Source organism: Talpa occidentalis, unplaced genomic scaffold, assembly GCF_014898055.3.
Source record: "Talpa occidentalis isolate TD23 unplaced genomic scaffold, MPIMG_talOcc4v2.1 talOcc4.9, whole genome shotgun sequence".
Lineage (NCBI taxonomy): Eukaryota > Metazoa > Chordata > Mammalia > Eulipotyphla > Talpidae > Talpa > Talpa occidentalis.
In genome coordinates, this window is record NW_023605305.1 from 100,623,163 (window position 1) to 100,911,520 (window position 288,358).

The 288,358-nt window shown below is 39.9% G+C and overlaps 3 protein-coding genes across 6 annotated transcripts; all 3 read left to right on the plus strand.

Moving 5' to 3' along the window:
- Positions 1-1,343: 1,343 nt before the first annotated feature.
- Positions 1,344-23,299, plus strand: RTCA (RNA 3'-terminal phosphate cyclase). Its single transcript, XM_037499436.2, has 12 exons — positions 1,344-1,432; positions 1,537-1,629; positions 2,371-2,378; positions 4,263-4,406; positions 7,301-7,424; positions 10,226-10,284; positions 11,531-11,672; positions 13,058-13,182; positions 15,155-15,213; positions 16,809-16,903; positions 17,795-17,899; positions 21,466-23,299. The coding sequence occupies exons 1-12, from the start codon at positions 1,388-1,390 to the stop codon at positions 21,565-21,567; spliced, it is 1,101 nt and encodes a 366-aa protein (XP_037355333.1). The 5' UTR covers positions 1,344-1,387; the 3' UTR covers positions 21,568-23,299.
- A 22,910-nt stretch (positions 23,300-46,209) lies between these two features.
- On the plus strand, positions 46,210-237,229 carry CDC14A (cell division cycle 14A). Of its 4 annotated transcripts, XM_037500699.2 has the most exons (16): positions 52,255-52,747; positions 53,558-53,648; positions 71,506-71,581; positions 85,182-85,274; positions 117,119-117,198; positions 132,601-132,667; positions 136,045-136,107; positions 147,804-147,891; positions 156,526-156,756; positions 163,343-163,481; positions 177,302-177,461; positions 186,962-187,077; positions 188,745-188,792; positions 191,369-191,491; positions 192,197-192,530; positions 208,868-210,805. In XM_037500699.2, exons 1-16 carry the CDS (start codon positions 52,687-52,689, stop codon positions 208,895-208,897), a joined length of 1,800 nt encoding a protein of 599 aa, XP_037356596.1. In that variant the 5' UTR covers positions 52,255-52,686; the 3' UTR covers positions 208,898-210,805. The 4 variants fall into 4 exon arrangements, with proteins under 4 accessions (XP_037356595.1, XP_037356596.1, XP_037356594.1 ...); XM_037500698.2 differs by lacking the exons at positions 52,255-52,747; positions 208,868-210,805 and adding an exon at positions 46,210-46,386 and having other exon boundaries at positions 192,197-192,724; XM_037500697.2 differs by lacking the exon at positions 208,868-210,805 and having other exon boundaries at positions 192,197-192,724.
- On the plus strand, positions 225,775-230,024 carry GPR88 (G protein-coupled receptor 88). The gene is made up of 2 exons (XM_037498726.2): positions 225,775-225,895; positions 226,246-230,024. Exon 2 carries the CDS (start codon positions 226,318-226,320, stop codon positions 227,461-227,463), a length of 1,146 nt encoding a protein of 381 aa, XP_037354623.1. The 5' UTR covers positions 225,775-225,895; positions 226,246-226,317; the 3' UTR covers positions 227,464-230,024.
- Positions 237,230-288,358: the final 51,129 nt, after the last annotated feature.

Consider the following 288,358-nt stretch of genomic DNA (forward strand, 5'->3'; position numbering starts at 1 on the left):
TTGTGGGTGACATTGTAATTGATTACTTCTCCGTCTTTCCAATATACCTCCAATGACAAAGAGGTAGAAACTGCCTTACTTTTTGCTTACCTTGAGACTTGCATATAACTTGGTAACTCAATTAAGATTTGAATTGAGCCACAAGCAAGAGTCAGAACCTGACTTGTTTCTTTTCTGGTGGGAGGGGAATTGGATTAGTTGCACTGGTCCCCTGAACATGAGCGCGCCCGCACTCGAGGACAAGGTGGCACACCGTCGGCTTTCACAGTTTTAGATTATTGATTCTAATCCTGCCTCTTCCCACCCATGCACAAATCGCATCTCACTACAGAAAGAGATAATACTCTACACAAACACATATACGGGGTGGGGAACTCGAAGCTTAAGGTGTCAATACACCATGGCACACACACTTCAAGTTACAGGCTGCAGAGAAGGCACAAGCAGAAAAAAAAATAAAGGGAGTCAGAATATTACTCAGCAATCAAAAAAGATAAACTCATGCAATTTGCAGCAACATGGATGGAGCTGGAAGGGATCATGCTCAGTGAAATAAGTCAGAAAGAAAAAGAAAAATACCAGATGGTCTCACTCATAGCAGGAATTTAGAAAACCTAAATAAGGGACCAGGAAAAAGACTAAGTAATACAAAGTAAAAATCAAAATCAACAAGCAACTATAAACCAGAGACACACTATAGAGGGAGAGTAGGGATTGGGGTCAAAATAAGGGGGGTGGGAATTGTATTGGCAATATAACCAACATGAAAATGCATACATTGTGCAAAAATGAAAAACGATGTAAGATTTATATAAAATAAAATTTAAAAAAAGTAAAGGGAGTCGATAAAATTTTAAAAAAGTAAAGGGGTCCGGATCGTTCCCACATCTTCAGCTCTACGTGTGTTCCTAGTTCAGGGCACTGCAGGATCCTCGAGAAAACCAAGGTAAGCACAGATCTTTGCGCAAGCCTGTCATAACTGGGGACTACGGTGACAGCTGAAACAGGGGTGTCTGCAAGCTGCGGGTTTTCTCGTGTCCAGATTCACACTTCCTGGGGTGCAGCAGAGCCTCTCCCGGGCCCACGCGCGCGCACGCGCAGTTTCCGATTCCGGAGCAGGATTCTCTGGGCACCGCCCCCGGGAGCGCCGAGCGAGGCGCGCGCGCGCAGGCTCCGGGTCGTGCCACCTGGGATCCGGGCGCGCAGTGTTGGGGTTCGTTTCTGTTGGATCCAGCTTCCGGAACCGGGACTTCTTCCGCCTGCCCTTGAGGTCCGGCTGCCCCGAGCGCGCACCGAGCTTTCGGAGCTGCGGCACCCGCCTCTGCGCCCCTGCCTCCTGCTCGGGCGGCGGCTCCGTCGCGGCGGGCCGGACTCCGGAGCGCCCCCCATGGCGGGGCAGCTGGTGGAGGTCGATGGCGGGATCATGGAAGGGGTGAGTGCGGAGCCCCCGGGAAGGCGGGTTGCTTCTGCAGCCCTGCTGGAGGAGGGCTTTCGCGCTCACGTTGTCTTTTCTCTCCGCGCGCGCACCCTTGGCAGGGCGGGCAGATCCTGAGGGTCTCCACGGCCCTGAGCTGTCTCCTGGGCCTCCCCTTGCGAGTGCAGAAAATCCGAGCCGGCCGCAGCACCCGGGCTTGAGGTACCTCGGGGCTCTGGGGCGGGAGGGCGGGGAGGGGTTGTACTGGGGCTGAGGCCTGGGGCGGTGGGGGTGGGACTGGGGTTGCGGGGGTCGGAGCTGGAGGTGTGGCTGGGGGGCGCAAGGTGGGCGGATTCCAGATTCGGGGTACCTGAAGGCGGGGTGGCAGCGTCCCGGGAATGGCGATCCTGCTTGGGCCATTAGCTGTAGCCTGGGATGGGAATTTTTTTTTTTTAATTTTTTAAATTTTTACATCATTGTTTATTTTAAACAATATTTGCTTACCCCACCCCCTCAGGTGTGGTCCCCATAGAGTTTCCTTCACCAATGCACCCGTGCACCATCACCTCAATCCCCTGTGCTCCTCCCTCCCTCCCTCTGATCACTCTCCCACCTCCTCCCCTGCAGGATGTCTCTGATGTATAATTAATTGCTTTTGCTTGGTTGTGTTTTGTACTATTATTTTTTACACTGATGTCTTATTTGGTTCCCCTATATTCCTGCTATAAGTGAGACCATCCGGTATTTTTCTTCTTCTTTCTGGCTTATTTCACTGAGCATAATTCCTTCTAGCTCCATCCACATTGCTGCAAATTACATGAGTTTATCTTTTTTAATTGCTGACTAATATTCCATTGTGTATATATACCACATCTTCCTGATCCAGTCATCTATTTTTGGGCATCTGGGTTGTTTCCAGGTTTTACGTATTGTAAATTGTGCTGCAGTAAACATAGGGGTGCAGGTGTTCTTTTGAATCAATGTTTTTGTGTCCTTTGAGTAGATCCCTAGTAGTGGAATTGCCGGATTGTATGGTAGCTCCATTTTTAGTAGACTGAGGAACCTACAGACAGCTTTGGAATGTGAATTCTTAAAAGCCTCAAGACGCAGGTTTAGAAAATAGGAGCACGTTTTCTCTATGTATGTATTTTGTGCGAATAGGACCATGTTGTCTCAATCCCTGAAGAGTTCATCTTTAAAATGTTTCCCAGCTTCACCAAACATTCCAAGGCCTGGAGAGTCTTGAATGGGCAGAGCTGCCTTTAGGGCAGAGGAACAACACTTTTTAACCAATGTGTTCTGTGCTTCCACACATTTTAGAATCTAGGAACAGGGATTCACTGAGATGTTTGATTCCAGTTTCCAATCAAACCTCTAGGGAAAAAGCTGAGACTAGGACCAACATTACTGGTTGTGCAGAGGAGAAAATGTTGACACTTTGACCTCATTTACTCGGCCGTAAATTAGGTGTGCCTCTAGATAAGCTTCAGGTATGTGCACCTCTTAGAAAAGCACTTAGGTTGAAGCCAAACTGATCCCTTTGTATGAATTTTGTGTAATTATATTCCATTGTAATAGATCATTTATCTCTTAGCTTTTAATTTTATTACACTCCATTTTGAAATTATTAAAAGCTAGTTATTGTTATGGAGGAATATTAATTCCCTTCGTCACAGCAGCTGTTTGATCGTTTAGTAATAGGGGAATACGATTCATTAAGACTGTGTAGAAACTTTACTGTTAGTTTGCTTGGGCTGCCATAAGGAAATACTACAGACTGGGTGGCCTGAACAACAGAAATTTATTTCCTCACAGTTCTGGAAGACAGAAGACCATGATCAAGGTGCCAGCAAAGTTGGTTTCCTTTGAGTATCAAAAGGGAGATATTGGTCCAGGCCTCTGTCCTTGAGTTGGAGACGGCCATTCTCTCACTGCTGCTTTATCTTGTCTATATGGGCATCTCTTTGTCCCCATGCAGCCCCTGGTGTCTGTCTGTCCTAATCTCTTTTTATAAAGATACCAGTGAGATGGTTTAGGACCCACCATAAATGCCTCTCTTTAGTCTTCCCTTCCAGATCTATCTCCAGGTACAGTCACATTCTTGGCTAGGTGCAGTGAGTTTACTCTTCAACATAGGAATTTTCAGGTGTAGGGTAAGGTAAGGTAAAAAGTATCAGGCTTTTCTGCCCTCCCACCATTAGGATAGATGGTGGATCCCTGCGGTCCTGAGTGCATGCCTGATGGCGGGTACCTGGAATAGGGTGTGGGTAAGTGGGTACACCTGGGCTGAGACTGCACTTGTATGGGCGGCGTCACGGGGACGCCAGCAGAACCATAGGAGAAGCAGGAGAGCAGAGAAGCAGAGAGAATGTCAGAGAGCCCAAAAAGAGCGAAGACTTGCTGGGGGCTGGGAAGCCTGCCAGCCTCCTGGCCCCCCCACCCTGGCACCCCTTACCTCATCTGTTCGGATCATAGAGATCCTGCTCTGGCCCTTCCTGCTGTTACATCAGGGAACACGGTTCTGCCCATAACAGATGCCATAGATTATTTGGTAGAATGAGACTAGTGGCTCTTAGGTAGTTTACTTTCTTTTGCACACTTTTCATTTGCAACAATATATGAGTGTATGTGTTTGTAGGCAAAATAACTGGTCTGGAAGGAACCCTTAAAATGATGAAGGTTAACAGGTAGCCCATAGTCTCATGCATAAGATCCAAAATGAAACCTTAACACTGAAGATATAGCACTTGCTGTTTTCTTGCCATTGCAGTTTTATAAATGTGTCATAAAATGTGGGGATATAGGCACTCTGAATGCACACGTTTTGATGCAGTATTATGACCTGAAGGCCTCAACATTTATCTGGACTGGAAATGATTCGAGATTTGTGTGATGGGCAGCTGGAGGGGGCAGAAATCGGCTCAACAGAAATAACGTTTACACCAGGGAAGATCAAAGGTGGAGTCCACACAGCAGATACCAAGACAGCCGGGTATGTGTTGCTTATATTCTCTTTTTTTTTTTTTTTTTTAAAGATTTATTTTATTTATACAAGAAACGGGGTACAGGCCAGATGTGCTGGAGGGTGAGAGTATTCACCAGAGACAGTGGGGAACAGAACAGGCAGACTGACGATATACACTGCTGAGGGGAGCAGTGGGCGAGATAGGAGAGGTCTGCTTCACTATGTGGGTTGCTCTGGCGCTGGCGGGGATCGAACCGGCACTGCAGAGGCTGCGGACAGCTTCACAGCGCTGTGCTCAACCGCCTGTGCCACCAGGGAGGCCCCTATATTCCTCTTAAGTAATGACTTTGGTATTAGAGTCACAGTCCCATCCAGGTACTACCTGGTACTGGACAAATTGCTTAACCTCTTTGAACTTTAGTTTTCTCATTTTTAAAATGGAGGTAAAACACTTACCTTTCAGGGATAGAGACCATAAGTTTGGGTACAGCTCATTGCTTTTAAATTATAGTTATGTCTGGAATTTTCTCCTGTGTATAACATAGTATATTTCTTTACCTTTTATTTAGAAGTTAAATATCTGAAAATGATTAAGTTTTCATGAGCTGTAGTCTTTGAGTTGAAACAGATTTAGTTCTTGGCTTATAGCTAGGTATCATATTCTTCTACTTTTAGTCTAGGTATTTTTGTTATTTTTTAATTTTTAAATAATTTTTAATACTTAGGCAACCCTATTTAGAAATTTTCAGGTGTGATCTTGGCTTTACCCATTGGAAAATGGATATTAACAATTACATGGAGCCTTTATTATTTTTCAGGAATCCCTCCTATTGACAAAACATGGGGAGCAACTTTTGTATTTTCTGGTTATTTAGCTGGTTGCTATTGTAAGCAACCTCCTTTTGTCAAAGTCTTACCCATTTACTAGGATTTTTGATAAAATAAGAAGTAGTGCTGGGAACCTGATGCAGTTTGTTTCAGAAATGACTTTTAATGGATTGATTCTTTAGTTAAAGAAAATGTTTACTGATCATTGAGATTTGAATTGTGATGTGACTCAACTTCTATGAAAAGGTACCTGTTGCTGGGCCTAAGGTGAAGTTTGCTAAGTGAGAACTTTTCAAGGGGATTAAAAATTTTTTAATATCTTTATAGTCAGCATATTGTTATGGGAATTTTCTTGTACAAAAAGGGGGGAAAGGAGTTAATGAGCTATCTAAAATTGAACTAAAACAGAATCATAGAATTTTGAAAATGCAAGAGGAAAAGTAGAAACCTTGTATTTCAACCCTTTTTCTACTTTGCATTAGAAGCGGAAAGTCTCAATGATGAGACCTGTGATGAGAATGAAAACTCAGGTGTTAAGTGATTTCCACAAGTCGGGGGCAGAGCTAGACTTAGGATGTAGGTCTCCTGTCTGCTAATCAACTAGAATGGGTGGGAAATGACTTTTAAATTGACAATCCAGCTCCATTTAGACAACCAAAAAAAAGTTTGTTCCTAGGAAGAAAATATGTTTTATTTACATTCGAACATTTTTATCCCTGACTGTGATTGCAGTGCCACATATTTTCTCAAGTGTCCACCTTTGATTTTATTCTTCTAAATTAAGGTTTTCTTTACTATTCTCAGACTCTGATTTTTAGGGTGGAGAAGAAATACTTTATGTGTTGAATTCCTCAGAGAATGTCAACCATGAGAATTTTAGTAGTTTTAAACCTATGTTTATATTAAACTAAATTTTTTTTTTTTAAAGATTTATTTATTCATACAAGCACTGGGTATAATCAGAAGCGCGGGAGGGTGAGAGAATTCACCAGAGACAGAGCGGGGAACAGAACAGGCAGACCGACAAAATACACTGCTGAGGGGAGCAGCGGGCGGCAGGAGAGGTCTGTGCGCCATATGGGACCCTCCTCCGGTGGCCGGGGAGCAGCAGGGGATCGAACCAGCACTGCAGAGGCTGTGGGCAGCTTCGCAACCCAGCACTCAACCGCTGCGCCACCGGGGAGGCCCTATTTAAAATTTCTGAATTTTTTTTTTATTTGCTCCTAGATTCAGCTCCTTCAGAAGAGGAATTATATTGCATTCATTTTCCTTTTAGGTTGCTTGACATATTACACAGTTACTAAATATTTATTGAAATACTGAAATACATTTTCAGTGATAGACTTTCTACTTCTTTTTCTTTCTTTTGAGACTTTCTGTTTCTAATGCATGCGCTCTACATGCCACAAGAAAGTTAAGTAAATGCCTGTCATTTGGTGTGTAGAGGCTATGTTAAACTCCAAACTCTAATCTGTTTAAGAATATAATTGCTTTTGTTTGTCTCTGGAGAAGGGAGATAATGACTCATTTGGAAAATCTGACCAAGTATTTTATAAAGTAGTTCATGTTCTGTAATTATTTGTCATAGTTTCTTGCTTTATTTGACTATTATATAACCAAGCGGAAGTGAGTATAACAAGCAGTATTTTCTTAAAACATTTTCTGTGTGATGATAAGACTCATAGCTGAGTCTTTATAAATTATTATTCTATCATCTCATGTACTCCACAGCAATAGGAACTATACCTTAACCTGCTACTGGAATGTTCCTTATGCTTATTGGGTTCTTACATACAATCATTTGACTATTTCTAGAATGTTAAGGACTGCCTCAGATCATACAGCTTACACGTTTATTATTGGAGTTGACCCCAGGATTGCTTTTTCATTTAAGACTAGTTCCTTCTGTGAAGTATTGTCTTTGGGATTCAGGATTTTATTTCAGATACTGAAGTGGTTTTTAACTTTAAACTTGAAGGCATCTACCCACCTTCTCAGTTGTCTGTGCTTCAGCAAATGTGGTATATAGTGCTAGTGCTTTCTTGAGACTTCAAAAGGAAAACGTAGCTAAGGCTGTTCTACCCTCTCCTTAGGAGCGTGTGCCTCTTGATGCAGGTCTCCATGCCCTGTGTTCTCTTTGCTGCTTCTCCATCAGAACTTCGTTTGAAAGGTGGCACAAATGCTGAAATGGCACCACAGATTGATTACACAGCAATGGTAATGTTGATGAACTAAGATTATCTTGTATGTCCTTCTGAATCTCCATTCTCTATTTAAATATACGCTCAGTGTTTTTTGGTATATATCTGTTCCTCGTGTCTATTCCTATTATAGGAGAGACTGAGAGATTATGCTTCCTTTAGATGTTATGTTTTATCTTAGAGCAGTGTTCATTATGAATTCTTTAAAAACTGCCAGTGTAATTATTGAAGTGTATATTTCATATAACATTTACTATATAAATCAGTAATTTTATAAATATAGCAATTATAATTTGGAAGAAAAACTCAAAACAAGAATGAAATACTACATTTGGCATGTGTTGGTGAGGATATGGAGACATTGGAACCCTTGCACATTGTAGCTGGGACTGCAATATGGTACAGCTCCTGTGGAAAACTGTATGAAGGTTCCACAACAAATTAAAAATAGAAGTACCATATCATTCAGCAGTTCCATTTCTGGGTATTCAAAAGAGTTCTAATCAGAGTCTCAAAGATATTTTAGAATTCCCATGTTCACCACAAGACTGTTCATTATTGCAACATGTGAAGACAACCTAAATGTCCATTACTAGATGAATGAGTAAAGAAAATGTGATGTCTACAATGGAATACTATTTAGCCTTTAAAAAAAATTCTGGAATATGACTATACAGGTGGACCTTGAGTGTATTATGCTAAGTGAAATCAGCCAGTCGTGTATAGGCCAGTTCTGGCATGATTCTACTTATGTGAGGTTACTCTAAAGTAGTCAAATTCATAGAATGAAAGAGTGGATTGGTAGCTGGAGAAAAGCAGTGAGTTACTAATGAGTGTACATAATGTTTCAAGATGAATAAGCTCTAGAGATTTGTTCTATAATGTTGTACCCATAGTCAATTATAATTTTTATACACTTAAATTTATCAGAAGGGTAGAACTCATGTTAAATGTTCTTACCATGTCAAATTAAATAATTAAATATATTGTGACTGTACATTTTAAAAATGATAAAACCATATTTATGCCCATGCAACTAGTGAGAGGAAAGTGGTATCTTTTTTTCCCCTCCAGATTTATTTTGGTGTAATTATTCAGTCTTTTTAGTGTAAGTTCTATGACTTTTGATATATGTTTGTGAACCAGCTACTATAATCAAGATATTGAATTACTGTGAAAAATTCCTCCACATACTTTTGCAGTGATTCCTACATCCCCCTTATCCCCTCAGTTTTTTGCAACTACTGATGTTTTTTGTCAGTTTGCCTTTTTTCCCCAGAAATCATATAAAAAAATGAAACATGTGGCATGTATTCCATAGAGATGGAATATATTATGTATAATATAATATTTTGGAGATTCATGTTTTGTTTGTATCAGCAATAAAAGTGAAGCCGTATTCTGTTCATGGATATCCTATATGGTTGGTTCATCCATTTATCTGTTGAGTGGACATTTGGGATGTTTTCACTTGGGGCAGTTATGAATAAAGCCATTATAAATGCATACAGGTGTTTTTTTGTGTGGGCACATAAGTTTAAATTACTCTTGGGTAAGTATTTAGTAGAAGGATTGCGGGGTTATAATACAGTGTATATATGTCTGACCTTATGAGACACTCCTAAATTGTTTTGGCATCCAACACGATAACATTATTTTGTATTTTTTACTAGCACTATATGAAAATTATAGCTCTTCTGCTTCTTCCCCAGCACTTGATATTCTCCTTTTAACGAGAAGGCTGTTTTAGTTTTTTTTTTTTTACCATTTTAATAGATGGTATAATCTTTAAATTCAATTTGATAGGACAGTGAAAATTAAATTTTATTTCCCTTTATCTAGTTATTCCACTACAAGGAAATAACCCTAATTATATATTACAAGATGCAGCATAAGATAAATATAAATGTCAAAAGTATTAGACTAGCGCATTATATGCTGTAATTGTCATTATATAATATATATTATTATGTAGTAAGGAAAACTTGGAGGGTAGTTAGGGAAATCATGCTAGAATCTCATGCAGTCATTCAGATATTGTGTAGGAAGAATTTTATGATACTGGAAAAGTGCCTCTGTTTATATACTTTTTATTTTATTTTTTAAAGGTTAAGAATAGCCAAGATATTCTTTTTTTTTTTTTTAAAGATTTATTTATTTATATAAGCACTGGGTACAGTCAGAAGTGCGGGAGGGTGAGAGAATGCACCAGAGCCAGAGCGGAGAGAACAGGCAGACTGACGAAGTACATTGCTGAGGGGAGCAGCGAGTGGCAGGAGAGGTCTGTGCGCCATGTGGGACCCTCGCCCGGTGGCCGGGGATCGAACTGGCAGTACAGAGGCTGCGGGCAGCTTTGCAACCCAGCGCTCAACCGCTGCGCCACCAGGGAGGCCCTGTTTATATACTTTTTAAATGGAAAAATAATAAAACATTGCATATGCAGTAAGAATTCAACTGTATAAGACAAAATGAGGAGGCAGGATGGAATGCTGTTTATCCACACATTCTCATTTTGTACAGTATACTATTCTGGGAAGGTTTAGGAAGTATTGGCCTTTGTCGTAAAATAATGACTGAGTTCAAATATTCTGAATTTTGATTCCTCTTTCATCAGATAAGATTTGCACAGCCTGATAAACTGTTGAATTTTCAATTTCAATTACCTGCCTGTTATTTTGTTTGAAAATGGAACTAGCCTAAACATATATATTGCTGTTTATTTATACTATCTCATTACTAACTCAATGCTTCTGTTTAACAGATATACTTGTTGAATCGATGAATATTGGTAGTTAAAGTGACAAACTTATTTTTCAGGTTTTCAAGCCTATTGTTGAAAAATTTGGTTTCAGATTTAATTGTGACATTAAAATGAGGTAAGTTGCTTGTTTCTCAGTCTTTTGACCCACTACTTATGTGAAAACTATTAGAAAACTTAGATCTTAGGAAACTACCCTTTTGGCACCCAATTTATACTTTAGATTCCTTGTAGGAGATAATTATGCTTTGTGACTCGGAAACATTCACCAGAAGGGGTGTGGAAGCTTGAAAGCAGTTACCTAGGATATACACTTGTTTCTTGGGAGAAATATTTCTACTGAAACACCTTCATCTTCAGTGTCATTCCGTACTCAGCACAGACTGAAGACTCACTGTGTGCAGACAAGTGGAGTAGGCAGGGTCATAAAAGGGATTTACTTCCACAATGCAATCATAATTGTTTTTCTGAGAAACGCAACAGGCATTTAAGTCTTCCCTTCTGTCACATAATTACAAGGCTTGATTTCTTGGTGGGGAGTTTAAGTGCTTTGCAGTATTGTTCCAAGAATATCCCTCTACCTTATTCTCCTTCCCTGCCTTTCAACACACCATATATTCTAACTGCTATTAGGTTTCTTGCTGTTCCTTAAACATACTTAGTGTCTCCTGACTTTCATGTCTTTGCTTATGTTTTTTCCTCTTCTTCTCTCCTAAAAATTGGAAATCCTTTATTGTTTCAAAACAAAACTTGTAATTTCTAGTGTGAACTGTCCCTAAGTGTGCCTCAGAGAGTGCCTGGAGAGTACTTGGGGCCAGCTGATCAGATGGGGAACTGCTTGTGAATCAGGAGCTTTGTCATCTCTCTCTGGGTATTCTCAGCATCTTCTGTAGTATAAATGGAACTAAATACTTCAGTTAAAATTTTACTAGTGTTCAGCTACTTAAATATTCATCCTTTATTTATTGAGCCCTGCTATGTCCCAGACATTGTTTTAGGAATTTGGCAGGAACAAAACAAAGGTCTGCCATTTAAGGGCTATTATTCTAAATGGCAATGTCAAATAGAATTTTCTAACTTGACAGCAATGCTGCCTGTCTGTGCTGTCCAAATGGTAGTCCTAGCCACATGTGACTGTTGAGCACCTGAAATCTGGCTAGTGTGATGGGGAGCTGAAGTTTAATTTTTATGTACTTTAAATTTAAATAGTCACATGTAGTTTGAGGCTAACATTGGAAACACAAATCTCAAACATTTTCATTTCTAACATGAGTCATATGTTTGGATATCAGTCATGTTTTTATAAATACTGAGCTTTATTTTCATTATGCAGTTTATGTGAATGCTTGTCATACTTTTCATAGGGGCTACTACCCAAAAGGGGGTGGTGAAGTGATTGTTCGAATGTCACCAATTAAACAGTTGAACCCAATAAATTTAACTGACCGTGGCTCTGTGACTAAGATATATGGAAGAGCTTTTGTCGCTGGTGTTTTGCCATTTAAAGTAAGTTGGCTAGATGGTATGTATATCTTGATAACTATGATGTCATTTAAATTTTAATTTATTAAAAATGTAATGTTTATTTTTTTAACATTTATTTATGCATACAAGAACTGGGCTACAGGGCAGAGGTATGGGGGGGGTGAGCGGATTCACCAGAGACAGAGTGGGGAACAGAACAGGCAGATTGACGGAAACACACTGCTGAGGGGAGCATCGGGCGAGGCAGGAGAGGTCTGCTACGCCACGTGGGTAGCTCCCTGGCTGGGGATCCAACTCGTACCACAGTGGCTGCAGATAGCTTCATTGGTTGCGTCTTAACCCCTTGTGCCACCAGGAAGGCCAAAAATGTAATGTTTTGACAAATCTTTTCATTAAATTTTTTTCTTAAAATTCAATGCTCTCTATGTATTCTCCTGGACCATGAGTTTCTGCTTGGGTTCTTCTGGGATATCTTGTTCTTCTGTGCAATAATCTGCTCTTTCTTAGTAAGGATCCTCTCAGTGTGGTAAGAAGAGCTCTTGTATGGGTTAATCCCACCGTGAGCTCCCAAAGTTGTACGCTGCCTCTTAGGGGCATTGTCCATCTGGATGTGCTCAATGGCCCGAGAATCTCCATCTAATTTCTTAAGTCCAGCGTTACGATCTGCATTTTGTAACATGTACAATAAAAATTAATTTGTGGGCTACCAACCACTGTCCAGCTCCAGTGTTTGACCAGGACATATCTGCCAGGGCCACCATTGCAGCTATGGAATGCATGTCTTGCTTCTATAAAGTGACATTCTTTAGACACTTGGAGGCTTTTTGCATATACTTACCCTTGATGGCCTGGGCAGTTTCACAAATGTTCTTAAAATGAACATGAAGATTTGAATATCTTGAATTGTGTGATTTTGTAGAGTTTTGTGGTTAAGTGAATTTTTTTCAGAGAGCACCTGAGGCCTCTTTTAGAAAGAGCAATAATTTTTACTCTTGAAAATCAGATTTTTAGATAATGCATGTAAAAGTTTCTGATTCTTTTATATATTTTTATTTATTTTAAGATTTATTTATTTATGCATACGAGAGCTGGGGTACAAGCCAGAGGTGCAGGGGGTGAGAGGATCACCAGAGACAGAGTGGGGAACAGAACAGGGAGACTGACCGAAACACACTGCTGAGGGGAGCAGCAGGTGAGGCAGGAGAGCTCTGCTATGCCATGTGGGTTGCTCCCTGGCCGGTTAGGGGATCGAAATTGTGCTGCAGAGGCTGCGGATTGTTTCATAGTATGGTGCTTAACCCCTTGCGCCACCAGGGAGGCCCCTCCTTTATATATTTTTAAAGGCTTGAAATTAGTTGTCAAAATAATCATTCATTTTATTCTATTTTTCTGTCTTGCCAAAATAGGTAGCAAAAGATATGGCGGCGGCAGCTGTGAGGTGCATCAGAAAAGAGATCAGGGACCTGTATGTTAACATTCAGCCCATTCAGGAACCTAAAGACCAAGCTTTTGGCAACGGAAGTGGAATAATGTGAGACAATTTGCTTTTTCCAAGACATTGGTGGAGAGCCCTGCAATACTTGCTCTATTTAAATTAAAAACTTTTTTGTTTAAATTTGTACTTTGGGGAAGATACATTAAAGGGCATTTCTACCTAAAACAATATAATAAATAAGATGGTTATTTTATTCTGAATTTTAATCTGAGGATGATTTTTCTTTTTTCTTTATTTATTTATGCATTCAAAGCTGGGGTGTAGGCCAGAGGTGTGGAGGTTGAGAGGATTCACCAGAGACAGAGTGGGGAACAGAACAGGCAGACTGACTGAAATACACTGCTGAGGGGAGCAGTGGATGAGGCAGGAGAGGTCTGCTGCACCATGTGGGTAGCTTACTGGCTAGGGATTGAATTTGTGCTGCAGTGGCTGCAGATAGCTTCATAGGTTATGTCTTTTTTTTTTTTTTTTTTTTATTTTTTTTTAAAGATTTATTTATTTATTTTATTTTATACAAGCACTGGGTACAGTCAGAAGTGCGGGAGGGTGAGAGAATTCACCAGAGCCAGAGCGGGGAGCAGAGCAGGCAAAAGGACCGAAGTACACTGCTGAGGGGAGCAGCGGGCGGCAGGAGAGGTCTGCGCGCCATGTGGGACCCTCCTCTGGTGGGCGGGGAGCAGCTGGGGATCGAACCGGCGCTGCAGAGGCTGCTGGCAGCTTCCAACCCAGCGCTCAACCGCTGCGCCACCGGGGAGGCCCCATAGGTTATGTCTTAACCACTTGTGCCACCAGGGAGGCCCTGGTTTGTCTTTTTTTTTAAATCATCTTTTTTTTTTTAAGATTTTATTTCTTTTTGTGTAGAAGAACTGGGCTCTAGGCCAGAGGGTGCAGGGGGTGAGAGGATTCTCCAGAGACAGAGTGGGGAGCAAAACAGGTAGATCTACTGAAATACACTGCTAAGTGGAGCAGTGGGCAAAACAGGAGAGGTCTCCTGAGCCATGTGGGTTAGCTCCCTGGCCGGGGATCGAACTCAGGCTGTTTCGGTGGGCCTTTGCAGTGATAGGGGTGAGACTTAACCCCTAGCCACCAGGGAGACCCCTGGTTTGTCTTTTATTACATTGTAAGAGACCTTTCATTTATACAGTGAACTTAAATGTTTGTTAATGAGATGTTAGCCTTTGAAGCTGATTCTAAGAGAAATATTTCCACTTACTCTTCTTTTTTTTTTAAAGATTTATTTATTTATTCATTCTTTTTTTTATTCATTTTATTTATTTATACAAGCACTGGGTACAGTCAGAAGCGCGGGAGGGTGAGAGAATTCACCAGAGCCAGAGCGGGGAGCAGAGCAGGCAGAAGGACCGAAGTACACTGCTGAGGGGAGCAGCGGGCGGCAGGAGAGGTCTGCGCGCCATGTGGGACCCTCCTCCGGTGGCCAGGGAGCAGCTGGGGATTGAACCGGCGCCGCAGAGGCTGCGGGCAACCTCGCAACCCAGCGCTCAACCGCTGCGCCACCGGGGAGGCCCCCCACTTACTCTTCTTTACCTCATATGTAAAAGCAAATAAATTTTAACACGGCAAAGATTTCTTTAGAAAAGAGAAATAACTATTAATCCAAATAGGAATTATTGATATAAGTATTATAAAAATTCTTTAATTGATATTTTTGAAGTATCATGGTAACTTGTAGATACTTGAATGTTAAAATCTCCTCAGCATTTCTAATAAAGGGTTGAAAATACTTTACATATGATAATATATAAAGATTATAAAGCAAAGCCAAAGATCTCTGTTGAGATTCCTGTTCATTCAAGGTAATCTTAAAATACTGGTACAGTAAAATGGTACCACTAAGAGTTGTGATGTAGCTTCTGAAAGCCATTTCTTACCTGTGAGTGGATTTGAATCAGGTGTCAGAAGTGGTGGAGGATACTAATGCCCTGATGAAGATAGACAATGAATATTTATTGCATGGGCAGTAATATATTTTTTTTCTATTCCTATATAGCATTATTGCTGAGACATCCACAGGGTGTTTGTTTGCTGGATCATCACTTGGTAAACGAGGTATAGATTGAGTCCTTACTTCACAATACTGTGTGAAATTCTTTTAATTGTCAAGATTAGAATTAGATAGAATGACAGATTACAGGTTTGAAAGGTTCTATTTTAGAGTCACATTTTCAGCCTTTTTCCCCAGCTTACCACCCATGAACCATCACCATATTCTCTTGTGTTCTTCCTTCCCCTCTGTATGCCTATATAGCATCATTGGATGTAGAAATGGCAGTGTTTATGGGGTCTACAACAATGTAAGAAAATAAAAATTAATTTTTGAAAAACTAGAAAAATACTAAATTAGAGTCTTGGAGTAGGGTCAAAGGATCTGTTTCAACAAGCTCTCTAGGCACTCTACCTTTAAGGTATAGTGAAATTTGAGAATTAGTGATCAAACACATATTAATGTGTTAGGTGCAGTATCTCCAGTAATCTTAAGAAGGCATCTGGTATCTACAACAGTCTTGAGAAGATAAAAATAACACACAATATAGAGCAGACATTATGAGTGCTTGCCAGGCATTGGGTAGAATGTTAGTTCATTTTATTTCTATTATCATTGGGTACCAGCATGTGCCAGGTATTGGGATTCAGAAATGAGAGCCACTCCTCCTGCTTCCTGGCATAGTCTGGGAGAGGAGACAGGTCAGTGCTGTGAGTGTGGTATCCCCAGGGTGCCTTAGCAACACAAGGAGAATAGTTAGTTCTTTTTTGGGGCCTGATTGACTCCAGATCTAGCTTCTGCTATTCAGTGATTCTCTACCATAGGTTCTGTAGATAAATATAAATTAACCACATAGAAAAGTGAGATCTAAGGAAGAAGAACAAAGGAAAGTCTAACATAAAGAGTTCTGTGTTCAGGCAACTAAAATGATAATACATGGTTTGTGGAGGATCTGGGTGAAGTGGAGAGAGATGAGCTTAGAGAGGTTGACAGAGACCAGATTTTGAAGGATTTTATTAACCATGTGGAGGAGTTAGGGTTTATCCTGTAACAAAGATTTTAAGAAGAGATGTAATAGCAGATCTCAGGTAGGGTAATTCTGGTATCTGTGCATGGAGGATTAGAGAAAGGCCATATAGGAGACAGGAAGACGAGAGTCTGTGATAGCAATTTAGGTCACAAATGCAGAAAGCCTACACCAAGGAATGGAGTGACTGTGATTTCATATTGTTAGACTATTCATTGTATCCCTGGCGGTCCAGCTCTCTGTAAGTTTGCTGTGGTAGAAACATGAAAGAAGCAATATGCAGATTTCTGCAGACATTATGGTTCTGTTACAGATTTTGAGATGAGGAAGGCTAACAGCTTTCAGAATGCAACATGATTTCATGAAAGTTTGTCACTGACCTGTGTTCCTGAACTATGAAACATGAATATTGGAGCTAAGGACTAGTTTCTCTTGATAAAAAAGCAGTTAAAACATATACCAGAAAAGTATTTGCATTATGCTAAGCTCTCAGAAGATGAAGTACACATAAAGATCTTGTCCTAAAATATATTGGGATAGCTCAAAGACCTAAGAAATATTGTACCAGTGCTAACTAGGATATATATTTTTTTGGCCTCTTAGTTATTCATTTTTTCATTGTTCCTGTCACAGGTGTAAATGCAGACAAGGTTGGAATTGATGCTGCTGAAATGCTCTTAGCAAATCTTAGACATGGTGGTGCTGTGGATGAGTATCTACAAGACCAGGTAATGACACTGTTAGGAAAAAGCCTTTGAACCTGTTAGATTTGCATATTTGGTAATTAGATTGAATATAAATTTCAATCATTAAACTGTCAGTCATTGAGTGCCATCTATTCAGTCAGTTTTTCAAATATTCTGGAATTTATTGCCCTCAAATTTCAGCCTTCAGCTTGACTTTGCTATAAGGCATTTGGCGCAATTGATCACTCCTTCTATCTTAAAATAATTTCTTCACAGACCTCTCAAACTTAACACATCTACTCACATTGAGAAATGCTAGTGCATATTTCTAAGATTATTTCTTATGATTTACTGTCTTGGTAGATTTTGTACTACATTTTTCTGTCCTTAATCTCAAATCAGCAGTCTTATGTTTACAGATTTATTTTTCAAGATTTTTTGACCAGCTTCTTCAGAAAATTTTCCTAATTTCTAGTCTCTTCCTTCTTGTCCAAGTCTACAATCTCGGTAATTCTGTGTTAGTTATTTACCAGTTAACATGTAAGAGAGTGGAAGGAGGGCCTCCCCTGGTGGCGCAGCGGTTGAGTGCTGGGTTGCGCTGCTGCCTGCAGCCAAGAGTGGAAGGAGTTTGTAAAATATCTCTGACTTGCAGAGATAGTTGGTCTGATTAAATGTATTAACTTTCAACTCTATATTTTATTGTTAAACATTAATTTAAAATCTCTATTGAGAACAGCTATTGAAAGTTTCTGTACCACAGGCTTTGAGTAATCCAGATTTCCTATCTTCTTAGACTTCTGAAAACCTAAGTGAATAAAAATGCTTTTTTAGCTATTTTGATGTTTATAGTATTTTCAGGTGGAAAACAATATAATTTTCACTCCAAGTATTAATGAATGTGTGAGAGTTTTTTCTTGGTTCTTTTTTCAATAGCTGATCATTTTCATGGCGTTAGCCAATGGAGTTTCCAGAATAAAAACAGGCCCAGTTACACTCCATACGCAAACGGCTATACATTTTGCTGAACAACTAGCAAAGGTAAGTATTACAACAAAAAATGTGGTTGATACTGATCATAGCCAATTTGGGGTGGAATTTTAATAAACAGAAAACGTAATAATAATCATATTGCTATATAAATCCTGACCTTCATCAGTTTTCTTTTTCTTTTTTTTTAAAGACTTGTTTATTTATGCATATAAGAACTGGGGTACAGGCCAGAGGTGTGGGGGGGTGAGAGGATTCACCAGAGACAGAGTGGGGAGCAGAACAGGCGGGTTGACTGAAATACACTGCTAAGGGGAGCAGTGGGCGAGAGATCTGCTATGCCATGTGGGTCATCTCTGTGGCTGGGATTGCACTTATGCTACAGTGGCTGTGGATAGCTTCATAGTGCTGAGACTTAACCCATTGAGCCACCAGGGAGGCCCCTTCATCAGTTTTCTTTCTAAGAAAAGAGCTGAATTTTTTAGTAAAAAGGAATCTAACATTGTATAAACCTACATTCATACCTTTTCTACTGAATTCTTAATTTTTTTTTTTAGGATTTATTTTATTTATACAATAGCTTGGGTACAGGCTAGAGGCACGGGAGGGTGAGAGGACTCACCAGAGACAGAGCAGGGAACAGAACAGGCAGACTGACTGAAATACACTGCTGAGGGGAGCAGCGGGCGAGACAAGAGAGGTCTGCTGCGTCATGTGGGTATCTCCCTGGCCGTTCAGGAATCAAACCAGTGCTGCAGAGGCTGTGGACAGCTTCACAAGCGCTGCGCTCAAGCCACTGTGCCACCGGAGGCTCTGAATTCTTAATTTTGAAAAATTGTAAAAATTTATATTTATTTGAAACTAATATGATTTCCTTATAGAAAATAGACAAAAAAACCTGCCCGTAATATCCCCACTGTTGACATTTAGGTGTTTTCCATCTACCTTAAAAATATTTCCTTACATTTCTTTTATAGCTAATGCATGTAGCTTTATTTCTTGCCATTTTCAGTAATATGTAACATTTTCATTTTGTTATACTCATTATAATGTAATTTTATAATGAAATATAAAATTTACAATTCAAAATTTTATGTGAAGAAAAGTGATAACCTTAAGCATCTAAAAGAATTATTACAGTAATCCACACTAATAAAAAGGAAATTAAGTACTACAGGATTGCACTCAGCACAGTCACTGTTGCCCTGCTTCTAACATTTTATTTTTATGATTCTTAATAGTATGTACTTTTTGTTGTTATTAAAAAGCATAAATAGATTTTGGTTACATTGTAAAAGACTGATACTGAAGGCAAATTACATTTGCTATTGAGAGAGAGTTAACTGTATTTTCTATTCTACTTATCCTGTATTTGTATCTATTAGTTCTCTCTCTTCCCTTTTAACTGTGATCTTGATAGCAGGGACCAAGAATTCATTCAAGTCTACTTTTTTGTTTGTTTGTTTTTAAAATTATTTATATATATTTTACATCATTGTTCATTTTTGTGCAGTGCTTTCTTTTCTCAGGTGTAGTCCCCATAGAATTCCCACCACCAGTTCATCCGTGCATCATCACCATAGTTCTCTTGCTCTTTTTTTTTTTTTTTTTTTGTTTTAAAGATTTATTTATTTATTTGTTTGTTTGTTTGTTTGTTTGTTTATTTATACAAGCTCTGGGTACAGTCAGAAGCATGAGAGGGTGAGAGAATTCTCCAGAGCCAGAGCAGGGAACAGAACAGGCAGACTGACGAAATACACTGCTGAGGGGAGCAGCAGGCGGCAGGAGAGGTCTGCACGCCATGCGGGACCCTCGCCGGCAGCCGGGGATCGAACCAGCGCTGCAGAGGCTATGGGCAGCTTCGCAGCCCAGTGCTCAACCCCTATGCCACCAGGGGAGGCCCTCTGTTGCTCTTCTTGCCCTCTGTCTCCCATCTCCTGCAGAATGTCTCTGATTTATAGTTACCTGTTCACTTTTGTTGTGTTGTGTTTTTTATTGTTGTTATTTTTTTTCCCTGAGCCTTTATTTGTTCCCCCTATATTCCTCCTATAAGTGAAACTGTCTGATATTTTTCTTTTTCCTTCTGACTTATTTCACTGAGCATAATCCCTTCTAGTTCCACCCATGTTGCTGTGAATGGCCTGAGTTTACCTTTTTTGGTTGCTGAAGTCTTCGCTTTTTACAGGACTTTGCAAGTAGTAGACATTAATATGTTATTTGTAACTTAAATAAGGGACCAGGAAAATGAATAACTATAAGAAAGTGAAAATCAAAATCAACAAAAAACTATGAACCAGAGACACTCTTTGGGGGGTAGGGAGCTGGAGGGGAGGGATTGGGGTCAAAATAAGGGGGTTGCAATTGTATGGGGAATATAAAAATAAAATTTATTATAAAAAAACAAACAAAAAAAATGTTATTTGTGATGAATCATAGCAGAAAGTGCTGTGAACTGGAATGTATAGCTCTGGTTTCTTGTTCAGTTTTGTTGTGTTTTACAGAGTAATATAACATAGGCTGCTTCATCTTTCTGTGCCTTGGTGCTAGTAGTTCATCTATAAAAATCAGAGATTGGGGCTACAGTCCCATAAGCCTCCTTCTAAAGACTCCTTAAATTTTTGTAGTTTTCTGTAGGTTTATATGTAGCCTAGAAATTATTTCCTAACTTTCCTTTGTTTCATATTTATAAAATGCTTTTAATTTGAAGGAAAAAATATGCATGTAACTTACATGAATAATTCGACTGTCTGGATCAGAATTCAGTGTTCATTAACTCAGCACTAATTTTTAATGTCCACTGTATGTCAGTATACTACCATGTAACTCTGAAACTGGAATGATTTGTGAATATTAATATTCACTGGTACCCTAAGTAATGGTTTTCAAATTGTGTTTCAAAGAATCCTAAGGTTTTAGGCATACTTGAAATTCTTTTGCCACAAATTTAGTTGGCCAACTCAGTTGTTTAGTTTTTAATTCAGTTTTGTTAGAATGAACATATCTCCAGAAAACAGTGATAGAGTTAACAACCATTTCAAAGCCAAACATGAATTTATTAACAAGTCATTTACTTTAACCAGTCAAGGCTAGAATACAATGTTAATCCCAATAAAGGTGGAGGAAGATGTTAATCAGTACTTCCTTCCACCTGCTTTCCCTGAAGTTAATCTTATTGTTTATTTAGGGAATAAATTGGAAAAAAAATATTGAGGGAAATTAAAGGATGATATTTATGTGACAAGATAAAGGCAGTATAAATGCTCCAGAGATAAGTCATAGAAAAATTTTAGGAAGTAGCTAGCGGAGGTATAGTGCATTTGAATTTGATCTTTGCCCAGGCTGCCTTCCTGGGGATTCTGATTCAGTGGGTATGAGGTAGCTAGGTTGACTATACTGACAAAACTCCACAGGTTTGTTTACATTTGAGTAATAACTATGTTTCTGGAACAGAACCATTTCTGTCCAGGCTATTGAATTTCTCATGAGTCATTTGGTCTTTTTGCTTCTAGCTTTAAAATAAAATGAGTTTGATTATTAACTACCTACTTATGAGTTAGGTGCTCATCTTTTTATCCTTCTTTGTTTTCCTTATATACTAAATTTTCTTCTGGTTTCAGGCTAAATTTACTGTGAAGAAATCAGAAGATGAAGAGGATGCCTCTAAAGACACTTATGTTATTGAATGCCAAGGAATTGGGATGACAAATCCAAATGTATAGGTTATTTGCCCTTTAAATGATACCTCAATGATGCATTATACTAGGTCATTACATAAACAATGCAATACAGTGAATAAGAAGTAACTTCTTAAAGGATCTGGCTTAACTTTGAAAATGAAGTACAGAATGTTCTACATTTTCTAAGAGTGTTTCTTCATATTAATCTGACTTTGAATATCTCCAGAGATAGGAATGTAGAGTTGGTGAATATGTGATACCTGATTTCAATATTAAAGTATTAAAATAAAATATTCTTTTCACCTGAACAGTGTTTTTTGTGTATGTGTGTAGTTAAGTCAGGGATATAGATTTGATCTGGAATTTGTATATACATTTGGCCCTTGACTAACATCTGTTTAAACTGTGCAGGTCTAGTTAGCTGTGGATTTTTTCAGTAAATATTCAGTTGACTCTTGACTGTAATACTGTAAATGTATTTTCTCTTGCTTTATTGTAAGAATCCAATATATAATACATACACAAATATGTTAATTAACTGTTCATATTATTGATAAGGCTTTAGTTTAACAGCAGGCTTAATAGATATGTTTTGGGTGAGTCAGAAGTTGTAAGTGCATTTTCGACATCGCAGGCATCAGCATCACGAACCCCTGTGTTTTTCCATGGTCAACTATAGTTCTGATCACTTTGCTAGCACCTCACATACAGTATGTGGAGGTACTCATGTGTGTTGTGTCAACAATAATAAACACTGTCACATTCTAATTATATATATCTTATTTCTAGTGGGCACTTGGTAAATACTTTGAATGTGTTGAATATGTTGTGAAAGCAATGAGAATTGCAAAATTTCCATCTTCATAGATTTGCCAAATTCAACCTAGGTATGTTTTTGTTTGGCTTACAGTATTAAAAAAAATAACTGAGTGCCTTTAGAACAGAATGTGGTTTTCGTGTTATGGAACACACCTAACCTACTTCCACATTTAGATTAGTTCCTGATACCTGTAGGTCCTTGAGGTTATGACTCAAAGGGAAATGGTTGGTGTATCAGCCAGTCATAACTGTAATATCATGAGAAATTCACTAGAACTTGCTTTAGTCTTGGACTTTGTTGATGACAAGAACATAATTCAAGATATAAATCCAAAGGATGGTCTTATAATACATCTGGAAATGCCAAATTAGTCTATATAGAGCAGTATATTGAAGAAAATAACTTGTCAGTGACTTCTGTGACCTAGAACACTTGGTCTCAGTTTGCTTTAAAGATGATGGTAGTGTTACTTATGATTTATATTTTCATAAAGTAGATATGTTTTATACATTCATTTCTACAACAAATGAGATGAAACATCGATTTACGAATACAACTATTTTGAACTTAGGGTGTACTTTTGTTAGTGTATGTTTGTATAGTTGTTGGAGGGTTTCTGGTGAATATTGGGGTTTTAGACTAATGTGACCCTTGCAGCTTCTAATGGTGTGTGCAGTTGAGTTAAGAGGGAGGCTGGGATATTGACTAGGAATTCTGGAACGAGAGACTTAAGGTTATGGGATGAGTTTATGAAGGATCCTGGCTAGGGTGTATTACTATTGTTGAGTCACAATGTAGGTAAAATAAAGGTGGAACTACAGCAAAGAAATCTTTGCTAGGTTCTACAAGTGAATGCTGTAAATTTCTGTTTTCCCCAAACTTGTTTTCTATTTCTACTTCTATATCTAAAATTCTATTTCAACACATTTTTATGAGCACCTAATACAAGTAATTCTGTTCAATGCTTATATATTTTACATATTATATATCTGTTGCTTATATATTTATATATTTGTATATAAATATATAACATAAATTATATATTTTATATATTATATATTTGTTTATATATTATATATTTTATATTTATTAGTGGCCTTCAAACAGGTACTCATACCACTCATGTTTCATGTCTTCCCAAGTTTGCAGGTATCAGTCATTTTTAGAGAATTTGTTTCTATATTTCTCTACTTACAATATATGCTTGCTTCTAAGATTGCATTGTCTGCTGCTAAGGCAAAATTTTGCAGGTTCTTTTTAGCTTTTCGAGTGCAATCTCCATTCTTTTTAGAAAAGAAAAATTTATTTTTTATCCATGCTAATTTTACTAAGGTGATTCTGGAGTGTAAGACAATCTTCCAGACAGCAAATAAAGGCACAATTTGAAATACTAGTCTTGAAAAAGCCTCCTCACTGATTTATAAATCTGCATCTTATTTTATATATATATGCGCATTACATTTAATGAGGTGAAAGCTTCAGTGTTTACTTTCCACAGATCAATGTTATATCTTCAAATAAAACTAATTTTCCTGGTTCCTAGGAGAAACATTTTCATTAGCTTTGCCAAAAAACTAATCCAGAAACTTTTAGTCCACTTTTTAAAACTTTGGAACTTTGCTGCTCAGTGAAAATGATGTATTATTTCATTGTTTATGACCACCGAATACAAATAACCACATGGAATGGTTATAACTTCAATAATCTTCATTATTAATATTCTACAAATAGTGCACACAATTATAATATTTATTTTTTCAATTGAGATAACATTGATGTACAACACTATGTGATTTAGAAGTATAGGATTACACCCTTCAGGTGTATACTTTTTTAAGTCCCACACTTACTTGATGAACTTTCTGCTATTAATTCCATTGAGCTCTGGCTCACCCCAGCAATTAACAATTTTCATCCATAGATATAAGATCTGATTTTTTTAAAAAGCACCAATCTTGCTGAGATATATCTCCATAAAATTTTACTTTTATATTTGAGTATTTCAGAATGTGTGCTATATTCAATTATATATTAATACTAATAATCAGGCCAGAATAAATAAAAATTTTTAAAGAATTTGTGTTTATTGAAAAATTTAAAACCTAATGCAAATTAACATTTTAAAGCAGAGAAACATAAGAATTTTTAAGTGTAAAAATTTGATAAAATTGTGGAGAAATGGAATGTATTTTTTTTAATGAAGATGATGACTATCAAACAGTTATTGTATTTAGAGGCATGGAGAAATCTGAGAATAATGGATGTTTTATTTCATTTTAGAATTTCTTTTAAAAAATTTAATTGAAGAAAATTTTAAAAATTTTTAACAAAATGGGGCCTCCTTGATGGCACAAGGGTTAAAGACAGCTCTATCAAGCGACTGCCAGCCACTGCAGCACAAGTTCCATCCCCAGCAGGCCAGGGAGCAACACATACGGTGCAGCAGACCTCTCCAGTCTCACCTGTTGGCCCCCTCAGCAGTGTATTTCAATAGAGCTGCCTGTTCTGCTCCCTATTTCCTCTAGTGAATTCTCTCACCGCCCCCACCAACTCTGGTCTACACCCCAGTTCTTGTATGCATAAATAAATCTTTAAAATTTTTTTTTAACAAAACGGGGGAAATTTGCACACAATATATGCAGCAAAGTCAGAATGATAAACATTGGACTTCATGCAACAGACAATTCAGTAATGCAAAACAGTTTCAAAAACTGGCCATCAACCATCATCCTGTGGGCTCTGAGGTTAAGGGGTTGGGAGCAGGAAAGGAACAAGAGTACAGGAGAGATGGGGGTAGCAAGTGGGAAGGTACTACATCAAAATGTTTAAAGTAGAAATCTATCGGGCATTGGAGTTGTATCTATCTTGCTGTCTTTTTACATAGTCCCCTGTTTTCCAAATTATTATTGTATCTGGAATAATACATTAAAATAAATTATAAAGGCAGTTTAATAGTTTTTAGACTGCATTCCTGCAAGTATTCAATTTCCTAAGAAAAGATTGCTTGGAAGCTACTACTCTATTTTAATCATGGTTTCATTTCAATTATTTTCAAAGCGCCCCAGCATGCATTATTGCAGTCTCTGTCAGTGATACTCCTCTGCAAACCCAGTGATTCTCCATCTTCACTGTGCATAAGCATCTTCAGAGAGAACTATAGAAACATAAACTCCTACTCTACTCTTCCCCTCTGAATTATTTTTTTAAAGATTTATTTATTTATGCATACAAGAACTAGGGTACAGGCCAGAAGTGCGGGGGGTGAGAGAATCACCAGAGACAGAGTGGGGAACAGAACAGGCAGATTGACCAAAACACACTGCTGAGGAGAGCAGTGGACGAGTCAGGAGAGGTCTGCTGTGCCATGTGGGTAGCTCCCTGGCCAGGGATCGAACTCATGTTGCAGTGACTGAGGACAGCTTCATAGGTTGCGTCTTAACCCCTTGTCCCACCAGGGAGGCCCCCCGCCCCCACTCCAAATTCTGATCGGGTATTTCTGGGTGGCACCCAGGAAAGTATTTTTTTTTTAATATTCATGCATACAAGACCTGGGATACAGGCCAGAGCTGTGTGGGGTAAGAGGATTCACCAGAGACAGAGTGGGGAGGAGAACAGGCAGATCTACTGAAATACACTGCTGAGGGGAGCAACGGGTGAGACAGGAGAGGTCTGTCTTCTGGGGATCGAACTCGTGCTGCAGTGGCTGCTGATTGCTTCTCAGTGCTGCGTCTCAACCCCTTGCGCCACCAGGGAGGCCCGAAAGAATATTTTTTAAAAAGACCCTCGCATTTATTAAAAAATAAAAATGAGAAGATCCTAGGGTGAGCTGCTTTTGTTTAGGTGATCCACACCTCATCCTGAAAGGAATGCTGCTCTAGATTTACAGGAGGCTCCCAGGCTGAGGAAGAGCTAGGAAGAAGTCAAGTGAGACTGGGGAAGAAACATGCAAGTTATTCTGTGGCCCGTAGGATCAGATTCCAGAAACAAGTAGAAATACAACCCAAAATCCTTTCTGCCTCAGCATTGATTCAAAAAGTAGCACGTCACTGTGCTCACATTACCTGCCTAGGTATGCAGAACACTTGTCTATCTGCATGAGAGTGGCTACCCAACATAATGGGTGCTGGTATCATATTGCTTTTTCATGACATATCACAGCTGCCTCCAAAGCAGAAGAGATGGAAGCCTGACTACCAGCTTCAATCATTTTTAGCTGATAACTTTTAAGTTAATTTGCTAAGTCCCTACAGCCTTGACTCTTTATTGGAATCATATTTTTGATTACTTACAGAAGTATAACTTAAGTTGAAATATTTAATCATTCTAGACCTCATTTCTTTTGTGAAATGAAGAGGACTAGCATCTTCGAGATCATTTTCATCTCTAAAATTCATTGTATATTTTACTAGGATCCTATTTCTGTTACAAGCTAAGTGTAAATACTTGCATGGATACAGAGAACATAAAATCACAATGTTGAGATTAAAACAATTCTGCTTCCTTGGGCAGAAAATTTTTAATAATCAGTATATTCCTAAATTGAATGATGATGAGTAAAGCAGTGACAATTTCTGGTGAAATAAGCCTATGGAGAAGCTGTAGCCTCTCTTGAACAAAGGCAATCTTTGGACCTGCTCCTAAGTTCTGCCTTATCAGACAAATCCTATGAGTGTCCTCAGTAGACATTCTGTCGTGGAGAAAGAGTGTTCAGTGATGAGAAATTGGACTTCTACACACTGACCTTGAAGTTTATGGCCCCAAAGTGGGGTGTATGAGTGAATGACGCTGAATTCCTAAGGAGCTTTTGAGCTAAAATAGGGCATGAAATCTCATCTCCCTCCTGATGTGACTCAGATTTCCCCTCTTTTCACCACTGGAGTATACAAAGAGAAAAGATCTTCCTATCAAAGACCAGGAGCCTGGGGGCCTCCCTAGTGGCGCAAGGGGTTAAGACGCAGCACTATACAGCTATCCACAGCCATTGCAGCATGAGTTTGATCCCTGGCCAGGGAGCTACCCACATGGCACAGCAGACCTCTCCTGTCTCATCCACTGCTCTCCTCAGCAGTGTACTTCGGTCAATCTGCCTGTTCTGCTCCCCACTCTGCCTCTGGTGAATCCTCTCATTCCCCCACACCTCTGGCCTGTACCCCAGTTCTTGTATGCATAAATAAATAAACCTTAAAAAAAAAAAGACCAGGAGCCTGGATTCCTGCCTTTTCCTCCTTTCCCTTGCTTTCCTGGCACCCACCTTGTCCACTAAACACACATTGTTTAGGTTTATGTAGGCGACTGACCTTCATTGCATAGTGGGGAATCCAAGGCACAAACACTCCACAGTTGAAATTTTTTCTCAAGTGCACTTCTTATCATTTAGCTGGCTTTGCATAGTTACTAAAAGTCCCAGTTGTACATGCCAAACAGACTTGCCAGTTTTAAGTACTAAACAGTTACTTGTTGATTTTGACTTTTACTTTATTATAATTAGGTTTTTTTCCTGGTCCCTTATTTAGGTTTTCTAAATTCCTGCTATGAGTGAGACCATCCAGTATTTTTCTTTTCTTTTTTTTTTTCTGGCTTATTTCGCTGAGCATGATCCCTTCCAGCTCCATCCATGTTGCTGCAAATTGCATGAGTTTATCTTTTTTGATTGCTGAGTAATATTCCATTGTGTACATGTACCACATCTTCTTGATCCAGTCATCTATTTTTGGGCGTTCGGGTTGTTTTCATAGCTGGACTATAACCAAGATGAAAATGCATACATTGTGCAAAAATGAAAAATGATGTAAAAAATGTATAAAAGAAAAAAGAAGATACTTAACAGATGCTCTTCTTGGTATTCCATTTAACTTTTAGGTCTCTATAAGGACCTCACCATTGGGATGATAGTTCCATCCTCTAGGCCTTTTTTGTGCTGTTGGTAAAAGCTGATTTTTTTTTTCCTTTTTTAAATTTTTTCTACAATTTATTTGTATTTATTTATGCATACAAGAACTGGGGTATAGGCCAGAGATACAGGGGGTGAGAGGATTCACCAGAGACAGAGTGGGGAGCAGAACAGGCAGACTGACAAAATGCATTGCTGAGGGGAGCAGCGGGTTATTTCCATATCTTCGCTGTTCTGAATAGTGCTGGACATGACAGGGGGATGTACCTATCTTTTTGAGTTAGTATTTCTATTTTCTTTGGATAAATATTCAGAAGAGGATGTGACTCAGGCTGCAGTGGCTGGCATAGCTTGATGGCGCTGAGACTTTAACCCCTGTGCCACCAGAGAAGCCCCAGATTTTTTCCTTTATTAATTTAGCTGGTATATCTCCTTTTTTCCTATGCTAGAGATGCTGCTTTTTCTATCACTCCTGTGTTACCCTTAATGATCCTGGGTAATCTGTTCTTTTTCCTTTTTCCTGACTCCTTATTTTTGTTTTTTCTATCCGTGATATTTTTCATTCTTGCCCTTGGATTTCTCTCTTTTTTTCCTACTTACCTCCTTTGTCATTGATCTGCTGTCGTTTTCACTGTTCTAACCTAAGCTATTTTCTGCAGGTATTTAGTTATTCTAAATAACTAAATTTCTCACCCTTCTCATGCAGTTATTTTACAGCTCATCACTTCACTCATTTTCCTCCCCCATTATCAGTCATCTTAGATAAAGTGGAAATTATCTCTCAGTACATCTGACTCAAATATATTTGTAGCCTTTTCATTACCACTACCAACTTGAGAAATATTTTATCATCTTGCATTGGAATAGTATATATCAAACTGCACATTCTCTGCAACAGTTCTTAAATTCTTATTTTTCTAATTCAGGAATTATTAAAAAAATAATGTAAGTATATTCCAGATCATTTGAACATTCATTTTATAGCCAAGTACTGTTACAAATTCTTAGAATTTGTAAGTTGCACATGTAATTACATAGACACCAAAGAGAACAGGGTAGCTGAACTTATGAGTGACGTATTTGAACACAGCAGAGGCTGAATGATATTAAGGTGCTTTGTACAGATGAATGTTTTCAAGTGATTCAAATATAGAGGGCTAATGAGAGATGTGAGTCATCACTGCCAAATTAAAACAAACTGTATCAGAACAATAAATACAATGCCTAGACTATACCAAACCACATCATTAGTAACTTTAAATCAATGTCATTAATTAAATTGAAATTAATTTGAGTATTAACTAATTTTTGGATAGCATTCTGATGAATTTATACATTTGAAATACATTTTTAGTTTTATAAGAGTTATATGCATAAGGGATTTGCAAGTATTTTTCTATTTGTGGATATTTACATAACATGATAACAAAGGCTATTTGCCAGGCTTCAGTTTCCAGTTAAGATGGAGTTAACAGGACTACATTTTCCCTCCTGCCTGAAAGAACTTAAATAGTGAGCAAAATATGTGGAACAATAATTTCAAGGTATTAAGCATCAGGCAATGCAGGATACTGTTCTCTGAGTGATGGAAAAGCAGAACAGTGAGCCCCAGGCAATCATAACATCTGTGAGTAGTGGCAATTTGTGTCTTGCTTTCTATTCCTCGTACCATTATGTTTTAAGTAATTTCCTGTTCAGACAGAACCTGAACAAATCTGGATATAATAGGAATAATGTGAAAATTGAGACTTCAAGTAAGTCTCCATCCCCATAGACAATTGTTTTTATTGTTCATATATCCAAAATAGAGATCATGAATAGTCCTACATTTGTAGCTCCGTGTTTCCTTCTTTAATTTAAAATTTAAAAATTGAGGAATTACTGACATTTAACATTGTATTTGATTGAGGTTACAACATACTTATCTATTATCTGTCTATGTATGTATGTATATATGTATGTATGTATGTATCTATCATCTGTCTGATCACCTAATAATTCTAATTAACATCTGTCACCATCCATAGCTACAAACTTTTTCTTGTGATGAGATCCTCTAAGATGTACTGTCTTAGCAACCTCCAAATATGCAACACAGTATTATTAATTACAATCACCATTCTGTACATCACAGTCCATGATATTTATTAAAAAAACTGGAGGTTTATACTTTTTGATCCCCTTTATGCATTTTCCTTGTTCCTCATCTCCTACTCTGGCAACCACCAGTCCGTGCTCTCATTTTTTTTGATTCCACATATAAATGAGTATTTGTCTTTGTCTGTCTGACATATTTCAATTAGCATAATGCTGCTATGGTCCACCTGTGTTTTTGCAAATGGCAAGATTTTATTCTTTCTTATAGCTGAGGAATATTCATATTTTCTTTATCCATTCATCCATTAATGGACACTTAGGTTATTTGCATATCTTGGCTATTCTGAATAGTGCTGGACCTGACAGGGAGATGTACCTATCTTTTTGAGTTAGTATTTCTATTTTCTTTGGATAAGTATTCAGAAGAGGAATTGTTGGGTCATGTAGTAATTCCGTTTTTAATTTTTTGAAGAGCCTCCATATTATGTTCCATAGTGATCACACTAATTTACATTCCCATGACAGTGCACAAGAGTTTCCTTTTCTTTACACACTTGCCAACACTTGTTATTTCTTGATTTTAATACTATCCATTAAAAATCACTCTATTACGTACATTATATTACATCGTAATTATCTAATACTCAATGATCTATAAGGTCGGATTCTCTGAACACTAGTTGAAGTTATTAAGGTAAATCTAACAGCAGGGATGACAAGCAACAAGCAAATTTCCCATTAAGAGAAGGACGGCCTCCCTGGTGGCCTAGGGCTTAAGTCTTAGCACTACCACCAGGCAGCTTGAGTTCCATCCCCGGCCAGGGGACCTCTCCCCTCTCGTCTGCTGCTCTCCTCAACAGTGTATTTCAGTAGATCTGCCTGTTCTGCTCCCCACTGGCTCTGGTAAATTCTCTCATTCCCCATACCTCTGGCCTGCATTCCTGTTCTTCTAGGCATGAATAATAAATAAACATATCTTTAAAAAAGGGGGGGTTAAAGACAGGGCTATCAATCTATTGCCAGGCACTGCAGCATGAGTTTGATCCCCAGCCGACCAGGGAGCAACCACATGGTGCAGCGGACCTCTCCTGTCTTGCCCGCTGCTCCCCTCAGCAGTGTGTTTCAGTGGATCTGCCTGTTCTGCTCCCCACTCTCTCTCTGGTGAGTCCTCTTACCCCCCACACCTCTGACTTTTTATACCCTGGTTCTTATATTCATAAATAAATAAATCCTGAGAGAGAGAGAGAGAGAGAGAGAGAGAGAGAGAACATGCTTCTTTCATGGGGGGTCAGTCTTGGAGACATGTGAAAGACATATTCTATTTTCTTTAATCCCATGTGGTTACTAAAGCAGAGTCTGAGCCTTTAGCCCTAAGCAGGATATTTTGATAGAGTAAGTGTATTTTCTCCCCACAAAGCAAAGTGCTAGTTCTGTGACTAAACCAAATGAGGGGTTGTGTGTGTCAGATAACTAACAGGGATTAGAGAATCAGAGAAGCAGGCTGGGGTGGCCTGGGGGATGTGGGGGTTCTGAGCTGTGGTAATGACTGAGGGAAAGTAAACAATAAGCATGCTTACTTTTTCATGAAACATTAAGTTTGGAGAAAACTATGAAGTATAAAAAATATAAAAATAGTCATCCAAAATTCAGCCACCTTTGGGACTCATATATTTTTTAAAGATTTATTTTATTTATTTATGCATACAAGAACTCGGGTACAGGCCAGAAGTGTTGGTGGGGGGGGAGGGTGAGAGGATTCACCAGAGACAGAGTGGGAAACAGAACAGGCAGATTGACCGAAGTACACTGCTGAGGGGAGCAGCGGGTGAGTCAGGAGAGGTCTGCTGCACCGTGTGGGTAGCTCCCTGGCCGGGGATCGAACTCATGCTGCAGTGGCTGCGGTAGCTTCATAGGTTGCCTCTCAACCCCTTGTGCCACCAGGGAGGCCCTGGGACTCATATTTTTATATGAGTATAAAATAGAGATGAATAAATCAACATTGGGATCATACTCCACACAGTTGTGTCTACATTTTTTCTTCTTTATAGATGGGGAAATGTCATAAATGTCATTTACACTTATATAAGTATAAATTCTTCAAAAGTACTGTTTACTAAAACAACAATCCAAAATAGAAGCAGAATTCGCTGGGCAAGACCAATGTGACATCTAGGCCACGAGACTAATTCCTTTGGGATAAGCAGGGCGAGGAGAGGCCGCAGAGCAGCAGAGAAGGCTGCATTGTCCTTCATTGGACACCTAGTTCCCCAGGCCACACCCCACGATGCCGTGGGAAACCGGAGCCACTCCTTGAAAGGAGACTTTGTGCCCTAGTCTGAGCTCTGGGTTCCCTCCTCCTTGAAAGCCGGAGACCTTGGACAAAGATACAGCTCCTCAGGGAAGGAAAGAGAACAGGGAGTATGCTGAAAAGAAAAGAGGAAGGTGAGATCGAGGGAGAAGAGAAGTAAAGAAAGAACAAACTCAGCAGAAGCAGTGAAAAATGCCCTGAATAATTTTTATTTTCTTGTTTTTTCTAAGAAAAGCTGCTGGCTGGAGAATCTTGAGAATACTTAACTGGGAGTCAAGGGTCCTAGAGAATTTTGCTAGATCTGATTTTGTTACGGAGTTTCCTATAAAAATGTGAGCAGTAAACGTCATTTTTGTAAATGGAAAGCAGCGTAATGTCATTGAGACATAACTTCAGTTAAAGATTATCATGTCCATAGCCAACTCTGCCTTCTTTCTAAAGGAACAAGCTTATATTTTGTTATCTTCACATTTTCATCTTATTATTACACTTAAAAAATGCTGAATTATTGTTATAAAAAGGTACACCAGAAACTATGATAATAGTAAAGATTATACTGGCTAGTCCTTGGTAAACTGCTAACGGATAAAATCTTAAGGTATTGGGCTTCCCTGGTGGCACAAGGGGTTAAGACGCAACCTATGAAGCTGTCCGCAGCCACTGAAACACAAGTTTGATCCCCGGCCAGGGAGCTACACACATGGCGCAGCAGACCTCTCCTGTCTCACCTGTTGCTCCCCTCAGCAGTGTATTTCAGTAGATCTGTCTGTTCTGTTCCCCACTCTGTCTCTGGTGAATCCTCTCACCACTCCCTGCACCTCTGGTCTTTACCCCAGTTCTTGTATGCATAAATAAATAAATCTTAAAAAAAAAAATCTCAAGGTATTAACCCTCCAAGGGTGGTCTGTGTTTTTATCAGATATTCTAAAAAATAACCCCCCCAAAACCTAAAAAAGCAAATGCTATCATGAATTTATGTCTTTTCCATTATACTGTTTGACTGATTACTAAGACTGATCTCACCGCTCATTTTACAATAGCATTTATGTCATATAAAAATTTTGATCACTTATTTTTATTCACACCTTGCCTCATTTCCCCATGTCAAAAACAGTTGACTTATAATAAACATGGACCATAAAGGGGTGAGCTACCAACAAGAAATAAAAATCAGGCTCATAGAAATGAAAACGAGGGTCAAAGTGATGTGCAGGCATAAAAGTAGAACACAAATGAGCCACTAGAATTGAATTTCAAGTTTGATCTAGGATTCCTGGTCAAAGTGAAAAGGGAGACTTGATATGTTACTGGTAATCCCTCCTTCTCCCATTAGCTCCTGAAAGCCCAGTATTTTCTTAAGGGAAGTAAATAACATTTTCTAACATAAACCCTTAGAAGAAACTTCTTCCATGGGGCTATAAGCATTTATTGTCACCACTGCAACTGCCTACCTTTGCGTAATAAAAGACACAAGCCAAAAAGGACATATATTTTAACTAAATTAAAATTGAATGCTTAACTTTCTGTTGGGCAGAGAAGGAAACTCTAGATGTAGCTGACTTGAGAGAGCTGTGAATTTGTTTACCAATTTATATCTCTGAAGCTAATAACTAGGGATTTGCGAATCCTCATTTGTGTGCTTTGGAAATATCATGCAATCACCTGATACAGTTGCGTCATTTTTAGGTTCCTATGAAAATAGTTGAAGTGATGTTCACTTGAAAATTCTATTTTCTAAACTTTGGTTCATGTGTCATTTTATTGCATGTTTGAGTTGTCCTCTACATGATTAAATACCTTCCTTTAATGGGTCATTGGGGAAATAATGCTAGTCTCTAAGGAAAAGTTTTACTCAGCATGTTTATCATTGCCCTGGATGAAGAGAGAAGATATTGATAAAAATTATGACAGACACGAAGTTGGCAGGGTTAACTCAAACAATAGAATCTGTGTCTCATTCTCTCTTGGGTCCTTTAAATAATCCAAGTTGTCTCAAACAAGTGCAAATCCAACCAAAAGCATTTATCTGTGGGATGTTAGCAGACCACTTTCTTTTTCAGTGAGTCAATACAGATAATTTCTTTTTTAGTGAGTCAATACAGATTATTTACCTTAGAAATGATTTTTAAAAATTTATTTATTTATTTAGTTTTTAAAGATTTATTTATTTATTTATTTATTTATTTATTTATACAAGCACTGGGTACAGTCAGAAGCGTGGGAGGGTGAGAGAATTCACCAGAGCCAGAGCGGGGAGCAGAGCAGGAGAAGGACCGAAGTACACTGCTGAGGGGAGCAGCAGGCGGCAGGAGAGGTCTGCATGCCATGTGGGACCTGCTGACCCTCCTCTGGTGGCTGGGAAGCAGCCGGGGATCGAACCCGTGCTGCAGAGGATGCAAGCAGCTTCGCAACCCAGCGCTCAACCACTGCACCACCGGGGAGGCCCTAAAACTTATTTTTTAATTTATTACATCCTTGTTCACTTTTGTACAATATTTGACTTCTCCTTTCAGATGTAGTCTCCGTAATTCTCCCACCACCACAGCACCCCTTGCACCATCCCCATAGTCCCTTGTGTTCTTCCTTCCCCTGCTTTGATCCCCCTCCCTCCTCCTCCTCTCTTGCTATATGTCTCAGATCTATGGTTTGCCTGCAAGTTTTGCCAGACCACTTCTTGTTCTGAGTTTCTGTTCCTTGCTCCCTCTGGGACTGCTGGTCCAGTCCCCCTCACCCCAAGATTGCTCCAGGTCTTCTTGCTTATTGACCTATTTGGACCCACTTCTCCAGTGAGGTCCTTGGCACCGTTTCCTGGAGATGATCTGGTGTTCCGTTTGGCTCTGTGCCCTGAAGCTCTGTGGAAAGGGTGCTCCTGCCTTCCGCTGCTTCAGGGACCCTGACCTAGCCTGACCCATCCTGACCCAGCTTGTCTTATTGCTTCATGGTTTGTGAGTGTGTGGGGTGTGATCAGTGTTTATCTCCTCTTTGTGTTGTCTGGAGTCAAGGAGTGAGCAAATCTAAGCGCTACTCTGAGTTGTTTAACACAAAGAAAAGTTCAGTGGTATATTCTTTCTTTCATTCATTCATTCATCATTTAACCATCATTCATTCATTCATTCTTATTTATTGTATGCCAGACACTAAGGACACCAGGGTAAAATGACAATGTCCATCTTTACTGTTTTAATTTAATGGCAAGGAAGGAAGTTATTATAAGGTAGTATTTTGTGTGTGTGTATGTGTTTTTATATCATTTAACTACATAGTGGACACACAGTTTATTGAACCTTTAGGCAAAAGTGTTATGACAAAGATGGTGTGTCCTTAAGAGCAGCTATTAATTTGACCTAGCACAGTGTTTCTCAGCCAGGGGTGATTTTATGACCTCTTTCCCCTAGAGACTTTTAGCAACGTCTGGAGACATTTTTAAAAGTCACAACCGGGATGGAGATGGCGCTACACAGTGCTTAGAAGTCAGGGATGGAGCTAAATATCCTACAATGGATATGACAGTCTCAACAAAGAATTATTGAGCCTAAAATGTCAATAGTATGAAGACTGAGAATCACAGGTTTAATGTTTGTATGAATCCACATGTTTCTGAAAAACTTCCTTTAACCTGGTATTTATCATTATTAATAGGTGACATTTATTGAATTCTTACTAAATGCAGGGCATTATGGTAAAGAACTTAAAAGAATCATTTTATTTGATCATTATAGATTCCATGGGGGGGTCCTCCCCGGTGGTGCAGCGGTTGAGCTCTGGGTTGCAGAGCTGCGCAGCCTCTGCAGCACCGGTTCGATCGGTTCGATCCCCGGCTGCTCCCCTGCCTCCGGAGGAGGGTCCCACATGGTGCGCAGACCTCCCCTGCCGCCCGCTGCTCCCCTCAACAGTGTACCTCGGTCCCTCTGCCTGCTCTGCTCCCAGCTCTGGCTCTGGTGAATTCTCTTACCCTCCCACGCTTCTGACTGTACCCAGTGCATGTATAAACAAAACAAACAAACAAACAAATAAATAAATAAAACATGCCTCTATTAAAAAAAAATTCCATAGGGTGGGTATTATTATTTGCTCTATATTACAAATGGAGAAACAGACTTACTAGAGTTGAGAAACCACCTCAAGGCCTTGTTAATAAGTGGGAGAAAAGGAAGTTGAACCCAGGAAGTCATTACCCTTCATCAGCACAATTAGCATCTCTAGCTAAGAGGTTAGGCCGTTCCCTCAGCTGTTTCTTAGCTCATCAGACGTTGCTTTAGTCATGGACTAAACTAGCTGGGTCCTCTGCTGGTTATAGGTTTTTGTTGGAAACTGTAGGGGAAAGAAAGTATTGCAGAATTCAACCCAAATTTGGGGAAAGAAAATTTACATTACATTAAAACATCCCCATCTACTATGTGATTCATGGTTCTCTGCACACATGTGTGTGCAGCTGGCACGTTAATCTGTCAATTAAAGAAAATCAACCAAAACTGTTAGTCATATCTAATTCAGCTAGGATTGTGTTGACACAGAGGAAGCCACTATAAAAAGCAGAATCAAGCTAATAGGCTCTGATGTACTCAACTTTCATTATCTTACATTTGCATTTTAGTTTTTATTATTTTACACTTTTGCTTTACTAAGAGCTTCTGGAGAGTTTTCTTTTTCTGTTTATTTCTGTATATTTTTTACATCATCGTTCATTTTTGTACAGTTTGCTTTGTCGCCTCAGGTATAGTCCCCATAAAATTCCCACCACCAAGTCACCCAAGGTGATGACCTCCTGGGGTCAACTTCCTTTTCTCCCCCTTATTAGTCACGGGTGAACCATCACCATAGCTCAGGTGCTCTCCCCACCCCGTTTTATTTATTTATTTTATTATTATTATTTTTTTCTTTTTTATTATAAATATTTTTTTAAATAATAAATTTTATTTTATATTCCCCATACAATTGCAGCCCCCCCCATTCTGACCCCAATCCCTCCCCTCCCGCCCCCCGCCCCCCAAAAAGTGTCTCTGGTTCATAGTTTTTTGTTGATTTTGATTTTCACTTTCTTATAGTTATTCATTTTCCTGGTCCCTTATTTAAGTTTTCTAGATTCCTGCTATGAGTGAGACCATCCGGTATTTTTCTTTTTCTTTTTGGCTTATTTCGCTGAGCATGATCCTTCCAGTGCCATCCATGTTGCTGCAAATTGCATGTGTTTATCTTTTTTGAATGCTGAGTAATATTCCATGGTGTATATGTACCACATCTTCTTGATCCAGTCATCTATTTTTGGGCATTTGGGCTGTTTCCAAAGCTTAGCTATTGTAAACAGTGCTGCTATAAACATAGGGGTCCCCACCCCATTTTAATCCCTCTCCCTCCTCCTTCCCTGCAGAATGTCTCTGATTTATAGTTGCCTGCTAGTTTTGTCTCCCTCCTGACCCCTTATTTAGTTCCCCTATATTCTTCCTATAAGGGAAACCGTCTGATATTTTTCTTTTTCCTTCTGACTTATTTCACTGAAAATTTTAGGATGGGATTGCACTTTTTGTCAGTTTGGCGTTTTTTTCCAAAGGTAAAGCAGCAGCACACCAGCCATCCATACCTTCACTTGCATTACAATGCCTGAGCACTCCAAGACTGTAATTTGATCTGGTTCCCTAACCCTATAATCTACCTGATGGAAGGTAACGGAACACCATGTCTGCCCATAAGATAGGGCAGAATTCTTCTGTCTTCTCACCTGAGTACAACAGGCTTGTGCCACCCAGAAGAATGAAAACGTAACTCAGAATATGTGGGGTCCTTATCGCCCAAGCGGATATCCTTATGAAGAAGAGGAAGTATGGGCCCCACAAATTGCAGGTTAGTGTGGGATGAGTGCTCTTTTGGGTCTAATAAGTTTCTGAAATGACTTACTCTGAGAATACATAGATTAGGCTGTTTCATGTTGAGGTTCTGAGTCATATGTGGGTATAGGCATCTTGAACAAGCTGTAGGCATTTTTAGAAAGAGTAACTTCCGCGAATTTGTATCTGTTAAGCAGACAGTAAAAACACCTGCTAGTAGGTTAAATAGCAAGGATGTTGATTTGTCCTTTTATTTTCTCTGTAGTGTCAGCTGTTATAGTCTGAAGGGCAGATTGCAGGTGAAGATTTTTTTTGTGGGTAAACATCTTGTTTCCTGCTTACTATCAAGACTAGTGTATTACCTTTCTCCCATATAATCCAATAGGTTTCACAGATAGTATTTCATTAATCATCTCTGAATTCTGAGGGATGGCTCAAGTTTTTTTTCCTCTCTCTCTCTTGTTCCTTAAATGTTACAGGAAGGCTAGCTATCTTAAACTGAGTGATAAAGGCAACTACCGTGAATATTGACTTTGCTGGCCTAGGCCCCTAACTGACTGCCTTCAAAGCTCTCTCCCACTTCATCTGCATAATAGCCCTTTTATTCATTTATTCCCATTTTACAGAGGAAGACGTGAAATTTACATTAAGTAATACAGTGTTGGTTAAATTGCACAGCTAAACTGGGATTTGAATGATGATACACATGACCAGCCATTCTCCAGCATCAGGGTCTTTTGGGTTCAGAGCTCAGTAGAAGACTGGAGAGCGTAGAGATGATAGATCAGGAGCGAAAGGATAGTGTAAGGGTAAAGGAGTGGAAATTTCCTCCCAGAGACTGATTGGATATCAATTTGCTTCTATGTTTTCTCATCCAGGTCCTACTTCTATGTTTTACAATAATTCTAAAAGTGACAAGCTGCTCTAGAAAAACTGATGTCACTTTGCAGATGAATGATACAATATTTTGTAAATTTATTTTTATTTATGCATAGAAGAACTGGGGTGCAGGCCAGAGGTACAGAGGGTGGTGGTGGTGAGAGGACTCACCAGAGACAAAGCGGGGAGCAGAACAGGTGGATTTACTGAGGGGAGCAGCAGGCCAGACAGGAGAGGTCTGCTGCGCCATGTAGGTCAGCTCCCTAGTCAGTGATGGAACTCATAAGCTGCATGGCTGGCGATAGCTGAATAGTGCTAAGACTTTAACCCCTACCATCAGGGAGGCCCTAAATTTCATTTTTAAGTGTTCACACTTAAAATACTTTTCTGTTGTTCCTGCTCTCAGGCTTCTTTTAAGTAGAATTTCCTATGCTGCACTTTTCCTATTAAAGGGCAAGAAGAAGTATAATTAAGAGGCTTAATTGCTACTAGTGTAAAAGTCATCTGATTAGAGATGTAATATGTTGAGTTAGTTCTACCCAAAGTTCTATATGTTTTTTAGAAGGGTTATTCATAATTCTTAAGCTTGCTAGTCTTTTCTCAGACCATAAACCTTTAGAGGGAAATAGGAATGTAGATTGGTCTTGAATGTCTTCCAATATGTCATTGCTATTACCTGTTTTTTGGTTCAGCTATCGTATCTGCAAAATTTTTATCTGATTCATCTGCAAAGAAGGTTCTACAGTCAGTAGGTAGATAAGTCCATACTTCACTGTAACATATAGTTAGCTAATGTTTATTGAGCACTCAATTTTCTAACCCTGTGCCTTATAAGGCTAGGTACTTTATATCATTATGCCATTTATCCTCATAACCCAGAAGGTAGGTATTAGTATGATTCCATTTTTTTTTAAAGAACATTTTATTCTTTTTTTTTTTTAAGATTTATTTATTTATTTATACAAGCACTGGGTACAGTCAGAAGCGTGGGACGGTGAGAGAATCCACCAGATCCAGAGCAGGGAGCAGAACAGGCAGAAGGACCGAAGTACACTGCTGAGGGGAGCAGTGGGTGGCAAGAGAGGTTTGCGCGCTATGTGGGACCCTCGCCTGGCGGCCGGGAATCGAACCTGCGCTGCAGAGGTCGCTGGCAGCCTCGCAACCCAGTGCTCAACCACTGCACCACCGGGGAGGCCCAGTGTGATTGCATTTTAATAGATGAAAAAACTGAGGTCTAGAAATGTTTGGAAATTGGCTGGAGTCTTGCAGTTAATGACAGAGCCTAATCTCTATCATAGGTCTGATTTCAAAGTCAGTATTTTCAATTTTGCTTAAATGGTATCTGGACTTCCAATTAATGAGAGTGAAATGTATGAGGACATTTCAACTTCTTTGTTTCTCTGCTAAAGATAAGCGTGCTCTGTTTTTCAACCCTGACCCAGACTTCTAGTTTTAAAAAAATACTCCTAAGCCTTATTTACTATAAGAGGATTGAGGAATCAGGAAGCACAGGGTCATGTCGCAACACTACGAATGCCTCAGCCTTGTGTTATAAACTCACCATTATTTTTCTAGTATGAAATCTTGGAAACTTCCTTTTGTGTGCTCTTTGCTCTAACCACACTGGATTATTCATCTCTAGCCAGACAGACTTCACCATTTTATGTAACAGAGTTGTTAAGGATTTAATACATGAAGGCACCCTTCCTTCCTTAGATTTGGGGAAATTTAAAGAATTCCCCAATCTAGTGAGGATGGCAGTCATTGACTCAGATGCCTTTATGACAGATCTTAGTGTGAGAAGTACCCCCAAAGACAGGTACAGATAACTTTTTCTGGGAACACAGAAGAGGGAATGACTAAATCTGACAAGGTAACATTTGAGCTGGCTTTAGGCCAAGAGACTTTTGACAGATCGAGATGGTGGTAGATAGCACGTCCTAGGCAGGGTGGGTCATCTCAAAGTTGTGGCATCCTATAAATGTGATAAAGGGCACAGCATGCCAAGGAAGAGATTGCATGGCATGGAAGAGGACAAGTATAATATCAGACATGGTTGAAGACAAGCTTTCCAGATGAAAGGAGACAGATGGCTGAGCACCTCAAAGTCCTGAAAAGTAATGGGCATTTTTTCCATTAGGCATCAATACTATTAAAATCCCCCCTTATTGTTAACCAGTTGTCCTAATATCATTTATCGACCCACTTTCTGTTGTGTTTAAAAATTGCTTTCCATATTTCAAACTTTCTGTATGGTTGTAGGGTAAGAAAAAAGTATCAGGCTTTTCTGCCCTCCCACCAATAGGATAGATGAGGGAACCCTGTGGTCCTGGATGCATGCCTGATGGCGGGCACCAGAAGTGAGTACACCTGGGCTGAGAGACTGAGTTTATAAGGGCGGCGTCATGGGGATGCCAGCAGCAGCCAAGAACTAACGGAAGCCGAGAGAACGCCAGAGAGCCCAGATAGAGTGAGGATTTGCTGGGGGCTGGGAGGAATGCCAGCCTCCCGGCCCCCCAGCACCCCTGCCTGCCATATGCCTGGTGAACCCCAATAAAAGACCTGCAAAAACCATTAGGACTCTGACGCCTCCTTTACCTGGTCTGCTGGATCAGAAAACCTGCAAAGTGCCCAATCCTGCCTCTACAATGGTTATTTCAGAACCAATATTTTCTTGTTTTCCAATTTCATCGCCATGTATCTCAGAATATAGAAATACTATTGTAGCCTATACTCTAGGCAAATGCTATCTCGTTACAGAAACAACTTTTAATTACAGCTAATATCAGTGTCCCAAAAGCTAACATATGGGCTTTTAATTTGCCTTCTCACCAACTAATTCCTTTTATAAATCTATTTATCACTGACATACTATGCTTAGTAACAAAAGGTAAGGGCCTTCTGTGAAGTTTTTACACGGAAATTAGTGTTCACATTAGAATTTTTTCTCCACTGTGGAGTTCTTCAATCACCCACAAAGACTGGCAGAAAAGGTGCTCTACTAAACAGCAGCTAATAACCATAGGCTTGGGCCTTATAATTTCAATCACTGGGCATTAATATCTATGTCTTTGCTGATTATTCTCATTTGCACTTAATACTTATTCACCACTTATTAGGCACTGTACCAGAATTTATTCATTGATTCATGTGATTTCCTTTTTAGAAACTTTCTGTGACTCCCATTATTGAAGGACATAGTAGGAGGCAAGGTGGGGGGGTCAGCAGACTTGACAATAACCCAATCCCACAGATCAGCTGTAGGCAGTAGACACCTTAGGATGCTAAATCTAACCTTTCAATAGTGGCTGGATTCCTTGAATTACAGACTTGAGTGCAACCTATAGATTAAAACACAAGGGAAAGTTGTGTGACTTGTGCCTGCTACAGAGGTTCAGGGAAAGGAATGATGTTCCTCATCTGAGGAAGAGCAGTATGCGAGACAGGAGAGGTCTGCTGCGCCATGTGGGTTGCTTTCTGGCTGGGGATTGCTTCAGAGTGTGGTGCTTAACCTCTTGCACCACCAGGAAGGCCCAGGTTAAAGATGCTTTAAGATTGAAAATCACTTTAGAGAAATGCTTAAAGGTCATAGAGACAAAAGTGGAAACATCAGGATACATTATTTATTTTTAAAGATTTATTTATTTATGCATACAAGAACTGGGGTACAGGCCAGACATGTGGGGGGTGGTGAGAGGATTCACTAGATACAGAGTGGGGAACAGAACAGGCAGACTGATTGAAATACACTGCCGAGGGGAGCAGCTGGCGAGTTCAGGACAGGTCTGCTGTGCCATGTGGGTCACCTCCCTGGCTGGGGATCAAATTCCTGCTGCAGTGGCTGCAGATAGCTTCATAGGTTGTGTCTTTAACCCTTGTGCCACCCGGGAGGCCCCAGGATAGATTATTAAGGAAGTGGAGCCAATTCATGTGGGGTGATTAGATGTAGGTGTAAGTTAAGGTGACACATGACTTGGAGTTGGCTTGATCAACTACTGGGTGAAAAAGTGTTGTATGTGCTGAGGTGGTGAAGTCTGGAGGAGGAAGAGGTTTAGGGGTTGAAATCAGTTGAGTCAAGTTGGTAAATCAGTGATCCTGTCCATTTTATTTTTAGTTCATGAAGATAAGTGGGTAATGCTTAGGTTAATGATGCTTTAAGATTGAAAATCACTTTAGAGAAATTCTTAAAGGTCAATGATGTAAAGTCCATCAGGAAAATCTGACTAGGGAAAGAGCCCCAGAAAGCCACCTTGCACACAAATAATGCGTGTTAGATTATAATTATGTCTGCACACTGGTGAATATTTTCTCTTAAGAGGAGATGGGCGACACTGTTGCAAGGGCATGAGAGAAAGGACTCCCTATGGAGCCGCCATTTCTCCTGCCCTGGTCTCTGAGTCTCTCACAGAGCTTTGGAGGCTCGGAGCTGTGCTGGGATAGAGCTTCCAGAGATTCACAACCTCTGTGGTACATAAGAGCCACAATGACAAGGGCTCAGGGGGAAATTTGCTATTTTCAGTGGGAAAAAAAGTGACTCTTACTAATTATGATGACCGTGTGCTTCGGTTCTGGATTTGCTGCACCTTTCTTTATAGCCTAAGAAATAAGGATGTTTTAGTTCATCTGTGAGACTGATATGAAGAGGATCATTTTTTTAATATTCTTTTTTTTTGAAGATTTATTTATTTATAAAAGAACTGGGGTACAGGTCAGAGGCATGGGAGGGTGATCATTTTAAGAAGTGCAATCTCTTTGAAAAGTCAAAGTCTTGAATTCAGCACATCAAATATGTTTGCAAATAAACTTTGGCATTAATCGAGGTGGGGGGGGAGAGAGAGAGAGAGAGAGAGAGAGAGAGAGAGAGAGAGAGAGAGAGAAGAGAAGGGTTTCAGATCCCTGGCACTAACCTAGGGACTTTGTAGTATCTCCTCTCTGCTCTTTTGTTTTTTAATCATTGGGGACAATCAGCTTGTCTTCCAAAAAATCAAGTAATCAAATCACTCGTGTTATTTCAATATTTTTAAAAGTTTAAAATTCTATTTATGCTTTTATTTCCTTTTCCCATCAGTATCTAGTATAACTGTCTCATTGATTGAGTTAATTCTTACCCCCTCCCCCAACTGAGGTAATGGTTGACAACACTGTATAGACTTTAGGGGTGTAGGTCATAGGTCATATCTCTTTGAATGTATATTACCCCACCACGTCCAGCACCAAAATACCAATAATCCGCCACCCCAGTGCATTGGACTCTCTTCAGCTTTTCTCCCACCCACAAACCCCCTCTGGTAGCCTCATTTCTGCAGTTCAGTTCCAAGAGTTTGTTTTGTTTTGGTTTTGTCTGTTCCTTGCTTTGTTTCTTTTTATTCCTCATATGAGTGAAAGCATTGGCTTTTATCTTTTTTCTGTCTGGCTTACTCTGCTTAGCATAATCCCTCCCTTCCAGTCCATCCTGATGTCACAGACAGCAAAATTTCATCTATTTTTTTTTAATACCTGAGGAGTACTTTCTAAACTTTTTTTTAAAAAAGTATTTTAGAATCAACTTCTTCCATACTCCAAATTTCTTTTCTTAGTGAAAATATTTTAATAAAGTGTGATTCTTATATATTCCATTTTTTACCTTTGCTGTGGGTCCTTTTATTAAGATACCCACAATTTAGAAGAAATATACATTGTCTTACCCACAATTATCCTGAATTTATGCAGATTAAATTTCAGGAATTTCAGGCAAATCTTTCCTTTTTGCACTTAATTACGCTCTGCAAAATAAAATGAGCAATTTTTACTTTTTTTTACAGTGTGAGGAAAAAAAGAAAGATTCTATTAAGGGGAACTTAGTCTAAATTCTTGTTATAATTTTGCTTTTATGTAAGTTTTTTTATATATCTATTTCATTTTGGGACCCCACTGAACTCTGAATAAAGACCAAAAATTTCATCTTTCTTACCAAGATCCTTTCCTTCTCCTATTTCAAACTCTATGCTTAGCCAAATAGAATTAGTTCAGATCCTTTAACTAGCCTTTTTATTGCTTCCCAGCCTGTGGACATACTGTTCCCTCAGCTTAGGGCTCTGTACCTTCCTTCTTCCACCTGCCACCTTGCTTCCGCTGCAGTCTGTCTCCCTTGCAACTTGGTACTCTTACCCAATCTTCAGATCTAGGATTCCCCAGGTACTCTTTCTCATTGCTCAGTTCTGAAGCCTTCACAGATCCTTCTAGTGCTCTTCCTAGTCCGTCTTGTATCTCTCTCATGGGGTCTGCTTGCTTATGTACATGTCTTTCTGGAATATAAATTCCTTAAAAACACAAAGTTGGCCTTGTTCTCAACTATAATTTTGGCACCTAGAACCGTGCTAGCAAAGAGTAGACATAAATATTTGTCGAATGCATGAATGCATAAAAAAAGTCACATGATGATCATATGATACCCACAATTTAAAAGAAATATACATTGGGGAAATTAATGGGAAATAAAATATGGCTATGAAGAAAAATATTTTAATTAAAATATGCATAATGTATATTAAGAGAAGAAAAAAGTTTTGTTAGATTATTCATGTTACTGTTGTCTTCATTAATAAATCCAAATTATACTGTATATATAATCTGAAGAATAACAAACCCCTCATGCATGGCAATTAATACAATTATAGATGCTAATAAGAAATAAAAGCAAGAACAACCATCAAGAATCTGTTCAAAAACTTACAAATGAAAGGTTTCCCTTTGTTTATTGAAAATATTATTTCCCCCTGAAGTTTCTGCACAGGAGTAGGCACCAGAAAACTTAGAGTTCCAAATGGGCATCAAGGGTCACCATGGGAACCACAGGGAACAATATTTGTGTCCCAGACTTCTGGAACAGAATGGCTGAAAGAATGTGAGCCAGAACAGGGGAATTTTGGAACCCATGAGGATGCCTGAATGGGGTTACTGGCCTTGATCATACTCTAGAGTTTCATGATCACAGGCTGTCAGAAATGAAAGCTGATGTTAACTTACACCCCGTGGATTTGTCTTCAGTTGATAAAAGAGCTTCTCTGTGAGTATATGTTTTGCTTATGTTGTTAGCTAGGAGAAAATTGAGTAATAGTACCTAGATCCAAACAGGTGTAATAATTTAAGGTTTATTAAAATCAGATTTTGGAAATAATTTAATTTTAGTATAGGCTTTAACATTTATAATGCATATTTGTAAAGTATGGCATCACAGCATGACACTCTTATTTAATTTTACTATTGTTCCTGTGAGTTAGAAATTGTTATAATTCCTATTTAATAGAGGAAGCAGTCTGAGATAATGCATTCAGTTGGAGGTAGAGTGATATCTGAACCCCAAGCTTCTGAGTATATATCCAGTATTTCCCCCCACTACTCCAGGCTACAAAGGAATGGTTTATGTATCCAAGTGATTCACATAAGTCCATCTCTTAACCTTTTATTATTTATTTATGCATTCTCCATATATTTATTGAGCATCTGTTTTGTGGCAGTTTCCTCATCTGCAAAGGTGAATAATAATAGAATCTACTTCATAGGCAACTGATAAAGAACTGAGATACAAATGGCTGCACTTGATTTTCAATAAACTATTATCACTTAGTTTCTTGAAAGAAATATATGTATAGTCTATAGAAGAGATATTTATTAAATGTGCATGGGGGTAGTGAACACTGGCAATTTGAGGCTCACATTGTGGTTCACTGATGCTATTTCTCAGCAGGATGATGCTGATGGGAGCAGTGTGGTACTTGAGGTAGTGTTGAGGGGTGAGGGATGGTGTGAGGAATACTGCTTACATATATAGAATATATATATTTTGCGTGGAAGAATGGGGGCAGGCAAGAGGAGGGTTTCCATTGTTTCTTGTTTCATAGTTACACTGAAAATAAAATTTTTAGAAAGTTTGTGGGCCTCCCCAGTGGTGCAGCAGGTTGAGCGTGGCTCTGTGAAGCTGTCCGCAATCTCTGCAGCGCGGGTTTAATTCCCGGCTGGCCAGGGAGGTTCCTATACGGTGCAGCAGACCTCTCCTGTTGCACCTGCTGCTCCCCTCAGCAGTGCTCTTGGTCTGCCTGCCTGTTCTGCTCCCCACTCTATCTCTGGTGAATCTTCTCACCGTCCCGTGCCTCTGGCCTCTACCCCAGCTATAGTATAAATAAAAAATAAATCTTAAAAAAAAAGTAATGAATTTAAAAAAAAAGAAAAGGGCCTCCCCTGGTGGCGCAGCAGATTGAATGCTGGGCTGCGAGGCTGCCTGCAGCCTCTGCAGCGCCAGTTCGTTCCCCCCGCTGCCAGCAAGGGTCCCACAAAAAAAAAGAAAAAGAAAAAAGAAAACAAAGTTTGAAGTGTGTATTCTATATTTTCATTTACCTGCATAAATAATTTATTATCATGACTTAGGCAAATGTCCAAATATATTCTAGTGAGTGATTGCTGATAATATATAAACAACACATAAAGCTCATAGCTGTCATGGCTTTGCTTATCCTGAACAAGTTCTTTCTTGCCTAACAGAGAATATTTTCCATTTTTGCCAGTTATATGATAAACCTTAGTTCTTTCATGTTTTTCATTGCTTTTACTCCATCTGAATCACTTTTTTTTCTGATCTTAAAACTGGTCACACCGGGTCATCACCCCCGGCCTGCATTTAGTTCTGGGACACACTATGAGAAATGTAGACAACTTGGAGAAGAGGGTAACTGAGCTGTGAGAGCGCTTGACACAATGCAATATAAGGAAAAGTTGAAGAAAATACAGTTTTATTTATTTTTTAATTTATTTATTTGTACAAGCACTGGGTACAGTCAGAAGTGCAGGAGGGTGAGAGAATTCACCAGAGCCACAGTGGGAAGCAGAACAGGCAGACTGACGAAGTACACTGCTGAGGGGAGCAGAGGGCATGGCAGGAGAGATCTGTGCTCCATGTGGGACCTGGGGAGCGAACTGGCACTGCAGAGGCTGCGGGCAGCTTCGCAGCCCAGCATTCAACCGCTGCGCCACCAGGGGAGGCCCAGAAAATACAGTTTTAATATGGGGAAATATAATAGAAAGAAGTTGTGCAAGGGAAGTGCGGTTACATTTTTGAAGAGTTGTCATGTATGAGAGTGATTAAAGTTGTTCAAACAACCTCAAGGGACAGAATTAGAACCAGAGGCTGTGACATACACTGGTGTTGCCTCCAGTAGGGAGTTTTCTTTCTTTATTTTTTAAAAAGATATATTTATTTATGAATGCAAGAACTGGGGTACAGACCAGAGGTGTGGGGGTGAGAAGATTCACCAGAGACAGAGGGGAGCAGAACAGGCAGACTGACTGATAATACACTGCTGAGGGGAGCGAGGGGAGACAGGAGAGGCATGTTGTGCCATGTGGGTAGCTCTCTGGCCAGCCGGGGATCGGAACTCGTGTTGCAGAGGCTGTAGATAGCTTCACAGTGCTGTTCTGAACCCCTTGTGCCACCAGGGAGGCCCCAGTAGGGAGTTTTCTAGTTCTAGAAGCTCCAGCTTTGGTGGGCTTTGGACTGCCTCTCAGAGAGTTTAAGATGGAATTCAAGCAGTGGTTGCAGAATTAAAGTGCTTTGTCAAGCTTCAGACATTTTTATCCGTAATTGCTAAACTTCTGTGAAACAATACCTTCTTTTTTCTGTAGTTGAGTAACATAATTCTCTTAATATTTACTTTATTGTTGGTTACAGTAAAAATCAATCTGGGCCTCTCTGGTGGTGCAGAGGGTTGAGTGCAGTGCTTTGAAGTTGTCTGGAGCCTCTGGAGCGGGTTTGATTCCTGGCAGGACCGGAGAGATTCCCACATGGCGTGGCAGACCTCTCCTGTCTCGCCTGCTGCTCCCCTTAGCAGTGTATTTCACTTGTCTGCCTGTTCTGTTCCCTACTCTGACTCTGGTGAATCCTCTTACCCTCCCACGCCTCTGGCCTGTACCCCAGCTCTCATAGAAAAATAAATCTTTTTTTTTAAAAAAAAGTCAATCCTTACATTTATGTTAAGTTGGGTGATTGGAAAAGTTTTTTTCCCATTATCTTCCTCCATTGACTGCAAAAGTATGCCTTTATTATGAAACTACAACCAATAGGAACTTTGACCTCATGGTGATTGGAGAATAAAGTGTATTATGATCTCATGAGAACCTTGACATATATGTGTGCTGCATATTCATCACTTTGTTCACAGTATTTCTTACAGAATTTTCTATATTCTTTGTTATGCAGATTTTGTTTTTTTTCGAGATTTGATTATACTGGTAATTACTTTCCTTTCATGAAAGAATTAAAAAATTACTTGAGTCCTATCAGTATCAAAAATTTCACTGTAACTTTCATATTGTAAATTTGTTAAAGGAAGCAAATTTTTTTTTTCATTGAATTCTTTAAGTATTTCCATTTGTTTAGATCATAAATCACTCATCACCAAAATGTCTAAGTAGAAAAATTATATGATAGATTTTTGTAAATTCCTTTTAGAAAATAACAAGATGATGTTTAAATTTGCCTTCTCTGAAATTGTAGATATAGCCTTTTTTATTAGACAATATACCTTGTGAAATTAGAAGTTTAGGTATTGAATGAGTAGACATTTTCTAATGTGATTTTTAAAATATAACTCTTGAAAAAAATTGTTAGGAAATTTGTTAAGCAAATTTAAATTCTATACGTATTTTAAGTCAGCTGATTTGGAAACAGATCAACATCACTGAAATAATTTAGTCATTTAAGCAAAGTGGTAAGGTTCGTGAGACATTCATGTTGTTTTTCCATCTTTACCAATTAGAATGTTTTCCATAAAATAATTTGAATTGGTTCACTTGATTGATAGTTGACACTAGGATTTGGGGAATAAATATCAGGCAAACTTCAACTAATTGTGTGAGTGTGGACACCTTTGAGATACTTAGTCATTAGAACTTAATGGTCAAGCCCTGGGGCCTCTAAAACCTGGAGCATCTGGAGTGGCACTCTCTCTGCAACTCAACTTTTCACAACTATTACAACCTAAAAAGTTCTTTTGATAGATTTTTTCTTCGTGAAGATTAGGGGGCAATAGGAGTGCTCTTTAGTGACTCTTTCAGTTTTAAATTTATACAGTTCTAAAGAAATAAACATATATAGTTCTACTCTTAAAACCTTAAGATTTAGGTGTTAAATTTTACTTTTTTTTTTAAAAAGATTTATTTATTTATACAGGAACCGGGGTACAGGCCAGACATGTGGGAGGGTGAGAGGATTCACCAGAGACAGAGTGGGGAACAGAACAGGCAAGAGTGATTGAAATACACTGCTGAGGGGAGCAGCAGGCGAGGTCTGCCGCGCCGTGTGGGTATCCCCCTGGCTGGCTGCGCTCAAACCCGCACTGCAGAGGCTGCGGACAGCTTCACAACACTGTGCTCAACCGTCTGCACCACCAGGGAGGCTGTAAATTTTACTTTTAACTATGTTACAAAGATGTTTTGCTTAGAATTATAGAGATGTCCTGAATTTTCCCCCTGAATACTGAGGCAGCATCCGTTTATTATTTTCTGTGCTTATTAAGCTGTTTTAGCCAGCCACGAAGGCTAACGGACTAAGACCAATAAGTTGATCTTTTCTGGGGGCCTCTGAGCGCTCTAGCAAAGTCACTGGGTTCTTCATTGGTGCGCCCCCTTTCTCCCCAGAGGTAAACAAGCGGCTGCGAATCCAGAGGCCGGCACAAAATCCCTTTCTGTTTCTGGAGAAGCCTCTCAGCGCATGCTCTGCCGAGGATGGGCTCGTAGCGCCATTTTTGTACCCCAGGGGCTGTCCTCTGTTAGGGGCGTCCACGGGACAGTCAGCATTAAAGTTGTTCCAAGTGTATGCGAATCCTCACAGAAACAAGTCAAGGCCTCCTTTGCGAGGAACCTCGCCCAGCAGCGCTTCAGCAGAGACTACGTACAGCAAATCTTTAATGTAATTTCTCCCCTTGAACACTGACCGCCTCTTCCTCATACCTCCCCGGCCCGCCAGTTCTCTCCACGCGCGCCCCTGCCTGGCCCTGCGCTCCCCACCCCCACCCCGACCCCGGGATGCGGGCGATGTAAAGGTTGGGCATTTGTGATGGTTTTGCACCACCGTGGCAGGCCCAGTGCGAGGACGCGGGGGACCGGATGGGAACCTTCCCCGGCGATGAGAACAAAGCACAAGTTATATCAGAGGCCAAACTGTGCAGAGGAAACCAGCGCGCGCTCTTCTGTGCTGGGAGGTGGCGCCTCTTTTGAAATGACATATTTTATAAAATAAACCCTGCAGCTGTCGGGATGGGGGCTGGTTGCCATGCAGGGATAGGGGCTGGTTGCAAAGTAGGGATGGGGGAGCTGGTTGCAAGACTTGCAAGAGCTAAGGCGCGGCTCGGAGACGCTCTGGAGCCCGCGCGCGCGCGCCCGAGCGCGTGTGTGTCTAAGCAAGAGTTTCCGAAACGTGGGTGAGTGGGGCTGGAGAGAAAGAGAATGAGCGAGACAGACAGAGAAGAAACTGGAACGGGGCACAACTGTGGATGCTGAGATGTTAGGGGCTTCGGTGCATCCTCGCCTGCGGCCGGGCCAGCGCGCCCTCCGGGACACCCACTCGCCAGGCCACAGTTTCATTCATAAGTTTTGGTCCCGAGGCCCCGCCCGGCAGCTCCGGGCCCAGGGCCGGGCTTCCTGTGCAGCAATTGGTGGACCTCAACAAAGCCCTAGCAACCGGCTCCTGGAGACCCGCCCGGCGCCGGGTAACTGGGGCGCAGGGCTGGGGCTCAGCGAGGAGCCGGGCTGTCCCTTTAAGGGATGGCCTCAGAGCCGTGAAAGTGGAGGGGCCCGGGGGAGGGCGGGGTGGAAGGTCTGGGGCGGACCCAGGGGGTGGAGGAGGAAGAGTTGCTGCTGAAAGGAGGTGGCAAAGGCGGAGCCGGAGCAGCTGCTGCCAGCCCGCGGGCGCCGGAGTCCAGCCCGCTGCCGCACGAGTAGCCACGGGCGCGATCGGGGCCAGCGTCTCCTCCTCCATGATCACTTTGGGGGCCGGGGAAGACTTTGCCCGGCCGTGAGAGCTGGTCTGCGTTTCCCAGGCGCAGCGGCGGCGGAGCAGCAGCAGCAGCCGGGTCCGAGCCGGAGCGGCCACAGCCCGGGGCGTGCGCGCCCCGCGCGGAGCGGCTCGGGTTCCCTGCGGAATGTCCCCGGGGCGCCCGGCGCGCTGACCCCCCAGCCGCCTCCGCCTCCCGCGCCTGCTGCCTCTCTCGGGCGGGCGCGGTGTTCGGGACTGTGAGCGCCCCGGCTCTCGGGCAGTGGGGCAGCCCCCGGGGGCGGGGGACCTCAGCTGGCCACGATCTAGCCCTCCCCGGTGCGTATGTCGCTTAAGATGGCAGCGGAGTCAGGGGAACTAATCGGGGCTTGCGAGTTCATAAAAGGTGAGGAGCAACCGCCCCGCATCCTCCAGCCCGCCCTGGCCCCCAACTCTTCACTTCTCTCCCCTGCGCCCCAGCCACGGCCCCCCCTGGCCTCTCCTGCGCCCTGCAGCCGCGGCGCGCGCTCGCGTCCCCTCTCGGTGCTCTGCGGTCCCCGAGGACCCCCGCTTCCGGCCTCTGTCTTTCTGGCGTCCCTAGTTCCCTCTGCAGCTGTCTCGGATGGCCTCCCTGCCCGGTGAGGGGACCAGGCCGGCTTCTGCCCGCGTCCTGCACGCCGCAGCTCCTGGGCTTGCAGCTCTGGGTGATCCTTTTCGGTCGCCTTTATCCCTTTAGAGCTAGTCTCGATTTTCGGGGCACCCCCCCCCAGCCACACCCCCTTGTCTCTCCTTTCTTGCTTTCCTTGAAGTCGCCGAAGCTGCAGGGAGAAGCTCGCGTCTCTGTTCCCCTTCCGCAGTTGCTGAGGTCTGGAGATTTTCGAACCAAACTTGCATCTCCAGTTCTGCGGGAGTCCCCAGCGCCTATCACTCCCGCTGGCCTGAAATGAGGGAGTTTGGGGAGCCGAGACCCCCTCCCCTTTGGCTAAGTCTTACAGGCAGATCCTCTTCTAGCTTGTCTGTTGTGTTTTTGGGCCCCTTTATGGGAGGGATCTTGGGTGACTTTCTGGGAGAGATCAGGTATCTGCAAGAGTCCCACGTGTTAATGGGGTGTTTAAATAATGGGTAGAAGTTGTTAACTTCCTGTGTTATCACTAGCCCCCACCTCCAGTTTCCCTGCTTCTCATGTTTTCTCCCGTCTTTTAAATTTGTCTTTCAGATCGTTTATATTTTGCTACTTTAAGGAATAGACCAAAAAGCACAGTACATACCCACTATTTCTCCATCGATGAGGAGCTGGTCTATGAAAAGTAAGTTTGCATTTTTTCTTCTCAACCGTTTAGCTTGTTGGCTCTTTGGTGAGGGAACACTGTGCATCTTTATGGCAGTTTTAGTCACTTTTTCCCCAGTGGTGCATGTAACAACTTTTTTTTTTTTTTTTTAAAGTATCAGGTCTTCAGAGGAGAGGTGCAGGGGAAATTAACATAATTTGAACCTGTCAACACTCCAGTCCTTTTAAAAGTCTTTGTTAGGGCTTCCTGCCACAATTAAATGCGACTGTAGTTTCTGAACACTCCCCAGAGTAGCACCAGGGAGACGCACTCTGTCCTTGCCAGACTCTGCAATTGGTCTGTGAATCAGTGGCTGAGTGTTTATGGAGCACCCACGGAGCAGAGGGCAGTGGTGTGTGGTGTTTTACAGGTGCTTCAGCTTTGCAATTCACGGGGTTGCTGCTGTAGCTCAGGATGCTTTTGTTTATGCAGCTTGCTTTCAGAAAATGGAACACATTTGCTGCAAGGCACTCTATCTAAATTCTACCTGTAAGTAAAGTTTTGCCTATATGACAAATTATTGATGGAGTTAACAAGCTTCACAGTATTACTTTCTTTGTCTTTGAGGAAGTGGTGTAGGAGTGCTGATGTATATTTGGTTACTTTGCTTCTAAGGGATTAGAATTTAAGAATGTAAGGTGAGGGCCTCCCTGGTGACGCAAGGGGTTAAGCACTGCACTATGAAGCAATCCACAGCCTCTGCAGTTTGATCCCCAGCCCGCAGACCTCTACTGTCTTGCCCACTGCTCCCTTCAGCAGCGTATTTCAGTCTGCCTGTTCTGCTCCCCACTCTGTCTCTGGTGAATCCTCTCACCCCCCTGCATCTCTGGCCTGTACCCCAGTTTTTGTATGCATAAATAAATAAATCTTTAAAAAAAATAAAAAAATACTTTCTAAAAAAAAAAAGAATGTGGGCCTCCCTGGTGGCACAGTGGTTGAGGGCTGGGTTGTGAAGCTGCCCGCAGTCTCTGCAGCGCCAGTTCCATCCCCGGCCGCTGGGTGAGGGTCCCACATGGCGCACAGACCTCTCCTGCGCACAGACCTCTCCTACCGCCCGCTGCTCCCCTCAGGAGTGTACTTCCTCAGTCTGCCTGTTCTGTTCCCTGCTCTGTCTCTGGTGAATTCTCTCACCCTCCTGTGCTTCTGACTATACCCAGTGCTTGTGTAAATAAATAAATAAATCTTTAAAAAAAAAAAAAGAATGTAAGGTGAGAGTAGGGATCTGTTTTTTGGTGAATGGCCATTGATCTACTGTACATTTAAGTATAGTAAAAATTTAATTAAAGAGAGGGAAAGCAGGAGACAATAAAGAATAAGAAGGCTAAATTGGCTTGATCATGTCCTTATATTAGAAGAGCTGTTGTTTCAGAAGAGTCTAATATAGTCTAGCTTAAACATTTAATTTGACTTTCTTGTTGTCTAAACCAAGCGTGCAATTAAATGAACATAGTTAAATGAATCATATATAGTTAAATGAATCATACTCACGCTGGTAAGCTTCCTAGGACATGTCCAGTTAAAGGGATTTTTGGCATTTTTGCCTAAGGATTTGTGGGTACCACCAGACATTCAAAGAGTGAGAGCGTTTCAGCCTTCAAGAGCATGTACTTTATTTGAGAGAAAACAACCCTTAGTTGTCACTTCATTTTAGGGATTTTGGACACTGATTTCCACGGGACATTTCTCTTAGTGGTGCCTGGAGCGGGATGCTTCTTGGATGACTGAAGTGCAGGTGGCAATGAAAGAGCTCTTTGCTGCAGCTCCTGAATGCCAGGAGTTGCTGAGGCAATGAGGTCTAAATCCCTGGTGTCGGATTACAGCATGGCTCCTAGACCAAATAGAGTTAGTGCTCTCTGACCTGGTGTACCTGGATGATGTCACTGCCAGTGGTGTTTATTGAGTGTTCACTCTGTGCTTGGGAATGTGCATTGTAGTGGCGTTCTTTTTGTGAGTTTAGGATTGGCGGGTCTCTTGTGAGTCTGCGGATAGGGACCTTGCAGCTTCCATTATGTTCAATTCTGCAGTGACTAACACGCCCGTGGTTGTTAACATGGTATTGAACAAGCTCCAGTCATTGAAGTCCGAGTTGCTTCTCTTGGGATTGCTAGTCAGCAGAATTAAGACAAAACTATATTTAGCCAACTAGAAGCTCAATGGCTTTTTGATTCAAATATTGATGTATGAGGGCTTTTTGTGTTTAGTTTTAATATTGGTATTTTAGAACAAATCACATTCGTCTTATGTTTATTCTCCTGTATTTATGGTGTTTTGTAAAGAAAGACTTGTCAGAGAGACCATACAGTTTATATTGTGAGTTCTGATGTCATTTGAAACTATGAGGTGGACTGCAGTCTGGGCAGAACATGTACTTCTTTTTGCTTGGACTTGCACACCTAACCTGCTACAGCAGTGGCTGTGGTCCTGATCACCTGCGTCTCCATCTTTTTTATCCTAACATGTTGTGCAGGGCTGGATGATGCAGAGGATGCAATGGTGGTGAGTGTACTTACTGTCTTCAAAGAGCTCCAAAACTGTAGAGAGACTGATCAGACTGCAATCAGAGGCATAGAAGAGATACACATAACCTCTGTGGGAGAAGGAGTCATTGGGGCCTGGGAGCACAGCTGGTCAAGAGATTCAGAAAAGGCTTCATGGAGGAGTTAAGACTGGCTTGAAGGATGGACGGTTTTATTAGGCAGAGATGTGAGAAGAGAGATTTCGGAAGTACAAACAACAGGATTGAGAGGGAGGCTCCAGACTGTGTTCCCAGAACATTAAGTCCTCAGATTTGCCTGGTGTATACATAGGTCACATGGGGATGTGGAGTATTAAGCTGGGTGCCAGGATGAGGATTCATAGTTTCCTTGGTATGCCATGGATTCCTTTGAGGGTTTTGGGGCAAGTCAGGGTAGGACTGGGTCTGTGTTCATTGTAAATAATGGCAAACATTTGTTGAACCTTTGAATGCATGCCAGATACTGTTATGGGTGCTTCACAAGTATTAATTCATTTTATTTTCACAACAGTACTGTGAGTCAGGTGCTATTATCATCTTCCGTGTGCATATGATGAGAGTTTAGAGAAGTTAGGTTAACTTGCCCAAGGTCACACAAGTAAACCGGAGCAGAGCTGGGATTTAAAACCAAGCCCTGTGGTTCTAGAGTACACTGTTTCCTTTCAAACAATTAACATAATAGCATCACTTAAGGTGGATTAGAGAGGAGGTCTGGAACCCATTTAGAAAAATTCTGGAATGTTCAGGGGGAAGAAACACTGGTGGCACTGGTGGGGAAAGGAAAGGAATTGAATTCACATGGCTTGGCAAGAGATCAGGTGGGTGAGTTGGTGATTTGCTGAGTTAAAAAAGGAGTCAACGTAGGTTACCAGGAACCTCCTGGAGTCCTTAACTTAAATATGAAGTAGGGCAGAGAATTGACATTTTGGGGGAGATCAGGTGTTCCAATTGTGATCAGGTGGAATTTACAGACTTGAAAGGATAGTCCCTCATGTTCTCATCTAAGTTTGAAGTCCTTAATTGTCCTTAATTTGGGCGTTTCCTCCAAAGAGATGATAAAGCTGCGAGAAGGTGAGATTTTGGGAGAGAGAGAGGTGATGCTGGTCTGTATTTCACAGGCAGGGCCAAGATGAAAGGAATAAGGGAAGGAGGTGGAAATAAGCAGCAGAGAGGTCAACAAACAGGAAGGCGATGAGAGAAAGTGAAAGGAAAGGAAGCCGTGGAATCCATCTTGTTAGATCCACTGTGTGGGCTTGTGGATTCCTGGATGGACCTTCAGGTCCTCACCTGGGCTGTAATAGGGAGGATGATTTGTGGTGAGAAAAGTCTTGACCTTCATGTTATAATGTCCAAATTTCTCAGGAAAGGTTTGTATTTATGCACATGATCACACAGGGCCTTGACCAGCCCTGTAACAGCGTATTGATTTGTTAAGTGTAGGAACAAAACACTGCCTTTCTGACCACGTGATCACCTGAGAAATGCACCTATTATTTTTGAATCAGGAAGTAGACTTTAAATATTAGGCTGCTGGTACTCTGAATACAGCTGTGTTTTGTGTAGATGTTTATTTAGTAATAAAAGATGTTAGTGCTGAGTGAAATGGCAGCCTTCTGAGAAGCCTGTGGAGAAAATTTAACAAAGTTGCTTTCTGAGGTAAGGCTATTAGATATGAAAGTCTGAATTTTCTGTTTGATTTTTAAACAGAACTTATCTCACTGATATAAAGGCCTGAGCAGTTTTAGTCAAATGCAGCTGATAAGAACATACTTATGTCCCTGGTTTATGACTTCTTAGATCAGAATTAAAATAAGAATATAGGCTAACACACCATGGGATGAAAATAACCCCAGGAAGGGTAAGGAAAAATGTCAGGCTTTTCTGCCCTCTCGCCATCAGGATAGATGATGGATCCTTGTGGGCCCGAATGCATGCCTGATGGCGGGCGCCTGGAGTAGGGTGTGGGCCTAGGTAGATGGGATTCACCTGGGCTGAGATGGGGCTTTTAAGGGCGGCGTCACGAGGACGCCAGCAGAAGCCACTAAGGACTCTGACTCCTCCTTTACCCGGTCTGCTGGATCAGAAAACCTGCTCAGTGGCCATTCCTCCCTCTACACCTCATGAAAAGGGAGTCCTTCAAAAATTATCTGTATTTGAGTAAGCTACCAATAATGCACAGCTCTCTAGAAAGGCTGATTCTTTGCTTGGTTTTAGATTCCAAGTAATGACTTTTTGTAGCTTGGCTCAAAAGTTAGCAAAATCAAATATGTTAATGGTTAGAACCTTTGTGTGCTCCTCTTAAGGATGATGGTGGGTGCTAGGTTGGCACAGAAAGTCATTTTGCTGGGCAGGATAGTGTAGAGGGTCTTCATTTTTAGTCCTCTTTATTTTCATTTCTTCTCTTCTTGCATTTGCAAAGGAAAGGTATTGAAAAATGCAGGACTGAATATTAAACACTTTCTGAAGGCTGGACGGATTTTACTAAATGTTTTAGCCTGGGAAGAATGAGCAGCCTCTAATGAGGACTAATTAGCCAAATTAAAGATTTAAATAATTTAAAATATTCAATTTTCACATAAACTTTATGAAAGCAGCCTGATATTTATGCAATGAGGAATTTTTGGATAATAATTTATAGAAGAATATTTCTTTTATGTAGTCTATAGCACAAAGTTGAGTCAAATTGTGAACTTTAAGGCATTTTTGAGAGAAATACAGAAAAACTTGATTTGCCTGCAAGTATTGGTGGGAATGGAATATTTAGGTTAAGTAGATGTGAGAAGAGCCTATTTGGTTATTCAATTTTATTTCAGATTGAGTATGTAGCACGTGGAAAGGTGAATGTGATTTAAGCACAGGCACACACATGCATATATAAAATCTTCTAGAAACTGAGGGTCATTGGGTATTTAGGCTCTCAAAAATTGCTATGATATAGACAGAAGAGGAGATACGGTTGAATACAGAGACAGATTTCAACATGGGAGTAAAAATAAAATCATAACAGCAGCTAACACTTAGTCGTCCCCTGTCACTGAGTGTTCTGCATGCTTTACACATATTATTAGTTCAATTAATTTTCAGAAGAACCCTAGGAGTTAGGTGCTGTTATTATCTCCACTTTATAGATGAGTGAAATGAGGCTAAGAGGGGGTAAAGGAGAACCAGGTGTCATTGAACTGGTGAGTCCTTGGGACAGGGTAGAGACCACAGGCAGTTGACCCTGGAGTCCATGCTGTTATCCTTCCAGCAAGTTCCCATTTGTCCTGAGCCCAAGACTTGAAGAGAAGATGCAGAACAGCTCTTTCGTACGCTTGACCTTTTAAATTGGGTGATGATGACTTTGGTGAGAAATGTGCTGTGGACAGTGTGTGCACAAACTTTATGTTCAGGCTGTATCAAGGAATGGGTGGTGGCAGTAAGAAAATTTTTTTCTACAATTCCACTTTTGTCTGTCCAATTTTGCTTTTTTTCCTGTCAGTGGATTGCTAAACACACACACACACACACACACACACACACACAGAAAGAAAGAGAGGAAATCAAATTAGTCAATTATACAGTATAACAGGATGGGTGAAAACAAAAGAAGTACAGTTTTTATGAACTTACAAAACTGCTTTTGCAGGTGGTCTGGTGAAATGTTCTTGCTGCTTAGCTGGTATAACTTAAGTTGTAATGGTTTCTGCTTGGAATTCTCCTGAAAACCTACAAAACTATTTAGCTTTAATAAGATGAGAGATATATACTTTCTTCCTCCTTTCTCCTATCCTAATCTTGCAAAAATGACCTCATATTGTCCAAGGCCACTTGTTTTCAATCCTCTTGTTTTGAACACATGAGTTTTAGGCTTGTTCATATGTGAGTGTGTGCTTTCACCTCTTAAACATTCACTGTGGGTAGTTGGTCTCTAATTTTCATGATGACAAATTGTTATTTAGTTCTTGCAGTTTGCTTCAGATAAGCTGGGTGAAAACACAACATTTAATTGAGGTGGTAAGGCAGTCAGGGAGAGGGATCCAATGGGCTGCTGGGGAGTCCCATAGGGAGCTGTCTGCCATCCAAGTTCTTTCCAAGCCAGGTCACCACAGGGCGGCTTCATTATTTTGTTTGAAGTAGATTGCTAAGACATCAGATGTTCTCATCTGCAAGTTCATAAACACATTCCAAAGCTGGTAGTAAATGACTTTTACTTAGCCACAGCTCAGTACATCTTTGTGCTTTATAAAAAGAAGACAAAGAAAAACGACGACATGTTTTTATGTGAAGTGATAGAGCGTAACTTGAAAATTGTATAGAAGTAACTAGAAGGGATTGATTTTGGTGCAGAGCACTGTGCTAATGCTTTGGGGACACACAAATCATAAAGAAGGACATGGGAACAAATATAGTGCAGGGCAATAAATGACAAAAGCTGCACATATATGTGCAAGGAATCCAAGAAAGGTCGAGGTTGCTATTGCCAGGGTGATAAAGGCTTCGCAGAGCGAAGTTTATACTGGCTTTTGAGGGGTGTGTAAGAGCATAGAGTACATTTTATGATTGCTGCCAGGACAAGTACTACCTGTTTTTACAGTGCCTGGCACAGAGATGATGCTCAAGAAATTTTAAGTTGTACGACTAAGAAGGAAGGAAGGAGAGAGAGATTTTAGTGTTTGGAAATAGCAAGATTCTGTTAGGTGAGGCATAATACTTGAATGTGTTGTGGTCACAGACTGGACATGTAGTTGGGGACTGGATTATGAAAAGCCTTTAGGATTTCAGTTCTGCTGGTTTATGAATGCTGGGGAGATTTCTTAGGGCTCTGCTTAGGACTAGTACCCTGTGACTGGGAGCTTGGAAGGCCTAGGTAGGATTGGGTTAGGGTTGTAACAAGGGCAACAGAAAGGCCAGAACAGGGAGAGGCTCATAAGGATGGATTGACTATATTTGGTCAAATCAGATGAGGGTGGGGAGGAGAAATTGAAGGAAAATTCAAAGTTTCTGCCTTGGGTTACCTTAAAGTATATTAAGGTAGTTTTGTTTTGTTTTATTTAGGGGATGAAGAGCAAAAGAATAGGGGGATCTACAATGAAAATAAAAAAGGAATCTAACTTTTGTGAACTTTAGGCAGAAAATAGACTGTCTGTACTGGATATCAAGATACTTACTGTTTAAAGTCTGGAGAGGGAAGCAGAACAGCTTATCCCAAGTTCTTTTTGGCGCACTGACTTGAGTTGGGCTTTTAAAAACACTTCAGTGTAGATATCCTTGTTTCAAAAATTATAAAGCTTGATATTCAACTTACTGCCACAAAAATGTTAGTTTTATTTATCAACTAAATATTTCCAAAGAGTCAGCTATGAATGAGAACATCCAAAATTCTCTATTTATTGAAAGTGCATACTATTCTCAGTCCTCAGTAACCTGGAAACATCTGGTGAATTATCACAATGATTTGTGCTTGATAGTGAATTCCTTAATAGGAAATAGTGTGAACTGTAGTTTTTGAATAAACTTTATTAGTTTAATATTTTGGTCTTAAGGATGTTTTCATCCTATGATAAACTGAAGAATTTGCCAATTTGGACTTGTTCTTATAAGATTTTAATTTTCTCTTGAGAGCCAGAAAAGATGTCTTGTTTCCTATTTGATCTCTTTGGTAGATGGATATACTCTAGGAATGCATTTATCCAGTTTTATTTGGGAATGTGGTATTTCAGTGAGGCAGCTACAAAAGCATCTACAAAGCTTTTCCAAAGAATTGGAAAATTACATCTTCAGATATCAAAGCAGTTTTATAATTTATAGAAACCCTTCTAAAATGAATCTGCATTTATGCCTTCTTAAAGAATGTACTGATTATGATTTACTTTTTTCCCCTGTAATACTCAAGACTCTTTCATTATGAATACAATGGCTGTACTGTTTTACTGTAATTCAGGGATAGTTTTAGGGCCTCCTAAAGAATAAAGGTCCTTCTACTTATGTACCAGATGGTGCTTGTTTGCTAAACATTTTGAGTCTTTTAGTGATTTTAATGTATTCAGACAGATTTTATTGATGACGAGCTATCATGAATTTGATATTTTCTAAATGCTACTTATTGTCACTTTAGCTTTTGCCATTACTGTTAGTGTATCAGCCACGATAACTGCCTCCTTCTTATGTTCTTTTGCTGAGTCTAATCTACTACGGACATAGAAACTAGATGTCACATTTACAATCATGTGGTGCAAAATAAGGCTTAATAGACTTTTTGAAATTGATACTCTCATAAACACGGCCAAAGGGCACAGATTTTATGGCAGACTTTGAAAGAAACAACATGGTTTTATTTTTGACTTAGTTGTCATTTTCACTTATATTCCAGCTTGGTGGGATTTCTGAATTGGGGATCCTTGTATAACTGATTTCTTATTCTGTATATTTCTTTTCTGTTTAAGAACATGGAATGAGGGCCTCCCCGGTGGCGCAGCGGTTGAGCGCTGGGTTGCGAAGCTGCCAGCGCCCGAGGAGCCGGTTCGATCCCGGTGCTCCCCGGCCACCGGAGGAGGGTCCCGCATGGCGCGCAGACCTCTCCTGCCGCCCGCTGCTCCCCTCAGCAGTGTACTTCGGTCCTTCTGCCTGCTCTGCTCCCCGCTCTGGCTCTGGTGAATTCTCTCACCCTCCCGTGCTTCTGACTGTACCCAGTGCATGTATAAGCAAAACAAAAACAACAAACAAATAAAGCATGGATGGAATGAATACATAGCATTTACATTATTTTATATTAGTAGTTAAATTATTCTCTGCAGTTGAATTAATCTGAGGCATTTTATTTTTTCCTAATTGTACAATAGAGAAAAGTTAAAATGGTTTCTTTTAGGAAGCTGTAAATGCTGAGTGTGTAAAAGCATGGCTTCCCTGCTCTGCAGGATGCTTTCACTAGTGTCAGATTTTGTGTTTTGTTCCCCATGCTCTACAACAGATTGTTTACAATTCAAGGAAACCCAAAACTAAAGGCGTGAGATTATTTTAGGGCCTCCAGGCTGGCATAGGGGTTAAGTCTCAGTGCTATCACCAATATAGCATGAGTTTGATATCCTGCCAGGGAGCTAACCCACATATGGCATAGCAGACCTCTCCTATCTCACCTACTCCTCCCCTTAGCAGTGTATTTCAGTAAATTTGCCTGTTCTCCCCACTCTATGGTGAATCCTCTCACCCCCTGCACCTCTGGCGTAGACCTCCGTTCTTCTATGCAGAGTAAAAAAAAAAAAAAGAGATGAATTGAAGGGACTCCCAAGAAAAAAAGAGCTGGGTAATGTGTACTTAGGGTGAGTACTCACTAGATTGGGGTTTCATTCTGGAGCAGGCCATATTGGGAGCAAGCCTGTGATAAAGATGCAGGCTAGATGGGTACCTCTAGGAATGGGGTGCTCCTGCGCTTTCCGTGCTTGAAATGGGGACAATGAGGTCACCATTTTCCTTCTTACCGGGCCTTCCGTCTTAGGTGATTTTTGTCAAATTTTTCTATTTAGTTTTATTATTTTTTAAAGATTTATTTATGCATACAAGAGCTGGGGTACAGGCCAGAGACACAGGGAATGAGAGGATTCACCAGAAACAGAGTGGGGAACAGAACAGGCAGACTGACTGAAATACACTGCAGTGGGCAAGACTGGAGAGGTCTGCTTCACCATGTGTGTTGCTCCCTGGCTGGTCGGGGATAGAATTCGTGCTGCAGAGGCTGCGAATTACTTCATAGTGTGGTGCTTAACCCCTGGCGCCACCAGGGAGGCCCTATTTATATTAGTTTTCTTTTGTACCAAATGCTAGTAAAATGTGATACCAGGTGTCTTCCCACTTTTAACCTGCTGAATAGTTTAGAAGGATTAGAATGGAGGAAGGCAGTATATTTGCAGCTGACACAAGTGCATCTCAGTCTTTGATGCATTTACTTAGTCATCTTAGCGCGAGGTGCTTTGGATGCTCTAGTAAGAACCCAGGCCTGTTGTTAAGGAGTTTACAGTTCAGTGAGTGGTAGGAAGGACTATGAAGGAAAGACCTAGAGATATTTGAAAGCTCTTAACGACAGAGCCTGACCTGCAAGTGTGTGTAAATGAGTGTGTGTGTGTGTGTGTGTGTGTGTGTTAAGAGAGGGTGAGGGCAGAGGTGAAATAAGGTGGGATGAGGGAAGAATTCTCTGAGGAAGTGTGACTGCAGCTGCGACCTAAAGAATAAGTAGATGTTAATTAGGACAGGAAGGGAATGTGCTAAGGCCCGAGGCAGAACTGAAAGAAATCTCTTACTTGGCGCTTTCTAGTAATGAAGTGGGGAATTGGTGGAAAATGAGGTCCCCGAGAGACACAGGTAAGGGGCTGTACCTCTTTGGACCTCACAGGCATGTTTAAGGGTTTTGATTTTAATTCCAAGAGCTTAGAGAGGTAATGTGAACATTACCACAGGTTTCAGAGTCATTGTTTTCCTTTCCAGGGTCTCAGTTGCTTTATGAAATGTGAGGCGGATTAGTCTTTTATGTGCAGGATATCAGTCATCATTCTGTTTTCCACCAAATCCCTGGGTGTACTGTCTGCATGGCCTCTTGCCTTCAATAGCTGCTGTTGAATAAAGGAGTTAATTTCCACTGCTGGAGAATGTTTCTGTGGGAGTGAATTTTAATCTTGCGGCTGCATTCCTGAAGAAGTCTCCTTTTGTTTTCATTAATCTGGATCTGGAAGGGTTTTTTTTTTTTTTTTTTTTTTTTTTAAATTAATTACTCCAGAAAGGGAAGTCACAGAATTACAAACCCTGATGCTGGAAGTTTTCTTGATACCATTTAGCCTGTTCTTTGGCTTTAAGGCAAAGTGGCAATACTGGCCCACCTTACAGAAGCAGCAGCGGAAGCCTGACCTGGTCTTGCTCTTTGCCTTAGGCGAAAGAGGCATTTGGTGCAAAAGTCTCCTCATACTTGCAGCGTTGTGCACCTGTATATCTCTAAAACCCTAGATAATGTGCCAGAGGATGCAATGAGTTGATAAAGGGGTTTTCTCCTTCCTTTTTGGGCTCAACACATGTTAAACTTTATGAGATAAGTAAACGGCTGTGATGTCAAGATTCCTGCCTTACAAAGTTGCTTTCTGATCTGCAGTTCACCCACTCTGCAGAAATCATAGTGAGTTTCAGGGAGAAGTTTGACCCTTTGCCCAAGGAATCTCTCTGAGGGAGATTCCCCAGCACCCAGACTCCAGAAACACATTGACAGGGCAGAAGGCACCAGATGGAAACATTTGCACTGTTGAGCGGGTTTATGTGTGGATAACTGTAGTTACAGGCTGTCTAGACTCTTTCTCTTTCTCAAATACTTGAATGAAATAGGTGGATAGGAGAGGGATCAGGGATCAGGTGAGGAATATATTTATATGTGGTGGGCCTTCCCGGTGGTGCAGCGGTTGAGCGCTGGGTTGCGAAGCTGCCCCCGGCCTCTGCAGCGCTTGTTCGATCCCTGGCTGCTCCCCGGCCACCGGAGGAGGGTCCCACATGGCGCGCAGACCTCTCCTGCCGCCCGCTGCTCCCCTCAGCAGTGTACTTCGGTCCTTCTGCCTGCTCTGCTCCCCGCTCTGGCTCTGGTGAATTCTCTCACCCTCCTGCGCTTCTGACTGTACCCAGTGCTTGTATAAACAAAGCAAACAAACAAACAAATAAATAAATAAAACATGCCTCTATAAAAAAAAATCTTAAAAAAATATTTATATGTGGTTGTCTATAATGTTATACATACAATATGTAATCCATTATATTTTAGTATTTAATGTATACTATAGTATATCGTGGTATTTAATATATAATGGATAGAGATTTGATGTGATAATAAGATATATGGTATGATAGTGGGAAAAAACTTCTGAAGCCATCTATTTCAGCAGCTTTGTTTGATATAGATGAAGATGTGGAGGCCCAGAGAGGCTGAGATATCAAGCTCAGAATGTTGAGTGAGCAAGTTGAGGCTGGAACTCCTTCCTCCTAATGGACTTTAGTTTTCCCTCAAACTGTCTGACTGATGTTGACATCACTGTGACTTTTTTTTTTTTTTTTTTTGGTAAGGGTTTGAGCAAAAGCTTGGATTTATACCTTGATCTTAGTGTTTGCTGAACATTTGAGGGTTTTTTTTTTTTTTTAAGTTTCATCATTATAAGTTTCAGCCATAAATAGGAACTTTATCATCTGACTGGAGGGCTGCTGATAATATTCCACTGATGGGAAGAATCAGTGGTATTTTTCCTGATAGGTATTGGTGTAGTTCAGGGGGCTGTGCTGCTCAACTTCACTGAAGTTTCTCTCTGTCTCTGTCTCTCTACCTCTCTTCTCTCTCACTGTGCTTTGGGGGGGGGTGGAGAGGGTAGGGTGGGTGGATATGGCCATATTAGCATTTTTCACACTGTAGTAAGATTTTTGCTTGTCTCTCATTAAGTTGTGAGTTCCTTGTGGTTAGTGACTGGTGGTCAGTAAATTTTCATTCAATTTTTTTTAAAGATTTATTTATTTTTGCATACAAGAGCTGGGGTGTAGGCCAGAGGTATGGAGTGGTGAGTGGATTTACCAGAGACAGAGTGGGGAGCAGAACAGGAGGATTGACTGAAATACACTGCTGAGGGGAGCAGTGGGTGAGACAGGAGAGGTCTGCTGTGCCATGTGGGTCAGCTCCCTGACTGGGAATCAAACTTGTGCAGCAGTGGCTGGTGATACCTTGATAGTGCTGATACTTAACCCCTTGCGCCACGAGGGAGGCCCCTTCATTCAATATTTGAATGAGTGAATGAACAAAAAGTGTCCACAGTGTTGGTAAAGGTAGAGTTGACAAGCCTTATATTGATCATTAAGAAGTTTTTCATCCTGTTTATGAAGTAGTTATTATTGTTTTGTGTACTATCAGCACTCCTTGATTAGTATGCCAACTGGGAGTGCTTGGAGTAAGTGCTCTTACATTTTGTTGAGTGATTATTGCTTGGAATATAGCTTATCTTCTTGCTGAGGAGTTGAACATTTTCAGATGAAACAGTGTTTTAAACAATGATTCCTCTGGGAATGGACTCACTGAAGTTAGAGTTTGCTAAAAAAAGCAAAACCACAAAATAATGATACATCACAAACTTCCTAAATCTTATGAGAAGACCTAGACATGCTGGATATAACAAAAGGCTTCTAGGCTCAATTTCTATTTCTCTTCAAATAGGACTAGATGTTGTAGGTAGCGGGTGGCCCAGTAGAAAGTGGGTGACCCTGGTAAATATTTGCTCTCACCCTGAGCTCCCCTTTCTTCGTCTTCCCCATAAGTAGATGATTCTCCCTCCCCTCCCAGCCCGATTTCAGGACTCCAATTGTTTTAATTTCTTTCCTGTTAGAACATGAAAACATAAGATTTTAGCCATTTACACATATGGAATTAAAAACAGATTGACTTTCACTTAATTCATGAGTTTCTTTCTGTTACTGATGTGTAGTAATAAGAGGAAATATTCAAATAGGTAAGGGAGAGTCATCCTTTGTTCATGTATTTATTCTGAGGAGAGAGTTTACTCTGGAACAGTAAAACAATATAACCACAGGGCCTCCCTGTGGTGCAAGGGGTTGAGCGCAGCGCTGTGAAGCTGTCCACAGCCTCTGTAGCACGAGTTCGATCCCCAGCCAGCCAGGGAGCTACCCACATGGTGCAGCAGACCTCTCTTGGCTCTCCTGCTGCTCCCCTCAGTAGTATATTTCAGTCGGTCTGGCTGTTCTGTTCCCCACTCTATCTCTGGTGAATTCTCTCACCCCCTGCACCTCTGGCCTGTACCCCAGTTCTTGCATGCATAAATAAATAAATCTTTAAAAAAACAACAACAATATAACGATAGTGTTCCCTGCCCACAAGAGGCCAGCTTCCCCCTCCTTCCCTCCCATAAGAGTGTGACCTCAGGTTTGGTTGTGGTACTGGGAATCTCTGGAAATGGCCAGAATGGAGAAGATGCTGTCCACTGCCTTCAGACTTAAGATGTTCAGCCATACATTTCCTTAATTGTGTCTCTACTGGGCTTACCTATTTCTCCTTCTCTTTCCACTGTCCCTGGGGTGATGATCTTCCAATTCTCTTCCTCCTCTACCTTGAGTCCAGCAATTTTGTTCTCCTAACTTGATTTCAGGTGCCCAAGTACATATTTTATACTTTCTAACACAGTTTGAAAGTGTCAATTGATTTTTTTATCTTAATGTTTTCCTCTAGTATTTCTAGGTCTGGCTTATCAGTGTTTCCATATTTTTCCACCACTGGTGAGGAAGATTCTAGCAAAGCAGCATATTGTTGGGAGATGTCTTCTTTGTTTCTGGCATCTTATTTTTATCACTAACTTGAGTGATAACTCGGCATGGTGTCAGCAACTATGATTATTTTTTTGCCCAATGATCTTGACATTTTAGAAATATATTTAGCTTATTAGAAAACAATACACACAAAACCATATTATTATAAATGCATATATATTTTTAGAACTGTATGAACTGGAAGAAAAGGATATATAAAGGACCTTTACAGAGTTTGTTACTTTGTTTTTGTGACAGTTCTGACTCTGAAAGAGCTGGTCTAAGTTAATCTTGACTGTGCAAAGTTTTTGGAAAAAATTTTTTAGTGTGACTTGAAGCCCATTACTCCTTTTCTGGGATAAAAAAGCTGGCCCATTGAGCTTCAAATATATGAGGGATCATCTAGGTTAAGATTGCATGTTTCTCTTCCACCCTTAACCTGGGAGTGTGATCAAGAGGTATACCTTCATTGTAGCTCTCTGACATTTTTACAGCAACCTGTTTCCTTAAGGGAAACATTAGCAGTAAATCAAGACCCTTTTATCTCAAATCATTGCATGTTTCCTTTTTGGCAATTCTGTGTTCTCTCTCTCTCTCTCTCTCTAAAGATTTATTTATTTATAAAAGAACTGGGGTACAGGCCAGAGGAGTGGGAGGGTGAGAGGATTCACCAGAGACAGAGCAGGGAGCAGAACAGGCAGACGACTGAAAACACTCCTGAGGGGAGCAGCGGGTGAGACAGGAGAGGTCTTCCACGCCATGTGGGTATCTCTCTGGCTGACCGGGAATCGAACCCACACTGCAGAGTCTGTGGACAGCTTCACAGCGCTGTGCTCAACCTGCTGCACCATCAGGGAGACCTGTTCTCTCTCTTTTTAATTGGGATAGTATTTGGGTACCCATCAGGTATTGCCATTGTTCTGTTTTTTCTTGTCATGAAGACTGTTTGCAAGGACAGCTAATTTTAGTGTTACGTGGAATATAAATTCTAAAACATTACTGATATAATGGATAAAATGTACAAGCTTAGTGCTCTTATGTAAGACAAGTGATTATTGCTAGTTTTGATGTAGTATAATGATGTAACTATGATAGTGGAATTTGAGTAGCAAAAAAAAAAATTGACCACAAAATAAAGGCATTTTGGGGGATGGATCTTTTATAAACTTGTAGTTTATGGCTTATTTCATTTATGGTATATTCTAAATTGAATTTGCGCCGTCATGAGAAAAATATTCATACTGAAGACTTAGTTGTTGATGTTTTATATTATGAGCAGAACATCCTACTAAGTGCATAAGGTATTAGATACAATCTCTGAGTGAGAGGTTTACACGTAGTTGGGCAGGTCGGGCCCATGCATAAGATAATTCATGGTGTGTGATAATCTGTGTAATACCCGAATGGCTCAGCTGCTACGCTTTGGGAATTTGCGAGATGCATAGTGTTGTCTAAGCGTGATTGGAAAGGCTGTATAAAAGGAGAAGGTAGGATTAGAACTGGATTTTGAGGAAGCTACAGGTAATGAATGAGAAAAGAGTGTTTCAGGCCAAGAGACCAATGTGATCATAGGCTTGGATTAAGAATATGCATAGGGCCTCGCTGGTGGTGAAAGGGATTAAGTCTCAGCACTATGAAGCTATGGGCATGAGTTTGATCCCTGGCTAGGGAACTGACCCACATGGCACAGCAGACCTCTCCTGTCTCACCTGCTATTCCCCTCAGCAGTGTGTTTCGTCAGTCTGCCTGTTCTGTTACCACTCTGTCTCTGGTGAATCCTCTCACCCCCTGCACCTCTGTCCTGCACCTCAGCTCTTGTATGCATAAATAAATAAATCCTAAAAAAAAAAGAATATGCATGGAGTACTTGAGAATGAGGAATGTTCATATTTGTTAGAATGAAGCTTCCATATGGGACCTGTAGGAGATGTGGTCAGCCTGAAAGTGAAAGATGTGACATGTAGGACTTTGATTGCTGGACCAAGTAATCATTCTGAAGGGAATGAGGAACCATTAAATCTTTTTGAATAGTGGGAGGATATATGAGAGTTTACAAAGATTAATCTCTAGAGTGGAATGTAGGGTGATTGAGCATGAGGAAGAGAGAATTTAAACAGTAAAGGTGTGAGATGAAGATTTAGACTTTTGTTGTTAAAGTAGGAATGGATAAAGAAGGGGTTGCTTGGAATGTTAGCCAATTTGATATATGAGAATTCAGTTAGGATTTATTTGTGTCCTATTGTGGTTGGGAGATTCATGCCTGAGCTACTGGGAGAAGCAAAATATTTTTACTCTGGAGGGCAGATTAGAAGGAAAATGGGTTGAGTTTTATACATTCTGAGTTCCCAGTGTTGGAGGGATCTGTAGATTTGAGGTCCGTTAGGCAGTTGAAGATGAAAAAGACTGTGATTGGTCGCCAGCGTAGGAGCAATCTCTTTTCCACTGGGTTCTTAGTTAAACACTTGACATTGGAGGGGCGAGATCTCATGAGTGTTGTATTCTGAAGATGTAATGAGGTACACAGAGGGAGGTGAGCCAGCATATCATATAATACAGGAAGTTGAGGCAGAACGAAACTGAAAAAAAGACCACTGAGTTTAAGATATTTGAGAATTGAAGCACCATTTGAATGGCAGAGTTGCAGTTCGAACCCAGAGCTCATGAATATGACTAAGTAGATTTGTAAAGAAACGAACCGAGGACATGTCAGCCACCTACATATTATGGTTGTGGTGGTCCTTTTCATGCCTGTTTCTCAATCCTTTTAACATCCTGTCAAGGAGATAAATGGAGGTGGGACTTAAAGCTGTTTAATTGGTTCCCAGTTAACAGACCGGTTACAATAACTGGATGGCGTTAGTAGGGTGATACCATTATTTGGATTACTATGAATCAATGATGTGCTGACCTTTCTCCCTGAAGATAATAAAAATTTGATTATCACCTTAATTGAAAATAAAAATAAGCACTGATGTTTCTAGAAACTATATTTCTACTAACTACTGCTTTTAAAAAAAATCTCAGTTTCTATGCAGATTTTGGACCTCTGAACTTGGCAATGGTGTACAGATACTGCTGTAAACTAAACAAGAAACTAAAAGTGAGTATTGTAGTGTTGATTACATTTTGGTATTGAAAATCTGAACTGTGAAATCTGATCGGGGATTGCTGTGCACACACCATTTACTTAGGTAATTTTGATCTTTGGAAATTTATGTGAGTAGTTCACCTAGAAGTCGAAATTGATCCTCCCGATTACCCCACAAAGGACATGTTAACCTCTTTCATTTTTCAGGATGAATTGAAATATGAGCTGAATGAAGTCATTGGAATAGCGAGCTAAGAAAGAAAGCACAAATCCTTTCAGGTTGTCATTAATGAGTCTCTATCAAATTCCCTTCTAGAATGATTTTTCCGGAAGCCTCAGGTCTGCTTCTAGATACTGATATCAGGTGATAAAAGAACTCATTACTGCCTGGTAGGACCTGTGGAACATAAATTTTTTCTGTCAGATTGAGATTGAAATTTTGGCATATTTCTTGAATGTCGTCTCCCTAGTTTTAACAGCTAGGTGAGACAGATGAACTAGCAGTAGAGCATGAACTTTCCATGTGCTTAGAATTTGGGTCATACATTTAGTGTTCATCCATATTTTTGATTTTATAGGGGTGCCCAGTTTCATTTTTTTGTACTTACATGTGAATTTTAACACATGGCATTTTTTCAAACTCTCCAGTTTCGTTAAAGATACTTTCCACAAATAATCATGGTATTTCAGGCAGAACAGTGCCAGACAAGCATTAACAGTCTACAACAACTTTCAAACTCCCCTCTCCTATGGACTATCAAAATCAGAATACCACCCTGAGGCCCAGGGAAGTCTTCACCTGATGTTCTGACCAGGGGAAGTTTTGAGTGAGGGTTGACATATTACACTTCACATGTTGTTTAGCAACTTTTTACAAGCCAACCCTGACTTTTGGGAAATGAAACACAAATGGACAGAATTATCATCTGAAGATCCTCAGTATTGAACCACTTCTCTTTGGAGGGATGCCATCTTGATGGTGCTGGAAAGTCCAGAGTGCTTGATATACTGGTAACCACTTTTTTTTGAAGTCACTTCTCAACAGGTCTGTGGGTTTAAGGGAACCAAGTCTATGCTGAAGGCAGAGAGGGAGAAGAGAACATAAAAATGAGTTTTAGTTTTTCTCCATCTATAAGGTGTTTGTGCCAAAGTGACTAATATGTGCCAGCATCCAGGTACCCCTTCTCCTGGGAATCAAGAGGAACTCGAAGGGAAAAGTGTTTTTTCCCCCCTTAACCCAGCTGGGGCCTCCCTGGTGGTGCAAGGGGTTAAGTCTCAGCACTATTAAGCTATTGGCAGATCAATCCCCAGCCAGGGAGCTAACCCACATGGCGCTGCAGACCTCTCATGTCTTGTCCACTGCTCCCCTCAGCAGTGTATTTCAGTAGATCTGACTGTTCTGCTCCCCACTCTGTCTCTGGTGAATCCTCTCACCCTCCTCACCTCTGGCCTATACCACAGCTCTTGTATGCATAAATAAATAAATAAAATAAAAACAACAACAAAAATTAACCCAGCTGATATCCAGGAGATATTCAATTAGTGACTGATGCTCTTCCCTCCCAAACAATTAAGTGTTCTGAATGCAAACATCAAACCTTAAAAAACAGAACAGATTTTTCATTTTTCTGAAAGTTGATAAAGCATTTCAGACTGTACACTCAGCAGAAGTTACCGACAAAGTCATGCCTTTCCCTGGTCTGCTTTGGCATCTCTGTTTTCTGCAGGATAATTCCCTTCATTGCAAGCATCAGCTTTCTTCTTTTTCCAATTGGGTCCTATCTCTCCCTTCTTTGCAGGGGCCTTTTTAGATTTCAGCCCTGGCTTTGGAGGAACACTTAGATAACCTTGTGGATTTTCTCTGTGGCTTGTTCTTCACCTTGGCATTACTTCCTTTGGTAACCCCTTTAGCTTTTATCTTGTGCATGATGGTGATGGGCATGATGGATGCAGAATGTGGGTGCTGGTCTGGGGGATGCAGCAGACCAGCTTGGGTTGGTCCAGGGTTCATTCTTCACACTGCTACTTCCTCTCCGCCCACACCCTTCAACTCTAGGCTGGTGTGATAAAAAGTGACCCCTACCTGGCCTCCGAGTTTTCCTAGACTTATTTCATCACATAGAAATGTCTGTCTTTTTCTCCCAGTTTTCTAAATAAGCATCTTAAATGTCATGTTTCGGTTTGGAAGGTAAAATACTGCACAGCATGATTTAAGGATAAGAGCTAAATAATCCTGGGCTGTTTTTTTCCCCCCCTGGGAAAAATGTTACTGATGTGACATAGCACTATGCCTTGTACATATTATTTTTTGATTTGCTTCATCATTTTTTTATTTGAATGATTTTAATTGTACTTAGGTATAAAGGAATCAATGATGGAGAATTTCCATCGAATGTGTTTTGTTTATGAATTCACAGATTTTTGCTGTTGATCTCAATGTACTAAATGGTCATGGAATGATACCAAAGAGAGATCTTTAGTCAGTAATCATGTAACATAAGATGTTGTCAGCAACTTTTCTAGAAATTAATTTCTATTATCTGACAAGATGTATGCAAATTCCCTTAACTAACTTGGTCTACATTTTTCACAATTGAGAACATTCCCTGTAATTCAGAAAATGAAATTGATATATTTGTATTCACTAGGGAAAAGAGTTTAATAACTATAATAATAGGCTCATATACCCATCATTTCAATAATTTTGAACTGTCAAAGCATCCTGCTAATTTTCATGTTGTTGGTAATAGTCCATTGTTTGAGGATGTTTATACTAAACTGAAAACAAAAATTCCTTTCCTGCTACACAGACACCAATAACAGTATAAATTCAAGCCTCAGTTTGCAAATTCATAATAATGTAGTGATGGAATTAAAAGCAATAGAGTATGTAATGTGCAGGTTTTGTGCAACTGTTGATAGCTTCTAAAATATTAAATTTTTCACTTTAGTTATTCTTTATATTTATGTTTTGCTTTCTATGTCATGAATGTAGATGCCATCTTTTATGAATGCAACTTGTCTTTTTCATTAAAGAACATTTTGTTTCATGTAATCAGTAAACTTTGGTATGATATTAAAAAATGCACTTTTAATAGATGAATTAGCAAGGGAAGGATGGTTCATAAATGAGTTGTTCTTCCTTTTGAGTACCTAGGAATTTCTTTGCTTTCTTGATTAGTTGGTATGTAGTTGGCATAAACTAGGTATCAAAACTAACAACTTGGGATGTGACTACTATCTTGAGTGGTAGAGGGAAAGGAATCATTGTTAGGAAAAAAAAAATAAAGTTTCTGGCTTGCCTCAGTGATTACTTATATGAGTTACACAAGACTAGATGAATAGAGTTAAGGTTATTTTTCTGCCATATTCTGTATTAAATAATACACAAGGATGGATTTGTCTTCATTTATAAAGCTTTCTTTCAACATTATGAAAGTTTAATAAAGTCAAACAGTACCTCCTATTCATTTCAGTGGACAGGTAATCTGTTGGATTTTAGAATGCCATTGTTAGCTTTAGTACAATTACGGGGCATCCTGTTACTTGCCGAAGGAACAAATTTTTGAAACCAAATGTTAATGAGTTGGGTATCTCAATGAAGCATGCCATCTAGAATCTGTTTTAGGAGAAACAGTATTTATCAATTCAAGGCTGTGGTTGCTTTAGCCTTGTGAAATCTGTTACTTCAGCTATAAAGTGCAGATTATAGGGCTCTCAGATTGGTGGTTAATATTGAAAAGAGCTGTGTGAATCTTGAAGTCCTACACATAAGAAAGTCACTAGTGTAACATATTTGAATTTTGTTAGGAAATATGATACAGTTCTTCAACAAAGTTTATAAATATCTTCTCAACTTCATAACTATTATTCCATATACAAAGCTGTTCAGTATAACTTTAGGAATCTAAACGGCCATTTAGTCCAGCCTCCTTATTTTATAGGCGCAAAATGGGAGGCCTGGGAGAGGCATGTGAGTTTCAAGGCTGTAGATAAAGTCAGGGCTAGATTTCATGACTTTTTTTTTTTAAAAAAAAAGATTTATTTATTTACTTATACATGCACTAGATACAGTCAGAAGCGCGGGAGGGTGAGAGAATTCACCAGAGCCAGAGTGGGGAGCAGAACAGGCAGACTGATGAAGTACACTGCTGAGGGGAGCAGTGGGCGGCCAGAGAGGCCTGTGCGCCATGTGGGACCCTCGCCGGTGGCCGGGGATTGAACCAGCGCTGCAGAGGCTGTGGGCAGCTTCGCAACCCAGCGCTCAACCGCTGCGCCACCAAGGGAGGACCGATTTCATGACTCTTGCCTGCATTCTTCTCCTTTTTTTTTTTTTTTAATTTTGCGTAGAAGAACTGGGTTGTAGGCCAGAGGTGTGGGGGATGAGAGGATTCACCAGAGACAGAGTGGGGAGCAGAACAGGTGGGTTTTACTGAAATAGCTAAGGTGAGCAGTGGACGAGACAGGAGAGGTCTGCTGTGCCATATGTGGGTAGCTCCCTGGCTGGGGATTAATCTCAGGCTGTGGCATTGATAGTGCTGAGACTTAATCTGTAGGCCACCAGGGAGGCCCCCTTGACTGCATTATTCATGCTCTTTCTCTCCACCTTTGGTGGTAGCCGTAGCCTCTGGATTATAATCTCCACAAACTCACGGAACTGCTCCAACTGACTTCACCTTGTTGTCCTCGAGTGGCTTTGAGTTTCTTCGGCCTCTTTTGACTGTTACTGACACTCCAGCTGCTTTGCTTCAAGGATTCAGACTCCAGGATTTCCTACTTTGAATGTAGCCTTCTTTTTATACCCCCTGCTACCCCCCGCTCCCCAACAGCTGCATCTCTCTTACCTTCATGTTGTCTCTAGACCTTTAGGCTCCCTGTTTTCTATGTACATGACCTCCCTGCTGATGTCTGTAGCCTACAGTAGGCCATGGTCACTCATTTTAGATCTCTAGTATTGATGAATTGGAGTTACCTGTTTGCATCTATTTTTCTCAGTAGACTGTGAGCTCCTGGAGGATAGAGGCATACGTTATGACTTTGTGTTCTCAGTGCCCAGCTCAGAAACTTCCATTGACTGTATCATCATCCTTGAATTAAAAATCTTCTTTTATCCTTTTGCTTCTAGAGGTTTCAGTATAGTCTCTCCTCAGCATGTTTGCATTCCAGCTCTGTGGTTATTCCTTTGTTTTCTCAAAGGTTTTGCTTCTGTACTGAGACTGCAGTAGTGGTATCTTAAACATCAAATCTGAGGGCATTTACTTGATCCTCAAACTCTCTACCTCTCTGAATAGTTTTCTTTTTAAAAAAGATTTATTTATTTTATGCATACAAGAGCTGGGCACAGGCCAGAGATGCAGGTGGGTGAGAGGATCCACCAGAGACAGAGCGGGGAGCAGAACAGGCAGACTGACTGAAATACACTGCTGAGGGGAGCAGCGGGCCAGTCAGGAGAGGTCTGCTGCACCATGTGGGTTTCTCCCTGGCTGGCCAGGGATCAAACTCGTGCTGCAGAGGTCACAGACCGCCCCATAGTGCGGTGCTTAACCCCTTGCACCCAGCAGGGAGGCCCTCTCTGAATTATTTGGTACTATTTTCACCAAAAACAGCTTCTTAGAATTCTTTTACTGTGTGGTTCTTAGCTCCTTGAGGTATATTTTATTTTCTACTTTGGAAATTTTTATTTCTTTCAATAAAGCTTTTGTGATTCCTCTCCCCCTTTATTTGAGATCTTACATAGATAGGTAATGTTTTAGAGTACATTTTATTACATACCTAAACTTCTTTTTTTTTAAAGATTTATTTATTTATGCATGCAAGAGCTGGGGTATAGGCCAGAAGAGTGTGTGTGTGTTGGGATGGGGTGAGAGGATTCACCAGAGCCAGAGTGGGGAACAGAACAGGCAGACTGACCGAAATACACTGCTGAGGGGAGCAGTGGGTGAAACAGGAGAGATCTGCTGTGCCATGTGGGTTGCTCCCTGGTTGGCTGGGGGATTGAACTCATGCGGCAGAGGCTGCGAAGAGCCTCACAGGCTGCATCTCAATCCCTTGCTTCACCAGGGAACCCCCAACTTCTTAATTTTTATATGTCAAACGGTATTTTTTCAAGTTGACAATTTATTGCTATTTGTGTGTGTGAGTGTGTTTGTGTATGTGTGTATATATTTGTCAGTATGGATCCTATTCCTGGCTTTCTTAGTTCTTTTTTAAATTGACATGTAATTGACATCCATGCCCAGTGGCCATAGCTTTAATTATATTGATTAGAATAAAAAATTATTATTCATCAAACAGCTACTTAGATTAAAAAATCAAAAATAAAACTGCCATTAACAACAAAAAACCCCTCTTGTTTGTTTTAAACTACAGTCTAAAAAGTATAAGTACTAAGGATTATTCAGCTTGCTTTTTTTGTGGTCAATAATTACCCTAATGAAGAGAGCAGTCAAAAAAGGGAAGTTTTTTTTGGAAGTAAGAACAATTTTGCATATTAATTTATGTAAAATGCCATCAATGATTGATAGACTAGACAGGAATTATTAATCTGCTATTTCAAGGAGCCCATAGACCTTTGAAATTACACATAAAATGTTGTATGTATTTACATTTTACTTCTGAGAGAATTCCTAACTTTGATCAAGTTTTCAAAGGGATTCTTGGCACAGACATTGTTAAGACCACCTTGCTGAAATAACAGGGATTGGAAAAGAGAAAGATAAAGCAGAATATTTTCCCCAAACATAATCAATTAAAAAAATCTTTGAATTACTGAGATAATAATCTGTAACGTTTATAAACATCTTATGGTTGAATCTGCTTTTCCTGAAATAGCCAACACAGTTTTAACTGTTGATTTTACTTTCTTCAGAGAAAAATAAAATCTCTGGGGGTGGGGGGGATAATCTGTCTCACTAAAAAAAGGAGATCTTTTGTAGGGCAGTGATTTAAAATGATATACCTGCTTATGAATCAACAGAACAATTACAGAACAATCTCGAGGATTGTTTTTAAAAGGTTTAAGAGAATATGGGCAGAAATGGTGTTTAAGCTATACAAAACATCCCACATCACCCTTTCATGGTAAAAGGAGGAGGGTGGGCCTGGTAAAATGGGTGATTATATTGAAGTGCTGAAAGTACCTGGCAGATGGTGGGGCTCAGAGAATGTCCTTGTTGCTTAATCAATCAGTGCAGTAATCCTAGCTGGTAACTAGGCACCTGCCACGGTGTCAGGTGGTTGTACACAAGAACTCTTTTGATATAATGATCAGACCACCTTCTCGTTACAACTACACAACATTTCGAGATTTCTTCATGAGATTATCTTCTGTTTCAGGTTTATGGGGTTTTTTTGGGGGGGAGAGGAGAACAAGCTACATTCTGGGGACAGTTCATGTAGTTTAAAGAGGTGTTGAGTGTTCTAAGTGGTGTGAACTCGCTTGGTGGTGAGCATACAGAGTTTGTAAGACATGGAGCCCTTCAGAAATATTTAGCCACGATCCGCTTTCTTAGAGAATCCCAAATGCCCTCAACTATATTATAAAATATCTTTTTTTTTTAAAGATTTATTTATACAAGAACTGGGGTACACAGGCCAGATGCGCGGGAGGGTGAGAGGATTCACCAGAGCGGGGAACAGAACAGGCAGACTGACGAAATACACTGCCGAGGGGAGCAGCGGCTGAGACAGGAGAGGTCTGCTGTGCCATGTGGGTTTCTCCCCAGCCGGCTGGGATCTAACCTGTGCTGTAGAGGATGGCTTCACAGTGCGGTGCTCAACCGCCTGAGCCACCAGGGAGGCCCTATATTATAAAATATCTTTATGAGCAACTTTTCTTTGACATGTGAACTTCTCTACTTTAATCAGATGTGCCATGTTATTAAAGAAGTTTATTGGGTTTGAAACAGAATGTACCATTCAGAGACATCTTTTTCTTTATAAGGAAATCATTCAACTTGTCTTATTCTAGCTCTCAATGAAAACATAAACCATATTTTGTTTTGTACAGCCAAAGAAAATTTTCAAGAATATCCCTTTCCTGGGAAAGTTGGAGGTAAAACATGTAGAGGTCATGGCTGCTCACAGGAAGACCTGTTCATTTTATGGCTTTTGCAATGAGATGACCACTGTTTGCTATGGAGGCGCTGATTGCTGCGGCCATTGTTGGGCTAGCCTAGTCACCTGTAAGATGCCTTGGTCACTTTCATCCCTGTGCTGTACTTAGTCTGACCACTGTCATTGGCAAAGTTTGCTTGTTTAGGAAAGTGCATGGGCTCTGTTTTTTATTAAAGAGCGTGTTATCCAGACCGCATTCATTTCTTCCTTAGCGCAATCAGAATGATTCACACAGCTATGTGAAATGTGGTGTGAAATGTGGTGTTCTAACCAAATGACCTAAAGATTTTACTTTTGAGCATGGCAAATGACTGCTTAAAAATCTGTGTTTTTTAAAAATTGACTATTAACTCTTCTTTTTTGGGTTTGAGCTCAACTGCGTTACCTTTCGTTTGTCAATGGTGGAAGAGTTTGTGATCTCCAGTCCTAAGCTGGACACGTGCATGTCATCATCATCCCGCCAGAGCCGAGGCTATGTGTGATTTGTGTAGCATGCCATCATTTTCTCTTTCTGAGTGGCTGTGACTCATTTTTCACAAGGAGTGACGCCATGAGAACGCAACCTTTCACATAGCTTTCCTTTGCCAGACAGAAAATGTCTGGGGTCAGTACTTCATTTTAACTTGTATTGTTTTATTGTTGCACTTTGGATTATAAGCATGTTAAACATTTATATGCTGCATTACACTCTTATGATTTATGTAAGATGCTAAAACAGACTCTCAGGTAAGCAGTATAGGTCTGGACATTTTTGTAGGTTTGATTATGTTAATTTATAGATATTCAATTCTGAATGCTTATTTTTTTTTAACCTTCTTAAATTAAACAATTATTTAAGTACCAGTAATTATGATCTTTCCTTCGGTCCTTGCTGTGTGTGAATGCATCCTTGGGTATTTTTTTCCCTTTGTAATAAGCCTTGGCCAGATTTTCCCCTTATTTAAATAATCTAGACTGTGAGCACTTAGGAGGCTGGAGGCTGGGGTTCCATTCCCCTTGTTACCACATATCTCAGCACTGGGCTTGACCCACAGTTACTGCTCAATTTATTCTGATAGAACCAATGGCATTTTCTTCAGCACCACCTCCCAGCACCCACATTCAGTAAACTGGTTGATTATGGACTACATTCAGTCTTTGGATATATTTTGTTGAGGGTGAATGCTATTTAAGATTTTTGAATTCATGATCAACATCTGTAATTTGTGAAATTTTATTCTGGGCTTCTGGCTTCTTTTACATATTTCAGTATTTGATTTTGGGTCCAGATTCATATATAGGAGCAGCGGGTAGGAGCTAGGTCTGCTTTAGATAGGTTATGCTTTTTTAATTAACCCATAGATCCACTTCATTTTCTTGGTGCCTAATAACACTTGAATTTTGAACCTTTGGAATAAGTGCCATTTAAGGCAGCTTAGTTACCAAATCACTAAGGAAACTTATTCCTAAGTTGGATTGCATGAATTTACAATTTGTAATAAAGTTTTGTAAGGAATTTGGGGAAATGTGTTTTTTATAACATGCTCTTAAAAGCATATGACCTGATTTGGATTTTTTAAGAATTTAAATGTCTTTTGGGACTACTTGACTAGATGGACAGTATTTTAGGATTCATGTGGGGCCAGTCATATTTCTATGCAGCTCTTTTACAAAACTGAGCACTATTTTTCTGTAGTAGATTTCAATATGTGGGCCCTGGAACATCAGCTTTACTAAGGAACCTGTTAGAAAGACTCATTTTCAGGCCTAGCCCTACTGAATCAGAAACTCTGGCCCAGCAATCATATTTGAATAAGCTTTCCATGTAATAGTGAACCAGTCTCTTAAGAAGATGAAATATAATAATACAATTTCTATTGAGATTTTGTTTGTTTTTTAATTTCTGAAATGTTTTGGTAATATTGACCGCTGCGATCTAATTATTTAGATGTTTAACCATGAAACTTGTTATGGCCTTCTAAAGGAGATTTACCAAATGATCAAGGTTAGTGAGAGAGTTCTGGATTGCTCCTCTCTACTATACCTGCTGTGTAAAAGTTCACAGCAGACCCTTTCTGGCTTTTGGCTTGTGTGCTCATATACTGGTATTTCAGCCCTGCCCCTCTCTGATTTGGGAGTCACTGTCTGTCAAACTGGACCCATCTGGCCCTGTTCCTGTTGCTTTGGGAAATGATACATTTTAGCCAAGTCTCAGAAAAATGTTAGCTGTTGTTGCTGCTGTTGTAGGGGTCTGGCTGTGTTCACTTAGCTTCTGAAGGGTCAGAAGGCTATATATTCCAGCTTCCAGATAAAAATCTGAAATATTGTATAGTGCCTGCAGGTTGTAATTTATAATGGGTCATGTGTGGCTTTGCTTTAGAGTAGGCAAGTAGGACTGAGGCCTTAGTATTCCTTCGATATCGTCCCTGTATTTTCAGATTATATTCATTTTTTTTTGCAAATTTCTAATATTCCCTTGCTATTATATACAGTATTTCATAATTTTCTGAGTTTCTCATGTAAAGCAAATGAATCTGCAGTAGAGAAGTCACTGAAAACCACAGTTGATTGTCTAATTTTGCAAGTGACTTCCTTAAGGGACTGCCCAGCATAACAGACCACAGAGGAGTCTGGCCAGAATAAGGAAGAGACAGCTCTTGAGTTTGGAGACAGTTGTCCTGATACTGAGCCAGAGTCTGAGAAAATATCTACTGGACTCATTCATAAAATAAAATCTTATCTTCAGACTGTGCCTTTCTGTGCACGATAAAGTTCTTTCATGAAAGTTATTGAAGGATGAACCAAATATTCCTCTAAAGGTGCTTTGGTCATCAATATCTCCAGTGTATTGTTTCTTCTAGGGTATTTTCATATGTAGTTGGTAATTTTTTGTTTGTTTTTAAAGAGAGGGACACACTTAATATTTGAAAGCAGATTACTTTTGGTTTTGGGTATCAACCAGTCATATAAAGTATCAGCTAAAGAGTTGGCAAAATGTTATGTTATGCCTGAAATTTTTTATTCCAGCCCCAGATTATGTCCTGTGTAGAACAACATTGCTGCTGTAACTGGCAGAAGTTTGCCCGTAAAAGTGAGGACAGGAGGGAACTTAGGAGAAGCCCTGTAGTGTGTAGGTTTTTCCTTTGTCATTCACTTTGAATTAGTTTTGATTCCTCAGGTGACAACTCAGCTGTCTCTGATGTGACCAAGCATACACTGGGCAAGCTTCACTAAGCCGATCTTTTCTTGAGTATAGTGTTTTTGAGACTTACCTGGGAAAAAAATGCTTGAATTCCAAAAAAACATCTAAGCAAGGTAAAGGTAGGGAGCTTTACATTTTCCCCTAAAAGTCACACAGAATTACCTCATTAAAAAAAAAAAAAGGAAAAAGGTAGTTGTTTTTCATTCTGTAAGCAACATCCAAAAGAGACATTTTAAAATTTCTCAGTGGACTTTGTAAAGGATAGTCTTTATCTGACATGATTTCTGAAAACTTAGAGTGTTAAAAAAATTCTTCGAAAGTGCTTAAAATTTTAACTTTCACTATACTTAGAAAAAATTACAGTTACACAATGAAAAGAAAGCTTCCCTCAGAATTCTTTTCTTTCAGTTTCAGGGCTTCCATTCCAGGATGGCCTCTGCATTGCATATACTTTAGAAAGAGAGAGAAAAACAAAAACCAAGCAAACACAAAAAGTTAGGGAGGAAAAAAGCACCAAATAGGCCACTGGTGATAAAAGAGCAGCAATATGAGTTTGTCATTTTTGGCAGATGGATTTGTAAATTGAATTCCACATGATTAAATATTATGAAACCTAATTTCTCAGTAGAAAAGAACATCAAAACAGATAATCCAGACTTCAGGCTAGATTGTTGATTGTTTTCTTCCCCATAGGTGTTTTAGGGGATGAGGAAATGTAAATAGAAGCTGGGAGCCAGAAGAGCTGTTGAGTCCTTGTTTCAGCCTGACTCCTAATTTTGGGGGGCAGGCTACATGTTTGAGATTCAAAGACCATAAGGATCCTTAGTTCTTAAAAGCCTTGACTCCTCTTGGAGTAAATCAAACATAACTTCATGATGGATCACAACAGTGGCAAACAAATACATAGTAAAAATACAATGTGCAGGCAGACAGTTGAAGTCTTTACATCAGTGTATGAATTTGGCCGAACTGCCTGAATAAAATGTAGCTTTCCCCCTCTTTATTTCTTAGGAGTATTTTAGTAAGTGTCAGGAAACAAGGACTTTGGTAATGAACGTCCCTCTGTGAGGCAAATACTTATTTTTCAAAGTTCAATGACAGAGGGCTGTGCCATTTTCAGAAGAAATGTGATTCTTGATTATCAAAGAAATGCCTGGTTTGAGGTGGTGAGGTATTGCAGCCTCATTGCAGAGTTACCCATAGCTATGTTTTCTGTGGTTCTATGTTGTAGTTTCATCTTAGAATAGACTTCAGAGTTGAAAGAGTCTCATTTCTTCCTAGAAAATAGCAGGATAAGTAAACGTATGGTTGAGCTCTGTTGACATTTTTTTCCACAGGGTCTCTAAAAGCAGAAATTCTTTGCGGGCTGTGGTGAATGTATAAGGTGCAGAAAGCAGCTTTCATAGTTAGGTATTTATCGGTAACTATTAAAATGTACTTAGGTGTGTGTATTTTGAAAACCACTTGTCAAAATATTTGAACTGTTTTGAAGTAGGAGGAAGTTGAGCAGATTTCACTGAGTTGTGTCTGTGTGCTCATTGTTTTATATTTGAGTTTTGATTAATAATTTGGCTTCCTTTTAACAGATTTTTTTTATTTGTACTCTTCATTTTAAGCATGTGTGCAACACACTATATTGCTCATTTTGGAATTAATTTGGCATGCAATATGTTTTGTGGCAAATAGCAGATTCTTAATAACTGTTTGAATCCATTAATTTAATATGTAACTACACTATTCAGATGTTTGCTGATATAATCCTTGTGATAGTTCATCTTTTTCCATTAACTATTTATTTTCAGATAATTAAAAAGGGACTATTCTAGAACTTTCTAGGAAGAAAACATTGATATTGGTGCTCTAGTTTTAAGAAGTTTTACAGAGGAAAATAGACTGGTTGGTATGTTTGAAAACATTGTATAATGTAAAAGTAAAATAACTTTTGGGAGTGGGAATGGTATGTGGAAAACAGTGAATACACATTACAGATAGGATCAAGAGCAAATCTTCAAAAATGGTTCCTGCTTATAAAGGTGCCAATAATGTAATTATTTCTCACTAGTGTCAGTCTTCTTTCTTGGTTGGAAACATTTGTTATATTGTCAATTCTTACATCATGAATGGAGGGAAAAATATCTGAACCAGATCTCCCCCCCCCACCATGCTCAAGTCCAGATGCCATAGAAATTAAAATAGAAAGTTGTTAAATTTCACTGATTGTGGCACATCTTTGAAAATTAAGAGATGATGTTTATCTTCTGTATATTCCAATATTGTCTCTGTGGTTGCACTCACTTTTTTTTTTTCCTTTTCTAGTCATACAGCTTATCAAGAAAGAAAATAGTGCATTACACCTGTTTTGATCAGCGGAAAAGAGCAAATGCAGCATATTTGATAGGTGCTTATGCTGTAAGTACTTTTTTCATGATTATTTTCTATTTTCTATCTAATCAGGCCAATGGAATGCTGAAACTGCCAAATAAAATCAAGGCCATATATTTTGGTGGAATTGGGAGATAGGGAGATTGCTGGCATCTTGAGAACTTAACCTGGTACAGAAGTGGGGACTACACTGAGGGGCTGTTTACTTTTGGATTTTACTTTCCAATAGCTAATGAGCAAATTCTGGAACCTCAGTATATAACTTGAAGTTCACTGTTGTATAGATGTTTTAGAGAAAAGAATGCCCAGGAAAAATACTTGCAGGAAAAAAAAAAGGATATATATATATACACACATACATATTTTTTTAAAAAAAGATTTAAAATTTTTTAAAAAAAAGATTTATTTATTTATGCATACAAGAGCTGGAGTACAGGCCAGAGATGCAGGGGATGAGAGGATTTACCAGAGACAGAGTGGGGAACAGAACAGGCAGATTGACCTAAGTACACTGCTGAGGGGAGCAGCGGGCGAGTCAGGAGAGGTCTGCTGTGCCATGTGGGTTGCTCTCTGGTGGGCCAAGGGGATCGAAATCGTGCTGCAGAGTCTGCAGATTGCTTCATAGTGCGGTGCTTAACCCCCTGTGCCACCAGGGAGGCCCTTAAAATATTTTTGAGGTATTCCTTTTTGGAGTAAGAGGAAATCTGAGATTGCATGGGGGAGGATTAGTATTATAATTACCACTATTATCAATCCAATTGTTTAAGCAGTGTTGCAGAAGATGAATTGAATATAAATCTTGCATATGGCACAGCCTCCCTAATAACTATTGGGTTGTCAGAAAATTCATGATGCATTTTTGCATAGACAACAGAAAAATATATCACGACTTTTCCAAAAACCTAATAGATAAGACTTCAAAGCCAATTTTGATTAGAAACATTATCTGTGAGCACTGAAATGTAAATGTAAGTTCTACGTGAACACACTACAGAGTTTTGGTATAACTCTTTCAAGAATTTTCTGTATATATTGGGATTGGACAAAAACTTGGAAAGCATAAACCATTAATACTAATATGTACTTGCTAATATCTTTTATGGATATGTGTGGTACCTGGTTAAGAATACATGTTCTAAAGGCAGAGAGAGATGTCATTTCCCCTCATCCTTGGGGAGGGTCTGTTCTCCTCTGAAGCTTGGAAGCATGCTGCTGCGTGACCTTTCTAGGGCCTCCTTCTGAAGATCTTTACGGAAGGAGGCACTCGCTGCTAGACATCAAACTCTGCTACATCAAACCAGAAGCCCCAGAGGAGAACACCCAGGGGTGGCACTGAAGAGACTGTCAGCTGTTGGAGGGTGTTTACTGAGCAGAGTGGCAGACAGACAGGCTGTGGCCCGGGGCCTTGTTTCCAGGACTGAGATGCCCAGCTTAGCTCATCTTTTCTCTCCTAATTTGGCTAATAGAAAAAGGGACTATTATAGGACATTTTCTTTTCTTTTTTTTTTTTAAAGATTTTTTTTATTTATGCATACAAGAGCTGGGGTATAGGTCAGAGTTGCAAGGGGTGAGAGGATTCACCAGAGACAGAGTGGGAAACAGAACAGGCAGATCGACTGAAATACACTGCTGAGGGGAGCAGCGGGCGAGTCAGGAGAGGTCTGCACGCCATGTGGGTTACCTCCCTGGCCAGCTGTGGATTGAACTCGTGCTACAGGCTACAGTGGCTGTAGATAGCTTCATAGGTTGCATCTTAACCCCTTGCGCCACCCAAAAGGTCCCTATTATAGGACATTTTCTAAAGAAAATATTAATATTGGTCTTTAGTTAATACAGGCGCTTAAAAAGTTTAGAAAGGAAAATAGTCTGATAATGTTTAAAAATGCAGTGTACAATATGTAAAGTATAGAAAACTTTTCTGGGAGTGGGGTAGTATATAGGGAATGAAAAAGGTTAATTAATTTTATAGGAAAGATCAAGAGTAAATTTTCAAAATGGCTCTTGTTAATTAGGTTGCTAATAAATGACTGGATTGGTGATAGTACTATTAATTCCTCTTCCTCCTCCTCCCCCTGGCAATTAAGAATTCCTCTTATTTCAAGTAAAACCTTGGTGCATTGCTTGAGTTTTTCCCCTACCCCCACACCCCCTTTTCTGTAGACGTCTCAGTAGTACAAGGAATCATGGCTAAGAATCAGAAAACATTTTTCATCCTGACGTGTTTTGGGGATGATGCGTACACCACTTTATCTCTCAGCTTTATTTAGTTTCCTTATCTGTAAAATGAGAAGGTTGGATATAATGACCTCTAAGTTTCCTTCTGATTCTGAGGATACTAGGATTATTTGTGGTGCCCTCCAGGCTACTGCTTTTATTTTAAGAACATCCAGGAAAAGCTGGCTGTTGACATAAATGTTCAGTGAATTGTTGGTAAGCTGAATTAAGCAGGCATGCTTGTTTTTCACTTTGTATTCATAATTACTATTTATTTGAAAGTGATAATTGGCACTGCTTTTAAAATATCAAGACCTGTAATAATGTCTGGATTCCAGCCATGTAAACAAGTATGTCTTTCCTAAGGGGTTTTGTGATGTCATGTGAGCATGTTATTGGCGGGTCCTTTGTCATAGAGATTGCCATGGGAAGAGGTCATCTGCTTCTCCTTTCTTTTCCTCCCTTTTTAATGCCTGTCCTTCCTCCTGTTAGTATTATCCTTAATTTCAACATGGCACCCCTAGAATTTTGAAAGGAATAAGTTGTAATAGATGTGTTGAGCTTGAAAGAAAATGTCTTCCAATGCCGAAGTTTCTACTACCTTTAAGCAACCAGCCTTGGTATGGTTGTAGAAGTGCCAAAATTAGCAGAAGCTTGTCTTACATGCTAGTTTCAATCCTGAGAAGCTGTGTTGATTATTGTATTGGCCATTTGCCAATTGATTTTCTAATTTTGGAAATGCAGTCCCCAGGAAGCCTTTTTGACATAACACTCAGTAAAAATGAAAACCAAGAATTGTGATCTTCCCTTGAAGAGAATTGTGTGCCGTATTTCATACAGTCTGTATGTACTTAAACTATTGACACAAATCTTGTAAGAAGATAGTAGTAATGTGCATTATATATGCATCACAGTTAAACTTTGCATATGTTTAATATTGCTACCTGGATGTCTCAATCTTCTTGGGGAATCTTTTAACTCTGGAGCATGCATAGCCTATAAAAGGAGCAAGCTGTGGAGGTGGTTTTTTTTTTCCAGAGAGAAGTCTTTAACAGTGAAGGCATTCCTCTCTTTTAAAATATGGAATCAGCCCTCTACATAGGGCACTGACTAATAAAAAGTATTTTGTACTAAGACAAGTCTTTTTCTCTGAGCCTTAGTTTTCTCCTTTATAAAATTTGGATCATACCAGTGTTTCCCTGTCTGCTTTGTAGGATTATTATGAAGGTCAAATACCCAACTACCCTATATCTCCTCACTATGTATCTAAGTGGTATCTTACACTTATTATGGCAAAATGGAATCTTTTATTTCTTCTCTCTACAAACCTATTTGTTCTCCTCTTCATAGTCTTTTTAGTAAATGAGCTACCATCAATGACTTGCTGGATCAATGGATAGTAGTCATTTTGAATCCTCTAGTTCCCTCATCTCACATTATACTCTTCGATAAGTTTGATTAGCTCTACCACTAAAACATATATTGAGTCAGAATACATTTTCCATACTTCTTTCCTTCTCTCTTGGTATCACCTAGTCCACATTCCTGTTTACTTGAATGACCACAGCTTCACACACAGTTTCTTTTTATACTCTTGTTTCCTTTTAATCCAGTTGTCAGACAATTGTCAGAGTAATCTTTTAAAAATGTAAATTAGATTATTCATGGCCCTGTTTTAAATGTGTAATGACTGCTCACTGTTCTTGGCATAAAATTCAACCTCCTTACCAATGTCATTAAGATCTTCCATGATCTGATCCTATCTCCTTGCTCATGATGTCCTATCATGCTACTCTTGTAACCATGAAAATCTCAACTGTGTTTCTGCCAGAAGGCCCTAATATTTCTGTTCTCCCTATCTAGAATGCACTTACCTCAGACTTTGGCATTCCTGATTCCTTCTAATGTCACCGCCTCAGAGAGACTTGCTCTTAAGTTTTACCCTGTTGTATCATCCTAGTCTCCCTCTAGCCATCTTATTTTCTCTATAGCACTCTACTATTTGAAATTGTATTTTTATGTATCTACTTATCTCATTCCTAAACTGGAGGGTTGAGATCTTGTCTGTTTCGTTCACTGATGTGTCTAGAAGGTGATAAAGTATTTAACAAGTGGTTAAGCCCAGGCATTTACAGTTTGAAATGGATGCTGACCTCAGTGGGTGGGCGGGTCTCAAGGAAGAGATAAGGTACAGGGCAGAGTGCTGTAGACAGTAGCTGTTTACCAACGGTTTCAGCTTAGAACTGTGCCTGGCACATACCAAGTACTCCATAATTATCTACTGAGTGAATGAATAATAGGATGAAAGAAAGAAGGAAGTTAACTTTCTCCAGGTAACTTCAGAGGGAAACTCCTCTGAAAAACAATCGAATTGGACATAAACTGTAAAGTGATATCTTCCTCATTACCAGAACATTTGTGGTAATGACTGAGCTAATATGGTCTTCTAAGATGCAGAATCAAAGCAGAGATGACAAGCCAAGGGCAATACCTGGTATAGGAAGTCATGTTACTACCTTGCTGGGTTTGCTTCATTATTATTATTTTTTTTAGATTAACTTTTCCAAATTTTTTTCTTAAATTGTGGTAAAATACAGATAACATTTACTGTTTTAACCTTCTTTAAGTGCATAGTTAAGTGACGTTAGGCACATTTATACTGATTCACAACTACCTTTATACATTGCTTTTGAGTGTGACATCTTGTGGCAAGCATTATGCACCTGCACAGTTAGGGTTCTGCTTGTGATTTTCCATTAGCTTATGACTTCTGGTATGTCACAGAAACTTGTGCTTCTATTTGCTTATTTCTAAGTGGGGAAAGTCTTTTTTTTCTAAAATGTTTCATCTCTGAGAACTGTCAAGCAGATTAAAAAGGAGGTATAGAACATCATGTTTCGTGGGGAATCCACAAGCCCTTCTCTGTGGGTAGTTTTAAAGCTAGGGTTGCTAGAATGATGTGGCCATGAGCTATGACAGTGACACTTAGCAGATGACAGGTATACCTTTTGGGGAAGTCCCTACTCATGAAATTTCTCTTCACTCCCTAAACTGTGATGATCTGCTTGAGATGGAGGACTCAGCTTTTAAGAAGAGCTAACTCCAGGGCAGTAGACAATGTAATTTTAAAGTTAGGCTTACTAGATCATCATAGCACCAAAATATTCACATGTGAATTGGAGGAAGATGGCTTTAAGAAATTATAAGTATGAATTAATATGGTTCATGCTGCAGGCTTAAAGACCAAATCCTCACTACTATTATTTTCAGTTCACAGAACTGTGATTGACACCCAGGAGAATTTGAGTCAGGCCCTGATGACTGAAGGGTTGGAAAAATAATGTCCTCAGGCCAAGTTTCCTAAGTGTGTTGTTATAGAAAATTAAGAGTTAAAGAAATATTTTTTTTTCAGATATATAGAGGATGCCCAAACAGAGGTGTTAACCACATTCTATTTTCCTTAACCTGCTTGTTAAGTGCAACCATTGCTAAACCATTGTTTAACAGCAGCTGGTGGAAACCAGGTGTCATGCATGACAAGGCTGAGGTTTGCCGACTTTCCAACCATGTCAGTGTCTGTGGACTACACTTTAGTAGTTACAGTCAACCTCGAAGTCTGCCACTAATTACAAAGAGCCATTCTCCATCTGCCATTGAGATTGAGAGCAATGCCTTTGGCAGAGCCACAGATCTTAAATCCACTGATTTAGTCATATGACTGGGCAGATTATTTCACTCATTCAAGCTCCTGTGTTTTTCATTTTTTAAATAGAGACCTCATTCCCTGAAACAGCTGTTGTAAGAACTGAAGGAGGTCATGCTTATAAAGGGTTCCACTCAATGCTTGGCATTTGAAGCACTTAAGAGTGGTGACTATGTGGAGAAGTTACAGATTTTGGAAGAAAATTTACAAAAAGTTCTCCGGGCCTGTTTTCCTACTTCTGCTCCCCTGTTTGGTGTTCAGACCCTTTAAGCTACACTCTTGAAGGTCAGAGGCTTCTCCCTGCTTTTGTCTATTTATCTTTGCTACTTTCTTCTTTATTTTAAGCTTGAATCCTTTCTTGAATCAGTAACATTCAGGTGGTTGTTAATCTGATAATTGTTTGGGAGAATTCACTAGAAAATGTGAGTGTGAAACTTTTTTCTCTTCTTAGGATGAAAGGAAGAATGTGTTTATTTTTTTTAAAGATTTATTTATTCTTTTATACAAGAACCCGGGTACAATCCAGATGCGTGGGAGGGTGAGAGGATTCACCAGAGACAGAGCAGGGAACAGAACAGGCAGACTGATGAAATACATTGCTGAGGGGAGCTGAGGATGAGACAGGAGAGGTCTGCCTCGCCATGTGGGATTCTCGCCGGCCAGCCAGGATCAAGCCAGTGCTGCAGAGACCGCGGACAGCCTCACAGCGCTGCGCTCAACCGCCTGCACCACCAGGGGAGGCCCTGAAAGGAAGAATGTGTTTAAACCAAATGAATTTCTCTTTTATAATGTGTATTCAGGCACTCATTAGTTCAATCAATGTCTATTTAGCTCACATAAGCACTGTGATGGGCTCTGGGGAATAAAAAATAAAAAACACAACTGTTCCTCCCAACAAATAAATGAGAATAAATGAATGAATGCATAGCTTAAAATGGGGCCAGATGTACAATAAAAATTCTGGAAAATGTGCAGGTGGTGTCAAACTTGGGTAAATATTAATTTGCTCACCAAGTGTTTATCATACATCATGCCCTTGTTCTAGCAATGCAGGACATTGAGGTGACTAACTGGTGTGGGAGTTGGGGGACCAGGGTCAAACCCGAGAGAGGCCGGGATCTAAGATGGCCAACTCCAGCAGGTCAACCTAGGGAGGGAATATTGGATGCTATTTTGGTGAAGGGGGAAAAAATTTGGGTGATGACCATACTTGAAATATCTAGGTTGGAAAGGGGATAATTTAATAAAAATTAAATTTGTTTAAATTTAAAAGGTGGCCTAACTATATTATAGAAGAAAAGTAGGAAAATCCTGTAATTGCATCACTTTAAACCTGAATTATTTATTTACTTAAGTGTAACTACAATGCAGTTATGTGAATCTTTTTTCACTTGGCCTACACAATTTCCTTTTTTGACACTCAGATGACCAAATAATATTCCATTCAGAGGGCATATTGTTTGTCTAACATTTTAGTTTCCTGTCAAAATTCTTCATAATGTGACTAACATCTTTCTGCATTGTTTTTTTTTGTGAATTTTTTTTGTGCTTAGAGTGTCAGAAATAGAAATAATAGATCAAAAAACCAACAATTTTTTCAGATTCTTAGAACATAATGCTATATTTATGCTAATTTGCACTGAATTTGGTACTATGTGAAATCTCCAGTTTCCTATACCTTTGGATATGATGTATAGACAGCAAAGATTTATGAATTTAATTGATGGAAATGATAGCTCATTATTTCCATTAATCATTTCTTTATTTCTGAAATTTATTATTGTTGCTTTATATATAGGCTTATTAACTTTAAAAATTTGTATTTTTAAAGTTTTCTGGTTTTTGGGTCTTTTTGAAAGTTGAAAACTGGCCACTAATTTCTTTCCTTCAAGAAAAGAAAGTCATTTCCTTGTATCTAATGTATCATCAGATGCAGACCCCTAAAAATTACTGATGGCAAATTACTCTCATTACAGTTTTTGTAAGAAATCAGAAATCCATATCCCTTAAATTGTTATCAAAATGCTATATTAATAACTGTTTCCATATACCTGAATACAAAGATAGGTTATTGGAACTACTGATAATATACCTATTGATTATTCAACACTGAGTGGGTCTAGTGAGGATACAGAACATGATATTTATAGCAGTATTATTTAAAAGTGGTGTGTGTGTATGCATGTGTTTGTGTGTGCATAAACCATTGGAAAATGATAAACCAGGCCTACCGACTCTGAATTTGCCTTTGTTTTCATTGTTTGGACCAAATATGTTTGTTTCCTTATCTTAAACTTTGAATTTATCTATAAATTGTCATTTCAGAACTACTTTGTCATTAAAAAACTATAGTGTAGGGGCCTCCCCGGTGGCGCAGTGGTTGAGAGCTGGGTTGCGAGGCTGGCCGCAGCCTCTGCAGCGCCGGTTCGATCCCTGGCCACCTGGTGAGGGTCCCACATGGCGCACAGACCTCTCCTGCCGCCTGCTGCTCCCCTCAGCAGTGTACTTCATCAGTCTGCCTGTTCTGTTCCCTGCTCTGGCTCTGGTGAATTCTCTCACCCTCCCGTGCTTCTGACTGTACCCAGTGCTTGTATAAATAAATAAATCTTTAAAAAAACTAAAAACTATAGCTTAAACATTTTATGTAAAATACAGGCAAAATTATCAAGACAAATGCTGATATAAAATAATAAAGGCGTTTATCTTAAATAATTCCCGAAACAATCATATAGCAGATGTCAGGTGCTAGTGTTCTGCAACCACTGTGGCTTCTTGATAAATCTAACAGACAGCGTTTGCTTCTGCTTGTGGAAGTTTGTGGAGAGGAAGGGAGGAGTGGCTCATGGCTGGGGCAGGGCAATTTCCTGTGTGCAGTTCCTTCCTTTTATAGTTTGATAGGCAAGAAAGAGGCTTTTGTGATATTGCCTGTAAATGGGCCAGACAGGCTTTTATCCTTATAGGCTTGTAATTTGGATGGCTTTGAAAACAGGTCAGGCTGTCTAAAGTCATATGGCATTTTCAATTTCAAACTCTTTGAGTTTGGAACTTCTGTTATCGTTCTCATATGGGTAGAGCGATAATATTTTTTATTCAACTTTCCTTATGTTTCATTTAGCTGGAGGTTAGGAAAATCAGCTGTTGGCTTTTTACTTGTAGAAGGTTTGTTTTTCAAGTTAAGGGGAATAAATCCTCTCAGTATTTTTTCTATTCTCCCTCTGGCATCCTGATAGCTAGTTTGCTCTGTGCTGTAAATAAGCTCTCAGTTTGGATACACAGCCACATCTACACACACACACACACCCTCTACACTCACACATACCCCCACCCATGTATACTCATATACACATACTGCACCTAGTATACTATATGTTAAGTGTTAATATACTGTAAATGCTTACAGGTTTTAACCCACATTTTGGTAGCCTTGAAAAGACATGTAATATACCTTCTCTGTGACAGTTTGTGTTCATTTGCTTCTATGTGACAAAGTTTGTGTTCATTTTTATACTATATTAAAGGGATGTGCTTTTTTTTAGGGTTTTGGAATTTTTATTTTTTAATTTATTTATTTTTAACATCATTTTTCATTTTTGCACAATGTATGTGTTTTCATCTTTGTTATATTCCCCTTACAATTCCCACCCCCCTTATTTTGACCCTAATCTCTCCTCTCCTCCCCCCACCGTAGTATGTCTCTGGTTTATAGATGCTTCTACTTTTTAACACTTGGAATTTTGTATTTACAAAACAGGGGAGGTCTGTTCCCTACAGCAGCTCCAGGATATAGAACAGTGTCTGTTACTTCTAATGCTCCATAAATATTGGTGGGATGACTGATTGTTTACTTGATAAGCATTAATAACATCCATTGATACCATAATAAAACCATTATCTTCCAGTGGTTATCTTCCATAGTTCTTAAAAGTTTTAATATGGACTTATTTGTTTTCTTTTAAAAATTTATTTATGCATACAAGAGCTGGGGTACAGGCCAGAGTTGTGGGGGGTGAGAGGATTCACCAGAGACAGAGTGGGGAGCAGAACAGGCAGATAGACCGAAGTACACTGCTGAGGGGAGCAGCAGGCGAGCCAGGAGAGGTCTGCTGCGCCATGTGGGTAGCTCCCTGTGCGGCCGGGGACCAAATTTGTGCTGCAGAGGCTGCGGATTGCTTCATAGTGCTGTGCTTAACCCCTTGCGCCACCAGGGAGGCCCCAGTATGAACTCATTTGTAAGCTGGGGTGCTTAAAAATAAAGAACTTAGTACAAATTAAAAATAACAGTAAGAATCATGGTTTTTGATCACCATTGTTTTAGGTTACTAAGTAAAACAGGATGTTTTAGCTCTCCAAATTTTAGAGTTGAAATGGGATTTGTTAATATATCCCAAGGTTTACAATCAGTATTGTGAATGGTAGTCTTAATTTTAACCACATGTTGTTTTTTTTTTTTTTTTTCCAATGGGGGAACATCCTTACTTACACAAATAAGTAGTTGATAATGTCAATAATTTATTTTATCAGCTATTTTCATAACCTCAGGATAATTTTTAGTAGGAAGAAATCCAAAGACTCAAAAGAAGAATACTAGAAAAAAATTTAATCAGACTGGATCTTTAAAAATTTTAACTGAGTGCATTTTCATGGAAAAATATCAGAAAAGAGGCATTCAAATCTTGGAGATATACATTGTCAGGGTGTGACTTGACACATATTTGTCTAATGTGACTGCATCACCTGTCTGCCTCACTGATGTCCTGTGCACTCTGCCTCGACCTCACCTGGCATTTACCTGAGTGAGGACCATTACCACTTAGTTTTTTACAGGTTTCTGGACAGAACAGGCTCACATTTAAGACATATCCCCAGTGCAGAGCCCTAGGCCTCCTAATCAATAGAATATTTACTAGAATAGAGACAGACACTGGAATTAGTTCTCCCAAGTTTTAGGCTAAGTGAGATTATTTGGCTTCCCAGTGCTTTTCACCATGGCAAAGTGGAATTGATACTGAACAAACTTGATTGTGTTTGTGTTTTCTCTTAGTTTAAAAATAGATACATCATCATTGAAAAAAATAGGAGTACTTTTGCAGAACCACTGGAATATCTCCAAGAGAAACCCACTAGGAAAAATCCTGCTCTAGTCCTGCTTTTTTGTGGTAGTTGGAGAAGATTAGCCCAGAGAGATGGAGCACCGTGCCCAAGGCTAACCCAGTTAGTGAAAGAGACTGGCTGGAACCCAGATCCATAAGTTCCTAATTGGTGCTTTATCCAATTTCAGCATGGAACTGAGCAGTGCTGGTCATGCTGTAATACTCATTCTACACCAAAATATTTTGCAGGAGGGCCTCCCTGGTGGTGCAGTGGTTGAGCGCTGGGTTGCGAAGCTGCCCACAGCCTCTGCAGCGCCAGTTCAATCCCCCGCCATGGGGCGAGGGTCCCACATGGCGCACAGACCTGTCCTGCTGCCCCGCTGCTCCCCTCAGCAGTATATTTCGTCACTCTGCCTGTTCTGTTCCTCCCTTTGGCTCTGGTGAATCCTCTCACCCTTCCGTGCTTCTGACTGTACCCAGTGCTTATATAAATAAATAAATAAATCTTAAAAAAAATATTTTGCAGGAGATTCAAAGCAGCATATAGTACGAAAGAGTAGACTTTTTGCATTAGGAAGCAGTGTTTCAAATGCAGTAATTATGCAGTTTCTCTTCCAGATAGTATCTAAACTTGAATTCTGGCTAATGGGACTAACTTTTTTTTTTTTCATTGTTTTTTTTTTTTTTTAATAGAGGCATGTTTTATTTATTTATTCATTTGTTTGTTTTGTTTATACATGCACTGGGTACAGTCAGAAGCGCGGGAGGGTGAGAGAATTCACCAGAGCCAGAGCGGGGAGCAGAGCAGGCAGAAGGACCGAAGTACACTGCTGAGGGGAGCAGCGGGCGGCAGGAGAGGTCTGCGCGCCATGTGGGACCCTCCTCTGGTGGCCGGGGAGCAGCTGGGGATCGAACCAGCGCTGCAGAGGCTGCTGGCAGCTTCGCAACCCAGCGCTCAACCGCTGTGCCACCGGGGAGGCCCGGGACTAACTTTTTTTAAAAAAAAGATTTATTTATGCATACAAGAACTGGGGTACAGGCCAGAGATGTGGGGGGTGTGAGGATTCACCAGAGGCAGAGTGGGGAACAGAACAGGCAGATTGACCGAAGTACACTGCTGAGGGGAGCAGCAGGCGAGTCAAGAGAGGTCTGCTGCACCATGTGGGTAGCTCCCTGGCCGGGGATTGAACTTGTGCTGCAGTGGATGTGGACAGCTTCATAGGTTGTGTCTTAACCCCTTGCGCCACAAGGGAGGTCCCGGAACTAACTTTTTGTACCAACCAGGTGAACTGGTACATCTCACATGTTTGCTGATGACCCTGAATGTCTTAGAGTAGATCTAAGTAAAAGGGGTGTTAGGGAACAGGAGAACCAAAAAAGACAGTAAATTTAAGCCAGTCTCTCAGGCCAGTAAGAAGCACATTTTACGTTGAAGCCTAGTACAAATACACACACATATACACTCACATATGTAATTGAAACAAGAGATCCATGAAATAATTCTTACCTTAGTTAAAATGGGTGATATGTGCTTACATTTTCTATTCTATTCTGCTTGAATATTGAATTGATTTCACTGCTTAAAAATTGATAATCACAGTTTCTAAGACTCGGTCACTGGAGAATTTACTTACAGTGCTTAGATCTGTAATGGTTTTGCATGTTTGTAGGGCATGGATTTTGGCACTGAACACACAGGTGATTGTTTCATGTAGGTTAATCTACAATTTACATGCACAGCTAAAGGAAAAGGGAAAGTATTCTAAACTCCTCAAGAGGCAACTGTCTTTAAATATCAAGATGTGCAGCTGACTCCCACATGATTTTGATTCAGTAAATACTTGATTTCTGGGAAAAATTGAGCTTGTCTTAAGCCCTCAAAGACAAAATATATCTTTTCTAATGGTGCTTTGATAGGAATCAGTTTCCCTTAAATTCCTCTCCTACATTCTCTTTTTCCTGACAGCCCAAACGTGCATTTTTTTAAAAATATCTTTTTTTTTAAGATTTATTTATTATTTATACAAGCACTGGGTACAGTCAGAAGCACGGGAGGGTGAGAGAATTCACCGGAGTCAGAGCGGAGAGCAGAGCAGGCAGAAGGACCGAAGTGCACTGCTGAGGGGAGCAGCAGGCGGCAGGAGAGGTCTGCGCGCCATGCGGGACCCTCCTCTGGTGGCCCGGGAGCAGCCGGGGATCGAACCAGCGCTGCAGAGGCTGCTGGCAGCTTCGCAACCCAGCGCTCAACCACTGCGCCACGGGGGAGGTCCCGAAATGTGTATTTTTTTTATGTGGTGACAACCTTGAATGATAAAAGCCTGTGCCTGGCTCATCCCTGGGACCCTAGGAGCCAGCACTGAGCCTGCCTTACTGGGTCTGTTCTATGAATGCCTTGTGGGCTTTAGTCACAAAATTTATGCTGATGCATGTAATACGATATTCACCTTCCAACAAACATCTAAGCTTGATCCTTAGGTTTATAAGAATTTTGAGTGCGTAATTTTAATCTGTGTTAATTTATTTCAAGAGAATTTTTTTCCTATTTGATATAGTTAAGCTGTGGCTTTATTCCCTTATGGGCAGTGAATTACTGTATGAAAAGTCCTTTCCATGTACTTTCTGAAATTTTCAAGAAGTTGCTAACTGAACTGTTACTGAGGGTGCTGTGCTTTTACTTGTTTCTAAGACTTTGTGCCCCAAATATGGTGCATCTCCTGGGTTCCCATGATAGTGTCCCTCTCTCTGCATCATTGTTAGGTCTCTTTTCATTGTGCCTCTGCCTTGCTTCCCCTGTGGTAACCACCTCTTACCCCCCATAACAAATGCTTTGCAGTGCCTTTGAATTTTTATGATGGAAAACCATGTTTTTAATTGATGAGGACCTACAGCCAAAGGTAGTTAGACAACACATTCACTGTTCATCAGAATTAATAGTAGGGTTGGGAGAGTGTAACCTCAGCTGAAAAAAATATTTAGCGTTGCTGCCATCCCTTAGAGAATTATTTAATAGGGGAGTAACAGTTGTGGTTCATAGTGATGGTTCAAATTAATGAGCAGACAGGCAAGCCTTCCCATGTGGAGATATACACTGTGGGATGAATCAGACTTTACAATTCCTTCACTTGTGGGTGTGTGAGTCATTTATTGGGGCCTATTTAGGGAAGTGTCTTCATTAGTAATAATAAAAAGACCATAATTCCCTTCCTAGACAAGGGAGTTTTTCCTGATGCTTTCTCCATGATTGGTCTGCCTACTCCCCCATTCCTTCCCAACTGTTTATTTTGTCTTTTCTTACTATCTGGCCCAGAACATGGCCTTATTATAGCTTCCCTTACCTTATCTTGCCATTAGTTATGTCTTGTGGACGCTACTAGAATGAACTCTTTGTAAAGAACTCTTTGTAAAGACTTGTTTTCCGTCCCTCTCCCAGTGGAACGAGCTTCTCCAGTGAAGGGATGGGTCTTACCTGTATTTATGCCTAACAGTGCTTTCTCTGTTGTTCTAATGGAAGAAAGGTGTGAACCAGATAGGAAACAGCCCTGAAGGGAATTCAACTTCCTAGGGGTGCCTGATCTCATCGTAACAATAGGTAAGAAGTGATGCAGGTGGACTCTGGCTCAACGTCTTCATCACACCTTCTCAAACCCCAGCTTCTGCCCTGGACTGCTACCCCCAGAGCCTCAGCTGCAGGACTTTTGATTTGAAATCCATTGCTTGTTAAAACAGATGGGGTTTCACCTATCCAGTACAAAGAATTCAGGGATGTGCTGTAACGCTCTCAGTAACACTGCAGGGTGCTGTCTGTTTTGGAATCGGGGAAGCCTTAAATACCATTAGTTTGAATGTGGTAAGATAGTTATGTTCCCTTCAGAAATGTCTGGAAATTTGAGAAAATTCTCAGGGCCTGCAAATGAGTTTTGGTAGCAAGCTACATATTTTACCTAGTGCCAAATTTTGAGTTTTCTTCTCTCTGGAAATGCATTGGTGAAATATTGCAAATAGTGAAAGAAGGGGTTAATTAACATTTAAAAACAATTTCTGGAGTGAATGTTGTTTTCTTGTCTCCAATAAAACATAAACAAATAAATCCACCAGCTTTTAGGATATCTCGGCATTGGGCTGTGCCATTACTAGCACAAAGTTTAGAAATTAAGTTTTGTATCTGTGTACTGAATGATGACAATATTTTACTTCTGAATTCATGGAAGAGGAAGTCAGATTTTAGGTGTTGATTAAGAGCCTTCTATTACAATTACAGTTTTGGGATTTACCCAGAATATGGGCACTGGACTCAATAACTCTGTTTTCCTTTTTTTTGGTAAGGGAACATCGGTTGACCTTGACCTCAGGTTAAGTACAAAGACTTCAGGAAAAGATGGGGGGCTCTGGGGAAGGAAAGGGGTCCAAACAGGGAAGGGAAGCGCACAAGAGACTTTATGGGTAATGTGGTGGGAGGTCTATAGAGATTATACCTTAGGGGAGAAATCAAATATTGTACAAAAATGAACAATGATGTAAGGGAAAACAAAAGATTGGGGGAGGGGCTCTGGCTTTTATTGAGTTTATTGTAGCAAGCCAGAGAATTATTTCTCCTCTGAAGAATTGTTCTAGTGGAGCTGTATACAGTGATTCTTCAGTGAGTTATAGAAACATACCTTAGAGAGGATCTCTAAACCTGCCTGATCATCCTAGCTCGCCTCACTAATCTTCCTGGTCCTCCTCACTGTGCTAGGAGACCCACAGAAATTGAGTAACCTGTCACAGGAGGCAGAACTTGGAAGAAAAAGAATCCTATGTATGTTGGTATTCCTGCCCTTCTTCCTCTTTTTTTTTTTTTTTTTGTAAGGATTTACGTATGCATTCAAGAGCTGGGGTACAGGCCAGAGGTGTGGGGGTAGAGGATTCTCCAGAGACAGAGTGGGGAGCAGAACAGGCAGATCTACTGAAATACACTGCTGAGGGAGCAGCAGGCAAAACAGGAGAGGTCTGCTGCGCCATGTGGGCATCTCCCTGGCTGGGGATCGAACTCGTGCTGCAGTGGCTGTGGACAGCTTCATAGGTTGCATCTTAACCTTGCACCACCAGGGAGGCCCCCCCTTCTTACCCTTTATGTTAGCAGTCCCCCTGTCCCCCGTCCCTGGTCCTCCTACCCACCCCTCCACCTTTGTATGAGTTAACATCATATGTGAGATAACTAGTTACTGCTTCTCCCACTTTGCTTTCCTTTATGCTGGTTTTTCACCCACTACACCTCATTATCTCTGTGCAACTCTCTTTGTCTTTTTTCTTACTCCTTCTACCTTTTCTCCTTTCTCCTATTCTCTACTTCTCTCCTATTGCTTCATTTCCTTCCATTCCTTCTTCATTAGAAGGTATATAGATTTTCACTATCTAAATAATTTTCACTGTCTAAATAATTGAAATTAAGATACTAATACCAATTTTTTTTGGCTGCAAATAGCAGAAACTGGTTCTGACTTGCTCAAGCTCAGAACTTTCTACTGTATTTCATAACGCTCCTGTAACCTTCAGTGCGTAATAAATGCTCTTTATTCATTTTGATAGGAATAGGCTGTGTTGTTTCCCACTCCCTTTCTGTCTGGTTCATTTATTCATTCTCTCACGAATAAGTAAGTACTGAGTAGCTGTGGAAGATACTCTTCTGGGCTCTAAGTCTATCACAATGACCAAGAGAGAAAAATCCCTGTCCTCAGAGGGCTCATATTCTGGGGGGAGACAAAGACAATAATAACAAATTTCTGTGCAGATATGTGGGTGTGGCCACTTCACATGGAAATTCAGAGAAGCCCTCTTTGAGGGAGGACAATCAAACCGATAAAAAGGGAGAACATCCTAGGGAGAGCTAATTGCATAAACAAAGACATTAAGGTGGGGATGAACTTTATATGACTGAGCAGCCAAGAGCACATGTGTGTGGCTGGGGCATAGAGGGTGAAGAGGATAATGTGGGCGATGAGGTGTGAGGTCTTGGCAGGGCTTGTATGTGAGGGAAGAGTTTGGATTTTATTCTCTGTGACATGGGAAGCTGCTGGAGAATTGAAACGAACTGATTTGCACTTATCCATGTGCTTTTCCCTCCCCTGGTTGGACCCCCTCCACCCACCTGTGTGCCTCAGATTTGTGCTCAGCTTGCAAGTTTAAAAAGACTTTTTAAACTAATCCTTTAGAACTCCAGGCTCTCATTGAAGTTTACCCCCGTGTTTCAAGTTTCTCTTTTGCTGCAGTGCCATGTGATCTGATTATTTACATGTCTGCGCTCCTTTTTATTCTTCATTTTTATTTTTAATTTTTTTAAAGATTATTTACACATACAAGAACTGGGGTACAGGCCAGAAGTGTGGGGGGTGAGAGGATTCACCAGAGACAGGGTGGGGAACAACAGGTGGATCAACTGAAATACACTGGCTGAGGGAAGCAGTGCGTGAGCCAGGAGAGGTCTGCTGTGCCATGTGGGTAGCTCCCTGGCTGGAATCGAACTCTTGCAGCAGTGGCTGCGAACAGCTACATAGGTTGCATCTTAACCCCTTGCACCACCAGGGAGGCCCTGTCTTCAATTTTATATCCCTAAAATATAACTGGAAGCCTACAATTAGACAAATGAATAAAGAGATGGATTTGTCTCATGGGTGTCAAAGATGTTGGCAAAGTATGTGGTGTTTTGGGGTTTCACTGAAAATGTCAGTCTCCTTATATCAACTATCACTTAAAGTGGCAGGAACTGTGGTGAAGGACTGTGGGTGCTAGGTGTGGTTGGTGTGGTGTGGTAACCTATCTGAAGAGGTGTGATCCATACCTCTGAATACAGTATTGTAAAGCAGTTACCTCAATTAAAAAGTAATAAACTATAGAGCTTCCATATGATCCAGCAATTCCACTCCTAGGTATTTACCCAAAGGACACAGAAACATCAATTCCAAAGAGCACCTGCACCCCTATGTTTATAGCAGCACTGTTTACAATAGCTAAGCTTTGGAAACAGCCCAAATGCCCAAAAATAGATGACTGGATCAAGAAGATGTGGTACATATACACCATGGAATATTACTCAGCAATCAAAAAAGATAAACACATGCAATTTGCAGCAACATGGATGGCGCTGGAAGGGATCATGCTCAGCGAAATAAGCCAAAAAGAAAAAGAAAAATACCGGATGGTCTCACTCATAGCAGGAATCTAGAAAACCTAAATAAGGGACCAGGAAAATGAATATAAGAAAGTGAAAATCAAAATCAACAAAAAACTATGAACCAGAGACACTTTTTGGGGGGTGGGGGCCGGGAGGGGAGGGATTGGGGTCAGAATGGGGCGTTTGCAATTGTATGGGGGAATATAAAAATAAAATTTATTATTTAAAAAAAAAAGTAATAAACTAGAACAATAACGTTAAGGGAACAATAGTACTTGTTCTGTGATATAATTCAGGTATTTAGTCTTCTGATTTCTAATAGTTGTTCTCTACCATAATTATGGATCAGAAATATTTGTAGACCAAACCTCTCATTTCTGGTGAATTAGAGTTGCAGATGGGAGAAGTCAGGATATTTATATCTTAAATAGCTTTAAAGGTTTTTCTGAGGAATGTTTGAAGTTGGAATGCCCTGGCTTAGAAGATCGCAGTAACACACAGGAGATATCTGTGAGGTCAGGTAACCATCCCTACTACCTGGTGCTAGTCAATCTTTTCAATGAAGAAAGGAATCACCTGTGTGTAGAACTCTAGCATATTCTCTGTGCATCTCTCTGTGCATCTTGCTCTTTTTTCTTTCTCATTTTCCTTACTGCAAGTAAATCTACAGCATAAATCCTACTGCTGATCAGAGGATGAGGGTGAGTAATCACTGACTAGGGCTGAAGTGGTGTTTTCTGAAAGTAGTGAGATCTATCTATAGTGACTTGGAAGGGAAGGGAAATTCTCAGTAGCTATGGGGAAGGTGGACTTCCTGTATATTATATCTGTCGGGTGTGTGTATACAGTACATCTTTTAGTTGGATCTAAGGTACTCTATTTAACTTGGAGTCGCCTTCACTTGTTTCAGTTCTGTTGTTCATGAAATTAGGTATTTAGGGAACATGATTACATCTTATCTGTGCACCTTCAAGAATGATTAATTCTATTATGTTCTTTTTTTTTTTTTTTTTTTTTTATAGAGGCATGCTTTATTTATTTGTTTGCTGGTTTCTTTGTTTGTTTTGTGTATACATGCACTGGGTACAGTCAGAAGCGCGGGAGGGCGAGAGAATTCACCAGAGCGGGGAGCAGAGCAGGCAGAAGGACCGAAGTACACTGCTGAGGGGAGCAGCGGGCGGCAGGAGAGGTCTACGCGCCATGTGGGACCCTCCTCCGGTGGCCGGGGAGCAGCCGGGGATCGAACCGGCGCCGCAGAGGCCGCGCGCAGCTTCGCAACCCAGCGCTCAACCGCTGCGCCACCAGGGAGGCCCTCTATTATGTTCTTAAAGGGCAATTCTGTCATGTGACATATGTTTGAACAGTTTGGGCTTAATGCTCAGTAAAGTTGCCACAGAATTCTTCTGTAAGCACCTGACTGATAGGCAAAGCTCTTGTTTCTCTTGCTCTCTCTAAGCAACAACTCTTTGTAAATACTGAAAGAGAACAACCAGTTCCTTGTTTGTGTTCATTGTTGATTTTCTATTCTTGAGTTAATTCAAAGAACAGTCGCTTACAAGTTACTAAGAGATTCTACATCTGAGATTTAATTTACATACTGTGTGGCTTCTGTCTTAGAAGTTTGGATAATATCACACATACAAACTCCTTCAATTTGAAAAAGAATAGGATCACTATTTTGGTCTCTTGGGTACATACTTGAGTTACCAAATGGAGTACAATGAATTGTCTGGTCTACTTTGAAGCTGTTAACATACATAGAAGCCAGCCACTCTTGGGCCTTACTGCCCTGCCACTAGAGCTGTGTTCTATCCCTGGCAAGTTTGGCAGTCTACCTCCTGTGCACATGCAGAAGGTTTTGGACCTGTCTCATTCATTTTTCTTCCCAATTATTTCTTTCCAGTTACATCAAGAAAATTTTCTTCTTTCATGTATTAGTTTCTCCCATTGCCTCAGATTTGAAATCAGTCCTAATTTTAATGCCAAATTTTGAGAAAAGGTATGCATTTCAAAGTGAATTTAGCTATACTAAAGTACCAAAGAAAACATTTAAAATAATTCAGTGCTCACTTTAGAGTTGTTAGAAACATGTCTTGATTTCCTCATGTTTCCCTAGTCTAGCCTTTCTTCAAATAATAGAATTGAGGAAAGAGAATTTAAATAGCAAACAGACTTATATAACTTGATTACTTTGTTTTAGTTTTTGAAATAAGATTTTCTATATTATATTTAGATATATGCTGAAATTATATATGCTGGATTAAATATGGGATATTTAATCATTTTTGGATTAGACTAGGAAACTAGCAGCCATAAGATCTTTATAATTGGGAAAATATTTTCACATACCCAAATACTAGCCTTTATAAATAAATTTTTGGAATATAATTATTTGCAAGGCAAGGACTTTCTGAATTGGTGGTAGGTGGAAGAAGGCTGAAACATTGCTTCTTGGTCTTTCAAAGTTGATCTGTCATTGGCCTCTTCATCATACATAAAGTTGTGGTTCTTTGCCTTCTGAGCTTGATCAGATTGTCTTCAGCTTAAAGAACACACTCTTCTTTAATTTGAAAGTTACTGTGAAATAAAACTCATACTTTAAAGCACTGAAACTCAGCATGAATAGTTGTTAACTGGAAAATGAAGTCTTAGTGATACTTAGAGAGCTTATTAGATAATCAAAGTGAAAATTCTAACCCAGGAAGCAATCTGCCCAATTTCTCTCTGTGAGAACTGTTTCAGCAAACAGAGAAATTAGTTGCTATAGGTAGAAGCAGTGAGTCATTGACAATGGAAATGTAATTATTCTTGTAGGGTGGTGTTGCTTTTAGGTCTAAGTTGTCCCAACCCAAAGATGCAGATGCTATCTCTACACAGACCTTTGAAAGCAATGCAGGATTTGATTTCTTTTTTTATTTTTTTAAGATTTATTTTTATTTATGTATGCATACAGGAACTGTAGTTCAGAGGTGTGGGGCGGTGGGGAGGCGGAGTTTGAGAGGATTCACCAAAAACAGAGTGGGGAGCAGAAGAGGCAGATCTACACTGCTGAGGGGAGCAGTGGGCGAGATAGGAGAGGTCTGTTGTGCGTATGTGGGTTAGTTCCCTGGCGGGGATTGAACTCATGCTGCAGAGACTAGTGATAGCTAGATAGTGTTGAGACTTAATCCCTTCAGCCACCTGGGAGGCCCCTGATTTCTTTCTTTCTAAAGAATGCTCTGTGGGGATGCAAAGGCTGGACAACCCCTGTTAAATGTCTTTGACTCCTTAGTCCTCAGTGGGGGTGAAAAGACTGGCTTTACCTGCAGGCATCAGATTCTGCATTGCTGTTTAAAACTTCAAATCTTTGTAGAAATCCTTGCTCTCCTGTCTGCCAGAGCAGGGAGGGGTCATTTCCTGAATATTTTGCACTATGTTTGCAGGTGTTATGAAATAAAACTCATACTGTACCCAGAAGCAAGTAGTGAAACTCAGCATGAAGAGTTTTTAACATGAAACCATTTCATTTGAGGTGTGTATTATTCAGATGATACTCAGAGCAAGTCTGTTTTTGTGTTTTCTACAGAGACGACCTTCTGGTGTCAAATGAGAGCTGCCATATTGGGTTATGTTTACTTGTGAATTGTAATGTAACAGCCATATTTGAGACTAGACTCTCAAGTATTCTTGGGATCAAATATTTTCTCCTTTAAAGAGTCTTTTTAGACTTCTGTGTGCTGAGAACATTGGCTTAGTGTTTCCTTAGTTTACTTAGAAAGGGACTGGGCTAGTTCAATGTGATATGGCTGGCTAAGTGAAACTCTGTTGGAATGTGAGCTCTCCTTATGCACGAGAAGGCTCTAAGTGTTATTGAGACACCAGTAGCAAGAGTTCTGTATTTGTCCTGGCTGGAGCTCTCAGTTCTGAAGTGATATCTTTTTAGGGGATTATGAAAATTCTGGTTCCCATCAAATTATATAGGAAGACACACATGGCTTATATTGTCTACAATTTTCCTAAATTGCCCATTAAAGACCTCCTTCTGGTTTAACTCAAATTATACTTATGAGGGTGGTAGAGAGAGTATTTCTATTTTGAGTGGATTCTCAAATAAATATAAGAAAGTCCACTGCTTATTCAAACTCCAAATTAAAATGAAAACATAAAGAAATGTCACATATATTTTAGAGCAAATATCACCTCAGCTGAAAAGTATAGTCATTTCTGTACCTGTTCCCTTAAGGATGCCAGATGATTGTTCGGTATTTTTAGGGCAGAAATAAGCAACAGAGATAGAGACCTGACATCAGGTTTTGTCTCATGTCTGTAATTAGTGCTGCCTTGGTATTTGTCAAGCAGATGCATTGTCTTCTACTTTGCAGACTTCATAACCTGTGATTTATAATAGACTCAAACTTGAAGAACAAGAAGAATGACCTACCTTCTTCATAATAGTTTCAAAGACTGTAGGACATAAGATGCATTCATTATTATTCTATTTTAATAAGACTATTTAGTACAACAGATTAAAAATAGACTGTATAAAATACAGGTTGTTTTAAATATACAGTTGCATTTCTGGTTCATAATGAGATTTACCCATCTAATTTGTATGTGATTATTTAACACTGAATATTTTTATTTCCATTAGCAATTAGAACAAACCTAGAATCGGTTGTGCCCATGAGAAATGTTTGCTTTTTTTCCAATTTTTAATTTTGAAGTTGAATGTAGATATTGTTTCCTCAGTCACTGGCTATAATGGGAGGAAATGATTAAGAGGAAAAATGTTACTAAAAATAATAAAATTAAACCTTTTTTTTGTGCTTGTGTATGACAATTCAGACTTAATGCTGTCTTCATGAAAAAGCAATTTTTTTTTTTAATTTCATGTGCTTTTTTTTCTTTTTACATTGTTAATTTGGGCAGTATTTGATTTCTTCCCTAAGGTGTAGTCCCTGGGGATCTCCCACCTCCATAGACCCATGATCCAGCACCATAGGAAAAAGCAGTTTTAAATTAAGTGCCCTAACATTTCAGAAGTCTGAGAATGAAAGTCTTGGGAGCCAAGGAAGAGATTTGAACAGTTTTATGTTTCAGCTCTTTATAGGGTTTCTCACCTCAGAGAATTTTATTTTGTATTTTTATAGATGTTCATTTCAGGGACCTCTGGGGTTCATTCTTTGCAGGTAACTGATAATTGCTTTTTCCCTAAAAACAAACCTAGCCTGATTGTTTTACTCTTTTGTTCACGAGAAGTTCACATAAGGAAAACTGAGCACGACATTGACTCTCTTCTTGTTACATGTATTTTATTGGAGGGGAACATGGGCCACTGCTGAGATCTTCTGAGATTTTGACAATGGGTTTGATAAAACGTGCCAGTGCATTTATTTTGTGGTTGTTGGTATTAGGCCACCAAGAGACCGTTTGAAGAGGCTGAGCTGCAAGTTGGATCAATGTCTGCTTTAAAATGAGAGGGTTGAACTAAATGATAGTCCATCTATTGGGGTTTCAGTACATCATGGTTGTCAGGGATGTTTGCAATCTCATTTTTTTTTTGAAATATTTATTTATGCATACAAGAACCGAGGTACAGGCCAGAGGTGTGGGGCAGTGAGAGGATTCACCAGAGACAGAGTGGGGAACAGAACAGGCAGACTTACTGAAATCCACTGCTGAGGGGAGCAGCGGGCAAGTCAGGAGAGGTCTGCTGCACCATGTGGGTAGCTCCCTGGCTGGGGATCAGACTTGTATTGCAGTGGCTGTGGACAGCTTCATTGATTGCATCTTAACCCCTTGCACCACCAGGGAGGCCCTGCAATCTCATGTTTTGATGTTGGGAAGCATAAAAAGGCTTTTGGGCCAACTTGTCAGAAAGTAAAAACAGGGTGGACTAAAAGTCACATAATTTTACATGTGGTGAGAAGGAGAAAAATGTATTTGGAGGCCAAAGTTTATTTCTTTTCTCTGGCTCGTTGCTTCAGGAGAGCTATGGGCTAGATAGAATTCTGGGCAGTTAATATATATTATTAATTCATTTAATCTTCCCAACAAACAGCCCTATTAGGCAGTTACAGTTGTTATCCCTGCTTCACAGGCAGGCAAATGGAAACACTGAGAATGAATGTATTGTAAGTCTTTTTTTTTTTTTTTTAGATTTATTTATGCATACAAGAGCTGGGGTACAGGCCAGAGATGGGGGGGGTGAGAGGACTCACCAGAGACAGAGCTGGGAGCAGAACAGGCAGATTGAAATACACACACTGCTGAGGGGAGCAGCGGGCAAGTCAGGAGAGGTCTGCTGCGCCATGTGGGTTGCTCCCTGGCCGGCCGGGGATTGAACTCGTGCTGCAGAGGCTGTGGGTCTGCTTCATAGTGCGGTGCTTAACCTTTTACACCACCAGGGAGGCCCTGTATTGTAAGTCTTAAGTGAAAGACCCAGGATTTGAACCCAGGCAGCTTGGCTGAGGACTTGCCTAACCATTATACCCTGTCACCCACTCTCTTGATTGATAGTCAATGTTCTGTGACCATGTCTTTTGTTGTCACGTAAAATGTCCTCTCTCTCTCTGCCATTTGTTCATGCAACCAGCAAGAATTTCAACTGCGGACAGTGTTGCAGGCACATCACTGAACGCTGCAGATACAGAAGAGGCAGAACTTGTTCTCATTGGGCTTATACTTAATTGGTAATACAGACTGAAATCACCACAGAAGTGTGATGACAATCTGGGGGAAGAGTTGGAAGGCTAAGGGCAGGGAACATCAGTCAGTGGTCTGGGCATTGCAGTGACTTAGCGCTGTGGTGTGGAGATGGGTGGGGGCCCCCAACTAAATGCTGCCATGTGCAAGGAAGGCTCAGGTGGTTCCGTCTACCCCACAAGTCGTTTGTCAACCTCCCTTAGAGCTCTTGTTGTTGGTGTCTTTGGCGTCTTAATGAGGTCGCAGACTTTCCCTGCATCCTGACACGTGTCCAGATTCTGTGCAAATTGTGAGTGTGAAGTAAATACACACTGATCACATTGAGGTTGTTTTCTGTTGCACCTCCTGATTCCTGCCTTTTATCATGTGTTGGGAAGGGGCTGAGTGTAGCTTCAGGACTGACACAGGGAAGAAGGGAGAGTGACTGGTCAGGTAATATGTCTTAGCTCTTAAAATACCTGTTTTTTTTTTTTTAAAGATTTATTTATGCATACAAGAACAGGGGTGTAAGCCACAGGTGCCAGGGGAGGGGGGTGAGAGGATTCACCAGAGGAAGTGGGGAACAGAACAGGCAGATTGACTGAAATCCACTGCTGAGGGGAGCAGCGGGCAAGTCAGGAGAGGTCTGCTGTGCCATGTGGGTCAGCTCCCTGGCCGACCGGGGATCAAACTCATGCTGCAGGCTGGCGATAGCTTGATAGTGCTGTCTTTAAATGTGCCACCAGGGAGGCCCTCAGAATACTTTTGATAAGCTAATACAAATCATCTGAGCAATGACTCTTCATTTTATTTATTTTTATTTATTTTTTAATTAAAAATCATTCTCTTTCTTAGTTTCTCTTTTAATACATCAGTGAAGAACTGATTCTACCTAATTTGCTTCTTTCTTTCATACAACTGGGCTCAGAAAGTCACTTTCACTAGCATCCTGGGCATTCCCTCTAAAGTTAACGTGTCACATTTAAAAAATCTCATTTACTGTTTATTAATTAAGCTGAATTAATTCTCTAGGGTGGATATGCTCTTAATACTTTCAAGATTAAAGTAGGTTTTCACTCAATAGGAATTTACCCAGCTACTATCAAACAAGAGGCGTGGTAAGGCTTACAAAGTAGGGAAAAGTTGGTCACTGCATTTAAAGTGCTTTCTAGTTTAGTATCAAGGAAAATCATCACACAGCTGTGAAGGTCCAGCAGGAAGTGGGTAGGAGAGCTGGTGAAGACACAGACAGCCTGACTCCGCTGCACCCTCGCTCTGTGACCTTGAGCGACTGATTCTCAGCATTTCACGGGTAACTTGGAAATGAGGAGATAATAATGAAACCTACCTCAGGGTCACTGTGAGAATTAATGACCCAAATGATGTGAAGTGCTTAGAATAGTGCCTGGCACATGATATAGGCTGTGTACCTTTTTGTTTTTATTATAGTCCTGATAATGTTCTGGTGACTAAGGAGTAAGGGGAAAAAAGGCTTTTGAGCTGAACAAGAAGCACATGGTGGCATTGGTATTTGATTTAGAGCTCAAGAAACAGGGCGAGTTTTAATAGGTAGAGCTGACGGGAAAAGTACTCCAGAAAAAAAATAATGCTGGATGACCTCAAGTATGTTTAGGGGATAGTGAGGAGTCCAGGATGGTGGGAGGGGTTCCTTAAAGAATAATACTAGATTCATCTGGACAGGTGGGTTGGGACCTTACCTTGGGGCAGGGCTGCCAGTCTGCCTGCGCATTTTTGGGGATGATTTCTCTGAAGTTACTGGTGGGGGCAAGACATGTAGGCAGAGACAGGGTGTTAGTCCCAGCATGTAGTAATAAGAAATAAGGTGATGATGATAGTCATGAAAGAAAGGTCAAGTGCAAATTCACTGGGAAACTAGTGAAACTTCAGGGTCCTTAACTTGCTGGGATTCCACTCTCAAGGTCATTGGCGAGACCCTAGAGGTATTTTTGTGAAATCATTATTTTTTTGGCTTCCTTTTTTATTTTAATTTTAGGGCTCCCTTTTTGTTCTTGCATATGTGTGCACATTCTACTTGCCTTCTACCAAACACTCCTGCCAATATATTTTTGTAAAATCAGAAAAGATATTTGTATTCTTTTGCTTTTCTCTCTGAATGATGTTTCAGTGCCCCAAAGCTGAATCCACCCCATAGTGGATAGCGACTATGGAGAAAAAGAAAAAAGCCAGTCTCTGTATTGATTTGATGAAGGTGGACACGTGAAGGGGAGACCAGAGTCCATCATGACTTGAGGTTTTGAGTCTGGCTGACTGAGCATACACAGGGTGAGAAAGGGGCATGCTGGGGAAAACCAATTATGGAGATGTGGCTTCAAAGCAAGCTAGTGTTCTACCCTGGCCAGCTGTACCAGGGACAGAAGCATCTTCTTGCCTCTGCCCATCCTCATCCCCACTGCTGTCTTGCAGGTGTGATCATTTTAAGTTATATGGAGCACTTAAACAACCGTGACTGTTAGTTAATGAACCAGAGTCCAAAGCACATGTGATAGGCATGTGTTCACATTTAGCCCTCTGTGTGTGCTCAACCTACTTGTCTGAAACGTTTAGAGTGCCTCTCGTCTATATGTGATAAATTTTAATGCTTTTCGGCTATTTTCAAGTTGTAACATCTGTTTTCTGGAAACTTCTATTTTGAAGACATTTAGTTGACTCAGAAAATGTTGGAATGCTAAAATTTCACAGCTGGCCTGTCATATTCTAGTGGCAGTACCTGACTGGAAAAGGCTGTTCTAGCATTTGTTTCCTCTTTTATAAACAAGTAAAATATTAAACAAATAACAGGAAATCAAATGCCAGAATTGTAGAATACGCTCTCAGATGGTGGGATCAAAATCCTCGAGAGTGTTTCCACTTTCCAGATCACAAAATAGAAATATAATTAATACAGAGGCACAGACATCATTTAAAAATATATAGAAGTGTTTTTGTGTGTTTTTTTTAGGGGGTGATAATAAAATCTAAAAACAAATGAAAAACACTAGGAATTGAGGTAAATGTCCTTGGGGAAAGACCATTAGCAAATTTGTGACTCAGAGTTTGGTTTAGACTTCTATATTAAGCCATTTGTTATTTTAAGAATCTCCCCTGTGTTTTGGAGAGATAAAACATGGTTGTAAATTATTAAAGCCTCTGAAATTCATATATGTTATTTTTTGACAGGTTTTAAGGATTTAGGGATCCTAGGATTTAGTTGAAAGACATGATTGGGAAGTATTTGTAGATTAATTTTAAGAGGATTTTATTTAACTTCCCACACTGGTGAGCTGGTCTGTGCAGTTGGTCTAACCTTGATATTTGTTTCATTGTTTCTCAGTGTGTGTCAGGTACACACAAACATTGTAAATTTTTTTGGCATTTACATGATTTAATTTTTTTGACATTTCAGACCTTTTCATTTCTCAAAGACCTTTGACCTGTAGATTTGTAGTTTCAAATCTACAATCTGCAGGATTTTTAAAAAACTGTAAATTTTAAGAGTTATGTATTTCAATGTTCATTTATATTTAGACACTAATATTCAACTTACACCAATGATATAAAGCACTTTAGAATAAATTGGTTTATGTTAAAAGAGTGTGTCTAAAGAGAAATGGTTGTACAATACATAGGGACGTGGTAGCAGAGTTGAAAAAGTTGATATGTAACTATTTGGGGTCTGGGAAACATTGGCTTATTGGTAAAGAATGTAAATAACATTAGCTTATAGTATTGTGATTTTATAATGTTAAATAAACATCTTCTAGCTATGGGTAATATATATTAGGATGCTGACTTTTAAAGAAATTTTTATTAAAGAAATTGAACATTATTTGGGTCCTTGGTCCTGGGATCACAGTAATCAAGCATAAAAAATTAATTTTAATTGGTTGACTGCTTGTCAGTGAAAAATAAGAGAACATATGTCAAATGTTATTGTTGAGAAAGTTTCTGGGACTTCCTGGCAAGAGTAGGGTGGTTTTATAAAGTCATGCACATGCTCACTATTCCAGGAACAGACTGATAATAGTGCTTTTCCCAGTTTGCAACGACTGCGCTGTATCTATTGAGATGTGTGGACAGCATGTTATTTTAACCCCCTTAGAAGCAGGGAGGGAAAATTTGGGTATTTAGAAGGTGATTTAAAATTAATTTTATTCAGAAAATACTTAGAAGCAATATTAGAATATCTGGTTAACACATTTTTGAGTATTAAATATAGCCTTTTTTAGGGACAGTCACACATTTAACATTTAGCTGATTTAGTTACTCCACTTTACAAATAAATTAACAGGATATAATGAGGACATAGTAGAAAATATAAAGTAGAAAGCACTCCTTTCTCCCCAGCTCTGTTCCTCAGATACAACTACTGTTAGCAGTTTGAAGGCACCTAAATTTTATTTTGTTACTAATGTTTTCATGTATATATTTACAATATATGATATATTTATTTATAATATATAATATATATATTAAGGTGAAGTCACCTAATTTTGAAAGTCAAGTATAAGGGCAATTTTTAGGAAACTTCTTCCCAGATTTGTGCTTATGTTTTTTTTGCATTGATAATTTTCAAGCAGATGTGATGTGTGGAATCACTGTGGGTCTTAGAATGAGCTGTGTATTCAAATCCTCACTGCATTACAGAGCAGCAATGCCAGTTTGGAAAGTTCCTTACCTTTCTGAGCTTTAGATCTTTCAACAACAAGGCTTAATAAACGTCTTCTTTCTGAAATTTAATCAGACCTAGTTAGCTCTCTTTTTTCTTTTCTCTTTCTCATTTTAATAGGAAATATAGCTAAGAAGACCTGACATCATAATCCGCATCACATCTCCTCTTAGAAAAATGGGAATTTAGTTTTTTGTGACTCCAATATGCAGTCAGTAATGTACTTGTTGATTAGGGCAAGAATATCTCATCGCTCTCCCAAGTGACTGTCATCAGGTTGTAAAAGGTCATTGCCTTTACCTGTCCCTGGAATCTTCCTGGAATTTAGATGGCCTCTGCAGGGTTTCACTTTGCACTTATTAATAATTTAGCACTGGGATAAAAATAAAAACAAAGACTCTCATCTTACTGTGTGAGAACATGGGTCATGTGTGCTAAGTCAAGCTGGTAAGATGAGCAGCAGAACCCTGGGGGGTAGGGAGTCTGAAGAAATATTTCCTGTGGGCTGCTGACTCTCTCCTGCAGAATGACTGCCTCTGAATTAAAGGGAATTAATGTAATTGCTCCCTAGGAGGAAAATGTATTTTTACTTTTCAAAGGTTTGTTGTATAAGCTTTAATTATCTAATCCAAACACAACAGCTTTCTGTAAGCGGCTTTCCCTTTCAGCAGCCACAGGCAACTTTCAAACACTCCTGCATCTTTAGACTTGAAAAAAATCACAGCGTTATAACCAATTCTGTATTATAGATCTACCTGCTGTTTTAATGTTGGTTACTGCAAATGGCCTTCAAAGCTAGGGTGTCAGTGGACTTTTGTAATTATGTGAGTGGCAACTATAGTCATGATTCTTCATTTGTAGAATCTTTGCTATATGCTTTGATGGTGGTTTCATTTTCTGTGCTGTTTTGTTACCTCTTCAATTTACCTTGGTGGGTGTGTGCTTTATCACACCTTGTTTACTTAATATTAGAAGTATCTCGTCTTTATTTTAGTTTTCTTTTTTTGTAGAATGCAGATTTGAGGTGATTTCTAGTCCTGAATTTTTAAAAATAGGTAAAATATAACATATCCATACTAGCTTAAAGCTCCAAGAAGCTCTGTAAGCAGAGAGGTAAACCCTACTTTTAGACAACCAGCACGCTAACATTTCTGTTGTTGAAATGCATAAGGTTTTGATATTATTAAGGAACATATTAGGGAAATAATGCTATTAATTATAAGTGGGAAGGATATTAGGAATCAAGTTTGATTCAAACGATAGCAAAAAAGGACCAGTGCCCTTGGCTCAGAATTAAATGATTAAGTTGCATTTAGAATAAAACCAAACTTTCCCCATGGTTTGTTATTTTCTTCACAATCTGACTACTAATTCCCCCTCCCTCCCTCCCCCTGCCCTAGTCACACCTGTCTCTCTGTCCAACTCACCTGGCTCTCTCCTGCAAGGACCTTGTCCTTATTATCCCCGCTGTCTGGAAAGCTCTTCCTTCTTTCCTTTAGTTCTTCCCCTGGCTCTCCCAGCACATCTTGCCTTAGGGGGGTCCCGACTGCCTTACCTCAAGCCACCCCTGCATTCTCTTTCCAGGACCCTGCTTATTTCCTTTCCAGCACTTACTTTTGTTGATTATCGTCTTATCCCCAGAACAATGTAAATACTATTAAGAGAGGAACCAGTAGACCTGATAGAATGCCTGGCACATATTTTATAGTCAATACGTTGAATAAATGGAAGTTGTTTACTGGTTTTAAGAACACATTTGTTCATTTCTTTAAGATTAATTTGTTATGCTGAACCACAGGGATTAAGTAGCCCCGATAATAAAACCAAGCCAGTATGTTTTTCAATGCTCTTACCTGCATTTATTTCCCCGTTTACTTGTGATTTTATTGAATGTTTAGAGAGCAACACAGGTTTTCATTAGAGCAGAGAGAGAATTCTGTAGACCTCCCAGGCAATTTGTGCTCATGCTGAGAACACCAGGCACTAAATTACCTCCCAGCAATCTGTGAAGGACAGGGAGGTCTGTATTTATCTTTGGTGAGAACACAGTACAATAATGGAGGTACAGTTGTTCTGCTCCCCAAGGGGAAAACCCTGCCATTGTGTCTGTTCATTGTGCCTTGTAAACAGCTCTGGATGGCCAGCCTCGCTTGTGGAGCTGCCCTCTTTCTCTAAGATCCTGCCCAAGCTTCAGCTTCAAGCTGAAAAGGACATTTTGACAGCTCGGTTGCTGTCTAAAGATTAGCATGATCACCCTGACGTTGTCACTCAAAGTGGAAGATGTGAAATGCAGATTTGGTGAGTAATTAAATTTGCTTCGTGTCATTCTTTGGTGGTGTTCTAAATGTCACTATTTATCTGTCTTAGGTAATCTATTTAAAGAAGACACCAGAAGAAGCCTACAGAGCACTCCTATCTGGCTCAAACCCCCCCTACCTTCCATTCAGGTATAACTGCTTGTGAGACTTGAGCTGTAGCACTTTGTGGGACAGCTTATTGCTTTAGAGTTGTATTGCTGGGATTTTTAACTGTCTTATGATCATGATCATGATGGTAAATGGAATGAAATACGATGGTAGCTTTTTCTTTCAGTTTTATAGAATTCCACATTTCCCATATCTAGTAAGAATAAACTATCTTCATCCTTTTAAGAATTATTATTATAATTATTATTACTGCTTTTTCTCTTGAAATGGAAAGCTGTGTGCCTTGACTTTTTTTTAAACTTTTTAAAAATGATTTTTTTAACATTTATTTATATGTTTGTGATTACAAGAAGTGGGGTACAGGCCAGAGGTGTGGGAGGTGAGAGGATTCACCAGAGACACAGAAGGGAGCAGAACAGGCAGATAGACCAAAGTACACTGCTGAGGGGAGCAGCGGGCGAGTCAGGAGAGGTCTGCTGCGCCATGTGGGTAGCTCCCTGGCTGGGGATCATACTCGCGCTGCAGGGGCTGTTGAACAGCTTCACAGCGTTCAACCCCCTGCACCACCAGGGAGGCCCCTGCCTTGACAGTTTAAAGTACAGAGGGCTAATAATCCTGTCAAGATTTGTTCAATTTCAATAATCTGCACCACTGATGCTTCCATTCATTCTTTCATTTCATGAGCATCTATTGAGCTCTGACCAATGTCTGGGGCTGGGATTACAGAACAGGACCCTCGAAGTACCTTTACAAGAGCACGTTTCACAGGGACCCTAAATCATCAGTGTCGCACCCAAATCTAACGTATGTCCTGCAGAAGGCTGTTTCTCATGACAGTGTTGGCAAAGGATATTATGTAAGCTTCGCTGAAGTTCTTTTTAAAAATTTCAGGTGAACATGAATTTGTTTAAAAAGTTGAAGGTAATATACATCAAAACTCCCATAACAGTATCTCTGACAGAATTGGGAATGATGCTACCATGGTTGCCTTTTTGTGTTCAGTTCTATGAGCACATGGATTGCCCGCTGGTGCTGATATCACAATTACCAACAGTAGTGAAAGAAAGCCTGGGGAAGAATGGAGGTGGGCTCTTTGCTTCTCCATCTTTCTTACTCTCCTGTAAACTCACAGAAGGCAGGTCCCAGTGCCTGATGCTTAAAAGTGCCTTTAATAGGGCCTCCCCAGGGGCGCAGCAGTTGAGCGCTGGGTTGCGAAGCTGCCCGGGGCCTCTGCAGCGCTGGTTCGATCCCCGGCTGCTCCCCGGCCACCGGAGGAGGGTCCCACATGGCGCGCAGACCTCTCCTGCCGCCCGCTGCTCCCCTCAGCAGTGTACTTCGGTCCTTCTGCCTGCTCTGCTCCCCCCGCTCTGGCTCTGGTGAATTCTCTCACCCTCCTGCACTTCTGACTGTACCCAGTGCATGTGTGAACAAAACAAACAAACAAATAAATAAAACATGCCTCTATAAAAAAAAAATTAAAAAAAAAGTGCCTTTAATAAAGATCTGAATGAATCAAGAGTAAATCCCATATAGTCCAAGGGATTCTCACCATGATTTCTCAGACTACAGGAGGGAGGAGGGGGTGTTACGCGGCAGAGGGTGGATGGCAAGGTAAGAAGGAGGAGTGTGGAGAAACAGCACCTAGTGTGTGTTTCTCGTGAAATCCAGCAGTGAAGTACTGGGCTTGGGACTGAGAAAATTATCCTCAGTACGGAGTATGGGCTAATTAGCCATTGAAGGGCAGGTAAAAACTTAGAGTCTATATCATAGCAGAGTTTTAATGGCTAAGACAAATTTTTTATTCTACTTGTTCCACTTCAAATCGCTTCTATAATTTGAAAGTGCTTTGTAACATATAATTTGATATTTTAGAAAGGGTTATTGTTTTGGTCAACCTGGGCAATTGTAACAGAGAGGACTTCAGAGTAGGTGGTGGCTTATAAACAACAGAAGTGTATTCCTCACAGTGGTGGACGCTGGATCAGGGTGCCAGCATGGACAAGTCTGGTGAGGCCTCCTTAAGGGTCCAGACTGCTGACTTATCCGTGTACTATGGCATGGGGGAAGGAGGGTGAGAAAGTTCTCTGGGGTCCCTTTTATAAAGGCTCTCATCCCAGTCTTGAGGGCTTCACCTTCATGATATAATCATCTCCCACAGGCCCACCTCCTAATACAATTACAGTGGGCATTAGGGTTTCAATTTATTTGAATTGGGCTGGTGGGCACCAACATTCAATCCATGATGATATTTATCATTCTACCAAAGTTCTAAACAAGCTGGTTATATATATGCTTTGGAGGCAGAGACATTGGACTTGAAGGCTCATTCTTCTCCTTTCTGCCTGTAGTCCTGTGGTTACATAACTGGGGCAAGTTACTTACCCTTGGTCACAGTTTCCTCTTTTGTAAAACAACTTCAGAGCTGTCCCAAGGATTAGATGAGGTAATGCACTTGTCACTGGTAGAGTACCTGGTTTGGTTTTTCTTATTGTTGGTATTATTATTCATATTAATTATTATTATTATTCATATTAATAAGAAGTAACATTATCTACAAGGTTATAAATATAAATATGTATTTTTTTCTAATGATCACTCATTCTAATAGGGACAGGCAAAGCTGTAGGCCCAAAGCAGACAATTGTCTGAAGGACAGGATTGGACTTTCAGTGTGGAACTTAACATAATTTTTAACATAGTATATCATAGTTATACTATGATAGCATAGTATCAACATTGTTGATTTATAATGATCATGTAATGTAATGAAACATGTAATGTCATATACCGGTGTTGTTTTAATAAGAATTGTTTTTAAAAAAGAAAGAAAAGGGTGTATAAAAAAGAAAAAAAAAAGAATTCTGACAGATTTGGGAAAATATCAGATTCATTCACTCACTTATTTTTTAAGGTTTATTTATTTATGCATACAAGAACTAGGGTGTAAGTCAGAGGTGTGGGGGGTGAGAGGATTCACCAGAGACAAAGTGGGGAGCAGAACAGGCAGATGTACTGAAATACATTGCTGAGGGGAGCAGCGGGTGAGACAGGAAAGGTCTGCTGCACCATGTGGGTCAGCTCCCTGGCTGGGGATTGAACTCAGGCCATTATAGTGGGTGGTAGTGCTGAGACTTAACCCTGAGGCCACTAGGGAGTCCCTAAATTTAACTTTTAAAGATTGGTAAGCATTTGGAGATGAACACAGAGGCCATACAGAACAGAGGAGGGGAAGGTAGGCACAGGGTCCCATGGAAAACCCCAACATGATAGGTCTGAGAGTGTTTCAGAAAGCCTCTATGGTGGGAACAATGGCTGTGCTGAGAAGGGGAAAGCTACCGTGAAGGGATTATTGATGCACCTTTTTTGGAGTCTGTGAAGGTTCATTCAATTTGTGTTTTAAATTAGAAAAGTGTTTGTAATCTTTCTGTTGTTATTTTGAAAATAACACCTGGCCCTGTAAATTGTAATGCTTGGTAGCATTTGTAGAGTTGAAGTGCTAGTCAGCAGGCCCCATGGACACTATAGCTGTTTAAAAATTTGAAGTGGAAAGCATTAATTTTCATGCTTATGATATTATTCACTCGGAAGTCAAAGGAGATGGATTTCTGTTTCACTAGCCAGATGAGCCTTGCTATCTTTAATTGCCAATTTAGATGAAGTGGTAGAGAAAGGAAGAAAGAAATTCTTCCTTCAACCATCATTATATTTCAGCTTTTATGTATCAGGTAATTTTTTCCCTGAGAACTAGACCTTTTTAATAACTAATAAGATTAGAGTCGAAAGATAGTAAGAATTCATTACTACTTAATATGGAATTAAGTCATAATTATTACAATTGTATCTTATTTTACCAAATTGCTTTTATTTACATATTTGAAAATATAAATACATTATAATGGCCCAAAACTTAAAAAAAAAATAAAATTTACAGTAAAAATGTTCTGTTTCACTCTTGATTCTCTTCTGGTTAAACCTGGCTCAGTAACTTCTGGTATTAGTTTATTCCATGTCCTTCTAGAGTTTGTTTATGTACATATATGCAAATAATGATAGTTCTTGCTTTTCCATTTTTATCACAAAATGTAGCATATTACATAAAGGATTTGGTGCCTTGATTTTTTTCACTTAATTTATCTTGTATTCATTTCCATATACATAGTTTCCTTCCTCATTTTGACTTAGCTATAAAATGTACAAGAATTCATTTAACCAGTCTTGACAGGTAGAAATTTAAGTCATTTCCTATTATTTTAATTGCAGCTTTTAATTTACATAGTCTCAAATGTATTTTAGAAGAAACTGAGACAATACTGCATGGGAAATTATACTGTTGTTAGAGATTTTAGTCATCTATTTACATGAAGGTATTTATGTAAAAAGGGTGCTTAATGCAAATGTGGGGCATTTTCCTTTATTTAGGTACCTAATACACACTAAAATTTTGATATTGAATGTGACTCTCTACGTTTTATCAGATATAGCTAAGACATAAGGATGTCCAGAGTTGTACATACATTAAATTCTATGTCAAAACTCAGATTGTTCTTAACTCATTCATTTGAAGCAAAAAATACCATATTTTTAATTTAATGAAGAATTTAGTGGAATGAATGCTACTATTTTCCTAGAATTTGACTAAAGAAACTTAATTTTTTCCATCTAATCTAAGACTTGAGTTGGTTAGTCTACAGCTCAGACTGACTAATGTTAGTGCAACATTATAAAGAATCATCTTCAGACTTGTTCTGGTCAGTGTCATTACCTTGGCCTTCATTATAGTCTGGATTCTATTATCCACTAGGTTTTTCACTCATTTGTTGTTAAATTACAGTTTTATCTTCATTGTTTAGATTTTATTTTCAGCCACTACTACATTAACTCTTTAATTTAAAAACTAAGAAGACTTAAAGGAACTTTCATGTAAAGATAGTAAAAATTGTTTTATTTCTTAAACTTTGTAAAAAAATGAAGACTATTGAAAATTTGTTAGTGTGGATGGTGTCTTCATATGCCTGTTGCATTGAATTGCTTATATTCTTATCTTTAATCTAGCCTTTTAGTGTCTTTCTTCATAAAAGGATTTTAAGGCTACTATTAATTTAAATAATAGTATTCTTCATGATTTACCTGCTTACCAAACATTCATCTGAGTAGTCTTTTCTGTATTTTTCTAGAGAGATTTGGCATGTCCTTTGCCTATAAATCCCTATTACATTTTGTTCAGATGCCATTGTCCTTGTTACATACACTCATAAAACAATATTGTATTGTCATTCTCCACCAAATATGGCAGACTCTCTTCTTAAGGGCTGAGATTGGGTTCTCTTCTTATTTGTATGCCAAGGAATATGCACGTTAATTTACTGCCTTTTCTGTGCCAGTCACTGTGATGGTTCCACAGATCTAAAGATGGTTAGAACAAGGAGGTCTCTGCACCAGAGAATTCAGTGTGCCGTTTGTATATGTGTAGTTATGTAAAACAATCACAGTACTGTATAATACTGAGAAAGTTACCTGGGGATTGGAGGAGCTGCTAGGGTAGGTACTACTAAATTTATAGTCTATATAGTAGATCAATCATTTTACAAAGTCATATTAATTACAGTTTGTCTAAGGCCCCACAGACCACTGACACTTATTGGAATTACCAAATTGCTTTCTTGGCAAATCTAAATTCTCAGGTATCATAAAGCAGTTTTTCTGAAAACTCACAAAACATTGAAAAGGTAAGCAATCTAAATTAGATATTGCTTCTCCTATATTTCTTTTGTGCTTTTTAATTCATTTTACACTTACTCTTTCTTTATTGGTCCATGTGTATCTGCTTGTTAACTATTTTTGGTATTGATGATGATTCATAAATTGTTTAAATACCCATTTTTTAAAACAACATATGTAATCAAATGGGACAGTAACACTATACAAATAATAAATAATATCCAGGGACCCAGTTCCGAAGACAAATATAGAAAGCATGTTTAAAAATAATGAATGAGCGCTGGGTGCAAAGCTGCCCGCAGCCTCTGCAGCGCCGGTTCAATCCCGGCTGCTCCCCGGCCTCGGGAGGAGGGTCCCACATGGCGCGCAGACCTCTCCTGCCGCCCACTGCTCCCCTCAGCAGTGTACTTCAGTCCTTCTGCCTGCTCTGCTCCCCGCTCTGGCACTGGTGAATTCTCTCACCCTCCCGCGTACCAGTGCTTGTATGTATCAATCAATCAATCAATAAATAAATCTTAAAAAAAAAAAAAAAATAAAAATAATGACTGGGTGCAAAGGTGAGGTTGAAGTGGGCATGTATTTGTTGAATGTTGCATGTCCCACCTCCAGTTTACAGGTTTTTTTTCCCCTGTGGGTCTCTGCCTGTTAGGTCCAGGATTACAATTTAAAAAAATACTCTTTATTGAGGTAATGTTGGTTTACATTGTTGTTTGTATTTTAGAAGTATAGGATCCCCTCCGTCAGGTGCTGTTAGCATTGTGCACACACCACCAAAGTACCCATCGTCCATCCTGATAGTCCACTCTGCTTCCTTGCCACTGTGGTCTTGACCTTCCCCCACTCTGCCCCTTCTGTAAGCCCCAATTCTATAGTCAGTTTTCAAGGGTTAGTGTTTTTAGTTCAGCTTTTATCTGACCCTTTTTTTGGTTTCTCTATATTCATACACATGACACTGTCATCTGGTATTTGTCTTTCTACTTCTGGCTTATTTTACTTAGCATAATTCCTTGTAGCTCTAGCCATGTTGCTGCAAATGGCATGAATTTATCTTTTTGATTGCTGAGTAGTATTCCACTGTGTACATACACCACATCTTCTTGATCCATTCATCTGTCCTTTGGGTGCTTAGGTTTTTTCATAGCTTCACTATTATAAATAGTTCTGCAATAAACATGGGAGTGAAAGCTAATGAATGCATGTTTATGCTGCTATTATATTTTAGTTTGGAAAAGAGTGTCAGTGTTTTCCAAAGTTAAATTGGAGTTCTGCATACCTGGGAAGCTTTACAACATTGATACTTGGAGTCCATTCCCAGAAATTCTGATATCATCGGTCTGGGTTAAAGTCTGGGTACTGGGATTTTTTGAAACTACCTGTGTGATTCCAATAGGTCACCAGGTATGTGAACTACTGCTTTAAAGAGCTTTGGCAAAAAATAATTTTTTAAAGAAATCAAGTTTAGAATTCGCCATCTTGGTGACTTACATAGCACATTTTCATTTTAAAGATTCTCAATGGTTTTGAGGAATAAAATAGCCTTTTAAATTTATTTAACTCAGAATTTTCTGAAGCGCTTCACCTTGAGTCACTTCCCACTCCGCCCCAACTTCTGTTATCCTCCGGCAGAACCAGTGTCCTGAAATGTTCCTGGACACATTTCCTGATCCACACCTGTGTGGAACAAAATAGACCTCTTGGGATCAGATCAGAATAATTTGCTGCCACTTATGGAATTGTTTTTGTGCTGTTTCCTGAGAATCTTGGAAATTAATGGCTTACCAAATAGTGGTACTTTATCTGATATGAACAGGAATGTGCAAGTTGTCTCTTACAGAGATGTGAGGCCAGAAAACCTTCCTTCACAGAGGAACCACAGACCTCCTGCTGGCAATCCTTTAATGACATTTGCCATTTAAATGAATCCCTCCTGTTTGTGTAAAGGGAGTGGTTTGTTGTGTTTTGGGGATGACCCCTAGTGATATCCCTGTTGTGGAGCTATATCATAATGTGGCTGAGCCTTAATGAGAAACCTCTCAAGCAATTACTCCAGATCATCTGGGCATGCCAGAACCTGTCTGTCTCTTAACAAAAGCTCAAAGAGGTCCACCCCTCAGAAGTTGGCATTTGGCTGCCTCCTTTCTTCTTAAGCAAACATGTGCTGATAGGGGTTGGATGTAATTATAAAATACACCTCTTTACATGAAATGTTTAATAAGATATTTGTTAGCTTAAACATGTGATGATTTTCATCAGTTTATTTAACAGTTAACTTTGCACTTGAGAGGGAAAGTTCTTTTGTTCACAGTGTTTTTTACTTAGGTATCAAAAACGTAGAAACGATTTTTTAATGCTCTTTCCTTCTCAATGTTTCTCAACTTTTATGATGGCTGCCTCACTGCTTCTCATTGTTGATGTCTGGAGTCAGTCCCCGTGGATCTTTAATACACTTGTTTTTGATGCTTGGTCTTGAATAAAAGAATCTGCATTCATTTTGAATAGTGAGGATGTTGCCAGTTTCTTGAGTGTTGAAAACAGATGGCTCATCCTGTCCAAACCGGGGCATATTGAGTAACTTGGACCACTATGAAAAGCAAATTCTCTGTCAGATTTTTCTTGTTGAAGTGGTAAATAAGCACCTCTTTCTGGAGACAAAAATCTGAGGGCAGAAACAACCATCAGAGTCTCTGTGACCATTAAATACATACATGGAGGTGAGTTATGTCTACTCCTATTTATTGGAACACAGCAGTGCTTCAATACTTTGCCTTGTGAAAAAAAGGATTCAGTCTACTTTTTTGGTTATTCCTTTTTAAAAATGGCTCCAATCACTGTTCCCAAACTTTCTGTGGAAGGATCATTGCCAAATATTTTATACTATTTCTAGTACATTTCCAGTAGCCAACCTTAGTTGATATTGTTTGGAATATCAACCTTAGTTGATATTGTTTATAATCATTGAGGTTAATGAACATACTAATAGTTATTTTGTTTAATGCCTATTGTAGGAAGCTCTCATTTTCAACATCTGAGTTAAAGACAATTACTGTTATTTTTATCTTCAAAACAAATTAGTATGGTTCAATGGTAGCACTCAGTTGATAAAAGCCTCAGAGCACAGCTGTTGGTCTGTTTTTCTGGTGCCTGTTATTTCTAGTTCTAGATGGATCCTATTCTGTTGACTTCGTTACCTTTTAAGCTGAGACTTAGAAGTGAATTTTCACATATCTGGTCTTCAGATGAGCAGAGTGATTAGTGGATGGCTTATGTTAATGTGCAAAGCAGGAGATTCTGTGCTCTGTTTTATGTTAAAGGACTGTTCAGCTTTGGGCTATGGCCCATCAAGCCATTTGATTTTGCCCTTTTGTGAATGGGAAATAGTTTTGTTCTCCTCCCTGATTGTCATTAAATACATTTCTATCTTGTAGAATTAGATGATATAAACAACCAGTTTTTTCTTTTCCCAGAAGCTGATATATGTATGTCATGGTGCAGACACTGGAAGCCAGGTGTACATTGTATAAATGTATATTAATTATTTTGGAGGCATTGTTAATTTCCCAAATATCCATACAATAGCATCTAGGACTAAATTGTCTAGTATGGTTGTTACTGCAGCTACATGTGCTATTGAGCACTTTAAATTTGTTTAATCTAAACTGAGATAGCCAAAGTTTAAATACACATTGGCTTTTAAGGACTTAGTATGAAGAAAGTAAAATATAATTATGTTGGTTATATGCTGAAATGATAATATTTCAGATATATTGGATTAGGCAATATATATTATTAATTTAATATTATTTTTTTCTTTTTACTGTGTCTTTTTTATTTTTATTTTATTTATTTATTTATTTATTTATTTTTTATTTTTTTTTTTAAATTTTAATAGAGGCATGTTTTATTTATTTGTTTGTTTGTTTTGTTCATACATGCACTGGGTACAGTCAGAAGCGCGGGAGGGTGAGAGAATTCACCAGGGCCAGAGCGGGGAGCAGAGCAGGCAGAAGGACCGAAGTACACTGCTGAGGGGAGCAGCGGGCGGCAGGAGAGGTCTGCGCGCCATGTGGGACCCTCCTCTGGTGGCTGGGGAGCAGCCGGGGATCGAACTGGTGCTGAAGAGGCCGCGGGCAGCTTCGCAACCCAGCGCTCAACCGCTGCGCCACCAGGGAGGCCCCTTTTTACTGTGTCTTAATATGACTATGAATATTCAAATTACATATTTCTCTCTTGTGTCCAGCCTTATATTTTTGTTGGATAGCAGTGATCAGATTATTTTGGTTATTGTACATGGTTTGAGATTAAGATTGTTTCATGTAAATTTTTGCTTTAAAGGGTCAAGAGTTCCCAGCCAGAACAGCTGTTAAGTCATAAGTTGAATGATCTCTTGGTAATGATCATATATGCATTCATTCAACATTTACACCATAGTAATGGGCCCTTTTAAGCCATGACTTACATTACAGACATAAAGGTCCTTAAGAAGATTCTGTCCTCAGAAACATCAATTCCAAAGAACACCTGCACCCCTATGTTTATAGCAGCACTGTTTACAATAGCTAAGCTTTGGAAACAACCCAAATGCCCAAAAATAGATGACTGGATCAAGAAGATGTGGTACATATATACCATGGAATATTACTCAGCATTCAAAAAAGATAAACACATGCAATTTGCAGCAACATGGATGGCGCTGGAAGGGATCATGCTCAGCGAAATAAGCCAAAAAGAAAAAGAAAAATACCGGATGGTCTCACTCATAGCAGGAATCTAGAAAACTTAAATAAGGGACCAGGAAAATGAATAACTATAAGAAAGTGAAAATCAAAATCAACAAAAAACTATGAACCAGAGACACTTTTAGGGGGGCAGGGGCGGGAGGGGAGGGATTGTGGTCAGAATGGGGGCGCTGCAATTGTATGGGGAATATAACAATAAAATTTATTATCTAATAAAAAAAAAAGTATAAAAAAAAAAAAAAAAGCAAATGGGAGAAATATGTTGAGATGTAATATTGGTATTCCAGTTTCTTCACCTTTTATCCAAAGATATTTAGAACTTTAATTAAGAATACTTTCATTTAAAACAAATAATAATAAAGTCAAGAAATAAAACAAAACAAAACAAAAAAAAAAAGATTCTGTCCTTAAGAAGCTCATGATTTTGTGGTGGTTGTGTAGCTGGGACTCAGTTCAGTAATGGGAAGGGTGCTTGCATGACCTTTGTGATCCTTTCCAACTCATTGCTCTGCAGATATTCACACACCTCTTAACTGCTTGCTATCCAGAGAATTTAATAGGAATCATGGAATGAAAACATACATAAGTAAAGTCATTAGTCATTCCCAGTATTTCTTTCTTTTTTTTAAAGATTTATTTATTTATACAAGAACCGGGGTACAGGCCAGATGTGTGGGAGGGTGAGGGGATTCACCAGAGACAGAGTGAGGAACAGAACAGGCAGACTGACGAAATACACTGCTGAGGGAAGTAGCAGGTGAGACAGGAGAGGTCTGCCGTGCCATGTGGGTATCTTGCCGGCCGGCCGGGATCGAACCAGCACTGCAGAGGCCGCGGAGAGCTTCACAGCACTGCGCTCAACCGCCTGCACCACCAGGGAGACCCCATCCCCAGTATTTTTAGTCCACTTACTGTCAGCTCTTTTTCATTCTTTAGTGTAGTCTCTGCATTGTCCACACTATGCCTCTGTTCTTCAGTTCATAAAACTTCATTACCAGAAATGCTCTCTTATTGTGTCATGTAAATATGTTATTTTATCTCTGGTTCCATTGCCTCTTAATTTACATTTACAAGGTTGCTTCACTCCGAATGATTTCTTAGATTTTTAGATTATAAGCAATGGTGTGTTGGTAAAGTAACTCTGTTTGTGGAAGTATTTGCTGATTTCCTTGGTGTAAATATTTCCACTGTTGCTAACTTGGGCTCTCAAAATTCCTGAATATTTAACAATTGGTCCTTAAGATCCTGTAGGAGACAGCTCAAGTGTATCAAACCCCGTTTCTTTGTAATTAATGATGGATTGTGATTCTGTTTTTTTATTTAATTTTTTTCTTCTACCATTTCACTGCAAATAAATGCTAAAGCATAAACATAAGAGAAAATCCTAATTACACCATCTATTCAAATTTCCATTCATTTAGTTTTTTATTGAAGTATTTTGATTGCAAATGACTGCAAACCTCTCCAAGGTCATAGTCCTGTGGATTTCTATAATTACTTCATAATATCCTTATGGTTCATTTGACTGTTATGCTAGAATTCACATGACAGAATTGGGTTAGAAAGATAGGATGGAGGGAGTTTAGATGTCAAGCAAGATGTTGAGCTAAACTTGCATTTGGTTGTCTCTAGACAGCTGCTGACTATTGTGTTAGTCTTCTGTAATGTGGATTAGAGACATGTGATTTATTCTTTAGCAGAGATGAATGATTAGGAACCCTGGCTGTTTGGGGTATTATCTTATCTCCTGAATGAAGAGCAGTCTGCGTTTACCTGTTTAAGAGAGTAATTTAGTAATACATGGTAAAAATATCTTGACAGATAAGGCAAGATCTGTAGTTTTCTTAGGCAGCAAGAGGTATGCAGCGTTTTTCCTTCAGTTGAAATCTGTGGGATTTCAATGGTTCCTTATGAGAGAGGTAAAAAAATACAACATATTCTTCTACTCAACTCAGTAAATATTTTGCTCAATAAATATGAATGGACTGTATAGATAAATGAGTGAAAAAACAACCCAGGAGTTAAATAAACATTTGAGCATTGTGTTCAGTACATTTGCATGAACTACAGCAATAAAATCTGTGGGAGTTTAATAGTTGTTAGCAAAAATAAATAAAAATAAATAAAAAATAAAAGTTTTCAGCACATTGCTATAGTGATTTAAAGCCTTAAAGCTCTTTAGAGCTTCTCTCAAGTGTCTGGGTTAAAATAAAACTATTTAATACCACTTGATAAAGGAAGAGTAAACTACTTTGAGTATCACTGCCTTTAGATCTATTCAAGTAATACTCTCTGGTAAAGAGAACACAAGGGAATGGTCTTGAATAGAAGGGATTTTGGGTTAATACAAAGAAAGTTTCTCTTACTAGTGAGGTTTGAGGTATTAGGCTATTGCGTTAACAGAGCGACCATAGAATACTATAGTTGTTTTTCTTGAGATAAACTCCTAAACTTCTTTGCTTAATTTTAATATTTATTTATGATATTTATTGAATATTTCTTTTGTGCCAGGTACTGTGTTAGCAGTGAAGAAAACTGGTGAGAAAGGCTGAGTGGATGTAGGGAGACTGTTACAGGAGTCAGAGGTGTCAGGGAGCACGAGGGAAGTAAATGCACTGAGGAGACATTTATGAGGACAAGGACAATGGGGCATATTGATGCAAGAATGGGAGAGCTGGAGGGACTGTTGTGGACAGAGCTGTTTCTGTTGGGGCTGTTGTGGAAACTGTCTTTTATGAGAGGGAGTGCTGGCATCCCAGATAATTGTCCTTTTGGCATGGAGGCAGACTCAGGAGAATTTTTACACAATTATAGTTTGAGATACCTTTAAGACTCCTGCACGGAAATATCACGCAGATGGCTATCTATACTGTTTTGGAGTTTTAAGGAGTTTGTGCTAAAGAAATAAATTTGAGGGTCCTTGTAGATACATGCTAATTTTTGTGGACTAGATTTTGTAGGGCAGTGGGTCTCAATATGTGGTCCCTCCTGTCAGCACCATCTGGGAACCTGTTAGAAATGCATATCCCCAGGCTGTGCCCCAGACTTACTGAATCACTCAGTGTTTGAAGGAACCGTCCAGGGGAAGCTGATGCATTAAAGGTTTGGGAGTCACTGGCCTAGGGAGAGAGTGTGGGGGGTAAAGAATGTGAGTCTGGAGCTGAACTTTGAGTAGCTTAACTTTAAAAGGTTGGGAGGTGAAAGGTGGTTTTGTAAAGGAGGTTGGGAGGAGTGGTGTTTAGAGAGGTCGAAGGAAAATCAGGAACAGAGTGAAGAGAGTGTTCTCCCTCACCTTGTTAGATTCCTTGTTAGATGTTTAAAAATACTATCCTTGAAAAAGAGTTCACAAGCTTCATCGTTTTCCTGAAAGGTGATGGTGGGAGGTTACACGGCACACAAAATATTCGGAACCCTTTTTTCAAAGAGCCGAGTGTCTCCGACAGCATGTGTGGTTATTTATAAAAATTAATATTTTGTCTTAAATCCTCAGCTACACCTTTTTCTAGTTTAGTGCCTTGAAATTTTCTCCTTTTTAAAACTGTGTTGTCTTATAGAATTTGCTTCTTAATATGTGCATTATGTCTTTCTAAGATGCAAAGGGGGCTGTTTTGTTTTTCACTGACCAGTGAGTTCAGATGACATTAAAAAAAGAACTCTTGAAATCATAATTAAATATCTAGACTAACATGTCCTATTTATATAGGTTAACTTTTGAATTTTCAGGACTTAAGAAACTTTTCTAGTAAGCTGCTTTAATGACTTACTGTTTTTATACTTGGTTATCAAGATGCTTAAACTCAGTGATGTTGAAACTGCATTTGAATTCATGATTTAAAACCACAGGTTTAAGTTACGTTGGATAGTTGTGATATAAAAGCTGGTTTTATGTTAATTATGTGTTAAAACCCTTAAAGTTCCTTTTCTCCTGGTGGAAATCTTCTGGCATCCTCCTGCCCTTGTGCTGACTCTGTGGTGCCCTTGACTTTGTCATTGGCAATTGCCTGGCTGCTCTGCTCCTTTGGGTCAGTGGGGGTGGAGGGGTGGGGGCTGGGCAGAGAGACAGAGAGCCTGGAGGTCAAGTTTCTTGCCTTGAACACCTTGGAACACTGCTAGTGTTAAAGCACCAGTGCCAGTTCTTGCTTAACCGACCTGAACTTGATACTTCAGTTTTATGTTGCCTCAACCAGGTCTGCTAAGTTGCTCTAAAAACTTAAATAAAGTATGAAGCACTCAATTCTTGATGCAGTATATTGCAGGGAAACTCCTTTTGCTAGAACATTTCATGATGCTTGAGAAGCTCTCATGGATCTTGATAAGAGATTGACATGGGATTGCATTGTACTTTTTTTATTTTGAGGGGGGTTAAGGGGGTGGCATTTAATCCATGAATGTCACTGCTAGTTCCATTGACCTGACACACAATCCCTCTTGCCTTTTATACTTTTATCTTTCATGTTCCTGACAGGTTGATGTCAGAATACTTAACCATGATGAACGATTTACTTAACGAAACAGTCCTTTTTACTGTTATTAATAATAATGAGTCATAATATTTATTAAGTACTCCTTATGTGGTAGCCACTATATGAAGAACTTTACATTTTTTCAAAAATGTAATCTGAGGGCAGTTGTACGAATGGTAGCTACTGTCAGTAACTTCATTTCACAGATGAAGAAGCCAAAACTTATTTTAAATAACTTGTTGAAGATCTCGGTATGTGACAGAGTTGGAATGTGAACAAAGGTAGTCTGACTCCAAAATTTGAGCTCTTAAGTCTTTTCATATTAATTCTGCCTATTGGGTTAAAACAATTTCAGAAGTACTTCAACTAAGATGCAGGAGTAGTTAAGTAGTAAAATCTGATATAGCAATTGACCATATTGCCAGCCATGAAGCCAATGGACTCTGATATTTTATTATTTGAATATTTTAAATACAAGTTTCTAATTTTTTTTTGTATGTTTATAGGGATGCTTCCTTTGGAAATTGCACTTATAATCTCACCATCCTTGACTGTTTGCAGGGAATCAGAAAGGTAATAACAAATCCCTTTGCTGTCGTTGATGCAGAAATAAAAATATGAAAAAGTAATAATGTCAACATTTTTGTTTGTTGCTGGAGAGAGGAGAGGGGAGCCACTGAGCAGAGGGCTTGCTCCTTCTTGAATAATTATTAATCTGTAAAATAGAGACTGTAGGGCAAACTGGAGTAGGTTTGGGGAGTAACTCTGCAGAAGCAGAACGCATAAAAGTGAGGAGATAATCTCATTCAAGTTATCTGTTTTCTGGGGAAGCTTTGTCCCTTCTGTCTTCTGCTGTGCCTATAACTTTGCTTTTTTCACCATTTAGTTTCACTATTTTTACCTATTTATGTATGCATACAAGATCTGGGGTGTAGGCCAGAGGTGTATGTGGGGGGGGGGCGGTGAGAGGATTCACCAGAGACTGAGTGGGGAGCAGAACAGGCAGATCTACGGAAATGCACTTCTGAGGGGAGTAGGGGTGAGACAGGAGAGGTCTGCTGTGCCATGTGGGTTTCTCCCTGGCCTGGGATTGAACTCATGCTGCAGTGGCTGGTGATAGTTTGACAGTGCTGAGACTTTAACACCTTCACCACCAGGAAGGCCCTTAGCTTCTCTCTTATAAGCTAGATCTTGGTGTAGGAGACACAGGAAGTTATCTACGCCTCTGCCCTTCTCTGTAAGTGTCAAGGAGAACATTTCCATATTGTTTTTCTAGTTGGATATTATTACACGCCCATAAAATAATAAGTAGGCCAGACATTAACATGTCTTTTTTACAGAGGAGGAAATAACCCAGAGAGGTTAAGTTACTCTGAAGGCCATAGAGTATTAATTACTAGGAGGGCTAATTCTAACTTTCATCTCCTAATTCAACCAGAATTCTCTCTAATACCATATCAGGGTATGTCATAAATCAGTCTGTCAGAGATGCAAATTCTCAGTCGCTGTCCCAGACCAACTGTCTTTCTGTGTTTAAAAAATCCTATAGGTGACTGGATGCACTTTAAGGTTTATAGTTATTTAGTTATATACATACATATATATATATAAACATACGCATGCATATACATATACACACATAAAATGGAGAAATCAGAGATTTTATAAAACTTTTGAAAATTGTTTTAGAAACATTCATAATCTGAGAGGACATGCAAGCCCTTCTGTGCAATCTCTGTCTTTTTTAAAAAAAAGATTTATTTATTTATGCATAGAAGAGTTGGGGTGCAGCCCAGAGATGTGTGTGTGGGCGGCAGGGGCTGGGGGTGAGAGGATTCACCAGAGACAGACTAGGGAGCAGAACAGAAATACACTGCTGAGGGGAACAGCAGGCAAGACAGGAGCGGTCTGCTGCACCATGTGGGTAACTCCCTGGCTGGGATTCAGGCCTCAAGGTGATAGCACTGAGCCTTAACCCCTATGCCACAAGGGACACCCTCTCCTGTGAATTCTAATGGGGTCTGAACCACGTCATTTCATCTTGAACATATAACCATGAGTTATCAGCCAGGAGTGAATGTATTACATACTCCCTATCATGGGTTATAAATATAGTATCAGTAGCAATTCCAGCTCATTTCTTTATTCTGATGTAATATAGATCAAGTTTTGTTATGTGTTGAGAGAATTGACATGAGAAGCGTGCTTACCTGCTTTATTTATGTCTCTGACTTTGATATTTCACTTTAAAATGCACTTAAACTCTATAAAACTTTGAAATAGTTTCCAAATATTTTTATTTTTCACTTAAAAACTGCCAAGATTCTCTAGCTCATCCCCTGCAAATAATATCGCCAATACACTCTTCTTAAGTTAAGGATCTTTATGCAGATACTAATCAACATATAATTCATAATTACAGCACTTAAAAATATGCCTAAGAGGAAAAGATAATTTATCGCCAGTGTTTCTATTTTGCTTATCCTGATATCTGGTACATGCTCTTCCTTTCATAATGCTTATGAAATTCAGAAAGAGTTCACATGTCCTTGCCTCGTGTGGACATTGGTAACTTGATTTACAAATTTGTGACATCCTTCCTGTTGTAAAGGAAAGGTATAATTTTTATTCAGGAATAAGCTCTTCTGAAAACTTTTTTTGTCAAATGTTGGGGTTTATTTTAACCCAAATGTGGATGAAATTTTAGAGATTTGAACAGATGTTCAACATGTCTTTAAGCAATTGACACACATTGCCTGTCAGTACACTCTCATGTAAGCTCCATGTTCTAGGCTGTTCTTATGGCAGTGAGTACCATACCTTCCAGGGACATAGGGTGCAACCACATGTTTGCCTTTTTTAGGAAGCATATCTTTTTTTTTTTAAGATTTTTATTTATTTATGCATAGAAGAACTGTTTTTTTTTTTTTTAATTTATGCATAAAAGAACTGGGACAGAAGTGCAGGGAGTGAGAAGATTCACCAGAGACAGAGTGGGGAGCAGAACAGGTGGATCTATTGAAATACACTGCTGAGGGGAGCCAGGGGGCAAGACAGGAGAGGTCTGCTGTGCCATGTGGAGTAGCTCCCTGGCCAGAGATAGAACTCATGATGCATTGGCTGCTGATAGCTCGATAGTGCTGAGACTTAAGGAAAGGCTATATCCTGCTACAAATATGGTATGGCATATGACTTGATATGGTAGTAAGCATGTTTTTTTTTTTTAGTTTTTGTTAATTGGATATGTAAATTTTAAAGATTTTATGAAATAAAATAAAAAAGTTTAAAAAAACCCAAAATATTATATCTGAGCAAACCAGATTGTTTTTGAAAGTTCTAAGTCACAAGTTATAAAAAAGAGCATAGTTTTTTTTATGTTGAAAATGTCAGGTTTCCTTCTAAATTCTAAGAACAGTATACTTTTACTCTTTTAGAAACTTGCCATAAAACAAATTCTTTCAAAGAGTTGTAGGACTAAATATGAGCCCATTAAGTAAAATGTACTTTTCACTAAATCTTTTATTAATGATAAAGGGAAAAACCTCCTAAGAAAACTTGATATTATTTTGCTCTCTGAGAAGTTAACTGCAACGATATATTTTGGCATGGTTCAGCATGGATTAATTGCATAGTTCCCAAAAGACTTTAACTATGTTTGCTAATATGTTCTATTTTGTGTACATAATTAATTTTATATATCAAACTAATGTAAATTAGGACTCAAGTGGCATATTTTGTGGGACACATTTGCCTGCTTTTCTAAGTGTTTACTCCTATTTGTACCAGTCTCAAAGCAAAATTAATAGTGTTAGAAAATGATTTCTAAATGTGTATTAAAATTCAGAGGTTTCAGCCTATTACCTCACCAATAATGTTTATGAACAAGAATATGGGAATAGCTAGAAGATTCGATTTAGTGTGGAAAAAACTAATTCAAATTCTGCTTTTAGGGATTACAACATGGATTTTTTGACTTTGAGACATTTGATGTGGATGAATATGAACATTATGAGGTTTGTACATTTTTATTTTTTGCAAGATATAGTTTCATGTTCGTTAAATTGTCTCCTCCATCCTCTCACCCCCAAAATTCAGGTATTGCAAATGAGTAGTTGCTAAATAAAAGAGCATTCTGGAGTTTTCTATAGTTGTCAGTTTTGTCCTTTCAGCTTTGCCTTCTAATCAGGCATCACCAAAATTTTAGTTTGGAAGTTGCCATATCTCTATATATGCCCTTATCAAAACTTTATTGATAATTGCTTTGCACCATTAGTTTATAAAGAAAAATCATTTTAAAGCATAGTTTGGTAGCAAAATTTTAGTAGTAAAATGGTAAGTTACTTTTATTTTAAAATCCAGGTTTTATTTAGAAAAAACTGAAGCCGTGACTTTAATATTTTTAACCGTATAAATTTTATCTTAAAATATGACTGGATTAACTTAGTTCTAAGATTTGCTTAAGTTTATTCCCATCGTCCCTTTATAAAGCTTTCAGGGAATTCCTTGCCTGCTCAGCATGGCAGAGTTTAGGGAAGGATATCCAAAAGAATTTCTACTATGTATCGGAGACACTGAAGAGGAGACCTTGCTGAGGAGGAAAGGAAGAATCTAGTAACTTTTCCTGAAAGAAGAGAAACCTGTAGACTCTGAGTATACCGTGAAAGTAAGCTCATTTGTTAGGGTTTTCCAAGGGAGTTAAAAATGTATCGCTATTCTTAGCAAAACAAAGATGGCCCTCACATTTTGGATGTTGACATCCTACTGACATGATGTCTGAAGAGAAACTAATCATCTTTCACTTAAACTTGTTCTGCTTTGTCCATCCGTGTCAGTGGCATCACCGTCCAACTGTTCATTCACCCAGGCTCGAGACAAGAAACACATCTCTTTTTTCCCCTCCTTATTCTAATGAGAACTTGAATTCCCATTTTGGGCCCCAAGGTGTGTTTCACCTTTCTTCCTGCCCTCTGGTTCAGACCTAGTGTCCTCTCCGTGGATAATTATAATCCTTTTCTTACAAGTGCTGGCCCTTGTCTTAGTCTGTTTTTCATACACTGGTCTGAGTGACCTTAAAACACAGCTCTCACCTCATCTTGTATTGCTCCAACATGACCATCACTCCCATTGTCCTGGAAGGTTGTAGGCCTCTTCCCGGTGCGCTGAGCTGTGGATGATCTCAGCCCCCGCCTATCGCTTCCTTACGTCCTGTCTCTTCACCGTGAGTTCTCTGAGCTCCACAAGCTGCTGCTTTACTTTTTTTTTTTTTTAAAGATGTACTTATTTATGCATACAAGAACTGGGGTGTAAGCCAGAGGTGCAGGGGGTGAGAGGATTCACCAGGGACAGAGTGAGGAGCAGAAACAGGCAGATCTACTGAAATACACTGCTGAGGGGAGCAGCGGGTGAGTCAGGAGATGTCTGCTGTGCCTTGTGGGTTGCTCCCTTGGCTGGGGATCGAACTCATGCTGCAGTGGCTGGTGATAGCTTGCTAGCACTGTCTATAACCCCTGCGGCACCAGGAAGGCCCCCTTCTTTACTATTCTTGAGTGACTCCTATTGGCTGAACTTTCCTTCTCCCAGATGCTCATCTCCTTGTACCATTTCCTGTCCTGCACGTCATGTGTGTCAGATCCTAAACAAAGCACCTCTCACTCTATATTTGCTCCCCCCAATTTGTGTTTCCATTTTTCTTTCATCATGGCTATTTGCACACAAACTTCATTTCCTTATTAGATTGCAAATTCCCCATATAGGGGGACATGGCTGAATCCAAAAATAGATGCTATGTTTATGGCTAGAAGGATTCAACAACATAAGACTGCCATTTTCCTCAAATGAATAAATTTAATGCAATTTATTAAAAATCTCCAAATCTATTCATTTTTTAAAAACCATAAATATGTTATTGTGGCATTTTTAGTAGCAGCAAAGGAAAAAAAGCCAACCTCCCCCCCAAAATTTATAAGGGGAAGGTTGACCAGCTTCTAGAATAACCTCTAGATTAACCCATAAAATATTACATAGTCACTTAGAAAGTGAACTTGAGTACCTTGTCTGAGAAATGCACTCTATTGAGAAGAAAAGCTACAGAAGAGTGTGTATAAGTTAATCCCCACTTTTTATTTTATTTTATTTTTAAAGATTTATTTATTTATTTATATAAGCACTGGGCACAGTTAGAAGTGCGGGAGGGTGAGAGAATTCACCAGAGCCAGAGGGGAGAGCAGAGCAGGCAGAATGACGAAGTACACAGCTGAGGGGAGCAGCGGGCGACAGGAGAGGTCTGCGCGCCATGTGGGACCCTCGCCTGGCTGCCCGGGATCAAACCGGCGCTGCAGAGGCTGCAGGCAGCTTTGCAACCCAGTGCTCAACCGCTGCACCACCGGGGAGGCCTACTCCCCACTTTTTATAAGACAAACAATAGCGAAAGCCCCATCTATCCAATATATGGATATGTATATCTGAGTTAGACAAGCAAAATCGTTTCCTGGGATGCTAATGAAGCTTAAACTTTATTGTTAACAGTAAATTATAAGAATCATCTAAGAAGTCTTGGATGACTGGCAAGTGTTCAGGGTGAAGCCTTTCAAAGATACTTCTTGTAGACTACATTTAACATATAATGTGGCTCAGGAAAAAGCTAAATTAATGACACTGCATCTTGATGGGAGATTAAAGGGAAGTCTTCTGATAAGAATGTTGCTTGTAAATGCTGTTAATGACAAGGTCAGCAGACATGGGAAATGCTTGTGTTATAAAGTCTACAGATAAACTTCTGCTCATTTTGCAAAAAGCTATGTATATCTTCCCCTGCAATTCCTGGGTCTCAAGTACTGCTGCCCAAACATGCTAGTGTTCTTATTTATAAAAAATATAAAGAATCAGAGACATACTGCAGGGGGAAGAGGAGGGAGCGGGATCAAAGGGAGGGAGGGAGGAGCACAGGGGACTGAGGTGATGGTGACAGGTGTATTGGTGAAGGAAACTTTATGAGGACTACACCTGAGGGGGTGGGGGGAAGAAATATTGTTTAAAAATTAACAATGATGTAAAAAATAAAATATTAAAAAAAGAAAATACAAAAAAATAAAGAAATGATTAAATTAATTTTAATAATATTGTTTAATGCAGTATACCCAAAAGGTCATTTCAACACATACTATAAATATTAGTAGCTAGGTATTTTGCATTTTAATTTTTGAACTAAACCTTTAAAATCAATGTGACATTTACAGTACAGCACATCTTAGTTTGGACTAGCCTGTGTAGTGAGATGCAGATTCTACAGGAAAAGACTTTACAGTGAACTTAGTGTGACAAGGATAAGCAGGATAGAGTGTATCTCCTTGTTCAGATGATCTACTTGCTCATGTAAGAGTTCATTTCAGGGTCCTGTCACATTTCGAAGGCTTGGAATAAGATAGCTCAGGTTCTTGCTTTATTTTTATGTGAATTACAAATGACCTGTTGTATTAATTACTAATCAACAAAAGCATCTTCCAAGGTGGTGTGGTGTCAGGTCATAGTGTCAAAGAGCTACTCTGCTATGGCATGGAGGTCTGCAAGACATTGGTCCACTAGTATAGGTTTCTTAAGATTTTTTTTTTTTTAAAGAACTTGAGAATTAGGACAACTGCCACTTGGAAAAACAAAAATAGTTCCTCCCTGGTGGCTTAGGGGTTAAATCTTAGTGCTGTTACTGCTATGGCCTGAGTTCAATCCCTGGCCAGCAAGCTAACCCACAGGGCACTGCAGACCTCTCCTCTCTCTCCTGCTGCTCCCCTCAGCAGTGTGTTTCAGTAAATCTGCCTGTTCTGCTCCCCACTCTGTCTCTCGTGAATCCTCTCACCCCCTGCACCTCTGGCCTACACCCCAGTTCTTCTATGCAAAAGTAAAAAAAAAAATAAAAGGAAGAATAAAAATAGGCCTTGAGTATTGAGTCAAATTACATCCCTATAGGTGTGACCTACCTTCTCCAGTAATAAAGTGTAGTAGTTAATGCTAAAATAGGGTAATATTTTGCTCATAAGATCCTGAAGTAGCACCCATTTGCCCATTTATAGAATCTGCCTTCTATCAACCCCTACCTCTTTTAGGGGAGACTATCCTTATACCTAAAGACCAATGATCACTGACGATGCTACTCCTTTTTTTTTTTTAAAGATTTATTTTTATTTATTTATACAAGCACTGGGTACAGTGAGAAGTGCAGGAGGGTGAGAGAATTCACCAGAGCCAGAGCAGGGAGCAGAGCAGGCAGAAGGACCAAAGTACACTGCTGAGGGGAGCAGCAGGCGGCAGCAGAGGTCTGCACGCCATGCGGGACCCTCCTCCAGTGGCCGGGGAGCAGCCAGGGGTCCAACTGGTGCTGCAGAGGCTGCGGATAGCTTCGCAACCCAGCGCTCAACCGCTGAGCCACCGGGGAGGCCCAAGTCTTAACCTGTCATTAGTCATCAAAGAGAACTTGAAGTTGTGCCTATAGTTCATTTTTATTTTGGTTATCCCCATGGGTTTTCCAGGAGTCTTGCCGTTTTCGATGATGCCTTATGTTGACCACACACAGATAAGCTCACAGAAAAACAATTACCTTGTAGTAGTAACTATGTTCCTAGCTGGTGGGGGACAGAGAGAGAAATGCAATGAGACAGCTTAAGTGGCATCCTGCCCAGAAATTGACCCTTGTAATTTCAAGGGGCTTCTTCATCAGATGGAGCTAAAGGTTCATGTAGAACCTACTTTTAAAAACTAAGATTATTTCGACTTCCTTCTTAAACTCTTGCATATCTGCCTTTTTTTTTAATCCATAACATTTTTTGAGAAAAATTGCTTTCTGTGAAGTAGTTTGTCAGTATGAGGATATTTCCCTGAATTTTGCGCTTGTTCACTTGCGTGCTGTTACACGCTGGCCAACCTGGATCACTCTTACCATTGGTTACTTGATGAAAGTTATTAGAGCTGTGTTTGGCCACTTCCTGCAGGCCTGTTGATGGACAGACTGATTCCTGCCAACTGCACAGGGCTTTTTGTTTCTCTTATCATGCCCACATGGAAAATGACAATATTTGCTTAGCACCTATGATCATAGCTGACAGCTGTTGGGGACTGTCCTGGGGACTTTGGCCACCTGGCTTCTTATCCAGGCAACTCCATTCTGTTACACTGCTTGGGAAGCTTTGTTCTATTGAAACAATGATGTACTGATAAATTTTTGTTAATGAGGGTCAAACCATATTATGTTCTTTATGGCCTCAATTTATATAACTTTTCTTTTTTTTCTTTTTTTTTTTTAAGATTTTATTTATGCACATAATAGCTGGGGTACAGGCCAGAGATGTGGGGGGTAGGGGTGACAGGATTCACCAGAGACAGAGTAGGGAATGGAACAGGCAGACTGAGTGAAATACACTGCTGAGGGGAGCAGCAGGCAAGACAGGAGAGGTCTGCTGCACCATGTGGGTTGCTCCCTGTCCGGCCAGGGATTGAACTCGTGCTACAGAGGCTTTGGATTGCTTCATAGTGCGGTGCTTAACCCCTTGTACCACCAGGGAGGCCCCTTCTTTTTTTTTTTTTTTTAAAGATTTATTTATTTATGCATACAAGAGCTGGGGTACAGGCCAGAGGTGTGGGGGGTGAGAGGATTCACCAGAGACAGAGTGGGGAACAGAACAGGCCGATCGACTGAAATACACTGCTGAGATAAGCAGCAGGTGAGGCAGTCTTGAGAGGTCTGTTGTGCCATGTGGGTTGCTCCCTGGCTGGGGATCAAACTCATGTGGCAGTGGCTGCAGAGAGCTTCATAGGTTGCAGGGAGGCCCAATTTATATAACTTTTCAATTTGTTTATTGAGCAGACATTTATCAAGTGCTTCATTTTTGCTCAATATATATCTAGGTCCCATTTTTTTTCCAGGAGCCAACCTGTAATTTCATCTTTTCATGTATGGTGTTGCTGCCTTTGATCTTATTGCCTGCTATTGTAGAATCTCTGTATATTTGGCCCTATTCTGTAGAAGTTATCATGTTTGTTCCTTCCCACAAGCCTCCATCTTCATGCTTGTTGTATTAGTTGTCTATGCTGAATTTCTCCTTCATCTGTACCAGGCTGAATGTGGAGCTCCTGAGATAGTCTAGCAACTCATAAGTGATCATTATTGCTCTCTTAATGCTCTTTTGGAAAAAGCATAACTGTCCTAGAAGGTGAATCCACATGGTCTTAGTCACATCGTGATGTAGCCCATCTGGGGACTGTTTGTGAGAAATCATTGGTTGATTCTGGGGGCCTGGAATTGGGTCTTTTTTGAATCTTGGGCCTCTTTCATCACATTACAATCAGAGTGTATGTGTTTGAAACTAAGTCTGATCATATTACTCTCCTGCTTCAAGTTCTCATGGACTCCATACCATGGAGGAAATGCAAGCTTCTCCCCTCTCCTTTTTTGGTTTTATTATATCTTAACATTTTTATTGAAATAGCCTTTACTTATGACATAACACAGGTTTGAAGTATACATCTTCATACTTGACCCTACAGTTGCCACCAAGAGTTCTTTTTTAAGTCAGTTATTTGCAGCATGGATTTTTAGATAATAATCTTGGACCAGAGCTTGCATGTACTGTCAATTTAATTTACTATGTGAAGACTGTCTTCCGGATGACTGTGTCATCCTTCATTGCAGTTAATACCTAAATTGTCAATCTTACCAGGTGATTTAGACTCCTGAGGGTGCCCTTTTGCATCCACTTGGAAAACAAGTAAGGTTTGTTAGATGGTCCCCTTTCATTGTGTTACCTCAGGTCAGCAGTGGGAGTAATCATTGTTGAAAATCTAAGGCATGATATTTCAAAGCTTTGCTTTGTTTGGACTAGAATTTGTCCAGCAAACTAGAATGTAATCTGGATGCCGCTTGGTGTGCTCTCTTGTTCATGAATTATGGAACCAGAAGGATATGGATTTCTGCCACTGTAATTGTGAATTCCTGCCAGAGGACTGGGGTCAAGCAAGCTTGCAAATGCAGGTGTGTGGGCCTGTCCTCACCACCTGGAAGATCTACAGAAGTGTGCCTCCCTCATTGACTTGACTATTCAAAGAACTATTAGAAGCATTTCCCTGGAGCTAAATTTCTTCCTGGACACTAAAATGACGAAAGTAGAGGGAGGCCAAATTCCCGCATCTACTAATACACCACACCCACTGCCGGCTCAAAGGCCATGTCTGTTCAATCAAAGTAGAACTTTGAGTTCTACTTTGTCATAACAAATTTCCCATGTCTTCCTCTCCAGCTTCTTTAATTATTGCTTGATCTCTGTCCCTTCTTTTACTTCTGCACTTCTTATGAGAGCAGTCTTTTTTTTTTTTTTTTTTTTTTTTTTAAGATTTATTTATTTATACAAGCACTGGGCACAGTCAGAAGCGCCGGAGGGTGAGAGAATTCACCAGAGCCAGAGCTGGGAGTAGAGAAGACAGATTGACTAAGTACATTGCTGAGGGGAGCAGCGGGCGGCAGGAGAGGTTTGTGTGCCATGTGGGTCCCTCGCCTGGCGGCCGGGGATCGAACTGGCACTGCAGAGGCTGTGGGCAGCTTCGCAACCCAGTGCTCAACCGCTGCACCACCTGGGAGGCCCAGAGAGCAGTCTTGACTCTTTTTACTCTACTGGTCAACTGATTCTGGTCTGTCCTTGACCTTTGCGATGCTACTGAAAACTGTTTTTGCTAACACAAGAGTTAGCAAAACCAAATACTTGTGCCTCATCTTCTTGCTCCTTGATCTACCCAGTAGTCTCTAATTCTAGAAGCTTACTTTCTTTCCTGAACATTTAAGGTCCTGGCACTTGCCTTTCTTCTTCCAGCTTCCATCTTTCTGTGTCTCCCCTTTTCCTCTTTCCCTACCTGAAAAGCTGCTGTTCTTTATGGCCTTATGGTGTCAGATTATACACACTCTCCATGAGTGAAGTTACCTGTTTCCAGGTTTCAGTAACCATCATGTAAGCATGATGGCCTTAGAACTCCATGTCTTGGAATGACTCCTGCAGACATGTACCAGCATCTTGCTCCCTGTGGTTACATCAGCAGAGGCCTTTACCACTCGAGGCTGCTGGAGCAGGCCCCTACATGTTTTCTACCCTAATTTCTCTGCACCCCAGCTGTTGTTAGCAGAGTGAAGCAATCATCCACATGGGGTACTACTCTTCCCCTCTGCCACACCATCTTTCTCAAGAACAAATCTAAATTAATTATCTAGAGTTTGATTATTATTTAAAGCCAGATGGCATGGTAACTTAATTTAAACCAAATAACTCAAATATTTACTTTGCTCTAAGCTCATAAAGCTTAAGCTTAATTGTTAAGGCATGTTTGCAAGGATATAATACAGCTATACTATCAACACTATTGTCTTAGAAGTTATATATATATATATATATATAGCCCTTTTTAATGAATTAAAAAGGCACACTAGTTCTGACCTTTGATTTTTTTAAAGATAATTTTATGCTACTGTTCAACATCTTTTATATATGTCTATTAATGCCCCATTTTCATTAATAGATATCTTAGTTTAGGTTGCTGTAACAAAACACCAGGGGTTGTATGGCCTAAACAACAAGCATTTCTTTGTTTCCTTTTTTTTAAAGATTTATTTATTTATGCATACAAGAACTGGGATGCAGTGGGGGTGGGGGATGTGCAAGGATTTGCCAGAGACAGAGTGGGGAACAGAACAGGCAGATTGACTGAAATACACTGCTGAGGGGAGCAGTGGGCGAGATAGGAGAGGTCTGCTGCGCCATGTGGGTAGCTCCCTGGCCAGCTGGGGATCAAACTCATGCTGCAGAGGCTGCAGATAGTTTCACAGTGCTATGTAACCCCTTTTGCCACCAGGGAGGCCCAACAAACATTTATTTCTAATGATTCTGGAGGCTGGGAAGCCCAAGATCAAGGTGCTGGTAAATTTGGTGTCTGGTGAAAGCTCACTTTTTGGTTTCTAACTACCATATTCTCGTTGTATCCTCTCATGGCAGAATGAGCAGGGGAGCTCTTTAGGGTCTGTTTTATAAGGGCACCAATCCCATTCATGGGGGTTCCACCTGAAGGCCCCCTCTCCAGATACTATCCCATTGGGAAGTAGGTTTCAATATATGAACGTTGCAGCAGGGAACACAGAAGTTCAGTCCATAGTAGGTAAATGGAGATGATAGTTTTGCCTACCTCACAGGGTGGCTGTAAGAATTAAGTGAGTTGCATGTACTCGAGTTCTGCCTAGCACAGTTGGGTCTATATTTGCTGCTTTTATCATTACTGTTTTTATCATCCCCGCTTGCTTTCAGACTCTGCAAGCACACAAAGGGAATCTTTATTTTATTTTATGTGTAATACTGATGTAGAGTCCTTGACACATAATAAAGGCTTAGCAAATATTTGAATGCTGAATTGTGCTTAAAAACTGTTATCTTAGAAAACAAGTGTTGATAAAGGGAATCAATCCTGTAATTGCCAACCTCAAGGTTTATCGTTTGTGTCTTATTGTTGGTTTGTTACAGTGGTAAATAAACCCAAATGTTTTTCAGTGTTTGAGCTGAAAGATGTATTTGTGACTGTTCTAACAGAGGCAAGCTTCACTGGCACAGAGGTATTTCTCAGAAGTTATAACAATTGAAGTTAAGTGCTATTTTAAATGCACTTGAAGACTAGCTATTTCAAAGAAATCTGGTAGCTCTTGTATCCTGGAGATTCCTATAGCAGCATGAATAGTGACACCTAGCTTTGTTGGTTTCAGGATCAGATTTTTATTTTGAGTTTTCTTATAGTGAAGCTCATCTGCAGTGTTCTACGTATTACTTGGTATAGGTAGCAGACTTTACCCTGGAGGAGGTTAAAGTATCCTCTTGTCTCATCCTTGCTTAGATATTTATTTTCACAATGTGATAGGGTTGGAAAGTATCAAAAGTTCTAGTCTGATCTGAATTTCTTTGATGGTTTGTGCATTTAATTAGAAAAACCAATTTGTTTCATCTTAAATATTCTATTATTGATAAGTATTGATATTTATGCATGATTTACTAAGAAAGAAGACACCAAATAAGTTTATGTTATTTAGATCAGTTTAAAGCTGTAGCTTTCTTAATCAATTTTTTTCAGTATTGGATGTAAAACCCAAATGTCTTTGTTTACTTCCTCAGTGTCATCCAAGCTACTGAATATAGACCAGTATTATCTAACTTTATCTTTTTGGGTAGGCAGATTTGCAAACATATTCTTTTGATTCTATGAGGGAGTATATCTTAATGAATCCATTGCCTTTCTCCATATGATTGATTTTAAAAGGTTACTGTTTAACCATATGAATGTCTACAATTCAAATAAGCAGACATAGAACAATATATTTATCTAGGTCAACTTGTGGTCAAGGATACAGAAATAGGGAATACAGAAACCTGTTTTCTTATACTGTTCATAAAGGATTGGATTTAGCCTTTTGATGATTAGACTATACCTTTATTTTTGAAACTAAAGAATGTTTAAAGTTAATAATTAATTGAGAGGGATAGAGGACAATTAATTTGAGACTGCTTTATTTGAACAAGAAAATGTCTAATTACCATAGAGAGTTGGATATTATTAATTATTCACACTGTTATAAATAGATAACTATGGACTTGTGCTCATGGCACCCCAGAATCTCTAAGATTTTATTTAGGGCTTATGGAGATACTAGGTTTATTACAATTAGATCAATGCTAGTCAGACGTTTATAAGATATCATGTAAAGTTTCACTTATAACTTTTTACAACTAGAAAGAAACATCTTCATTTTCAATATGAAAATTGTACAGCTATATTTTGATTTTCATTGAAATGATAGTGGGTAGCATAAGTGATTAAAGCAGAGATACTATGTGATATAACTAATTTATTGAACAAATATTTATTACTGAGCACTTACAGTAGAGAATGCAGGCACTGTTTGAGTCAGATTCCTACCTGTGAGGCCAGCTCTGCAGGGGAGGGAGGTGAGAGTCTTATATATAACACCTTGGCCTGAAAAGAACTGCATTCCCCTCCCTGCTTAGAAAGGTACCCAGCCAGGGCCATGGGAACCCCAAGTGTGGGGACTAGAATACATCTGGGGGTTCCAGCCTGGCTGGGGGTGGACAGACTATAGAAGGCTTACAGAAGATGTGATGTATGTATATCTTGATGCATTGCCCGCCTGTCTCCCAATTATCTGCAAAACATCGTGTAACTTTAGCCCCATCTGAGTCTCAGCAATGACAGCAGTTCTATAAAAACAGAGAAGAAAGGAAGTGTCTTCATCAAGATCCTGATACTTAACAATTAACGATTTATCATTGTTTGAAGTATGTTTACCTTGTTCTTGGAAAGTGCTTGTATTTCCCGTTATTTATTGCTGGGACAAGCAATTTCAATTCATTGCTGAGTGACAGAAGACAAAGTTATTTAAACCTACACTTTATATAAAGTTTTTTAAGCTTACATACAGTCTAGTACAAGTTTTTCTGAAGTGGATTGAATTCATAAATATTTTGAGAGCCAGATGCATGTTTCTACTTTAAAGCTATATTACCTTGTCTTCATGTATGTCCAGTTAGTCTAGATGTAACAGAGTGAAAAGTAGTTTTATTTATAAAGGTTTCTTAAATTGTATAAGAGTTATAAAATATTTCTCTTCTCTTTTCTTACAAAATTCTGCCAGCGAGTTGAAAATGGTGACTTCAACTGGATTGTGCCAGGAAAATTTTTAGCATTTAGTGGACCACATCCAAAAAGCAAAGTTGAAAATGGTAGGTTTTTCTTTACTTTACCATCCAAACATTTATTTCAGTTCAGCTTCTTTAATTTTATAATTTCCTCAGATAATCCTCTCTTGTGGTAATATTCTCCAAAGAAAAGTTATTTATAGTTTAAAAACTTACACAGTGGTAGTTAGTATGTTTAATATTTATTGTTTAGCAAATGGAGTTATAATCATTATTTCAAAACTAGTAAATTTTTAAGTTGCCATCAATAGGATGCTCACTTTACCTGACCTAATTATAAGGATAATGAGAGTGCTCTCATCCAGGCGTTCTTTGGGGAGCACCATATTGATTAATAATGATGATGATAATAGGTTCTTTTTTTTAAGTTTTTTAAAATTTTACGTATTTTTTTACATCATTTTTCATTTCTGTACAATGTGTGCATTTTCATCTTCATTATAGTCCCCACACAATTCCCACCCCCCTTGTTTTGATCCTACTCCTTCCTCCCCACCCTGTAGTGTGTCTCTGGTTTATAGTTGCTTGTTGATTTTGATTTTTACTTTATTATAATTAGTCCCTTATTTAGGTTTTCTAAATTCTTGTTATGAGTGAGACCATCTGGTATTTTTCTTTTTCTTTTTGGCTTATTTCACTGAGCATGATCCCTTCTAGCTGCATCCGTGTTGCTGCAAATTGCATGAGTTTATCTTTTTTGATAGCTGAGTAATATTCCATTGTATATATGTACCACATCGTCTTGATCCAGTCATCTATTTTTGGGCATTTGGGTTGTTTCCATAGCTTACCTGACAATAGGTTCTTTTATTGAATACTTATTACGTGCTAGTTACTAAGTAATCAGAGCATTTTCTCATTTTCTCAGTGAGGTATAGGTGCTATTGTCTCCATTTTACAGAGGAGGAAATGGAGGCTTTTGAGTAGAAAATTTGCCCAATGTCACCAAATTAGCAAAACTGGTTTCCCTGCTCAGAGCTATACTCCTAAGAATTGCTGTTGCACTGATATATTTAGTTCCACCATAACATTAGAAACATTTCTTAGCTGACAGTAATTAAATTACCTATTTATAATATATGTTTAGCCAGGGACATAAATATTCAGGAAAAAACAAAGAATAAAACTCAGGAAAAAACAAAGAATAAAACACAAAATAAGCATCTTGAATGAAACATGATCAGTGGTAAGAATTTTCTTGTTGATACTTTTTACTTATTTATTTTTCATTTGCTGGTATTGCCTACATAACAAGTTAAAGTTAGGCACCGAGCGTTTAAGAATAATTTATGGGAGAAGTACATATAATTGGAAAAAACGCTATCCATATTATCCAGGAACGTAATAACTTTTTTGTGGTTTGTTTCTCTCTGGTCATAGAGCTGAATTATTAGTTCCCTAAGGGAACATACTTTGAAATCCCTACTCTAGATTTATTCTTCTTTCATCGTCATTATCACCACCACCATTTCTTCTAAAGTCTGCTGTAACTGTATGTTGTTATTCATGCATTTAACTTTGATCATATTTGTGTGCTTATCATTTCATCCTTATCACTTATCTACCAGAAAACTCTACCTGATTCACAGCCCTCTTCTGTGGATGGGTGATCCAGATCTAGAGAGTTAAGTTAGCACATTGGAGGCCTATATACTGAAGCCATATCTTACTCACAAATTTGCTGACTCTCTTTGCTCTAGACATTGATTGATTAACCTCTGTCAGGTTGGGTTGCTGGGAATAACAGGTTGACTGCCTGAGGAAACTGCTTCCTGATAATGAGATTGATTAAACCTACCTTTGGCCATCTGTGCTGAATGATCTGGTTCATGCCAGAAAATCTGCATAAGTGTATAGCTTCAGGGGTGGATTGCTGTTGGGTGTTCATTTTTGTGAAGTTGAAAGAATTTTACTACATGGGATGAAGGTATTTTATGAAATCTTCTTAAAAGAACATAGGAAGAGTGATTTTAAAAATCATTTAGAACATTTTATATTGTAAAACAAGAAAATGCAGACATGTCTGATAAAAAGCGTAAAATGACCTATAATTCTACCTATTCCCTAGATTTACCTGTTGGTGGTGGGATTGTTGGGGACTTAAATTTTCTTCCACTGGCTTTTCTGTATTTTTCACTTGCTCACATTCTTTGTCTCTCAATGTATGCTATATACATACACACATTTATAAAAATATTCCTTTTTTTTTGCAAGCATGAGCTCATAAGATAATTGCTATCTTACAGCAATTTTTTTCCACATTAATATCATAGACTCTTTCCATGGGAGTTAATATAGACTACCTTTAATTCCCCATCACTGTGTGTATATAATTCACAAACTGCCGTAATTTCATTCAGTCATTCATTTTTGAATGAACTCTAAGTTGTTTACAGTTTTGCACTTTTATTTTTTTTTTTAAAGATTTATTTATTTATGCATACAAGAGCTGGGGTACAGGCCAGAGATGTGGGGGGTGAGAGGACTCACCAGAGACAGAGTGGGAAACAACAGGCAGACTGACTGAAATACACTGCTGAGGGGAGCAGCAGGTGAGGCAGGAAAGGTCTACTGCGCCATGTGGGTTGCTCCCTGGCTGGCCGGGGATTGAACTCGTGCTGCAGAGGCTGCAGACTGCTTCATAGTGTGGTGCTTAATCCCTTGTGCCACCAGAGAGGCCCAGTTTTGCACTTTTAATAAACTTGTTGTTGGCCCACATGTACATACACTTTTTGCAAATCTAATTTCTTCTCAATTTTTAGAAGTAGAATCAGTAGATAAATTATTACTTTATGTGATAATTCTTAATTGTCAAAAATAAAGACTTCTTTCTGCCCCATGTTGCCGCTGAAATGATTATAGCCACTCTTTGCATCCATGCCAGGGATGGGCTACCCCTTTGGCACCTGCATCATCTATTTAATAATTAGGACCACCTACTGTAGAGTAGGTTTTAGTGTTTTTTGGAAGGGAAGACTGGAGGCTTCGAGGAGTGACCTCACCAGCCAGGTTCACACAGCCAGAAGGTGGCAGTTTGTGGATTCAACCATGCATTTTTTTTTTTTTTAATTTAAAATCTGTGGCTTTTAAAAAAATTTTTATTGTAGACTACATATTCATCATAAAAATGTAAGCAATATAGAGTAAAAGTTGCCTGTAATAATAGAATCTGGGAAAAACCCACTGTTCGGCTATTGCTCTACAGACACCTTTTTTTTCCCTATGCATATCTTGTATCCTCTCACATTGAGGAAAAGAAGGTCTAAAAGTTCTGCTTATTACCTGATAGACCTCATTGAAGGATATCATTGCTAAAAGACTGATCTTTTACTAGAGCCCCTATTTTAAGATCTGATTGTCACTAGAAGCTTCTTTGTAGTTTTTGTAAAGGGTATTAATGTAAATCCTTTTAGAACTTTGATAATTTTGTGATGGAATTAAATAATCCAATTTTGGATTATTTGATTATTAGCATATCAAATAATCTTGATTTGGTCTTTTTTCTTTCATTTTGAATTGAGAAGCCTTTGTGCTTTCTGTGAAGGCTGAAAGCCTTTTGAGGGGGAATTGTTAGTGGAAAAACTGAGATTTTTAAGGAATTAACAATCATTTAAATAGCTGTTGCTAGGATATGGCAAAGGTAGTCATATAATCTTGGCATCTGCACAGAATGCATTGTAAGTTTCTTAAGTGTGTGTTTGTGTCAACAAAGCAACTTGGATTTTCTTTGAGCCGCCTTGGATCATGTTGCTCAGGTTGTAGGGAAGAACCCTCTATTTTTTAGTAAATAATTTTGAATTCGTAAATGAATAATACAAACACATAATGAAACAGAAATTTGGATTTCAAATTTTCCAAAAAAAAATTCTCAAGTGGCAATAGTCTTATTTCTGTTTTTAAAAAAAGCACACAGGACAACTGGAGACAGTGAGTTCCAGCAATTTAAAGCGTCAGCCTGATCACTTAATGAGAAAAGCTAAATGGGAAGAGCTGGAGCAGGTTGAAGCCCGTTCTACCTCTGGCTCCTGAAACCCTCTGAGCACAGTTTCCAAACTGTGTCAAACAGAGAAAATAAGATGCATATTGCAGGCATGTGGTGAGGACTAGAGATAACATAATTATTTATCTTGCATAGTATCAGGCACATAATAGGTGCTTATTAATTAACAGATCTTCTGATAACATTATATCATTAGAGAGCTTAACAAACATTACATTGCTTCCTACATTTTCCTCTTTTGAAGTTTTTACTTTTAATGATGACAGGTGGGCTAGTCATTTGACTCTGCTCTTCTTTAATTTCCTAACTATATTTTTTAAAGATTTTATTTATTTTACATGGAAGAACGGGGTAGAGGCCAGAAGTGTGGGGGTGGTGGTGAAAGGATTCACCAGAGACAGGGTGGGGAGCAGAACAGGCAGATTGGCTGAAATACACTGCTGAGAGGAGCAGCGGGCAAGTCAGGAGAGGACTGCTGCACCATGTGGGTAGCTCCCTGGCTGGGGATCAAACTTGTGCTGCAGTGGCTGGCGATAGCTTGATAAAGCTGTGTCTTAACCCCTGCACCACCAGGGAGGCCCAGTTAACTTTAAACGAGGCACTGGGAAGAGATGATTTTAAAATCTCTCCGAGCTCTAATACTGTGTTTGGACAACTCCTGGGTTCCACCTTTGCTTTACTGGTGCCAGGGCACCATCTAGTGGCCAGATGGAGTAGGGTTGGGTGAATGCTGTCAGCTACGCGTGGGCTCTTATCAAGATCATCCAAAAGTGTCCATAATGCCTTTTTTTTTTTTTAAAGATTTATTTATTTATTTATACAAGCACTGGGTACAGTCAGAAGCGCGGGAGGGTGAGAAAATTCACGTTCAGAGGCCATAGGAGATCGTCATTGTTTGTTGGTTATAATGCATTTGAAATATTTTGAGAATTTTAAAGAAACCCGTTGACCAACTCCAGGAGGTGCATCCCCTAATACTCACATAGTGTTCTCTTATTTGGCCACCTAACTAATAGAATCAGACTGAATATTACTTGAAATCAGCCCCAACACAGGCCCTAGAATCTGACTGCAAGGACTTAAGTGCTGGCTCCATTCTCTGACCAGCTGCATGTGCCTGGGGCTAGTTCCCCTTTCCGTGGATCAGTAGATTATCCACATAGAAGCACTTAGTTTAGTATTGGCAGATAATAAATGCTCAATAAATATTAAGTGCAATTATTATCATCATTATTATTATTTCTATGTCCTGATACAATATTTGGATCATTCTGTCTAGTAGTCTTTCCTTAAAGTTATGCATTTGGTTTAGGTATACCAATTAGAATGCCATTTACTCCTGATGGAAATTCGTCTATGGAAAGAGAGGTTCTTGAAACCTTGGTGGAGGGGAGGAAACAGATGCCATGCCAGCCATCATGCTGGCTGACAGAGGCCACCCAAGAGGTGCCAGGTGTGCAGGCACTCAGGGGTAGAAGAGCTCATCAGCTTTCTCACCTATGAAGTCCTACACGAGCTTCTCCTCCTTCCTCACATGACAGAACAGCCCATGTCCCTCACTCCCACCACCGTGCTTTCTTCCTCTAGGTTGTAAAGATGTTGCTTGGAAATAATTTGAGCAAATAAACCAATTAGGAAAACATGTAGTTTTTCCAAGTAGAAGAAGCATCCATTTTCTTTAAACATGTGTGTAAGATACTGTTTCTACACAGAAGATGGTAAATAAGCTCTGTGTTGTCTGATTGAAAGCAGCGCAGCCCCTGGAGACTGAGCCTTCAGGTGGTGCATTGGTCAGGCCTGCCTTCTGGTTGTGTGTCCACTCCTGGGTGACCGTGGCTAAGTGTGCTAGTTAGGACTCAGGGTTGCTGGTAGTGTAACCAACTCTGGCAAATTAAAACGAAAAGGCATTTATTGCAATTATGTCAGGTAGCTCCAGTCTTCAGGGAAAAAATGGAGAACAAGGCTTAGAAAATGAACAGTAAAAAAGAAAATGAACAGGATCTGGGTCCTCCCTGGTGGCACAGGTGTTAAAGTCTCAGCACTAGCAGACTATTGCCAGCCACTCCTGGCCAGGGAGCTACCCACATGGCATAGCAGACCTCTCCTGTCTCTCCCACTGCTCCCCTAGCAGTTTATTTCAGTAGACCTATCTATTCTGCTCCCCACTCTGTCACTGGTGAATCCTCTCACCCCTCCCACCCCGTACCCAGTTCTTGTATGCATAAATAAGTAAAATGAATATTAAAAAAGAAGAAGAAAATGAACAGGATCCAAGGCTGACAATGTATCAGCAGGATATGGGCAGGGAAGTGAAAACCACATTATTTCAAAAGAGAATGTAATACAAGGTGTTTGTTCTAAGGAAGCTAAAAAGTAAAAGAACAACACAGAAGCCTGAATATTTTGGAGAAAATAGTTACTGCCTTTCAGGCTGGAAATGGGTTGCCAGAGCCTGGATCCCTAAGTGGAGAGCCACACGCTGGCCTTTGCCTTTCGGGGCTGGGAAAGGAGACAGTGAGGTGCTCAGGGAAGCTTTGTGCTGGGGGTGTCAAACTAATTAGGGGCCCCTGGCTGCTCCTGTCTCCTACTGCTGGACCATGCTGGCTCCTGTATTGGGGAGAAATGTCAGGGTGTCGCGGGACGTGTGGGGGTGAAAGAATTCACCAGAGACAGAGTCAGTAACAGAAAAGCTGGATTTATTGAAATAAACTATTAAGAGACATCCTGCAGGGGGGGAGGCGGGAGAGGGAGCAGAGGGAGGGAGGGAGGAGCACAGGGGACTGAGGTGATGGGGCACGGGTGCCTTGGTGAAGGAAATTCTATGGGGACTCCACCTGAGGGGGTGGGGGAAGCAAATATTGTTTAAACATGAACAATGATGTAAAAAGTAAAAAAATTAATATTTAAAAAAAAACACAAAGTAAAACAAAACAAAAAAAAAGAGGCGCAGTGGGCGAGATGGCAGAAGGCTGCACCGGAAGGGGGATTTAGGGCTCACATCCATGCTGTGTTTTTGTGGGCTTTCTAACTTGGGGTGGCAGTGTACACCAGTTATCTGCTGGGATGTCTGGTCTCAGGTGCTGGCCTTGACACAGAAACATGTCCTGGCCCTGCTTCTGGCTGGCTTTTCTGCTCATAGGGTCAGTCTTACTATTTTTTTTTTAAACTAATTTTTTTTTAAAAAAAGATTTATTTATTTATTTACACAAGCACTGGGTACAGTCAGAAGTGCGGGAGGGTGAGAGAATTCACCAGAGCCAGAGCGGGGAGCAGAACAGCCAGACTGATGAAATACACTGCTGCGGGAGCAGCGGGCGGCAGGAGAGGTCTGCGCGCCATGTGGGACCCTCCTCTGGTGGCTGGGGATCGAACCGGCGCTGCAGAGGCTGTGGGCAGGTTCGCAACCCAGCGCTCAACTGCTGCGCCACCAGGGAGGCCCTCATAGGGTCAGTCGTAAGACTTTGTCCCCAAGACAACCAATCCATTCTCTTACTCTTTAATTGTCCCAAACCTGTCTCCTAGGTAAGGAGTGGGGTAGCTTAGTTTTAAACTTTATCAAATTGTACCCCAAGAGATCCTTCTTCCCACCCCCCACCCCCCAGCCTCCAATTGCAATTTTAGAACCCCCAGGAAACCAGCTGGAAAGGTCATATGGGAAATGTAATTAGTAGACCCTGGCCCCAGCAGCACAGAGCAAGGTATCAGGAGGACTGACTGGCAACTGAGAACATCAGAAATGACCAGCCCAGCCCACTCAGGCTTCAAGGCAGTAGGACATGCAGCTGCTGAAATTGCATAGCTGTGGCCCTGAGTGAGCTACAGATGTGGTGCACCTCCAGAGGGGCTGAGAAATTAGTGCCCTTAACCCTGGGGGCTGCCTGGTAAGGTCGCAATGGCTGAAGCCCCCAGTCGCCCCCTGTGGATGCTAAGTCTGGGTCATTTGTCTCTAACCTCACTGACCTTGCAGTTCTCTGGAATTAGTCATGTTGGTGACTCCACTCAAAATAGGAGGGGGTGTAGAGGCTGACCACGTGTTTACCCCCAACAGAAAACATCTACAAAAACAATTCCTCAGCCTCTTTTAGTTTCTCAATCTGCTGGATGGTGTTAGCTGTTCTTATCTGAGAAGGTTGTTTGAGAATGAAAAGAAATGATATGCAATTGTGATTTGCAAGGGGTAGGTGCTTAATCTGAATAACCATTCATCTCTTTTGTGAGGCGATTGCACTATGGGTTAAAACTATACATCTGGCAAAAAGCTTTAATTGTAGCTGAAAGGTGGTCTTAAGTGGAATGAAAAGCACAAAGAACGGTTCCAGGCTTGCTGTGCACATTCAAATGCTTCAAGGTTGCCTTTGTTGGGGCTGGAAAGGAGTGTGTTAAATCCTGGGGGTTGAAGCTTTGAGTGTTCACAGGCGTTTCCCAATGCCTGCAGAAGTTTCTCCCTTCCTTTGGGTCTCTCCTCTCAACCCCTTCTTTCTGTCTTTCCAGTTGTTCAGACTACTGCTTATAGGATCCCTCCCAGCTCTGCTCCCTCATGACATGCACTTTCCTTCTAAACTCACTCGAGGTTTATAAACTTCATTGTGGAGGGTTTTCCAGTCTGAGTTACTTGAGATAAAATTCGTGCCTTTGCTCACAGTATCTTTTCCCCTTAGGTTACCCTCTTCACGCCCCTGAAGCCTACTTTCCTTATTTCAAAAAGCACAACATCACTGCAATCGTGAGGCTGAACAAGAAGATCTACGAGGCCAAGCGCTTCACGGACGCCGGCTTCGAGCACTACGACCTCTTCTTCATCGATGGCAGCACCCCCAGTGACAACATCGTGCGGCGGTTCCTCAACATCTGCGAGAACACGGAGGGGGCAATCGCCGTCCACTGCAAAGGTGTGCAGACCTCGGAAGGCACCGGGCAGCAGGCTGCAAAACAAAACCTCTCAGGCCTTAAAAAAACGAGGTTTAGTTATTTCTAAAAACTGGAACAGAATCTCATTTAAATTCACCTGAGTGGGGAGCAGAACAGGCAGAGGGACTGAAATACACTGCTGAGGGGAGCAGCAGGCAAGTCAGGAGAGGTCTGCTGTGCCACGTGGGTAGCTCCCTGGCTGGGGATCGAACTCATGCTGTTGCAGAAATAAATTCTAGCCTTTTACCCAGGCAGGGGAAGAACAAGTGGTACTTCAGGAGTGGTGAGGTCAGGAAAGCTTTATTACTCATGCATGAGGTCTCAGACCTGGGTAGTCCCATAAGGTCTGAGCCCTGGTCTAGAGACAAAGAGTTTCTTTTATACTCAACCACTTTACATTGATAAAGCTGGTTAGTTAGCATACAAATTCTTGACACAGGAAAAGCGGATGGATATAGATCTTCCAGGATGGCCTGGGAGATCAGTCATCCTAGCAGGCTGCCAGACCTTGTTTAGATGTGCTTATTAAGGAAGCAAGCTTATTATTTACTTTACATTTCCAGGTCTATGACTCTTTAACAGGGAAAGATTTTCTTAGCAGTTCCCTTTCAATGCTGCAGTGGCTGCAGATATCTTCTTCATAGGTTGCGTCTTCACGGCTTGCGCCACCAGGGAGGGTCCCCTACTTTCTAAAGAAAGGCCTGTGGATGTGGAGAGTGGGTGGTGCTGAGACCTTCTGGAGGAGGCAGTTTTTCTGGTCTCACAAGGTCACCTCGCTGACCATAGGGCCACATGTGGGAGTAATCACAGCAGCTGCACCAGTATGCTCGCCCCAGTACCTTTAGTTCAGAACAGTTGTCAAGAGGCAAGGGTTGCTAATTTCCCATTTCTCCTTGTTCTCCAGAATTGCCCAGTTCCTCTCCATCTTCTTCCATCCACTGATACTCAGTACTCCCGTTTTTACTGATACTCAGTACTCCCTTTCACCCAGCTACCTGTCTCCCACTTCACCCTGTGACCCTCCTGCTCCCTCCTAGACCTTTGCATCGTGGAACATGCAAGCCAGCTCCCTGCCATGTCTTTCTGCCTTTTGCTAGGGGATGGTGGCATCCTGCAGTCATGGCAGTTTGCTCTCCCAGATGTGTTTGAGTGTCTTTGAGGTTGCTGAAAGAGTGGTGATGTAAATGAACCTCTGACCTCTGCGTGACTACTTGGGGGCAGGGGTCATTGAGATAATAGGCATAGGACTGCCAGAGCTTAGCAAATAAAAACACAGGCTGCTTGGTTAAATTTCAATTATAGATGAGCATTAGATACTTTTTAGTAGGATTGTCACAATTATTGCACAGAACATGCATTCTCTATTTTATCTGGCAAACTTTTTGCCAGCTACTGAGAAAATAGGAAATGACATTTGCTCCAAGCCTACTTGTCAGAGTTTGGGGGACCCCAGATTTTGTTTTAGGTTGTTCCAGCACAGTGGTCTTTGATTTTACTGATGAGAAATCAGTCAGCCTCACATGCAATTTTTCATAACGCCACTTGGTGGTGCTGTTCACACGGTTTTGAGTCTGGGAACCTGTTTCTGCTGCGTTTTATGCTAATTGTCTAGTAGGTGTTGGGGATTGTGCTGTTCTTTCCAAGTGCCTAACGATGCTGTAACTGACTTATTCAGACAAGCATGGCTTTCGTTCTGACAGGTATTAAAACACCCTTTTCTAGGCCCTTGTTTCTATGTTTAAGATTTGAGTAGGTGGAGGTACTTGGCTGAACACGTGAGCAGCAAGGGGAAGCTGCGTTTTGTGGGAGACCCTGACGGATGGAAGGGAGCTGCACGTGGCCCCTGCTTTATAGAGGCTCCTTTAGGTCAGGATCCCTGCGGGCGGGTTGGGGCCTGCTTGCCAGGGACTTTCTCTCTGCCTCCCAGGTGGAGCTGTTAGAAGGTGCCTTTTGTTCTCTTGATTATAGACTGTGCTTTCAGTGCTGATAGGGTCAGGTTAGGGTGGCAGGTTGCTGGCTTGCGGTCGGTATGATCCATCAGCTCTTTTTCCATCCTATTTGGTTAGCGATAACCCAGGCCCCAGAAAAAGTCATAGCTTTCAATTAACAGTGGAATTTGAGAGCTAATGGGCACGTGCAACTACTGATGTTTAGTAGGAGATATTCACAAGCTCTTTCAAAGTTTTTGTGTGTCATAAAATCAGTATTTTTCCTGGCTTTATTTCCCAGGCAACTAGTTTTGTGACTACCAAACCATGTCGTTTCTATGGGCTACATCTTAGGGCTACATCTTAGGACAAATTTTAGGGCGAAGAAATGCAAAACCTTCATTAAAACTTAGCATCGCTGTCTGTAGCATTCCACACCTTACAAAGATTGTGAAATTAAACTCTCTGGTGTTCAACATTCTTGTTACAGGTATTCACTTTATTATATCTTTGATCTGTGCATGATCTATAATGATATACACACACAAATCTAAAGTAGAAATAGATATTACATCCCTATATTGCAGTTTAAAAATAATTTTATTTAAAATCAGAACCTTTAGCATTGAGTTTAATTCTTAAAAGGAAGGTCATATTAGCTTGTGATGACATCTTTTTGAAGGTTCTTCCATTTGTACACACATGTAGGATTCTTTTATAAGGGTTACACCTTTGAATTAATTACATCTGTATTGCTTTTAATAGCATACTTACCTACTATAGGCCTATTAATTATTTCGACATCTGCCCTAATTAAGTCAGCTAATTTTACAGGAAGTCAAGCAGCAGCGAGCATTTTAATTGAACTGTAAGGAGCAGGGAGAGAGACTCTTATCCAATGTCAAATGAACTTTGGGAGCTGCTGGAAGGAGAATGAATATGTCAGGCCTCAACATAAAGTACTATATATAGAGACAAACTAGGAACTAATTTCCTGGGAAATGTGTGAAATCTTACAATGATTCAATATCTGTACTTTTACCTTCTAGTTGATAAAAGGGATGGCTCTGAGGTCGTGAAATTTTCTAGTACCAATGATAGTTCAGAGAAGGGCAACCTGGTGATGGTGGTCTGTGCTTGTTGAAGTTCGAGAGAGATTTCAGAAAACGCCTGGGAAGGTAGGGCAATGGGCGCTTCACCAGGTATAAATAGCACACTTTTCAACATCTTCGCTCCTCGTGCCAGGAGCCCTTTCATTATGAATGCTTTAAAAAATTTGTTCAAGTTTTTACGGAAACTTAGTGAAATGTTCCTATTCTGTTGAATTGTGGTGAGCGCTGCTAACTATTGAGTGCTAAGTAGGTTCTTTTTATAGATCTAAATTATAGACTCTTTTTTAAAAAGGGGGAAGCAACTTTAGTTGGAGAGAAATTTGAAAAATTCTGCACCTTTTTTTTTTTTTTTTGGTGTTGAACGTGTGCGAATAGGAAGCAGCCAGCCCCTTGCATATCCAAGGGGCCCTTGTCTCCATAAAGGACAGAGACCCAGGTTAGTGACTTGAGGGAGAGACTCTGGAAAGGAAGCAGTTGTGTTGTGTTGACGTGATTACCTGCCTTCTTGTCAGTGGGTCAGTGGCCAGGGCTTCACCAACTCTGTAGGAACAGAAAGACAAAAGACTCTTAACTCTTGTGTTAAAGGGAGAGCCCCGCTGAGACCATATTAAGCTTCACTCTTTTCTAAAGAATGTGGATGTTTTATCTTGGGCAGAAAGGTAATTCAGATGAAAATAGCTCCCTCCCTGCCATCTAATAAAAATCCCTCATCTGATAACACAGTGCATTAGTGCAATATTGTCTCCCAGGAGGAAGATTGTTTTTTAGGGTGTCAAGAAAACTCTTTTTTCTGTACAAAGCACAGATTTACACATCTACATAAAGAGAGAGGCATTGTCTCGGTGGCAGTAAAATTGCATGGAGGAGGATTCAGAAAAAATGTCTGAAAAGATTCTTCGGGGGCAATACTGAAATCAAGGTTGAGAATAAATTAGAATTTTCTGTTTGGGACACACCTTTTTCACACTTATGAAACTAAGAGGGACCTTGAAAAGAATTGCATGTCATGGTTTGATTTTTCTTACTTGGTGGAACTTGAATAACAGCGTATTTCCCAGCATTTGACGACATGCTGGTGTCTTAACATTTGCTGAAATACTGTGTATTTCCATGTGCTGGGGAGATTAGAAAAGATTGATTTTATTTTGACTAGGAAACAGTGCTGAAAGGATCCCTGAATGGGGGGCGGGGGGGGGTGTTCATAAACATCAAAAGTGAAACTTCCAAAATTCCCCTTTCCTTTTCTGACTGAATGTTTTCACTGATAAAATGGACATTGTGCCAGTATTCCAGGTCAGAAATTCAGTCGTCTGTCACCTAATTCAACTCTTCTCTTTATTTCTTCTTTGTACCCCGTCCAAGCCCCTTTGAACCAGGCTTGCCTCCTGCCCTAGTTCTGAGCTTTTCTCTCTGGCTCCTGTTCTTTCAGCCCTTATACCACCAGCCCTTATACCACCGCCGGATCCAGCAGTTATCTCACTTTCTTGCCTCCAAAATATTTGGCAGTGTCATCTTGCCCTTTCCTCTGATTAAAGAAAAAAAGTAGATTTTTGCCTGATAGCACTTGTACGTTTGCTAGCTGTTTATAATATCATAAATTCCAGAATCCTCATTAAGCATGGACTTGTGTTCATCAAACCATCATCTGCATACACCAAAGACTGATGACATGTGGGCAGAGGTGTCACTTAACCAGTGCCCAGAGCTTGTATCTGATTTTGGGGATAAATATCCTCATGATAGGTCAACAGTCCTTTGTCTTGGCCAAGTATTTCTCCACTTGACTCCACGCATCCTTCCATCGGGTCCTTTACACCCATCTGACTTATTTTCTACTCTAGCATGTTCTTCAGCCAGACTTGCACTTAGCCGGCCCCTTATTGAAAATGCTCAGTGACCTTTCTGCTATTCGGGTCGGCTAAAGTCCTTATCAGTGACATATTTGTTAAGACAACAACAGCTCACAGTCCCTCCTCTTTTCTCTAAGACATTAGTTTTAGTTAAATTCAATATCTGTGCTTATTGCTTCCTGGCTAATATTCTTGTACATATATATATACATGTATGTAATTCTGCATATATAATATACATATATCCCTGTGCATATAGCTATATATACATATATGTATTTAAAATATTGTCTAAAATTTAAAGTCCTGCCAATATTTATTTTTCTGACTAGAAGAAAAAAATGCAATAATTTGTGAAAACACTTTGAAGAATTCAGAGTTCACAATAATAAACAACACTTCTTTGAAAATCATTTCTAATTATAATCTCTGTCTTATACAGTAGAGATTGGGTTCAACATAAAGAAAATATACTGATACCCAAATTATTTTATCTCATTAAATTTTTTTAGATTTACTATGTTTATTTTTTGATTTAATTGCGGTCACATTGGTTTACAACACTTTATGATTAGGGGAATCAGTTCACACATCCTCAGGTGCATGTCCCCACACCACACCCACCACCAGAACACCCTTAGCCCTTCACCAGTGACTGTTGGGCCTCCTCTTTCTTCTCACCTTCACCCCCCGCTCCTCTTCTAGTAGCCTCAATTCTGTAGCCATATTTCTAGGGTATGTTTCATTTAGTTGTGTGAGTTTCTTTTGTTTTGATGGAACTTTTTTTATAAAATGAAAGAGCTCCGGGGAATGAAGTTTGTTTGCTTGGTTCTTTCTCAGTGACCTGAGAGCTCTTTCGAGGGGACAGTGTCTGCTTTGTCATTGTGACCCCAGCTCCTGGCACGGTACCTGGTGGGTGGTAGGTGTGCCATCAATTGTTTAATGACTGATAGAGCAAATAATGAATCTGTGGTCTCTGAATGTGTTGAACAGAAGTTAGGATGTCCACCTTACAGAAAGAATATTGAACCAAGTGCAGGTTAGTAGTAGATGGGGCTTGATGATAACCAGGGTGTCTTCTAGCTTTGATTCTATGCTTCCTTAGACTAAAATAATTTGGGTGTCTTCTAGGTTTGATTCTATGCTTCCATATATTAAAATAATTCTTAAAACCCTAAATATTTACATAGTTAAAAATGACCTTCATAATAATGTTAATAAAATCAGTTAGTCTGATGACATGTGTATCACAGACAAATATTAACGATAGATTCATCTCACCTGGGATGGGGGGTTGGGGCCAAGGACAGGGAGCATGTGACATTTGACAGGTAATAAATAGTTTGCAAGGTCTTGTCAGGGAAGCAGCATTGCTTTACCTGTATCCACAAAGACAGTCATTTCCAAAGGTCCTGGGGGTTGAACTTGATGTTTTCAAGACCCTTGTTCTGATTTTTATATTTTCTCATCTGTGTTTATTTTAATCCTATGATCTATTTTAAACAGATTTCTTGAGGTAGAATGATCTTGTAGCCCCACATCATATAAAAAGCTTTACATTATTATGTAGACTTAAAATTCTTTCCTTTTACTTGAAACCACTGCAATTTTTGATTTCAGTGTTTTTGTGGATGCATTAGCTATATTTTGCATTTCTTGTCTGTTTCTCTTTTCCAGCTGGTCTTGGAAGAACAGGGACGTTGATAGCTTGTTACGTCATGAAACACTACAGGTTTACACATGCGGAAATCATTGCTTGGATCAGAATATGCCGGCCAGGGTCCATCATAGGACCTCAGCAGCACTTCCTGGAGGAGTAAGTATATCATCTCCCATGATCTCGTTACATCCTTGTTCCTGCTCATTTCTGCCTCTTGTTCCCGTAGTTGTGGACTCTCTCAAGCCCGTGGTTATAAAATGACTCCATTGTTATAAAAGTCTGTGCCTCAAATGGATTATTGTTGATTTGACAGCTAATGCATTCTAACTTCCTACCTTTTATATCTCTTAGATCAGGTGAGAGTGAGAAGAAAATCACAGAGCCTTCTCTGCCTACCTTTTTCCTGTCATTTTCTATGTGTGATCTGGCTGCAGTGCAATTTTCTTATGTCATCCTACTTGGCACTTTCTTCATTCTTCCTTTTGTTTGCATGTCTAAAAGCAGAATGAGAAAAAAACACAACTAAGGTCAGTAAGTGATTTCAGTGACATTGCTGTTCTCTTGAGCACTAACTAATGTAGCTGTAATTTGTGTTACCAAAGAAGAGAAATGAAAACTGGGTTATAGTCCTGGCCCTGCCACAAACTAGCTTCATAACTATTTAGGAGAACATCTCTCACTTCATTCATCCATTCATTCATTCATTCACATACTCATTCATTAACTTTTTTGTCAAACCCCAGCTCAGAAGGTGGAGAGATTTAACCTGTAAGGACACAGCCCATTTGGGTTTCCTCTTAAAATTTCAGAAATTGACATCGGTTGACCCACTTATAAAATAGGGAGATGAAATTTAGCATTAGCTGGTTTAGGTCCAGCTCTAGAATGTTATTAATGATATCTGATACTGACAGTTCTTTTTTCTTTCTTTCTTTTTAGGCTGGGATGTCTTCTGAATAGCATTCTTTTCCATATAACTAGTTCATTTCCCACTTAACTCATTTTATTTTGGTGACAAACAAATGATCATGAATTTTACAAATGGTTAAAAGGATTTGAGTCTGCTGAGGGATTTTAGTTGCCAATCCCAGAGAGAATAACTGATAAAAACAAGTGCTGAAAAATGTGCAGTTACGCCTTAGCTTAAAAGAACGAGGCAGCTATACAAAGAACGAGGCAGCTATACAATGAATACACAAGGAAAAAAACTCTTGAGAACAGATCATTAAGAAGACAGAAGTTCCTAGGTTTCTACCCTATGAGATACAAATTATTCTGTTGTTTAGGGCTTTATTCTTCCATCAGCTGCTGCTTCTCTCGCATTATGAGTGCACAGAGCTTGGAGCTTTTGTGCTCTGCGTCTGCCAGGTGCTTGTTGTACTGTTTGCTTACTGAAGTTGAATAAATGGCCTTAGGATTAGAAAACAAACAAAAAGCCCAACACTCCTAAATCTGGTTCTTTATTTTTCTTTTTTATGGAATTGACATTGGTTGACAGCACTGTATGTGAGCTAGTGGGTAGAATCATACCATCCAGTTGTATCAAGCCTAGTTCTTTGAGCTATTTAATCAACCTCTTAAAACCATTGTTTGGAAGATTGTTGTGCATCAGGTATCTGCTGAACGCTTACCTTACCCATGGCAGTCTGCTAGGTGTAGCTCATGTGGTGGGAAGCTACAGCTGAGAATATCACCGTTCACCTCTTCAAAGTAGTGGGTTATAGGCTGACCTGTTTTATGCCTCTGAGTGGCACCAGAGGTGGCATTTTGCTTTATATGACTGTCTATGCTTCCTTTAGTTCTCTGCTGTTCCTTTCATTTTTTTCCCTTTCCAACTCTGTGTCTTGAGTAGCCCCACAGCAGAAGACATTGCTTAGTAAGTTGGTGACGCTCATTTGCTCAATGGCTATGTGTTAGGTGTGCACTCCTAACAAAGGACTCATGGTCCTGGGGATACTGCCATTAACAGGACACACAAGGTCCTGTCTCTCCAGGGTGCTGATATTCCTAATGAAAGCAGTCAGCAATAAACAAGCAAGTGTGTAAGTCGATCTTCGAGATGATTTCTGATGGTGGTGTGATGGGGCACAAGTGATGTCGGGACAGGCTCTTTGGATTGAGTACTCCAGACAGTCTTCTTTGCAGCGAGCTCTGACCTTGAAGATGAGGAGGAGCCATTGCTGCTGAAGTCTGAACTGTGTCCCCAGCAGTGGGCCCCCAAAGGTCCTGAGATGGGGAACACGTTTACCATTTTTTTGTTCAAGCTTACCATTTTTGGAGCTCAGGAAGAAGGGGAGTATGGCTGGAATATAAGGAGCTGGGAGTGGGTGGTTTGAGAGGTAGGCTCAGTGAGTGTTCGCAAAGTGAGCAAACCCATGTAAACCACCTTCAGGATTAGGAAATAGAACATTTCCCAGCATGCAGCTGAGTCCCTGGGTCCCTTCATTCTCTCTCCAGCAACTCTGCCCAAGTAACCCCTGTTCTTACTTCTAACACCGTAGATGAATTGTGCCTGAGCTTAAACCTAATAGAAACAGAAGCAAGAAGTGTGCAAGCTTTCCTTTTACTCAACATTATCTTTATTTTCCCATGTGGTGATAGCATGTACATTTTCCCTGCTATGTAACATTCCATTGTTTGAACATACAATATTTTGGTTCTTTTACTGATGGATATTTAGGTTGTTTCCAGTTTTTGGTTATTTCATATCTTTTGACAAAGTTATCTGTTAGATAAATAGCTATGAGTGGAAAATTCGACTGTCAGGGGTATTGCTAGAGAACTTTGCAGAGAACCCAGGGGCAGTGGGTGGGGTTCCAGTTTCTTTACACACTAATACTTGGTGGTCTTAGTTTTTTAAATTTGAGTCATTATATTTTTGTTTGTGGTGGTAATTTGCTTTGTAGTTTTCATTTGCTTTTCCCTGATGACTCGTGAGGTTGAATGTCTTTTCATGTATTTCTATATATGTACACACACACAGGCCACTTGTATATTCTCTTTTATGAAATATCTTTTTCTGTCTCTTACCTGCCTTTCCATCAAAGAGTCTAAAAAGACTCTTTGCCTTTTTTTTGTTGAATTGTAGGTGTCTAGATAATTCTATGTACAAGAATAGTATCTATTCTGTGTAATGCAGATGTATCTCCACTCTCATATGTATATGTTCTAGGTAAGTCCTTTGTCTGATGAATGGTTTGCAAATATTTTCTCTTGGTCTATAACTTGTCTTTTTATCCTCTTTTTTTTTTCAAAAAGATTTATTTATTTATTTATTTATTTATTTATTTATTTATTTATTTATTTATTTATACAAGCACTGGGTATAGTCAGAAGCGTTGGAGGGTGAGAGAATTCACCAGAGCCAGAGAGGAGAACAGAACAGGCAGAGTGACGAAGTACACTGCTGAGGGGAGCAGCGGGCGGCAGGAGAGGTCTGCGCGCCATGTGGGACCCTCCTCCGGTGGCCGGGAAGCAGCTGGGGATCGAACCGGCGCTGCAGAGGCTGCGGGCAGCTTCGCAACCCAGCGCTCAACCGCTGCACCACCGGGGAGGCCCTTTTTATCCTCTTAATAGAGTGTTTTACAGAACAAAAGTGTTAAAATTTGGTGAAGTCCAACTTACAATTTTCCTCTTTCTAAGATAACACATTTAATATCAGTTGTAAGAACTCTGTTGAGTCCTAGAGCCCTGTGATTTGATAGTTTTTTCCCTAAAAGATGTATAGTTATATGTTTACATTAAGTCTGTGATTCATTTTGAGTTAATATTTGTATGAAGTATGAAATTTAGCTCAAGATTCATTTTTTCCACCTATGGATGTCCGGTTGCTCCAGCATCAGTTCTGCAGGCAATCATGTCTTCTTCAGACAGGACGGTTTTATTTCCTTTCCAATCTGTGTGTTTTTTCTTTTTCTTCCCTGGTTGCCCAGGCTAGTACTTCCAGCACTACAATAAATAAGAGTGGTGAGAACAAACACCTCTACCTTGTTCCAAGCTTGGGAGGGGAGGCTTTCATGCTTTCACGCATTCACTGTTAAGTATATAGTGTTAGTTGGAGGTTTGCTATAGATGTATCAGGTTGATGAAGTTCCCCTTATTTTCCTAAGGTTTTTTTGTTTTTTGTTTTTAGGATGGGTGTTGAGTTTTGTCAAATGCTTTTTTTTTTTTTTTTTGTATCAATGTTCTTTTTTAGCCTCTTAATATGGTGATTTATTGACTAAAAAATATCATTGAATGAGTCTAGCATCACAGGAATAAACTCACTTGATATATTATCAATGGGAACTTTGTACATGTGATCCAATTAAAGATTTAAAAAAAGCTTTTACATTATTTTTGCATAGAATATCTGGCTGTAGGCCAGAGATACGGGGGTGAGAAGATTCACCAGAGACAGCGTAGGGAGCAGAACAGACAGATTTACTGAAATACACTGCTGAGGGGAGCATCAGGTGAGACAGGAGAGGTCTGCTGAGCCATGTGGGTTAGCTCCCTTGCCAGGAATTGAACTCAAGCCATAGTGGAGATAGCACTGAGACTTAACCCCTAGGCCACCAGGGAGGCCCCAGTTAAGGATCTTAAAGTAGAGATATTATCCTGGATTATCATGGTGGGTTCAGTGTAATCACAGGGATAAGGAGAAGTTAGAGGAGAAGGTACATGCTGATGAAAGCAGGTTGTATTGAGGTACTTTGAAGCAGGAAGAAGGAACCACATGCCAAGGCAAGAAAACAGATTCTTCTTTCAGAACTTCCACAAAGAGCCAATTCTGCCAAGTCCTTGACTTTAACTCAGTGAAACTGATGCAGGATTTCTGACATCTAGAACTATATGAAAGTAAACATGTATTCTTCTAAACCACTACGTTTTACTCACTTGGTTCAGCAGTGTTGTGTAGATAGGAAACTAATTTATCTGTGTAGATAGTGAGCATTATGAGGTCTGTAAATTTATGTAGTAAATGTAGAGCACCAAATTTCCTTATTTACACTATTTCTACTGTAGAGTATTTGGTGTTGGAAGATTGGGCAGCAGCAATGTGTAAGGTGATGGGGCTGGAGGGTGATTGGAGACAGAGGCCAAAAAGGAGATTATTGCAATTCAAAAGGATTTGGGAACTTGTCAGATGTCCTAGGAGTTGGACTGAGGGGTTAGATGGGTACCAAGAATATTTCAAGGAAACAGATCTCAGGTTTTGAAGACTGACTAATGTTTTGAAAGATAAAAAGCTTCTCAGCCTGACTAATGCTATGAGAGATGGAGAGAGTGACATCAATGATGACGCAAAAGCATGAATAAGTAACACATTCATTAGGGAAGAATTAAGAAGATTAAAAAGTTTTCATCTGTCAAAAAAAAAAAAAAAAGAAAGAAGCGATTGAATTAGTTAGAGGGATTGTATTCTCTCAAAGGTGAAAAATCCAATCAGTATTTCTTAGGGGATGTTAATTCTAAATCTGACTTTGGAATAGCTATTTTGTCACATCATGCTGGTTCTGGAATGCTGTATTCTGTCCAGGTTTTGGACTTCTGTCTTGAAGAAATCTTCCTTTCATGCCACCAGCAGTAAGAGAGATGTTAGTTAGCATCCTTACGAGTGGATGGATTTATGTATTTGTAGATCAACACCTCTGAGTTGTTAGGGTTTCAAATTTTACATTCAAAATTTTCCTTCGGCTATAGATAAAACCATTTGTCTTACAGCCATCAAGTATTTTTCTTCTACTTAAAGCTGATGTTCTTAGCCTAAAAATACCATTCTGAATCCCAGGTACTTTTACCAAACATCCTGAGAGCTCTTAAAATGATGCACATATATATCTCTTTTATTATTGAGCTAAGTCTAATCTCATTCTGTTCACAGGTGCCTGCAGAATTATAAAGCTGGGAGCAGGCTGCTTTTAGGGTTTATTTGATTTTATTTGTATGGCACTCACCTCTGGATCACACTAACCTCTGGATCATGATATATTAATTTCATTTGTTAGAGATTCTTGAGGGACTGATGAGAGTTTCCATGTGAACATCAGCTCACAGAGCTCTTTTACTTATAGGATATGATATTTATTTTAATTTTTAAAGTAATGTTACTTTTATTAGAATTTTTTATTGCGGTATAATTGATATGTAACATTATATTAATTTCAGATATACAACAAAGTGATTTGATATTTGTATATTTTGTGAAATTGTCACCCCAATGAGTCTAGCTATACTCTTTATCACATAGTTACAAACTTTTTATTTTATTTTTTAAAAAGATTTATTTATTTATGCATATAAGAGCTGGGGTACAGGCCAGAGGTGTGGAGGGTGAGAGGATTCACCAGAGACAGAGTAGGGAAAAGAACAGGCAGACTGACTGAAATACACTGCTGAGGGAGCAGCGGGCGAGACAGGAGAGGTCTGCTGAGCCATGTGGTTTCTTCCTGGCTGGCCGGGGATCGAACTCGTGCTGCAGAGGCTGTGGATTGCTTCATAGTGCGGTGCTTAACCCCTGTGCCACCAGGGAGGCCCAGTTACAAACTTTTTTACAAACTTTTTTATTGTGATGTGAACTTTTAAGATCTATTCTCTTTGCAATTTTCAAATATGCAATATGGTGTTATTAACTAAACCATGCTCCTCATTATATCCTATGACATTGATTTTATAATTGGATGTTTGTACCTTTGATTCCTCTTCACTCATTTTGCCAACCCCCACAACTGCCTCTGGCAACCACCAGTCTTTTCTCTATATGAGCTTTTCTTTTTTTTTCAATTCCACATATAAGTGAAATCATATGATATTTGCCTTTATTTGTTTGACTTCATTCACTATAATGCCCTCAAAGACCACCCTATTGTAATAAATGGCAAGATTTCCTCCTTATTTTTGGTGACTGAATAATATTCCATTTTGTGTGGGTGTGCATGTGTATATAATGTACACAATGTATATATAATACACACACAGAGCACAACTTCTTTATTCATTTTATTTATTCACCAATGAAAACTTACGTTGCTTTCACATTCTGGCTCCTACAAATAATGCTGCAGTGAAAATGGGGGTACAGATAATATTTTTGAGTTTGTGTTTTCTTTTTCTTTGGATGAATACCCAGAAACAGACTTGCCGGACATATATATAGTAGCCCTATTTTAAATTTTTTTGAGGAATCTCCATGCTGTTGCCATAGTGGCTGCCCAATTTACATTCCATCAACACTCCACAAAGATGTCCTTTTCTTCATATTCTTGCCAACACTTGCTCTTTCTTGATTTCTTGGTTTGGGGCACCTTTTCACGCACCTGTTGGTCATCTGTATGTCTTTTTTGGGGAAAAGTGTCTTCAGATTTTCTGTCTACTTTTACATTTTAAATTAAACTTTTACTGTTTTTGCTCCGGAATAGGGAATTCACAGAAAGTCTAAATTTGGACTCTGTAGGGATTTGTCGTTTTACAAAGTAGAGTTTCCATTTTGAATGAAGTTACTTTTAGGAAACAACAATTGTGTGTTGCAATCTTTTTATTCCTTAATTTATAAATCAAAAATTCCATTCTGCTTTACAATCATAGATATCTTAATCAATTTCCAGTCTGTTGGATAATTTTCAGCTTCCGCATTTAGTTGTAAGCCTTCAATTGTCTGGAGTGCTTCTCAAATATTAAAGTGTGTAAGAATCATTTGGGGATCTAGTTAAATGCAGCTTCTGGGTCAGTAAGTCTGGAGTGAGGTCTGACATTCTGCATTTCTAACAGGCTCCAGGGTGGTCTGATGCTGTTGGTTCAACAACCACTTTATATAATAAGGGTCTGTGGCTAAGTCTCACTCTTTATAGTTATCAACTTACGCAACATTCAACTTGGTGCTTATAGCACTTGGTAAATTTCACAGTTGAATTGAACAACATCAGAAAATAATAGCCTCACCATAGCTTTTTATTTTAGGAAATTACCAAAACAAGAGACAGAAACCTGTTCAGAAAAATGGAAAATACTTGAAATTGTCTAACAATAAGTACTCAAGTTTTTAAAATTATAATTGATTCCTGTTGTTTCCTTTTATAATTTATTTTTAAAAGGTGCATATAGTGGGACAAGGAATGTGGAGTTAACATTTTAAAATAATTGTTTGAAAAATGTAAGAATTTGTATTTCCTGGAATAAAGAAATTAAAATCTGAAATATTTTAAATAGAATTTATTTATTTTTAAAGATTTATTTATTTATGCATACAAGAGCTGGGGTACAGGCCAGAGGTACGAGGAGAGGAGTGTGTGAGAAAGGATTCACTGGAGATAGAGTGGGGAACAGAATAGGCAGACTGACTGAAATACACTGCTGAGGGGAGTAGCGAGTGAGTGAGATAGGAGAGATCTGCTTGCCATGTGGGTAGCTCCCTAGCCTGCCAGGGATCGAGCTCATGCTGCAGAGGCTGCTGATAGCTTCACAGTGCTGTGCTTAACCCCTTGTGCCACCAGGGAGGCCCTAAATAGAATTTAAAATAGACAATAATGTGGTTTATTAACATAATAACCACATTGCATAATTTGAGTTTGCAGTATTTGACAGTCTTATTTTTGTAGTAACACTCATTTATAAACTTCTGAATTTCTTTTCAATATTTACTGTTGTTACATCATTTGGACCATTTATTGACTTGGTTGGCATTGAATTTATGGGTTAAGCAAAGATAAAATCTAAATATAGGTTCAAGTGCTAAGAATAAGATATATAAGAATTTTTGGCAGTGTTGGCTTCAGAAATTTATCTTAAATACTCCTGTCAATTACTGAAGATAAAAGATTGAATAGTTGTTGTTTCATTTCCTGTGTGAAAATTAATAAGGGGGGGAAAGTATTGTCAGCAATGACGCATTAAGTTTAGCTGTAAAAGTTTGTATTTTTGTATGTAGTGATTGTGGGGTTCTATATATAAACTAGAATGAGCTAGTTGAATCTGTTTGAAAAGACCCTAGCATATTTTTTCTCTACTAGTTGCAATTTTCTTGTCTGTTTCAGAATCAAGTTCCTTTCCCTACTCCCTTACCAGTTCTTTTTAAACATTTTCCTATTAAATCTTCCATTTGTACCAAAGTATGAGTAGAATTCTTAGACTGTCTCTTCCTGTCTCCCAAATATTGGGTAACCTTTCTGGTCTTCCTTTGATAACAAGTTAGACCATTTCATTACCCCAATTCTTTTCAGGAGGGACTACCTTTTTGCATGATGGCCCTGGGGTGATGCAATAAGAGGTAGACAGCGCATGTTCCTGCTTCAGTCACAGCCAGAGTAGTAGTTGAGGTGGGCTAAGTAAGTGGGTTGGGTGCCTATAGGAAATGACCAAGTAGTAGGTTTAGATGGACACTGGGATCAGGGTTGGACAGTACTGAAAATATATGTATCCAGGATGGAAGAAGTGCTGAAGATAAAGAGGTAAGCTGTTGTGGAGAAAGGTTGGGGAGAGAGTGAGGAAGTAAAGAGGTCAGCTACAAATAAAAGAAGGTGCACCATTACCACCACTGTGTTCTGAATTCTCAAAACCCAGAAACATCTATAGCACTGCAACAACCTTCTTGGCTTTCTTTAGATGAAGTTTATTTTATTTTCTTTTTTTAAAGATTTATTTATTTATGCATACAAGAACTGGGGTATAAGCCAGAGTTGCAGGGGGTGAGAGGATTCACCAGGGAGATTGGGGAGCAGAACAGGCAGATGTATTGAAATACACTGCTGAGGGGGCAGCCAGCGAGGCAGAAGAGTTCTGCTGTGCCATGTGGGTTAGCTCCCTGGCTGGAATCGAACTTGCGCTGCAGTGGCTGGCGATAGCTTGATAGTGCTGTCTTTAACCCTTGTGCCACCAGGGAGGCCCCTAGATGAATTTAGAAGCACATTTAGAAATGACTTGTGAAGGCTCAGTATCCAAATTAACTAACTTAAAAGGAAGCCAATTTTCTTATGTCCCAGACTTGGTTAGTCCAAACCTGATTAACCAGGACTGGGATATATCTAAAACCATTAATCCCAACCCTGGCTACTTCTCCCAACAATGTTCTATTCAGATCATTTCAAAAGCACATGTTCTTTTGGCCCAGAATCGGGTAAGTTATATTCTCTAACAAAATGCCTTGCATTAATGGAGGATTTACTTTAAGCTGGTATGTTAGCTTCATAGGATTTGATTTTCAAATGCTAAATACTTAAAAATACATGTTTTACTACTTCTGTTTGAGATGAGGCTTTTAAGGAGTAATAGACACCACAATAAAAGCTCACGTGGTTTCCATTGTCATTAGAAAAAGGTGTTTGCGGGAAGTGCTGCTTTTTCTTAAGAAGCATTTGCGTACAGCATCGCTTAGCAACACACAAATCAGCTTTGACACCTTATTCATCTTTAATATTCAGATTCAAATCAAGTCTTTCCAATGATGGGACAGATTGAGTCTTTTTAAGAGCAAGTGAAAGATACCCCGTTTTAATTTCATCCTTATGTTTGGCACCAGAGTTTTCATTTTATAACATTCTGGAATTTGAATTACTTTTTCCATTTAACCTCTTTGGATCTTTAACTTTTCTGTTCCCGCTTCAGGTTTTTGATTCTGAAAGCCTCCCTGTCTTCCTTTAATTTTGTGGTCGAGTCTAAATTCCTATCATGAGAGTTTGAGCTTCAATCAAATCAGCCACTCCAGTTCCCAAACCTACTTTGTTGTTTTGAGATCTGTTTCTTCAAGCCTGTGTTGCTTTCTTTGCTCTGCGAATACTCTTTGATGGCTAAGTTCTGCTCATCTTTCTACATACTTCCAGATTCTAAGAGAACTCCTTTCTGATTCTGTCAGTGTAGTGAAGGGCATTTCTCCTGTGTTGTAAGCACTGTGATTATGTGGCTATAATATTGGATTTTGGTGGGATACTTTTCTCAAACCAAACTGGGAACTTCTTGACGGGTAGGAATTCTGTCTTTGATCTGTGTACACTTATCCTTTCTATATGTTTCATTTATCACTATTTTTTTACTGTTTGTGACACAATTGAGTCTGTGAAGTAGTTTATTATTACTGGAGTTTTTTATTATTATTACTGGGAGGCCCAGGGCACTTATCTAAGCCTTTTCCAGCTATTTTTGAATATACTGTGTCAAGTACTGGGGTGTTTTCTCCTATTGGAAGGATAGAAGACTCAAGCTATAGTAAGGTGTTATGAAGGATGTAGTATTAAGTGGGGAAAAAATCTGAAAATGAAAAACTAAAGCAAGCATTCTTGAAGAAGCAAAGTTCTAGGGAAGCTATTGCATCATTTTATGAAGATTTGTAGAAAAAAAAAGTTGAGAAGAGTTTGTTTTGAATACATATTTTTACAGCTGGTATAAAAAAATGCAGTGTGACTCAGTGGTTATGCTAAACTCACATATTATATATCTTAAGTTCAGAAAAAATTCCTTGGTGGTTTGCTTCCAAAAAGCACCTTCTGCCATGATAGAAACTGCCACACTCCTTGTGAATTGGTGTGTGTAGATTCCTGGAATTTCTACTTTATCCTTTTCTGTTTAAAAAATTAACAGAAATTTGTTTTAAATTTTGGTCTATTTAGAAATGTTCTGGCTTTTTAATAATAATTTATACTAGCTTCAATTTTAGAGCAATGCTAGAAATGGTTAACCAGTCCTATATGTGGATAACATTTTATATATCTAGAGCCTCTGTATTGGACTGTCCCAGAAATCACATGTATAGGTATTTCTTTTTCCTACTTGCTTTATTTGGAAAATGTTGAAAAATGAGCAAAAAAGTAAAAGAAAAAAATAGTTTTTGAAAGTAGGGTATAGGGTTTGTATTTAATAAAGCCTTCCAACCATCCAATCCCACCCCATGCTATTAATATTTTGACATTGATTCTACTGACTTCTAAAGGTACTTTATAAATAGTATTGTGAAAATAATGTAGTGATGTGCTGTCTGCTATCTTTTATGATGGCTGTTTTGAAGTTTCCTTTTCATACATGCTGTTGTTTCTGCTTTGATACTCTTTCTCCTTCTAGATGACTTCTTTTTTTTAGAAACACAAGTGAAACATTTGTTTTAAAACACTTTTTTAAAAGTCTATCATTGTAGACATGCAATAGAAAGCAAAATTTTCCCTGTCACCATTCTTAGGGGTAACTACTTAATGTTTTAGTTTATATTCTAGATAACAATGAACTTTTTGTTAACATTATAACTTTCTTCCTGGTTTTACAAAAATGGGATCATACTTTCCATAATGTGTCATTTTATTTTGCACTCATTAATACTTTATTTCATGGCCTTTCTTCCCTGTCAACACATGCATATCCATCCCAAACTTTTTAGTGGCTGTATAATATTTCACAGGATGGAGCTGCTGTGATTTAATAAGCTTCTTGTCCATTAGGGTGGCACCAATATTTTACTATTACAAGTAATGTTGCAACAAACATTTTTGTATTTTTTTATTCATGTGTGTATTTCAGTAGGATGATACCTACATGTGGGGTTTTTCTAGTTTGAGAGCTGGGGGGGATATAATTTTGTTGTAATTTACAGGTTAACCTTCCAGATTTTTAATAGTATTTAAGCATAAACAATATCATTCTGATTTGAGAATAACCTTTGTTTAAAGGAAAGAGGGATTCCTTTCCTGAGACCCCAATGAGACAATACAATGTAGCAAGGGTTTTTGTTGTTGTTTTTCCTCGTTTTAATCTGAATTTTATGTAATTTATGGAATATTTAAGATATATTATTCCTTGGTCTTTCTGTTACTTTAAAAAAGATATCTGTTCTTTTGTCAGCATTCTTGATAATGATACCATTTTGTTGGATGTTACTATTCCTTATTATGAGCATATGCTTTCAGTTTAATTGTGTTCTGTATGACAGTGTGGTTGAGAATAGAACTGAAAAATAGATCATCCAGTGAAGAATTAATAAAATTCTTTCTAGCTTGGATGATATGTCAATCGGTAGAAACTTACCTAAAACACAATAGACCAAATACAACAGAATAGAACAAAAACTGTTCTATGCAGTAACTTATATTAAAAGAAATATATGAAGGGGACTCCATCAATAAAAATTGGAACTCCAACCTGTCATTTTGCTTAAATATTTTCAATTCTTTCCTTATAATCCGGAAAATTTGTAATTGTACTTTACTGACTGAAAGGAAGCTTATAGATGAACTTCATATTTTCTTTTTCTTTTCCTCCTAAGGGTAACCTAATTGAATGATAAGCCTTGTTTTTAGATTAGAAGAGTGAGTTTCTAAAGGTGTACTCAGTGCCTTTCGTGGTATCACACACAATTAGGTGTTTTGTACTTTTTATGAGGTAATATGTCCATCAAACTCAGGTTCTTTCCTTTAGATCTTTGGGTCCAGTTCACTACAGCTATTTTAATAGATATCAGATTACTATTTGTAGATTAGCATACAGATTTTAAATTCATATTTAAAAGACAGATGGGCTCACAGTCTTTATAGCTATGGAATGTGTTATAAGTATCAGGGAAATTTAATAATCAGCTCATGTATGGCTTAATTTTATTATATATATATTTTACATCATTGTTCATTTTTGTACAATGTATGCTTTCTGTTCTCCGGTGTAGTCCCTGTGAAATTCACACCACCAATTCACCTGTGCACCATCACCATAGTACCTTTTGCTTTTTCTTCCCCTGTTTTGATCCCTCTGCCTTTCCTTCCCTTGCAGAATGTCTCTGATTTATAGTTGCCTCATGTATGGCTTTGTAGATATATCTTTGAAGATAGGTATTTGCATTAAATACAACTTTGATATAATTTATTTTGGTTCTAAGAGAGTAACTTTTCCTCTGTATTCTAAGATTTCATACTTTTCCCAGCTTGATTTGTAAATCTTTATTTTTTAATCTTTTTGTCTATTACATATCATAATTTTGAAGATCTGATACTAATTTATTTTGATTATTTTGTTTTTTCTTCTTTTGCCAGGAAACAGGCATCGTTGTGGGTCCAAGGAGACATATTTCGATCCAAACTGAAAAATAGACCATCCAGTGAAGGAGGTATTAATAAAATTCTTTCTAGCTTGGATGATATGTCTATCAGTGGAAACTTACCTAAAACACAAAATGTGGAGAGATTTGGAGAGGTAAGTTTTCCTCAAGAAGAGTTTTGTGTCTGTTAAGACTAACCTCATTTGTTTCCCAGTTGAGCACGTATAACATAGCGGTATCTCTCCTTTGAGATGCTGATGATACCAAAGTTTTAGATATAGAATCATCCAGCTATAAAGGAAGAATGGAAGCAAAGAAAGTGATTATTGTTAAAAAGGAAAAAGCTGTAATTTAAAGAGCATAGTTATAAAGGAGGCTATTCTAATTTGGAGACTATTTACAAAAAGAAAATAGAAAAGCAAACATTTTATTTGAAGTGGAAATAAGTGTTAAAAAGAAACACTTTAATGTGACAGCTGAAGAAATGTACCTATCCAAGGCGTTATTTTAAAAGCCTGAAATTCCTGTTGACTTCTGAAGTTAAGTCCATAATTGAAAACATAGTTAGGACCAACTTTTTAAAATTGAGGCTTTAATGTAAGCAAGCCACTTGAAATGGTTTGCATACATTATCTGACTTACTTAATCTTTATAACTGCAGGGTGATGAGTTAGGTAATATTATCTCTTCTCTAGTAAGAAGATTGAAAAGCAGAGAAGTTCCAACTTCAGTGTTAGAAGTATCATTCAATCCATGTATATAACTGATTCTAAATCTGCTCTTTCTATTATACTCTACTACCTCTGAATATAAAAAATGTAGGTGACGTTACTAAGAGTTAGGCTTATCGGTATTTTTGGCACTGGAAACAATATGGAAATCTTGCATTTTAGTTTCCTTCTTGTGTGGATCAGAAACTGAAGTCCCATAAAATCTGTGACTTACATAAGGCTGCAGAGTTGTTTACACCGAGAACTGGGAGTCTAACTCCTCATTTAGTTAGTATGCCTCAGGTGAGGTTTAGCACCTGGATTACATTTATATTTTTATATGGCCAAATAAAGCTGTTAAAAATATTTAAGCAGCAAGTATAGATTTACATTCTGCTGGGCAGTGACCCAATTGACCAGGACATGGACTTTGAACAGAAAACTGTGGCTCAAGCTTAAACACCCTCTTAGAAGGCAACATGGAGGAGAGGCATCATAACTCTTAGGTCAATGACTGGCACCCCAAACCTGTTCCTTTAATCAAGAAAGCTAACCTGAGTGCTTGAAGATGGGGAGAGTGAGGTGGGTTTTTCCCCCCAAAGACAAAGGATGGCTAATGCTGAAGGAACTGATTTTCAGCCCTATGATATGTTCTCTAGGACAGCCACAGATGAAGTGGCTATGTTTACTTGTTTGAGTCATCTGTCCTGACGAAATGTAAATCTTAGCCAAGGTCATGTTGATGTTAAGTGTCTTTGTTGACTTTTCTTGTCTCTGTGTTGTAGTTTGGCCTATTCAAAGCAAACAAAACGGATCTGAACTGACATATTAATGTGATAATACAGCTATGAAAGAAAACTTTTCTTGCTCTGGTCAGCATTTCCTTCCCAGAAAGAGTTCAAATAAATAGGGCCTTGAGTTATGACCTCTGAAAAGACACATAGCATATATTCATCTAGCTGAGAGACATATTTATCATGCATAAGTAAAACAATGCTTTCTATATAAAAATCTGTATTAAATTAACATCTGGAAGTTAGAAATTTCAGTTTCATTTTGTTTTTAGCTCCTCATTTGTTGAATTTGAGAATAATATTGATTTATCACTGGGAGAGTAAAACATACAATATGAGTGAAATTGAAAATCAGTCTATTTTAAACATGAACATATGTTCAAATGTCGGCTGTTTTGCCTCCTCCCTATGCTATGCAACCCTCCAAAATAATTATTTATTATTATTTTAAAAAAGATTTATTTATGGGTAGAAGAACTGGGGTGTAGGCCAAAGGTGTGGGGGGTGAGAGGTTTCACCAGAGACAGTGGGAAGCAGAACAGGCAGACTGAAAAACACTGCTGAGGGGAGCAGCGGGCAAGACCAGAGAGGTCTGCTGTGCTATATGTGGGTAGCTCCCTGACCAGGGATTGAACTCAGAATGTAGGGGTGGTAGCATAGAGACTTAACCCCTAGGCCACAAGGGAGGCCCCCAAATAATTATTTTAGTCTAGTCATTCATAAGTGTTATTGTTTTTGCATTTTAGGGGTCAGATATAAAAGAATTGAGAAATGCCAGAGAATAATGGTATGATTAATCTTTGAGACAGTGACATATATGGGTTCTGGACTACTTCATAGTTAGGTGATACTTTGTGCGACTCCTCCTTTTTACTAGTATATCTGGTGCTGGCTTCAGAACATTCCATGACTCTAGGAAGTCAGTTTATTCAAAGTGACTGTATCACAGCTTGTGATATCTTTATCATTCTTGTGAATTCCCAGTAGGAAAATAAAGTTGAGAATGCTGCAATGATTTAGTGTTTCAAGTTCCATACCAATGTTCAGAGTGGGAGCCCATGGAAATTCTGGATTTATTTACTTTGTACATAGAGATTTTATTTTTAAAAAGGAAAAAGCTGTAATTTAAAGGAGTACAATTGTCAAGGAGGATACTCTGATTTGGAGAATAGTTACAGAAAGAAAGTAGAAAAGCAAAGGTTTTACTTGAAAATGGAAACAAGTATTAAGAAGAAACATTTTAATGTGACAACTGAAGAAATAGTTTATCCAAGGCTTTAAAAGCCTAGCTACTTTTTTTCAAAGTAAAATTGAAAGCAGGTGCTAATTTTTTTTTTTGATTCCTAGGCCTATAGGAATTTTCCTGTGACTGGTTATTAGGAAATTCTCTCATTGACTGATTTGGAGAATTTTAATATATGGGTTTTTAAAAGCACTTTATTTAATATTTTATTGAAATTCCACTTATTTACAAAACTCTTTAATACCAGGAATACAGCTTCACACCTCAATAGAGGTCTATGCATCACTCATTCACCACCAAAGCTCTAGTGTCATCACACATCAAAGGGATCCCCCTCTGCTCACTGCTCACCCCCCTTCACCTCTGGCAGTCACTATATGTGTCTGAGTTTAAAAGTTATTTTTGTTGTGTTTTGCCAGTTTGTTTTTTATATTCCACATATGAATGAAACCATCTGGTATTTGCCAGTCACATTCTAACTTATTTAGCTTAGCATAATCACCTCAAGTTCTAGTCACGTTATCACAAAAGGCAAGATTTCATCTTAACTTTTAATAGCTGAGTAGTGTGTGTGTGTGTGTGTGTGTGTGTGTGTACTACAACTTCTTTACCAGTCACCTATCAATAGGCAATAAGGTTGTGAATATATGGTTTTTTGGTGGTTAGGAGGTGGGTGAAAGGAAAATAAAAGTATTAACCAGAATGATTCAGGCCATAGTCATGGATGAGGCTTTTTTTAATTGGTTTTTTTTTTTTTTTGTTTTTTCAGATTTATTTATTTTGCATACAAGAACTGTGGGATAGGTCAGAGGAGCAGGGGGTAAGAGGATCCACCAGAGACAGAATGGGGAACAGAGCAGGCGAATTGGCTGAAATACACTGCTGAGGGGAGCAGAGGGTGAGACAGGAGAGGTCTGCTGTGCCACGTGGGTCACCTCCCTGGCCAGGGAATGAACTCATGCCGCACTCACTGCTGATAGCTTCATAGTGCTGAGACTTAACCCCTTGCACCACCAGGGAGGCCCCAAGGCTGTGGTTTTAGAAGGCCCAATTTACAGATGACATGACCGAGGCAGAGAAAGTTTAAGCCATTAGCCCAAGAACACAAAGTATGTGTTGGAGCTGTCATTTGAACCCGGCACTCCAGAGTCTACACTCACTGAGGTCCTCAGTGTGGCTCTAGTACATCACATACAGTGATTTTGAGCATAGATATAGTCAGAATGTCCTTTTTCTTTTCTCCTAGAAATGTGACGGTTTTTACCTTTTCCTGCCCTAGGGCCATAGTCCAATATTAGCACACCAATCAGTAGATGCTCTTGATATTAATTAGATGCAGGTGCTGCTAATGTTCCGCTGAATTCACATCACTTGACAATCAGATAAATAAGGATGTGGTGTTTTAACTACATCTCTGAAATACTGTGATAATTAAATCCTTTGCTCTTTTACATCAAATGCTCATAAGCATGGTACATCTTGGAAAAAAAAATCTGTGTGAATAAAACTTAAATTCTAAGGTTTGACTTTCATCTTAACTTTTAATAGCTGAGTAGTGTGTGTGTGCATGTGTGTGTGCGTGTGTATGTGTGTGTGTACCATTTCCATTCGGGGGACCACTAAGCATTCCATTTCCAACCTGAATGCTGCTGAGATGCACAGAGGCTGTTAGAGTCAGTCTGCTGTGGTGTGGACGGTGGGTGAACCATGAAGAGGGAAAGGAGATGATTTTGGGGGGCTCTGATAACCCACAATTTTTATTGATGAGAAGCAGCTTATTATGAAGATACTATCTTTGCCTTTCCCTAATGTTTGTATCTCACGAGTTCAATATCTGAGAGCTAAAAAGAGCTTGAGAGATGACCCAGTCTCCTTTCATAGTCAAATCATTTAAAAATCTGCTAAGAGTTCCATTTTCATCCTTTTCTTCCAATCCTTGACTTCTATTTTTACTCATTTCTATTTCAAACTCTCCTTTTATGTCATTTTTCTATTATAGCTCTTCCATCTTTATTCTCTACTGTGCTATATTTTATCTAATAGATCTTTCCTTAATGGCAGACACCACAGGCTGCCCAGTAACTTTTTCTGTCACTGTTTTATTAATGTACTGGTCAGTAGTTACTTTACCCAGCTGAAATCTGTGGATGCAATTTAATGGATTTTAGTTTGGTTTTCTCTTTGTGTGTTTATTGAGAATAACTGGTAGAGCAAAATAAATCTTTATACTTTATACCATTCTTTAGCTGGACTATCAATCTATAAAGAAGTCTATCTTGAAAAATGGCATTTCTTTATGTAGTGTAGTTGGCTCTCATTTTCCTGCCTTTATGGAGGCCAAGCTGGAATTCAAAAGACAGCACTGATGCGCATATTCTCCAGAGGGTGATAGGGGTCTGAAACTGCTCCTTGGGAAGCAAAGAGATGAGGTCTCCCCGGGACTGCTGCTTCACTGTTGCTTCACAGCAGCCATGTGGCTCGATTTCATGGAATCTGCTGGTCCTGGAGCAGCTGGGCCAGAGATTGTGCATTGGGTTCCCTGTGGAGAGGTACTGGGACTGAGAGCACAAGGCAGGCTCTGGTAGGTTCTCCCCTTTGGTCATTCTTGATTAATCATTAGTCACCATGAAGAATGAATTAGATACCAAAAGTGAGGCTTAACAGTACCTGAGAAGTCTTCAAACCTTCCCAGGTGGCCTGCATGGTTAAGGTCTCTGCTAAATACCCAATAGGACACATAGAAGTCTTTGTGTGTAATACTCAGAATTCTAGGAGGCCTGAGTTCCTCTTCCACATAGATTTTTGTTTCCTTAAGTTTTACATTAATTCAGATGTATTTTGAATAGCATTACAGCGTTGGTTTGTTTGTGCAAACGTGAGGTTCTTTTTTAAAAAAGCTTTATTTATTTATACAAGCACTGGGTACAGTCAGATGTGCGGGAGGGTAAGAGAATTCACCAGAGCCAGAGCGGGGAACAGAACAGGCAGGCTGACAAAATACACTGCTGAGGGGAGCAGCAGGCGTGGCAGGAGAGGTCTGCGTGGCAGGAGAGGTCTGTGCGCCATGTGGGACCCTCGCCGATGGCCGGGGATCGAACTGGCACTGCAGAGGCTGCGGGCAGCTTCGCAGCCCAGCGCAAAACTGCTGCACCACCAGGGGAAGCCCCAAACGTGAGGTTCTTATAAATAGGAGAGAGTGGCTTATATGGCTGAAATGGCCCTATCACTTCACTTTTTTATTATTATATTCATCTCTGGCGTTGTTCAAGATTGCACTTGGAATAGAATTTTTGCTTTTGCAAAAGCTTCCAACGCATCCAGTATGTGATTCTGACTTGTGGACTCTCTTCCCATTCTGCAGTTGGATCCCTCATTTTCCTGAATCTCGTATGTTCTTCTCCTTTCTTGAAGCACATCCTAGAATAGTTTTCTCAGAAAGCTTGTGTGGGAGGTAAATTTTGATACCTTTGATTCATTTGACTGATAGGTTGAATTCTGCAATTCCAGGCTGAGGATCACTTTTCCTTAGAGTTTTGAAGGCATTTCAGAACTGGGAACACAAAGGCTCTCCTAGCGAAGGACAAACAAGTGTTTCCACAGAAGTATACATTAGACATTGAAATGAACTGATTTGGGGGTCTCTCCTTCAAGAAGCTTTCTCTGCCCCTCTCATGGAGGCTAACATGCTTCTTGGCCTCTTCTCACATTCTGGAGACACTGGCTGTGTGCTGGTCCTGCCCTGAGGAATAAAAGCAACCGGTAGCTGTCCAGCCTGGTAAGGGGGGCTGGGTAAGCTAAGCTTCTCAGGTGTACCATGCTGATTTCAGGAGTACCAGCCTCTTAGCAGCCCTGTCCTCAGGTTTGCCTGATTTCTGTTCCATGCTAAATTCCTTGGGTAATAAGGGATCCTCCCCTCGGGTTGCCTGGACCACAATAAATCATATGGGCTATTCCTGGCGACCTATGGACAGGCCACTGTCTATAGCTCCAAAGGAAATTGTCTGACTTTAAAGCTCTGTGATCCTGTCACTCGTATTCTTTGGCAGGATTTCCTTCCTGTGACCTTGGCCTGTTTCACTTGCCCTCATTCTTGAAGACTCAGCTAAGGCATTCTTTCTTTTTTTTTTTTTTTTTAAGTTATCTCTTTTTTTTAACTTTAAGATCTATATTTTTATACAAGAACTGGGGTACAGGCCAGAGGCATGGGCAGGTGAGAGGATTCACCAGAGACGGAGTGGGGAGCAGAACAGGCAGACAGTCTGAAATACACTGAATACACTGCTGAGGGGAGCAGCGGGTGAGACAGGAGAGATCTGCCGCTCCACGTGGGTAGCTCCCTGGCCAGCCAGGAATTGAACCCGCGCTGCAGAGGCTGTGGACAGCTTCACAGTGCTGCACTCAACCCACTGTGCCACCGGGGAGGCCCTAAGGCATTGCTTTCTTTAGGAAACTTTCATCTTCATTTTGCCTTCTTTCCCACTGACCATGTGCTTGTATGTCTCTTTTAAACTGAGGACTATAGTAGTGAGATGAGATCTTTTTACCCAAGAAATGCCTGCTGAGCCCCAGATGTAACTGTGGAACTGAATGAAAGTGGCAAGGACTGAACACACACACACACACACACACACACACTTTTTGAGTACTCACTTTTATAATAAAGTTTATGACTTTTTATAAACTTTAAATAATTAAATTTTACTTATATAAAATCATAACATCTAAAATATATTAATTTAGCAATAAAAGCATATACATATATTATGTCATTAACAATTCATAATAACCTGAAGTAGGTTATTAGAGATGTTTAGTGGATTTTCGACAGATAACAATTGGGAGTATGCATATGTTTTCTAAAGTAGGGATCAAACTGAAGAGTATTTTAGCAAAAGATGTTTGATTAAAATTTCATATTTCCATCTAGTCTGTCATGTGGTTTCTTCATACTGAGATTTAAGCAGCAAACTAGAAGGAGTCTTAATTTTCTGAACTAATTTATAGTCTTTTAATGTGGTCAATACATTTTACACTAAACCCAGGGAAGTATAGAACTTAGATATTTCTTGAGAACCCCTAGAAAAAAAATTGCCAAAATTTTGGAGAGCATTGGGCCATCAGTGATGCCAAAGATTATAGGAGTCATGAATAAACCAAATGGTTTCATGATCCAATAAACTCTGAAAGCAATAGAAAATTTTAAAAAATCATTTAAAAAAGTATTGGTCAAAGATCAAGAGAAAGTTTGTCCATATCAATAATCATTCTTTTAAACCCCAAAAGTTATTTTGATCCAGGAATGTCTACCAAAAATGACTGGAATTGGCCAGGGGAAGTCTATTTTTGTATATTTTTCATGAAACCAGTTATGGCTGTCAAGAGAGGAGGTAATTATGAGTGAAAGGAATACTTAGCAAGCTCAAACCCTTTAATTTTTTCAGGTGAGGAACCAGGTGAAATATACTCTTTCTTGGTATGGTGTTAGTGTGCTACAGCATGTTTTAAAAAGAATATTTACATCTGGGGACAGGGATCTGAATATAAAATATAGTTCTCTCATGAGGAGTTTAGGGGAGATTGGGCAATTTATTAATTTCCACGAATGCGTCCCTTTTTTCACCTTTAAGTTCCCCCTCCCAGGTTGTAAGAATATGTGTGAACTGGCATGCAAAATGATCTAGCAGGGCCCTCACATTTTCCAAACCAAAAGACTTATTTCAGCAGGAACACACTTTCCCAAATGAGTGAGCAGTTCTTTAACTCCTTCTGGAAAGGCCTTGAGTACTCTTTTTTTTTTTTTTTTTTAAAGATTTATTTATTTATTGTATTTATTTATACAAGCACTGGGTACAGTCAGAAGCACGGGAGGGTGAGAGAATTCAGCAGAGCCAGAGCGGGAAGCAGAGCAGGCAGAAGGACCGAAGTACACCGCTGAGGGGAGCAGCGGGCGGCAGGAGAGGTCCGCGCGCCATGCGGGACCCTCCTCCAGTGGCCGGGGAGCAGCCGGGGATCGAACCGGCGCTGCAGAGGCTGCGGGCAGCTTCGCAACCCAGCACTCAACCGCTGCGCCACCAGGGAGGCCCTTGAGTACTCTTACTAATATTAAGTGGTGTTAATAAGTTACATCTTTCGTTTTTATAATTCATGGAATGAGCAGAGATGGACCCTAGTAGTTTCTGAAAACTATTTGTGCTGTGTCTGTTGAGCCAGCCTGTCTAATTATGATTAAGTCCATATGAGGGTCTCTGTGGTTGTGGTTCACTGTAACAGATACGGTCCCAAAACACTCAGTATATTTACTCAGAGGAAAACAACGTACTCTTCAAAAGGATGAAGTCTTGTCTTTTGCATCAAAATAGATGAATCTTGTGGTGATTATGGTATGAAAAATAAGTCAAAAAAGAAAGAATTACTGACGGTTTCACTCATTTGTGGCATATTAATAATCAAAGAAAACAACTGACAAAACATAACAATAACTCTTAGACTCTGAAATATATGGTGCAGAGGGCACAGGAAAGTGGTGACAAAAAAAGGGGGGGGTCATTCTGATAATGTAATGGCACTAGAACTTTGGTCATGGGTGAATACAACACATGCACGTATTGAGGTGTGAAGCTGTATTCTTGAAATTTTCTAGCTGTGTAAACGAATGGTAAATTAATAAAATAAAAAATTCCTCCACATTCATACCCATGCCTCTTTGTGGAATTTCACAAGTATATTTAACTGGCAAATAGTTGTGCATTCTTTAGTATGAAAGTGGACATTGCTGAATTCATAGTATATTTAGGCTATTTAAGATAATCTGTATAAGTTATATCCATAATCTATAATCTATTAAGAAACTTCTATAAAGAAAAATTATTCATAATGATCTTTCTATGGAACATGTGTTTTTTTTTCAGAATAATTTAGAAAAGGATGAAGATGTGGAAATGAAAAATAATATCACGCAGGGAGATAAACTACGTGCCTTAAAGAGTCAGAGACAGCCACGCTCTTCACCATCCTGTGCATTTAGGTAGATTCGTTTGAAACTTTAAAATTTATTTTGTGCTGCTATTTATGTTTTGAACATTTAATCTTTCCTTTTTAATAATCTCTGAGTACCATGTTTATCTCTCTTTTTTGGCTTATTAACATTTTGTGTTGTTTATAATTTGATTACTGTAGGAAGCAACAAAGTTTTAGAAGCTTATTGAAAGTAACTGCTGCATCTCAATCTCTGAAAATTCCACTTTCAGTTTGTAAGCAGTTAGTTGTCTCTGGAACTCGTCCAAATTCCATTTAGAATTCTACTCTTCTCTTGTGAGTGGGTTTCCTATCATGTGGCAAATCCTCAAAAGTGTGCTGGGGCTTATGCATTGAATTCACAGAGTGCAGAAATGTACTTTCAGGTTTTAGTAGGTCCTAACACCTAAGTTTACCTTCTGTGATTCTACCTGTGTGTGTAAAGATAGAAACGATCCTAATTTAGAAATCTGAAGTTACTCATCACGATCAATTGATGGGATTTGACGTCAGATTTCAACATTTGAGACCTGCTCATAGTTCAGGTGAGGTTTTAAAAAAAGGCTCTAGGACCAATGTAGCTGCAAAAACCGTAATTATCATCAAGATTCTCTATTATAATGAATGGACTAGCAAGTTCACAAATGAAAATAATGGGAAATGACTGCTTTTGTTTGAATTTTAAGTAGAGACATACATAGCAGGAAGGACATTTGACAAGTGAGATAATGTGCACAGACTCACATGGGAATTTAGCTTTCGTGTGTCATCTGGGAGAATTATATAACATTTACATCAAATTTGGTCTGGTTACACCATTCCTGATACTTTGAATATTGTTCTCTTAACCTGGGAAATAAAGGCTCCTATAGCTCAAAGTTGAATTAATTGTTTTCTACGTAAAATTGCATAGTAAGCCTGGAACTTAGTGTGGGTATGAGGATTAATTGAGTTAACACAAAAAGTATGTATCTCTACCCACGTTTGAGTTGGCTGCTTGAGGTTAGAGAGGTTAAATCACTCCCTGGAGGAATGGAGTTGAATAGAGTTGATATTCAAACCCAGTACTGTTCCAAGGCTGTACTCATTTGCCTAAGCTGACAGCAGATTCTTCAAGAGCAGTTTACATTACCAGTCCTTGAAAAATATCATTTTGTCCCTCGAAACTCTGAGAACTTGCTTTAGATCGATTATAGTCAATTTCAAGCAGATTTGTATTTTAGCCCTCAGAAATCAAGAGAGGGAGGAAGAAATAAGTTGGAGGGTAACTGGCAAATAAATAGACAAAAGAAGTGGGAGAATCTCAGCTACACAAATCCTAGAAGTCTCTCTTTTTTCCCCCTTTATCTTCAGAAATTTTCTCACTTCTTTGAAATTAGTCTTTATTAACCATATCATGATCAAACATTGTTTACCTTGAATAGATGCAGTACTATCTTCTGATTAAAAAGCAATTTGAGGTAAATGAAATTCGAGACGAAATAAAACAACTAAAATGGATTTTCTCTGGTTTTAGGATTTATTGTATAAAGTAAATGAGTACTGATCACCATTTGCAAAGTTTCTCCTTTTTTACCAATTTAATGTTTTAACTAGCCTGATTCCATACGATGTGTCTTGGTCTTTGTTTAAATGTGAGAAACTGGTGATGTGTGAGCATTTGTCTTTGATTTCCAGGTTGGAAGACATGAAAGGGCATCCTAGAGCAGTGTCCCAGCCCTTCAGGTACTGCCAGTGAGGGTGGCCTTCCAGATGCTTGTCAATAATCGTTACCTTTTAACTACATTCCCCAACCTTTAAACCCCTGAAAACAAACTTCAAGTAGTGTTTTGCTTTGGAAATGCTTTCCTTTCTGTTGGAGATTGTTGAGAGATGCTTTATTTTTTTTAAGATTTATTTATTTATATAAGAACTGGGGTACAGGTCAGATGCGCAGGAGGGTGAGAGGATTCACCAGAGACAGAGCAGGCAACAGAACAGGCAGACTGTCGAAATACACTGCTGAGGGGAGCAGCGGGCGAGACAGGAGAAGTCTGCCGCACCATGTAAGACCCTCGCCGGCCGGCCGGGATTGAACCAGCACTGCAGAGGCTGCGGACAGCTTCACAGCGCTGCGCTCAACCACCTGAGCCACCAGGGAAGGCCCAGAGATGCTTTATTTTTTATGCTCACTTTGAAAAGGATTTTTGTTTCCTGAGGTGCCCACAGGGCTGGGTGGCTGCGGTACTGATGTCAGCGTGCTCTGTGCTCCCAGCGTGCTGTGGGGTCACTAATAAATGACAGTCACGCTGCCACGTGCCTTTTCAGTCCAGCAATAGACTTAGCCCTTTGGTCTTCTGTCCCCCTGTATTTCATTTCTCTGTGGGAAAATGCCACCTAAACATTCCTAGGTGGCATTTGATAGAATGGAGGCCTTGATAGAACAGCAGAAATGTTTGCCCAAAACTATTGATGAGATAGGCAAAAAAGGAGAAGATTCACTTCTCCCTGCTGGTGTTAGTCAGCTCTGGGTTGGCAGTTGTATGGTGGAGGCAGTTCTGAGAGGACTTAGATGTCTCCTAAAATTTGAGCTCCTTCATTGTACAACTTTTCCCATTTTTGTATTGTTTTCTTTCTTTTCTCATTTTTCCCCATTTTTGTCTTAAAGGCAAACCATGTGCTTAAGCTGCTGTTGGGAGGGAGGGTGAAGGAAAGAATCTATAAGTACAGAAGTTTTTCTGTAGCAGATAGGAAGACAAGATCCAGCTCTACGTGGTTTGTCAGGATAAAACATATTTGGCATGAGAGCCATGATGAGGCCCTGTCCAGCGTTGAGTCAGTTTTCCTTTCTGTCTACTCATTCAATGCTTATTGAGCACACTGAGTCCGGCACTGTGCTAGTCATTGGCAATTGCAGTGAATAAAGACAATGAGTTCTTTACTCCTGGTGCAGCTTATATCAAGGGTAAAAGACAGATATCAGATAGTGAAATGTGGAGTAAGAACTGTGATTTACTGTGAGATATATAATGAAAAGGGACGCTTACCCTGTCTGGAGATTCAGTAAAGGATTGCTGGCTGTGGTAACAGCTGATGGTCCATTAGAAGATAAGCAACAAGAGTGAGTCAGCTGGAGGCAGAACAGAAGAGGTGAATGGAGGGGGCAGAGGAGAAAATGCCTGACAGGAGAAGCAGTGTCTGCATGCTAGATCACAGTGAAGGCAGTCTATCCAGGGAACTTGGGGTGTTTTGTATAACTGGGGCATCCAGTGGAAAATTGTAGATCATTGGAACCTGCTCAAACACCAAGTTTTGAAGAGTTTTATAAGTCAAGTCAAGGGATTTTGGCTTTCTGGGAACCCAAGAAAGATGACCTGATTTATTTATTTATTTTTTTAAAGATTTGTTTTTTATTGGGCCTCCCCTGGTGGCACAGCAGTTGAGTGCAGGGCTGTGAGGCTGCCCGCAGCCTCTGCAGTGCCGGTTTGTTCTCCAGCCACTGGCGAGGGTCCCACAAAAAAGAAAAAAGATTTGTTTTTTATTTATACAATAGCTGGGGTACAGGCCAGAGGCATGGGATGGTGAGAGGTTTCACCGGAGACAGGGTGGGCAATAGAACAGGCAGACAGACCAAAAGCACTGCTGAGGGGAGCAGCGGGTGTGACAGGAGAGGTCTGCCGCGCCATGTGGGAATCTCCCTGGCCTGCTGGGAATCGAACCCATGCTGCAGAGTCTGTGGACAGCTTCACAGCGCTGCGCTCAACTGGCTGTGCCACTGGGGAAGCCCAAGATGACCTGATTTAAACTGTGAAGCAACACGATTAGATATTTTAGATTTCTCTGGAGTCTTTTCAGAATTTGAATTTTAAGGAATAAGATTAGAAGATGCTACCAGTTGTCAAAGATCAGAAGCAATGATGACTTCCCTAGAGCTATGGCAGGGTAGAAAGAGAGGATAGGTTTCCAACATAGAGAAGTAGAATCTAAGAACAGGCAAGGAATGAATGCCAGGTGCAGGGAAGGAAAGTGACTAAGCACAGTGGGATCATGGTTAAGAGCAAGACTTTGGATCCCAACTGTGCCACTTGTTTACCGAGAGACTTTGGAAAAGGAATTTTGATTTGTGCCTCTGCCTCCTCATGTGCAAAGAAGAGCATGCAATCTGGGCTCCCTCTTAGGTCATATGAGCTGAGTTAATGTCTGAAAAGTTCTTAGTGTTGACGGCTGTCACCACTGTTAGGATGTGCCGTGACCCCTTTAATGTTTTTCTTGCCCTACTTGATTGCTCTCCTGTGACCCTTTGCCAATTTTCCTCCACAAAGATTGAGTTCTTCCCCACAAGGATCTGCATTGACTTTGAAGCCCTCAAAAGTGGCATCATCCCCTTCAGCAACAGCCAAGAGGATCAGCAGAGGCTCTTTGTCCACAGGTGCCAGTGTAAGAAGGTAATCTAGTCTCTCTCTTCAGAGGTTCTGGTGGGAGCTAAAGGAAATCTGCCGTAGACATTGAGCTTGATTGAAGTTTGTCAGAACCAAGGACTAGGGAGAAGAGGACCCACAAGGAGCTCTCTGACCCTCTGTGGCCTTCTCTTGTCCTTCCTTCCATGTGGAAGGAAGACTGGCTAGCATCCGTCTCCATAGTCTTATTTCAAGCTTCCCAAACATGATCCAGAAAACAGTTCAGTTGCACAAACTAATGATATATGGGATTATCATTTCCCCTTGGATCTGTGTGGGCAGAACTCAAATGGGTAGGGACATTCGATGGAGTCATGTGATTGAATAACTCTAAGTTAAATCTTATATTTAAGTCTGGCTTTTACCCTGTCATTTTTGAGTCCTGTGAATTTATTTCCTGCTTCAGGACAAATAGAAATACCAGATGTTCTACTTCAGGATCTCTGGGCAAAGTGTTCTAGCCAGCTTCTTAGGTCTAAACTGCTTTTGAGAGAGGAATTTGACAGTGTGACTAGAGGCCATGTGGGATAACATCTCCAAAAAGTGGAAGAAGCTATTCTGTCACCCTCTGCATTGATCAGAACTGTCTTCATCAAGTTCCCGTAATGTCATAAATGTGTTCTAGAAACATGAACTCATTGTGAGTATACATTGTTGTCTGTGTTTTCCCCCTCACCTGTGTTTTCCATTCAGCTTTTCCATAAACACCCGGCTAGCCAGTTCTCTAGGGAATTTGAACGCTGCAACAGAGGATCCAGAGAACAAAAAGAGCTCCTCATCCTCAAAGGCGGGTTTCATAGCTACCCCCTTCATCAACCTCTTGAATGGCAGCTCCCAGCCACCTTCTAGAAATTTCTCTGAGCTCAACAACAACCAGTATAGCAGAAGCAACAGCAGCAGCGGCAACGCCCTGAACAGCCAGCCGACCCCCCTCAGCACCAAGACAGAGGAGCACACCGCTGTCCTTCGACCCTCCTACACAGGCCTCTCCTCCTCGTCATCGAGATTCCTGAGCCGGTCAATCCCCGTAAGTTTGCAGACACCACCTCTTGGTCCTCAGAACCCCGAGCGCAACGTTTGTGCTTTACCTTCCCAGCCAAAGCTGCCACCAAAGAAATTTAATAGCAGCAAGGAAACCTTCTGAGTGATGCCCTCCCTCTGGGCTGTGAAACTGTCTATGCACGACCATTCTGTTGGCTCCTCTTCAAGTAAATGCCAAGTTGAAATCTGGTTTTCCTCCTTTTTCTTCTCCTTCCCTCCCCTCTGCTTCCCCAACTGCTTCTTAAAGTGATTTCTCTTAGAAGGGAATCCATTTTCATTGCCTTCCTGATGGATGCTGTTGACTTAAGTTACTTTTCAGTTATGTTCTCAAATCATTTGGAATCTGTGCAAAGTCATATAATAGATGGTATTTGCTTTGGGTGTGGTGGGGTTAGAAATTTATGAATTTTTCTCCATCATATATTAAGGAATAAATTTTAGAATATTTAAATGTGGAAGATGCAGATTGAGCTTTGCACTAAAAATCTAGGACTAAGCTTCAGCTTCTTAACTATGTCACCGCCTGCAGGCAACTGAGTCAGAATGAATGGCAAATGGCAAGTGCTTATAAGGAAGTAGGTAGTATCTGGGATGTGAGAGGCGAAGGCAAAGTAAACAGGAAGATGTTTAAAAGGAGCCATCACTGTTAATAGAAGATCTCCAAATGCATTTAACCATGAGTTCTTTTAGATTACCAAGCCCTTTTTTAATTATTAGTCATCCCTCTTGGGGTAAAATCTCCTGATATTGATCAATTTAATTGCATATTTTGATAGCCTCAAAGGAAAGTGAGATCTGTGAGAATGTGAATTTTTCATTTGAGAGGAGCAAGGGCAAACTAGGAAAGAGAAATAGATCCCGCAGGTCCAGGAAATATCAGCCAGTGTTGTGGGCGGGAGGTGTGGGGGTCACACTGGCTGTGCTCAGGGCACCATTGAGGTCTGGGTGTCCTGGGGGGCTGTAGGCAGGCAGGCTTCTCTTATTCTCCAAACATTTCCTCAGCCATTTTTCTGGAGCCATTGGAGGGGAAAGAGCCATTGGTCGTGTGCCTCTTGTGGCTCACACAGCAAAGCCCCAGCCCCATGGGGTGTTAGTCATTGAGACCCACTTTCCTTGGAGGACAGTGTAGAAGCCACTTTTCTAACATGAGGATGCAGGGTGTGCATATGTGTAAAAAACGTGGGGGGGGGGCTGGTTGGATTTATTACCACTCCTATCTCTACCTCTTTTCAGAGTTGTTTTTCTATCACACAAATGTCTTTGACATAAATTTTCCTATATGACTTTATACCAGGGATGCTTTTCAACTTTTCTTTAGATCCTGTGGATTAGGGCTCCAGGTAATGAGCCACCTCCCTTAACTTGACTCTAATCCAACTCTGTTCTGGGTTTATGTCTATGACTAAAGCTTCAATGTGCGTAACTGGGGAGCAGATGGAAACTGATGGAGAATTGACATTCTCGTAACTGGGTTTACAAGTCATATTTTCCCAGCAGGGTTGACAATTGTCAGTATTTTCATACACTGATGGTGGGTCAGTTTGTTTTTTATACCAGAGTGCATGCAGCTCCATTTTCAGAAAAGCGATATAAATATAGATATACAGAAAATGATAAAATCTGGCAGATTTCACAGCTGAAGATTTTGTGTTATTCACATTTATGAGTGGAATACCACAAACATTGGTAACTAGACAAGAATAACATACTACTTTTCCTGGATCTCCGTTTTCCCTCTTTGCTGGTAGAAACATGGGGCTTGCTCTAGATTGTTGCTTCCCTTCCCCCCATGTTTATATAACTCGACGCTGGTTTCAGTCCATATTTTGTTATTTTTTTTCACCTCTCCCCCTCTTCTGGCCTGAATTGAGTGCTTTTCCAATAATTAAATTGAAAGCAATAGTCTGTGTGGGCAGCTGCTTCTCTTCCCCTCTTCTGCCTCTTAAACTTGTCATCTTATTGTAAAGAAAAGCCTTTATAAATAGAATTGCCAGCGTGACAACATTTTCCTCCTCTCACCCTCCCAGGAAGTAAAAAGTGGCAGGTCTCCCCAAGCTGGTTCCTGTTCACCTCTATCTTTGCTTAGAAAACCTCTGGGAGAGCACATCTCTGAGTCCTACCCCTGATGCTTGCTGGTGGCAAGTCTACATTAAGATGGAAATTCCCATTTTTTGTGGAATAAAGGAGGAGGTTGTGAATTTTTGCCTTTTGTTGGTCCAATATGGCCTTTCTATTGCTGTGGGGAGTTCTTGTCTAAGTAAGACGGCCCCTCTTTCCAGTGGTTCTGAAGAAATGGGCCTTATGATTTCTGAAGAACTGAACTGTTGTTAAATCCTTAGGTAGGACCAAACGCCTACAGGACAACAACATCCTCCAGGCACCTTTAAGAAAGACCCAGGAACTCGTAGGGTTGGGGATGATGGGTGTTTAGAGGGAGTCTAATGTTTTAAAAGCTGCAATTAGCATCTCTTTTGAAAGCTGCAATTGTCTCTCACTTTATGCAGCAGTTCAGCCCCCAGAAAAATGTAAAAATGATTTCCTTGTTCTGTCATGAAATGCTTGAACGCAGAAAACAAGAACAAATGTTAAAGAATCCTTATGGTTGTGACAAGAGATTGAGAAACATTCAGATTTGATTTTTATTTCTTTGGCCTCTTCTTTCAGTCTGGAGGTTCCCACTGGCCAGAGCAGCACACAAAGCTTCATTCTTGGTGACCCACTTACTGTAAAAATCAGTTTCCCCTCCTTGACATGCAGAGGAATTTTCAAATGCTTAAGAAATGAGGGACGTGTGATGATGGTGTGGGTGGAGTGGAAGTATTTTATTAAATTGAAATTACTTGAGGTATCTGCCTTGAATATTTGCTCTGTTTTATTTTTAAGAGACTTACCACTGAATTGCTCCTCATCTTGATTGTCCTTACCTGACCCCGCCAGTCTGAGTTAGGTCATGGTGCTTCCCCTGGGTTCTTGTATACTCGGCCTTGGTCTTCTTCAAAAGACTCTTCTCATTACATTTCTGTCATCTGTTCACCTGATGGTATCCTTCCCTAGACGATAAGCTCTATGAGGGAAGGGATGGTGCTTCTGGTTTTTATAGTTGTATCCTCTGTGCCTCGCACTTGGCATGCACTGGGTAAGTATGTCTTGAATGGACATAAGATATAGTAACAATTATTACTTCCATATTAAAGACAAATAAATTGAAGGTTTCAGAGGTTAATTTTTTTTTTACCCCCAAACTAGCTTGGTTTGACTCCAAAAACCATATTCTTTTAATTACATTATCTCATGTATGTACTGTGGTTGTGTTTAAAATATAGGGGTAGCTAAAAATATCTCATTTTGCCAAGAAGGGTCAAGGAAAGCCTTGAAGAAGGGCTGACATCTTGGTAGGGCTTTGGAGGAAGGGTGGGATCCTGAAAGGAATCTGGTGAGGATAAGAAGAAGAAAAGAGATGGAAACAAGAAGTCTTAGTGCTGTATTTAAGCTCTTAGGTTCTGAAGACAGGCAGACTTGAGTTCAATCCCTCTTTGTCACTTCCTCATGGTGGATGCTTTGGCCCCACCTCTCCGGACCTCAATAAAATGGGGACAATAATAATCAGGGGTAGCTCCAGGTTTCCTGTATGCTTACATTTTGGTGAGGCCTGTTTAAAATGCAGCATAAAATGTTTTTTGGTAAATTTTATACAAACATGTCTGTGCTTTCAAAAGGTTTTGTGTGACGGGGGGTTGAGTTTATGTGGTAATGATAATAACTGTGCAATAGGGTGGTTGTGATGATTGATAGAAATCATTTGAAGTTGTTTACACAGGGCCTAGTGCTGAATTACCTGTTAGCTCTTCAGAGCTCTTTTTAAGTGCAGTGAGTGTTGGGTGCCGCTAACACTGGAGTGAGTTACCTAAAGACTAGAAAATTAAGCTGACAAGTGGGTTGTGCGTTATGGGAATCTTGTAAGCAGGAGTGACTTGACCAGATATGAAGATAATCCTGGCAGTCGTGTGGATATAGCTCTTGGGAGAAAACCTGAAGGCAGGAAGTCTAGTTTGAACCCTGTTAGCTGTCCTCAGTTCCTGCTTCAGCAGGTATCATTAGGTTAATACTGCGCTTGTAAACAATACTCTGCTTGACTACACATAACAGTATGGATACAGTTAATCATATATGACTGATAGCTTTAGCATATCTTTATTATTAAATTTTTAAATGATATTTTTATAAATGGTATTTTTATTTTTATTAATACAAACTTAGTTACAAAAAAAATTATGGTCCTTAGTCAACATTTTCTCTTTTTTTTTTTTTTAAACATCCTTTGAGTATGACTTGAATTCTCATTTTCTCTTGGAAAAAATGGTGTTACATTTATCTTTGCTATATGGGAGAGTAGCCTTTTAGAACAAGTTTTTATTATATTGACCTGTAAGGCATAAATATATGTAATGATAAATTGTCCTGTAATAAGGTTTTTTGAAAGCTGTTTTTTTATAATTACAATATCTTTTATGAGTTAAAATTATCAAGTCGTAGCTTATTCACTTTTATATCTTGATCTTCAAATATTTCTGAGGATGGTTCTCATGGTGATGATGCAGGTTATGCCAATAATGTCATTCATTGTCTAGGAATTTTGCCCATTTTCTTTGTTCTGCTTTCTCCTTTCCTTTGGTTGTGTTTGCATCTTTGACAATCTTCCTAACTCAGTTTCTAATTAGTTCATACTTTAAAGTAGATCTCTGTGGATATAGAGAGTAAAGTAGCATCTACCAGAAAATAAACATTTTTGACTTTGTATCTGGCTGTCCAACTCAGTTCATAAGTGAATGGTATGGTTGCATTCGATAAAACTTGTATTATTTATTTATAAGATTTATTTATTATGCATATAAGAACTGGGGTACAGGCCAGAGGTACGGGGTAGGGGTGAGGGGATTCATCAGAGATAGAGTGGGGAGCAGAACAGGCAGACTGACTAAAATACACTGCTGAGGGGAGTAGCCGGCAAGTCAGGAGAGGTTTGCTATGCCATGTGGATAGCTCCCTGGCCAGCCAGGGATCGAACTCATGCTGCAGAGGCTGCGGATAGCTTCTCAGTGCTCTGCTTCACTCCTTGTGCCACCAGGGAGGCGCCAATAAAACTTTTACTTACAAAAATAGACGGGCTGGACTGGGCCCATGGACTATTGTTTGAAACCTCTGCTTTCAAGCATTGTCAGGTAATGCCGACTCCATCATCTTACACCCCTGTTCATAAATGACCTGTGATCTCCTAACACAAGATTATTGAATTAATTCTGAATCTCTTTGCCTGCCCTCTGTACCTTGTTCTCTTATTGTACCTTTATACCTCACTGCCCTGCTTGTCCCTGAACCTGTATTCCCTTCTCCTCTTCCCCTCTTAAGTTCTCATCCTCACCTTCTTCTTGGTGTTTCGGGACCCCTGTCTTGGAAGCCTCCTGTCCTCTTCACGAATTTCTCATCTTACAAGACATAATGACTTTCCATGAACTCTCCGAAGCTTGTTCCTTAGAAACTGAATCCATCCCATGTTTCCCCTTTAAAACATTGCTTCTGTCTATGGTGAATGGTAGTGCATTATTTTATTATCTAATCATGTTATCACATACATGAGCACCTGTATTTGTTTACCTATTGTCCAGGCCTCTCTCCAAATGTCAATTTTCTTTGTGCAGATCTGCCATAAAGTTCTTTCTTTTTTAGATTTGTTTTAGTATCACATTTATTGCTAGGTAAGTGTTGTAAAAGCATGTTTGAAATCTATCGAGTGATGTTCAAATGATATTTTTAAATATTAATATACTACTACCCATCATAAAGTTCATAATACCCATCATCATGGTTCCTAACACTAGGCTCAGAAGGAAAATAAAAATACTCATTAGGTGTAAAGTTGAAAACAAATCAAAATTAAATACTTCATACTTAAGCATTGCATTCCAATGCTTGTAACCATTTTATACCAGGCTTGTTAGTGCTGCTCTTTGGGTATGGAGACTGTGAGCCAGTTCTCCCTCTCAGATTGGAATGGAGTCAGATCAAACTATATAGGTTAAATTTTCTCTTTTCTACCATCAGGCAGAATGTTTTTTTAAAGGAATTACTGATCCTTAAACTAGGACTTACAGTAAGATCAAAATATTGGATCCAGCTTGATGAAATAACCCTTTTGAATGAAAATGCACTGAGTAATTGTTATGTGCATTAAAGCATGCCTCATTTTCACATTGGAGCAATGTTAGTGTGCCAGTTGGTGTCACTTACTGCTTGAACTTCCATTCCCAATAAAATGCTCTACCTTCCATTGGTATGTAAAAGCTTTCTCTGTCTTAAACTTGATGTCTTTTCTCTTTGTTCTCCATTAAAAAAAAACCCCTGTCATTCTGTTCTGATTTTAAATTAATATTTTATCAAAATTGAAATACTATATTTAACATCACTTTTAATGTTAAAGATTAATACTATCCTATTATTTATTTTTTTTAAGATTTATTTTTATTTATTTATACATACTAGAACTGGGGTGTAGTCCAGAGGTGTGGAGGGTGAGAGGATTCACCAGAGACAGTGGGGAGCAGAACAGGCAGACTGACTGAAATACACTGCTGAGGGGAGCAGCGGGTGAGACAGGAGAGGTCTGCTGCGCCTTGTGGGTTGCTCCCTGACTGGGGATTGAACTCATGCTGCAGTGGCTAGGGATAGCTTGATAGTGTTGAGACTTTAACCCCTGTGCCAGCAGGGAGAACCAGTACTAGCTTTTTAACCTTGATATGTATTTAAATTGCTCTGGTTTTTGCATATCTCCTCTTTGTTGTTGCATTGCCTTAAACTGGATGCAAAATTTCAGTAAGGGCTGCTAATAATATCAAGAACTTGAGGTCATTTCTGTATTGACCAGCTCTTTGGCATTTATTCAGTATTGGTATTCTTTTGTTCCCTTTCCAAGGGGACTTGAGATTGTTACTTGATAATTAAAGCATCAAATTATTTTGAGGCCAAGCTTCAGATGATTTGTGTATTTGCTTAAAATTGTGTATAAGCTGTTTAGGCAGATGTAGTGTTTGCAGATAGACCTAAGTGTGATTTAAGTTTCCAGCTAAATACTGGCTTACATTAATTTGCTGTATAAAGCCAGCCAGCTGTTTTTGGCTCTTTATTTGAAAGGTCTCTTTCAAACACAGAACTTGTTTTAAGTGCTATGTTTGATTAGAAATAAATTGCGGGTAAGAATTTATTTATATTCCCAAATACATTAGACTTATTAATTGCCTTGGTTGTTCACTTAATTTTATGCCTTCTTTCTTCCATAACATCAGTAATACTGCTGGGTCAACAGAAAAAATTATTTTAATCTTGCTCTTTTTTTTTTTTAAACAGGAGTAAAAGAGTAAGTGCATTTTATGTATGTTTAAAGGCTTATCCAATTAAAATTTGTCTTAATACTTCTATGAGTGTCTTTCATGCGTGCAGTGGAAAGTAAGGCAAAAATGGATCAGCCATTATGTCCCACTAGCTTGAACATCCAGGAGAGTATCTTCTGACTTAATTGATCTTCTGCCCTCATTTTTCTTGTCCCTTCTGTCTTTGCACTGCTGCCAGAATCCACTTAAAACACCAGTTTCCTAATGTAAGCCTTTGCTTAAAAAGGTTCTGTGGTTGAAGAAGAAACTCAATCATTATAAGATTTTTTCTCTCTTGCCTTGAAGTTCTGTAGTTTCTCCATAGTCTATCTCGATGTGGACTCTTATTGTTTCCTGTTTGGCCTTTCAATTTTAGAGCTGATGGCTTTCTCAGTTATGGAAAATTCTCTGCATTATCTTTCTGGCTATTGCTTTTCTGCTTTCTCCTCTTTCTGTCCTTTTGCAATACCCTCTAGACTTCCGGGCTTTCAAACTGTCCTCAATGTTGCTTACTTTCTGTTTTATCTCTTTTAATTCCTACCATTCTAGATATGTTCTGATTGAAATTCTCCTACTATTTGTCCATTTCACCAATTCTCTGTGATTTCAAAGGCTGTATTTCTCATTTGTTCTAATTTGTTTCTTTATGACAGTCAACCATTCTCATTTATACACTACCTATCTTTTCATAATTCCTTTTTATAGATTTTTTTTTGTTTTTCATGTTGATATGTTTAGATATTAAATCATTTTGAGATTGCTTTATTATTTTCATCTCAGCCTGTGAGAATTCACCTTCTAGTTGGCACTTTATCAGTTTTCTTGTTATTTATGTTGTGTGTCTTGGAATTTTTATTTGTAGATTCACACTGGATGGAAATTCTTTTGTTTCTTTATCCCCTCTCCATTTTATCCCCCCAACCCTCCCAATCTGGTCTGTTGGCTTTCTTCTTCACTTCACCTGACCCCTTAGGTCCTCCAGTATAGAAATATCTTACTGACACAAGCTCTCTGCCCTTGCTGAGCTCTGCAAGCTGCCTTCTCGGGCAGGGCTGCAGCTCCACATAAACTCTGGCCTAAGGCAGTGTCTGCAGCTCTCCTCAGTTACCTTCCACATGGAGAGCCTGACTCTAGCCCTAGTTTCAGGCCACGAGCTTTTGGCCTGTGCACCTACAGGAATGGAGTACCGTGCTACCTGTGTTGGAGTACAGCTCCATCGTCAGGTTCCTGCCACAGTTTGCTACTTTCTTTCTCTACCACAGAAATGATGCTTTTGTTTTTGCCCCTTCTGTGCCTTTTCTTGTACATTTCTGAAATATTTCATTTATACACAGAGGCGGTGGCTTGGAGAGTAATTTTCAGCTGTGTGTTGATGAGACGTAGGTTCAGTCTCTGTGACTGTCCTTTTAGAGCCTTTATGAATCTTCCTCAGCCAGTTTTATAAATTCATTTTCTTTTTGTCCTGTGGGTGAGACTTTTGCTACAATATGAGGAGCTGCTTATGTCCTTGAATGGGCCTGATTTCCTATATGCTGTGCTCCCCTTCTTATCTGCCGTCCTCTTTCCATCAGGAGTTGGCCTGAATCCTCCCTCCTCTTTCTCGAAACCTTTATTGTCATCACCCAAATGTAGGGATCGTGATTTTTTCCCTGAGTCATGCTGCTGTATGGGTCATTTGCTCTTCATCAGTCCAATTTTGTGTGGCGTCATCTGTTTGCATGGATGTAGACCTCGCATCCCCACTGAGTCGGTTCATAAACCTGAGGTTAGAAAACATGTTGTTCTAATAATATATTTATGACATCTTTGTGACAATGGACTGCTTATTTATTTGATTATTGCTTTATTTACTCCATATTGTCTTCCTTTCTAATATTGAGTAAGTCATTAATCTCTTCCAAAAATTTGAAATTGTGTGTGTGTATCTGTATAAGATCTTTAACCCCAAAAAGCATATTTTTACTGCAACCTCCTCTACACAAATACACATGTGGTGTAGAAGCAAGTACAGATGCCACAAGCGATTCCTTCTGTGTCAGGCTAATCCTCTCCTGAGCATTGAACCTGCATTTCTACTTTCCTGTGGTATTACCTGGGAGAAAAATACCTGCTCCTTCAATAGCTTGCTCCTGCTTTTATTTCCTGGCTTCATAATTACATCTTTTTGCATCCAGTCAATCAATTGGAAATTTGGAGTCATCTTTAATACCGCTTGACCGTTCCCTCTCATGCCTCTAGCCATTAAGTCCTATCAGTTCTCCCTCTCAAATGTTTGCCTTTCCCCCTGCATCCTCACTATTGCTGCCTTCATTGAGGTCTTCAGTAGCCCTCTACATTTTTCTCCCCCCTTTAAGTTTCTCTCGCCTTTAATCTCTCCTCTATTCAGCTGCCAGTGACAGATTTCTAAGCACAGCAGATGAAGTCCTCCTGTGTTCAGAAACGTTCAGTGTCTGCGCTTTGCCTACACAGGCAAGTCTGGATCCTTGGCTTACTGCTGGGGCCCTATCCTGTCAATCAGACATGTGCCACGCTCCATCAGCCTTTTCTCCAGTGACTCTCCCCAAATTCTGTCTGGCTTTCTGCTTGAGCGCCACACCTGGCCTCTTGCTTGAACCTAGAACAGGGATCCACTTGGCTTTTCCTCGCTCTGCTTGGTTTTTAATTCCCTGGCCTCACTTAGTAGCTATATTTTTGGATGAAGCATTTGTGACCCATCCCAGCAGAATGCCTTTTCCTTCTCAACTCCCATGGAACTTTGTTCGCAGTCTCCAGTTGCTCTCACATTATAGTCATTTAAATATGATTTTCTTTTCTGCTGGCTTTTAGACTTCAGACTTTTGTTTTTTTTTTTTTTTTAGACTTTGCAGAGGCACTTTTGTTTTCGCAGGTTCCAAAGAATAGTAAGTGCCTAATAAATATTTATTGAAGTAAAAGTTGGATAATATATCTTGGTGCATGAATGTTAAGCAAAGAGCTGAGATACTTAGGTGCCTGTTATCATGTGAAACACTAGCAAAAAGCAAAACAAGTTTTCAATGTTAGCTTTAATGTACAGTAATTGGAGAGTTTATTTTTTTCTAGAAATGTAGCTTTACTAAAATAAGAGAAAATAAATTTTAACTGAGCTTGCATCAATATAATTTTGGTGTTCAGATGAACTGAAAACACTCACGTAATGGTTGGCTGAGTCAAGTTGGGTGTCAACAATCTGTCATCTAACAATTGAGCTCTTTATGATTGTTGAAAAGCACAGATTAAATTCCCCCAGAAAAAAACGAATCTATTAAAAGTCATGCAGGAAGGGAAAAGAATATTTTATATAGCATTTTAATTAAATAGAATTGACTTATTACATCTTGGGGTCCCTGAAATGCTTAGCAAACACTATAGAAAAATGCAGGCGCTGATTTCAAAGTTGCTTTTATCACAAACCATGGCCTTTTTTGGTTGATATGATACCAGTAAAATCTTTTTCAGCTATGTTTCTGCTTGTGTTATTGGAAGAGTTTTATTATGTTATCAAAGGCAAATACTTTTAGTCTTGTAAAACCACATTTGTGGAAATATGTAGCAGTGTACACAGTTTACATGTTAACTTACAAGAAACACAGTGAGTGGAATCGCTATTGCAAAATCACAAAGAAACTAGGAGTATAGAGGCAGTTTATAGATAACTTACTATTCTCCAATATTTATTTTCCCCATTTGTTCATTAAAATATAAGATACTGGGCTTATCTATAAAGTAAGGCACCGTATTGCCAAACATGTGGGTTTTTGATGATCTGTGCCATTAAAACAGACCACATTTTTAGGTTCTGTGTTTCCTGTGATATAGTTAGAGCTTGAAACAAGCTAAATAGTAGATTAATTTTTCTTACTTGGCTCTTGGTAAAATGTGGAAAAGCACATAGGGGTTTTGAGTCAGAATTTTAAGTTAGGAGGAAACATTCCTTGCAGCTGGGTCCTTCTGTCCAAGTTGCTTGAACATTAAGATGTTGTTTTATTCCTTTGCTGGCACAGACCTTAAGATGGCATTATTCTTTATAATTTGCTGTTTCCGATAGTCAACTTGTAGTATATTTATTAAGCATCTATACAGTCTATAATTATTAGACATTTTTGTACCGCGATTAGGTAACTGGGCTGTTTAAAAAAGAAACACCTCCAGAATAGCTAAATTTTTAAAGTCACTACCTACAGCTGCCAAAACAGATTATAGCAAATTTCCAGAACAGAACAAATTGTCTTGATCTCCTTACCTAACACTGTGTTTTATGTCAAATCTAACTGCTTTCAGAGAACAAGACTTCTTGATGGAAGCTTATATTTTGACATAAAATTTTGGGGGCTGCAAGTGTAAGGTAATTTTATCCTTATTTTACAGGTTGAATATTGATGTGTTTAGTTTTATGATATGAATACCATGAAAATACCATATATTTTTGATAAACTTCATTTGGTCATAACTTCACCCTGTTGAACTTCCCAAACACATGAATTTGAATATTCTATTTGAGAAATTAAAATCCCTTGGTCATAAAAATAAGTACTATCTTATGAAATAATATTTATACCCCAGGTCTCACTTTCTGCATAATCATACCCATTTTCATTGCTGGTTAGTTTGTTTTTGTATTTCAGATGCATTAGGTATTAATTCTAATAGTAATGATTAAAAAAAAATTGCCCAAGCAGAATTAATCAATGATCAGAATATTTAAGCGTGGGTGTTCTTATAAAGAAAATTTCTTTTTAGAGTATTCCTGAATATTCTTGTGGGTTCAGTCATGTTGAAAATGACTTTAAAATGTAGTTATGCCTTTTACATTAATAGATGTCACAGTCTTTTCTGTAATTTAATATTTCTTTGCTTACTCAAAATCATAACTTGCTTCAGTTTGTGTCAGGGTGATAGAAAATGTTCAGTTGAATATGTGGTTTTCACAGGACACATGTTAGAAGTGTCTTCAGGCATTATCCTATGGAGACTAAGATTTTGGGCTTTACAATCAGATTGCTGGAATTCAAATTCCAGCTCCACCACATCCTAATTTTGTGATCTTGGGCAAGATACTACACTGCTTTATGCCCCCCCCCCCTTTTTTTAATCTGCAAGATGGGTTATCTGGAAAATTTAATTAATAATGTATGTTTAGAACTGTGCCTGGTGTCTAGAAAGTACTCACTAAGTATCTATGACAGAATAAATCACCTGTCAAGTAATTTATCAAGTTTATTAAGAATTCCACATAGGTGTACTTCAGTCAATCTCTTTATTGAACAGTTAGATCAACAGCACTGGTGATATTGTTAATAGAGTAGATGATACATTTGTATATTTTTATTCTAAAAATTAAAAATGTTAATATTGTGTTTTCTGAGATTATTAGTAAATTTAGAATTCAGGGACATTAGGAAAGCAAATAAACCTGAGATCCTCAGTATAATTCCATCACATGAGCAGATAGTGTTTGCAGTTTCCATGTCATCTTTATCAGAAGGGTTGTTTCCTGAATGAAAAGGCTTTGAAATATTAGTTATGATTAACCAGACTTGACTTGTAGACTTGAATCATTTTCTCTCTTCCCAAAGTCCACTTCCATTAAGATTTTTATTTTAGATTGAGAATGAAAGGAAGTGAACATGTTATAAAATACTAATGTCAGAATAATTTATTATACCCCTTTTACTGATCTGTTCTTTCTTGTTCTTTACACCATGTTAAAAAAAAAAAAGGGAATATATTTTGTTTTGAGGAATTAGGTATTGTATTTTTATCTCTCCCACACCTAATATATACAACTGGTGTTCAGTAAGTATTTGTCAAATGGACTAACTAGCCCGACAGAAGTTCTGCTCTTTAGACCAATTATGTCTTCATTTGTTAACAGGAGCTGCAAAGCCAGGTAGGCTACAGAAGTGAGCAAATTGGGTGGTGAAAGAATATATTTAAGGGCTGGATTGAACATCAGGCGGAGTTTCTGACCTCTGCTGTGTGTAAGAAAAGGCTTCTGAACTGCCCAAAGGCTAATGAAAATGGGCTTCATGTGAATGATAGAAAAATCCATTAAGCTAGGCTAGGCTATTTGTCTTCCAGTTCAGTAGGCCTCATGATTTCATAAAATAAATAAGTATATGTGCATACAGATATTTACCCTTACGTGTTAATGCATACATAAATGACTTGACCTAGAAAGTTTCATTTGCTGTATCTGTTTATTGAGAATTGATAGCACTCTAAAGGTGTTTGCACTAACAACTTTGGCTAAATATACAAGCAGTCTGAGGATTTTCATAATTTCTGCAATAACATGAATAACTTTTCTAACTGGAACAAAAATCAAATTTAAATATGCCAAAGAAGGCACTGGCCGGTATGGCATGCACATTTGGCACCCTTGCAGCTTGGGAGACCGCCCGACTCTGCCCTCTCTGACTACCTGCCAGACTTCAGAAGAAACTGGGGAAAAACACCTAGGAAAGTGATAGTCCACTTGTAAGCTGTAGTTGCTTGGATGGTAACTAATGTCTCATAAATTACATGTATATGGGTTTCGAGGCTTTGAAAAACCATTTTCTCTGAACTTTCTTCTGAGACTTACCTTTTTTATTCTGTGAGTTCAGATGTATTTATATTTAGTGCCCTAATTCCTGGGGTTGCTCCCATTTTGAAACCTTGTCATAAACTACAACTTATAACGAGAAAGCTTGCTAAGCCTTCTCCATTCTTCCTGTCAGCTCTTAACTGCTTCATTGAAACTCTGCATCCAAAACCCCCAACCCCTTCCCTTACCATCCCTTGCCTAATCCTTTGCTTTTAATCAGTGTTACTCTTACTCTATGTATATTATTATTTAATGTTGACACCTTTGTCTTTTCATTTTATGCCTATCTTTTACCCTTTCAAGGTAGGAACTATAATTTTTTGACTCATGGTGATAATAGACACTTAGTAAACGGTGATAGGGTTTAACATTCATTGGGATTTTTTTTTTTAAGATTTATTTATTTATGCATACAAGAGCTGGGGTAAAGGCTAGAGATGTGGGGTGGGGTGTGTGTGTGAGAGAATTCACCAGAGACAGAGAGGGGAACAGAACAGGCAGATTGACTGAAATACACTGCTGAGGGGAGCAGCGGGCGAGGCAGGAGAGGTCTGCTGCGCCATGTGTGTAGCTCCCTAATCGGCTGGAGATTGAACCTGTGCTGCAGAGGCTGCGGTTTGCTTCGTAGTGCGGTGCTTAACCCCTTGCGCCACCCAGGAGGCCCCCATTCATTGGGATTTTAAAGGTGGATATAGTTTGGATCCTTTTGTAAGTTCTTTACTAAAATAGATTTATTTCTACTGATATTTATACATCCCATTAACAAAATGGACCAGTTTAAGAATTTATAAGACTCTTAAATAAAATGCTGCAGATTAATTTGGAAAATAATTACTGGGGAAGGAAAAAGGGGCATTTGTTAGCAAATTAGGCAAACTTTTTTTAGCCTAAGGTATTTGATTAGAATTATGCAAAAAAATGTTAATGTTTAGGCTGATTTATGTTTCTTCTTTCTAACTGCTATTTGCTGCTCAAAAATAACTATTGGCAAAATTTCTGTAGCTCTGTTTATCTTTTCCTGGTTTATGTCTATTACTGATACATTCTGATTCCATATCCCAATCACGTTCCTTTTATATATTAGTGTTTAATGAGAGTAGAAGGTTCTTGCATTGCTTACTTTTCTGGAAAGTTGCCCGTTGATTATTATGACCATAAGGCACTTCTGTATAAATGTTTTTGGGTTTTAAGGGATCAAATTTCAAAGCTAATAGTACTTTGTATCCCTCGCAATAAAAAAAATTAGTAATTATTAAATTAAAACATTATTGGGGAAGTTATTTAAATGCATATTGATTCTACTTCATTAGGATCATTACCATTCATTCGGTGTGCATTAAATTAAGTAAAAAGTGTTTATCTTCTCAAAGTACGTTCTAGCAATCTCAATTTAGTTATACATGTCATTTTATATTTTGAATAAAGCTCACTATCACATAAAAGTTTAGAAACAAGAGCTCTACCCAATTTTTTTTAAAGATTTATTTTTTTTCATTTATTTATGCATATAAGAACTGGGGTCCAGGGCAGAGGTACAGGAGGTGAGAGGATTCACCAGAGACAGATTGGGGAGCAGAACAGGCAGATCTGCTGAAATACACCGCTGAGGGAAGCAGGGGGTGAGACAAGAGAGGTCTGCTGCGTCATGTGGGTCAGCTTCCTGTCTGGGGATCAAACTCAAATGTAGTAGCTGGCAATAGCTTGATAGCAATGACACTTTAACCCCTGCGCCACCAGGGAGGCCCCCTACTTCCTAATTTTTAATGACTGCATTTTAATCACCATTAATTAGTCTTTGAAAATATAAAGATTTTTTTTTTTTTAGATTTATTTTGTTTATTCATTCAAGAACTGGTGTGTAGGCCAGAGGTGATGGGGTGGTAAGAGGATCTACCAGAGACAGAGTGGGGAGCAGAACAGGTGGATCTACTGAAATATGCTGTTGAGGGGAGCAGCAGGCAAGACAGGAGAGGTCTGTTGCGCCTTGTAGGTAGCTTGCTGGCCTGCAATTGAACTCAGGCCCCAGCACTGATAGCATGATAGTGCTGAGACCCAACCTCACTGCCACCAGGGAGGTGTGAAAATACAAAGTTTTCTTGTAATCACTTTGTGTCATTGAATATTTCATCCTTACTTAGTAAATGCTTTGTTTTCCCTTTTCTCTGTTGTTTTCTTAGTTTATTTCATTTTAGAATAGACCGCAAGTGCTTTGTGTTGAGAAAAGAAGCTGTTTGATGTACTGAAAGTCTTGTATGGGATGGAATTTAACCTCAGCTTATGTTTTTCCCTGCACAGTCCCTTCAGTCTGAATATGTTCATTACTAAGGCCTTGCCGCCCTGGTGAAGCTGTTCCACTCTTAGTTTCTTCATCCAATGCGCAATGCAGAGGAAAAGCAGCCGCTTGCTGGAAGAATCTCTCTGCCTTCTTCCTTTAAATTAACGAGAGCACTAAGACCTTCAAGAGACTTGAAACCAGAAACTCTGTTTAATGACTACTCTGAATGCACTGAAATTATGTTTATGGAGATGTCAACACTTTTTAAGACAGTTTTCATGTTGAACTGATATTTTGAAAGGTTATTTTTAATGTATTTCAGTAATACATTTGTTATTACATTTACATGTACAGTGTTACATTATGTATGTATTGTGGACTTTAAAAGACTTATTTTGATAAATTTATAAATATATAAAATTATGTAAAAACTAGACTATATTTTGACTTAGATTTTCTTGCTGTTTGCTACCAAAAAATTTGTACTTTGGGTTTGTTTAGTACAATTTTGTCTACAATGAATAAATAATTCCTCTTTATTAAGAGAAAGTGAGGAAGAAAGTGGATATTGTGTTCCCACTACATATGGCAGATCAGACCATTCTTGTGGGAAGTCAATCTAATATAACTGTTTATCCAAGTTTATCTCTAGCAAGAGTATAATCATTTGATATGGCTTATTTAAACCATTTCCTATCCTTTTGTTTTTGTTGCTGAACCATTTAGTTTTGCATCCTTGGGGGCTTTGACTAAATTTAATATCCAATTGAGGATCAGAACTCCCTGAATATTTCTCCTGAAACCATGGTTTTTTTCCTTGAAATGACTCAACATTCCAAATGCTTTTATTTTCTTCCTCCCCTCAAAAGAATTCATAACCCAATTAGGATTTTCTGCTTTTGGTACAAGGTTTTTGTTGCCTGTAATCACACGTGCTCTGGCACCAGTTTTAATCAATTCAGAGGGAAAAAAATGGAGAAAAAATGCTGCTGTGTGGTTCGCTGTATCCAAGAAGCTGTGTTTAAAGCTGATTACAATCCCAGATACAGAGACTAGCATATCAGAAACCTGACATAAAAATGAAGGGACTTCTTCCAGGTACTCACAGCCCTTTTGCCTAAGTGTGATCACATATTTAGGGCTCCCAAATCCTGTGGGCTTTGTTTCTCTGTGGAATTGAGGAGCATTAGGTATGATTCTTTTCCATGCTGCTTAAGAATGGACTACTCAGAGACAGGTGAATTCATAGGAAGTGCTTTACTCTCAACTATTGAGTTATGTATAATGTATTGATTTGAAGGGGGTACCTTGAGACGATTATACATGTTTCAGATATCTTGCTCATGTTTTACATTTTTCAAAAAGGCATTTGAATGAATTTAACTCAGGTTGGTTAACTTAACTATCAATAACTGCAGTACCAAATAATTGCACTAAACAGATAAAGGAAGTGTATGCTTTAGGAATGAAAAATTACAGTATGTGGAATTACACTGTATACTTTTTCTAAAGTGGAAATAGTGGAATATTATGAGTTATTGTAAAAATGATTGGTTAATTGTATAGAAAGAGAATAATAAAAAGTAATTCAGATGATATTTGAGAAGTGGGGAAGGGGACCATATGGACAGTTTCAGTTCGGTGAACACTAATTTGTGTGCAGCTATTAAAATGATTGTAAAATTGACTGTTGTAAATTTTCCATAATTATGTGTGTATATGTTCTATGTATCTACATGTGTACGTCTTAAATTTACTTATACACATGTGCGTACATAGAGAAACCAAGAAGTATATGTATATAAAATAGAAAATATATAGCAAAGTAATTCTACTCCAATAATAAAATTTGTTTGACATGTATTTTGTTATGAATAGTTTACCTTCTAAAAGATATTTTGTTCTATTTTAAAGTGTAGAAAATACACTGCTAATAAATAAAAGTTTTATGCAATTTACCTTTTTCCTGGTTTTTATAATTTAGAGTCTGCATGATCAATGTGCTCAAGTCTCTTTATAGTTTTGTATTTGATTAACTATATTTGGTGCTTTTTGCATTTCTCAAGATTTCCATTCTGGATTTTGAGTTTATCTTTTATTATCTCTTCAGGTAGAGGTCATTGCCTAAAATAATGCCAGTAGCTCAAAAACATATTAAACTTCAGATTTCACAAAAGTCACAAATTCCCAGGTTCTTGCTGACTTTTTCTTGATATATTTTTTCTTTCTGTTAATAAGATATTGATCGTGATCAGTGTTTTGGGTCCTGCTTGGTCCTTTATGACTATTGTATGATATACTGATTGTCAGTTATTTGGCAGGAAGAGTGGTCATTTGACTTAAGGGAGAAATTATAGAAATGAGTCAGATGGAACAGCCCCTCCTTGGGTGTACGCCCTGAAGAGCCAGCTTGGGGGGAAGAAACTGCATTAATTACTGGAGATCTTTTGTATATTAAACTGAGTCTCTATGAGCTGTGATGTTTCTGAGGTTTCCCCTTTATCTTCTTTAACTTTTCAGAACTAAAGGACAGGTTGTGGGTAGGAAGGTAGTTTCATTTCTGGAGTTGGGAATCTGCCAATTAGCTGTACTTGCAACACTGCACGAGACAGCTGGGGTTCCAAGGTTGTCACGGCACCACATCTTAGAGAATCAGTTTTCTTATGAACCCATGAACTTGCCTAAAAAGGCAGGAAAGGCAAAAAAATCTCTTTCTACAGATGTAGTTCTTATGAAGAAGATAAAGTCAACTCGTTTCAACAGATTTCTTAATGGTCATTGAGTTTACATGGTTTTGTTTATCCTTAGATGTCAGAGGATTTATAAATCTTAAAATGCACCTGGTGAACTGACTACCCAGTATTGTTTGTATTTAGCTGTGATTCAAATAGCAACAAATAGCAATCAAATAGGAATATGACTTTACCAACTTTAAATTACACAAATGTATTTTCAAAATTGTTCTCACTGGTATGCTTTCCTTAGCAAAAGCCTTCAATATGTTAGAAGTTTCTACTTAAACCAATCGTTGATATATAAGCTGAACAGTACTCTCTGGTGTTTCATGTCGTTTAGGAAGTCTGTACTCTTTCCCAAAGTACCCTCATCAGGCAGAGTTAATGATGCCTACAAAAATCTTGCAGTCCTCTTCGTAACACTCAGCAAAGCAAGAATTGGTTACTGCCTGTCTCTTTAGATGATTAATTAAAGTGATTTCCAATTAGAGTAGGAGATAATTTGCAGCATGAGATAAAAATCCTTTGTTTACACATATGTTGCATGGGGGGGCACCTGTGAATATAAAGGGAAGTAGAAAATAATTAAGTTATTTTGAGCTGAATTGAAATGTTAATATATTCCCACCCAGTTCCTTTTCTATGGATTGAATTATGATAATCATATCAAATAGAAGAAAAATAGTTTTTCTAGAGAATTTAAAACTTTTTTATGTGCACAAAACTTTTTTCCATGTGCACTTACATGGAAAGATTATCTTTAATGCACAATATAGTTATTTGGAACTGGTTTTGAATGAACAAATGATAACTGACCTTTGCCCTCACCCTGCCTTTTTTCAACCTGCCTACCAACAAAATCGCCATGAATCACATCATGACTTGTGATTTCTGGTTTGAGTCAAGTGGACCCAGGCAATTTTAAGAAGTGGAACTGCAGGTGGAAAGCAGAGCAAGGTAGTAATTGTAGAGATGGCTCTAGCTACACATGTCTACGTTTACATTAAACTTGAGGTTAAGAGTAACAATGGTATGTATTTTATTGATATATTAGGGTTCTCTTCCAAAACGATTTGAGGTAGCTCCAAAGAGTGGAACAAGTGTACCATAGAGGAATGAGAAAGGACTTTGGGCACCAGATTTTGAGACAATTGATGCAGGGATTTAAAGCTGAGATGCAGGAGCCTCTCAAATGTCATAAAAGGTTGATCATCTCTCCCTAGTTTGGGCAAATTTACACTAAACACACCCCTCAGGCAGCTCCAGGACACCTCATGGAGATTTATCTTACTCAGAATTTTAAGAAAATACATTATTTTGAACTGTAGGCTCTGCTGTAAAGTAAATATCTAGGACTTACTCATCTTATATAACTGTGCACTTTGACTAATTGCTATGAAGGTAGATTTATGTTGTGTTCGTACAAAAAAACAGGATAGGAGGAAACTTATAGAGATGATCAATATATTTATGGCACAGTTATGGTGATAGTTTCACATACACACATCAAATTCATTACCTTTTTATATGTCAGTCATGTTTCAAATCAGGGCTTTAAAATTTTTCCTTAAAGAAAAGCTAATGCCCATTCAGATCCCCCCAAATAATTGTCATGTACATGAAAGAAAGTTCAAAAGATAAATTAAAACCAGACATTAGAATACTATGGTGATAGTTGACCTAAATATATATTTTTATCTTTGTAGTATACATCCAGCCTATATAGTAAGAGCTAATGGAGACTAAGCTATAAACTATAACATTTGCGTTTTTGTATTGAGAAATAATAGAAGACACAGGGATTCTAGGGATAGATTAAAGAAGTCAATACATTCTTGTCTTTGTTAAAAAAAAAATAAAACTCTAGAGGAGATGGGACCATTTTTAAAAATCTAGTTTCCTTGAAGTAGAGAGACTTTTTACACCATCGTGCACGATCTAAGAGAGACACCACACCCCAAGAAGCACTTTTCAGGCAGTTTTTTCAAATCCAGAAAGATGTAACCCATTAACTTTACACACAGCTTGCACGCATCTGCTGAGTGGCACCAGCAGGCTTCCTAATTTGAGAAAATAAATTCTGTTCACTTCTTCTTTACCCTTCGGTATCTTTTATGTGGATTTCTTTCAAAGTGTAGGAGCCCTTCAGGATTTTCCTGCTCCTGGAAACCTAGCTGGTAGCTTCCTTACCTCTTAGATCACATGCCTTTCACAATAGAGGAATAAGAGACCACGTACCCTGGGTGAATAGCAACACTGCAGAAACCATTCACCAGATCCAGAGACCCTGGGCTGGAATCCTTAGGTTTAGAGTCTGAGGTGTCTCAGCACAGAGCACCAGCCTTAAATTGTCTTTCTCGGGTTCTTAAATTGTCTTTCTTCCTCAGCACCCGAGGCCGACTGGGGGTGCTATCCTGCCATGACAAGTGGGGCTGCTAAGAAAAACCTTGATAACCCTCGAGATGTTACACGGAGACTTTAAACATAGTTCGAGCTATTTAAAAGTCAAATCTGTTGGGATGCCTGTTTGTGAAAGGTGTTTAGGATGGTTAATTTGTATGGTAAACAAGAAGAGGAAAACCTCACCCTGATCTAGAGAGAAATGTCAACGACTTAAGTCAGGAGCTAATGATGCATCAATCTGGAGGTAAGAGAAACCCTGTTTGTTGGTATCCCCAAGATCCCGCACAGATTTGATGATTTTCGAGAAGACTCAGCAGATGGTTGGTTACACTCACAACTAAGACTGGTTACAGTAAAAGGATTCCAAGTAAAATCAGCAAAGGGAAAAGGTGCATGGGGTGAGGGCTGTAGGAAACCAGATGTAAGCTTTCAAGAGTCCTCTCCCGGAGGAGACACACAGAATGTGCTTAATTCTCCAGCAACCAGCAGTGACATGTGTTGTATGCATGAAACTATGCACCCAAGCTTTTTTATTGGGGGCTGGTCATATAAGCATCCTCGGCCTACCATGAACTAAAATTCCAGGCTCCTGGATGGAAAGTAGGAATTCTGCATAAATCTCTTTGTTTGTACAGTCTCGCTATTGTGAACCACCTTTATCAGGAGAAGTTTGGTATCAGAATGGGGAGCTGTTTATCAGCCCAGTTCCCAGTCACCAGTCAGGCCATCCCTGACACCAGTCTTAAGCTTTAAGTTCTTTCTAAGGACACCAGCCTTAGACCTACTATGGAAACACTTTTTGTACATTGTATCTTAGCTAATTTTGTGGCAATGTAGGCTGCTTTAATGTTTCATTTTACCTAGTGAAAATCACCCAAAGTCCTGGTTCTAAGAAGATTTCTTTGTGGAGGGAAGGAGTTGGAACTTAGGAGGCAAGAGCTCTATCTTTTTGTACTTCTGTGTTCCAGATACCTCTGTTTTGTTTTGTTTTTATTTTTACATTTTACCTTTACTTTTTACCTTTACCATATGAATTTCATTCACTAAAAGGAATTAAAGGCATTTAAAAAAATCTTTTAAAAATTGCTCGATTTCTGGATTCCAGTTTTTTTATTATTTAAAAAAATTTACAAATTATTATTAGTAGTGGTGGTGGTGGGGGTGTTACCTGAAGGGAATAGTCCTATATGCCTGAATCATATGCAGTATTATAAGTCAGTGTTACCTCGATTTAAAAAGACAATTATAAAAAAAGAAAAGAAAACTTCATTGTTCTGTTTTTAATATTCAAAAGTTTTAAAACTTTACTAGTTTGGAAGTGGGACAGCTTCCCCTCCCCAAACGCTGTAATCGTAGTAGATGTGCCCCCAACCAATCTCTCCAAAATGTCAGTCCCTTTCAGGACAAACCAGAGCAAGAAAAACTCCCTGAATTTTTTTTCCTTTCGCAGATGAGCCAGTCTAAAAATTTGTCGCTGGCATCTTTGTTTAATGAGTAGAAAAACATATAGAATAATGTCATTTTCTAAATATTGCAATTAAAAATCTTAAGGTAAAACTTGAAAATATTAAAAATAAAAACAATTGCAACAAAAATAAAGTTAACATGGAGACTTTTCAAAAGATATGCTTTAGGATTGGGGTAAAAAACAAAAAGATATACTTAAAAAGAAATATACATAAAAATAAATGCAAATGTGTAAGTTGATTACAAGTAGCTATCAGACTCTGTTAAATATCACCTCGTTGCTGTGAAAGCACATCAAACCAGAATGCCAGAAACGTCCAGAGTAAGATATTTCTCAGCCTTTTAAAGCTTTAGGTCAACATGCACATTGTCAGGCCTTGAAGAAGTTTGGTTAGGAGATTTTATTGCTTTCTAAACAGCATATTTCAAGTCAAGGAGTCTTTGAGACATGTATGTAAAGTAAAAACCTCTTGCTGACTCGCAGCTCACAAGAAAAGCTATAAAAGGGCAAGAATTCACACATTGGATCTAATGGAAGAAAATGAAATCCTTGAAATTTACAAAACTTGTTTTAATGCTGCGTTGAGATTAGTTGGCCAAAAGGCAGAAAGTTCAAGTTTGAGGTTTCCACGGCAACCTGCCCCTCCTTTTTGATAGGCTCAGCACTAATAAAGACAGCTTTTTGTACTCACAATAATGAGGAACAGCAAGTAGGCGACTTTAAAGATTTTTAATGTAAAAATTTAACATTGTCTCAATACTAAGCCCTGGACGATTCTTTCGCAAATTGTATTGTTCTTTTGGTTTTAACAGGCTCAAATACGGTGCCTTGCTGTAACTGACTATATTAGAATTCTATTCCATAAAATACTTTATAAAATACTTTATTCAAGCTTGTATTGTGGTTTTTAGCTAATATTTTTTGAAAGTAATGAGTCTTGTAAACATTAGCTATATAAAGTATAAGGCTTAAATCTCCCTTTCCTTCAAATATGCTAACCTCAAATAGTTGTGATAATGGAACATACTTTCAGGTTTTATTTTTTCTAAAGCATATCCCGTACTTAAATACTATCTGAACACCTGAAACGTTATATGTCATCTTGTTTCTGCACGAAATATGCTCAGAGTTCCATGTGATGTACTGGATAAAAATAGACTCTGTCCCCTCTTATGAGTTCCATTTTAAGACTTCTGTACTTGCAAGTGCCACTTAGAGGCAGTTCTTTCGCTGGTCAGTTTACTTTCTACCACCTGCAAAAAGCCTTTCCCTACTTTGCTGAATGTAACTGTTTTCCCCTCATTAAGCTGTGACATCCTGAATTAAGGTTAGATGCCTTTTATTGCGGTATCCCAGATACCTGATTTATACTGTGCATAGGTTGAACCCTATTATTTCACTTCACTTTAGCTTTTGTTCGTATCTCCTCTGAGGGCTTCAGAAGGGCCCATAGATTTCATTTTCTTGGGTAAACTCTTCTTTCTCTCTATTTCATAAAGTACTTTATTCAAGCTTGTATTGTGGTTTTTAGCTAATATTTTTTAAAAGTAACGAGTCTTGTAAAACATTAGCTTATAGAGTATCAGGCTTAAATCTTCCTTTCTGTCAAATATGCTAACCTCAAATAATTGTGATAAGGAATATACTTTCAGGTTTTATTTTTTCTAAAGCATATTCTGTGCTTAAAAGTTCTAGAAGTCTGAAGAAATACGGTTTGGGGGCAGTTTCCCGCTAGGAGCAAAACTTCGAAGAAACCTTAGGGGGAAAAGTTTAGGAAGTTTAATGGACAGCACCTCTGGTGTCTCTGAGACAATGTGAAAGGAATTAATAACTTATATCTACCCTCAGAGATTGGAAGGTTGACTGTGGATGTTATGTCTCTCATTCAACAAAGGTTTTTGCGGGCCTCCTGAGGGAATGTAGATAAAAATGATAACACTGTGTCAGGTTCTGAGACACAGAGACACCTCAACAATCACCAGCTGTCTGGCGGCAGACTTGTGTGAAAAGCTCATAGTCCTGAGCAGAGAGCATGGATATAAGGAGTGTGGGCAGAGGACCTTCACAGAGGTGCAGGATGGTTTTGAAGGCAGCAGGAGGTGCAGAAATAAATTCTGTTATCTTCTTCTGATTCAAAACCTGAAAGAGTTCACCTGGCAAGGAATGAGAAGAAATAATCTTCAGACGAATGGAGATACTGGGGCTGCCCTGCGGGGCAGATTATATCACCATGTATTGGTTGATATTTTTGATCGTGAGAGACACCCAACTTTAACTACCTTAGAACACAAGGATCTGTAGAATCCAAGGATTGAGAAGTGTCTGGAATTCAGGTATAGCTGGTACAGAAGTTCAAAACCAGTAGGAATACTCTATCTGAACTTTAAGGTAGGTTCAAGGGGAGAAGGGAGTTTATAGGACATAATGAACTGCCTGCACAATTCTTACTGCTTTTCCACAGACAAAATTGGCTAAGGAGATGGGGTGAGGTTGTAGATTGGAGGGGATTCTATTTGAACTGATAGGAACAGAGGCATGAAAATTCTTTCTTAGATTATAACATTTCTGACAATTTTCTCAACTGGCTTTGTTCAAAAGCTATATATTAATTAAACATTAAAAACAATTATGAGATTCACTTGAAATAAAGATCTTAATTCTGGTTGCGTTAAAATAATCTGGGGAGTGTTTCAAAAATAGTGTCCTTACCCCAGGCCAAGAAAACTAGAATGTGGGTTGTAAGGCCCAGGTAGTTGGTTGTTTTTTTTAACTTTTTTTTTTAACTCTTAGGTAATTTCTGGTGCACAGTAGGGTTAAAAATTGGGAAGAGAAAGCCAAGCTTTCCAACCATTTACTAATGTCTTTTTAAAATAAGATTTCCATTTGTTCAGGGTGACTAGGAAAATCAAAATGTAGCTGGATAAATAATAAACAATCTCCCCCATCTATCAGTGAACAAATATCTTGCCCAAGAGGCAAGCAACTGGAAGGAAGAAGGAATGGAAGGAAGTGAGACAAGATGTGAATGTGTCTTTCTCTGTCTTCACCCAGTTCTTTAGGGAGTTCACTGTTCAGGTGAGGGAGTTATATAGTGATGTATGTATTGGTTGATATTTTTTTTATTTACTCAACTTTTTTTTTAAAGGATTTATTTATTTATGCATACAAGAACTGAGGTACAAGCCAGAAGTATGGGGATGAGAGGATTCACCAGAGACAGAGTGTGGAACAGAACAGGCAGACTGACGAAACACACTGCTGAGGGGAGCAGCGGGTGAGACAGGAGAGGTCTGCCGTGCCATGTGGGTTGCTCCCTGGCCGGGCGGGGATTGAACTGCTGATAGCTTCATAGGTTGCCTCTTAACCCCTTGTGCCACCAGGGAGGCCTGATTTACTCAACTTTAACTTAGAACACAAGGGCCTATAGAACTCAAGGATTGAGAAGTGTGTGAACATCAGATAGAGCTAAATCAGAAATTCAAAACCAGCAGGAGGATAGTATGTCTAGTACCAGTTGTCCCATGTTACGAGGTAAGCTTCAATCACTTGAAGAGACACTAGCTAACTTTTCCTCCCACATCCACACCCCTGGGGAGGGACTCACATTCACCTCGGGATTTAGAAACCACATCTAGTGGGTTAGGGTGATTGGACTCACAATAGAACAGGATACCTCCCTTTGAAATCAAGTGAAATGTGGTTGTTTTCTGAATAGGTGTTCTAGTTCCGAAAAAATGTGTGGAGGGAGAGGTTTGCTGGGCAGACAAGTGTCCATTTGTTTAGCAAGACAAAGATTAATATTAGAGGACAGCACTGGAAAACAGCGTGGTGCAGAAATAATGACCAGAAGAACTGCACAGAATATTGTTCTATCCACTGCATTAAAAGCTGGTTCTCGGAGCTGCTCTTTGCAGAGCTGTGTGTGTCTATATACTCAGGCTACCCACCAAGTGTGGAGGGGTTTAGGAAGAACAAGCTGGTGCATATGGGGTGCTTAACACATGGAGAATTGCTGCCTACCTACCCCGTGCCCCAATAAATTGCAAGCACAGAAGGGCTTAATTTTACCTGTGGTGTCTGAAGAACATCCAAGTGCTGCTAATATGCTGTCAGAAACGGGGTGATATCCTCAACTCTTAACCTCCGTGGCACAAAGACTTCTAACAGGTATTTGGCAGTTGTTTTTTTTTTTTTCCCCCCACGGAAGCTTCAAGGGCTGCCTCAGCACCCAGAGAAAGTTTTCAAGGATCATAAAGGAATATGCTAGAAAAGGGCTTCTGGAAATTTACTGCCAATTTGCTTCCCAAACAGGGGGCGGGCCCCCAATTTCTGAACTGAGAACAAAAGTAGTTTTTCTAAACACGGATGACTGCTCTGATGGGGTAGGCATAGAATAACCGCCCTGGTTGTCTTGTTTCCAAGTCAATAGAATTTAGAATAGAATAAAATTTAAAATTGGATGAACAATTTCTTAGATTTTTCTTGTTATTTAGCCTGTGATCTTGTCAATCCTGCTTAACTCTAATCAAGTAGGTTGAAAATTGTGGCCAAGTACCTAAGTATGTTTTTCCCATAAATAATATATGAGAAAACTCAGATACAGAAACACACACAGAACTATTTTAAGTAATTTGATCTCATCATTTAAATTACCTAAAATAATTTCTAAATGCTTGAAAACATGAAACCCTTTCTGGCCAGTTCCTATCTCTAAGAGACAGAAATTTTTTTAAGCAGATTAAAAAACTATATTAAATCCCTTACTGGAAAAAAAGTCACTTCTGGACAGAGATCAAGTCAAAGCAATTTTAGTTCAAATTGGTTTTCCTGGAAAAGCTGAAAATGTAGTTCAGAAAAGAAATGCCTTGGCAACTTTACAAATCAACACTCAAATCTAACAAGATCAGTCTACATATCCTGCGCTTCTGTGGTTCCCAAATACTAGAGTAGAGAAAAATTGCCTGGGATCTCAACAAAAATGAAGACACCAAGGCTCAGGGAGTAGCTCCCACCCAGATGCAGGTGATTTTTGTTCAGGAGACTAGATGATCACAACTCCACAACTCTGAAAAGACAAATGAAGGGAAGGGGGCCTCCCTGGTGGCCTAGGTGTTTAAGTCTCAGTGCTATCACTGCTAAGGCCTGAGTTCAGTCCCCCACCAGGGAGCTAAACCACATATGGCGCAGCAGACCTCTCCTGTCTCGCCAGCTGCTCCCCTCAGTAGTGCATTTCAGTTGATATGCCTATTTTGCTCCCCACTCTGTCTCACAGCCCCCCACCTCTGGCCTACACCCCAGCTCATCTGTGTCAAAAAAAAAAAAAAAAAAAAGACAAATGGAGATATATACAAACTGATAGGACCAGAATGAGGAAGTGAGTGTTGAATATTTATCATGTGTTTATAAACTGTGCTTATGTCAGAGCCCACTTCAGTGGGGACACCTGGATCAGTGTCGGTGGCCAGCCTGGTCTGAGGCATAGACACATCACTATATGTGTGTGTGACTTGGGCTAAGTCAGTCACTGTCTTTGGGTTACAACATTCTTGTCTATAAAATGAGGATTTAGACAGTATCGATGGGGCTTGACCTTTGTGAGATTACAGATGCCTTTGAGAAGCTAATAAATTCTTTACAGATTTTTCCCAGGAAAATGCACAAACACACACATGCATTTTTGCACGCAAATTTCGGGAGGGTTGAGGTTCTCTTGAAATGCTTACAGGGACTTCCTGTGGCAACTGGAGAACTGATTGACCTAAATCTCTATTATATGCTTCCCTCCCCCGAGTTAAGATTTATTCTCTTGAGGGGCGGGTACCTTTATACCTTCCCCACCCCCTCCCACTCTGGGCAAACCGTTGTCACATACCTGTGGTGCATTTGTTATATGCTGGCCACTATGAAGCCACTTACATAAATTTAATCACTCTAAGACTCCTCAGAGGAAGGTGACATTTTCATTTGATAAATGAAGAAATGGAGGTTTGCAAAGGTGAAATGACTTGCCTAGTAACAAACAGGCCTGGATTGGACCCTGAGCTCTTAAGCTCCATGGCAGGCTTTCTCATTCTTGACACTGTTGACATTTTGGACAGGATAATTCTTTCTGTGGGAGTCTGTCTGCTGCATTATAAGATTTTTAGCAGCATCCGTGGCCTCAACCCGTTACATACCAATGACACTCCCCTGCCCAGCTGTGACCACTGCAAATGTCTCCAGGCATTGCCAAATGTACTCTCGAGAGCAAAGCGGCCCCAAGTTGAGAACCATACTCCCTGTTGTGTTCCCCTGAGAGGACCTTTAGCGACAAGCTATTGCCTAGGCCAGCATGGGGAATCTCCTAAGCCTGACAGGGCAGGAGAAAAGTTGGGGACCACCATTACAAGGTTTCCTGTACTCCAGGTAAGGGACGTCCGGATGGAACAAACTGCAAGTCATTTCCATCTTCGGGATTCTCTAAATTCATCATTTCCTAAAGCTCTTCCACCCGGCTTTCTTATATTTTGCATACTTCTTGTTGAGAAAGAGCAGTACAGACTGCCAAGTTCCTAGTATTTCCTTTCCCTCCATAAATCAAAAGACGTTATTTAATCCAAAAATAATGAAACTCTCAAACATTTGTCATTTCATGATTCTAAATGCTAAAAATTGTGGTAAATGCTCATACGCTATTGGAATCCTCCTAAATTGGGGTATGGATTTTTTTTCTTTTTTCTTTTCTTACATCACTGTTCATTTTTGTACCATATTTGATTTATCTGCTCAGGTGGAATTCTCATAGTTCTCCCACTACCTCATCACCAATGAGTCCCTTGTGCTCTCCCCATAGTCCCTTGTGCTCTCCCCTCCCCTGCTATATGCCTCAGATCTGTAGTTTGCCAGCAAGTTTTGCCTTTTTCCTGACCCTGTGTTTGGTTTCCATGTAGCCCACCTGTAAGTGAAACCATCCGATATTTTTCTTTTTCCTTCTTATTTCACTGAGCATACTCTAAATTAGGGTATATTGGGCCTCTCCAGTGGTGCAGCAGGTTGAGTGCAGTGCTGTGCTGCTGTCCACAGCCTCTGCAGCGCTGGTTCGATTCTGGCTGGCCAGGGAGCTACCCACATGGCACGGCAGACCTCTCCTGTCTCACCTGCTGCTCCCCTTAGCAGTGTATTTCAGTCCTTCTGCCTGCTCTGCTCCCCGCTCTGTCTCTGGTGAGTCCTCTCACCCTCCCGCGTCTCTGGGTTGTACCTCAGTGCTTGTATAAATAAATAAATCTTAAAAAATAAATTAGGGTATATTAAACAACACAAAACTGTTATTTCTTTAAAACAGTCTTATCGTCTCTAAGCGACTAGAGCTGAGGAAGCACAGCTGGGAGTGGAAAGGGATTCTCACTAAGCTCAGTGATGTGCTCTGGGGCTTTGCTCACAGCAGACAAGGAAAGCAGGAAACCAGCACTTTTTTCACTGCTGCCATTTACCCTTTTTGCTTCCCAAAGTATGTGAGACATTTGCTAGATCATATTTTGGTGGATTATGAAATTGAGTACTAGGAAATCCACATTCAACCCCATCTGCAGGGGTGGGAGTTATACCAGGGGGCTTGTTATCAGCAAAAGTTCTATTAAGAAAATCTCTTGAGAAGATCCATCAAGGTTGAAACCTTGATCTCACATATCAAGGTTCCCCAAGGGATCTATTTAGTTAAGCAATAGTTAAGTATTTGCAAAACATCAGGCACTCTGATTAAAAGAGAGCCTCTTCTGGACTTGCTTGCAGTTTGGAGAGGGAGTCAGCAATATCAGAAAGCCTGGCTGTGTCAGTGAGAACATTCTGGAGCTTTAGAGGCAGACAGGTGGGACAATTAGTCACTGGAATGAAAAAGACTCCTTGCAGGAGGTGAAGTCTGAACTCAGGCCAGGAAGGGTAGGATTTAGCTGGATAAAAGTGCAGGCAATTGTGGAGGGGCCGAGAGGCAGCTAAGGGAACAGCTTGCCCTGAACAAGTGAAGAGGCCCATATGAGAGGGTGAGGACAACCTGGGCCATGCACACACTAGGTCAGCAGCTTCATAGCACAGCTGGAGCAGAGGTGAGGAGTGAGGTGGATGGAGAGGTGAGAAGTATGAAGTCATGGGGGGATTTGTGCAGACCTGGGTTAAGACTTCTGCAGACTTCAAGAATTTTGGAAGTGCCATTACATATCACATCCAACAATAAATATATTAAGACATGGTAAATTTTAAAACATATTACTCATCCCCATGAGAGAGAAATAAATGGTCTCTTTCAAATTTTTTTTTTAAAATTTTTGGGCCTCCTTGTTATATCAGCTTAATCTATAGACGTGAATACATGTTAAGGAAATTAAACTTGACCAAGGGAGGCAGTGCAGTGTAGTTCAGTATGGGGTGATGGATTTGAATGTTCCTTATGCTACTTTCTAGCTGTGTGACCTCGGGCAAGTTATTTAACCTCTGTAACTGTTTTCTTATCTACTATATGGATCAAGGGACAAGGTCACCTTCTAAAGCATCTTCCTAGCTCATGTCACATTCCAAGACCATGTTCATTACTAGGACCCCAGAATTCCCTGCCAAGCATTAGGTGAAGGTTCAAGAAAGCATGTTCTTGGCAGAAGTGTGTGACAAGTCACTGGAGTCATTCCCACAAGGCAGCAGACTTCAAATCCTCCCCTTCCAGGTAAAAGAGGAAATTTTTATTTTGATGACAGGTTTTAACTATAAATTATTAAAGGAATCTCTTTTACATTTGTTGTCCTGATGTACTGCAAGCCTTGATAAAGACAAATGTCTGCAGGCAAAAATGATGACAAATTTTCCTTCACACCCATAAATGTGGTATCTGAAACTTCAGGCCTCTGATGAGCAAATCTCTAGTTCTTTTTAAGACCCCAACTCAACTAAGTCCATCTAAATACCGCTTAAATGAACTAAATCTGTCAAGTTATGCTCAGGCTACCTCCCATACAGTTCTTAACCATCATTCAACTAATATCATTTTTTTTTTTAAAAGACGAACACAGGGGTGGCATGTTTTATGCTTTATCCTCAGAAACAGACTGAAAAGGACGGATGCCCTATGACCCCGGAATACATTACAATTTGGAACCAGGTGTATTTCAAGTGTCAAAGCTAGAGAGGAGAAATGTTAAATTTATGTATGGGGATTCACGGACAGTTTGAACAGAAAGAACCTTGAAAGTAAATGAGTGCAAACTTATTTGATAAGATGAACACAGTCCATCTAGCAGGTGTGTGTTCAGCTTAGAACCCACCTAGCATTTTTCTATTATGCTGTGTTAACACATTCCATGTTGAGTTAAAATTTCAAAGGCATGCTTTTCCCAGTGAAAAATGATTTATTGGGAGGGGGTTAGCTTTTGTGCAAAATTTCTCATGTGGAAAAGGTAAATGTGTGCTTGTGCCAAAGAAGACTGACATTCTCCTTGGAAGACCGCAAGATAAAAAATACTAGAGTCCTTGTTATCATTTATACTGTGATGATGTAGGTTCCTTGCTTTTCTCCAACACCCACTTTTTAGCTTCTGACCATTTCATTTTTAACCTCTTGCCATTTCATTGCTGAAATATAAGTTAAACTCTAGAAAAGAGATTGGTGATAAGAAAGAAAAATCAAACTTATGAATTAAATTGAGATTCAGGGATGTTACATGGATAATTAACCATGTCCCACCCTACCAAAGAAAAAAGTGAATTTCAATTAGAATATAAAATAATTCTCCTGAAAATGTGGGATAGAAGGGATCATTTCTGAATATGGGGCGTATACAAATCCCGCAGAAAAATCCTGCCCACAGAATGCATCAGACAAGGATGAAATACATTACAGGTACATTAAATTTTATTCTAACATTGATAGGAGGAAAAAGAGGAAGGAGAAAAATGAAGCAGGAAAGACACAGAAACTTGTTAATTACAGGACTCTGAGCAAGATATTTTTCTTCCTTTACAAGTTAGAAGCTATTGAATAATTCATGCCAAGAGTGGAAAGGCTGCCTTTTCCCTGGGTGATGTATAACAGCAGGAGAGAGCTTCGAGTGGGTTCACCACATCAGCCACCACTCTTGCTTCTGAGCACAGGGGTGCTCTCCTCTTGAGCTCAGCTTCTGCTTTTGCAGCCAAGCATCCTTGCTGCTGCCTGCCAGCCAGCCAGCCTGGCCACCGGTCTGGGCTTGCAGCCCGCCACTTTACTTTTCCAGCGCTGTACTGCCAGCTGAGAGGTGTCCCTGCAGCTGCCGGATTCTGTCTAGGACCATGTGTGTGGATACTGCTTGGAAGAACCGGGCACTTGCTCCTGGCACAGATCCCAGCTGAGTTTCTCCTATTGATTTCGGGACCACAGATGCTGCTGCGGAGGAGGCATTTTCTGGCATCCCTTCCTCTGCTACAGCCAGTAAAGGACCAGCCCCAAAGTAAGTTACCCCCAACCCTTTCTTTCCCCCTGGCACTTCCCCCACCTGGGATAGCTTCCTGGAAACTAGGGGCTCCATTTGGCCATATTCCTGTGTGCGTGTCTGTATGTATGTTTTTGGGGAGGCTGGGGGTGGTGGAGAAGAGGTGATTGCACTTGGTATTGCTGTGACCGAGGTGCTTGCTGAATGCAAAGAGGCCTTTCCCCTGGTGCTGGAGACATTTCCGAGGCAGGCACCTGTCATCTGCCACCCCCATTCTCCAGCTCCCTCTCCCCCACCCCAGCCCATTCTTCAGCTTCAGCCTTTTGTGTCAGCGGCATCAGGCTGAAGGGATGTCTTTGCCCTCCCAGCAGGCGGGTGTCAGGATGGGTCACGCTGGAAGAAACCGACACTAGTGAGCGAGGTGTGAAGAGTTGGCCAGAATGACCAACTCCTCCTCCACGTCCACCTCCTCCACCACGGGGGGCTCTCTGCTGCTGCTGTGCGAGGAAGAGGAGTCGTGGGCGGGCCGACGCATCCCCGTGTCCCTTCTGTACTCGGGCCTGGCCATCGGGGGCACGCTGGCCAACGGCATGGTCATCTACCTGGTGTCCTCCTTCAGGAAGCTGCAGACCACCAGCAACGCCTTCATTGTGAACGGCTGCGCCGCTGACCTCAGCGTCTGCGCCCTCTGGATGCCTCAGGAAGCGGTGCTCGGGCTGCTGCCCGCCGGCTCCGCGGAGCCCCCCGCGGACTGGGACGGCGCGGGGGGCAGCTACCGCTTGCTCCGGGGCGGGCTGCTGGGGCTCGGGCTCACCGTGTCCCTCCTGTCCCATTGCCTGGTGGCCCTGAACCGCTACCTGCTCATCACCCGGGCGCCCGCCACCTACCAGGCGCTGTACCAGCGGCGCCACACGGCGGGCATGCTGGCGCTGTCCTGGGCGCTCGCCCTGGGCCTCGTGCTGCTGCTCCCGCCCTGGGCGCCCCGCCCGGGCGCCGCGCCCCCGCGCGTCCACTACCCGGCGCTGCTGGCCGCCGCGGCGCTGCTGGCACAGACCGCGCTGCTGCTGCACTGCTACCTGGGCATCGTGCGCCGCGTGCGCGTCAGCGTCAAGCGGGTCAGCGTCCTCAATTTCCACCTGCTGCACCAGCTGCCCGGCTGCGCCGCCGCTGCAGCGGCCTTCCCGGGCGCCCAGCACGCGCCGGGCCCCGGCGCCCCAGCGCAGGCCCAGCCGCTGCCCCCCGCGCTGCACCCCCGGCGCGCGCAGCGGCGTCTCAGCGGCCTGTCGGTGCTGCTCCTCTGCTGCGTCTTCCTGCTGGCCACGCAGCCGCTGGTGTGGGTGAGCCTGGCCAGCGGCTTCTCGCTGCCCGTGCCCTGGGGCGTGCAGGCGGCCAGCTGGCTCCTGTGCTGCGCCCTGTCCGCGCTCAACCCGCTGCTCTACACGTGGAGGAACGAGGAGTTCCGCCGCTCCGTGCGCTCGGTCCTGCCCGGCGTGGGCGACGCGGCGGCCGCTGCTGTGGCCGCCACGGCCGTGCCCGCCGTGTCCCAGGCGCAGCTGGGCACCCGCGCCGCCGGCCAGCACTGGTGAGCCCGCCCAGGCGCGAGCGGAGCGCAGAGGCTCGGCTGGCAGCGCCCCTGGCCACCACCGCGTCCTGTCCCAGCAAAGCAGCCCCTGCCCGAACAGAGACTCCTGCGGCCACGCTCAATACATGGGCGCGAAGATTTCGCCTTCCACCCCGCTGGGACACCCAAGCGAGGTCCCTCTCTCGCTGGGGTGCGCGGAGACATCTTCGACAGCCACCTGATTTCCCCCACTTTGTTTCTGTGTTTGGAGACACCCTACGGTCAAAATGCCAGAGACTTCAAGAACTTGCAACTTGGCATTTTAAGAGAACCGGTTCATTTATTTCAACCCTGTTTTGGAAACACCTCTTTGATAACATTACCATTCCCACCTTCGTCGTCTTAGAGTATATATGAAGCGCCTTGAGTGTGCATGAGCCAAAGGAGATAATACTGATGAAGGAGATAATATTTAAGAAGTATTTTTAGAAAGTAATCTATCTTTGATGATGCTTCTGTTATCATTTAGCCTTTGCGTATTAACCTGCAAGACTGAAACCACAGATGTGCACACGAGTATGAGTTGCCATTAAGACCTCAAGCCCTTTATTCTTAAAAGGGTTTTTATAAAGTAAAATTATTCCCAAACGAGAGAGAATCTTAGCCAGTGAGGGGGGGAAAAACATATTATTTTACACTCCTTTTTGCACTTGTGAGACTGAAAATTGGCATTGAGTGTTAAAGTGAAAAAATTCCAGTTTGCTAATGGATGGTTTGAAGGAGGGATGGAATTGTGAAGACAAATAAAGGGGTTATCTATTTTAGGTACCAGTTTCAAGTTTTCTGTAGCATGCACACTTGTTGCTACCCTTATTTTGTAATCAATTTACTTGCCTCATGAGTGTGATTGCAGCTTTGAACATTCTGTACTATAATGGTTGCTAAGGAGAATAAGTCCTTCTGTTTTCTCCTTCACATTTAAAATATCTCAATGCACATGATATAATTAAACACTACTACTATTAGCTGCTATTGCATGCTCCTAGATGCTAGAACTTACTGGGCATGTGGTATACTAAAGCAATACCCATTAGCCAAGGACATTTTACTTCTTCCAGACACCAGAAGAAGTGGCCTTCAATTATTTGAAAAGAGACACAGGACACCTCTGGCTACGTAGAGTTCTTGTCTTAACCCAATTTATGAGAAAACTCCCAGTTGGGACTTTATCTTGCCAATGGAACCACAGTCAAGATGGAATCAATGATTTGGCTCTGCAAAGACATCTGTGTGCTCTTTTATGATTTAGATAAGCCACACAGTAGAAAGTAACATGGTTTTATGTAGTTCATATATATGATGACAGTTAATGAGAATACCCTGTCTTTAAAGGAGGTATACTAAGCTCAGTTATAATGAATAGCTCAAAGGGGATTCTGTTCTAAAATGTGTAATTTGAAGTTGGTTATTTTCATCTTTGATTTTCTAAATTTAATTGAAATGCAAAACAATGGGAAATCACTTTACCAAATTAAAGTGGGAAGAATGTAATTTTAAATAATCATCTATCAGCATTCTGATTACTGATTACATCAAATCTGGGGCCGAAAGGACTCTATTGGGTAGTTCAGAAACAAAACAGCTGGCTCTTTGCACTTCTGGACGTGTGAAGCCAGAATAGTAGGAGCACTTGTGCATTTGAATAATTACGGGAGTTACAGGAAGCCTTGATTTGTTCACCATAGAACAAAACAAAACAGATATGTTCATTACCAATGATCAATCGCAGTCATTTTATTAATCTATCCCCTTTGTGCATGCACCATTTCTCTCTTACTAAGGTTTCATCTGTTCCCATTTTCCTTGATTCAAATATTTAATTAAAGTTCAGACAACTATTCCTCTGAGTTTTTTTTTTCTTTTTTCTTTTGTCTCTGGTCTTCTTGTATACCTCCTTGAGAACACTGTAACGGATGACGCTTCATTCCAAAGCACTAGTGATAAAAGTGACTTCTTTGTTCTGGCTTTCTTTAACCTTATTTTTCATTTTAAAAATGATTCTCCCTTATGTAATGAAGTAGGGTCCCTAGGCCAGCATGAAAAAAAGTAGGTATAGTTTCCTTTCTGTAAGCATTTGGGGAATAGACTGCAGTAACAACAGAGAGCTGAAGGTTTTCTTTTATGGGGTGCTGAGGGCAGTTTTCTAAATCTGTGTCAGTGCGGATGTTACAAGCATTTCTTCCCATTGTTTTTATAAATGTTTGTCGCACATATAAACTTAGCTTTTCAAATACCTGGTATATCTGACATCTTGCAATGTTTCTGGCTGACACTGAGAACCACCTTGTCTGGCTAAGTGCCACTTGGGAGACCTACTTTAGGTTATATTTACTGGTAATTAACTCCACAGGACTGATTCACTTTTAATTTCGAAGCAGCAATGATGTGTCTAAAAATGCCTTACTAGGGCAATAGCTGGAGTGTTGCAGTTATTTCTTTTACAAATTAAGTTAATGGAGATTGTGTTCTTATTTAAATGAAACCACATATTATCCACTCAGGAATAAAAAAATCCTAATTGCTTGTCGTGGGCTGCCCTACTTTGCCGTTTCTACTCTTTTTTTAAGGTTTGTGTCTGTTAAAACCTATAGCTTTCCCTCATTAATAGCTAAATTCTAGAATGAAATAGGCATTACCCTCTAGCATTTCCCTCCTTCCAAAATGAAGTGTTTGCATAAACAAGAATTCTGTTTTGTACAGAGGCAGCGCAGGTGTTTTTTGTTTTAGCACTACAGGGAGATTTCCAAGGTCAGACAAGTTTCCTTGTGTCTCTAAATTAGGGAGACTAGAGAGAGAAAAGAGGAAGACCACGGTGGAGCTGAGGAAGGGGGAAGGGACATTTAACTCTCTAATGGAGAAAGGCCTGGAAAGGATCCGCTCGCCAAGGAAATTTGGCCTGTGTTGGCCTCGTGGTTCAGCCCTGTTCTTCTGATAACCACCATCTGTTGTCAATAGTGACTTTAATTCTGTTCTCTCAGGGATTCAGACAGTGCTCATTAGCAATCACACTATCTTGACAAAGGGCATCAATGGCATTGATTCAAATTCAAGAACACTGAGAAATATCATCTCTGTCCCTCACTTTCAGAGCCTGCTCTTTGCAGGGTGGGTTGTAGGGCGAGAGTGTGCTCCAGATGGAAACTCTCAGACTACGGGCAGGGGGCATGCCTTTTTCAACCTTCACTCTCCCTTTCAGAATAGTGAGGGGGCCTCACACGTATGTGTGTGGACCCAGCCTACAGCTCTAAGTGCTGACCACATGCACCCCTCAACCAGCCACCTTGGCCACCTCTAGAATACACCAGAGGGAGGAGCAAGTCCTGAAAATGGCCTTGAGTTGTTTGGGTGGGAATTCATGGGTTGCAGGTACACCACCTGTTAAGGGAGGTCCAAGCTCTGAGTGGGCACATATCCTTGGGACCTCCTTTTCCTGTGGAATGGGGAGTGGCCAGAGAGGGGTGGGAACAGGCCCTTTAAGGCATGAAACCAGATTGAGACCACGGTTTATCAAGTCAGCCTGCAAGACAGTTTCACACAGGTCCTCCTCTGGTATTCTGTCCTATCTCTTCCCATCTGATGAAATCCCTAAACAGGTGCCACACATAGGGTTTCTCCGGACACTAAATCACAACAGACATAATGCAGTCTGTTAGGAGTGGCGAGGAAGGAGCTGGAAGGGTATAGATAAAACAAGGCAGCTGAGATGTTGAAGGTTGTTGAAGGAGAATAATGGGTACTGGGATGCATTACACAATTTGCTTGTTTAGATCCTTGAAATTTTTCATAATGAAAAGCTCTCTGGGCCAGCTCCTTGCTATTCTTATTAGTGGAAGGTGTGTTAATTTCTCATCTTTCTTGGTGGAAATTAGGCTCATTTCCCATTTTTCTATTCTCAAGGAGTAGAAAAACGAGGCATTTTTACAAAGCGATGCTGAAACAGATACTCTGCATTGAGCCAACAGGAAGGAAGGAAGGAGGCAAGAAAGAAAGGAAGGTGAAAACAAAGGGACAAAGTAACGAATGGTCATGCAGCAATTGTGGAGAAGCTGGAATGCACACCTTTTTGTCTGACTCCAGAGTATGGGATAACCATTATCCTGTTGGATGAAATCAGGATTTTTCAGCCGCTGTGGCATGCCGCCATGAGGTGCTCGTTCTTTAAGTCCCCCGATATCTCTCTCCCTCCTTGAAGGCTCCCCTTCCCATAGCCGAGTTGTGATCTACATCTTTGTCTAAACCTGACTCTTGTTCTGGGTCTGAAATTTGACTCATCCCAGGAGCTTCCTGGAGTGTCTTCATTGCTTCCCCAATCTCCAGCCTTCAATCGAGAAGGTTCCCTTAGCTTCTCCCTCCTCAATACAGCACCTCCCCCCTCCCAAGTTTTGCCTCTACAGAATTTGGACACCAACAAGTTCTTACCAACGGTCCCTTCTCCTATTAGCTCTGTCACTTTATCTTCAAAACTAGATAGGAAAGGTTGTTTTTTATTTTTTTAAAGACTTTTTTAAAGAGACTTTTTAAAAAAGCAGATACTGTCTTTTATCTTTCAATAACCAGTTAGCTGAAATACAATAGACAATAAATGTTGATAGTCGACAAGAGTAACTTTGAAAGAAAAAAAATAGTTGGTCTTTTGCCTTGCATATTTATTTTTCTTTTAATAAAATAGGTCCTAGAATAAATCCTATCTTGTCAAAGGATCTCCAGAGTAATAGTGTATGGGATTATGAATCTGGTGAATAAATCACATAGTGCAGTCATTTGAGGGAGATTTATACTGCTGTTGTCCAAACTCTGTTTATACTGACAAATATAACAATAAGAAGTGTGAGTCCTACTGACTATAAATTCAAGGTTAAATTACTGAAAATGCATAATACTTCACAGGAACTTGCATAGAAAATGTGTGGTTTTTAATTTGTAAAGCCCTTACACATTGCTAATCGATGGCTGTGCAATTTGCTAGAATCTGGGAGATATAACTGTGGGAATGTCTTTACCTCTCCTTGTCAGTTCCCTGGATGATAGAACTGGAGATCATCCAACCCAGCTCCCTGCTATTTTTATTTGGCAGAAAATGCTTGAATTTTTAATCTTTCTTGGTATAAATTAGGCCCATTTTCATTTTTCTATTCACAGGGAGTAGGAAAACATGTAGCCTCCTTTGCATAGTCAGATACTTTGCTTTTGGCTTAATGAAAGTCCTATGAAATGTCAGCATGGTTGAAATTCCTAATTACTACAAAAATTTACCCTTGTGAAAGTTTTATTTCTTGAATATAAAGGTTTTTTAAAATCTGAAAATTAGAATCTGTTTTCACCAGAAATGTGTAAAATACAGGAGCAGAGAAGAAATGATATCATCCATAGTTCCTCTTCCCAAAGACTATCAATTTTAACATTTAATCTACTTATCTGTTCTTTTTTTAATCTTTTCCTATGTCTACTTAATTGCATGTAATTACAGTCAGAGAGTATATACTGAGATATGTTTATATGATGTTTATATGTGTGTGTTTATATACTCACTCACATGAAAAATGTCAGCAGAAGTTATAGATACCTAGTGACAGTATTTATAACGGGATGTGTTCAACTATAATGACGTTGAATCATGATACAAATGAGAAGTCTGCAGGTAGATGCTTCCAGACTGTTCAGTCGCATCACCATGTCATTCAGGAACCATGTTCTTTTCATCTTTCTATTCCATCCCCTGCCACGCTGTTGCCTTGTGATTCCAAAATGGCTGCCGGAACTCTACTTGACAGATTGTCACATATCAGAAGCAGAAAAGAAGGAAAAAGCTTTTCCCAATTTGTCTCTTTTTCATGAGAGGGAACTCTAAGAAGCCTCTCTCTGTTCCTCCCCCCTGCCCAAAGACTTCTCCCATCTTGTTGTCTCAAAGTAGGTCACATATCCACCCTTAAAGGAAACTGAGGTATGAATTAAAAAACAAATACATATATTGCTCACAAGAAGTCTATTCTTATGTGCTTGTCAATGTACATGATTTAAGATTTGCAGCTTGTGCTGTTCTTTTCCTGCTTGGTAGATTTTATTTCTTTTTCAGAACTTATAGGTGGACTGCAGGTTAAAATGAGTAGGTCCTTGTGCAATTTCCAGTGTCAAGAAGTCATTTGTTGTAAGTCGGTTGCACTGAAATAGGATCTTCTGTCATCCCTGTTATTTAGGTCTTTGACAGTGAACAAATGGAGCATGTGAAAAGCTACAACTACCAGGCTATTTCTATCCCTCTCATAGTTGTTTTCTGACTGATTGTAGGAGAATGCCTGCTGGGGGTGAAGCAGCAGAAGGTGAGAGCAGCACTTGGACTTCCATAAATATCAGTGCTCATGCTGCAGAATTGTTTCCAGACTATGGTGGAACAGATTTGGGGTCTGGAGGTTGTCACTAGATAGTCCTTCTTTTCCTTGAATTTTTAACCATTTGATTAATAAGTACATAAATTTGAAATGGCTAGGTAAAATATCACCTCCATCTTGATCAAGGCTAGGTTAGAGGATTTAGCTCCATGTGAGTGCCAACGTGGTCTTCCCCCCACTCTCTAGGTAAGACTAGCAAAAGACCCTTCTCATGGAGACCCAATGAACTACAGATCTTGTGATATTGAACCAGGGTATGGTCAGGAGGGCCTGGCAGGTGGATGGTAGAGTCTCTTAGATGAGCTATGGACCTGCTTTCTTAGCCAGTTGTATCAGAGGAAATGTCTCATATTGTCTGTTCTATTATCAAGGGGTGCAAGCCAGTTATCATTTAAAGTAGACCCTAAATATCAGCTTAAGCTGAAAATAAGTATAATAATCAGATGTGGGAAAGAATAACTTTTACCATATTCTGAAGTATGATTGAAGTAAAAGATGCTCAGTTTGGAGAAGAGAAAACTATAGAGAAAAATAATGCTGTTTTCAAATATCTGAAACAATATCAAGCAGAATAATAATGCTAATTTCCACTTGAGATGGAAATTGAGATGCCTTGTGTCAGATGTTTGTTATATACTTTATACATGTTACCTGGTCTGATTTTTACCTAATGTGGCAATTATTATGACTCCAGTTTTGTTGTTGAAAATGCTGATTCTTTAAGAGGTAGATTGCCCAAGTTAACCTGGCAGGCAAGGAAAAGAATTGATAATTAAATTCAAGTCTGGCTGACTCTCAAGCCTGGGCTTATAAACACAAATCCATCTGGAGAGGAGGGAGAAAACATGCGTGGTATATGGTTCCAGAAGCAGAATTTGGCTCAGTGGGTAGGAGATAAATTTCATCTTAATATGAGAAGGAATGTTGTCTCAGGTACAGGTGTTCAGAAGAAAGTGAACTCTCTCAGGATATCATGATTTTCCTAATACTTGAGGAAATTAGGGCCTCCCTCGTGGTGCAAGGGGCTAAGATGCAACCTATGAAGCTATCTGCAGCCACGAGTTTGATCCCCAGCCAGGGAGCTACCCACATGGCTCAACAGACCTCTCCTGACTCGCCCGCTACTCCCCTCAGCAGTGTATTTCAGTCTGCCTGTTCTGTTTCCCCCTCTGTCTCTGGTGAATCCTCTCACCCCCCGCACCTCTGGCCTGTACCCCAGTTCTTGTATGCATAAATAAATAAAAATCTTAAAAAAAAAAAGAAATCAGCAGGGTGTGGAAGACTAACTCAGGAAAGGATGTCTGTGTTATGATGTTTTATCACATCAACTCTGAGATGCCTTTTGACCCTAATCTCTAGGATTATATAATATTTCTTCTACTTCTAGGAGGTGACAAATTTTTCCTAGCCCTGGGCTTGGAACATTTCAGATGATTAGTCAGAAGGAAGAAAGTGTTTAGCAAAATCTTACCCACACCAGCCAATGAAGGAGCAAGCCCAGGTGACCAGAGATGTGCCTCCTGGGGCACAGGGACATGAATGTGCCACCTTCTTCATGACTTTGCCCCATTTCTGGTGCTCATTATCCTTTTTGTGCCCATCATGTTCCCTAATGCATCAATAGGATATAATCTAAAGAAGCACATTGTACTTAAAATTTCTGAGGCCAAATATGAGCAGCTGGTGTACTACTTAATTTTTATAAGCAAGTTTTTGAAGATTTTGTTGGAAATTGAACGGATTTCAGCGAAGACAACTTGGATGAGAAACAAGCTATTGTTGACGCCAGGGTAACAGCTACTTTTGATGAAAATTCCTGGATCAGATTTTTTCATTGAACAAAATCCCAAGCAGATCATAAAAGGTCAACTTGGATATTCAGAACTGGCACAGCACAGGACAAACTGGTTCCTCTCATTGTTTTGACCTAAAAAGAGAGATTAGAATACCAAAAGTTACCAATTAGCTTTGAGATTTTATTCTTTGTAATTTGCAAATATAAATAATCTGAACAAAAAATTTGAAACTTCTCAGTTTACAAGCACTGAAATGTCCCAGTATTATGACATGGAAATGATGGCATTGCCTTTGTTTTACTAGGAGTGAACATTACTTTCTTTATTATTTTATCATCATCATCATCATCATGGTGGACATCACCAAAAATTATCCATTAATATCTCAAAGCAGAGCACTAGTTATGTGTGTGTTAGTTTTCACTGTTTAACAAACTACTCCAAAGCAGTGACTTAAAGAAGCAATCTTTCATTGGCTCATGAGTTTCTGGGTTAGAAATTTGGGTGGTGGATGTGGTTATCTAGGTGGTTCTTCTGGTCTTGGTTCACAGAAGCTCATGGTCCCTGGCCTGCATAGCTTTCTGGCATAGGACTTGTCGACTGGGCTAGCCCTAGCTCATTTGCATAGTGGTGGTGTCAGAGTCACATTTCTGCATTTGCTAATGTACTTTAACCAAAGCAACTGACATGATCAACCTAGATTCAAGGGGTGAAGGAATATAGTTCATCTTTTGAGGGGAATATCTTCAAAATCACATTACAAGGGCATCAATATCAGGAGAAAAAGTATTTGTAGCATTTTTGCAATGGATCACAATTTTTAATACATCATTCTTGTTCTTAGAATCCTTGAGCGCCAAGGATCTCATTAAGGAGATAAAAGAGCATAGACATGAACAAAATAGTTATCCATATTGAGCAAATGTGCCAATAAAATAGAGCAATGAAGTCATTTGATGTGGAAGTTGGCAGGTTATTGCAAACACAGAGAAAAGTAAAAGCGAAGATGCTATATTAGTTTTCTATTGTTGCCATTATAAATTGCCAGAAACATTGTGGCTTAAAATAACACAAATATATTATTTTCTAGTTCTGTAGGTCAGAAATTTGGTACCATCTCACCAGGCTACAATCAAAATGCTGTAAGATTGTGGTCATTGGTGGTGAAAGATTATGAGGGAGAACCCATTTTCTCTTCATCTGAGTCGTTGGCAGATTACAGTCTTTCAGAGTTGTAGGACTGAGGTCCATGTTTTCTTGTTGACTATAAGATGGTCAATCGCACCTTCTAGAAACTGCTGCCTCATGGTCTCTTCCCTCCTCCCTTTTCAAAGTGCTCAATGGTGGGTTCAGTTCTTCTCATGGTACATCTCTTTGAGCTATCTTTCTGCCTTCTTATACTTTTTAAGAACTCATGAGATTAGATCTGACCCACCCACCAGGATAATCGCCCCATCTCAAGGTTCTTAACTTTAACCTTAATACAAAGACCCTTTTGTCATTTAAGGTGATATTCACAAATACCAGGGATTAGGACCTGACATCTTTGGAGGAGTCATTATTCTGCCTAAATCAGACCTGGAAGCAGGATGGTGTATGTTACGTTTGGCTGCAAAGACATGGTTAAAATAGAAAAAAAGTGGAAGGTAAGATTCAGCACATACTTATTCTACTTTTTGGCCAATTTTATGACTGGCCTTTTTAGACCTATGCCTTCTTTGACTAAACATGAAAATCTTAGGCCCCCTTAGTGATTTGAAACTTTTCCTTCATATGTTTATTAAGCAAGAAATGTACAGCAAGCAAGGTTTAATTTTTAGTATTTGTATTAAAAAACAATATAATATTTTCTAAATATAAATTTAGCCTTCCGGTAGTACAAATATACCTAAAAAGCTTCACATCCCACCCCACCCTAACTTACCTGATCTAGAGGCCCCTTCTATCTTTCCACTATCCACCACCCTGAAATAGCATTCCCCTCATTTTGGGGCTGACACATGCTTCATTGCCAACGTAGACCCTGTTCACAACATTTGTCAACCCAGGAAGCACTGACTTGTTTTTGAAGCACTTCATCATCTTCAGGATGTTACATAAATTGCATTTGATTGTGGGTATCTGCAGATTCTTTTCATGGGACAAGACCAGATAGTAAAAAAAAAAAATCTTTAATCCTATGACGTTAACCATTTGTAAGGAGTTGTGTGAAACATCCCTGCTTAGAGCCGAACACTCTAAAATTTTCATTTTGTTCTCTTTGGACTTTTTTCTCCCCAAATTTGAGTCTGCAGTGTCATTACAGAAGGTGTGAAGGACCATTCCTAGTCCCAAGAATAGCAACCAGCAGCCTAATAAAGGTTCTTTGAACTTCCTACATGGGGTGGAGATTAAAGGAGAGATGCTCTTTGTCTTAAAGATGATCTTTTTTCTTCATAAAACAAATCCGTCTTACTTTACTCTGAAAAATGTAAGAACAAGAGAATTCATTTGCAGAGATCAAATCTGAAAGCATAAAGGAATGGTAATTTGCTGTAGCTAAAAATAGACCCCACCTTGATGCATTTATATCACGTGGGTTGTTAACAGCAGCGTGTCCAGGCTTTCTCTGCAGAGAGACTAAGTCAGAACCTGCAGTCAAGAATCAGATACAGTTGCTCTTAATGTGCTTTGCTTCTAAGAGGAAAAAATGTTAACGATTTTTCCAGACTCTCCCCACAGAGATAAGGGGAGGTATGATTATCATATTTTTTGGTTCTAGTCATTTATCACAAGGCTAGTGTATACACACACACACACACACACACACACACACTACACGAGGCACTCCTCATTTTATTGCACTTTGCTCTATTGCATTTCTCAGATACTGCATTTTGTTTTTACAAGACCCTCCACCTGCAAAAAGATTATGACTTGCTGAAGGTTAGATGATGGTTACCATTTTTTAGCAACGAAGTAATTTTTAATTAAAGTATGTACACTGATTTTTTAAGTCATAATGCTATTGCACACTTAATAGACTACAATATACTCTAAACATAACATTTGTGTGCACTGGGGAACTTAAAAAATTTATGCGCCTTGTTTTATTGTAATAATCGCTTTATTGTGATTAAATGAAACTAAACCCAAATGTCTCTGAGGTGTGCCTGATCAATGTAAACTATACAGTCCATGGTTTTGGGTTCACTAGAGGAGAGAAAGAAATACAAATAATTCCACATGCAGTTCTTTTATTCTAATTGGGATAAGTAACAAAAAGCAAACATGGGAAGTATATATTATAAACATGTATATATTAGTTTGCAGCATCAAGGAAGGGCTCAGAACACAACATTCTTTAAAAGGCCTGAACAGGGGCCTCCCTGGTGGCGAAAGGGGTTAAGATGCAACCTATGAAGCTCTCCACAGCTACTGCAGCACAAGTTCGATCCCCAGCCAGAGAGCTACCCACATGGTGCAGACCTCTCCTGACTCTCCTGTTGCTCCCCTCAGCAGTGTATTTCAGTCACTCTGCCTGTTCTGTTCCCCACTCTGTCTCTGGTGAATCCTCTCACCCTCCACACCTCTAGCCTGTACCCCAGTTCTTGTATACATAAGTAAATACATTAAAAAAAAAAAAAAGAGGCCTGAACCATTAGTTGGAGTGTTGAGGGCTGGCAGGGAGGAAGTGGATTCCAGGTGCCACCCAGGCAAACATAGCCACACACTCTAAGGTGAACATTCCACATTTCTCCACCTTCATCCTTAACCTGGAGACTACAGGCCCAGGAGATAACATGTCTTTTTAGGTGAAGATAAACTTTTCTCTATACAGCAGCAAGCGACCCCATTCCACTCCCTGAAATGGCTTATTTCATCACTATTTTTTCGAAAAATCCTTTTCCCTTTAAAGAACTAAGTGCAGAGCTAAATTTTCACATCGAGTTTTCAATTTCAACAAACATTTCACACCCAAGTGTCTCTTTTAGTTTTACACACCTGCTTACACTGTACTTCAGCCCCAGTGGCCACATCCCCAAACCCCCAGTGAACAAAATCTTAGCATCAAATAATCTATTTGTTCATAATCATGTGTTCTTCCGGACCTGTCCTTGGATACTGTGTCTGCACAAGGTCATTGATTTTATTAAGATTTCCCTCCAGTAATGGTGTTTTCCCAATTATCTTTATATGTATTTTAAATTTATTTATTTATGCACACAAGAGCTTGGGTATAGAACAGACGTGCGGGCGGCGGGGCAGAGGGTGAGAGGATTCACCAGAGACAGAGTGGGGAGCAGAACAGGCAGATTGACTGAAATACACTGCTGAGGGGAGCAGCGGGCGAGTCAGGAGAGGTCTGCTGCATCATGTGGGTAACTCCCTGGCTGGGGATCGAACTTGTGCTGTAGTAGCTGTGGACAGCTTCACAGTGCTGACAATTAACCCCTTGTGCCACCAGGGAGGTCCCCAATATCTGTATTTTCCCAATATTTGTCTTTAACCCCCCTCTATAATCCCCCATCTCAGCCTGACCCAGCTCACGTCCGGTGCACTCTACCCGCATAGATGCAGTCGTGCCTTCCAGATGGTGGCCTTCTCCACCCTGCCCCTGGGGTCTCGGAGGCACATGTCCACGGAGGCCTTGGCTTTGCACTCATAGAGGGCCTGTCTCCAACAGCACCTGCCTCCCTCCCAGAGGCACCCATTGTGCCTTGTGGCTCTAAGTTTGTCAACCAGGTACTGGAAGGGAGGTGAAAAGAGTTTTTCTTTCTTTTTCCTTTTTTTTTTTTGTCAAGTACTGTGTACCTGGGTCTTAAGAATGTGGCTATTTCAATGCTCCTACCCACTGTCCAGCTGTAGTTCTACAGTAGTTCTACCATGTAACTCCTCCTCCTGTCTCCTGACTAGAGTGATTTTCTTTTCTTTATAACCTTCCCCAACTACAGAGAGTTTCACCAGAGCCCTAAGTGTGGCCTTCACTCCCCCTATTCAGATGCTGGGAACTGGGGGCCTCCCTGGTGGTGCAAAGGGTTAAGCACTGTGAAGCTATCAGCAGCCTCTGCAGCATAAGAGGGAGCTACCCACATGGCGCAGCAGACCTCTCCTGTCTTGCCCGCTGCTCTCCTCAGCAGTGTATTTCAGTTACTCTGCCTGTTGTGCTCCCTGCTCTGTCTCTGATGAATCCTCTCACTGCCCCCCACCCTGCACTTCTGACCTGCACCCCCGTTCTTCTATGTAAATAAATAATTTAAAAAATTCACTGTTTCTCAAAATACAGGCTTCTGCTCCAAAGTTTTTAAGTTGTAAGTTTAATTGATTTAATAGCTTTAAGACCTTCACAGTCAAATTTAAATGAATCATGTCTACCCCTCCAATCTACTTTCTCAGCCCTCTCTCATGCCTGACACTTTCCAATCTGGCCTCTATTATTCCCCTGACATTACTCTTATCAACATTTCCAATGGCCTCCTTGTCACATAATCAAATAGACTCTTGATGATCTTTATCTAGAATGGTCCGTGGTTAGGGTTCGGAGCTGTAGATGTGCTCTTCTGAGACCACATTTCACCTGGAGAACCTCTTCCAGATCATCTCTGTAAAATTATGTCTGAGAAGCAGGAAAATAAGTATCAGAAAAGTAAGCAAGCCAGCCACACTGCAGCCAGCAAACATTACAGTCAATTATTTATAGTGCAGGATAAATTTGCTCTGGAAAATTAAGGAAGAAGATGATTAGAGGTATAAACAAGTCATACAAAGTAGAGCAAAATGGGTGGATTTTCTTTATTTACAGTTACTCTCACTTATTTATCCTTTATATGTATTATTGAATCCACAACCTAATTTAATATTCTGTATTTGTAGCTCGAATTAATGTGGAGTTAAAGTCTTGTATGCTTTCCACCCCCAGACAGTGGTTTAAATTTCAAAATTAATCTCTGTTTATAATTTCTTCTGAAGTTTATGACTCATGCACATTTATTTGGTTGTTAATCCCTAAGCTTTCTTCATTCTGAGCACTGGTGATCAGAAAATAATATTTCATTGAATAAAGCTGCCATCATTTATTTCTTTTCACACAAAATTAGCACAAATTGCCTCAGCACATAAAGATATTATTTCTGAAAATGAAGATAATTAACATGGAGTGATCTTCATATTAAATGCAAATTAAAATCTAATTTGAAAAATCCATTTTCCATTCTGTGAGTTGTTTCCTAAGAAAAAGGACATGTGGGACAGTAGTGGCTTCACCACTTACTGTGTGACTTTGGGAAAGTTTCTCAACATCTAAGCTTCATTTTCTAATATGTAAAAAATAGTAAGTTATGGGATTTTTGTAATGTCTGAAAATAAATTAACTTAGTGTTTGATATACCATGAACCATAAGTAACTGGTGGCTACTATGATGCAAAAGACAAATTTTTATGAATAATATCTTTTTTTTTTTTTTGTGGGACCCTCGGCAGTGGCTGGGGAACGAACTGGCACTGCAGAGGCTGCGGGCAGCCTCGCAGCCAAACGTTCAACCGCTGCGCCACCAGGGAGGCCCATGAATGATATCTTAAGGCAGTTACTATATTTAAATGGAATGGCAAAGCCATGGGCCATTTAACAATGCATCCCAATCTCAGTCTTGAGAAATTTCTTTTTTCTTTTTTTTAAGATTATTTATTTATACAAGCACTGGGTACAGTCAGAAGTGCGGGAGGGTGAGAGAATTCACCAGAGCCAGAGCAGGGAACAGAACAGGCAGACTGATGAAATACATTGCTGAGGGGAGCAGCGGGTGCAGCAGGAGAGGTCTGTGCACCATGTGGGACCCTCACTGGCGGCCAGGGATCGAACCGGCGCTGCAGAGGCTGAGGGCAGTTTCACAGCCCAGCGCTCAACCGCTGCACCACCAGGGGAGGCTTGAGAATTTTCTTTTCATGTTCCAGAAGGTTAGTTCAATGTAGCCACTGATATTATCTGAGAGAATAAAAGCTAGTACTTCCATTTGTTCAGAGCAGAATGAGGGAAAGGTCTAGAGAGTGGCCCTTTTACCCCTAACCAGGACACATGCATGGCCTCTGCCATTGTCAACAACCCCCTTCATATTGTACACTTGTTACAACTGATGAGCCTACACTGAGCCATCATCATCACCATATTCCAGAATTTACCTTGTGGTTTATGCTTGGTATTGTATAGTCTGTGGGTTTGGACAAGCAGATAATGATGTGTATAAGTCACCATAGTATCATACAGAGAGCTCCACTGTCCTAAACATTCTCTGTGCTCTGCCTACTCATCCTTCACACCAGTCCTGACTTTGGTAACCACTGATCTTTTTTAGTCTCCATAATCCTACCTTTTCCCAGAAAGTCGTATAGTGGGAATCATGGTATATGGACTCTTTAAAATGGACTTCTTTCACTTAACAGTATGTATTTAAGATTACCCTCTGTCCTTTGTGGTATGACAGCTCGGTTCCTTTTTAGTGCTGAATAATGTTCTATTGCACGGATGTGCCACAATTTATCTGTTCACCAGTGCAGAAATCTTAGTTGTTTCTAAAATTTTCTACCAAACTGTTTTCCAAAGTGACTGTATCACTTTTCACTCTTACAAAATGAAACATACTCTTACCCTATGATCCTGCAGTCACCCTCTTTGGCATATCTCTAGATGAGTTGAAAACCTAAGTCCACACAAAAGCCTGTACATGAATTTTTATAGAAGACTTATTCATAATTGTTGGAAGCAATCAAGATACTTTTCCCACAGGTAAATAGAGCAACCAACTGTGGTACATCCATAGAGTGGTATATGGAATTCAGGGCTGAAAAGAAATAAGCTATCAAACCATGAAACGACATGGAGGAACCTAAAATGCATGTTTCTAAGTGAAAAAAGTCAATCTGAAAAGGTTACATAATGTATGATTCTAACCATAATGCATTCTGGAAAAGACTGAACTCTGGAGACAGTTAAAAGATCAGTATTTGCCAGGCACTTGAGGGCTGAGCATTTTCAGGGCAGTGAAACGATCCTGCATGATGTAGAAATGATGGACATGTCATTATGCATTTGTCCAAGCTCACAGAATGTGCAAAACAGAGTAGGATCCTATTATGGACTTCAGTTAATAATAATGTATCAGTATTGGTTGATCAATTATAACAAATTTACCACACTAATGCAAGATGTTCATAACAGAGGGAAGTGTGTGCGTGTGTGTAAGGGTTTGTGAAAACTCTGCACACTGACAAATTTTTCTGCTCAAGAATATATTTATTGGGCCTCCCCAGTGGCGCAGCGGTTGAGCGCTGGGTTGTGAAGCTGCCCACAGCCTCTGCAGCGCCGGTTCGATCCCCGGCTGCTCCCTGGCTACCGGAGGAGGGTCCCACATGGCGCGCAGACCTCTCCTGCCGCCCGCTGCTCCCCTCAGCAGTGTACTTCGGTCCTTCTGCCTGCTCTGCTTCCCGCTCTGGCTCTGGTGAATTCTCTCACCCTCCCCCGCTTCTGACTGTACCCAGTGCTTGTATGTATAAATAAATAAATAAATCTTAAAAAATATATATATATTTATTAAGAAGAACCTTATATTGAAGGGGGAAATCAAATAATGTACAAAAATGAATAACATTTAATAGTAAAATTTAAAAAAAAGAAGAAAACCAAACAAAGCAAAACCCTTAAATTGTCCATCCAACTTCTTAGAAATTGGGAGAAGGATAACATGTGTTTGTGGGAAAAATAAATCTCTAAACCACTTCCTTCAATTTACAGAGACTGCTGGGGGCGGTCAGTGCAAAAGGAAAAAAAAGAAAAAGAAAAAGAAAGAACATGCTCTCACAGTCTCTGGTAGTTACTCTGAGACTCTAAGCAGATGACTGCCTAGCAGAGCACATCAATGTGCGTCAGGTTCAGCCAAAGAAGTTCCAGAGTCAAGAATGGAGTAGAGATAAATCTCTGTACATAAGTTAGGGAAACTTTTGAAGTAGGATATCATGGAGAGGGAGAGGCGGCTGAGCTGTAGGAAGGACACTTGATCTTCTGGAGAAAGAAGCTGCAAGAAGCTTTTCAGCACAAGATGCTTCATCCTGTAATTTGCTTGCTTTTGTTATTGTGATGTAAAGAATTTCTGATTCACTAAACCATCAGTCAAGTCTGCCTTATATTCAATTGTTTCCAAGTGTGGAGTGCATGTGTGTGTGTGTGTGTGTGTGTGTGTGTGTGTGTTGGGGAAGGTGAGTAATATTAGGGAGGAGTGAGGAGAATAGGAGGGCAGCCTCAAGTGAGTTTTGAATGGTGGCAGAAATGGACTTGGACCCTGAAATGACCACCAAACCACCCCCTGAACTTCCCACTGACTGAGAGCTAGGATTCAGCAGTTCTCTCTGTCTCAGAAAATAGGGATCGCCTGACTCAAAGATACTAGGCTTCCAAGAGAAACTCTTTCAACTCTGCCAATGCCTGTAGTGTGTTGTTGTGGGTCAGCAGAAGAAGACATGGTTCAGCTACATTTTAAGTCTGACTATTGTTGCATCAGGCAACAAACACCACACTGATAAAAAAAACAGAAGTTGTGGAGCAGGCTACATAATGCAGGATGCTGCTGAAAAGCAAGATCCTGGCCTTTTTATTGACAGAAGAATTATACAGCATCAGTTGAGAGGAAGGACAACAAGAATAGGGAGGGGTGAAACTAGAAAAGGTGCCCTGTCATCTATAGTATCAGGGTTGTGAGTCTGTCCTCCAGGCACTTCTTATCTGTTTGGTGACTCAGTATTGTAATTGAGATCAAGCCCTAGCTCCCCAGCCATGGTTTCAATTTTATCAACAAGGTGTTCCACTGATCAGCTTCTGGGGTCCCTTGTGATACATCGGTTCTTGGCCCCCTGGCGTTCCCCTTCATACCTCGTGATGCATAGCCTTCCGAGTGACCTAGCTTTGTGCTCTTAATTGATTTGAAAGGCACCTTGCAGGGTTGGGCTCCTGTACCTAATTGCCCCAGCCGTTCTGACCTTGCGTAGGATTTAGAACTGTAAGTAACAAAAATGGTGGTCCAACAGGCTGCTTAGTAGATTGGCAGATCCACAGACTATAGAGAAGACTTAACCCACATTCCAGAGGAGCAATATAACAGTAGGAAAAAAGCAATTATTTCAATCAGTATAGTGGCCTATATTATAGATATAATTTAATCCTCAAACACTATCCATCCTAAAGGTTAAGAAGCCAAAGCTCAGTGAGATTGTCAGGAAGTTACGAAGTCCGAATTCACATGCCCTTCTAGCTGTGCTCTGTGCTCTCAGTCTTCAGCAAAATGGAAAGGGAAGATTTGTCAAGTTTCTTTCCCTCTTGACTTTGTTTTGCAATGCCAGAGTGTATTAATCCACTTGTACAGACCAACTCTTTTCTTGCTAAAGCAATTAAAGGCTTTGTTGTAGAGCAACCCCGATACAAAACGGGGTGCCTGACTGTGGGTCCTCACCCGCGCGCTTAAAAGGACTTATCAATGCTCTACTGCAGGCACACGTGAAAGGTTAATAAAAGGTTTATTTACAAGGGAAAGGGAAATGAGGAAATGTACAGCTCTGGATAGGCCTAAGCTGAGAAATAAAAATAGTTTTGAGATTTGAACTCTGCACGAACTTCACGTATTTTTAGCAGGCCTTTGTGGGTATTTAGCAGAGACTGTTACTGTTTTTGATTAAGGTTGGAATTTCAATTGCATTTTGGATTTTCAAAATGTATTTCCATAAAAATTTCTATCTCTTTCTTCCTCTCCCTCCTTTCTTCTCTGCTCTGCTCCCTCCCCAGCTTGTGCTCATAACTTGGTCGCTTCATTGCTACAGGTTACTCTCCCAGGGTCACTTGCCTGTTAGAGATGTTGGCATCAGTGCCTCTGGCAGCAATGTCCTATTGCCTCTCCATCCCTCCAAAACCTTCCCAACCAGATTGGTTTCAGATGGAGCAGTGTAAGTACAGGTTCTGGTTGGTGGGAAGTTGTAAATAAAAGTGATAGTCTGTAATTTCCTCGTGTCTTTGTTTTGGAATTTGAAAGTGGATTATTTTGGGGAGCAGGATACTCCACATCTGTTCCTTTGAGGAAGAAACACAGTTTGGTTCCCTTCTCCTGATTCCAAGAGTGGTTATATGCTCCTTAACAATCACATGCTTTTTTTTTTTTTCAGTTGTGCTGTTTATCACAAGTCCTGTCTTTTGTATCACCTTAGCAGTAAAGTGTCTCTATTAGTCTTCACACTCAGAAGAGAAAATTTGTGCATTTTACTGTTGTATAAAAATAGACATTTGTTTGTAGAGTTGAAGGATGCAGTTTAATCAGTTTCTCTATGTAGAGGAAGAGCCTCATAGTGAAGATGGCTACACACACACACACACACACACACACACGATCACACACACACACCAATGATCACACACATGCAGTTCTAGGCTAAAGCAAACCAAGCAATTGCTTATAGCAGATCTTGCTAGAGCATAAGAACACTCCCTTTCTCTAATATGGAAATGTTGTTTGTTGCCTCTAGACAAGTGATATTTCATTTACATGAATATAATTTTGATGAACTTTATCATGCAAGTGAAAATGAAATGTTAATGGTTTTAAAGGGAAGCCATTCTATTTGGATTTTCTTTTCTTTTTTTCCCTAAGATTTATTTTTATTTATTTATGCATGAAAGAACTGGGGTGTAGGCCAGAGGTGCAGGGGGTAAGAGGATTCACCAGAGACAGAATAGGGAGCAGAAAAGGTAGATCTACTGAAATACACTGCTGAGGAAAGCAGCAGGTGAGACAGGAGAGGTCTGCTGCGCCCTGTGGGTCATCTCTGTGGCCTGGGATCAAACTCATGCTGCAGTGGCTGTGGTTGGCGATAGCTTGATATGCTGAGATGTTAACCCTTGCGCCACCATAGAGGCCCATATTTTGGGATTTTCACCTACAAAATCAATAAACGTGAACATTATCATTGTCTATTTAGAATAAATAAAAGCATTATTTATCTAGATAAAGTATAATTTTTTTTTTCAGAACTGGCTCTCTCCACATGTTTTTCCCTAGCCACTGTTTGAACAATTCAGATCCCACAGGAATGTGAGGATTCCAATTTGTTGTGTCCTAACATACCACTAACCCTCAGAAATGCTGGCTTACTTAGAGTAGTTGTTGGAACTCAGTAACTGATGTGTAAGAGTAGCTTTATAAGTACATTGAATCAATGAAGCCACTTGATAAAATCAAACCGAATAAAATCAAATAATCATAGTTAGCAACTAATAACCAACAGTAAAAATATGGTTCTTAGAAAATGTGTGTTTGCCAGTGGTTCACAGGATTGAGGAAGAGATGAACAGGAGGAGAACAGGACATTTTTATGAATTTATTCATATTGTTTTATGTGATACTTTATGAAAATATCCTGTCTAATACTATAATAGTGGCTACACGTCATCATACATTTATCAAAATTACAGAATCTAGAACATAAAATTAAACCTTGCTGTATGCTATGTACTTTAGTCCATAATAATGTATCAATGTTGGTTTAGCAATTTTAACAAACTCACCACAGTAATATAGGAAAATAATGATAGGGATAACAATATTTGTGTATATGTGTGTATGTATGTGTATAGGTGTTAGAGGTGGTATATAGGAACTCTGCATGGTCTGAGATTTTTCTGTAAACCTAAAACTTCTTTAAAATAAACAATTTATTTAAAATAATTCTATTTAAAATAAATCTACTAATTAACCAGGAGTTGGGAAAGGAAAAAAGAAGGTGGTCTAGAGATCAATGTGGTTTGCTTCACCTACAGGCTTTGGAGTGCTCACAGAAACCAGAATATACCAGATTTAGGTATGGTTTTTGAAACCTCATTGCAAATGGCAACTTTGATATCTGAAGAAAGTGGGACTAGAAGATTCTTGCTTAAGGAAGATAGTCTGTGGAAATAGTCAGTTTAGTGGACCGTAGCACCTCTTCCCTCATGGCCTCAATAGTCTGAAGTGCTTACTGCTTGTGCCTGTAAAACAGACATGACTGCCACCCATGGGCACAACCAAAGACTATACTCCAGTAACTGATGAGGTTTTCTCTCAGGAAATCTGGAAAGAACTTTCTCCACAGGTATCACAATACTACTAGGCTCCTTTGAAACTGGTCTTAGTGTGTTTGTTTGTTTGTTTTAATCCAGCACAAGTTTCCACAGAACAAGGTCAGAATGTCAAGGTGCTGCTAGCTAAGGTTGCTCCCAAGAGCTCCTCTCTTCTCTGAAAATATACCACAGTCTAGGAATCTCTTGGCATCTCAATCCTTGAAAGGTTGTGTGTATGCCTCCCATCCAAAACTTTCAAATTTGTTCCCCAGCTGAACTCAAAGATCAGTTAAAAATATCATTCATACTTTGAAATGGTTCCTCTTCACTGTTTTTTGCAAGAATACCCAAGGTTTCTTCGTGAATCTATTTACTTCTGTGAGAAAAAATTGATTTGTCTTTTCCTTGGACCCTCTCATCTCATAAAATGAAAGTTACTACATGTAACCTTTCAGCTTTGTTTTCATAAAAGAAGTGTTTTCTAGTAATATCAAGGGATATTTTGTATGTGAGTTCATAGAAATTGCCCTTGGCCATTGAATGATTCTGGATGCCCCTGAGTCTCTTTTCATACCCTGAATTTATTATTTCATGAATTAACTGACACGCTTTCTAATTCCTGGGTGACTTCCACTGTGCAACTAGAAAAGTCACCTCAGCAATACAGACAGAAGTATGGTAACTGCTGTTATAGGCTTGGTTTGCCTTCCACGTGTACCAAGTTAGGACCATCTTTCTGTGTTAGATTTCCTTGTGGGAGAGTTTCTGATCCTACAATCTATTAGTCCAGGAATTAAATTCAGAGAGGATCTACTGAAGTATGGCCTGTCTAAAAACATAATTAATATATTGGGTAAATTTCAACTAGGTTGGGAAACAGGATGTGATGTAACTTGTTTGTAAAGTCATATTATTTGTTTGAAATTCAAATATGCATAAAAACCCACAAAAGTGTAAATATGTAGGGTGACATTTTTTGTGGCTTACAGGTACAATTGTAACAAGGGGCTGAAGCCAACAGCTGTTACAGATGGTGACCCCTGGAGCTGGTGCTTGTGAGGATGGATATCCCCAGGCAAAATGCGAATCAAGTATCACTGGAGGTGGGGACTCTGATAAGGAATATAAAGGACTGCGGAAGCAACCCCTGGGATTCAGCTTTCAGGATTTTAGTGTTTTGGGATCTCCAGTGATTCCAGGGTCAGCCCCTGCCCCCACCATGCTGATCTTCCAGAAGGCTCTTGCAGGCCTCTGAAGGATGTGGAAAGGCTTCCAGCAGCCAACCTCCAAGAAAAGTTTGGAGGCTTTGCAGTTAGCTGAGTGACTGAACCTGTTCCCACCTTTGCTGCTGTTACAGCTGAAGAGGAAGGTGAGGACCAGCGGCTGGGCCCCTGGCTGAGCTGCATGAATGGAGCTGTTCAGCTGCTGCAGCTGCAGTTGAGTATCAATTGTCTGGTGCTATGCTGGGGCATCTTGGCAGCTCTGGTAAGCATTTCCTGTTGTGTCTTCTGTTGTCTTCGTGAGTTGGAACCTGGCCTATAGTCTGGTGGCAAGAGGATGCCGTCTTGGGAACTTTTGTGTTTAGGACTTTAAAACACTGGATGCTGCTTTGGGTGAGGTAGCGGCTATTTGTGACCTCAGTGACTCTGTTTTTCCTTGTTTGTTAAATAAATCCCATTAATGTTGTTCTCTGAACCTGAGTAGTCTTGTGATTGTGCCTGTGGGTGAAGAATCCAGACAGTGACTGGTAAAGTATTTAGGCAGTATCCTTGGCCAGTTTTAGTGCCCCTTGCTGCCCTGCATCAGAATCAAGTGGTGAAGTGAAGCAGGATTCTCGAAAATTGGGGCATAAGGTAGAAACATAAGGATAGTGTTGAGTGGTCACCACCAAAAAGTCATCAAAAGGAAAAGGGAAGAGAGAGAGAGAGAGAGTTTGGTAGTCTTAAGAAGGCAGGCTGAGACTGCAGGCAACAGGGAGCAAGGAACCAGGACACAATCCAGGTCAAGCGGGAGGATGGAAGGCAATTTCTCTAAAATCTGGGCTGCTCCCACATCAGTCACAGGGCTGGAATTTTGTGCAAAACAACCTAGATACCGTGATTTTGTAACCCGAGAGAACCTCAACTCCTAGGTTTGTGGTTTCTAGATTTGTTTCAAAATGATCTCAGATACTCCCTGAAATGGCACTCCTCAACCCTGCATGGTTACTCCTACTTCTTCCTGGGCTCTGGCTGATACTGCTGCTTCCTGTAATACTGAACCTATGTCTGCCTCTATTTAGCAGGGGGAAAAGATGCTAAAGATGATTTTCCCTGTTGAGTAAGCCTTGGAGAGAAAATCTGTGCTGAAGGCAGGTGGACAACTTTATTCCTGTGGTTCTTAGGACCCTCTCTTCTGAGATGGGGCATGTTTGTTTGTCTGGATGGTGAAGCTCCAGGGACTTCTGTTGAACAGTCTGTTCCCGAATCTAGGGCAAGACGGCTAAGAGCGCAAAGTTCAGTCTTTAAAATAACATCTCTTGGGACAAGTATCTCTCCACTGGACTAAGGACTGTGCATATTGGAATGAGACAAAAGGTAACCATAGGATTTTGAACTTTAGCAAATAAAGAGAGTTTGTGGGTTTCAGGCGCTGCTTTTTTAAATTTAAAAACAATTTTTCTAGAAGAAGAATAGACAGTTTTTGTAAGTTGACCAAGTTGCTTGCAGATTCTGTTATAGTCACTTGTGGATAGTGTCTGGCAAAATAAAATGCTGATTAAAAACTAACAATTTCCAGGGGCTCTGGCCCCAGCCCAGGCCTTTCTCAATCACTTTTATTTTTGAAAAGAAACAGTTCAGTTGTGGTCATTGAAATGCTGTTATAATCTATGAAACACTGGACAAGCTATTTATGTTTCTGAGTCAGTTTCCTTTCTGTAAATTGAGACTAAAGGAAGTTTGGTGTGAAGAAATGAATACAGCCTCCAAGTAAAAACCTGGGCACACAGAAGGCACTCAATAATTGCTAGTGTCTTCCAGCCTACATCTCATAGAAACTTAAGTTCTTTCTTAAGAACTTTCTTTCCTAAAGACTTAAAAATAAAACTAGCAGGAGGTAAGTTTGCCTACCTATCTATTCTGATATAAAAGAAAGATTTACTTATTTAACAAATGTTTCTAGTGTGCATTTCACATGACAGTGCTGAGCTGGCAGTAAGGGGGGTGATGACTAGCTCCACTCTCATTCAAGTTCTCAAAACGCTTACAGTGTAGCAGAGAGGAAAGGCAGATGATGGGCATTGTGTAAACGCATGAATAATAAATACCTTGGACAAGTGCAGGAAAAAGTTATTTGTGTAGTGTTGGGGGTAGACTGAAAGGAGCATTTACTGAGTGTTTTTCATGTGCTAACAGCAGACTGTGAGCTTGTGGGTGTTATCGGTTGTAACCCTCAAAACAATCTGGTTTGGTACATATCTTGGGCTCTAAGAATTTAAGGAACTTAGCAGAGATGATGCAATTTTAAGTGGAAAGGTTGGGGAAATAAGAGTTTTATCTGACATCCTGTGCTCCTTTCCCTTCCCCACACAGCTTCAAAGTATTAGTGACAAATGTTGTTTTTAGGGATGTGCCCATTTTTAAAAATTTTTAAAATTTTTATTTATTTATTTATTTACTTCAGAAAAAGATCTATTTATTTATTTATTTATGCAAGCACTGGGTGCAGTCAGAAGCACGGGAGGGTGAGAGAATCCACCAGAGCCAGAGCGGGGAGCAGAGCAGGCAGAGTGACGAAGTACACTGCTGAGGGGAGCAGCGGGCGGCAGGAGAGGTCTGCGCGCCATGTGGGACCCTCCTCCAGTGGCCGGGGAGCAGCCGGGGATCAAACCGGCACCGCATAGGCCGCGGGCAGCTTCGCAACCCAGTGCTCAACCGCTGCGCCACCGGGAGGCCCTAATTTTTATTTTTTTAAAAAAGATTTATTAATTTATACAAGAACTGGGGTACAGGCCAGAGGTGAGAGAGGATGAGAGATTCACCAGAGACAGAGCGGGGAACAGAACAGACAGACTGACTGAAATACACTGCTGAGGGGAGCAGCGGGCGAGACAGGAGAGGTCTGCTTCGCCATGTGGGTATCTCCCTGGCTGGCCAGGAATCGAACCCATGCTGCAGAGGCTGCGGACAGCTTCACAGTGTTGTGCTGTGGGGAGGCCTGTGCCCATTTTTTTATAGGACGCAATGGTAGAGGTGATAGAGGACTCGCTTTCCTGCTGGTCAGAGAAGATGTGTTATAGGGCAACACCGATGTCAAATGGGTTGACCTGACTGTGGGTCCTCACCCACGCACTTAAAAGAGATTTATAATGAGACTCAACTGCAGGTACACAAAAAGTTTAATAAAGGGCTTATTTACCAAAAAGGGGGAAATGAAGAAAGGAATGACCCAGGGAGAAAGAGAGAGATAAATTGGTAAATGTGTGTACCAGTTCCACTGAGTTGGAACCCCAATAGCATGCAGAAAGACGGCAAAAACCCATGGGGCCCCCAAGGCCCATATGTCTGCTATATACCAAGCCTAGCTGCTTAACTCCACCCTCAGTTCCCAGCAACCCTCCCTTCGGTGGTGATGACATTATGGGATTTGTAGCCCTTGGTGTCTTGGATCTCTTTGGTCTGGGGTGGGGGTGGGGTTCATAATGTTATAGGGCAGGGAGAGGGGTAGCCCAAACCCCGCAAATCTGCCTATTCTAAATGGGTTCTGCCATCCACCGCATCAACACAAAACATATGAGACTTTAATGGGAAGGAACTTTAATAAAACTAGGAAACAATACAGGTAAGGCAGAGAGTCTAGTTTTTAAATGAAGCACCCAGAGTTACCCGTCCCCTCGTGGGTAAAACTCCATCCACATGGGATTGGCCCAAAACAAGGCCCCAAATCCTGCCTCAAGCCTAAAGCATCTTCCAGTGGGGACCCACAGAAAAGGGTCAGAAACAACCAGACAAGCCCGGAAGGAAAAGAGCAAAATCAACATTAAGATAAAAGCTGCCATGGTCACCTCCCCACGGGTCTCACCCACATCTGTGTCACCCAGTCCACGACCAAAAAGACAAGCTGTTTCTTCACGTGTCTCTAGGCTCCATGCGCCTCCTCCAGGTCTCCTGGCTCCATTCCGCTTTTTCCTTCCTCAGTCTCTTCTGTAGCTTCTCCTTTTCCTGCTCAGCTCCACCCTCTCTTGGGTGGGGCAGGGAACCTCCCCCTTTCCTGGGGACCACCCTGTTACAATAAAACCTATCTGTGGAGTTGTGCAGGACATCCTCTCCCTCCAACAGATGGAGCAAGTTGTGAACAGGACCATGTGTTTTCACTTTTGGTTGTGACATTCTCTCAAGGCACCATTTCCACTAGGCAGACCCATCCAACTGGATGGATAACATCGTCTGGACAATCTAGAAGGATTAGAAGCAATCTAGAGCCTAAATAGGAAACACCACAGATGAACTAAAAGCAAAAAAATAAAATGAGGACACTGCTACATGACCTAGTTGATGGGGTTTTGTGGAGTTGTGGGGTTCACTCTGGGAAAGGTTTCACCAGAACTCCCATTTCAGTGACACACGGCGAGCTCCCCAGGTGAGTTTCTCCATGAGACAGAGACGTTAGTTATATTTAAAGGGTAGGTTTATTAGGGAAAGGAAAGGGACAGGTTTTGCTGAGAGAGGCCTGCATGGTTGTAGGAATTCGGCCTTGAGGAGAGCTGCCTCCACTGAGGAAGGTCAGTGAAGAAAAGTCCCGGCAGGTCACGGGCAGGCAAGTAGCTGCTGCCCTGCAGAGGGAGAGAGCTGGTGAAGAGGCACCTGCATAGTCACAGGTGGGCAGACTGAGTGCTGCCCCAGCCTGTGCAGAGACTGCACTGACACAGTCCTCTTCTATTTGGGAGGGGTCACTCCTCTGTGGATTGGCCCATTTGTTGCTGATTTGGGATAACCAGGCAAAGCCAGGTAGGGATCAGAGATTCCAGGGTGGGCCCAATCTCCATATCTTTACCCTCAGGCCTGTGCTCCACTCCCTGTAGCATCTGATCCTGCTTGGGTCTCATGACTTGTGATAAGGCACTGGTGCCTGAGGGTCACGACCTAAATGATCCTTTTATTCTCCTCGACCCCCACCTCCTGTGAGTCAGGTTCTGGTCTTGGGGCACCTCCTTTCCAGTCTTTCTACTCTTGTCCTCCATCATCGGGTCACCTGAGAGTGAAAACGCCCCCTGGCTCTCTCCTGGACCCTGCAATCAGGGGGGAATTGAGTCTGTCTTCACGCATCTCGACCCCCACTTTTCTCATTTGTGAAGCTCCAAGTGAGGAGGTTTTTTGGTTGTTGTTATTTTATTTTTATTTAAAGGACCCTTGTTGACTTTTCTCCTCCTTATTGTTGTTATGTTGAGGCTCCGGGGACGGTTTGGAGTTTCTCCAGTAATGCTAACCTTTTCTGAAGGGGGTTAGTTGCTCTGAAAGGGAGAAATGCTTCTTTTCAAAAATATCTCCTTAGGGAGGCCATCAACTGCCTCATTTTTGCCCAGTCAGGGAAATTTCATCCTCAGATAAGGGATTTGAGAATAGTTGTGATTTCCAAAAGGACAAATGTCCAGGACATAGTCACTCCATTGCCCAGGGCCAAGGCCTCTTTGTTTATATCCTTTGCAGCTTTTCCTGCATTCCTATCCTGTCTGTCCCAATCTCGCGCCCTGTTCTGAGTATGAAAGAAATCATCGTCACTGGAACTATCCCTGGTATGATCTATAGGGGATCATGACATGGTATATACCTTTTTCTTCCAGTCATTATTGGAATGTGTTCATTTATTCATTTATGAGAGTAGAATTTTATATTGTTAAGAAGCATTTCTTACATCACATCATTGTTTTTCTAACCACAAGTCATTGAGAGGATGCTGACTCCTCTTTTTTTTTTTTGCTCCTCTCAAGCCATATGAAAGCAAGGTTTAGTGTAAATGAGATAGTCAGGATTTTATGCTGCTGGCCTCTGTAGCTATCACCTGAGGCCTTGAAAGTAGGAGGCGCTTGGGAGCGTGGGCCTGGGCACGCATACCTGATGGTGGACTCCTGGAATACGGTGTGGGCATGCGTGAGTGGGCCCACCTGAGCCTGGAGGCTGAGGCTATAAGGGCGGCAGCAGAGAACAGACAAACCTCAGCTGTGAGAGGCAGGGCCATGAGATGATGCCAGGGAGCCCAAAGAGAAAAGGATAAGGTTCCTTCGGAGGTCCCGTGGCCTGCCAACCTCCTGGACCCCCAGTCCCCATGCCTGGCCACTCTGCACCTGGTTGCCACACTACACAAGGTTTGTAAACAAATCAAGTACTTTCATGGATGGCATTTTTACCCCCCATTTGGTGGTTGGAAATGGTTAATGCTAAAGATAACCAGTTTTCCAGCTTAGCTTTCCCCTCAGGGCCTGTGAAAGATCAAAGAAGAAGAATTAGAGGGTATAAGGAAGTGAGCAGCTGAAGAATTCAGGCCCGTGAGTGCTAACTAGAATCCAAGTCAAGCAGCACCCAAGAAGGGAGGGAGCCCTTTCCTGCAAATGCACACTCTAAGGGGCATGGGGAGATCTGAAGACGCTTGTCAGTCACCTTGGGTGTCTTTCTCTTTCTCCACATTGCCACTAGACGCAGGGTAGCATCCTGTGGTGTTGATATGTTACTAAGAGTTTTGTCTAAGTATGGCCCCAATACAGCCTTGGGGAGGGTGGTGGCATAAGGACTGTTAAGCGAGCACATCAGAACTTCCCTGTCATTGGTGCATTGTACATAAAGAGAGAATTTGCTTATACCCTGAGGGAATGGAAGCAAGATTTTATGTTCATTTATGATACATCAAGTCAAATGTCAGCCAGAATACCATGTTGAAACAGAAATGACTCAGTGCAGTGAGCGGACTCCAAGCAAATGTGTGAAATACATAGCGTGACTCGTACATGTTTCCCACCATTTCTAATTTTCCCTCTCCCCCACTTTGACAGAACCATCTCTTCCCACACCCTTCCATACTCATCTCTCTTTCTCACCTTATCTATCGCCAATACCCAGAAATGATCCAAAGTTTATTCCCTCTAGGGGCTAGAAATGATTCAATTTGATATTTCTCTTATGGGACTTCGAATGTAATAACAATAATAAAAAGAGGTTTTAAATGCAAACTTCCATACATTTGAGAACCGATTGGACGGGTCTTAAGGGATGGTAGCTTCCTGGGGTCCCTGGAATCAAATGACCTAAGTGACATAAATCACCCCTATATCTTCTCAGCTGCACATTAACACCCTGCCTTAAAAAAAAGTTTGAGCATTTGTTTGCTATTCTTTTTTTAAATTGAGGTGACATTAGTTTATAAAGCCATGTAGTTTCTAAGATTACATTTTCTCAGCATGCCCACCATGAAATGGCCAGTCACTCTCCACCACTAAGCAATCAGCCCTTCTACTCATCCCCTGCTTCCCCTCTGGTATCTACCATGCTTTTTCTTGGAGTCTAAGAAAAATGTGTGAAATACATAGCGTGACTATGTATATTCCAAAAACGTGTGAAGTTGTTGGTGTTTGTCTTTCTTCTCCTGGTTGATTACACTTAGCATAATCCCCTCAAGTTTCATCTTCATGTCACAAGTGGCGAGATTTCATCTTTTGTTAAGACAACTAACATTTTAATAAAATGGTCTCCTGTCTTGGATTTCCTGTCATCATACTTTGACTCCCCCATCTCACTGTCTAAAACATCTCAGATTCCTTTATTTTAAAAAATATTTTATTGTTTTTTATGCACACAATAGCTGGGGTGAGGCTAGAGATGAGAGGGGAGGGTGAGAGGATTCACCAGAGACAGAGTAGGGAACAGACAGGCAGATCCATGAAATACACTGTGGAGGGGAGCAGCGGGCGAGTCAGGAGAGGTCTGCTGTGCCATGTGGGTCACCTCCCTGGCTGGGGGTTGAATTTGTGCTGCAGTGGCTATAGATAGCTCCATAGTTCTGCATCTTAACCCATTGTGCTGCCAGGGAGGACCCTTAGATTGCTTTAAAGTATCCATCTCCCATCAACCCATCCTCAGAGGTCAGTTTCAGACCCTTTTTTTTCTTTCTCTCTTTTTCCACTAGGTTGCTTTGTCCATTCTCAAGGCTTTTTTTTTTTTTTAAGATTTTTTTTTTATGCATACAAGAACTGGAGTATAGGCCAGAGATGAGGGGAGTGAGAGGATTCACCAGAGACAGAGTGGGGAGCAGAACAGGCGGATTGACTGAAATACACTGCTGAGGGCAGCAGCGGGCGAGTCAGGAGAGGTCTGCTGCGCCATGTGGGTCACCTACCTGGCTGGCCAGGGTCAAACTCATGCTGCATTGGCTGTGCACAGCTTCGTAGGTTGCATCTTAACCCCTTGCGCCACGAGAGAGGCCCTCATTCTCAAGGCTTTTAAAAACCATCTTTGTGAAGACAACTTACAAATTTTTATATCCAGCAATTTGAGCTCTGGATTCAATCAGTTGTTTACTTGACATGTCCAACCTCAGATAGCTAAATCGAAAGCCTTGCCTTTTTTACCTCTAAAACTTATTTCACTTCTTCACCAATCTTCATTGTCTTAATAAGCAACATCATCAAACTTCCAGTTTATTTCTTATGCCCCCAATCTAAGTGCTGTCCTTAATTTCTTGCTTTTCTTCACCTCCTATATGTACCCCATTTCAAATCTTGTCAATTCTACTAACTAAAATATAGTATCTGAAATTCATCAATTTCTATCTATCTCCACTGCCATAGCCCCACTTTATGCCACTATTACCTTTCCTCTAGAGCCCCATGGCATCTTCCTAACTGATATCTTTGTTGCCATTATTGTTCCTTTCCCTACCAAATTCTAGTCACCCCAAAAGCAAAATTGCAGTGGTTAAGAGTGAATATTCCTGAATGATATGACCAGGGCTTAAATCTTGGTTCTGCAAGTTACTAGCTATGTGAATTTAGGAATTTTTTCCCCTTCCTTTATTCTTTTAAAATTTAGGCACTTTATTTAAGTTTTCTGTGCTGCACTTACTTCTGCTATAAAATGATCATAATATCGGACCTCCCCAGTGGCACAGCAGTTGAGCGCTGGGTTGCGAAGCTGCCCGCAGCCTCTGCAGTGCCGGTTCGATCCCCAGTCGCTGGGCGAGGGTCTCACATGGCGTGCAGACCTCTCCTGCCGCCCGCTGCTCCCCTCAGCAGTGTACTTCGGTCCTTCTGTTGTAGAGCAACCCCGATACAAAACGGGGTGCCTGACTGTGGGTCCTCACCCGCGCGCTTAAAAGGACTTATCAATGCTCTACTGCAGGCACACGTGAAAGGTTAATAAAAGGTTTATTTACAAAGGGAAGGGGAAATGAGGAAATGTACAGCTCTGGGAGAAAAGTGGGAGACAAAGTTTTAAATGAGTCCTACCCGATTCGCCAATTAGGAATCCCAAAATGGCGCTCTCAGAGTTGGCCGCCAGCCAGGAGCGGTGAAGCCAGGAGGCAGAGATCGCGAGCCAGAGAGAGCCCAAGGCCCACGTGTTTGGTTTTTTATATCCAACCTGGCTGCCCAACTCCACCCTCAGGTCCCAGCCACCCTCCCTTGGTGGTGATGGGATTTGTCTTTCCCAGAGTCTTGATGGCTTTAGTCTGGAGTGGGGGTGGAGTCCACAAAGTTAATCCTGTATGGGATTAACTCAGGACATCACTTCCCCCTAACACTTCTGCCTGTTCTGTTCCCCGCTCTGGCTCTGGTGAATTCTCTCGCGCTTCTGACTGTACCCAGCACTTGTATTAATAAATAAATAAATCTTTAAAAAAATTTAAAAAAAAAAGATCATAATATCACCTACCTTTTTCTTTTGAAGTGAGTACAAAAATGCCTACACAGAAAGATCTTATTGTTATGTAAATAAAATCATGTCACTCCATAACTGAAATCCTTCAGTGGATATAAAATTCAAGCCTAAACTAGGACCTCTACATCCACTGTGACCTGGCCCTGCCTTCCATTTTGACCTAATTTTAGTTCACTCCCTCTTTCCCCCTCACTGTGCTCCAGGCACACAGATGTGAGTTTTGCGGGCATGCCAAACTCTGTTGCCTGAAGGAATCTTTTTCCTGTTTCCTCTGAATAGAAATTCTTCCAATGCCTGACTCCTTCACTTACTGTAGACATAGCCTAAATGACACTATTACCAACCTCCTCTGGCCACCTTATTTAAGATACTGATTTTATTCTCTACTACAGCCAGTTTGTTTGTTTCTTTCTTGTTACTTAGCATAATGCTTAGTCATTGATTTGCCATTGCTTTGTGTTACCTCTACCACAGTGCAAACCCTGTGAAGGCAGGGCCATGACTGTCACGTTCATTTTTGGATCAATAGTGTCCAACACAGTGCCTGGTAAATAAATGCTAAATAAATACTAAATAAATGAATGGAATGATTGTTAAGCTAACCTTGACCTTCAGTAGGAACTCATGTGTAAGCCAGAATCCAAGTTCTACAGGATATATCAGATAATGTACCAACAAGAACTGTCACTTGACCTGCTTTATTGTTCAGTAAAACAAACAATAGAGTGGACAGTCATCAGCTACTGAAGGAGAAAGGACATGGAGTCAGAAGCCCTGGATTCAGTCCAAGATCTGATACCAGTTTTCTGACCTTGAACAGGCTTTACACATCTCAGAAATCTCTCTTTTTTGGAGAATGAGAGTGACCCGAATAAGCAACCCTTAAGATCCCTATCAGCATAAATATTCTGTTTTGGATGTCACATTTTCTGTGCATAGAAGATAAAATCAGTACCTTGGTTAGTTTTCATAGAGGAGATAAATCACTTGTTATGTTTGAGGAAAATCAAAGCATCATTAGCAGTGCTTAGATTATATTTGGAGGTATTTTAAATAGGTAGAAATTTGTCCATTTTAAATAGGTAAAAATTTATTCAATAATTATTTATTGATTATTACATACTCTGGAGTCATGCCCACTGTTACCTTATATGAAAGCAATTTTTCCCCTTTCTTTGCTTTCATAGCACACTCTCTCTCACACACACATGCACATATAGACATTTACATGCACATGTATATCTTCACATATACACACATCTCGTTTAACTCTGTTTTTTATTCTCGTTGCTTAGAAAAACCCCTCTACTATCAGTTTGTCAAGGAAAATATATCCTAATACATCAGGAAAAGACTAAAACACAGTCCCTATTCAAAGGCTATTAGGGCGAAAAGAAAACACGAGTTCTTTAATAGAGGTGTGTACAAAAATCTATAGGAACACAAGGAAGCAATTAATCAAGAGGGCAGTGGGGAGTGGTCAGAACAGCTACAGACAGCTAAGCCAAGATTTGAAGATGAATAGGAGTTTCCAGGTAATTTAGAGAAAGGGTACAAAGAAATTGAAAATGAGAACAAATGGGGAGAAGATTTCAGACTGGGGGAAAAACATGTATAATGGAGATGGAAATATTTTGGGCACACGTTGAGATGGTTTAGAGCAATACATGATGTGTGCAGCCATCACTGTGAACACTATCTACATTCTCCTGCAGAGTCGTGGGTGTGAATGGTGTGGGGAAAGGCTGGGGGGCTTGGTGGAACTAACTTGGAGAGGGTCTTGCCTAACTCCAGGGTTCATTTCCAATGTTCAGTTGGGTGGATTAATGTCTTTGCTTTAACATGAAAGGTGATATCCCCACCCTTTGTCTATTTCTGCCTCATCAAGCATAAGCACACAGCTGAACCCCATCTAGTTTTTTCAGGCATTTGAGAATGTCCAGAGATGGGCTAAAATCCTCTAGGAGGGAAGCTAGGTGGCACTGCATTACTGCCCAGCCACTGCTCTTTTAAAGCATAGGGACCTTTGGTTATAATAAATTTTGATGAGTATAAAACTATTCAGTGAAGCTTTGAGAGAACATGGGCTAGAAGCCTATTAGAGAAAGAAAACATTTTCCTTTTGTTAATTTTTATGTAATGCATTGTTATTTGGCACCAAATTAGCTAGCTTATCTGCCCAAATTCTACTATGAAGGATATTCTATTTGTGGGTGAAGATCAAATTGTATTTTGCTGTTGAGAAACCCTTCATTGTATTCTGCAAGTACAGCATTGGAGGGATCAAAGATATATTACTACTTCCTTCTAATATTTAATAAAAAAGCCCTTTTGGCCCTTGGTTAAAATTCAAAAGATGAGAAATAAAGTTGTCCTTTTTTGTTCTAAGTGGTAGAATAGGACTCCAATGAAGCGAATGAAAGTTAAATAAGTGTTTTCCTGGATAACCTGCTGTTGTTTTGATTTCCTCAAATTTTTCTTCTTGGGGAAAGTAGCCTTAAGAGCTAGATTTTTAATAACATTTTGTACCCAAGATAACTAGTCATCAGGATTCAAAAAATAATGTGCTTGCCTGTACAGCAGTGAAACTGGAAAAATGTCTAGATACCTTCCCCTAACAGAACATGTTGGTCTAAGACATCAATTTGCTTTGGAAAAGGTACAGTGGAGAACAAAGTGTAGGTTTATCCAACACTGAACCTCTTTTATAGAGCCTTTGTAGTTTATCTAAAAACTTTGCCATCTCTTCATTCTCCCCTAGACTTCTATTTATTCTTGTTACCTAAATTAGTAAGAGTGAAGAAAACATTTATCCACTGTCTTGCTGAATGCATCAATTTGGTAGGAAACAAAGGATTTTATGGGCTCCTGGCCACAGATGAGAGCTTCTGTTGGGTCAATAGGAGCCAGTTGAGGTTTGCTATAAACTCCAGAAAATCATACCAAGTGGGGAGAGCTGGCTTAACACTAAGCTGATCTTTGAAGCACAGGAAAGAGCAGAGGAGCTTGGGAGGGCAGATCCAACTCGAGTCCACAGAACAGGACTGTCATAGATAAAGAGAACCAAGAGTCTGAAGGCAATAAGGGATTGGGGTAGAAGCTGGAAGATGCCAGAAAGCAGAGACTGCAGGGGCAAAATCTCTTAAAGGTACAAGATTGACTAGTAAAAGTCGACTTTGGTTTTCTATGTTACTTCCAAGGTTACAAGCTGACATATTTTTACATAGATGAAATTATCACCCATGTTTAATGTGTCTTAACTCACTTCTTTATGGAGGTGATCTAATGGCTTACCCTGAATCATGTATTTACTACCCTCATAAATACTTACATAATAGTTTCATATTTTCAGCATTGTATTAAAAAACTTGCATTTGGTCCTGACTATTATGAATAGTTGGAAGTATCCTGTTCAAAAATAAATAAATGAATAAATAAAATAAACATGGCCATGAAGAGCTCAGTAATATGTAAGCACATAGTAGAAAGTTACAGTTAGCTAAATAAATATGGTAGACAAATATCCTCATGATCCTGGAGAGAAAATCAGTTTTTTTAAGAAATTGATTTTGTGTGGTGTCATATATACTTGAAAGGTGTGATCCTATACCTCTAAGTCATATATAGCATTTAAACCAACGTTAAAAAAAATAATCAATTAAAAAAATCAATTTTAATGAACTAGAAAATTAGAAAAGACATAGAATGTTCCTTACTGTATGTTTGCATGCATATTCTAATTATATTAGGTCAAAATCAATCAACTGTGGTTTTGAAAAGTTCTAAATGCTTCTCCAGAGAATATCTAAATCCATTCAACAAAGCAAAAACAACCACCAAATTCAACTCTTTGCAAAAAGTTTTGTTTCCGTGTTTAGCAAAACTTTTATAGTCAAATTATTTCTCCTCCATCTGCCCTCAATGATTCTCTTTCATGTTCTATTTTATTGCACTGGGGGAATGAATTTCTTAACCTCACATAGTCATGAAACTCACAGAGGTCTGAACCACCCTGCTGCCCTGTAGTTTTTGTAGAGTCAAATCATCATAATCCATGTTCATAATAATAAACACTTCTAGAGCACTTACTGTGTGCTAGCCTTTACATTAAGCTCTTTGCATGTATTAATTAATTGAAGCATAATAATTCTATATAATAAGTTGTCCACTCAGTACAATTGAAAGCAGTTTTCTGATATCATGCAGGGATTACATGTGAAGTTATTCCAATCTAAAGCTTTCCTTTCAGATCTGCCCTGAAGAAAATGTTCTAATGTTCTGTTTATCCCTAATGTCTTAATTGCCCGCAGTAGAAAGCTGCTTGGGGATTTGAGAAAAGAATCTATTCCTTGATTTCCAAATTAGACAGCATTGCAGTAAAGCTAGGATTTATTGCCCATCTCAGCAGGTTTATTGAAAAGTACATCACATACTATTCGATGGGAAAGGAAGATTGTTCTGTTCTTCTAAAAAATGCATAATTGTGCATTTTATTACAGTCAAAGTTAAAGAATTCGCTCTTCCTCTGCAGGCCAAAGGCAGGCAATGTTCTGGGACTAGCTTTCTGTTATTCTGAGTTCCTGGGGGTTAAGGCATATGTTAAATGTTAAGCAGGCCCCTGTCTTCTCTAGATATGGGGGCAATGCCAACACCTCAGGAATCAGGGTTATAACAGTTTCCTCATTCATCATGAACTTGGTTTCCCTTTTGATAACCCAGGACAGTATGTTCCCTTTCGACTTGGCAGAAGAAGTACCAGGTTCCTATCTGTCAGTTTTGTGGGCTGTTTGTTTCCTTTGGAGGCTTGTTTTTGTATTTTTTTTAAAGAACTGGGGTACAGGATACAAGAACTGGGGTACAGGCATACAAGAAATGGGGTATAGGCCAGAGGTGCGGGAGGGCAAGAGGATTCACCAGAGACAGAGTGGGGGGCAGAGCAGGTTGATTGACTGAAATACACTGCTAAGGGGAGCAGCAGGCGAGATAAGAGAGGTCTACTGTGCCATGTGGGTATCTCCCTGGTGGACCGGGGATTGAACTCGTGCTGCAGAGGCTGAAGATAGCTTCACAGTGCTGTGCTTAACCCCTTGTACCACCAGGGAGGCCCTTGTTTTTCTATTTGTTTCTTACATGAAGATCATTGGTTTGACTGAAAATGTTCAGCCTCTGCAAGCTACCCCAGGACAAACTTAGTCTGCTGTCATGAGAGAGTCTGGAAGGCCGGGGTCCTCTCAGCATGAGCTCTTAGACCACAGACAGTCACTTCATCTCTTGGGACCTCAGTTTCCTCAACTTGAAGTCAGGAAGATTAGTACTTACTTATATAGTACCTATGCTACAATCAATTCAGGAAGGTTAGAAAAAACATCAAATCAATATTAATACTAGTGATTATTGCTGACATTAATGAGATTTTGCCAAGAGCCTTGAATGGTCTTAATTAATATTCACAGCAGCATTATAAGGCAGGAACTACTATTATCCCATTTTACAGAGGTGGCTGAGCTATAGAGGGATTAGCTTATTCATGTGTTTAAAATCATGCATTCCTTGGGGCCTTCCTGGTGGCCTAGGGGTTACGTCTCAGTGCTATCACTGCTAAGGCTTGAGTTCGAGCCTCCTGTTCTGTTCCCCACTCTGTTTCTGGTGAATCTTCTTACCCCCTGCAGCTCTGGCCTACACCCCAGTTCTTCTACACTATCCATAAGTGGTAGAGACAGTCCTGGAGGTCAGGAAAACCTGACTATTTTGTAAAAGTGTCCTCTGCAGACCTACAGCATCAACAATACCTGGGATGGTGTTCAAAGTGCCAGTCTGGGGGCACATGGTGGATAAACAGAATCTAAATCACTGGGTGCAGGCCCAGAAATTGGTATTTTATCAAGCTCTTTGGGTGATTCTTATGCCCACAAAAGATTGAAGCGCTGATCTAGAACCTGTGTTCTCAATCCTTATATTGGGATTTTCTGCACACATTGAATTTTTCAGTGTGGGGAACACTGGCCATTTGACCCTGGTTGGCTAAGTGTCTCCTCCCTCCGCTGAGGCACTGTGTATGCCCATCCCTCCTGGGGCTGTGTGCTGACCCTAGAATATCCTGTGTGGAGAGGAGAGATGCAGTCAAGGACACATGCAGAGTATATTTCTCTGTTGTGACTGTCAGTATCCTTCCCGCATGATCAAAGCCAATGCATATTAAAGATTTGTCGCCAGAAACCCTTCTATTTTACAATTCAAAAACTGTGTAAGTCATTGGAAATTCTTTTGAATGTGAGATCTTATGCTTGTTAAGTGCATCAAATCCCCTGCCCCCCACCGCCCCCGTTCCTACCAAAGGGACTGTAATAGACTTGATCAGTTGCAGGAGATGTTGAGGCTTTTATTTATATATATTCACTAGACACTGAATATTTCTGATTCTCTTGGAAAAAAAACAAGTTATAGTTTTGACCACCAATAACAGATGCTGTAAATACAGCAATCTGATATATAGCCAGATTGTTATATAAAGTGTTATGGACCTACCTTTAGCAGTTTTTCTAGGGGAAAAAAAACAAATAAAAGTTTTCTTTTTCTGATGTGGCCTCATATTGGTCCTAGCCACCATCAGATACTATATCATCAGTGCATTTCTTCAAAGAGTCTGAATTCTTTCCACCGAGTTGCAAAGAGTGAAGGGTCTGGTGGTAAGTGTTGCCTTTGTAGAGTGTTAAGAGAATCATAGCTGTGGAAGAAAAGGGGATTTCAGCTGAAAAGATGTACATAAATATATTTTTATCTTTTTCTTAAAAGAGATTTTGAAAAGTACTATTGGAAAAATTCAGAAAATTTAATAAAGCACAAGAAGAAAATGAAGATCATTTCCACTTTCACTAGTCAGCACTGCTAGTATTTTAGTGCCTGCCGCTATTTAGTTTAACCACTGTTAACATTTTTGTGTATGTAGCTCTCTTGACTTTTTTGGGTATCTATAGACATTTATACTAAGATCTATGTTTTACCAAAAAGTATATTGTTTTGAAAATCTAGCAGCTGTGTTCTCACGCATATATATGTGTGCAGTTTGCTAGTGTGAGTATTTTGCTGGAAAAAATTATTAGTGGTCACTCATAATTCTGGTGCTTGCTTCTGTAACTGTCTACCTGAGACATCATCTAGTGTCACTTGTCCAGTATATGGGGAAATAACTGAATGGGGATTATGTATCTCTTAGAGTTGGTCATTTCTAAACCAAGTAAGATGACTAATGTAAAACTCCTGAATTACTTGTTCTACTCCCCATGGCTGGCTTGTTTTCTAAATTGTAAATTTGCTAGGTACTGTGCTGTTCTGCTTTAGGAAGTTCAACTTTAAGACACATGTTCTGTGATGAATGTAGCTCCCTTCTCTTACCAATACAGATATTCCAAAATAAAGTCTGACTTCATTTCTTTTGTTCTTTTTTTTCCTCAGGGAAATTCTGCCCTGGGCAGGGGGGAAAACACTTTTAGGGGGATTCCAGGGATCAAATTCAGGCCATTTGAACTAGGTCTTAACTGTTTTAGTTATTGGGAATACATAGGGATAAAAACTTTACTGTCAATCTAATAGGTCTAGATTTAGGCCTTTTTTGCATATAAATTATCTTATGATAAAGGTTGAATTCATGGGGATAATTTGTGATGAACTGGATACCAACTTGGTTTTAAAAAAATTTTTTTGCTACCTTTTTTCAAGTTGATTTTGATGGTAGACAACAAAATCCTTTTTTTGGTGATGGGTTTTTCTGTTTTTCAAATAGACTTTCAAAATACAGTGTTTTGTTAAAAGGTGTTTATTCTAAAGACTTGCCAATTTAAAAGTAGAATAATCTGTCTGAATTTGATGATAAGCAATAACAAATTATTTTGGTCAAGTATGTTAACTGAAGAAAACATAGTGGGGACATTCATGACAAAAGTTGTCCCTTTCAGCTCCCTATCATGACACTTAAGTAATAATACCCTGAAATGGGACTTAGCAAATATATGGACATATTTTTGAAAGTGCAATGAATTTCTCAGATGGTCAGAAACCATTTGTGTGACTTTAAGAATGAATGATTTGGCACTATTTCAGCGGGCCAGCAGAGAGGGGGTTTTCTCCTGCAAAACAGGCCCTGTTTTGCCAGGAAAGTGGCAAAGATTATACAGCATTCCCATAGATCTGCTCTGTTCTTGCTACTGAGACTGAGGTCTTCTGTTCAAAGCAGAAAGTTGGGAATTTTCACCATTGAGAATTGAAGAAAGTTTTGAGAATACCAGAAGCTAGAAGCTTGGCTAGGATTAAAACATTTTAAAGAACAACAACAAGAATGAATGATTTTTTCATAACTGATAAGAATCCCTCTCCTGCCTATCCTTAATAGAGATATGTAAAATAGGAGATTCAGGTTTATCAATAATTTTTACTTTCTGCTAACTTAAATCATTACTATCTCAAGTTTTTTGTTCCTCAACATTCTAAAGAGTAGATGATATTCCTTATTATCAGTAAAGATTAAATAAAGACTGGAAATTATATACTTAAATCATAATAAGCAATTCTAGTATAGTGAGTTGGCTCTAGAAAGGAAATTAGAAAACTGAACCATAATCTACGTTTCACCCTAATTCTGTGACTACCCAGTTAAAATAGCCCACTGAGAAAAAGTCAAACTGGTTATTTAGAAATCTTAGTAAAAATAGATATTCAAAAAACCAAAATATTTTTTGAAATTTAATTTCAAAATTTATATAGATTCTCCCTCCCCAGGAGGTTAAATATAGGTTAAATATAGGTCAGCTATGTATAGTGATTTCCTCCAAAGAATACAGTTTGGAAAAAGTGTTGGGTAAATTTATAGAAGAGAAAACTGGCAAGTACTACTCCAGCCAAGTGATCAAGGTGAACATTAATTAAGGTGATAAGACATGTTGAAGCATTTACCCTTGATGTGTGATAATGACACTCTGCTGTCTTCCTCCGCCCAGAATCACCAAGCCAGTGTAATCATGAAATGCCAGACAAATTCCAGTAGAAGGGCATCTTACAAAATACCTAGCCATTAGTTCTCAAAATTGTCAAGGCCATCCAAAATAAGGAAAGTTTATGTAACAGTCATAGCCGAGAGGAATCTCGGGAGAAGTCATAATTAAATGTAATGTGGAATCCTGGGTAGTATCTTGGAACAGAAATTGGGTTAGTAAGAATGAAGGAAAATGGAATAAAATATGGTCTCTAGTTAGTACTAAGGCATCACTATGTGTTCATTAGTTGTGACAAATGCATCATGCTGGCACAAGAGGTTGACAATGGGGGGACAGGGTATGTCTATGGGAACTCTGTACAATCTTTGCTGCTTTCCTGGTAATCTAACAATATTGCAAAACTGAAAGTTTGAACCCCCCGCACCTCTGGCTTACACCCCATTCTTGCATGCATGCTTAAATAAACCTTTAAAAATAATTTGAATATTTGTTTTTTAAAAAGATTTATTTATTTCTGCATACAAGAACTGGGGTACAGGCTAGAGGTGTGGGGTGGTGGCGAGAAGATTCACCAGAGACAGAGTGGGGAACAGAACAGGCAGACTGACTTAAATACACTGCAGAGGGGAGCGGCGTGTGAGTCAGGAGAGGTCTGCTGCGCCATGTGGGTAGCTCCCTGGCCAGCCAGGGATCGAACTCATGCTGCAGTGGCTCCAGATAGCTTCATAGGCTGCATCTTAACTCCTTGCACCACCAGGGAGGCCTGAATATTTGTTTTTAAAGATTGTGTCTAGATCTGTATCTATGTCCACCCCCCACCCCTGCCACACACACACATACAATGTGGAACATCCATGCCAATATTAAAAAGGTGGGAAAACTCTCCATGGTGGAGGGATGTGCCATAATCCCAAGTGAGAAAAACAGAGTGAATTTGAAACTGGGCACAACTGGAGCACAGGACCAAAAGGAAGGAACTAGAAAGAGATGGTGCTAAACATGTCAACTTGGGACCACTCCTGCAGGGTTTTATTTTCTATGCTAAGAATTTTGCCATTTTCCCTATTAATGCAAATCCATCAGACTTTTAAAGAAAAAAATGGATTGATCTAGTTTTCCTGTACAGAGCTGACTCCTACTGAGTAAGGAGAATGAATTAGCAAGGGGAGACTGGAGGCAGGAAGAGCATTCTAGCCCTCTTCAAGTCAAAGTAGAGAATGATGAGACAAAATTAAGGCATGAAGAGGATGTGGGAAGAAAAGTCTGTTGGGAAAAGTTATTCTCACCTGCATCTATATATTATTTACTTATTCAACTGGTCAAACAAAAAATCTCAGGAGCACTGTATACAACTCTAGAGGTAGGGCACCACCTCTGAGACTGTATAGTAACTGGCATAAGATGCTATGCCACTCTGAATGGTGTCTCTGGAGCAGAGCAGAGCCATGTTTCTGGGGTGCATGCTCTGCCTCTTCTCTCTGATCCAGAGAGATTCAGCTCTGGCTCCAAATTTGCAAAACTCACCCAGGAAAGCCCTCCTTAGAAGGCAGTTTAACTTGCCCTTTGATATTTTACCTTCACCGGGGGAAAATGTTCCTTCCATTCATGTTCAGGACTCTACATTGGTCAGGACAATACTTCCACCTCATCACATCCTGGTGTGGTCTTAGCGGTAGGTGGTTTGGCTTCCCTAGTAATGTAATGTTTGGTGCAGCTATCTAGATTTGAGCTACCTAACTCCAGTTTAGTGTGGAAGATTGACAGTAAATTAACTTTTATAAATATTTTGTTGAAGCTAACTTCATTTTGGAATTTGAATAATGGTACTACCCAGCACCCCCAGACAAATCTCTTTACATTTGTTCTCCAGCCTATTCTTAAAGCCTCTGAAGGAATAAACAGTTTGTGGGCATGCTGGACTCCTCAAACCAGGTCTGAATGAGGCCTGTGGTGAGCCTAGCCCACCTGAGGTCATTGTTCTCCAGGACCTGGGGAGAATGCGGCTTCACGTGCCCAAGATGGGCATGGGAACAGAAACACCGATTTATCCTAACTATAGATTTCTGCCAAGAAATGGACTCATTTCTCCAAATAACAAGTTTTCAACATAAGTACATGTAAATAGCAAGACAAGAAATAAGATGGGAGCTTGGCTTTGGTGCAGAATGAAGTCCCATACACAAGATGTATGAGGCTTGAGAGTGGAAGGCACCCGGGTTGGGAGCTATTCTTTCTGGAATGGGCTGATTGGCAATCAGTGCTTTCTAGGTGAAGTTTGACTTCAGAGTCTATGTGCTTATTTCTGAATTTTTGTCCCTCCCTGCCTTTTTATAACTAGCCACTTCTTTCTCCTTTTCTCCCCCAATCTCCGATAGCTACATCTAACCCAGATGACTTGGAACACATACCACATCTATTATTACGTGAATTTAAGTCACTTTTATTTTTTAGGGGTATTTGTATTTAGCTTTAACTTCACTGGGAAATGTGAAGGCTTAGCCCTGGAAAAAGGCACTAAAGGCATGAACAGGAGTTTGGAATTTGGGAATATGTGGAGAAGGGCTTTCTAGGGAAGCCTCAAATCATACCGAGCAGGAGCTGCAAATTCAGCTGTTTCTTCAGAATCAGAAGAGAGGCCAAGAAAGCCTGATGGCTGTGGCGGATAATTCAGGAGAATCCCCCAACTCTTCTTGCCCTCTGTTTTCCTGATATCATTATGCCCTTCAGTAACGTTGAGGACACAGCAGTTGGGGGATTTTTCTCTGTCCATGACTGAGTTCATTTTGAACTCCAATTCCCTTACTTGCTAGTTGGGCAAATTACTTAACCTCATAGAGCGTGAGATACTTCATCTGTAAAATGTGGATAATAATAGATACCACCTCAAGGGACCGTTGCTATGACGGTCGAATGAAATGACGCTTCGCATGGAGCCTAGCACTTTGTGAAGCTCTACAGTGAGCTATTAAATCAGTTGTTCCTGTGAAAAGAGAAACCAAACTAAGATTGTGCTTGCTACTATTTTCCATTGGGTTTGAACAAATACTGGGAATGTTTCCACCAAGAAGTAGGCGGGGATGCACAGATGGGGTGGAAAACGTGAGCGTTTCAGCAAGCTGGAAATGATTGTATCAGGTAGCTGGTGATACTGATGCAGCTCAGGCAATTGTGGAGATGCTCTGAGTGACACTTCTCCTACTCCCTAAAGGCTTACTGCTGAAATAATGACATGGATGACAGGTTTTCATTTTCCCCCCATTTTTCCTGCCTACATGGTTAATCTAGGGGCTCTATCTGGGTGCTGTACCTGATGAAGATACAAAATTTTAACAAAGGTGTTGAAAATGTATTAAATTTGTGCATGCAAGAAGACTGCACTGCAAATCCATCCAGGGACTCTGGCATTTGAGGTAAACATAAACTTAATCCTACTGTATATTAGGATTTTAAGGAGATGCACTCTGGGGCCAATAATTTGAGCTCTCACTATATTTAGATAAATTCCATTTGAAAAGAAGTGACTGCCGTAGTTATTAAACATCAGAATGAATTATTTAATGGAGAATAAATTCTCATCTCTCTGAGCTGACTTGGAAGTGACATTGCCTGAGGGATGGGTGAGCTAAAAGGACATACTGCTCTCCCATAGCCCCGCCTTATCCGCCTTATTCAGTGTAGAATCTTCTCCAAAGGCTTAATTTTAGCCATTTCATAGGATCTTGGATCTTGGATATGAAAATATATATATGTATAATGTATATATATATATATATATACACTTTATATAGTGTATATATAGTGGAGTATATAGATATAGATATAGTGCACAGATATATGGTATGTGTGTGTGTATATATATATATTATATATATATATATATATTTACCTTGACTCTTAAGGTAGAATATACCAGTATATCTACACACAGTGTTCATGGATCTACCAATGATCCACATTTTCTTTAATGAAAATAATTAAAAATAATAAGTATGTATTATGCTTATTATGAATCAGGTTTGGTGCTAAATATTTTTACATGTTTTGCTTCCTCTGAACTCTAAATTTTATATTTAACTTACTACTTGAAAATGCCACTCGGATATTCCATCAGCATTTTACACTTAACAGGGACCAAAATAAAACTTATGATTTGTTCCTGTAACTGATCATTTTCATCTTTATAAATACCAATGGCCATTCAGTTGCAGAAATACATAATCATAATCCTTGACATTGACATTTCATTCATAGGCCATGGTCAGTCTCCCAGATGGTCTTGTTTCTCTCTCCAACATAAATATAGAACCTACCAATTTCTCTCCAAATCTGCTCTCACTATCCCAGGACAAGCTATCATCACTTTCTTTCTTTTTTTTTTTTTTTAAGATTCATTTATGCATACAAGAAATAGGGTACAGGCCAGAGGTGTGGGGGGTGAGAGGATTCACCAGAGACAGAGTGGGGAACAGAACAGGCAGATTGACTGAAATACACTGTGGAGGGGACCAAAGGGTGTGACAGGAGAGGTCTGCTGTCCCATGTGGGTCACCTCCCTGGCTGGGGATCAAACTCATGCTGCAGTGGCTGCAGGTGCTTCATAGTGCTGCATCTCAACACTTTGTGCCACCAGGGAGGTCCACGCTATCATCACTTTCACACTGGCCACTGCAATACTTCCTCCTACTTTTCACAGTTGTCACCTAAATACATTCTGTACAGAGAGAGCAGAATGATTGCCTTTCCTAACAATTTACTTTGAAAAATTCAAAACATGCAGAAAGCTGAAATAATTTTTAGTGAATATTCATATCCAACTCCTACAGTTTACCATTAATATTTATATGTATTAGTTTGCTAAGGTTGCTATAACAAAATAGCACAGATGGGATGGCTTGAATAGCAGAAATTTACTTTCTTATAATTCTTGAGGACAGAAGTTTAAGACCAAGGTTTGGCAAGTTTGAAAGATGATTGGGCTTGCAGATGCCCGTCTACTCTCTGTGTCCTCACATAGTTCTTCAGCTTGTGTTTGTTTCCTAATCTCCTCTTTTTTTAAGGACATTCATCATTAGGACCCATCAACATGTCCTTATATAATCTCAATTACCTCTTTAAAGGATCTATCTCTTAATTAGATAATGTTCTAAAGTACTGGGGTTTGTGACTTTGAGATATAAATTTTGAAAGGACACAATTCAACCCACAACATGTATACATGCTTTGTTACCTTCCTATTCCTGCGTCTATCCCTCCGTTCATCCATGAATTCATCTTAGTGAGGGAGCATTTCAAAGAAATTGCAGATATCAGTCCCCTCATCACTAAAAACTTCATCATGCTACAATTAACTAGAGCTCAATATTTGTGTTGTGTTAAAAAAATTATTTTAATGCAAAATTTAATTCCTAAATATACCTTTGCTCAGTTTTGACAACGATGTAAGCTCAACCCTTATCAAGTATAAAACATTAACCATCCTTTTAGAAAGTTCTACCCCTTCCAGGCAGTTCCTCATCTGACCTCAGAGGTGCCTGCCTCATCTCAGAGGAAAGCACTGTTCTGAGTTTTTCCCACTCTAGATTAGTTTTGCTTGCTCTAGAGTATCATATATTTTTTAAAGATTTATTTATTTATGCATACAAGAACTGGGGTACAGGCCAGAGGTGTGGGAGGTGAGAGAATTCACCAGAGACAAAATGGGGAACAGAACAGGCAGATTGACTGAAATATACTGCTGAGGGGAGCAGTAGTTGAGTCAGGAGAGGTCTGCTGCACCATGTGCGTAGCTCCCTGGCCAGGGATCCAACTCACGCTGCAGTGGCTGCGAATAAGTTCATAGATTATGTCTTAGCCCCTTGCACCACCAGGGAGGCCCTAGAATATCATATAAATGGAATACTGTACTGTATTATTGCCCATATCAGTAATTCATCCCTTTTTATTACTAAGTAATAGTCCATTTCTGAGTATGTTACATTGTATTTATAATTTTTTAATTGGTGGTATGTGGCCCGCCTCCAGTGTTGGGTTATTCTCCATAAAATTTCTAGGAATATTCTTACATAAGCCTTTTTATAAACACACATTTTCATTTGTTTTGGGTGAATAGGAGCAGAATTGTTGGTAGGTGTAAGTTTATGTTTAAAACTGTGAACTTTCAGAAATGTGTCAAATAATGTCACACTTGTGTTTATGATTCTCCATTGATTTTCCATTGCACTTACAATGAATTTCCCCCAAGGATAAAGCCAGAGAAATCCACTTTTGTTTCTTCCTTATTCCCTACCTCAGTCTTAGCTTCTTCCCTAACTAACTCCCCACACCCACCAACCTTACTGCTCCTGCCAGCTTGCCTCTTAACAGTCTCTCCTTAAATAAGCCATGTGTGTGCCCAGTTCACTCACATGTTGCTGTTATGCCATCCAGCCAAGGAAATTCTCCCAACCTACTGCCTCCCTGACTCCTCTTCCTTCAACTGTCAAATTCAGCTCTACCTACCTCTTTAGAGAAAACTGACTTGCGAGGTTAAATTACTTCAACAGTGTCACAATGCTGGTAGAGTCAATATGTCAATCAGTGCAAACAGGCCGTCTGACCCCAGAGCGCTTGTGCTAACTATCTTAAAGTAAAACCCTCTTTCAGTTGTGTATCTACCAAAAGCTTCTTGCCTTTTCTCTCTCATCTACCATTCTTGCCCATTTCACTTCAATCTACTTCATTTTTTTCTTTGCTTGCCCTATTCCTTGAAAGTCTTCCTACTAAGGTCACTCATCACCATTTAATTGCCAAATCTGGTGAAATAGTTTTCTGGACTCATGTGACTTTTCTCTGCTGCGTTTCACCATGTTGACTATTACCTTTTCTTGACACATTGAATTTGGCTCTCATAAGCAAATTCTCTTATGGTTTCCTCCAGGTGTATAGCCCCACATTCTTGGTCTCCTTCAGGGGCTCATTTTTCCATTGATTACCCTCCAGATGTTGATGTTTCATGGCTCTTTCCCTGGTTTTATTGTACTCTGCCAACTTTCCCCAGAAGATCTCATCTATATACATGACTTTAATCACCATCTTCATACTGATTGTCTTTTCAGCTAGAGTCCCATCCCAGATCTTCCCCTGAACTAGAGACCTATAGTCTCAATACATATGAAACCTCTCTAATTGTATCCCAAAGACATTGTGTTTTTTCTAAATATGGGCCCCAATGAGCTGTGCTTCCTCGTCTTCAAATCCTGTGGAATCATCATTCCTCAGCTCAATGGAGCGCCCCATTCCTTGAGTCTGGGCTGTCCTATGGTTCTCTGTGAAGCAGTAAGTGATTCTAAGGCTAGATCATTGAAGACTTGCATCTTCTGCCTACACCCCTATTATTTGTACTCTGTCTCTTGTAAACTATCTTACTGTGAGCATCTCTAGCCACACAGAGAGGTTGCATGCAGGTGAAAATCGCAACTGAACTTCTCTCTAAAAGCTAAACTTCTCTCTAAAATCACAGTTGAACTTCTCTCTAAAACTTCTCTTGAACAGCTGCTCTCAGGATTAAGTACAAACTTTAGCAGAGTATACAGACACTTCATAATTTGTTCACCTTCATTTGCTTCTGCTGCTTCCACAAGACCATTTGCAAGGACTCCTATTTCTCCCAGAAGGCCCTGTTCTCTCATCTCTGGGCCTTTGCATTTATCTTTCTGTCCACTATCCTGTAGTGATTAAAAGCTCATGTTCTGCATCTCATTATGGCTTTGTCCCTTTCTAGCTATGTCATTGTGGCCAAGTTATTTGGTGTCTCTATGTATCATTTGCCACAGTGAAAATAATGGTACCTCCAGCTTCTTGTGAGGATTAAAATGATTAATACAGGTAAAGAGTGTAGAACAGTGTTTGGCACATTGTAAATATATCACTGCTTGACACATCAGTTAGTGTGGGCTGCTGCTATTATTTTCCTTTCCGTCTCTTACCTCCTGCTTCTCTTCCTGCCCTTATTTGCCAAAAAATATTCCTATACATCTTCTAAGACTCTGATCCAATGTCTTACTTTTAGGGAAGTTATCAGGAGCTTCCCTAACAGAGTTCTTGATATATACATATATATTTATATCTGTCTATCAATCATTTACCATCTATCTTTGTTCTTCACTACCTGCTCCCATGCTTTGCAGATACCTTTTTATTGTACTTACCATGCTATACTTCAAATGTTAAATAATTAGTGAGAAACTCTGGAACTTTGTCCCAGTGCCTGATACATGACAGGATCATTACATATTTGATGAGTGAATAGTGAATAATCAAATGACTGAACGAAAGAAACTAGGGCAAGGAATATGCTCTTCAGCTTGGGGAGGTAAGGATTAGGGGGAAACAAGTGAAAGAGGTTAGGTTTGATAGAGGACTTTTTTCTTTTTTTAAAGATTTATTTATTTTTGTACAAGAGCTGGGGTACAGGCCAGAGGCGCAGGAGGGTGAGAGGATTCACCAGAGACAGAGCGGGAAGCAGAACAGGCAGACAGACTGAGATACACTGCTGAGGGGAGTAGTGGACGGGACAGGAGAGGTCTGCTGTGCCGTGTGGGAATCTCCCTTGCTGGCCGGGAATCGAACCTGCGCTACAGAGGCTATGGCACTGCGCTCAACCCGCTGCGCCGCCAGGGAGGCCCCCTAGTGGACATTTTTGTGTTAATTAAACCTACTTGTGGGCTATTGTAGCTTGTTATTATTTTTTTTTTCTTGTCCAAATCAGTGTGAGTTATTCTGACAGAAGTAGAAATTGCATTTGGAGCCTGTTAGGGTATTGCCATCGGCTCATCTTGTCTGCCTCTCTGCTCCATAACTCTGGGCTCAGCACTTAGTGAGGGGTCACAGTCCTCATTTCATTTCTCTGGACACACCCAGTGATCCACATTAATTCAAAAGTATGGGAAACCAATAGTTTTCTTTACCCAGGAAGTGGCAAACCAGACTCCAATTCATGCCAAAGGAGCCTGAGGAAAGTGTCCTGGAAGCCAAATAGCTTGCTCAAGACTCAGAGAACACAAAAGCCAGAGCATCAGACCAGTATTATGGAGGGAGTAAAAGATGACTTGACTACCTGACGTTTGAGACTCTCTGTACTCAAGGGAGGAAATGCAGTAGAGGGTCACAGAGACAGCGTCAGCAGCTGCAGTTTTTACTGCCTTCATAGAATAGAGACCTTATTTTGCATCAGTTTATGAATAAATATACTACAAATCAATATGATTTCCCATGTTTCTGAGGGAGCAAATATATTTGTCCTCTGCATCAGGAAATTATGTTCCTGACCCCTCCTATTGAGGCTTGTGATGAAGTGGCTCTGCTTGGTGGCTGTAAGCAGTGAGTTCTTTTGCTTATAAAGGTGTGTTTTTTGTAGAAGAGCCCCATGCCATGAGGCTCAGAACCACTCCTTGTGTCCAACAGCTGTGCCCAGGGTTGGGCAAGATTGGAACAGAGGTGGCACAGGGGTTAAGTCTCAGGGCTATCAAGTTATTGCCAGTCATTGCAGCATGAGTTCAATCCCCAGCCAGGGAGCTAACCCACATGGCGCAGCATGTCTCCTGTCTTGCCTGCTGCTCCCCTCAGCAGCGTATTTCAGTAGATCTGCCTGTTCTGCTCCCTGCTCTGTCTCTCGTGAATCCTTTCACCCCCTCACATCTAGCCTATACCCCAGTTCTTGTATGCATTAAAAAAATATATTTTTTTAAAAAAAGTTTGGAACAGAGGATTAAATAGTCTCTATACGGTGGAGTATACAGGGGTCCCTTCAGTGGCTACAGCTTTTGCTATCTTCAAAAGCAATGATTGGGGTTCATCTGGATTCCAGAGGAGGAAGTTGCCTTTTTGTGAAGTCTACAGAGTTCATCAGATGTAAAAATGTCCCTAGCCTAGGAAAGAGATGTATATACAAAAATAAAACTATAACACTTGTTTACATATATGAGGCTGTGCTCATTCACTTTCTGAATAAGTACTTATTGAACAACAATTATGTGCCAGAGACAGGAACTGCTTCTTTATGTTCATGTCAATAGCACCTAGTACAGGGCCCATAATAAGGGCTGCAGGCAATGCTATTTCCCTTAGCCTGATTAGACTTCAGGGTGTAGTTGGATGTATGGGATTAAATGAAAGAGATCTTTTTCTCCATGACGCTAACTAACCTTTCATGGGAACTTGAAGCTCCTCATTTTGGCCTCTTTAATCAATCGAATCGAACAAATCAAAACCGAAAGACAGCAATTATTCAGGGTGCCAAGCCATTGTTTAATAAGGATTTCTGTGACTGTGCTTCTAAAGTTGAAATTTAAGAAAGTAATGCTGGCTAACAAACCTTGTTGGATAAACATTGCCGCCCCCTTGGAAATTCTGGATGTTCCAACTTGGCTGCTGATCTTCTTTTGCTATTTATCTATTTGTTTAGCACTAGCATTGCTTAAGCTTCCAATGTACACACAATGATGCACTGGATTCTGGGAAATACAGTGAGCTCTGCTCCCTGTCTGCAAGTTGCTCACACTTTAAGTGGGAATGCAATAAATGATACATTCAAACAGCTTACTCATTATAGACAGAGAAAATAACTTATATGGGCAAAAGCTTTCAGCAAGTCCAGACACAGTCTTGCCCAAGTGTTTGGCTGTGGCATTGCCACTGTCACGGAGAGGAAAAGTAAAATATAGTAAGGTTGTAAATGGTGAAATTAATAGTATGCTCTTTCACTGCTGCGGGCATTTATATATATATTGGTTCCTCCTCTTCCCATTTCATGCCCTTCTATCAATTTAATTAACACCTGTATCTTAAATATCAACTACAGTTTAATCCTGGGAATCATTGGTGACCTCTACATACACACACACACAGTGATGCATTAGTTATTCCTCCTTTAATAGTACACCATCATTCTCTCATTATGCTAGTATTTATTACAAGGCCTTGTAAGTTCTCAACTTTTCAACCCTTCCCCCTCACACCCTGTCACTAGATTGTAAGCTTTGTGATATATTTCTTTTTTTTTTTTTTTTGAAGATTTATTTATTTATGTATACAACACTGGGTACAGTCAGAAGCATGGGAGGGTGAGAGAATTCACCAGAGCCAGAGCGGGGAGCAGAGCAGGCAGAAGGACCGAAGTACACTGCTGAGGGGAGCAGCGGGCGGCAGGAGAGGTCTGCGCGCCATGTGGGACCCTCCTCCGTTGGCCGGGGAGCAGCCGGGGATCGAACCGGCGCTGCAGAGGCTGCGGGCAGCTTCGCAACCCAGCGCTCAACCGCTGCGCCACTGGAGAGGCCCCAAGCTTTGTGATACATTTCTAATGATGAGCACATACTAGCCATTCAAGAAATACTTGCTGGATGCCTACATGAATGAATGAGAGACAGACCCAACATCAATAAAATTAGAGTAATTTTTCATCAGTTGTTCAATAACTTTGTGCAATGACTTCCTAGAAATGCTATGGATCTCTATTTCTGTGAGCTTATAGCTGCCACAAAGCTGTTGCTGTGATATATTATTTATTAAATGCCTCAGTTACCTGCAATATTTAGTGTTTTTTGCTAAAAGAATGGTATGATGCTACTGGCTGGAAATCATAGACTTGATCACTGTGCAGTTTTGTTGGAATTCTTTCCTTAAATTGAGCTGCTGCTAGGTTAGCCATTTTTATTCATTACAATAGGAAAATGATTCTGAAGTGCATGAGAGACAAGCAGAGGGCTTTTTAATGTGAATAACTTAGAAAAAACTGCAAAAAGAATCCCAGGGACACACAACCCAACAAATTCCTTTTACACAGAAAATAAGACCAAAAATTTGGAAAGAACAGGTCATATATCCCAGAAATGTAGTAAAGGTGAAGTAACCAATAGAATTTCATTTGAAGTAGTTGATTTTATTTCAAAGAGTGACATTTGGTAAAAATTATGATAAATCTTTGTGTTGAAGAGTCCTTTCTGAAGGACACCAAAATAAGATTTTTCATTTAGTGTCCTAAGTCCAATTTTTGCTGTTAGTATTCAGGAATTTTTTGGAATAAGCAATCCATGCAGAACTCTGGACTCTGCCTTGCTGCTTTCAACCTTAAAGTGTGATCACCTAGAGGATTTCTTCTCCATATTAAGGGCTGGCAGCTTGGAAAAGTGGTGCTTCCTGCCTGATGGACCACATGCTTCCCAGAATCTTAATGATTAAGAGGAATCATTTTAAGTGAAATGACCCGAGGCAGAGAACACAGAAGCATGGCGTATGTTTGTTGTAACCTTCCAAGAGAGCTCTTCATCTCGTTTACAATTTCTGGAGAGGGTGCCTTCCGCACGGTGATGAATGAGCCATCGACTGCCATCCCCCCTCTGCCTATCCAGGCGATAATTGTTTCCTCAGAAATCCTGTGCATCTGAATTAGCTCTGACATACAAGTCACATTGTCTGTTGCAGGTATATGAAAAATCAACTGTCCCTCTCTGAATATGGCTTTCCCATTCATTTTTTGTTGTGTGAAAATGACTTTTTAGCCTAATGCTTTTGAATTGATTATTTATATTGATTCTAAATTCATGAGTTCTCAAATTTAACATAATTTCCCCTATTTTTATACTGTAGTAAAATACATGCAACATACAATTTACCATCTTAACCATATCACGAAACTAGTTCAGTGGTATTAGTAAAATAATGAACGTTATATTCAGTGATATAAATAATGTTATGCAGCCCTTACTACCACCCACCTCCAGAACTCTTTCATGTTGTAAAACTGAAACTAGACTCATTAAGCACTAACTCCTTATTTTCCTTTTCCGTCCGGGCAATATTCATTCTACTTCCTGTCTCTACACATAATCGTTTTTTTTTTTTTTTAAAGATTTATTTATTTATGCATACAAAGAGCCAGGATACAGGCCAGAGGTGTAAGCGGTGAGAGGATTCACCAGAGACAGAGTGGGGAGCAGAACAGGCAGACTGATTGAAATACACTGCTGAGGGGAGCAGTGGGTGAGTCAGGAGAGGTCTGCTACGCCATGTGGGTAGCTCTCTGGCCGTGGATCAAACTCGTACTGCAGTGGCTGCAGGTAGCTTCACAGGTTGTGTCTTAACCCCTTGCGCTACCAGGGAGGCCCTCTATACATAATCTTGACTCTTCTTAGTATCTTCTTTAGGTGGAATAGTGCTATATTTGTCTATTTGTAAGTGACTTATATCCTTTGGAATAACATCCTCAAAGTCCATCTGTTCTGTAGCATGTGTCAGAATTTCACTCCTTTTTAAAGGGTGAATAGTATTCTACTTTATACCTGTACCATAATTTTCTTATCTATTCAGCTATTAATGGCCACTGGTTGCTTCCACATTTTAGCGACTGTGAGTAATGCTCCTATGAACATGGATGAACAAATACTTTTTTTGAGATGCTGCTTTCAATATTTCTAGATATTCCCAAAAGTGGAGCTGCTGGTTCATATTGTAACCCTATTTTTAACTTCTTGAGGAACCACTGTATAAATTTCCATTTATATTCCACCAGTAGTGCCCAAGTGTTCTTATTACTCTACTTCCAGGCCAAAACTTGTTACTTTCTGTTTGTTTTTTTTTAAAAAAAAAATTAAGATTTATTTATTTTTATACAAGAACCAGAGTACAGGCCAGATGGGCGGGAGGGTGAAAGGATTCACTGGAGACAGAGCAGGGAACAGAACAGGCAGAATGATGAAATACACTGCTGAGGGGAGCAGCGGGCGAGACAGGAGAGGTCTGCCGTGCCATGTGGGATTCTCGCCCTGATCAGTTGGGATCGAACCTGCGCTGCAGAGGCTGTGGACAGCTTCACAGTGCAGCGCTCAACCACCTGCATCACCAGGAAGTCCCCTGTTTGGTTTTTTTAATAGTGCTATCCTAATGGATGTGAGATGGTATCGTGTCACTATGAGATGTATAGAAAAATGTTGAAGTAAAAAATATTTACAGGTATGGACAGGAAAGTGGATATGTTAGACTTTTTGTTATCTCAGTCAATACCTTAATCTGAATGCCATCAGGTATTCAAAAGGAAATTAAAATGATCTTTCAATAATGTGAGGTCTCTCTGAACACAATCCATAGTGACAGAAAATGCATAGTGTTAATTTCAAATTCAGTATCAAATCTCACTGCTGCTGCTTACCAACCATATGATCATTAGGACTCAGTCTTAACTATATGAGTTATATAAGAATAAGAATATTCTTTATATCAAAGGGATAATGAGATCTGAAATGAGAGTTAAATGAGATAATGCACAAAAAGTGTGGCACACATTGAGCTCTCCATTAATTTTATCTTATTCATGAAGATTCTTAGTTAAAAATGACCATGAGGGGCCTCTTTAGTGGTCTAGTGGTTAAGTTTCAGTGCTATCATCACTATGGCCTGAGTTCATCCCCTGCCTGGAAGCTAACCCATATATGGTGCAGCAGACCCCTCCTGTCTCTCCCACTGCTCCCCTCAGCGTGTATTTCAGTAAATCTGCCTATTCTGCTCCCCACTCTTTCTCTGGTGAGTCCTCTCATGCCCCTGCACCTCTGGCCTACACCCCAGTTATTCTACACACACAAAAAAGTAAAGAGCAAATATGAATATGACATAATCTCACCCTTGAGTTCCTAAGTGGGAAAATAATACAGCAGTTTCAAAAATTCTATCAGGAGGGGTCCCAGGGACTACAGGGGGGAAATGGGTGATTTGCTGGTGGGTGTGGTATAGTCACATACATCTGAAGAGGTGCAAACCTCTATCTGTAAATAACATGCAGTGTTGTCAACCAACATTACCTCAATACCAATAATCCAATTAAAAAATAAATTTTTATTTAAAAAATGCCCTAGAGTTGATAGTTGATAGCAGAAGAATGACTAATTCTCATCTAGAAAGAGAAGCCAGGGGCTCTAGTCTCAGTTCCATCACATATAAGTTAGTAACCTGGGAAGAGTCACTTAAATTGTTAGCATTTTCAACCTTTGAAATACATAACAGAGATGATAACATCTGCCCTCGCATTCCCAGAAGGTTGATGTAAGGTTCAAATGAGCTAAGCTTCATGAAAGTACATAATTAATTATAACACCCACAGAGCTGCTTTGTGGTGTGATCATTTTCCTTCCTCTGTCTCCTTAGAGCGTGGACTCTAACAAACTTTCTCTTTTGTGTTTCCTGTTTTAGCTTACGAAATATTTGGAAGTTGTACATTATGTGTGTGTATTGTCAATGTGTTATCAAGTCTTATCAAACAGACATCAGGACTCCTAAGTCATATTCCAACACATAATCCTGAAGACAACAATAGGTTGCACTTCTTTCAAAGAAGAGTTAGTGTCACTCTCCATTTCAGTGGAGGAAGCTGAGCATTTATTCGTCTAACACTTATTCAATCAATGTTTATGAAGCTCCTTCCCTGTAGCAGGCTCCTTGCTGTCAACTGAAAGGATGCGATAAGCAAAGGCAGGGAGCTCAGCCTCATATTGATCTTTGCTGGTAACTTCTTGGCATGAGTAAATCATTCATCTTCCTGTCCTTTAGTTTCCTCCTCTGTAAACTGAAGCTTGGTAAGCAACGAAGCACACAGTCAATATTATGTCTGAAAATAATGGCATACAGAGATAAAGTGAAAATAGGAAGGGTATGAACCACCTTTTCACTGGGCTGTGAGCGAGGTGGTGATGGCCACTTTGGTGATATGAGAGTGGGCAGTGGAGAGAGTGGTTTGTTGTGGAGGCCAGGCCACATATTGGGTGGATCCAGGAATTTGAGTGAGCTGGGCAGTAGGGGAAGGATTTGGGGCAAGATAAGATTGCCAGCTTCCAGGCTGGGAACTTCTAGGTGATTATCAGGAGTGAGTCAGGAGGTGGCTCTATGTTAGTGTTCAGGGAATTTTAAAGTTGTTATGGGTCAAAGGAATTTTTGTGGGTTGATGAGAGCTTGCAAATTTTATGAGTCTAAAAGGAGATGGTGACCAATTTGCTACTTTTTTCCACCCTGGGTTGTCTGTATTGTGTGTGTATGTGGTTTCTCAGCTTGTTGTGAAACATAGTAAATATAAGTGAAACCAATGTTTAACTAAAAGGTAAAGCCAAAGTTAATGAAGTAGCTTTGAGGATAGGAACTGAAAGCAACTAAGCCGGTATCTTGAGAGGAAGGGAACTGGCATGGATTCAGTGTCTCCTGGACCGTGGCAGATTTCACATCCACAAAATAACCTCAACATGGATTTGAGGCACACAGCGAGAGTAAGCAACTAGAGTTCAGGAATGGACTGTGGCATTGAGCTCAGGTTTGAACGATGGAGAGTATGTAGTTACATGTTTCTCAGAAAACCTGTCATGGCTAGCACCCTTGGGAGAGTCACTTTCTTTCAAAATAATGCTGTCTACTTGGACAGGGGAGGGAGCAGTCTCACACAGCAGACATGGCATTAGCATCATCCAAAAATGTCTTTCCAGGGGGACTCTTCATAGATGCAGACGTGGGCGTGGAAGGTTGGCGGTGGCTGCTGAGGCTGGCATGCCCCCAAACCTGCTTAGCTTGCTTAGTTAGGAAAACAATGGGAGTAGGGAAGGGGCAGCTGCTGCCATTTACTCTCCAGAGGCAAAACGTTTTGAATATGCATAGATGCATAGCCTTACAGAATTTCAGAGCAGAAGAGCCCTTACAGATAGAATTTTTGGTGTAGGGCGCAGTCTAGGTTAGGGGAAATTGAGAGCAAGAGTTCACTTATGACCTCCTCATCCTCCTGTACTCAGCTATCTGTGATACTGAGTACATGAGTAAGTGAATTAACCAATTCCTGAATTTGTAATTTATGATCCTAGGAAAAGGGCATTTATCATTTGAATCCTCCCAGAAGCATGTGTCAGAGTTAGGGACAAAGATTTCCTCTAAAAACTTCTGTTTTAGGCAAATTAAGGTGGCTTTTCTTGCTTTGAAGGCTTGAACAAGCCTCCTGATCCCTGGACTGAGTTCTCCTAGCCCTTGTGAACTCGGAAGTACTGTCCCTGAAGGTTCTGCTTGATGGTTCCCATCAAGGATAAAACTGAAAATAGGAAGCCTTTGGTTGCTGACTGTGATATAAACTTGCTGCAGCAGGCTGCCAAAAGCAGTTGATCTTATGAAAAGCCACATGACTAACCAGAAATAACTGGAGCTCAAAAGATGCCAGTGTCGATGAGTAAGATTTCTTTCATTAAAGGATCTAGTTAAAGCAAATTCACCCACTCACAAGTTTTTAAGTGCCATTATCTTTTACCCTGGAACATTTCATTTGCCCTGATGTGGCAAATTAAGTGATTTAATTAACACAGAAATGTCAGCCTTTATGGAATATAACTAGCGGCCTATTTATTTATGCTTAATTACTAATTCATTTATTTCTCTATCCAATACATTTTTCAAACCTAGAGCATGCTAGCTGTGCTGCAAGAGACAAATATATTTCCTTCATGCAACCTGTTCTGACTTCCCCTGGGTAATGTTATTTCTCCCTTTCCTGAAATCTAGTAGCTCCTTGCAAGTCTCCAAATAGAGTTATGACACTTTGCATTGTATTGTAGCAACCCGAGAACATGTCTTATCTTACTATTCAGAACTAAGACAATCACAGACAGGCATAATGGGTTACAAATTTTTGTATGTTCCAGGGTGTTTAAAGTAGTCTTGGCATAGAACGTGTTCTTAGTATTGTGGAATGAATGATGAATGAATATTTGTTCAATTGGCTAAGAAATTGATTCAGTTTAGGCTAAGTCATGCTGCCATAACAAAAAATCCCCAGATTTCAGTAACTTAGAGCACAGTGGTTTATCTCTCACCTAGTGTCCACCATGGGTTAGATGCAGCTGTACATCCCATCCATTTTATTCTGAATCTGGGCCTGGAGCAGTCAGTCACTAATTGGACAAGCCTATCTTGAAGCAGGGAGACAAGAGAAATGACAAAAATATGATGAACCAGAAGTGGCATATGTTACTTCTCCTCAAATTTATTACCAAAGTCAGTCATAGTACTAAATCTCCCAGTGGGAAGGCATGATTAAAGAATATGTTCATTCTTTGAAATTAAAATATAATTATGTGTTATTAAAATATCGGTTTAATTTTTTTAAATAAACCACATACATAAAATTAGTCAAGGGAAGTTCAAGGAACTTTCTTAGCAACTATGTTGTGTGTGTGTATGTGTGTGTTTGTGTATATATATATATATATATATATATATACATAGAGAGAGAGATTCAATGTCTAATACAGGGACTGCCATGTATTCACACTCAGTAAGTAGTTATTAGGGAATATATTATTCAGCTTTAAGACTATAATATTAGGAAAACATTTTTGTTACTTGGAATTCTTTCATTTGTCTAAGTGTCTTTTCAATGAGAATAGGGCACTTTAGATTTCTTATGAGGGTGTATTAAAGACCTTTTGTTTCTAACAGTTTGAGATTGTTGATGTGTCTTCAAAGTGACTAGGACATTTGCAACCTAGAAAGCTCTGGGAAGAAATAAGACCTAACTAGACCACGGTTATATTTTGCCAGGTTTCTTGTCTGTCATGTGAGCAGAATGTCCTTCAAAAAGAACTGGTGGACTTAGCAAAGAGGGATGTTTAATAATATTTATTCCTTAATTCCTTTGTCCATCATTGACACTTATCTGACATCCTACAATATTTACTGAACACCTGCTATGTGCCTTGTATTATTTTAAGTGCTGGAGACAAAAACTCTCTACTCATGTTGATTACATTGCCATGAATCAGTAACAATGCTATCTGATGTTACTTGATGATGAGTGTTAAAAAGAGAAAAAATAAAGGAGGTTCAAAAGATAAGGAATCCGCAGAGCATGGTTGGGTGGAACTACTACTTCATATAGAGTGCTCCTGGAAGATCTCTGATACATGAGACATGAAATATCAGGGGCAAGCATGTCTCCCACAGAGGTAATTCAGGGAAATGAGACAGCAATGAAGTTGGCATGTTTTAGAAAGAGTAAGGTCAGTTTGGTTACAGTAGAAGGGGCTGGTGGACATCGGTGGATCTAATGTTGGAAAGAGATCATGGTCATGGTCTGGTCATGTGGGACCTTGAAAGCTTTTATTCAGTGTGATAGGAAATCATTGGATAGAATGTTAGAAATTATCTTTTTAAAGGATTGCTCTGAGAACTATGTGGAAATAGACCATTAGAACTCAATACCTGAAACAGAAAGACCAGTTAGGAAGTCACTGCTGTTGTTCAGGGAAAAGAAGAGAGAGGTTTGACAGTGAGGAAGAAGTAGGAAGAGTCTAACTATATTTTTAATTTTTAAATAACAGTTTTATTGAGATATGATTCATATATCATAAAATTTTAAGTACTCATGCCAATTGTACAATTCAGTTGTTTTAGAGATAGATAGACTAGGAATTTTAATGGATTTATTCAATGTGTACAGGAAAGACAGACATCCATTTGTCACTTGGATTAGAGATTAAACAACTGGATGGGTATTGGTAGCATTTGCCAAAATGCAGGGGATGAGGGAGAGGAAAAAATACCTAGATCATTGGACTAGGTGAAGACCTGTAAGCACATAGAAAAATTCCTAGTATGTTGTAAATGTAAACTGTATTTTTGGCTATTATTTTTCCTATATAACACTT

Excerpts from the sequence above, each read along its gene's own strand:
- RTCA (XM_037499436.2), top strand. The coding sequence starts at position 1,388 with ATGGCGGGGCAGCTGGTGGAGGTCGATGGCGGGATCATGGAAGGG. Across the intron at positions 10,285-11,530 it reads AATTGTGACATTAAAATGAG|GGGCTACTACCCAAAAGGGG; the intron begins GTAAGTTGCTTG and ends TACTTTTCATAG. Across the intron at positions 15,214-16,808 it reads ATCATCACTTGGTAAACGAG|GTGTAAATGCAGACAAGGTT; the intron begins GTATAGATTGAG and ends TTCCTGTCACAG.
- CDC14A (XM_037500697.2), top strand. The coding sequence starts at position 52,687 with ATGTCGCTTAAGATGGCAGCGGAGTCAGGGGAACTAATCGGGGCTTGC. Across the intron at positions 117,199-132,600 it reads CCCCCCTACCTTCCATTCAG|GGATGCTTCCTTTGGAAATT; the intron begins GTATAACTGCTT and ends GTATGTTTATAG. Across the intron at positions 187,078-188,744 it reads TCACCATCCTGTGCATTTAG|GTTGGAAGACATGAAAGGGC; the intron begins GTAGATTCGTTT and ends TTTGATTTCCAG.
- GPR88 (XM_037498726.2), top strand. The coding sequence starts at position 226,318 with ATGACCAACTCCTCCTCCACGTCCACCTCCTCCACCACGGGGGGCTCT.